The sequence below is a fragment of the Urocitellus parryii genome, chromosome 7, assembly GCF_045843805.1.
Source record: "Urocitellus parryii isolate mUroPar1 chromosome 7, mUroPar1.hap1, whole genome shotgun sequence".
NCBI classification, from domain to species: Eukaryota; Metazoa; Chordata; class Mammalia; order Rodentia; family Sciuridae; genus Urocitellus; species Urocitellus parryii.
This window is the reverse complement of record NC_135537.1, coordinates 118,763,317-119,019,449: the sequence shown is the minus strand read 5'-3', so window position 1 is coordinate 119,019,449 and position 256,133 is coordinate 118,763,317. Positions and strand designations below refer to the sequence as shown.

Below are 256,133 nucleotides of genomic sequence, written 5' to 3'. Positions count from 1 at the left end.
GGGGAGGGGGGGTCATCCTGGCTTTGGAATTGCCATGGCAACAACCGTGCTGACCCAGGTCAGGCCTCCCTGTGCCTCAGCTGACTAAACCCCCAAAGCAGAGTGCTTGGGTCTCTGAGCCCTAGGAAAGGATGCCACCTGCCCTAGACCACCCAGCCCACCTGCATTGAGCCAGAGTGAAACCAGATCTCCTTAGCCCATGATGGGGGTGGTCAAAGCCCACCAAGCCACCCTGGAAGGGAACCTTGGATCTTTCAGGTCTTAGGCAAGAAAGGAGGGGAGTGGGCAGGGCAAGGCAGCTGCCCCAGGGCAGCGGTCAAGGTAATGGGAGCTAGCTGGCTCTCAGCAGTTGAATAATGCATTGGGGAGAGCTGGGCTGCTGCCTCACAGAGCAGGGAAAGGTGGAGTGTCTCAACAGTCCATGGAGAAGGGAGTGGGGCAGAGGAGTAGAAATAGAAGATGAGCTAGGCCTGTTTCCCAGCCCTGTCACTGATGGGCTGTGTGACCTCAGGAGAGCCCTTTGCCCTCTTTGGGCCATGGTTTCCTCATCTGTAGACTGGGAATGATAAACTGTATCAGGAAGAAGCAAGATTCAGTGGAACTGCTCGGTAGCTCAAGAGGTGGAAGGGGCTTTGTGGTGGCTCCTTGTTGATGTCCCTAACTAGTTCTTGTTTTTGTTTGTTTGTTTGTTTGTTTGTTTGTTTTTAGAGAGAGAGAGAGAGAGAATTTTAATATTTATTTTTTAGTTTTTGGCAGACACAACATCTTTGTTTGTATGTGGTGCTGAGGATCGAACCCAGGCTGCATGCAAGCCAGGCAAGCGCGCTACCGCTTGAGCCACATCCCCAGCCCCCCTAACTAGTTCTGTCCATTCTTCTCTGTTCCTTCCCTAGCTGAGTAGCTGTAGTCATGTGACCCCTGCCCTCTCTGACAGTTTGGATATCTGACCCAAGGCCATGTGCCAACCATCTTGGGTGGTGACCAGTTAGGCTTGATTTTGAAAATTTGCCCTAAAAGGGGCAGAAGCTGGGCAGGGGTGTGGCTCAGTAGTAAAACCCATGTTTAGCATGTGCAAGGCTCTGGACTCCAACCCTGGCACCAAAAAGGGGAGGTAGGAGTTGTGGATTGTTAGAAGAAGAAGATGGGAAAGAACTTGGGATGTTGTGGATAGCAGTTCTGGAATCCAAAGCCTTAGAACTGTTACTTCTCAACTGGGTATGGTGGTGCGTGCCTGTAATCCCACCCACTCAGGGGCCTGAGGCAGGAGGATCACAAATTCAAAGCCAGCCTCAGCAACTTATGGAGGCCCTAAACAACTTAGCAAGACCTGTCTCAAAATAGAAAAAAAAAAAAAAGGACTGGGGATGTGGTTAAGTGGTTAAATGCCCATGGGTTCAATCCCTGGTACCTCTTCCTCCCGCTCCTCATTTTCTCTTCCTCCCGCTCCTCATCTCTCTTCCTCCTTCTACTCCTCCTTCTGCCCACGGATCAGGACATCCAGGATCCAGAATGGCTGATGACAGACTCTAGTCAATTCCAGGCTGCCTATTTACTGAACTTGGTTTTAGCTGTTAGGCCCCAATGCTTATGCTTTGGTTGCTTAAAAGGCAGCATGGGAGACAGCTAAGCAGTGAGGTCGTGGCCCTCGTTCTGCTCCTTGTCACCTTCATGTCTCCAGGGAGTGGCTTCAGAGCCTTAGCCTGCTCAACTGTGACTTCAGGGTTGACAAGAGGTCTTCCTGGATGGAGGCAAGGAGCAAGGAGACCTTCCTCTCTCCTTGTCTGCCTCTCCTCCTCTGCTCACTGTCTCCGTCTCTTCACCTTCCTCCTCTGGTTCCTGCTGCTCTTCCCCGAGACTCTCAAGAGCCCATTAGGGTACCAGCCATTGAGAGAGGTGGTGCCAGAGACTGGTGGCTCCTGCTTCAGGTAACCATCCAGAGGAGACAGGACAGTGGATGGAAACCGGAGCGACTGAGCAGCTTCCTGGGCAAGGGCATGCAGGGAGTCAGCTTTCTGCAGTATGGATTTTGAGGGGATAGAGGGACAGCCATTCTCTGTCACCTCCTTCCAAGCTGCTTTCTTTCTCACCACTCTCTGGGCTGTGGCCACTGCTCGATTGAAGGAGAACAAGGACACAGAAGTTGTTTTTTCTGAGCCCGGATATGACACCCCCCACTGCCCCCCTGCCCCCTGCCCTCCTGGCCCTAAAGCCCTGGCCGGGTATATTAGCACAGTGATCTCATGGGACTCACTGAACAGGCCTTGAGGCAGAAACTATTATCATCTCCATTGTTAAGATGTGGAAACCCAAGCCTGGCATGGTGGTGCAGGCCTGTAATCCCAGTGATTTGGGAGGCTAAGGCAGAAGGATCATAAGTTCAAAGCCAGCCTCAGCAACTTATGGAGGCCATAGACAAAATAAATAAATAAAAAGGGCTGGGGATGTGGCTTGATAGTTAAGCACCCCTAGGTTCAATCCCTGGTACTAATAAGATAAAATAAAAAAGAAAGGATAAAAAAAAGAAAAAAAAAGATTAGGAAACCCAGACTCGAAGAGGTAAAGTGAATGATTTGTTCAAGGCCATGTGAATAGGGAGGGGGATCCCAGACTTGAAGGATCCAGAGCCGCTCTCCTGGCTGGGCCTGCCTGCCTGCTGAGCTCTTAGTACTTGGGCCCTCACATAGGAGGGGAGAATCTCTGGGTGCTGGCTGCAGGCAGGGGCTTGGCAGGGCTGACTCCAGAGCCTACTCCAGCCGGGAGTTCTGGAGGCAGAGGGCCCTTACTGAGCCACTGGACAAGCCTGAGACACAGCTGGTCTCCTACAGGTGCAAAGACAACCAGTGCTGTCTCTGATATGCCAGTGAAGGTTGCCTAGGCCATGTCTCTGAGCCTCTCCCCCAAGAGCAGATGAAGAGGGATGTATAGAATGTAAAGTAGTCAGGATGGCAGGCAGGGGCTGGCCCTATGAGGCTGGGACAGGGCTTCGGTCCCTAATCCCTGAAGTAGTGGAAAGCCATGGAAGCATTTGCATTTTGGAAGTAATAAAAAAATAACTAACACTACAAAGTGTTTGCTTTGTGTCAGGTTCAGTGCTGAAGGCTTTCCTGGAATATCTCACTAGATTCTCACATATGTGAGAATGGAATTCTTTCTATTTTATCAATGAAAGGCTTGATATGAGAGATGTTAGAGACTCATCTGAGAGAGCCACAGAGAGGAAGCCATGGGGTCTGTGTCGCTGCCTGCAGGGCCTGGGTTCAGAAGTGCAGGCCACACACAGCCCACCCAACACTCATTACAAATTCCTGAGGTGGGAATGATTCTTCTCATTTTACAGTTGAGGAAGCAGGCAGAGAGAGGTTTAGCAAGTTGCCTGAGGCCACACATTTGGCAACTGGGACTTCCCTTTGCTTCTCATCAAATGGTCTTGAAAAATGTTCTAGGGTCTCTGTGGGAAGGTTGGGAGGGGATGCACAGTGTAGGCAAGGTGTGGGACCATTGGCTTGGCTGGGACAGAGAAGTGACAAAATATAGCAGACACATTTGGGACCTGGTAAAACAGGTAGGCCTGAAGGGGTTGGAAGGGGTTGGGGTAAGGGTACAGCCAGGCAGGATTGTGGTTGACTTGGGCAGAACTGTTCTCTGAAGCAGAAGGGATGACTATGTGGAAGCACAAGTCTGTTCTGGGAGGCAGCAGTTCGGGGCAAGGCAGCACCATGCAGGGGTGAGTCAGGAGATGGTTTGTTCTCAGGCCTGGAAGTTGCAGGGACGGATTTTCAGCAGAGTAGGTGAGATGCAGGCAGGGGTGAGGGCTGCCAAGGAGAGGGACAGAGTGAGGAGAGGACCCTGGGGGAAGGGGACGAGGAGGCAGGGAAGAGACCACAGTCAGCTGGGTTGTGCTTGCTGAGGGTAAGAGATGGATTAAAAATGGTGTCTGTTCGGCAATGCCTGGCATCAGGAGCCATTTGGGTGGTATGTTAGAGTGTGCCCAGGGGTGAGGTGAAGAGATTGGCACTGGGGTTAGCCTGGGGAAGCTAAACTACAACAGAGAGGTGTAGTGGGAAGACACCTGGGGCTCTGGTGGGAGGTCCTCAGGTATGACTCAGCAGCTCCTGGTGCCCTTAGGGTGGGGAAGCCCCCTAAGGATGCAGTGATAAGGAGCCACTGGAAGAGACAGGCCTCAGGAGACACCTGCCCTGTCCGCGCCTTACCTCAGCCGTCTAGCCTCAGAACTGTGAGAAATGACTTTCTGTTGTTAAAACCATCTGGCCTGTGGTTTTCTGTCATAGAAGCCCTGACCTGGACAGATAAGCTGACAAATCAAGTGGACAGAAGGTGAGAGGGAGAGGGACAAAAAGATATTGAGAGACATGATACACAGACTTGAGGGTGAGGGAGAAGGAGAATGCACCCTCCATGGAGCGTGAGATCCCAGGGAGGCAGCCTCCTCCTTCATGGCGGGAGAAGGGGGTACAGATGAGCACGGGGTGTTTCAGGGAAGGCAGGAGTTTTCTAGCTAGGATCCACAGCAAGTGGAGGAGTGGGAACAGAGGGGTTTGGAGGAGCTACTGTGCAGCGTCTGGGCAGTTGGCACCTGGGGGGCTGGGAGGGGGTGCCCAGTTCTTGAGCAGGACAGAGGAGCTTGGAGTTCCTTGCTAAAGGAGGGTTCTGAAATGAGAAATTGTGGAATCTAAGCTGGGGAGGAAGGGCCATGGAGAATGAATGAACACACAGATATTGGACAGACAGAGGGACACATTTGTTCCGTTGGCTCTTTTGCACTTTGAATGCTACAGCCAGGATGGGATGCCACCTGGGGCAGAGGGCAGCCCTGCAGCCTGAGTACAGACCCGAATGAGGTCTTCTCCTGAGTTTGCAAGGGGAGGTTAAGTGAGGAGAATAGGGCAGCTAAGAGGAACAGGGCTCAACCCTTGAGCTCATCCTGGTAGCATGGGTTGGGGACCTTGGGGGGCTCCCCTATAGGGGGCTTCCGCAGCCCTAAGGGCATTGTGAGCTGCTGAATCACACCAACCTGGCCATCATGCACAGCAACCCTATCTCACACTCAGGCTTAGATAGTACAATCATGTTGATCATAGATCAGAAGGCCCAGGACACAAAACATGAGACTGCACTGATCCACAGGGAGAGCCCAGGAAACAGCCTGGCCATCAGGAGGAACCAACTGCCTGAGGACCCCAGGCCTCTGACTACATCTCCCACCCTCTCCCAGACAGCTTGGGGGACAAAATGGGCCTGTATCCATCCAAGGCCTGGACTGGGCTGGACACCCTGTGAGCTCAGGGCCTTCTCAACCTCTCCCTGATTTCAGAGGACCCACCCATAGGGCAAGGAGTAGGAATGACTGTCACCCAGGCAGAATCCCTCTCTTGGGTCCTCATGACCAGACCATGGGGAAAGGGGCTGAGGTAAGCCAAGCATTTACCTGTCTTGGCTTTCTACCATTATGAAGGGGGTCTGTGAGGGTAGTGTGCTGATCTTATAGAGGAAGACAGGGAGTTAGGTCCAAGGCCCAATTCTGAGGCTGCCCCCTTCCCAAATCTCCCCTGTGACCCGAGGTCAGTGGCAGACTTCAAGGACCCAGGGCCAGGATCCCCTTACCTGGGTCCCGTGGCCTGCTCCCCATCTGCATGCCGCCTAACGGGGGTCTTGTGTCTGGTCCCAAGAGCACGGCAGACCCATCTGAGCAGCTCTCTGTTGTGAGAGGGGAGGCCCAGCCCACCCCGCCAGCCGCCTGGGGCCCCATGTATATTTAATGATGTCTATTATTCCTGTTTTGTCTCTGGAAAGGAGCAAGCAGCTGACAGGAGAGCCGGGAACAGTCAGGAGAGCTGGGCAGTGGCTCCCTCCACACTCCAGCCTGCTTGAGGCCCTGGAGGAACTCTCTACCCGTCTCCTAGCAGGACAGGACTGTCAGCTTGTAAAAGGCACACCTCCCCCGGGAAGCCCTCCCTGCCGCCTTGCACTCAGTGTTTTTGTTTCTTCCACAAGGACAGGCACAACTCTGGGGAGGCGGAGGCCTCAGCCCCCCTCCATCCCTGGCTTGAGGTCATAGGAAAGCAACCAGCTAACTACCTTGTACTACCAAAGGGGCCTTCCAGGGCTCTCCAGCCCTTGGTTGATCCTCCTGGGCCTGGGAAGACCCACTCTCATCACCACAGGCTTGGGCCTGCTCCCACAGGGCCCAGGCTATACCCACTCTGATTGCCAGGTTCATCGCTGCCCCCTAGCCCCCTGCCCAACCTGGCAACAGAGTCCAGTAAGTTTACGAAGTTTCCTTTAGTCTGAACAGAAATAACTTTTATTCCTTTATTTTAGAAAGGAAAGCAAGGGGCTTAGAGAGAAAACAAGAGTCCAAACTCATCAGTCCCAGGTGTGCAGGGCAGGGTCCTGGGGTTTGTGCTGGGCAGGGGCTGCCCTGGGAAGGGAGGCACTTTAGGACCACTCAGGTTGTGATCTGGTTTCCACCATGGGACAGCCCCATGTGGGGGGATAGCCCCATGTGGGGGGTATTTATGGGGCTTTTGTCCTAGGAAAGCCCTTTCCTGGAGTACCAGAGAAGCTGGCAGGAGCTGAGGGAACAAGGTACCCTGACAGTAGCTACAGCCTCAGGGACCCATCTCCCCAACCAGCATGGAGCCTGCCACCAGTTTTAGGCCCTGGTTGGGGAGTAAGTAGGTAACTTGCTCCCTCAGTGCCCAACAGGGATCAGGGGTAGGAATATAGGCTACGAGTTCCCAACATGGAAACCCACCAGGGGGATCAGGCTCATGGGAAATGTCCCCAACAAAGCCCAAGTCCTTCAACCTCACCCCTCTGTCCCAACACTCTTCATCATCTATTGAAGAAGCTTCTGGAAACATCACAGATTCAAGGGAACCCTTTCCTGGGGCATATGTATTTGTGTTTTTCCTGTTTGGGCTTGTGTGTGTCCCAGGGGGGACACCTTCCCAGACGACGAGGCTGGCAGGCGCTGCTACTTCTTCACAATCTGGATGACATCCTCGTGTTCCATGGTGTGGGTGAGGCCCACTCGCTGTGGGCTATACTTGGTGCTGGTGCCCTGGGTAGGGATGGGGTAGAGGGGCCATGTCAGCCTCTAGATTGGCCAAGGCTGGAGTTATACTGGGAATGAATGCCAGGGTAAAGTGGGGGCCTTGGCATCAGCAGCCCCACATGCCCAGATAGCAAGAATGTCCCAGTGGTCTGACTCTCCTGGGATCTCAGAGGTGAGGATGGCCCATGTCTAAGCTGGGTGGGTCTAAACACTCCACAAAGCAGAAGAGTCATAGCGGCCCCCACATGAAAGGATGGGGATGCTGTGTGGAGGAGGGCAAACATCCTGCTCTGAGCCTAACCCAGGGGCAACACTGGACCTAAATCCCCACCCACCTCCGCCTGGACTCACCCACACCAGGGCGTACTTGAACTGGCTGGCGAGCGACCGGTGTATGCGGTGGCACTAGAGACAGGAGAGAGTCAGAGAGGTGAGTTCCTGCACTCAACGTTTTTGTTGCTTCCAGAGGATTAGGCACAACCCCTGGGAGGCGTAGGCCTCAGCCATCCCTCCACCCCTGGCTTGAGGTCATAGGAAAGCAACCAGCTAGCCACCTTGTGCTACCCAAGGGGCCACCTGAACTCAGCCGTCTACCTACAGTCCTGGGCATATGCTGGGCAGCAGCTTTTCTCACAGCAGGTGCTCCAGCAACTGAGACCTTGAGTCAAGGGATGTCACATGGCTTCCTAGTCATGGCTGCAAGTGGATCTGACATTCCCACTCCTGGATCTGCCCAAGAGCTGCAGTGTTTGGCAGGAAGGCTTCTGAGTTTTGCAGCCCCTCTGCCAGCCCCTCCTGAATACAATCTGACAGATGCTACTTCAGAATGAGCCAAGGTGGCTTTTCAGGACATCAGCCTCAGTTTGGAACCACAAGTGCTTGGTCACTGTCTCTCACATTTGCTGGCTCTAGCTGTGGCCTGCAGCCCACCCCACACATCACATCCCTGCTCCCCTATCCCCCACCGCAGCCTACATTCCTCAACACTCCTGGGTACACATGAAGGTCACAGAAATCCTAGCAGCGAGGAAGTTGGAAAGAGACCTTGGAGGGGCAGCCAGCAACTGCCCCAGAATGTGGACCACTGGGTGCCACTGCAGCACAGTGGTGGTGGCAGGGAACAGACTGCAACATTGCTTCTCCTCCCAAGTGCCCACAAGTCTTACAGGCCCAGGCCTGCAATAACATTTCCTGAGCTTATACAGGAAGCTAGCTGATTCTGGTGACCAAGTGTTAATGCTTCAGATATGAGGTTCTCCCCAAAAACTCATGTGCAAGACAAGGTAAGAATTTTCAGAGGTGAGGGCTGGGGATGTGGCTCAAGCGGTAGCGCGCTCGCCTGGCATGCGTGCGGCCTGGGTTCGATCCTCAGCACCACATACCAACAAAGATGTTGTGTCCGCCGAGAACTAAAAAATAAATATTAAAAAAAATTCTAAAAAAAAAAAAAAAAAAAAGAATTTTCAAAGGTGAAAAAATTAGGAGAGTGGATCAGATTATTAATCAGTGGATTAATTCACCAACAGGGGTCCAGGCCAGGTAGATTACAAGGGCTCTGTGGGTCTGTAATCCCTGGATGAGAAAAATGAGGCAGGAGCTGGGGCAAGATTGTAGGTCTAACTGTGGTCAGCATATAAGCAGAGGCCAGGGCAGGGCAGGAGATTTACTTATATTCTGTGACAACTGGGACAGGTGTCACCTGTGGGGAGCATGAGCTAAAATGGAGGTGGCCAGTGAAGGGAAGGCCCCCAAAGCCCATCCCCAACCTGCTGACTTGTTCTCACTCCTGGGTCTGTTGTCTGCTACCTTGGCCCCTGCTCTCGGATTCTGCTCCTGCTCTGGGGCCTCTGTACCTGCTTTTACTGTTGCCTGGCACACCCTCCTCTTCCTGGTGTCCCATTCTTCCTCCCAGGCATGGCTAAAGCCCACATCCTCTCTTGCAATCAGCGGGGCCTGATGAGGTAGGAAAAACTCCCCCGCAATGCAGGAAGAATCCAGAAAGGGCCAGCATCTATTTGCTACAGCCTGCTGGGCTTCTGGCAGGGGACACAGCAGCTAGAGTTACAGGAACAAGCCTGTGGGACGGAGCCTCCACCATGGAGCTCCTTTTGTGGGTACTCTTAGTCTCCATGGTTCCTGCTTAGCCTGCTGACCTTCACAACCAGGCCCTGAGGAAGATGTGATTTTTACCTGACCCCACTTGTCTCATCACCTGGAGGCCAGCACCCGGAGACCTTGGGCTGAATTCACAGATGCAGGAGACCAGACTGCAGGACCACCCACCACTGTCTTTCTAATACAGGGACAACTGGGTCTCAAAGGGTCCCCTGCCTCCAGAGAAGAAATGGGCAAAAGAAAAAAAAAAAAAAACCAAGAAAACCAAAACCCAGGAAGATGGTCATGTGCGCTGAAGCATTGTCCCAGCTCTGGGTGGGCTCCTACAGGGTCACATTCAGGCAACAGTGTTATCAACAGGCAGAAGCACTCTCATGTTTCCTGAGTCCAGAGCTCCCTGCCTGGGGTGCCTCCTCTACACCCACCCTTCACTGTGAGGTCTGGCTTGCTCTACAGGGCAAAATGCCTCCCTGACCTCTGTACGGACCAGGTGCCACCTCCACTACCCATAAGTACAATGGCTTAGTTCTAGGACTGGGTGCTTGCCACCTACTGGCCCCAAAGGACCCTTGTTTTGGCAAGACTGGGCTACTGTGTTCAGTGTTGATGCTCAGTAAACACATGCTGAAAGAAGGAAGCAGTCAAAGCCACCCAGGCCGGGGAGTTGGATAGGGCAGGCCAGGCTTAGGAGTAAATGGCCAGTCTGCCACCAGGTAAGAGGACAGAAGTAGGTCCGAGGCCTCTCCCAGACTCACAGCTCCAGCCCCACTAGAGAAACATTTTAACAATCTAGGAATACCAGGGGCAGTAGCTATCTTGGACTGAACACCAGAATGAACAACAGCCATGGCCCCAAGGAGCTTGAAGCACCAGAAGTAGGGAGACAGCACCACTGCTCACCGCCATCTACCCTGTGCCAGGTGGAATTCTGAGAGCCTTACACATTTGCCCCCATTTGCTGTGACCCTCCTAACTGCTCGGGAGGCCAACAGCATCATCCCACCATATAGAAAGGCAGAGCCCCCGACATGCAGGTGGGGAGGGGTAGCATGGACTCAACTCTGGCCTAACTCCAGACCCTGCCTTCGCATCCAAGAGCAGGCGAGGCGAGCACCCCAGGCAGAATGGAACCCCAGGGCCCACAGAGCTACCACCCTTGTTTAAGGAGATTTCAACTCACCACATGCTCCACAGAGGCTCCTTTCCGAAGAATGATGGCATCTGTGAAGTCTGGCCTCTCTGCAGGGGGAGATGGGGGGAGAATATCAACCAGTCGTGGCCCATGCTGCGGAGGCCCTCTGGTTCCCAGGCCTTACCTAACCTTGCCCCCGATAGCCAGTACACTCTCAGGATACACCCTTGTGCTATCTTCTACAACTCTGACGATGACAGAAAATCAAAAGTCCAGGATTCATGTGTCTGCCACCCCATCAGCCATGATGGCACTTATGAAGATGAGCCACTTGGAGCATCTGGACTGAATGGACAGGAAGTGAGTGGCTGTTGGAGCCTAGGCAGGGAAGCTGTGGCTCTCCCTTCATCCACAAGGTCAGGGTGGAAAAATGCCCAGACGCAGGCCTGTCAATGTGACACAAGGAAGACAACCAAAGCTCCTGATGTGGGGCCTGCCCCTGCAGAGAGAGGTCAGGAGGGCAGGGACTGCTGTGGTCAGTGGGGATCTAGGGCAGGCTCTACGAGAAGCCCCAGCACTCAGCTTTCTCTGCCACACAGGCTCACACAGAGACCTCCACCAGCTGGGATGGAGAGCAGTGGCCTGCTCTGAGAGACAATCTGGGCCAGGGCTGGCACTGGGATCTCAGGGTACCATGTGCAGGGTAGCAGCCCTGTGGGAAGGGTGAGGCTCAGTCATTTCTTAAGCCGAGTCCCACCAGACTCACGTCCTCTCTTCTTGGTATAGATGCAGGTCAGGGCCAAGTACTCCCAAAGCATCTCCAGCAGGTAGTCCAGGTTCAGTTTCATGCCACAGCTACAGGGAAAGGAAGTGGTCTAGTCAGGTAGCGGCCTAGGGGACTCAGAGGCTTCTCACTGGAGAGAATGACCTCTGCTGGCCAGGCACCAAGGCTAGTATGGCCCTACAAGCTCCCATGAGGAAACTAGCCTGTCTCCCTGATGTACTCCTGGCTACCAATGACAATCATGCTCAGAGTTCAGTGTCTCCCTTAAGGCCAGTATGGCTATGCTCTACGAAGAGCCCACAGCCTCTGTGCCTGGCCCAGGCCTGTTGTGAGAGACTAACTGGAACTGGGTTGAGATGGGATGATGGGCAGAGACTGAGAACGCAGAGTTCACATCACCCTGAGAAGAAAGAGTGGCTGCCAAGGACCTGAGCAGCCCACAGGGGCTGAAAGCAGCTAGACCTGTGGGGAACCCTGACTTGACTGAGTGACCTCAAATGCACCCTAACTCTGGAGAACTGTTGTGAGCATGAGCAGGTAAAGGTGTGCTCTGTTCTTGTGCCCTGAGGACAAGCATGTACTTTCATGCCCCGAGGATAAGCATGTCCTTCCGTGGCCTGAGGGACCTGGGATATAGTAAGAGGGGGTTGAGGAGCTGAGATCGCCTTATGGATGGGACATTGCTCTTTGCAGGGGCTGAAATGTCCCAGGAAATGGTCCTTATCCATCATCTGCGGCAGCCACCCCGACTTGGTCCCTAAGCATCTTGCTCCCACGTGCTGGGCTTCACTGTGAAGTTGCAGAACGACAGGTCTGAGCCAGAAAAAAGCAAAGTCAAGTACTTAATCCATCCCAAAGAGGAACCCTGCAAGGCAGCGCTGGGGAGTAAAAAGCTGTTAGCACAGTGCAGCCAGTTTGGGGAGCACCTGGGACCCATCCTGTAGAGAAGGGCAGGAAGCAGGTGGCCAGGGATGGACCTTGCCCACCTGAGAGCTTAGTTCCCTTTTCCCCTTGAGCTGTGGTCAGACATAAGCCATGACTTCCAGAACACAGAGAGGAGGTTGTACCAGGGCTCTGGGGGACACTGGCTCATTAGTAGGCTAAGAAGCCCCTTAGCCATTCAACCTCAATGCTGAAATCCTTGCTTACCCAGAGCCCCCCGGTTACCAAGAACAACCTGTGGCAGTTGAGGCACTTGCATTGTTTCCTGGGCCTCATGAACAGAGAGCTCTCCTCTGGGAGGAGAGGCTGGACTTCATGAGGTCACATGAAGCCAGAGGTGCCTGACTTTTCCTCCAGGCCTGTCAGTTGGGACGGGAACACAGAGCAGAGACAGCAAAGTGTCAGGAGGTCAGCACCTTACCTGATGACTACACTGTTGGGTTTCCGGGCCAGACGGTCCACTTCTTCCATGGAGATCTGGTCAATTTTGTTATACACCTGAGATTGAAAAGGTAGAGATGGGTAGTGGGGAAGAAAAGGAGTAGAGCAGGGCAGGAAAGGATCTCATGTCTACCTGCCTGCAGGTTCATCCTCGCTCACCTGAGCGCCCCCTCTCCCACTGCTGCCTCAAGGATGGGTAAGGGTACAGGGGCTTGGGAGTGGCTAGTCTCCCCCAAAAAAGGAATGGCTGGGCTACAGCCCTGGTTTCAAGTTCTCCATGTCTATAAGAATGAAGCAGCAATTGAGGCAGAGGGCAGGGGAGGAATACGCACAGCCCCAGCCCTCTGCAACTCTCAAGGAGCCTGCCCAGGGCAAGAGCAATGGCGGCCAGGCATCTAGATCATAGGAGCTCAAGAAAGGCAACCAAGGGAAAGGCCACATGGCCTGGGGCCAGGGCACTCCACCCACATGAGCACCCCTGAGCAGTGGTACCACTTACATACAGGCAGGGCATGTACACCCGGTTGCCCACGATCACATCGATGAACTCATCTGGGGAGCAATCTTCTCGGAAAAGCACCTCTGCATTGAAGATCTCTGAGGGACTCAGATTAAGGGCAATTTGTACACCAACAGCCCCTCATGCCCCAAGAGCTCCAAAGGTGTCCAAAGAGCTAAGCAAAAAACATGCTGGCTGGAAGGGGCCTTGGCCATGATCTGCTTGCAGGTTCTACAGACTTTATTTTTTAAATTATTTTTTAGGTGTTCATAGATCTTTCTTTCTTTCTTTCTTTCTTTATTTATATGCGGTGCTGAGAATCTAACCCAGTGCCTCACACATGCTGGGAAAGTGCTCTACCACTGAGCCACAACCCCAGCCCTCTAAAAGATTTTAAAGCTTGAGGAGCCCTCTCATTTTTCACCCCAAACCACAGTATGCAAAAATTTCAATCAATAAGCCATTTAAATCTTTGTGGTCAAGAAGCGGGGAAATGTACTTCTAGAGTCCCCATGGAACTCTAGGTTTCCTTGCAGGAGCATCCTGTGAAAGCTGGGCTGACGCGGTCTGTTCCACATGCACTTTCCCTCTGGGGGGTTTTCTGCCCCTACTTGCACATCTTTGGTGACCAGGGGCTCACAACATTCTTGGTCATCACATCTGACACTATGGGTTCTCCCTCTGCTGAGCTCAACACTGCCCCTGAGGCCCTGACTTGTCCTCAAGGCTTCTGATAACAGGAATGCACATAGCCTCGGATCCTTCCTGAGGCTTCTCCAGGCCAGGAACCCCCAGATGTCCCATGACATCTCATCTTTCTCCCAGATGTCACTGGCCACCAGGGTGTCTAGAACTCAATGAGGAGCCAGGAAGCCTTCCTTTGGTGCTGGGGAAGCCCTGGCAGGCTCATGTAGCGTGGGGGGAGCTTTTCCAGAGGCTGCTCAGATGGCTCAGGAGTTGTTAATGGTGATCTGCTATCCCAGGTGGCCTTGTGTATAGGATGCCCCAATCGCTCTTTGGGAAGGATACTGTACTCATGCAGAATGAGCTGCACAAGCTTCTCCGAACACTGGGTCAACGTGACTGTTGAGTTGAAGGAGATGCCACCACCTTTCTTGGGCTGGAGCAGGAGAGAGGAACAGGGAGAGCTGCTGATGAAGAGGTAATAGCAACGATCTCTTGGCCTCCACCAAGGTTCTGGCAGTCCAGAGTTGTCACTGCCCTGGTCACAAAGAAGCCTACCTTGAAGTAGATGTTGGGCTTGTGCTTGTTGAGGCGGATGCCCACTGACTCCAGCTCCTTCTCCAGCAGACCCCTAGATAGAGCGCTTCATGAGCCCCTCACTGGCTGCCGACGAACAGGCTCTGCAGCCTGCATGTTAGCCAGGAAGTCCCTTGGACCCACATGGAAACCAGCTCCCTCCTTGACCCCAGCAATACAATGCCCCAAAGCTGCAGTGAAACCCTTCTGCCATGGTCAGAGGGGAGGCTGGCTCAGTGTACAGTCACCAAGCATGGGCAAGCAGCATGACCCCCTGGGAAGTAACCAAGGGAGGTGCTGCTTTGGCCCTTAGGACCCCCATGGGTCTGCTGCGGCAGACGTAGGCCGGTGTGCCCTTGGACAAGAGGCTGTGGGGAGAGTCAACACTTCTGCTGCTTGGGTTGGACTTGTGGCAAATTCTGGACAGTGACCAGGACACCTAGACCACTGTGGAAAGAAGCCAGAGCCAGGCCATGCTCCTTATTTCCCAGCCCCAAGATGCCCCTGTGTCATCTAGACACAGCCCGGAGGACAGCACATCCCAGGCTGGGTGCTGCTGGGTTACAGATGAAGTCACTAGTACTCCCATGTGAGAGCCAGGGACCCACAGAGCACCCACCGTGAGCCCAGGAACGCAGGGGACCCTCCCTAGACAAGTAAGCCTGCCCCCCTGCCCCACCGCGCAGACCTCTGCACCTCTCCCTTGGTGGCATCCAGCATCATGATGACAACATCAGCCGTACGCGCCACAGCAATCACTTGACGGCCACGACCTTTCCCTGGATGGGTGGAAGGGAGGTGATTACCCACTGGCAAGTGTAGTCACATACGTAGGACCTCCACCCAGCCCATCACATCACAAGCTCCTGTCCTTACAGAGCCACCATGGTCTTTGCCACATGCCACTTTGATTTTCCTGGTGTTCTTCTTCAGTCCATAAGCTGTTTTACTCATGGAAACTTGTTTTAAAGTCACCACCTTAGTGGATTGGCAGGATAATGATGGACCTGTTTTCCCCACCCCTACCTTGTAGCAAGCCCAGGCTAGAAGCTTCGTGAACATTTCTTCACTTAATCCTTAGAACTACGATGTGAATGCCTGCTCATTTTATAGAGGCAATCACTTTGCCTGAGATCACAGAGATAGTATGCAACAGTATTTGAACCTGAGCCTGTCCTTTCTAGAAAACGGATAATATAACCAGAGATCCAGGGTGATCTCCATGACAGTCCGCCAGATTCCAACAATCAGTGTCAGAGCTCCACTGCCTCCCTCCCACCCACCTGTCCCTCCTCACACCTTGTGCTGCGCCTTCAATGATTCCAGGAAGGTCCAGGAGCTGGATGTTGGCACCTTTGTACTAGAGAACAGAAGAGAACAATGTAAGGTAAGGTTGGCTGACTGATGCAAAGGGCCTGCTTGACCCTGAGACACCTATGACAGCTCTATACCTCAGGGCTTATGGGAAAAACAGATGCCAACTGTGGCCACCTGTGAGCCTCATTTTCACCTCAGCTTGGTGCAGACCAGAGCCTAGGAGATTAAGAACTGCCTGGGAGGGCTCTTGAGATCTAGTTCCATAAAACTCACAGCTAATGACAACAACCCTTCACAAAGAGACTCCTTCACCTTGGAGACTCAAGGTCAAAGCACTTGTTGCCAAGGCAAGCACCCCACAAGGCTTTGAAGCTTTATAAGAGACAGACGGATGGAGCCAACCAGCAGTTAATGACCAGAACTGAGGCAGTATGGGGAGCAGAGCACTAAAGGGAACCAGGCAGTGCTGCCGTATGCTGGCCGGCCTCACAGAATGAGTCAGGGCAAAGCAGTTCAGCTCTGAGCCTGCCCCCATGCAGGAACGCCAACCTCTTATTTATACACACATGAAAAGTATCTGCAAAAGCGCAAAACAAACACATTCTTTCCCCTCCTGGGGCCCGGCACACCCCACTTACCTCAATGACCCCAGGGATACACGTCAGAGTGGTGAACTCGTAGGATGCAGCTTCACTGGCCGTGGAGGTCATCAGACTCAGGAAGGTGGACTAGGAGAAAAAGATCAATGCACTGAGAAGTCCTGTTCCTGTCTCCTAGGAGAGTCCCCTGGGAGGGAGGCTTGCTGGGTGGGTGTGGGCAGCAGGAAGAGCCTTCCTCGCCCCTGGCTATAGGTTTGGGTAGGTGTTTCAAGAATAACTGCTCAGCGGAGAGACTCTCCTCTGGCCCTGCAATGATGGATTAGGCACCAGGGGCGGGGCCTGTGTTCCTTGGCCTCAGGTCTGAGGTAAAGGTGGGTACCTGATTTCTAAAGGGTCCCCCACATGCGTCAGGAAGCCTTCCTGGCCCCATAGCACTTGTGAATCCAGGATCCAGAGTTTGCTCTTGCCCCAGGAAGGCTGTGAGCAGTCCTACGTATGAAAGATATAATGGTCCTGGGAGCGATCACTGCCAAGACACTGAGCAATGCTACTGGAGGCAACCTTTGGGATAGTGTATAATCCTGTCACCTTTCTGGTAAGAAGCCTGGGCCCTCCCATGATGGGAGAGTCCGTGTTTCTAATAGTGCAGGTGGAATCTGCCATAGGGCCCAGATCCCATACAGCCCTCAGAAACTACAGAGGTTTTTACCAATTTCTCTCTCTGTCTGATGCACATACCAATTACACAGGCAAGAAAACCAATGTAACAAAACACTGTCCAGCCGGTATACCGCCCCACATGCAACAAGCATTCAAGAAATGGCTGCTGTGGCCCACCTCCCAGAGGAAGGAGCTGGCCCAGAGGAAGGAGCTCCACACACTGTTTACAGTAAACTGACTCAGGAGTCGCGCTGGCACCTGATACAAGCCCTGATCATTGCTCATGTGGCTTGCATTCGAGCAGCATCCTACCGGCCTTGTGTCTACCCTTTCTTTACCTGCCCTTGTCTATCATCTGTATAGCAGCCAATGATTCTGTTAAAAAGTTAGTCAGGGGGCTGGGATTGTGGCTCAGCAGTAGAGCACTTGCCTCGCACATGCAAGGCCCTGGGTTCGATGCTCAGCACCACATAAAAACAATAAATAAATAAAATAAAGTTATTTAAAAAACAAAAAGTTTGTCAGTAGCCAAGTGTGGTGGCACATGTAATCCCAGCTACTTGGGAGGCCAAGGCAGGAGAACTGCAAATTCGAGGCCAGTTTCAGCAACTGAGTAAGGTCCTAAGCAATTTAGCGAGCCCCTGGGGATATTGCTTAGTGGTAAAGCGCCTCTGGGTTCAATTCCCAAAAAATAAAATAAATAAAAAGTTAAGCCAGTACCCTGAATCTGGTTTTTAATACACCATTCTCCAATAAAAGGAACCAGGGCTCTGTGGAGAATTAGCAGATCCTATAGTAGGACAGAGAATATGTAAGGTGAGCCTTGAGCATTCTGAGGTGTTAGTGAGGAAGTGCTGGGAAACACAAGACAGGAATATGTCCAAAAGCCAGGCTCCTGGGGCTGGGCTGTAGCTTAGTGGAAGAGCACTTGTCTAGCGTGGGTGAGGCACTGGGTTCAATCCTCAGCACCACATGAAGAGGAAAAAAAAAAAAAACATGAAGGCAGGCTCAGTGGTAGAGTGCTTGTCTGGCATGTGCATGGCTTGGGGCTCCATCTCCAGTAACACACACACACACACACACACACACACACACACACACACACACAAAAGCCAAGTGAAATAGCTCCAAAGCTAGAACAATCTGAACAACAAAACAGTAAGGGAAGTATTAGACGGCACAGAAGTAAATACAAGCCCATGTGGATATCAAGATTGAGTAAAACAAATGTCTAGAGAATGAAACTGATGAAATTATGTTATGCATATATTTGCATATTCAAATATGCCATAATGAACCTATTATGTATAATCATAATACACCAATAAAAAAGGTGCTAAAATCAATAAATGGGGCTCTAAGGGTGGAGCTCAGTGGTAGAGCACCTGCTTAGCATGTGTCAGGCTCCAGGTTCCATCCCCAGCAGCAAAACAAATTTAAGAAATAACAAATAAACAGGAGAAAAGAGAGAAATCTCCTATACACAACAATTCCAAAAATGTATGTAACTCTCCCCCCTCCAGAAGGTGAAGTCCTGCCCATTTAAGTGTTACTGTACTTGAAGAGGAAGGAAACAGAGTGATTCTGCAGTGCAGAAATCTGAACACACCATCTGGGCCAGGTGGTCAAAGTCAACATCAACACTGGTCAGTCATGTTGACAGCATGAACCTTTTACACAACATAAAGGAAAACAGCACTTAACCTCTGTGGGCTTCCTCCCTACACCAGAACCCCAGATAAAGGCACAAGAAAAACACCCGACAAACCCCAACTTTTTGCAAAGGTCCAGGTCATCAAGTCAAATAAATCTAAGAAACTGCCTAGAAGAGTCTAGGGAGACATGACAGTTAAATATTATTTGGGGCTAGGTGTGGTAGCACACGCCTGTAATCCCTGAGGCTCAGAAGTCTGAGACAGGAGGACTGCAAGTTCAAAACCAGCCTCAGCAACTTAGCAAGACCTTGCCTCTAAATAAAATATTTTAAAAAGGGGTGGGGGATGTAGCTCAGTGGTTAAGCACCCCTAGGTTCAATCTCCACTATCATTAAAAAAAAAAAAAAAAGTGATGTGGGATCCACACAGAAGGGAAAGGTAAGTAAGAAAATCTGAATAAGGACCTGAATTGAAAATGAACACGTAGACAATGCTTTATGAGTTGTGACAAGTGTGCAATCCTTGTGCAAGATGTTAACAATAGGGAAACTGGGTGTGGAGTACAACGGGAACTCCCTGAACTGTCTTTGCCATTTTTCTGTAAATTCAAGACTATTCTAAAATAAGAAGTTTTAAAAAACTTCTTGGATCATGTTTCTTTTCTGCTTGAAACCATGAAATGACACTTACCTTACCCTCCACATACAATGTAAAACAATATGGATTTTACCACTAAACTGAGCAGCTTTTCAGAAGAAACCTTTCTTAGAAAACTCTGCAGTGATACCCACATCACTCTTCTCTCTAAGCCAAAATCCTTCTGACAGTTCCAAAGCCCCCATTCTCTCTGATTAATCTCCTCTGCTCTCCCTGATGATCATTCAAACTCAGCCACCCTCTCATCCCAGCATACCAAACAAATTTGCTCTCCTCCCTCTGCCTGGAAGGTTCTCACCCAGGGCTCTCCAAGCTCTCTCACTTCCTTCAGGCCTCTGTTTAGATAGCCACTCATCAGAGAAGTCTTCCCACACCCTGACATAACTCAGGACTTTGCTGCCCACTGCAGGTCACCACTTGGTACACCCAATCTGTATTTGCTTTCATCCCATCCTCTGGGAGGAGGGAGTTCTTTCTGTGTGGGCAGGGACAGAATTCGCTTGTTCCCTGACCTGTCTCCAGTACCTGGTACAGTGCCAGCATAAGGTACACACTCAATAAACACCTGCACTGATGGATAAGGGGGGGAGACCAACGACTGCTAAGGAGAGGGACGAGTGCAGGGGGAGGTAGGGTCTTCTCTGGCCCAGGGGCTTACCAGAGAGGCAGTGATGGGGAGGCTTAAATGGTCATCTGTTTGAAGATGGTCTCTTGCCTTCTTCCCTATTATGGTTTAGATCTGGAACATCCCTCAATGGCTTATATATTGAAAGTTTGGTTCCCACTGCAGTAATGATCAGAGGTGGGGCTTTTGGGAAGCAACTGGATCCCACGAGGGCTCTGAACTCATCACTGGATTAATCCATTGAGGGATTCACAGCTGAATGGCCTATTGGGAGAGGTGGGACCTAGTTGGAGAATGGGTTCTTGGGTACTGTGTCCCTGGGGGACTATATCTGGTCCTCAGCCCTCTCTGCTCGTTTTCTCTGCTTCCCAATTACCAGGAAGCAAACAGCTTTTCCCTACCACGCCTTTCTACTATAATGTTTCTGCCTCACCCCAGCCCTAAAAGCAATGGAGTCAGGTGATCATAGACTGAAACCTCTGAAATCAGGAGCCAAAAATCTTTCCTTATAAATAGTTTTTCTCAGGTATTTTGTCACAAAGACAAAAAGCTGACTCCCCAAGGCCCACACTGACCATCACTGACCTTACCCACAGAGGGAAATCCAATCAGTGCCACTCGGGCATCACCTGACTTCATGACATCGAAGCCTTCTCCTTTGGTTGAGGCTGATTTGGATGGTTCCAAGAGCTGGGCTCGATACTTGGCAAGTTTTGCTTTCAGCAGGCCCAGGTGATACTCAGTGGCTAAAAGAGGCAAAGCAAGATAGAAGGTAAGTATTCAGAATCTCCAAACCTGACAGGTCAACTGCAGCCCCACACATGGCCAGGGAATGTCAGAACCAGACAACAATCACCACTAAGGAAATCAGGAAAGAAAAAGCCACCTCTCTGTTTAAAATATCTCTTGGCTTCTCACCTCATTTAGAATGAAATCTAGTCTTCTTGTTGAGTCCACCCCCCATGTCAGTGGTTCTCAATGGAGACAGCACTGCTCCCTGGGGAGCATCCTGGAAATCCTAGAGATATTTTCTGTTCACTCTGATTGACTTGTCATATCCCTAAGACATCCACAAAGGGAAACCTGGGTTAGGATCCCCAGGGCCTAGAACCTAACTCTGCTGCCACATAAAAACAGGACATTTTTCTTTGGCAGTGTTAACATATATTGGAATTCCCAGAAATTTAACTGTTGTGCACAGTAAGGGAAGGCTGCATCATGTTTTATTTTTGTTCTTGTTTTGACACCGGGCATTGAACCCAGGGGTGCTTAACCACTGAGCCATATCCCCAGCCCTTTTTTATTTTGAGACAGGGTTTCACTAAGTTGCTTAGGGCCTCACTAAATTGCTGAGGCTTGCTTCACACTTGCAATCCCCCTGCATCAGTCTCCTGAGTTGCTGGGATTACAGGCATGTATCCCCATACCTGGCAATCACACTTTATTTGGAAATTTACTATTCTGGGATGTCATGCTATCATGGCAACACCTCTTGTGGGACAATCCACCTGCGATGGTCTGCACTGTGGGTGATTCTACCCAGAGGTGTGTGTGCTTCAGTTATTTCATCATAACTTCCTGGTACCTTAGCAGCACTCCAGCCTTCATATGGCGAAATAACACTTATTTTCATCATAAATTATTTTCCTTTTTTCTCCTCTTTATATTACTATTAGGACATTATATTGATTTTTTTTCAAATTTTGCGAGTATATAACTTATATTATTAATGGGGAACTTTATTTCACATGTCAAAAAATCCAATAGAGGGAACTCTTGTTGAGACTGAGAACCAGGACCCCACGTGACCCAGCTCCTGGCTCCTTCTCCAACTATCTTTTCTCAACAAGCTGACCTCATTCCTGCCGCATGACCTTTGAATACATTGTTCCCTGTACTTCAACCAGATCTTCCCAGAGCTGGCTCCTTTTTACCATTCCAGAGCAATTCAAAGGGCCCTCTCCTGCCTGGCCTCAGTGGGTAATGTCAAATGGTGGTTGAGAGCCTGTGCTTCACAATTCCACCCAGCTATTACTGGCTGTTTTACTTAGGAAAAGTTACTTAATCTTCTTGTACATCAGTCTTTTAACCTGCAAAAACAAGGATGTTAGCAATAACAACCATGCTGGATTTCTGTAAGGCTTAGAGAAAACACTAGAACACCACTTAGCACATAGTGAGTACTCAATAAAAATTGGTCATTATCCACAGTAAACCCCACTCCTCCTCAGGCTTGTCTTGGCCTCATGATCCTGTTTATTGTCTTTACTGCTCTTAGACTACTTGAAACTATCTCATCTCTTACTTCCCTGACTGATATGGCCAGAACTGTGGTAGTTTCACCCCAAGCTTCCTCAGCCTGGAACTCAGGCAGAGTTTAGCAAATGAATGAGTGAACTGATGGCAGTATGAAAGGGTTAAGATATGGATTTAGCAACAGTCAGGTTCGTATAGTCCTTCCTGTCATCCTAAATCACAAAATCCCCAGCACCTCTAAAGAGAAGGAGTAGGTCTCAGTCACCTTTGCATAGCCCTGTCTACCACGGCCAGAGCAGCAGCATCTCTAGCCTCCCCTAGGCCTTCCTGATACTTTCTTCAGGCCTTACAGGGTGATACTCCACACAGCAACCAGAGGGAACTTTTAAAACAGAAATCAAACTAGCTTTCCCCTGCTTAACATCCTCTGCCACCTCCCATTACCCAGAGTCTTTTCCACGACCCATGAAGCCCTAAATCATTGGATTCCTCCTTTCCCATCACGGTACTCCAGTCTCAGACCTTTTGAGTTTTGAACATAACAAGTTCATTCCTGCCTTAGGGACTCTAAACTAGTTGTTCCTTTTATCATGAACAGTCTTCCTCCAGATCCTGCATGGCCGGTTCCTTCTTTTCTTTGGGGCCTCAGCTCAAATACCCACTTCGTTGTGGTCTTCTCTACCATTCCACCTAAGCAGGCCCAATCCCCAGTCCCCACCATACCCTCACCACTCCACTATATTACCCTGGTTAGTCTTCATATTTACTGTGACTGAAATTATCTTGTTTATTTGATTCCTAGTTTACAGGCTGTTGACAGAAGGGACGGATCTGTGAGGCAGAGATGTGCCTGGTGTGTTCATCACTTTAAAGGCTCAGGAAACAATTTACAGAATGAATGAATCACAGAAGCCCCACAACTCTTCAGACTTCAGACTAAATGGAGCCAAGGGAGGGCAGTCAATGAGACTTGGGTTTCTTGCCTCCTGCTCCTGCAAACCTGAACCTCACAGCACTGGCCCAGGGAATTGCATCTCCAGCATCCTCCTTATCTAGACTGTTCTTGCTGTGCCACCATACACTCCTCAATTCCTATCCCTTTGCCTCAGCAGTGTCCCCTCACCTGTAACACCCTTCCACCTCAAGTCTCACTTGCGCCCAGTGTCACGTTCTTCTACCCTCCCCTCTCCAGATTTCTTGCTTCCTCATGTGGTATCTATGTTGGAAATTTATTTTAAACATTGAGTGCTCACCTTGTGCTCAGTACTTTGTAAATGTTATCCAATTTAACTTAATCTGGGAGCTGAGATGGAGCAGGGGGTTATTACTATCACCATTTGTAAATGGGGACCTTGAGGTTCCAAAGTATGACTTGGAAATGACTTTCCAGGGTGTCAGAGCTAGTAGGCGGTGGAACTGGGGTTCAAACCCAGGTCTTCCAGATTCCAAGTCCTGACTACCTGCAACACCTCACTGGCTCAGGGCTGCAGGGTGAGGCTGCTCTTGGGAGAGGTCTTCCCTTGCACTTCCCAGCACAAGAGGGGAGACGACGAACTCTCCAGGGAGTTCTCCACTCGGCCACCTGGTCGAGCACTGATTAGATCTATTGGGGGACTCTCTAGTCAGGAGCACTGGGACCATGATCCCACATGGCCCTGCCTCGGGCGCGCTGGGCGGCCGCAGTACTTCTCTGAGGCCTCCCCCATTTTACAGACAGAAAAACTGAGGTAGGCAAAAAGGAAGGCCACTCCGGGCCGACCCTCACCCTTGTTCTTCTGCGTCCGAGCAATTTCTTTCTCGATCTCCGAGATCTTCTCCAAGATCCCCATGGTTGCGGCAGAGATGTGCGCACGGACGCCGACAGCCGCAGCACCGGGAATTCCGGTGTGAGCGCGGCGACAGCGTGCGCCCGGAAGCCTACTGCGAACAGGGTCTTCCTGGGCGCCTTGTGCTCCAGGATTAAGAGCCCGGGCAGGCGATGTGGAATGGAGTATACTTTCCGTTCCGCCCGCTTAGTGGGCCCGGCCACCAGACAGCTAGGATGGGCTGGGACAAAGCTAGACGGGGGCGGGGCAAAGAGGGGGCGGGGCAAAGACCCGCAGGAATGGGAAGAGAGAGAGAACTTCCGGTGGTCCCAGCCCTCTTACTGTGGGTGGCAGCTGGTTTGGGGGCTTGTTTGTTTTTGGGTTTGTTTGTTTTGGGGTGTTTTTTGGTGGTGCTGGGGATTGAACCCAGGGCCTTGTGCAAGCGAGGCAAGCACTCTACCAACTGACCCATGTCCCCAGCTCGTCGCAGCTGGTTTTGACAGTGTTTTAAAAGGAAGGGGCGGAGCTGAGAACGTTGATGGCTCGCCTCATTTTGTAAAGAGGTTCCAAACGGGGTCGCGTTTACCACCTTAAATTAACCAGGTTCTCCAACCTAGCACTCTCCTGCTGGGACGCAGTATGGAGCACCTCCTACATGGAATTCTTAGCAAACAAACAAACAAAAAAACTGTACCTGAGCTGCAACATGAGGAAACACCAAACGTGTAAAAAATGAGACATTTTATAAAGCAAGTGGCCTGGGCTCTTCAGGTCCCTTCAGATTGTGGGTGACTGGGGGAGAGGGAGAAAGTAGGGTGTGGGGGGGTTGTTCTAGATACAATATGAAGACCTTGACCCTTGACTGGATCCTGGTTTAAAAAAAAATAAAGCAGCTATGAAAGAATTCTGAAGACAATTTTGGGAAATTTTAAATATGTGTTGGATGTTGAATGTGCTGCTTTTGGGGGGGGGTGTGATTATTTATTCTTAGCAGATGTAGGGCAGTATTTAGAGGTTGTATTAGTCTGCTCTGGCTGCGGTGGAATACCATGGATATGGTGGCTTAAACAACAGAAATTCATTTTCTCGCAGTTCTGGATACTGGAAGTTCAAGATCAGGGTGCCAGCATGCACTGGTCCTGGTAAGGGCTCTCTTCCTGGTTTTCCCTGGATGTGGGTGAGGTGGGTGTGTGAGCTACTTTCTTGTTTCATCCTCACATGGCCTTTTCCTTGGTGCATGCTCTTAGTGCAAGCTCAATAGTGGTATCTTTTCTTATCATTGCACTAATTCCACAATGAATTCATTGAAGTCATTGTGCTCCCCCACTGGGCCCCTTCTCCAATAGGATTCTGTGGAGTAGTCAAGGTTTCAACTTATGGAGGGGCAGTTTAGTACATAATGGGTGAAAAATTATCACACCTTGAGCATATAGTTCAAGATATGTATATGTTTAGAGAAAGCATGCTAATGTAAATGTGGCAATATGTGAATTGTTGAACCTGGAAGAAGGGTATATGGGTATTTATTGAATTATTCTTTCAACTTTGTGTGTGTGTTACTGGAGATTGAATTCATGGGCACTCTACCTCCCAACAACATCTCCAGCCCTCCCCCCTTTTTCAGTCGTTGATGGTCTTTTTATTCATTTATTTATATGCCATGCTGAGAATAGAACCTGGTGCCTCACACCTGTGAGGCAAGTGCTATACCACTGAGCCACAACCCTAGCCCCATCTCCATCCCTTTTTATTGATTGATTGATTGATTGATTGAGAGAGAGAGAGAGAGAGAGAGAGAGAGAATTTTTTTAATATTTTAATTTTTTAGTTTTCGGCAGACACAACATCTTTGTATGTGGTGCTGAGGATCGAACCCGGACCACACGCATGCCAGGCGAGCGCGCTACCACTTGAGCCACATCCCTAGTCCCCCCCCCTTTTTTTTTTTTTATTTTGAGATAGGGTCTTGCTAAGTTGCTGAGTCCAGCCTCAAGTTTGCAATCCTCTAGAGCTGCTGGGAATTCAGGTGTGTGCCACCATGCCTACCCTCTGTAGGTTTTTAATAAAAAGTTGGAGGGGCATCAGGCCTTTGGAAATCATCTGTGTGTTCAAATCTCACATATGTGAGCTTGATTAAATTTCTTAACCTCTCAAAAACTATTTCTATATAACAAAAATGAAATAAGATAATGACTGTAGAGCACTTGGTGTAAAATTTGCTTGCTGATAAGTTCTCCTTGAATGCCAGAGCCAGTGGAAGTCAGTTCTCCTCTGTGGGACTCAGATACCTCCTTAGAGTCAGCCCATATTTATTGAGCACCTGCTGTGTGCCAGGCTTTGGACTAAGGAGGGACTTTGGGGAGCCTTGAGCTTGCCATTCAGTTTGCATTTTACAAGTTGAGGTTGTGAGCCATGGGAAGTTCCTAGCCTGGTGCTCAAGTTGTTGAATGGCAGGACTGAGTTTTATACCCAAAGCTATCAATTTCAAGTCCAGTAACATCCCCACTGCACCAGGTTACATGGTATACCGTAGGCAGAATATATACATATGATTTTTTTTTTCACGGTTTCAAGACATGACAGAGGTGAGAGCATGTAAGGAACTGGGAAGGTCCATGTAAATGTTGAGGCCTGAGGAGCCTGGGCCCAGGGTTGGGTCTCCAAGTCCTCTGTGCTTCCAACTTCTTTGTGATGTGGCTCCTAGGGCCTCCTTTATCTCCAACCCCGAGCCCACAGAGACCCACTTCCAGTTTTACAGTTGGGGAAATGGAAGAGCTTTGGAAAATTACTCACCTTTTAAGATCCCAGCATCTTTCTGCTCTGTCTTCTTCAATGACAATCCATGAAGGCTTCCACTGATAGCCTGGGAATTGGGACTACCTGAAGGGCCCTGGGGAGAATACCGTATATAAGCCTTCTCTAGGCAACCAGCCTTTCCAGGAAGGTTGGGGTTTTCTAAAACCCTAACCTGGGAAGCCAGCTGTGAATCTTGCTCTTTGCGCTGCCCAAGGAATTGTCCTTGAGATTAAATTTAGACATGTCTGTAGATGCTGCTAGTGGGCTATTAAACATTTGTTTTGTGCATTAAAAGACTCTGTCACTGGGCATGGTGGTGCACGCCTATAATCCCAGCAGCTCAGGAAGCTGAGACAGTAGAATCACAAGTTTAAAGTCAGCCTCAGCAATTGAGCGAAGCCCTAAGCAGCTCATCAAGACCCTGTTTCTCAATAAAATATAAAAAAGGGCTAGGGATATGGCTCAGTGGTTGAGCACTCAGGTTTAATCCCCAGTACCAAAAAAAAAAAAAAAAAAAAAAGGACACTACCAACAAAATGAAAATGCACCCCACAGAGTGGGAGAAAATATTTGCAAATTATATATCTGAAAGGATCAATATTCAGAATATGTAAAGGAGACCTCCAACTCAACAACAAAACTACCCCCATTAGCTAAGCCTAAGCCAGGTGCAGTGGTACATGCCTGTAATTGCAGCAGCTTTGGAGTCTTGAGGCAGGAAGATCACAAGTTCCAAGGCAGCCTCAGCAACTTAGTGAGACCCTGTCTAAAAATTTTTAAAAGGGCTGGAGAGGTATAGCTCAGTGGTAAAGCACCACCAAGTTCAATCCCCACTACTGCCAAACTAACCATCAAAAAACCATATCCACCCACACATACACATAGAAAACAGAAAATAAAACAAAAACTGGGCAAAGGATTTAAATAGATATTTTTCCAAAGGAGAAATATAAATGGCCAATAAGTACAAAAAAATATTTCCAACATCACTTATCACTAGAGAAATGCAAATCTGTGCTATAATTAGCTAGCACTTCACCTCACTGAGATGGGTGGTTATTGGAGTGGTTATTATAAAAAGCAAAACAAAGTAGAAAACAACAAATGCTGGTGAGGATGTAGAGAAGTTGGAATCCTTGTGCATGATTGTTGGGAGTATAAAATGGTATAATTGCTGTGGAATTCTTCTATGGTAGTTCCTAAAAAACAAACAAACAAACAAAAAAACCAAACAAACAAAAAAAAAACAGCTATAGAATTACCCTATGATCCAGGAATTCCACTTCTGGACGTATACCCAAAAAGCTTGAAAACAGGACCTTGAAAAGAGATTTATATTCCCAGGTTTATAATAGCATTATTCACAATAGCCAAAAGGCAGAAGCAACACAAATGTCTATTTGTGTGTGTGTGTGTGTGTGTGTGTGTGTGTGTGTGTGGTACTGGGGATTAAACCCAGGGCCTTGTGCATGCAAGGCAAGCACTCAATCGACTGAACTATATCCCCAGCCCCCACAAGTGTCTATTGATGGATGAATGGATAAACAAAATGTGGCATATACACACAATGAAATATTAGTATTAAAATGGAAAGAAATTCTGACTCATGCTACAAAACAGATTAACCTTGAAGACATTATGCTAAGTGAAATAAATAAGCCATTTACAAAAAGACAAATACTGTGATTCCATTTCTGGAAAATTCATATGGGAGGTGTTTGGAACTAGGGGAAACAGAAATGGACATGTATTATAAGCACAGAACTTCTATTTGGGGTGATGAAAAAGTTCTGGAACTATATAGTAGTGATGGTAATAGCATTGTGAATGTACTTAATGCCACTGCACTATATAGACTTAAAAATGGTTAATCAATTTTGTATCTTGTATATTTTACCACAATAAAAAGCCTCATTACAGGGCTGGGTTGTGGCTCAGTGGTAGAGTGCTCGCCTAGCGTGTGCGAGGCCCTGGGTTCGATCCTCAGCACCACATAAAAATAAATAAGTAAAATAAAAATATTGTGTCCAACTACAACTAGAAAAAAGTTATTTTGAAAAAGCCTCATTTCATATCATTTGCAGAAAACAACTGCCCTAACTTAAAAAAAAAAAAAAAAAAAACCCTAGCAACCTAGCCAACCGTGGTGACACATGCCTGTAATCTCTGAGGCAGGAGGACTACAAGTTCAAAGCCAGCCTCAGCAATTTAGCAAGGCCCTATACAACTCAGAGAGACACTGTCTCTAAATAAAATTTTTATTTTATTTTTTTAAGTATTTATTTTTTAGTTGTAGTTGGACACAATATTTTATTTTTATGTGGTGCTGAGGATCGAACCCTGGGCCTCGCATGTGCTAGGTGAGCCTTCTACCGCTGAGCCACAATCCCAGCCCCTAAATAAAATTTTTAAAAGGGCTGGGAGACATGGCTCAGTGGTTAAACACCCCTGGGTTCAATCTCTGATGCAAAAAAAAAAAAAAAAAAAAAAAAGCAAAAAAACAGAATGCAACAACCACTTCTAGACTAATATCCCTGACAGCTCTTCCCCACTTATTTGCTCTCCTTATGCATCCAAACTCTGCAAGTCGCCTATCTTCATGGTTTCTGCTTTCCCTCCTTTCTTGCTTGTTGTCGCTCCTAAATATACCCCTTACATTTTGCTCCTACTGTCCCATGGAAATTTCTCTTATCAAAAGGTCAGAAATGACCTTCAGCCAGGTGTGGTGGCTCATGCCTATAATCCCAGCAACTAGGAAGGCTGAGGCAGGAGGACCTCAAGTTTGAGGCCAGCCTCAGCAACTTAGGTCCTAAGCAACTTAGCAAGACCCTGTCTCAAAATTTAAAAAATAAAAAAAAATAATAATAAAAAAACCCTCTTCACACCATGAAGATAAACATCAATTGACATATATGACCCCTCTTTGTTCTGTAAGTCGTGCCTTATGTAACTTACAGGGTGCTGGCTGGCCCCTCACCTCATTGACTGTGCCTTGTGTCTCATCTGCAGACTTCTCTTGTCCATGAGCTTTTGCCTGTTAATTTTTTAAAATGTTTTATTAGTTATTGATGGACCTTTATTTATTTATTTGTTTACATGTGGTGCTGAGGATCGAACCCAGTGCCTCACACATGCTAGGCAAGCGCTCTACCACTGAGCCACAACCCCAGCCCCTTACATGAGCTTTTAATGTTGGGAGAACCCTAGGGTTAGATTCCTGTCCCCCTTGTAATAACACTCAACCCTCAGTGATCTCATACTTCTTCTGTCAGTACCCCCTAGGTACTGACAGATCCCAGATTTCTTTTTTTTTTTTTGGTACTAGGGATTGAACCCAGAAGCATTTTTACCCATGAGCTACATCCCTAGCCCTTTTTATTTTTTTATTTCAATACAGGGTCTCACTAAGTTGCCAGAGCTAGCCTTGAGCTTGTGATCCTCCTGCCTCAGCCTCCCAAGTCGCTGAGATCACAGACATGTGCCACTGCGCCCAGCCAGATTCCTTTTATCTCTGGTCCATACATTCCTGGTGAATTTCTCCTGAGTGCCTACATCTGCCACATCTTGGAAGTTCAGTGCACGTTGGTCTCAGCTTCACACATCCTAGCATTCATAGCAGGACTGTTGTTTTCTTCTGTTCTAGCCATGACCTTTGTACCTCAGAGACTGTCCTGCTGTTCATCAAATCTGTTTTCCTTTCCTTTGAGACACCCAGCTAGGTCTGATTTCCCAGAGCTTTAACAGTTGGGTATGACAGTAGAAATGGCCAGTAGCGATGTCACCTCTTCCAGACTCACCTGCAGGAGCTAGCATGCTTGATCCTGCACCTGCTCAAGGCAATCATAGAAAGTTAAAGATGGTAGAGCTGTGTCCACCAAGTTGCTGCCAGTCTGATGGAACAGAGCTCTGTGCCACCTTGTGCCAAATGGACTTGATGTGAATGAGAAATCAGTTTTGGTTAGGTCAAGCCATTGAGAGTCAAGGATTGACCTCCTTAGAAGTAGGTGTATGTAACTGTTCGGTTAAATGATTAGACTCTCTCTGGTCATTGGCCTGTCCGTATTGTAGCTCAGTCACCTCCACAAGCGAACACAGTGTTAACTAACAACAATAGCAACTCCCTTCCTTCCAGTCTCCAGGCCCCAAACCTTGGACTTTCCAGGAACAGTGGCTCATGTTTGTAATCCTAGCTACTTGGGAGGCCGAGGCAGGAGGATTGTTAGTTCAAGGCCAGCCTAGGCAATTTAGCTAGGCTCTGTCTCAAAATTAAAAAAAATAAAATAAAAATTAAAAGGGTTGGGGATGTAACTCAGTAGGTAAGTGCCCCAGGGTTCAATTCCCAGTATTTGGAGAAAAAACAAAACTCAGACCCTTGACTGCTCTTGTGCCACTATTCTGCATACCTAGTTGGTTGCCAATTCCTTTTGGCTCTATCTTCAAAACACACATGGGTGGGGGTGGGGGAGCTGGGGTTGTGGCTCAGTGGTAGAGTGCTTGCCTAACACGTGAGAGGTTCTGAGATCTATCCTTAGCACCACATAAAAATAATAATAAAAAAGGTACTATGTCTATCTATGACTAAAATTTTATTAAAATAATTAAAAAAACATACACACAGATTTGTGCGTGTTTCTGCTCGACTCTGCTATTGTCACCAATGCCCTCCCCCTGGGCTCTGCAGCAGCCTTCACAGGGGTCTACCTACTTGTCTTCTGGCCTCCTTATAATCTATCTGCTACCAGCAGTCTGCAGGATCCTTTAACCTAAATCAAGTCTCGATGCTTTTCTGCTCAAATCCTCCGATGGGCTCTCATCTCTCTCTGGGTAAAAGCCAGTGAGTCCACATCAGTGCAACAATCAACAGGGTCCTGTGGGATCTGACTCTCTTGTTCCAAAATGCACATCTCATACTGCTGTCACTTCTGACCTCACCTCCTACTACTTACCTCCCCACTGTTCCTCTAATACAGTTGGCTCACTCCTATCTCAGGACCTCTGCCTAGCTGTTCCCTCTGCCTGAAATGCTTGTCCCTGCACATATTCTTAGTTTACTCCCTTGTCTCCAGGTCTCTGCTTAACATCACCTGCTCAATGAGGTTCACAGCCTGACCACCTTTTTAAAAGGCGCAGCTCTTACCCTGCCCCAGGCTGGCACTCTGAATCCTCTTTGCCTTGCTTGCCTTCTGCTTTCCAATAATTCTTATCATTTAACACAACATCTAATGGAATGTAACTTCTTTACTAGGTCTATCATTCTGTATCTGATCCACAAGAATAGAAGCCATTTGTGTGTGCATACCTGTGTGTACATGCCTGCTGGGGATTAAACCCAGGGGCACCCACTGAGCTACATATATCCCCAGCCCTTTTTATTTTTTGAGATTGAGTCTAAATTGCTGAGGCTGGCCTTGAACTTGTGATCCACCCATCTCAGCCTCCCTAGTCACTGGAATTATAGACGGGTGCTACTGTGCCGTGCCTTGACATGAAAAGTTTAAGTCAACTCCAAGATGACAGGTGCAGCTACATTTGAGTACCATTGCTCCAAAGTCAAGCCAGCTAGAGAAGGTATGGAGATGTAGGGGCTGTTGGGAAATTGTGCATTGGAAAATGAAGCTCACTGAGAAATCAGAAGGGGAAAAATGGCAAAAATAGACTCAATTTCAGCATATGCTTCTCTACAATAAAAAGCCTTACGTGTTTTTCCTGTTATGTACAAATAGGAAGCTTCAAACTGGAGATGTTTTAGAAGGAAAAATCTGCTCAACAGCAATCCAATTTTCAGGCACTTTTTTTTTTTTTTTAAATCAAAGCCAGCTGCCTTATGTTATTACTGAACAATTTCAATGCTTTTCTTCTCAGGTGCAGTTCAGGCCAGCAGAGACAGCACTCGTGTTTATAACTTTCCTTTTGTCCTGTCTTTCAATTGGTTCCCACTTAACAAAATCTACACATTTTCTATTGTTTCTAATGTTCCTATGAATGGTCTGAAACCAAAGTAAAGGTTAAAAATTGGGCATTAAGCTGGGTACAGTGGCACATACTTGCCATCCCAGCTACTTGTAAGCCTTAGGCAGGGGAATTGCAAGTTAAAGGCCAGACTCAGAAACTTAGAGAGCTTGTTTCAAAATGAAAAAATATGAAGGGCTGGGGGGAGGTGTAACTCAGAGGTAAACTCCCCACCCTGGGTTCAATTCCTAGTGTATATACACACACACACACACACACACACACACACACACACACACTTTCTCACAAATTGGGCATTGAAAGAATTGAGAGTCTTAGCTGGGTGTGTGGCTGGGCCCTGTAGTCCCAGCTGATTGGAATAATTAGGAGGATTGCTTGAGTCCAGGAGTTTGAGGTCAGCCTCAGCAACATAGGGAGGCTCCATTTCCAAAAACAAGAAAAAAAAGTTTCATATACCAAAGAAGATTTTAATAACTGTTCTAATTCCTAATGTCTATCTAGCACAGTGCATTGTATCAAGCCTTAGTAAATATTTTGTAGCATTCTTTTTTGGGGGGTGGCTGTACTGGGGATCAAACCCAGGGGCACATTATCACTGAACTACATCCCCAGTCCTTATTTATTTTGAGATAGGGTCTCTTTAAGTTACCCATGCTGGTCTTGAACTTGAGATCCTCCTGATTCAGCCTCCTGAGTTGCTGGTATTAAAGGTGTGTCCCCGTGCCCAACTATTTTCTTGTTTTGGGGAGGACTGGGTCTTGTTGTGTTACCCAGGCTGGTCAATCCTCCTGCATCAGCCTCCCAAGTATCTGGGACTACAGGCACACACCACCACACCTGGCTTTTTGTTATTGAGAACATTTTATATGTGTTTCATTTTTAAAAAATATTTTTTAGTTGTAGTTGTCAATAACTTTATTTTTTTATGTGGTGCTGAGAACAGAACCCAGGGCCTCACATGTGCTAGGTGAGTGCTCTACAGCTAAGCCACAACCCCAGTTCATGTGTTGCATTTTTTACAAAATTTTTTAGCTGTAGTTGGACATAATACCTTTATGTTTATTTTTATGTGGCGCTGAGGATCAAATCCAGGGCCTCACACTTGCTAGGCAAGTGCTCTACCGCTGAACCACAACCCGAGTCCATGTGTGTTACATTTTTACAATTGTACTTTCCACAGGAGAGAAGTTGAGCTCACAGATACTAGCTGATGCATATGGGGGCACATTAGTCCTACAGGTGGATGGGGAGAACTCAGGCTGCCCATGCCTTTTCTACTCAACAAAATCTGGTGTCTTAAATCATGAGTTCAGCACTGTGTTGAGTCTGTTCCTTTCTTAAAATCCTATTTTATGGGAGAAAAAAAACTTTACACACACAAGTGAACTTTGCTCAGTCATTGATGAAAATTCCCTTATCATTTCAACTTGCTTAAAATTTAAACCTCTTCAACACTTGAAATATTTTTTTTTTTTTAAAGCCAGCAAGAGAATTTTATTTTTTAGTTCTCGACAGACACAACATCTTTGTTGGTATGTGGTGCTGAGGATCGAACCCGGGCCTCACGCATGCCAGGCGAGCGTGCTACCGCTTGAGCCACATCCCCAGCCCTTGAAATATTTCTTAAAAACGTTTCCAGTTGTGTTTCTTGGCAATGCCTAGGGAGGTGATATCAATGTGACTGCTGAGTTAAGGACCAGAATGCAGCACAATCAAGGGCCAAAGCTTGGTGCCATCTGGCTTCAGGACACAACCATGCATGCTTTTTTTTTTTTTTGGTACTGGGGATTGAATCTGGGGATAATTAACCACTGAGCCACATCCCCAGCCCTTTTAAATTGATATTTTTAGATGGTCTTGCTAAGTTGCTTAAGACCTTGCAAAGTTGCTGAGGCTGGCTTTGAACTTTGAATCCTCCTGCCTCGGCCTCCGAGCCACTGTGATTACAGGCATGTGCCACCACACCATACCTTTTAGGCATGTGCCACCGTACCATGCCTTTTAGGAACTTAAGTACCTATGATTTGGAGTTCTAGCATTCCCTCAGAGGACCATGGTCATAGTAGCAAGAATGGCCTATAGACCCTGGCAACTGGATCACCTGTTGCAACACCAGACTGCAAAGCAGAGAATGGACAGCCCATCTGCATATTTTCATTTTTCTGATTGAACCCAGGATGTCTACCAGTGAGTTGTATATCCCCAGCACTGCGCTCCCCCACTTTTAGTGACAGGGTCTCACTAAATTGCCCAGGCTGACCTCAAACTTGTGATCCTCCTGCCCTCAGGCGTCAGGAGTAAGCCATTGTGACTGACTTTCTCTGTTAAAAGTATAAATCCTGTGTGTGCAAAAAAAAAAAGCTTCTGAAAAAAATATAGAACTAACAAAATGGAGTTCTAATAGAAGTGTGCAGTGGCTGGCTGAAAACCTCCAGAATGGAAGGCAGGCGCAATCAGACCACTGTAATAGTTCCCCTGAAAGGGCCTCAGCCCTTTCCTGGCTACACAGGTCTCTGGCCAGCCCTGGAGAGCTCTGCAGCCAAAGGGCCAGAAAAGGAGTGGCTTCTGCTAATGGGACTCTCTTGATTTAGAAAATACGACACACACACTGCTTAAATACCTTTATTATTTTTTAAAAATTATTTGGACATTGATAGCTCTGCAAAATACTTCTCCCATCCCAAACCCTTAAACCCTTTCCACATGTCCTCCATAAAGAAACAAAATATTCATACTTTGCGCCCATTCAAATCTAATTTTTAAAAACATTTAAGATCCAAAATCAAATATTTTTCTTTCTCAGAACTCGTTAGTAATTTTAAACCACAATGCAACATACTTAATGGCATTTCTTTTTAAAAATTAGCTTATCAGACTATTTTATGAGGAAAAAAAATCAATTCAAGGCCTTAGAATATAAATTCCCTGTTTCTGAAAGCAAAAGACATTGAAAAACCCCTTTGCTCCCCTGGAGTTTATGATTTCAACATTGCTAACAGAACCAGCACACGGATTGACTTTCTACTTAACATTAGGCATTGTCTAGTTGCTTTTGGACTGCAGCTGAAACACTCTATCAACCTTGGAAGGATGGGTGGGTGGAAGGGTAAGTCAGGATATAACAGGGCTGAGGCTGGGGACGGCAGAGTAGAAGCTTTCTGAGCAGTGGGGTAAGAACGGCCAAATCCCTAGGACCCCACCTCATGGCAGGTTCATTTGGGGTAGGGGAAGACCTTGGTAGGAAATCTGCACTAATCTTTTAATGATGGATTACAAGTGTCAACCAAAAATATTGCACATAGTATCAGAGGCATGTAAACCACTGAGAAGGTTGAGGAAAGAGTAACTACAGGTGGAGATGATTCCCCACAGGTCCTTCAAGGACAGAGAGAAAGGAGTTGATGTTGGACATTTGGGAGTTACTAAGAGGAGGTGGAAAAATGCTTAGTCCTGTCCCTGTGATCAGTGGGCGGACTTTTAGTGGACAAATCTTCCTTAAAGACGTGCCTGAAGAGTCTGGTAAAGGTCTCACATCTTTATTTCCCCCAGTACAACTGGAGTTCTTCATTACCTAGCTAAGAACAAAAAAAAGAATCCCTACAACAGAACCTGGCCTGACTGGTCTACAAAAGGACACCAGCAGTTCCTGTAAATGAGCCACATACACAAGCCCCAGCTCTGGGGATGACCCCCTCCAACCAGGTTGAGTGGGGTCTGTCTCCCTCGAGGATGCTGGGAGAGGAGGGTTGAGGCAAAGAGGAACGGTGTGTCACATGAGGAAAGCCAGTGCAGCCCCTTGTCCTCCTTTACTCTGTGATGTCCCTCAGCGTAACTGAAATGACAGTAAGCATTTCACAAGTGTGACCAGAGCCAGTCTTGGTAGGTTTTTTTTTTTTTAATTTATTTTTTTGAGATGGGGTCTCACTATGTTGCCCAGGCTGGTCTCAAACTCCTGGGCTCAAGTGATCTTCCTAACTCAGCCTCCCGAGCAGCTGGGACTACAGGTGCACACCACTACACCTAGCTTGAGTTTTAAGGCCCAAAAATATTTTGGACTCATTTCTGGAAATAGATGTGAATGATTTTTCCATCAAAGTTACCAGAGTAACTTTTTAGGATTGCCAGGTCCTGATCTTATTGAATGGTCTAAGGACTACAAATTTACATGTCACAAGTGCCCACTGGCTACTTTCCCAAAATCTGCTCCTTTAAGGCTTCCCCTAACATTCAGTCTCAGTAACATACAGTACATAAGTCATTAAAAGGAAAGTCACTTCTTAAGAATAAAAAACGTTCCCTACCACTCATCCTACTGAAGGGCTTTGTGCGTTCTTTTATGCTGCTATGGACATGCAACCTGTAGGTTGCTCTGCTCCTGTGGGTTACGCTGCTTTTTTTCTTCCTTGGGGTACTGGGGATGGAACCCAGGGCCTCGCACATGCTAGGCAAGTGCTCTACCATCGAGCCACATCCTCAGCTCCAATGCTATCTTGTTTTTAAAGCTTTTCCTCTTGTGTTCAGACTAAGTCTTATAAATCACCAGAAAAATGCCAATTCCTCAAAGCCCTGCCCATGTTTGTGGGCTACAATTGATGCCAACACACTAAGCTTCTTAAACATTTAGAAAAATTAAAACAACACAAAACAAACAAAACACACACACACACATACACACACACGCGCACGCGCACACACACACTTTGGCACATGAGCCTCGAGTTATTTGAGCATGTTCATGTTTCCCACCCCTCCCTCATCCCACCATTTCAGTCACTGTTTCTGGAGAACGAAGACCCCTTTGGCCTCGTGGAAAGGTCAACACGAAGCACTGTTGTTTTGAGTAGCAAAAGGAGGAGGTACAAAGGCTAAACTGGCCCCAAAACAGCTCTTGTGTTTAGCACTATAATTTATGCGATACTGCAAAACTTTTGTACCAGGATGACTCGTTTCAAAACTGCTGGTTGATTAAATATACATATACATATAGATATAGATATAAAAATTACTAAGTCAACATTTGCTGTTTTCAATGTGAAAACGATAAAATGTAATTCTGAATAATTGTGCATTTGCCATTGGGTCCTCATTAAAGGGACCATAAAAATAATTTTGTAATAAAAAAACTCTTATTTTTAAGTTTAGTATTGCCCTCAAGTTCAAAAGTTTGGAGCAAACGTACTGAGTAAGCAGGTTTGGGATCTGTTCCTGCCAGGGATCTGGAAGCCTTAAATTTAGTGATCCCCACAGCAGGCCCAGGGAACCTGACAGCCACGCGCTAGCTTTGCATTGTTAACAGTACAGGGCTCAGGAATGCCCGTTGACCCCACGAAGCACTGGGACCGAAGACTGATGAGGTCTCATTTCATTGGCAGCAAATGCTGCCACAGCTGGCCAACTCCTTGTACAGAGCTCTGGGGGCACAGAAGTGCGCTGGGGCTCTGCCTTTCCTTGGGCTACCGGACAAGCAACTGGGGGAGGGACAGGGGCCTGGGCGGGGACCACTGAGCACCAAGGCTGAGGGTGACCCGGGAGCTGACCTTCTACTCGGCTGGAGGCAAGGGCCGAGGAAGGGATGGGCATTTCAGTGATGTAGAAGTTAGCTGTGCAGGAAGGAAAAGTGCGTTTAAGGTAGCTTAGAGACAGATGACGACCAAATTGCCACAGAGAGGGAGGAGGAAGGGAGGTGGCTTCCTCCACCTGCCCCGCCGGTCAGCCACGCTCCTTGGATTCTGTGAGTTAACATTCATGCTTTCTGATGCAAGTCTGCTTGTGAAGAAACAGGAACACACCTCTCCTGGTTCTGGCAGGTACACAATTTTCTTGGCAAAGCTCTTTGTTGCCAAGTTCAGTTTTATTTGGTTGCCGCTCTGAACCGCTGTCACCGGAATTCATAGATGGGTGCGCTGTGTTCAGGGACATGGGTCAGATTGAGGGACTGATACCTGTAACAGAGAAAGAGACAGGATGAGAAGTAGTTACTTCATGCCCACTGAGTAAAGGATATTAGAAAACCCCTAAACCAGAGTTCCTAACAAATCAAATTCTGCCTAAAAAGCCAATTCATTTTGTTTTGTTTTGAGATGGGCTCTTGCTGTGTTGTCCTGCCTGGCCTTGAACTCCTAGGCTCAAGTGATCTTCCTGCCTTAGCCTCTCAAGTAGTGGTACTACAGATGGGTACTACAACATCTGGCTTTGCTAATTCATTTACAGTTCACAAGCTGAACCTATTTGATCTCTGTGGGTGTATGTATTAATTCTCCTGAACTATGTGTAAGGTGAACAGATTTTAGACATTCTGCTCTAATTATGAAGCAACTGTAGCATGTCTTATTTAAAAAAAGCACCCTAAAACTGGTGTGGTGCAGCATGCCTGTAATCCCAGTGGCTCTGGAGACTGAGGCAGGAGGATCGAGAGTTCAAAGCCAGCCTCAGCAATGGTGAGGCGCTAAGAAATTCAGTGAGATCCTGTCTCTAAATAAAAAACAAAATAGGGCTGGGGATGTGGTTTAAGTGCCCCTGAGTTCATTCCCTGGTACCCCCCCCCCACAAATAAAATAAAATAAAATGGCTAGCAATAGCTCAGTGGTAAACTGTTCTGGTTTCAATACCCAGTACCACAAGCCCCAAAACAAACAAACAAACAAACAACAACAACAAAACCCCAATTAAAAAAATGAAACAATAATAATAAAAGAGCTTTTGCCTAGCATGTATAAGGCCCTGGGTTTGATCTCTAGCACTGCCAAAAAAAAAAAAAAAAAAAGACTATGCATTAGCCATCAGGAATATGCAAATCAAAACTACAATGAGATACTGCTTCACGTTTTCTTGGACAGCTATAATTATAAAGACATGATAACAAGTATTAGGGAGGGTGTGAAGAAACCAAAACCCTCATGCATTGCTTGTGGAAAAGTTTGGCGGCTCCTCAGAAAGTTAAATATAGAACTACTGTATGACCCAGCAATTTCACTGCTAGGTATATAATCAAAGGAACTGAAAGCAGGAACCAAAAAAACTTGTACACTCATACTCCTATAGCAGCATTATTCAGAATGGCCAAAAGATGGCTATGACCCAAGTGTCCATTAACTGAGGAGTGGATAAATAGAATGTTGTATGTTCATGCAATGGGAAATTATTTGGTAATCATTTAATGAAGTTCTGATACATGTTACAATATGTATGAACCCTTAAAACATTATTCTTAGCAAAAAATGCCAGAGACCAAACAAAAGACTACATGTTGTGGGACTCCATTTTACAAAATATCCAGAACAGGCAAATCTATACCCAGAGAAAGATTAGTGGTTGACTAAAGCTGGGAGGGGAAAAAGAGTGGGGGTGATGGCTAAGGGGGATGGGGTTTCCCCTTATGGTGATGACAATGTTCTAGGCTGGGTGGGTGAACATAAGGGTCAATGGCAGAGCACTTGCCTAGCACTGCAAGACCTTGGGTTTAATCCCCAGAAGGAAGGAAGGACATGGATGTACCCCTTATCCCCCTAGTACTGGGGATTGAAACTAGAGTGCTTAACCACTAAACCACATTCCCAGCCCTTTTTGAGATAAGGTCTCATTGAGTTGCTAAGGCTGGCTTTGAACTTGTGATCCTCCTCCCAAGTGGTAAACTCTGCCTCCCAAGCTGCTGGGATTACAGGCATGTGCCACTGTGCCCCACTAGAATGAATGTGTTCTAAAGTTAATGGTTGCACAACTGTTAGTATTCCAAAATCACTGACTTGTATACTTTAAAGAGCGAATTGTATGAAATGCAAATAATCTTAATAAAGCTGTTACTTAATAAAAAGGATTATGAAAAGTTTTATAAACTCATATGAAAACAATAATTACTGGGCAGGGGCTGGGGCTCAGCGGTAGCACACTTGCCTGACTTGTGTGAAGCACTGGGTTTGATTCTCAGCACCTCACAGAAATAAAATAAAGCTCTATCAACAACTAAAAATCAACCAATCAATCAATCAATCAATCAATCTGATTTTAAAAAGCAATGATTACTAAAAACCCAATGATCATGACTACAAGATTGGCCACTGTACTAAGAATTTCAGTCTGTCTAGGCTAGGGTCACTCCCGAGTCACCAAAGAATGAAAAATTTCGAAGAAAATAAAGTGCTTCCACCCTCTGAGAGGAAATCAGGTGTTTCATGACAGGGCTCACCAGCCAGGTATAACAAGGTTCTTAAAGAAGCAGCAAAGAGGCAGGAGGGTCCCCCAAAAGGTAGCGAAAGCAAGCAACTGAGGTGCTCTTCTGGCTTCACCTTGGAGGAACACAGAGCAGGACTGTCAAGTCACATGGTCTCTAGTGCATGTAGGATGAATACTGGCTGCCAAAAACTCACAAAGGAGTAACTTACATTTTAGTTACTGATTAAATTTGGGAGGAATAAATGTAAAGTCAGAAAGATGAGATGAACATTGCCAAAATTAAAGTATTAAAAGTATTTAGGAAGTATAGCTCAAAAGTAGAGTGCTTGCCTAGTACGCATGAGGCACTGGGTTCCAATCCCAGCACTGCCAAAAAAAAAAAAAAAAAAAAAGGAAGGCATTTTAGAAATGAACTTTTTCATATAATATTTCAGTCTTATTTCATTTAGTCTGCTCTGTGGTTGGGAATAAGGCCCTATTCTGAGCAAGTGAAGTCAATTAAATAGGGCCTCAGCACCCAAATAGAGCATGAAATCCATACAGAGGCAGGGTGAGAGATTTCCTTTTGGGTGCGATGAGCCAGGGGAGAGCCAGGGGAGAGCCAGGGCAGGCAGGCAGCATCTGCCATGGCCCCTGGCCACTGGGGGCCTTACCATTCTGAACTCCGATGGTAGTAGTAACCCTCTATGGAGGCTGCTGACTTCTGAAAGCAGATGTAATAGAAGCCGGCAAAGGAAGCACCACTGATGTCTTTGATGGTGTGGTCTGGGACCAGGAACTGCTCCTGCACACAGATGAGGGATCCGTCAGTAACAGACAGTGTTCTTAGACCACCCCTGACGCCTCCCTGTTAAGCATCAAGGGGTTCCTAAGGACCATATGAGAAAAAAGTATGACCTTTATATTTTGAGCCAGACTTGTTGGGTGACAGCAAGCCTTTGGGTCTCGGCTTGACTTCTGGATAGTGCCCACATGCGGCTGGAGCATTTTATGTACTTCCATGGCAAACTGTCTTGAGCTCACCAGGATTAGTGACTCAAAGAAAGTACCACAGCCCCAAGCACCTAACAGATAAATCAATGACAGTCACCTGCTCAACTATTTCAGAGACCACAGACAGAAATGACCTGGAAGGAGTATGTTTCTGCTCCAGTTCCCATGAACTGTCACTGGGCCCTCGATCAGCTTTAGAATAGTGAGTCACTTCTGGTCTGTGATAGTTCTGGGAGTGGATTGATTGCCAGGAGACCCTGTGACATCTCCAAAGCTCTACACCTCATCCAAACAACCAGAACAGCACTGATCTTGACCAGGTGCATTACGAGGAGAGGCAAGTTTGCCACTGTATTGGCACCAAGAGTTGAAAGGCCATGTCCTTGCTACTATTCTCCTGGAAAGCCTAGGTCAGAAGCCCCAGGGCCTCAGGATATCAACCAAAGGCTCACTTGTGAGTCACCCTGAGAAATTCTTCGAAGACAACTCCATTGCTTTCAATTTTTTTTTTTTTTTTGGTGGTGCTGGGATGAAACCCAGGATCTTGTACATGCTAGGCAAATTCTACCACTAAGCTATGCTCCCAAATTCGCCCCCAACCCCAAATTTAAAGACACTCTTATTCAACCTCTGAAGTTATACTTTTGAAACATAATTTAGGGATGGAGATGTAGCTCAGTAGCAGACCACTTGCCTATTATGCACAAGACCCTGAGTTTGATCCCTAGCCCTGCCAATTTTTTTTTTTTTTTAAGATTTCAAATTAGGACAAAAGATGCTTCTTTTAAAGGTTTAGTTGGCATGCGTCCTGTTAGATGGCAAGCTGGGAGGGTAGGGCTCAGCATTTGTTCACCAAACCTTGTACCTGTCTGGTAAAGGAGTCATGATCCCCATCCCGCAAACGATTGACTTCACAAAATAAAAATGGGGAACCACTATTCTAGATGCTTTGTCTTTAGGAAAGTCAACAAGATTTCATGCTAAAATAGCTTTCTTCCTACAATAAGGCACTAGGGGATGAGAGTGGTGCATGTCCCCAAAGTAAATTAATAGATCTACTCCAGGATTTTGCTATCCTGTGTCTATACCTATATTGCTATCAGAGCAGGGAGCAAAAGGACTCCTCGGGCAAGGGACAAACCATTGAATCAACCAGGGCGGTGAGGGGAATATCTACATTCCATTCTTGGTCCCTCATTTCCTGAGCTGCAGGAAGCAGAGGGCCCTGGGGAAGGGATATGGTAAGGAGACCAGTCACTCTGATGGCATTTAAGCCTGTGGTAGAACAGGGTGCAATGGATGACTAAGTTCAAAGAAAGTTGCCCTGAACCCACACAACACTTGGATGATTCAACCTGGAAGTTCAAAGGGATTCCTGGGTGGGAGAAGGGAAAGGAAGAAGATGCAAACAACAGTGTCAGAGGGTACCCACCTGGGCACAGCCCACTTGCTGTCAGTGTGACCGGAAAAGCCAGCTGGGGCCTCAGCAGTGTGTGCTCTGGAATTGTGGCTCCTTTTTACAAGTGTATAAAGACCCTGCCATGAAGACACTGTTACAAGCACAGGGCACAGAGGCCCCTGACTGGGAGGCCTGCCTTCTGTAGAGAGGTATGTGGAGCACACATGGAAGTTTTGGAAGAGGCCTGGATAGGACCTTACCTTCCACCTCATGAAGACATAATCCCCATTCTTCAGTTCCTCATAGTCAAAGTCATCTGAATTAAATGATTTTGCATACTGATAAAAAGCCAGAAACTTGCCCTGAAAGCAAAAAACAGAGTACGATATTGATCAACAGAGGGAGGGGCTGGTATCAGAACTAATGGCTTGAAGGACAACTAATTCCAGGTAGTAGAGAAGGAGCCTGTGTTCATCCTCAGTGAACAGAGACCTGAACTAGAGGCAGACACCAGGTCTCCAGCTGAGGCACAGCTGAACTACACCTGCCCAGTTAACATAGTCTGAGGAAATGGCTGAAGGATGGGAAATGACTGCAACTTCAAGGGCCTCTTAGAACACCCTATCACAAACACAGGAAAGCTACGAGTAACTAATGAGAAGATCTCTGAAAGTAAATCCACAGGAGCAAAACGAACTATGCAGAATCACTAGACAGCAAAGCCACAAAGGAGAGAGGATATAGTAAAATTGGTCCATTGACATAATATAGGAGTTTGGGACAGCAATTTAGGTAGAAATTGCAAACAGATATAATGTGGCTAAATTTTAAAAGGAGACTGTACAGCTATGTGAGGAGGCATATGTCTTTAGTCTTAGCTACTCAGGAGGTTGAAGCAAGAGTATTACTTGAACCCAGGAGTTTGAGGCCAGCCTAGGCAACATAGTGAGACCCTTTCTCCTACCAGCCCCCAAGAAAAAACAGACTAAAAATAGGTTACAAAACTGAATCTTATGATGCCATTTTCAAAAAGACAAAAGAAGGTGTAGTCATCCCTTGGTATCTGCAGAGTATGGGTTCCAGGACCCTCTGCAGATATCAAAATTTGTGGATGCTCAAGTCCCTTATTTAAAATGGGATAGCATTTACATACCAACTTGCACATATACTCCCATATATTTTAAGTCATCTTTGGATTACCTTTTTTTTTTTTGGTACTGGGGATTGAATTCCGGGAAGCTTTATCAGAGATACATCCCCAGTCCTTTTTTTTTTTGGGGGGGGGGGGCAGGGTCTCACTAGGTTGCCAAGGCTGATCAAACTGTGATCTTTCTGCCTTGGCCTCTCAAGTCACTGGGATAATAGGTATGCGCCAGCCAAGTTACTTCTAATACCTAATATAATGCTATACAAATAGTTGTTTTACTGTATTAACTAGGTCATTATTAACAACCAGAAAAAAAGTCTGCACGTATTTAATACAGATGTAATTTTTTCCCCAAATCTATCTGTAGTTGGCTAAATCCATGAATTCAGAACCCACATATAGAGAGACTAACTGTATATACCCAAAAGAGATTCAGGAAGAGACTAACAGCTGTTTTAGCTTTAGGTATTGTCATTATACACAATTTTTTCCCTGTAGTTTTTTGTCTTAAATAAATATGTATTAATTTTGTTTTTTAAAAACACCTTAAATAAAAAACCAGTGATAAAAGTTCAAGGTGAGGGCTATGCTAATTATCCTGAATTAATCATTACCTAATGTGTACAGAATCAAAACATCACATTGATGCTGGGGATGTAGCTCAGTGGTACAGCACTTGCCTCTTGTGTATGAAGTTCTGGGTTCCATCCTCAGGCCGGGGTGACCCGTGGCCTTCTTCGTTTCTCTCTCACCCTGAATATTTCAATCCAATCTAGCAAAGTCTAGTCCAATGTTCTACTGGAAGTTAATGGGGCAACAAACAGATGCTTCCAGGTATTTGATTTGTGCTGAGGACTGAACCGTCACCGGCCTCAAAGACTATGCTTTTTGCAGGACCAATTTGAAATAGCAAACAAAGTTGCATGAGAGAGAGAGTATGGTTTATTACAAGGATAAACTTCATACACTGGGGTTTTCCAGGTGAGGAAGGAGCCACCTGGTGAGGTGGTAAGCCAAGTAAGACAAGCCCAGCCCTGGGCAAGAGTGGGTTCAGGAGCCTACTAACTCTGAGGGACACCATCACACACTACTTGGGCTCCCCCAACCTTTTGGATACCTGAATCTTGCTCTTCTCTTCATATTTTAAAAACACATAAGTGACTATCTAGCTTTTGGTGTTCACTTGCTGTACTCAAAACATATAACTTTCAGAAAAATGTTTTAAAAGGCTCAAGTTTAAAGTTAAATTGAACTGAAACCCAAAATTTTGAAAAGCATCAATAAGCAAAGTGGTGATGCACAGTGAGGCTGACACAGACAAGAGTCTGCAGCAGTCCTTGCCATAGGCTGTGGTCCCAGAATCAGGGAGAGTTTAGTTGCTGGGGTTGTGTGGCAGCAGGAGGAATGAGTTCTAGAATCTTCTTTACTGACCCAGTCATCTCTGGTGGGTTTACAATGGATAAGAACATTGGACTTTCTCCATATTAAACAAAAATGTATCATCACCATGTCAACTAAGCCAAAGGCTTCAATGAGAGGTTGAGAAACAGTTTCTGAACACACAAGACTTGACAACCAGAGAAAAGATGCCAGGACAGTAGCCCTATGTTGTTTTTAAGTGTTCACTCTTGGGGAATAAGAACATGGTATGTTTGGCAGATAAAAAGTGGGGAGCCTGGATTTTTCTATGGTGTCTGGCTGGTCCTTAGGTTAAGCTTGCTCTGTATCTGTCCTGACAGGATGAAAATAAAGAATGTTCTAGCTGGGTGCCATGGCATACACCTGTATGTAATCTCAGCAACTCAAGAGGCTGAAGCAGGAGGATTTCAAGTTTGAGGCCAGCCTTAGCAACTTAGCCAGACCCTGTTTCAAGATAATAATAATAATAATAAAAAAAAAAAAAACGGCTGGAGATGTAGCTCAATGGTAAAAGGCCCCTGAATTAAATCCCTAGTACTGCAAATACAGAACAAAAAAATACAAGGTTAAGTTCCCACTAAATTTCCATCACTGGTATTTTTATCTCAGGTCAACCACAATATCAGAGAGGACTGCTGTCTGTTTCACAGGGGTGTCCCAAGCAGAGGTAATTAGAGGATGGACACAGGTAGTAAAGAACAGGGATACTGCTGAGATTCTGACAGCTATCCACAGCTGTATATGGAACTCAGGGGTTGCCATCATTAGCTGTGTGCTAATTAAGAGGAGTTTGGTCAGTAGCTAAACTTTTCAGAAGGAAGATGGAGGGCTGGGGAGATAGCTCAGTGGTAAAGTACTTGCCTAGCATGCACAAGGCCCCAGGTTCAATCCCCAGCATCGCCACCATTAAAAAAAAAGGGGGGGGGGGAGAAAAAGGAAGATGAACAACTGGAGTTTGTGTGTGGGAATCAGTTACCCTCTGGCTGCAAAGCCCCAAACGCCTCTTGGTAAGGGATAAGGTCTCTGGCACCTAGAGTCCCTCAGCTCTCCAGCAGTCTCTGGACTGCTGAGAGCAGAGTCCTACTTACCCAGTGTTTCCGATCAACATCTTCATCGGCGTCCCACTTGCGAGTTAAGAAAGGATGCTTTTTACTGATTATTTCTCCTTCAAAGAAGGTCGTAAGAGTTGGATATTCCTATGGCAAAAGGAAAATATCAAAATAAGATATTGTGATTTTATTTTAAAAAATATTTTTGTGCTGAGGATTGAATCCAGGGCCTAGCACACTGAAGCAGTTGCTCTACCCACTGACCTACATCCTCAGACCCTAAATGAGCATTTTAACCTTTTTGTGTGTGTGCACTACAGATTAGGGGTAGGGGTACTGTAGTGCTTTCTTTGTATGCATGAGGGCCTGTGTTCCATTTCCAGCACTAAAAAAGAAAAAAAACAACAACAACCTTATGATTTAAACCACTAGTTTTCCTAAGGAATGATTCTGCACTGACAGAATATTAAAATACTTTAGGCAGTGTGTCAGTGTAACTATAAGGTACCCCCAAACTGTGGTAAATTAAATAAATGCATAGTGAATGAGATTCAATATGTACAGAAGCTACAAAAAAAAGATTGAGTATTTCTCAGGATCAGCACAGGAAACTCAAGCATTTGACTATGTAGCCTAATGGGGAGTAATTTACAGGGGCAAAGAAAAACACATGCCAGCAGGAAGACTATTAGGGGAAAAAAAAAAACAAAGAGGGAGACAGGTAAGCAGCAACAGCCCCTACCCCCAGGCAGGCAATGGGTTTCAGTCATGGAAGTCATCAACCAACAGCTCTCACTGATTCCAGGCTCACCCCAAACTGTCAGATCATGTGTGCATTGGCTTTCCTGCAGTCTTGTCTTTTGAGGGATTAACATTCATTTGGCCAGTATGTCAATGAGAACTTCTAGAATAGGCAAGCACCTCATTCCAAGAGTAAATGGGCACTTTTGTTTGTATATCAGTGTGTTGTGAGTTTGGTTAGTGTGTGATCCATCTCTCTGCTTCCAAAAAGTTGAGCATAACCTCGACTGAAGCTTCCAAACTCATCTAAGGAGTTAGTAAAGGGGCCAACCATGGACCCTGCCAGTTGCTGGGCTCCTGGGAAAGGTATAATGGTGGCTGGCTCAGGCATGCATGATGTTATTTAACACACATTCTTTATGATACTGGGACTTCATTTTAAAAGGCACACGAATAAACCATAAAGCTGTGCTTTTGTAAATGTGAGGCACATTATCTTCAATTTAATTTTTAATATTGCACGTTGTGACTATTAAGACTAAGACCCATACCATTTACATGGTCTAACTCAAATAAAGGACAAATCTGATATTCTAACAATTATAAATGATAAAACAAACAAAAAATATAGCTATAAAATTCATTCGTATTAATTACAGTTTTCTGCATTTTACTAATAATCTACAGCAACCATACATCAGATATGTACTTTTTACAAGTTATCAAGTAGCTGTACAACTCTGTGAATATACCAAGTCAATGAATTGTATGTTTGTTAGTGGAGCACAGAACGTAAAAATTTAACTTCATAAGGAATCCAGCAAAATGTATAGCACATTGGAATGTTAACTCCAAAGCCAGTCATTTGGGTCATAGGAAGCTGCACAGAAATGATAAGTAACATTAGAAATCTAGAATTCTAATTTAAGTGGGTGAATTATATGTTATGTGAACTATAGCTCAATAAAGCTACTAGTAAAGTTATTTTAAAAAATAATTCTGATTATGTACAATTATAATGCACCAATATAAAAAATGTGGGGGGAAAAAATCTCCCCACCCCCCAAAAATTCTACCAGGTACAGTAGTAAACATTCATAATCCCATTGATTTAGGAGGCTGAGACAGGAGGATGGCAGTTCAAGAACACACTCAGCAAATTAGTGAGACTATGTCTCAAAATAAACAATATAAAGGGGCTGGGGCACATGCTCAGTGGTAGAGCAACTCTGGGTTCAATTCTCAGTACAAAAATAATAATAATAATAATAATAATTGTAAGCATCTGAGGCCTGAGCAGGACTTGCAAACCCTGGGAAAAAGATGGACCTTTCTTTAACTGGAAGCATCGGTTCATCGCTTGACCTTGATGGGGGTACACTTATGACCTTCAGAGGTCATTCTATCTGAAGAGCAGTTTTGCCAAGAGGAATGAGTCCCTACAGTTCTATTAAGAGCCTAAGGTTACCAGGGGGAGGAAGGAATAGAGGGAAAGAGGAGATACTGGGGAAAAATACTGTTAAATTGTGTGCATGTATGAATATGTAACAACGAATCCCACAAAAGTATGGGGGGGAAAAAGAGCCTAGAGTTCCCAGTGGGCTGGCTGCCCCAGTGAAGAGCCATGCTAGTCCCTGCTCCTAAAGGAGCACTGCTGTTCCTGACTCACAGGGGTTTCCCTCAGTAAGTCCCTTACTCAGGCAACTTGCTTCCAATGGAGAGATCACAGTCGTTAGCATTTCTTTCTACTGTGTCTAGATTTCTAATGTTACTTATCATTTCTGTGCAGCTTCCTATGACCCAAATGACTGGCTTTGGAGTTAACATTCCAATGTGCTACACATTTTGCTGGATTCTTTATGAAGTTAAATATTTAAATTCTGTGCTCCACTAACAAACATACCTACTGCCTTACAAATTGAGCATTTTCTGTTTTAGGCTAAAATCCTTTACTGTCACTTTCTACCCCTACTTGATTGATGATACCTTTTGTCAAAACAACAAATTTCACAGGAAATCCTCAATTCATCTCCTAATATAGAAGAGTAGGTAGAGGTTGGGGGTATAGCTCAGTGGTAGTGCATGGCAAAAAAAAAAAAAAAAAAAAAAAGAAAGAAAGAAAGAAAGAAAGAAAGAAAGAAAGAAAGAAAAGCAAAGTAAAGCAGGAGAACCAGAGGGAATCATCCTCTATTCATATTATATTCTTGCCTGCCACTTTACTCTAACATGGCTTCCTCCTGTTAGAAAGTTCACTAAAAACACAGAGCAGATTTTTGATCCTTACTTTTCAAATGAGGAAACTGAAATTGAGGGAGTAAGGGACACAGCCCAATACTGCTGGGTCATCAAAACTATAAGAAGTGATAACAGGCCACAGGACATTGCAGAAAGGTCACATCCAGGCACTCACAGCAGAGCTCAGTGGCCAGTCAGTCCTTCCTTCCTCTTCCTGTTTACCCACTAATGGAAAAGAAGGGATGCTCTTTCTTACCTTCTAAATACCAGGAATTCTGAAGCTTGATCTAAGGAAGGAAAACACTCTACTTTTACCTATCAGGTTGAAGATGGGACAGCCACTTTTCAATGTTCCAATGAAGCTCAGTTCTTGAATGATTGAGGCTTATCTCAGAGACTACTAAACTTATGGTACTTATAGTACCTATATTCTCACCATGTATATATTATGTGTATGTATATACTTACACACACACACATATATATACACACATTTTTACTTAATGAATAGTTTTGATCACACTGTGACATATTTACAAACTTTTCTTTAAATGATTTATGAGGGGGCAGAACTATGGTAGAGCATGTGTGCTTAGCACACCTCAGGCCCTAGTTTCTATCCTTTCCACCAAAGGGGGAAACATTTGTGGATGTGTGTACTTCTCTGCAGGACACATCAGAACTGCACTGTATGTTCCCTATATGATAACAATGCTTAGAAATGGAGTTGGGATTGCCTGCCCTCAACCCTGCGGGACTGCTGAGTGTGCCACCCACTTCCCAGTTCTAGCTCAAGAGAGCAAGTGCTTACCTCAGTAAGGCCTTTAATCTTCAGGTATCCACAAAGATAAGAGTTCCCTGTGTCCACGTGCTGAAAAGAAAAGGACACACAGACCATTACACACGAATGAATACACCTTGGACATGCTGGGGGAGTACTCTGGAAACCCTGTGAGGCTAGGCTAGAGCAGGTAGACCTGGTGGTCAGTGCAAGGACAGTGTAGCCAAAGGTTCTACCAGCCTTTGGGGCTGCACCACTATACATGTGCCTGTTCTGACAATGCAAACTGATCTCGGGGCCCTCTCAACTTCCTTAAACTGGAATCTTGGGACTGAAGTGCCTTTTGGGAACAGTGAGCCCACTTCTCAAATCTCATTTTCTGCAGTCTCCAACATAAGTTCATCTACATTGTGCGTTATTGAGCACCAGGTCTATTTACCTGTACACATGGGTATCATCCCTAAACCTGGGTCTGACTTTCCAATGTCTAACTAGCTTCCCTTTATTTCCTTGCTACTCAATCACTAGTCTAAAAAATATACTCCTGCCCTGGTATTTATCCAAAGTACCATGCTGCACTATTTCTTTATGAAATGAGAATATTCAGGAACAGAACCTTATGAAGACTTACATGGTATAATTTTAGTTATGAATCAAAATACCAATCAAAATTTTGATTATATTGTAAATGTCTGCCCTGTCTATTCACATACAGATGCTTGAGTTTTTTAATGAGAAGAGTCATGAGCCGAAAATAAATAGGAATAACAGACATAGTAAATTTTGAGGTTTAGTAGCCACCACTTATTGGTTGCTGAGACTCTGACGAGTGCCTACAACCAATTTCCTCTTTTTTCATGCAGGCAGGGTTTAGATTTTGTTCTGGCAGCTACCCTATACTGAAAGACCTGGTCAACTGCCGGGTGCAGTAGTGCACCACCTGTAATCCCAGCAGTTTAGGAGGCTGAGACAGGAGGATCAAAGTCAGCCTCAGCATAAAGTGAGGTGCTAAAAAAACTTAGTGAGACCCTGTCTCTAAATAAAATACAAAAAATAAGACCAGGGATGTGGCTCAGTGGTCGAGTGCCCCTGAGGTCAATCCTCCATACCCTACCCCCGCAAAAAAAAAAAAGATCTGGTCAACCCTGATGGATCTAAGATAAGCACAAGCCCCCATTCTCCTTACAAGTCATTGGTTTAGGGGTGAGTGACCCAGTTGTGGCTAATCAGATGTGTGTGAAAAATCTCCTGGGTGCACCCACAAAAGAGCACTACCTTTCAAAGAAGCACATGAGGAAGAAATGGCCTTTTTCATTCCCCTGGTGGTGGTAGTATCTGTATGCAGAGTCCAATCTTAGAATAGCCATTAAGAAGAGATCAGGAGGAGAAACAGGCCACACAATGCTAGGGATGACAGCCCAGTAAGATGGAAGAATTTTGGCCCCTTAATTAACTATCCTGGGACCACGTCGCCTCCAAACGCCTTACAAAGTGAGATAATAGGTTCACTTGTTCTGTAAACTATTTTGAAATGCAAAATATGGTTACTCATGGCTGAAAGCATACTAACTAGTACATTTATCCAAATCTATACAGACTCACCCTGAACAGGCAGAGTGTGAGTTGTGACTTAAAATGAATCCAATTGTCACGAACTCTGGAACTCTGCCTAATAACCTTTGAATCAAAGCAAAACAAGGTTTAGTGGTACCTGTAGCACAATAAGACTTTCATTTTAAATTAAGTCTCATTTCAAGAAACTTGCAAAGTTTTGTGGCATTTATCAGATTTGGGTCGATTACACCATAAATGAAATACTAAGGCAGTCCTTAAAAACTGTAATGAACTTGGTCAGCCAGATGATGTCAGCACCGAAGCAATTGAGCTTCAATAAAGCTAAAGTGCCTTCACAGTTTGGTGCTGGTGACAAAGGTATTCCATGTGAAAACTGCCAAAGCATTTTATGTGTCCTCATCTGCTGACCTTGGCATTGGACATTACGGAAAACAGCTGATTCACACTAATATGGTTCAGCAAAGAACTTTTATTAAAAGTTCTAACCTGAGGCCTTGAATTTCATGTATGCAATTCTCATTGAATTCAGTATAGTTTGGGGTTTCACAGCTGCTGGAAAGGGTATCAGGTGGCAGGGATACTTGCTAATAAGATTAAAAATTGAACTGTAAATTGGCTCGTATTTGCATGGATTATCACATGCTCAAGAATCAGAATTTCTGTTTGGCCTCCGTTCAACCATGTGTCTCTCCTATTCTGCTCAAATTGATCTTGATGATGGTTGGTGAACTCAAATTACCCCACAACACATACAGTTTTCACCAAATGAGGGGGCAGAATCTCAATGAGAAAGATAACAAGGCAAATGTTCAGCAAGGAAGACTCACAGCACAGCTGTGTCCAACAGCTGCTCTTTTTAATATTCCTTTTAAAGGGACCCAGGCTTCACTCTACTGGTGGCTTCTAGAATGGTAGGAGAGGGAAAAAGTAGTCGCAGTAAGGGGAAAAAAGATCCAGTCAGAACCCCATAAAGGTCTGAGGAACACTATATTGGAATATCCCAATAGAAAATGCTCCAAAAAGCACACAAAAGATACTCATCACCACCAGCCACCAGAGAAATTCAAACACAGACCACACTGAGCTACTATTTCACACTCATCAGGATGATGACAGTCAAAAAGATGAACAATAGCAAGTGTTGGAGAGGATGTGCAAATTTAGAATCCTCATATGTCACTGGTGGAAATGTAAAATGACAGCCACTTTAGAAATGACTGGTAGTTCATCAAAATGTTACATATAGAGTTACCATATGACCCAGCAGTTTCACTCTTAGGTCTGTCTACCCACCAGACCTACAGCCATAAAAATCTGTACATGAGCTGAGCACAGTGCTAAGTCTACATTCTAGCTCTCAGGTGGCTGAGGCAGGAGGATCACTTGAGTCCACGAGTTCAAAGTCAACCTGGGCAATACAGTGAAACCCCATCTCAAAAACAACCATAAATGAACAAATTTGTACACAGATGTTCATAGCAGCATTATTTGTTATAGCCAAAAAGTATAAACAACCCAAATGTTGATGTACATCAATGTCTATCAATGGATAAACAAAAGGTTGTTATATCCATACAATGAACACTGGAACAATAAAAAGGAATGAAATGTTGATACATCCTAAAATATGGATGAACTTCATGAATCTTGAAAATATCATGCAAAGTTAAATAAGCCGGTCACAAGAGGATAAATATTGTTTCTAGTTATATGAAATAGCCAGAACAGGCAAATATATTTTAAAAAAGTTAGCAGTTGCCTAGGATTGGAACGGGGTATGACAGCGAAAGGTATGAAGGTTTCTTTGGGGGATGATAAAAATGTTCTAAAATTTGGTAGTGGTGATGGCTGCACAACTCTGAATATATTAAAAATTACTGAAGTGTACACTTTAATAGGTGAATTATATAGTATGTGAATTTTATATGTCAATAAAGGTGCTTGAAAAGAAAAAGAAAGAGGCTTATGAAAGACAGGAGAAATATTCTGAGAAGGCTAAGTCTAAGAAACTTGTCCTGGCTGAAAAACCAGATGGTGGGGCAATTCTCATGCCACTAACAAGTCGCAATGATGTGAATAAGCAGCTCACCAATCCAGATGTAGGGTGGCATTCCTTGGCATGGCCACTGCCCCCACCATCAGACATCCTACTTAAGTGTCTTCCAGCCATCAGTCAGATGGTCTGGGAGGCCTGAGACCTACCAGTCAATCACTCAATCACGGCTTTTATTGGTTCACAAGGAGACTGGCACCTGATGAGAGTTCAGAAATATCACAAATAATCACAGAAAGGAATAATCACTGAAGTAACCAAAGCAGACTCCTTTAGACACCTAGCTACTCTATCGGCAGACTATCACACTGGAAAACATCGAATGGGCACAAACTTGGGACTGTCCAAACATGACAGAATTCTTACTTCCAGAATTTTATGATTAGCTGAATTTAAAACAAAACAAACAACATCAGGAAAAAACAAAAACAGTCTGACCTTCATAAAGTCTCACATTTTAAGCAAAAAAAAAAAAAAAAAAAAAGAATCACATTAGGCATAGAGTTATGGGACTAAAATATCTCAGCTACAGTAGCTTTTTAATTACAATAAATATCACAGCTCATGATAGAACTTTTAAATTTACAGATCAAAGACACAATTAACATGAGGATGCAGCTTTCTCAGCCAAGCCAGAAGAAAAACTATTTACTCTCACAAAGCAGTAAGAAAAAAAGGAACTGAGGAATGCTCTACAGTTAGCAGAAAGAAGAGGCACCCTTACTGTCTTTTGAGTAGAAAGTCTACTTGTTCAGAAGAGAGACTAAGAGGGCAAAGAGTGAGCATGAGGAACAGGTACTGTCCACCCTCACAAAGGAGGGCAGTGAGGCAGCATATAGGGCCCTCTAAGCTTCTGAGAGGGTTTTCAAAGGACAGGTGTTTGGAGGGGCTTTTGTTGGTATCAGAAGGAATGGGAAAAGGAAGGGGGAAAGTGGGTCCTCAAGTAGGCAGGAGTAAAAACTGAGGAAGAATAGTTTGTGGGGAAGGGAGATAAAAGGGAGTATCTACCACCACTAAGCTCCTTTGGCTAGGAAAAACTGTCAAGTGTGCCAACATCTAGGTGAGAGAGGTAAGGCATAGGAAAGGCCCTGGGCAGGTGAAGCTGTAATTCTAAAGCTGATCTGGGACTGGCAGCAGGTACTCAGAAATCCAGGTCAAACAGGGGGAGGTGAGTGGACACAAAATAAAAACTGGGTGAGTTAGATTTCCCAGTATACTGGTATCAGAGACTTGGAGGAAGCCCTATGCCTATTGTAGATAAAGTTAAGAACACTTTGAAAGAAGGTCCCTTGGACCAAGTAATGAGCTAGATGAAAGTCTGGGTAGAGGCCAGTGAAGACTTGGAGCTGATGGGAAGTGGCCACAGAACTGGGTAGGAAGTTATGAGAAGCCTGGGGGAAGAGGGCAGCTGGGTGCCTGGACCATTAAGAAACTGAAGTAGGAGGTGGTATCAGGGACCCCAAGGGGTAAGATCCTAACAGACTGGTGAAGAGCTCCACTCTGGCACCCAGGGTGTGAGTACTTGGTTTATTTGGAGACAGGGACGAGGGAGGGATCAGTGTGGATTCGGGGCTCTCAGCCAAAGGAGGGAGGATGCTCCCCCAGTCTCAGGAGGCTGATCAACCTCTCCTACAGAGGAAACCACCAGAGCGGGGAGGTCCCAGGGTCTGAGAATAGGGGATCGTGTCTCAGGTCTGGCAGAATCTGGCCTGGGCCCCAAGTCTGGGGAAACCAATGGAGAGTTCTTCAGGGTCTGAGAGGGACTGGTGTGGGGCGACAGGTCTGGGGAGGAAGGACCCAGGCCAGAAGACGGCCAGACAAGGCAGGGCTTCCGGATCCCCGAGATTCAAGTCTGGACAGTGTTCAGGGTCTGCCAGGAGCCGGTCACCACAGGCTCTGGGTCCGAGGGGCAGCTCAGGTCTGGGGCTCAGAGTGTGTGAGACACCGGCGGAGCAGGTCCCGGGTGGAAGGCGCCGGGTGCAGGAGGCCCCGGCGGTGAGGGCCTGGTCCGCGGCTGCGGGCTCGAGGAGCCGAGGGCGGGCACGGCCCGTGAGCGCCGCGAGGAGGCCCTCGGGCCCCGGCCGGCCCGGCCCGGCGCTCACCTGCAGCACCACCTCTACGTCGTACGAGTTCCCCTTGCTCTTCTGGTGGCCGCGGAACTTGGAGCCGCTGTAGAGCAAGCTGGTGGCCACGCCGGGCTGCTGGGTGTTGATGGGCGGCGGCGGGATGAGCGAGGCCGCGGAGGCGGCCGAGGCACCGGCCGGCGGGGGACACTCGGTGCGGACCGGCATCGCGGGGTCCCCCGGAGCCAGGGCTGGGGGGAGGGGGAGAGGAACCGCCGCCGCCGCCGCGCGGGAGCTGAGGAGGGTGGCGGGGAGGGAGGGGCTGGGGCGCGCACGCGCGGGGTGGGGGCAGGAGGGGGCACCACCCGCCCGCTGCCTGCGGACCAAGCTCTCGGGCCGGCACCCGGACCCCGGGACCTGCGAGCAGGGCCTCCCAGTCCTGAGCTGGGTCCCCCTCCCCACTTGCCCTCGCACACACACACACTACCCCTTCCGATTGGCTCGAGAGCGCCTAGGGGGCGGGAGCAGGCTCACGCGGCGCTTCCGCCCATTGGCGGGCGGAGAAAACACGTGGCGAGGTGCGCGAGCTACCTTCTGGGACTTGTAGTCTTCTTCCCGAGGCGCGCGCGAAGGGGGCGGGGCGAGGTGCGTTTGTGATGCTGATTGACTGGGGGTGTGCGCCGGAGGCGCGCGGCCGCGACGGCGCGCCGTAGGTGTCATATGGAAGATGGCGGCGTCCAGGGGAGGCTGAGTGCTCTGGGAACGTGGTGAAAGATTTCCGTACAGCCCCAGCGGCTTGCGGCTTAGGGATTCTTTCGCTGTTTCCCGTTTTCTGGTTTCGCTGCACGTGTCCTCCCAGGTCCTGCGGCGCGATGTGGAGGAGTTGCCTTCGGCTGCGAGGCCGTGGGCACTGCCTCCTGAACCGGCCCCCGAGTGACCCTATCATCTCAGCGAGTCCGGGGCCAAGTCCCCAGCCCCCGGTCCGGACCTACGCTCCCCCGACAGGTGAGGCCAGGACGTTACCTTTTGGCCAGTGGCCCAGCCGGGCTACACTGGGCTGAGGTCTTCGGCCGGGCAGTGTGGGGTGACTGAGGCAGGGCTTAGGCCCACGAGGTCATTCAGGCTAATCTAATCCTGTTGTAGATGGGAAAGGAAGATTTGCAGCGCAGTCGGGGCAGAGGTAGCTGTTGACATTTGACCTGTGCGGCTTTTCTGGGAGCTTATGGCTTTCCTCTCTTTAATGAGGGAAGTAAGTGTCTTTCTTGTTTTCCCTCGGGAAATTTGGTCTCTGGGTCAGAACTCCCAAGGTCACGGAGCAGACTCTGAATTTTGTGTAGGGCAAAGGCTGGCCTGTACTAGCGCAGATGGACCCCATCCAATGCACTTTTCTCTGCAGTTTCCAGGTCCTCTATACTAGTGCCCTGCCACAACCCCTGCTTTCTTTGGAGCCTCTTAAGTGGGAGTTGACACCATGCTTCCTTTGTCCACCTGTGACTGTGATAAGGCCTAGAAGAAAGTAGTGGCTCTTTCATTGCCGCTGGAGAGAGACTTGAGGGTAAGAAAGGGAGTGACTGATTTTAGTGAATGAAAAATAGTAATACTCTCCTTCCATTTGATTAGTTTTTCTGTGTTGGGGGCAGGAGGCACAATGATCTTCAAGACAGATGTGATATCTACCTGAATGATGTTCACTGGCAAATGCAGAAGGCTACATTATCCTGATTACCCAATGACTTGTAATATACTTGATAAGGAAAGTACAAAGAAGCTGTGAGAACACAAAGAAGAACCTCTTCCTGTCTTGGGGATGTTCAGAGTCTAGAAAGGGCCTGGGGTGAAAGGGCATTTAAGCTGGGCATTGCTCTATGAGTAACAGTTCAGTGATGAGAAGGAGGAAGAGTGTTGGGTGTCTATAGCATATCCAGAGTGACAGCAGGTTGTTATGAGACCTTGTCCTAACATTACCTGCTTTAGGAAATTCAGAACTTCACAGGCAGTTTGGCATTGTGACAGGAATACAAATTGGGGGTGTGGTGCTGGTTTAACTTATGAAGTACTGTGATCTTGGGCATGTAACTACTTCCTCCTTTTTTTTTCAGTGAGTTGAAGCTGTAGTGGCCTGTGAGGATCCTTCTGTCTGTTAGTTCCATAACTTCATACAAATGGGGAAGGAGTTTGGATGTAGCAGGAAGCTGAGGTTTCATCTATCCTTAAGTGAAGGACCTGGAAGTGGGCAAAGCACAGCTAGTAAAGAGGAAGAAGGGTGTGGTGGCATGCATCTTTAGTCCCAACTACTTCAAAGGCTGAGGTAGGAAGATCACTTGAGTCCAGGAGTTCAAGGCCAGCCTACACAACCAACTTAGTGAATGTCAAAACAAACAAACAAACAAAAAACAATAGGAAAGGAAAAAGGAAGGGCATCCCAGGGAGGCACAACACACCTACAAAGAATACAGTCAGATGTAAACCAAGTTGGCAAAAGCAAAGAGTTAATTTAGGTGAGTGGATGCTTATTTTCTAGTATGATAGCACTTGATCTACCATCTTCTTTTCTTTTGTACTGGAAGCTTCCTAGTTTATAGTTTAGGATCTTGGAAGTGATACATGGTAGGTTGTCAATGTGAAAGAAAATAGGAATATATGCATGAGGCCCAGGGAGAGGGTTACATAAACCAGGCCTCATGCTCTGCAAAGGCTTTACCAGTTGTGAGATTTTTGCATGTCTTTGGATTGGTGGAAGGTTAAACCCAAGTGGGTCCTTTCTGATGAAAACTGAAGTTTGCACAGTGTTTGAATGTGGCACCTTAGAAATGTTTGTACCATTGAAAGTCATCAAAAAGAGAGAAAGGATTTAGGAATGGCGCTGTAGGTCAGTGGTAAAGTGCCTGCCTCGTATGTGTGGGGCACTGGGTTCGATCCTTAGCACCACATAAAAATAAATTAAGATAATGTGTCCATCTACAACTAAAAATAAAAATTAAAAAATAAAAAATAAAAAAAAAGAGAGATGGTTTAGACAAGGGTCACTGAGGCCTTGGAGGAGGAGACCTCTGTGAGGCTCTCGTGGCCCATCAGATCTGTACCAGTTTGCAGAGGTCTGGTGACTATCTGGAGGGAGAGATATTCTGGAGAAGCAGCATATCTAGCTCATGCAAACACCCAGTGATGTCAAGGCTGGAAGTCTTGCCTCTACCATTTATAAGTTATTTATCATTGGACAAGACAGCCTCTGAGTCTCTACCACTTCTTAGGCATTCCTGCCCTGTCTTTTGCATAGGGTGGTGATGTGGATTAAGGGAGATTTGTAGTCTAGGTCTTTAGGTCCAGGCTGCCACCTTTTTTGTCAATAAAGTTTTACTGGAGGGCTGGAGATGTGGCTCAAGCAGTAGCGTGCTCACCTGGCATGTGTGCGGCCCGGGTTCCATCCTCGGCACCACATACAAGCAGAGATGTTGTGTCCGCTGAATACTAAAAAAAAAAAAAAAAAAAAAAAAAAAAGTTTTACTGGAACAGCCACATTGTTTCCTTCACATCTTGTTTATGGCAGCTTTCATTATTGTGGCAGAGCTAAGTTGCAATAGAGATTGTATGGTCTGCACAGCCTAGAATATTGTCTGGCTCTTTGCAGAAAAAGTTTGACAACCTCTACTGTATTGAGAGCAATTTGGAAAATGGTACTTTTATACATTTGGTCAGAAGAATATTTTAACAGCTATATGGAGATAATTCATTCACCATATAATACAATCATTTAGTATAAATTCAGTGGTTTTTAGTGTATTCATGGAGCATCAACCATTACCACAATTTTAGAACATTTTTATCACATCCAAAAGAAATCTGCCTTTACCCCTTTCATTCCCCTAGTCCTGGGCAACCACTATTTTAGTTCCCTCCTTTATAGATCTCCCTGTTTTGGACATTTCATAAAAAATAGAATGTAGTCTTTTTAAACTGGCTTTTTTTCACTTAGCATGCTTTAAAAAAAGGCTTATCTGTGTCATATCACGTATTAGTATTCCATTCTTTTTTATTGACAAATAACATTCTGTTGTACAGGTATAACACTTTTTTTTTTCATCCATTCATCCATTTATTGACATATAGGTTATTTCTGTCCTTTATTTGTTATGGATAATGCTACTGTAAACATTTGTGTAAATATTTTGTGTGAGTTTTTATTTCTCATAGGTATATACCTAAAATATATTAGGAGGTAAAAATGGTAACCCTTTAACTTTTTAAGGACCTGCTAGACTGTTTTCTAAAGTGGCTGTACCATTTTACATCTCCAATAGTAGGGTTCCAACTTCTCTACATCCTTGACAATGCTTTTTATTCATATCTTTTTGATTATAGCCATCTTAAAAGTGTGAAGTGGTTGTGATATGTATTTCCCTGTTAACTAATGAGATCAAGCATTTTTTCATGTACTTGTCCATTTGTGTATTTTCTTTGAAGAAATATCCATTCAAATCCTTTGGCCATTTTTAATTGGGTTTTTTTTACATTTTTGTTATTGTGTTGAAGGATTTCTTTATATATTTTAACAGAAGAATTTTGATACCTGAAAACAGCTGGTTGGAACTGTCCCAGGGTTACAGATGGAGGGATGTCTAGATTTAAAATTTCAGCTTTGAGGCTTAAGGCCCACCAGATGGCACTGTTTTAAAAGATAAAAGATGTTGCCACAGTTCTGAGACCAGCACTTCCTCTTCTTGGGGCATTGTGGGAATTGTAGTTCCTGAGGCTTTGAATATTTCTGAAGAAAAGGCCATCCTGGAAATTGTGACTCACAGAAAGATGACTCACTGGTCCATAAAGACTAAGATAAGAGGATTGTATGGGGAAGTGACACAGAAGACTGCTTGTCTCTCTATGGATTGCAGCAACTTCACAGGAAAGAGGAACCCAAAAGAACATTAATCTTCCATTCATCCCTCTTCATAGGGGCAGTTTTAACAGTTATTCTCTGCTTAACTAACCTATTTTCTTGTGGCCATCTTTTTAAATTTAGCATTGTTTCACATACCAATTTCTTTGGTATGTGCACAAAACTGTCTCTGAAAAAGCACTGTGTCTGTTTTTGCCACAGATGTCTGTAAAGGGACCTTTCATACTCAATGTATATCCTGATTCTGTAGGATCCTACAAAGCTTTGCTGTTTCTTTTGTCTTTAAAGGTAGCATTCCTGTTGATGGCGGCTAATCATGTATTCAATGGTATTTGGAAGCTTCCTAGGCTCCCAGCTTGTCTTATGTGACCCATGGCCTTTGAGAGCCTAGGTGAAGAGTCTCCATCTTTTTGACGTTGTTGGGTCTCATGAATCCCACCAGATGAATTGTCCAGATTCCATTCATCTTTGCCTGTATGAACTCCTTACTTGGCTGTCTTTGTTCTCCTTACTGTACAAGTCTGGCCTCCACCACCCTCTCTGGACATTTCTAACCATTCTCTGCTGGACAGCTCCAGTCTTCTTCTGATCATCTCCTCTGTGCTATTCTGAAGGTCTGCACCTTCATGCAAGTTATTTCAATTTTTGGAAACTGTTTCCACCCACGTCCTCCCCAAACAAATCAGTCAATGAGCTTTGGTAACTCCTGCTTCTTCTTTGGGTCACAGATGAAATCTGACTGCTTGGAGATCTTTCTGCAGCCCAGGATAAGATCAGCCTTCCTCAGTCTGTATGTCTGTCATCCCATGTGCTCTCATCATTGTGCCTGGTTTAGTGTCTCCACTAGACAGTAAGAGCCTCAAGGGCACATCCCATCCCCAGGACTGTCTCATATCCTGGACTGTGATCAGTACTCACTGAAGTATACTTCAAGACTGGAGTGTGCCTCTCTGAATGACAGTTCTTTTTTCAGAAGAACCCCATCTGAAACATGACCACACATGTGCCTGTCTTCAAATCTGAGGACTAGGAGCCTTTGGGCTCCTTTTGCCCTTCTTCCATCTCTTTACTGTGTGGTTTTCTCCCATGTTGAGCAATTTTGGTGTTTCCTTCCCTGCCCTTCTATTCATCCTACTCCCTTCCAGTTTTTTCTTATTCAGATAACAGCAAAGCTGGACAGCACATCAGAATTAAAAAAAACTTCTCTCAGGCTGGGATTGTGGCTCAGTGGTAGAGCGCTCATCTAGCACATGCGAGGCCCTGGGTTTGATCTTAAGCACCACATAAAAATAAATAAATAAAGGTATTGTGTCCAACACTACAATTAAAAAATAGATATTTTTTTTAAATAAAAAAAATTCTCCTATGTGAAACTCAGATGCCCTAGCAGTTTTTGGAGGTTCAGCCCTGTTCAGTCAACTTCTGCCCCAGTTTACTCCTCTAGTGCCAGTCTCAGGCCCATTTCCCAGGCCTGCACTGGGCAGTGTGTTCATGTGCTCACTGGCATGTGGCACTGTCAGCTGGCACTTCCTGCTTACTTAGGAAAAATCCTTCCCAGTGTTGAGTCAGAGCACCGCCCAGCCAGGGCATCAGAAAACACAAGGGACATAGCCTAGATACCTTTTTACAGACCAAAGACAGGAAAGGAGGCCTCAGACCCATTGTCTAACCTGCAATTTGAATAAGACCAGACACCAGATAAAATAGGGAAACTAAAAAACTCTTCAGTGGTAGAATCCTATTTTGGTGTCAAATGTGTGATAGAATCAGTGTTATGATTTCAGATGAGAGTGGTAAATTGTGCCAGATCACCTGGGCAGCCAGATCTGATCAACTTAAAAAAAAAAAAAAAGACAAAGATTTTTATCTGTTAGTCATTATTGTATCCCAAGTGCCTAGAATAGCACCTGACACATAGTGGGCATAGTTTTGTGGGAAAAACTTTGGGCCTTAAGTTTACTAGTAAGTCACAGTGGAAATGCAGTTTTGTCTTTTCCATATTTAAGGATTAACAATGATAAATGAGATGTAAGCAAATAACCAATATGATGTGGAAAACCTAAAAATAATATGTTTGGAGTAAAACTACACGCCCTCTCTCCATTACCCTTTCCCCCTAGTATGCATACATACCAGGATTTTCAGAATTTTCATAAAGAAAACATAGAACACAGACTTTCCCCATTCTTGAAGGAAATGTTTAAAGTTCCTGTTGAATACACAAGCAAGCTGGTTAATTAGGTTAATTAATTGGAGAGGGAAGATGGGAAATGCTCCTGGGAGCTTTACTTTCTGCCTGTGTACCACACACACACACATGTGCACACACTCTGGCTTCTCAGTTATTCCTTCTTACAGACATCAGAGCCTTGGCTGAAAGACTCTGGCTTTAGACACCAACTTTAGATTTGGTTGTGTTATTCTGGTCCCAGAAGGGTGGAAGGTGGTAGTGAGCATACTTGTTATTAAAGCAGAAGGTGTTGGAAATCTGTCAGGTCACACAGTCTGCAGCTCCAAGAAGCCCCTGATCAGACTTGCCCTTGGGCTGGGAAACTGGCAGAGGCATGACCAGCATGTCCCAGTCCTTCCTCATCTCTAGAGAGCAGATGCTTCCCTCCCCCCAGCTTTAATCAGAAGTCGTTGATTACACTGCAGAGTAGGGCAGACCTTGAATGGTGATATGAAAATCAAGGCAATCAATCAGCATTAACAGTAATGGTGCAAGCTGGTCTTATAGCCCTGTGAGCCCACTTGACGTTATTTTAAATGCCTTTCTAAAAAATCTTTCTTACAGAAAGGAAGAGGTTTTATCAGAATGTCAGCATCACACAGGGTGAAGGTAAGTGTCTAAAATTTTGACGGCCTCCTTTTTTTTTTGTGAATGGTTGGAAACATTTTTCATCTCCAGCTGGTTCAGTGGCGAGATTATCCTTCGCACTTTTCTCAGATACGTTTCTGTAAGGGACTCAGAGTTGTCTTTGTCTGCATCAATTCAAGTGGCTAAATATAGGAATGGTCACCCGATTCCACTTCACAATCCCTGAGAGTGTTTTATTTGATCTTTCAAGGTGGCTTTGAGATAAATCTGGACCACAGGAAGCTGAAAACTCCCCAAGCCAAGCTCTTTACGGTCCCCAATGAGGCCTTGGCTATCGCAGTGGCCACCGAATGGGACTCCCAGCAGGATACCATCAAGTTCTACACCATGCACCTGGTAACAAGTTCACAGCACCAGCTTACACCTGACACCTGTGAGGGGCTTCCAGACTACCTGGCAAAATTTAGACCCCCTTTCAAATTGTGACATGTCCCTGGGGATAGGCCTCTGTGGGCCTGGGCTGCAGCCACAATCACCTTCTCTCAGTCATTGAATAGGCCAACCTCTTTCTCTATCTGGCCTGGGCAACTGTGGTTCCCTCTGCTTGGAACACCATGCTAGGTGGCCTGTTCCTCCTCTGTTCAGGACAGATGTCACCTTTGCTGACTGTCCAGCTCTCTTATTTTTGATTCTAGCAGCTGGTCATTTATTACAGCAGCTGGCCATTTGTTTCATCAGCACTTAGTGTGTAATGATCTGCTTTATGTTTGCATGTTTATTGTCTCTCTCTTCTGCAGCACGTCTGCAGGGGCCATGTCTCTTTTATTCACGAGCTCCAACAGGAAGTTTAGATGGTACCAAAAAATATTGGTTGGGTGCAGGAACCACCAAGGCAGGTAGGTAAGACGAGGAAGACTCTGTGTAGAGATGGCTCACTGAGGCACAAGGGTGGCAGAGGAGGGAACAGGGTCTGCCAGACTCATTAGGTTCAGCCTCTGTAGCCCCCATATTGTGACCGTGGGCACCATGTCCCCCATCTGTAAAAGATGAGTGATAAAAGAACCCACCCCAGAGTTGAGGGCTCGATTGTGATGAGATAACACATAGAAAACACTTAGCATGGTCCCTGAAGTAGGGCAGGCACTCAGTCAATATGAGTTAGTTGTTCTCATCGTGGTCATTGTTTGCTTGACATACAAACCCAGGGGGCTTCCCTGCAACATCACAGCCCTCTGAGTTAGCACCTGCTCTCTGGCTGTCTGATGAAATGAGGGTGTTAGGGCTACAAACAAATAGTTTGAGTAACTTAAGAAACCTATTGTTGGTAAGGCAAACCTGGCATAATAATCTTGATCCCCGTTTGGATAATTTTTTTTTCTTTCTAAGGTGTTATGGGAGCCATCTGGTAAAGGCTTTGAGTTTCCTGATTGCTTACATGTCTTATTTATTTTGTATCTGAGGATGTATTTCACCTCTCTTTGCCTCAGTTTTCACATCTTTAAACTGGGTATAATAGTACCTGCTCCAAATTGTTATTGTGAGGATGAAGTTAAACATAGCAGAACCTGGCAATAAAGAGCAGGAGACCTTGGAGACGTTCTCTAATCCAGGGCTATGAGAGTCCCATGAGTCCCTTTGAGCACACACATAGCTTTAAGCATGGGTCCTGGCTCTTGGATGCTCTCTGTGAATATGCTGCTGCCAGGCCTCTGAAAACACTTGGGGTTCAGAACACTTTGGTTCTCACTCTGCTGCATCAGATGGAGTGTCCTCAGGAGAGCAGAGCTTTTGTCTGGGACTGGCAGGTGGTGATGGGGCACTTTCTGCTTTTGATTCAGACCACATTGTGCAACACATCCTTGGACAACCCAACCCAACGCAACAAGGATCAGCTGATCCAGGCAGCTGTGAAGTTTCTGGACACTGACACCCTCTGGTAATTCACATTTAGATGAGCAGTCCCCTTGGGCCATGCAAGTCCCCTGGGCTGTTTTGACTCATTTGCCCAGAGAGTTCTTGGTAGAAGAGGCAGGCCCTTTCCTGTATCCTCACAAGGTGGACAGGTTCCTGTTCCAGCTTATTTGACTGGCCCCCAGCTGCTCTGCAGATCCTTAGGAGGAAGACTTCTCAGGCTACTAGAACATGGAGTGTTCCTTGGGTTGGGGTTGGCAGGGAGGAGGTGCATGTAACTCTTATAGGGTCCAGCAGCATAGCTCGCTTGCCAGCCCCCACCAGGGTCTCTGACCCTGACTTGTGCCCACTAGCACATTCTTGGGTTGGCTTCCCTATCATTACAGATGGTGATAGTCGGATCTAAACTCCTCTAGTTCTCAATTCTCCATTTGAGTCTATGTTCTTTGGCTAATTGTGCAGGAAGCAGAACACATTCAACTTAGCTCAGGGAAAAAAAGCATTTCTTGCCAGGTGTAGTGGCACACACCTGTAATCCCAATGACTTGGGAGGCTGAGGCAGGCGGATCACTTAATTTGAGGCCAGCCTCAGCAACTTAGCAAGACCCTGTCTCAAAATTAAAAATAAAAAGGGATAGATATGGCTGGCATGGTGGTGCATGCCTGTAATCCTAGAGGCTTGAGAGGCTGAGGCAGGAGAATTACAAGTTTAAAGCCAGCCTCAGCACCTTAGTGAGGCCCTAAGTAACTCATGAGACCTTGTCTCTAAATAAAACAAAAAGGGCTGGGGATATGGCTCAGTGGTCAGTGCCTCTGGATTCATTCTGCAGTACCAAAAAAAAAAAAAAAAGTGTGTGTGGGGTGCTAGGGATGTAATCTTCAGTCCTCCCCAAAAGGGATATTCTTGAAAACTGTACAGGAGTCCTGACAGAAATGAAGGAATATCAAACCACCAGGGAAACAGCTTGAGGATCCTAGAAGCCAGAGCTCCTGCCATCTCCTCCCTGCTGGTTGTGGGTTGGGTAGAAGCAGGAAAGTCCCTCCACTCATCTGCACCTCCTAGCAAGCAGCCCAGCTCCTCCACACACTCATGACCTCTTTGCTTCCCTCTGCTTACATGAGAATGTGACTTTCCATAGTGCCCCCTGAGGTTCCTGTCCCATGAGGCTTTGCAGCTCAGCTCCCCTCAACTGACTCATCTCTGCATCTCTTGGTTTAAACAAGTGGCACAGCCTGGCTTCTAGGTTGGTTTTCTCTGGTCAAGCCTCCATGCCAAGAGGTGGGTGGGCTCCTGTGGTCCTGTGGCCAAGAGCACGGTGTCTTGGAAGTGGGAAGGCAGGGATGCTATTATTGAGTTGCTGGCATAGTGTTCATATCCAGTGGCTCTGGATCCCAGGTTGCAATTATTAGGTTGCATCTGTTTTCCATTAACACTAATGTGGTACTGCAAACTTGGACCTGTCAAAATATTGGGGAGTATTTAGGACGGTGGTTCACAAACTCAAACTTAAATTAGGATGCCCTAGAAGGTTTTTTAAAATGTTGGGCCCTACCCCAAAGGTCTGATTTCAGTAGATATGGGAAGTGGCCTGAGAATGTGGTTTGCTTACAAGTACCCAGGGAAGGCCGATGCTGCTGGCCCTAGGGCCACACATGGAGAACCACGGCTTTAGGGGACAAGACTTGGGGCACTGGATTGGTGGTGGAAATGGTTTTGCTGTTGCCCTGTGTTCTTCCTTTTCTGTCACTGAATGTTGGAATTGTACTTTTTTATTAAGTGATTTTTTACAATGAATTAGCTACAGAGTGGAAGAGCCAGAGACATTAGTGGAACTTCAAAAGAATGAGTGGGATCCAATCATAGAATGGGCCGAGAAAAGGTAAGATGCACAGCCCCACAGAGAACATTGAGTGGGCCTGGTTTGGGCAGCATGCTGGCAGGTGTCACATGTACCCAGTGCCCTTAGCTAGCCAGCTTTCTGAGTTCAGAGTGCCTTAGAAGTCAGCTCCCATTAGATGTCTGGGGATAGGGTCCCCTTGGAAAAATATGTTCCTCAAATTCATGTCAGTCACCATGCACTGAGCACCTATTACAGAGCATATTGTATCTCATAGGGGCAACTCTGGGTCCTTAGGAGGTACCAAAGACCCCAGGCCCCCTTCCTCCACATGTCAGACCAACAGTGTTGGTTTGAATCCCAGCTCTGCCACTGTTAGCCATTTGACTTTGGACTAGTGAGTTGATCTCTCTGATCTTCAATTTCCTTGTTTGTAAATGGGGCCAATCTTTCCTACCTCAAGGTGTCGGGAAGAGTCAGTGATAAAGGTAGTGCTTAGCATCCTGCAGGGCACACAGTAAATGCGATTACTATACATTTATGTATATATACTATACTAAACAGTTTGTTTGTAAGATTATGTATACACATGGAGAAAAATCAGGGTAGTTTTCTACAAAATTATAGGTAACATCCTATGGATTTGGAATTGATGATACCCAATATTTTTCCTTGACAGGAAGACTCTTTTGAGTGCAAAATTGAATAGATATTGATGTGGTGGCAAAATAAATTCCATTTCATTTCAAGAGAAATGTGGAAGGGCTGGTGTCCACGGCACGGCCTTATCCATAGTATCTTGTATTTTTTTGATGAGGTTCGGCAGTCTGTCCCATTCCACCAGTCTGTCACATTCATCTGCTACATGTTTCCTGTATGCTCACAATAGGTTTTAAAGGGAAAGGCAGAACTGGAATTCTATAGGAGCAGATAAAATGTAGCAGTTATGTTAAAAGAAATGTGACAATACAGTGCCATTTTAGAATAACACTAATTGAGGTGCCTGGAGATCTTTGCAGTAGTACAGAATCATCAAGTGTTTGTGACAGTTGAAATATCCAATCTTTAATAGTTCCCAGAAAAATCTAGCCTTTTTCCTACATTCAGTCTGTATTATTAGAAATTTTGTAAGGATATTTTTTTAAACAATAGAAAAAATCCAGTGATATATGAAAGAATTACAAAAATTATTTTTACTCCATTATGTATGTTTTTCCTATGTTCTATATATTTATGGTGTGTGTGTGGGTGTGTGTGTTTTCTGGACCCCAGAGCCTCATGCATGCTAGGTGCTGCCTCTACTATTGAACCACACCCCAGCCTGTTGTTGATTATTCCTGAACATGCCTCTTCTCTTGAAGTCAGTTCATGACTCCGAAATCACAGATGAAAACCAAAGCCTTGAATACTGTAGAGTCTTAATAAATGTAAAAAATAATTGAGTGATACAGGACATATACAAACATTATTTTAAGGAAAATGCTATTTAAAAGAAATCTTTTATGGCCTCAAATGTGCAAAAGTTTTTTTTAAAAGATTTAAAGAACAGGTTACCTACACATTTGATGAAGATTCCAGGCAATTGAGTTAGTGTTTCAGGCCCCTGCACCTAACTGAGCTCCTGTTCACAGGAATCAGCAATGCACCTTCATTTAGGGTAGTTTCTTGCTTGCTTTTCTTTGCTTTTGAGGGTTAGAAAATTAGGCCAGGAGGCCACATAGGGGAAGTTGCTTCCAGAGTCCTTAAGACTAGCCCCTTGACCACATGCCCTGAAGGGGTATATACATACTCAGTAGTTTGCTTCCAGTGAAAAACTGGGCTGCTTTTGGGACACAGCATGCCAGAGACATGTTGCAGCCTTTTCCTTTCAGATATGGTGTGAAGATTGGCTCCTCCACCAGCATAATGGGACCTAGCATCCCTGCACAGACTCGGGAGGTGCTCACCAGCCACCTGGCATCTTACAACATGTGGGCCTTACAAGGTATGCACTGAGGTTCCATGGGCCTGAGGGCAGGTGTGATACAAGTGATGCCACCCTGTTAGCTCAGCTGCAGGCTCACACCCTTCCAGCAGAAAGTAGGGTTTCTATTTTCCAACAGAAGCCTCAAGTTCTCATCTCCTTGGCCCGACCATCTGTGAAACAAGTCATCGGGTAGGAGTTTGGGGGAATATACTGACTAGCAAGGATCAGGTTATGTTCCCACCCAGGGACGAGCAGAGGTGGGTCACCTCGAGGAGGGCCAGAAGAATGGGCTAAACCCCAGTGGGCCCTGGGTCGATCTCCCACTCCTGGCACCTTTGCCCCGTTTACTCCTGTTCTTATAAGAGGTGCAGGGACTCACGAGGAATTAGGCTATAGCAACTGCCCTGTTTTGTATCCTGATGTGGTTTGTGTCCCTGCAGGGATTGAGTTTGTAGTGGCCCAACTCAAGTCCATGGTGCTGACCTTGGGTCTGATTGACCTACACCTGACTGTGGAGCAGGCTGTGCTGCTGTCACGCCTAGAGGAGGAATACCAGGTGAGGTGCCACATCTTGAGTCCCCATCTCACCCCTTCCTATTACACACCAACCTATGTGGGGTGTGGCCAACCTATCTGAATTTTTTTTTTCTATAGTAGAGGGGATTGAATCCATGGATGCTTTCCTACTGAGCTACATTCCCAACCTGCTTCTTCCTCTTCTTTTTTTTTTTTGAGATAAGGTCTCGCTAAGTTTCCCAGACTGGCCTTAAACTGCAATCCTCTTGCCTCAGCCTCCTGAGTAGCTGGCATTACAGGCATCTGAAATATTTTTATGTAAACCTTGGCTTTATTATTTTTATGTACATACAGAAATCAAAACTAAGGACCAATAAAAGTATTATTGGGGCTGGGTTTATGGCTCAGTGGTAGAGCACTTGCTTACCATGCTCAAGGCCCTGGGTTCCATCCCCTACACCACAAGGAAAAAATATGAAAAATGCTCAGCATTCCCCTCACATCCCCTTCTCATTAGTCTGATTAGGTGAAGGCTGTGCTTGGCTGTGCTTTTCTCATTCTATATATGGGGAAACTGAGGCACTAGGTCATACCTCTGGCAAATGTTCTAGTTGGGATTTGAACCCAGGACTGAGTGACTGTAGGACCAAGGCCTCAGCTCTCACTCTGTGCCTGAGAGTTCATAGGCCTTATATGCCCTGCAGAGCAGGCCCTGTGGAAATGACTGAGGACCTGCTTGTGCTCTTAAGTCAGAGAAGCAATTACACCTTGACATTTCATCTGACCAACAAAGGAGCTTGGGGGGCGGGGTAGCCACTGTTTGTACACGAGTTTTCATTTAATGGGCTCAGAATTAAGGTTTTGCTGTACTGTTGTATGCATTTTTTAACTGAAAATTATGTGGTCCTTGTAGTCGTTTTGTTCCTGATGATGTTATTCCTCAAACCTCAGGTTAATTGCTATTATGAGTTGGTTCCTAGTGTGTGATGAAAACCTTTTTTGGAATGTTTAGTCTTCTGCTCGGATAAATGCCAGAGACAAAGCCATTTCTGTTTAGCAGAAAAGCCTACCCATTCTCTAGCTGTCAGAACCAATTTCATGGGAAAGGGGTGACCTGTAAGGGTTGTGGGGTTGCTGGGGAGCCAAAAACCTGGTTTCCTGTCTGGGCTCTGCTTTTGACCATGGGACCCATGCCAGCCTATCGTCCTAAATTTTGCAATCCTGCATAACTAGGATTATGGATTTGATGGTATAAATTGAAGGTAAAAATCCCCTTCAGCTACTATATTATAATTGTGCAAATTGCGATTGGATAGCCAGAAATGCAGATAGCTTGCGTTGAGTGGCAGATTCTGCTGGGAAGGAGCCAGCAGGCTCAGATTGGAGTCACATTGATGTCTGGACAGCCCCAGTATGCCCAGAGTTTCCTCCCTCTTTTCAGAGTCCTGGAGAACTTGTACAGAGCAGAGACCTCTGCGGTATAGTAACTCCCCAGGAGTCAGAACTGAGGCCTCATGTGGCCTTGCTTGATTTATTTATGCCACCCACATGGAGAGGATACTTGCAGCCCTGCATGGCAACACAGCTCATAGGAGATGACAGTTTGAGTGCTTGCCTAGCATGCATGAGGCCTTGGGCCTGGGTTTAATCTCCAGCATCCCAGACCAAAAGAAGTAGGGGGGGTTTCAGGATGACAGTTGGCAGGCCACCTCACATAAACCTCCTAGTAGGAAGTGTGGGATAAGGGATAGCACACAGGTCAGGCTGCCTCTGCGGGACCTGTGTGGTCTGGTTTAGCCACTGGCCCTAGGACTGGATATACTACTCCCAGACCACCCACACCCCAGAGAGAACAGGGCCTGCCCTGGCCACCTGGGTGTTCTTTTTTCTCCGTACTGGGGACTAAACTAAGGAGCACTCTGCCACTGAGCTATCTCCCCACCCCTTTATTCATTTTATTTTGCAATAGAGTCTCACTCTAAGTCGCCCACAATAGCCTTGATCTTGTGATCTTCCTGCCTAAGCCTCCAGAGTAGTTGGGATACAGGTGTGCACCACCACACCTGGCTTACTGGGTGTTACTCCATGCATCCACTTGTTTTGGTAAGATCAGAGCCTGCTGCCTTCAGCCCAGAGATGGGATTGAAATGTAGCTCAGGTCAGCAGGCTACAGGTCTAGCCATTTACCCAGCGCTTGTCTTGTCCTCCTCTCAGATCCAGAAATGGGGCAACATTGAATGGGCCCATGATTATGAGCTGCAGGAACTGAGGGCCCGTACTGCTGCTGGCACCCTCTTCGTCCACCTCTGCTCCGAGAGCTCCACGGTCAAGCACAAGCTCCTGCAGGAGTGAGGCCTGGACTACTGGAGGGAGCCTGCGGTGTTCACATTTCCCCCATCTTGGGACATCTCGGACCACACCTGCAGGGCTCCCCTCACCTTTGGGGCTTAACCTTGCTCAGCATCACCCTGAGATGTCCCCGAGACACACAGTGATTGTCTGAAGGTCAGCCTGATTGCAACCTGGGGGCCCCTGACCTGGCCAGCCGTGAGTGAGGGGGATGAATTGTACAAATGACTTTCTCTTGATCCTGATTTTATTAAAAATTTCTTCACCCATTTTCATCTGCGTCTCTACATTTCTCCATTCTTGTTTTGTTACCAAGGTTGAACAGCTTATCTTCCATGACACATTTTAATATTGCTGCCCATGGTCAGGAGCCTCATGCTGGGGAAACAATCATGTCACCAACAGACAACTCTATTTGTGTCTTCAGTCCTCAGCCTAAAGGCTTTTTTCCCCCTCATTTTCATCAAACAGTCTTTTGAAAGTGAGTTCTTCTTGGTCTAAACTGGTTGTTTCCATTTTTTTCCTACTGTTCTAGAGGAAAAAAAAGATTTACTCTTGAAAATAGAAAAGTATGTGGTTTCTGGGTTAAAAGTCGGATGGTTCTGGCAAGGCCACCTGATGTACACTGCTTTTCGTCTGGCTCTAGAATGTCCCCCAAAGGCCCGTGCATTCCAGACTTGTTCCCCAGAGTGGCACTGTTGGGAGGTGGAACCTTAAGAGATGGGGACTAGAGAGAAGTGTTTAGGTCATCGTGGATGTGCCCTTGAGAGGGGTGTGGGACTCCAGCCCCTTCCTCTTCCTCTCTTGCTTTCTGGCCAGAAGTGAGCAGTTTTGTTCTACCTTGCACACCTGCCGCGATGTGCTGCCTCACCACAGGCTCCAAATCAATAAGGCCAACCAACCATGGACTGGACCCTCTGAAAATGTGAGCCAAAATAAACCTTTCCTGTTTATAAATTGTTTATCTCAGCTATTTGTTACAGTGACAGAGAGCTGACTATGCACATTTCTGCTCATCTTCCACATGGTAGTCCTGAGTGTCCCCCAACACAGCCACTTCCATGGTCCTAGCAGGCCATGGAGTGGTAGCAGGTACCATTTCCTGGTACCATGTTCAGTGGAAGAGCAGTAGGGAGAGTGTGGGCCTCACAGCAGACTCTGAGCTCCATGTCTTCACATGTTTATATAATAAAATGTCATTACCCCTGGTCACAGGGCATTGACTCCATGCTCATGCGTCTCTATTTCACACACACATACACACTCTGAACCCCTCAACGATACTCCAAGGAGGTACTGACACAGATGAAGGTCAGGCAGCAAAAGTGACATCATAGGGCTAGGATGGCCAGCCTGCACCCTTAACTCCTGGAGGATCATTGGGTCCCTATAGCCAAGCACTGAGCCATAGGGAGCCGTGTCCTTTGCCTTGGAGGGCTGGCCCAGCCCCCAGCATTGTGGTGGGAGCCTTGGCCTCCCTTGCTTCCCTGGTCCTCAGCACCCAAAGAGGGGAGGGCTATGTGCACATCTGCAGCCTGTTCTGGGTACCAATAAGGGAACAGCACTCAACAGACATCTGCTATTCTGTCACAAGCATACCTCCAGCTAACCACTGGCCATCTTGGGACCCACTCTTACAGACTGGCCAGGGACTGCTATTCCTCCCCATCTTTTTTCTTGTTCATATATAGATGTGGATATTCTCTCTCTCTCTCTCTCTCTCTCTCTTTAAGAATAGGAGAAAGGTGACATAAATCCTTTATTTTTCTCTGTTTTTGGAACTTTTTCCACGGGTGGGGGAGGAATAGTGTCAAGAAGAGACTTGGGTTAGGAATTCCCAGTAACTCTCCCCAGACGGTTGGTGAATTCAGCCCGCTCCTCAGGTAGGGCTGTTGCGTGTTTTGAAGAGGACCCCTGGCATCTAATCTACGATATCGACGCATTCCAGGTTGTCCAGCTCGTTCTGCATGTGGTCAATGTATTGATTGATTTCTTTCACTCGCCTGCGGTTCCTCATGATCTCATCCTTGTGAATCTGGGGATAGAAACCAAAGCCCGGGGCCTTCAATCAGATAATTGGTTAATATCTTTTACTGAAGCGAGTTTGAGGGAAAGGAAAATTGTTCTTTGAAATCTCCATAGTTTCCATGCCTCATTTACTTCAGAGCCTCCTTGTGTTCAGCTCATCTCTCTATATTCCATGTAGGAGTTAGAGAAATGATGAAGCACGTGGGTTTGAAAGTCTCTGACCGAGCAACCCTAAGTTTTCACTGTGGAAATCTATAATCCTTAACTATTTCTTTGTCCATTTTGCTCCTCATAGAAAACAGTAAGATCCCCATTCTTTCTGGCTGGTAGCTAGAAAAGTTGGCCCAGCTTGCTAGGATGGGTTGGCATTTACTCACTTTGTCTACTAAGTGTGTACACCAAGAGTTGACCCTGGTCACCAGCTCATCTTCTCGATTGTCAATCTTCAGGAGGTGGATGTCATGCGATGCCCCAACAGCATTAACAACCGTGTCTTTGTCGATAAAAAGCTGGTGAGTGAGAAGGCCCAAATGAAACTGCATGTCATTATGTCCTAAATACAAAATGAGGGGGCTGAATAGAAAAGGGACCCCTGGGAGTCTCCTGGCTGTGCACGCCGCACCTGGTGGAGAACCTTACCTTTGTATCGGTGTGCTTTGTGCCTGCTCATTTCAGGTGGCAGCCACTTCCCTGACCAGGACAGTGGCAGGTGTTACTCTGCAATCCTCACTGGGAGCATGTTTTCTCCAGGGAGAAGGCAGATGGCTGCCCAGGGCAACCCCACTCAGGACATCTGTTCTCACAAAGCATCTCTCTCAGGGGTTTTCAAGTCTGACTTGCCCCAAACCCCTGGGAAGTATGAGGCTGGCCAGAGATCCTGAGGCTGCTCCAAGGACAGCAAGCCCTGCAAACCTGGGGAGTTCACCCCATATTTGTCATTTCACTGCCTCTCGCGTCAATAAAAGCAAATCTTGGACGCCATTTGGAGTCTCCTTCTACCTTCTCTTGTTCCTGACCTTGTTCACTGCCTTGTAAAAAGTTGTTACAACCAACCATCCTCTAGAAGGCCTGGCTGGTCTTCGGTGTCGACAACTATAGCTATCTGTGCCTGGAGTGGTTGAAAATGGAGCGCAGAGCAGGGAGAAGGTTGCTAAAGCACTTAGTAAGCAGCTACTTCCATTTTGAATCAGAGGTACTTTGTGATGCCAAGAATAGCAAAGGACCTCAATTTTTGTTTTAGGGAGGGCTTCAGATGGAATGCATACAGGCAGAGTATCTCTTGTCTGAAATGTTTTACATTCTGTAGTTATGGAGATTTGGGGAATATTTGCATAGAATTTTGAGATTCCCACTTGGAAAATCTGAAATCCGAAATGCTTCAAAACCCATTCTGGATTTTTGAATCAGGGATGCTCAACCTGTACTGGGTTTTTTGTTTCCTCCCACCACCACCAACACCACCATAGTAGCATTTAACATAATGGTCTCCAAACTATGTTCTGTGGAATTTTTATTTTTATTTTTTTTGTACCAGGGATTGAACCCAGCACCAATTAACCACTGAGCCACATTCAGAGCCCCCCCCACCCCTTTTTTTAAAATTTTGTGACAGGGTCTCACTAAGTTGCTAAAGCTGACTTTGAATTTATGATTCTCCTGCCTCAGCCTCCTGGGCCACTGGCATGTGCTATCACGTCTGACTGTTCTGTGCAATCTTGAGCTATTAATATTTCTGCTCTTTGCAGGTATTTTTTGGTCAAACACAAATGAGAAAGCCAATACCTCTAGGCCCCAAATGAAAATTTTACAGGAGACAAAGTATCCTGAAGGCTCTGCAAAGGCCTGCAGAAAATAAACCATTTTAACTTTGTTTTTCTTGGTTTCCCTATTTATTTGACCACCAACCCCATTTCAGAATAATGTCTATGGGATGCAAGTTTTCTACAGAATCCCATGTGGGAAAAGCCAGGTTAGCTAATGTGGGGAAAGGGGTGACTGTGGGACCAGTTGGCATAGTCCCATGAGAGAAATGACTAGCGGTTATTAAGTTCTTACTCTGTTTGTACAAGGTCCCAGGCCAGACTCTGGGAAGGGCTCAGAGATGTGTAAAACTTGCCTACAATGAGCCTCCGTCAGTGTGCTCAAGAGTTAGAGGCCAGGTATTTTAGAAATAGCAATAGCCATATCCTCATTAAAATTTTCTCATTCTAACATTCTAAAAAGTGAGTTGTAGTCGGGCTGGAGTTGTAGCTCAGTGGTGGAGTGCTTGCCTTGCACATGTGAGGCACTGGGTTAGATCCTCAGCACCACATAAAAATAAATAAACAAAATAAAAATATCGTGTCTATAACAACAACAAAAAAATAAAAGTGAGTTATAATGGTTCTCTCTCTCTCTCTCTGTCTCTCTCTTTTTTTTTTTTTTTTTTTGGTGCTAAGGATTGAACCCAGGGCCTCACATGTGCTAGGCAAGTGCTCTACCACTGAGCTACATCCCCAGTCTGAATTGTAGCTATTTTCTTCAGCCACACAGGAGAATAATCCTCCTGAGTTTGAACATATAGAAAATGGCTTTGGAGGCTCTGAGAAGCAAGAGAAACTGAAGTCTGCTTAGATACATGAGTTAGAATTGGTGATCAAAAACTGGTGTGCCATTTGCAAAATGCAAACAGAAAGAATCTGGTTTAAAGGAATTCTTATGGCTTTTTCTTTTTGTTTTTGTTCTTGAGAAGGGGTCTATGTTGCCAAGGCTGACTTCAAACTCCTGGGCTCAAGCAATTCTTCTGCTTTGTCCTCCCAAGCAGTTGAAACTATAGATATGTACCAACATGCTTAGCTGAGAGATTCTGTAGAAATTCAAATGGCAAGCTCTTTCTGGATTTGGGGTGATCTAGGGTGGTGGTCATTTCAGTTTTCTCTCTTGAAATAATTCTTATGGGCAGAATCTTCTATATTCCATTGGGTGTGGTGGCGCACACCTGTAATCCCAGTGGTTTGGGAAGCTGAGAAAGGAGGATCGCAAGTTCAGAGCCAGCCTCAGCAACTTAGGGAGTCCCTGAGCAACTCAGTGAGACTCTGTCTCAAAATAAAATATAAAAAAGGGTTGGGGAGGGGCTGAGGCTATAGCTCAGTGACAGAGCACTTACCTAGCACATGGGTTCAAGCCTCAGGACCACATAAAAATAAATAAAAAAGCATACTGTCCATCTACAACTACAAAAATATTGAAAAAAAAAAAAAAGGCTGGGAATGTGGCTCAGTGGTTGAGTGCCAGGAAGGAAGGAAGGAAGGAAGGGAGGGAGGGAGGGAGGGAGGAAGGAGAGAGAGAGAGAGAAAAGAATATTCTGTATTCCCCTCCAGTTTCTGCAGGAGTAGAGGCAGGGGCTGTGCAAACCCCATGAGGAACAACAGCTCTCTGAGCTGTCCCCGCCCACCACCATTCTGTGTACCTTGCTGGACTTCACAGAGGTGGCCCCAGCAGCTATAAAGACACATTTCTTTCAAAGTGATTTCTTTTTTTTTTTAAACACCTTTATTTTTATTTATTTTTATGTGGTGCTGAGGACCGAACCCAGGTCCTCGCACGTGCTAGGCAAGCGTCCTACTGCTGAGCCACAACCCCAGCCCCTCGAAGTGATTTCTTGAAGAGGACTTTAAAAAAAGGCACAGGTGGTGCCCCTCCCCAGGATCACTGTGGTGCTGGTAGCTTAAGGATTTGCTGCCCCAGCTGTGTGGGATCAGATCATCCTGTCATACTGGTGACACAGACAAGGAGCAGCCCTTGGCTGGAATCACATCACAGCCACCCTATCTACAGACTGCAGGCCTGGGTCAGGCCCACTGTCCCTAGAGCAGATGCTGGGGACTTGAAAGTTCTCCCCACGGCCATGGTCTGAGCACTTGTCCCCGCCAGGTAGTGCATCTAACATTCTTCTACCCTTCAAATAGGCAGCTGTGTCTGCCGGTACCACTCTGAGGCCATCGCTTACTGCCAGCCCTGGGCTCTCTCAGCACTTATGTTCTGCTTTTCCTGTCCAAGCTGGAAAGGACTTGAACATACAGATGTGTGACATGATGGGGCCCAAGTATGGCCGGAGCTGATAATAATCACCAAACTGAATGAGAAGAGTTTTAGAGATAACTCCATCAGTGTGACTTTATCATGATCATCAAGTAACAGCAGTCAGATTTTTTTACCCAAGACCCTATTCCTTCCTTTGAACACTTCCCTCAGGCCTAGTAGATATTTTGTCAAAGACTTTGAGTCAAACTGCCTGAGTTTAATATCATAGTTCTATTGCTTGGACAGTTTGCTTTAATTTCTGAGCCTCAGTTTCCTCATCTTTTTTTATATATTTATTTTTTACTTATAGGTGGACATATATCTTTATTTTATTTTTTATATGGTGCTGAGGATCGAACCCAGCGCCCCAGCATGCCAGGCGAGCGTGTTACCGCTTGAGCCACATCCCCAGCCCTATTTTAATTTTTTTTATGTGGTGCCGAGGATCGAACCCCAGGCCTCGCGCATGCTAGGTGAACGCTCTACTGTGAGCCACAATCTCAGCCCCCAGTTTCCTCATCTGTAAAAGAGAACCATAATGGTATCTATTTTACCATGGTAATGAGATTAAAAGAGCAGTTGGTGCCCAGTGATTCTCAGAGGGAGGCCCACTGTAAATGTCAGCTGCTGGTTGTGATTATCACTTAGTCAGGGCATACTGTTGCCCCCAAGGACAAGCAGCCACATTTTGTTGCCTACCTGGAAGGAATCTTAGGCAATAGCCCTGTTGTAACTGCAGACATTCCCAAGAGGACAGTCTCACACTGGTTGTCCCTTATGAGGCCTTGAGGAGAGTTCTCCACAACATCCCTGCCAGTGAGCCCAAGCAACCCCTTAGCTCAGAGGCAGAACCCTGCGGCCAAGTGCCTGGAGCGGTGGAAGTCTCAGAATGTCTGCCATCTTGTATCTACAGTGAGGGGCACAGCATTGGCTCTATAGTAATGGTCTGGGCTCTGCATCTGTCAGACCAGAGTCTGAATCCAGTCTCCAGTCCTCACAGGCTGTACCACCTTGGACAGATCTTACCCAGTTTTGTCCTTTGTATCCTGGGAATGATTATGGCCCCTCCTTTGTGGAGTCTCGGATGAAATAAAGGAGATCACTTGTGACCATCAAGCCTAGACAGTGGCAAGCCCCTAGTGAGGGAACTCTTGTGTCACTAGTCACTACAGTTAGCTGGGGCTTGGTCAGCAGGTTCTCGGTTTGGGTAGCAATAGGGAATGGGTGTCAGGTGGCACTAGGCAGGGCCAGCTGGGTAGCAGGGAAGGTTGACCACTAGCACTAGTACAGCCTGCTTCTCTGCTGTTGACCTCCAGGGTCCGTCTTTCACCATGTGTCCCGGACACTGGGGAGTGAGCACACTGCAGTCCTATATCCACTGAGTATCCCCGACCTGAGACTGGGACGCCACCAATCCCATGAGGATCTGTCTGGGGTGTTTGAGGATGGGCTCCCTCAGGGGAGACTACTTTCTGGCTTGGGGAAGATGGCACTTTTCTGTGACTGGTCCACAATTAGTCACATTAGTGGCTTAGAGAGGAAAGGCTGTTGTCAAGTGGTCCTGCTGTGGTAGGTGTTTGTTTTGGCCCCGGAACAGAGGCTGTGGATGTCATGACTGCCAGTCGTCACCCAGCACCTGATGGAGCAGAGGCTGGGTGAACACAGGCTTTTACCCACTCATCCCACAGGCAACTCCTGGTATCTACACTAGTCAGTTTACACTGTTGCTGGCACTGGAATGCACATGGTGGTGAAAAGGCCATCCCTGTCCCCACTCCCAGGAGCTTATATATATGTGAAGAGTCACATAAGAAAATCAACACAAACCAGAGAATTTGGAACAGTGATAAGTCTCTGCCCCATAAGACAATGGGGTGCCTGATAGACAACAGGTTCTTAAGAAGGTGATAAGGGAAGGCCTCTCAAAAGAGCTGACATTTGAGCTGAGATCTGAATAACAAGGACTAGCCAGGTACATGGAGACCTAAGGAAAGAACACATCTGCCAGATGGAGTACCATCTGAAAGGAGCAAGCCTGGGAGACTGGGGAGCAGCTCAGAGGCTGGGGTGCTGAGCATTAGGAGTTTCAAGGTGGTGTAGGGGATGCGGCTGAAGTAGGCAGGTCTAGTCCTGAGGCATGAGTGACTATGGAGAAGAACTAATCCTAAGAGTTATGGGGAGCCATGGGGGAGAAGGCTTGTGCAAAAGAGCAAAATGATGTGGTTTAGATTTTCAAAGGCTCCTTTTGTGTGTGGAGAGCAGCCCATAAGAGAGCAGCGAGACCTTGTGCACAGTGGTGCTGGGGGATAATCCTAGCCACTTGGGAGGCTGAGGCCAGCCTTAGGGAGGCGCAGCCTCAATTTTTTTAAAAAAAGGAAAAAGTGCTGGCAGTATAGATCAACTGTGGAGGGCTTGCCCAGCACGCACAAGGCCCTGGTGTGCGGGCGCAGGCACACACACACACACACACACACACACACACACACAGAGGAAACGAGCAAGCCGAGCAAGGAGGCTAGTGGGCCAGGTAACGGATAGCAGTGGTTTGGCTTATGGTAACATGGTGATGAAAAGAAAGCAAGGGAATGGCAGTGGAATGAAGAGGCATGAGAAAAAACAAGCCCTTGATAAGAGAGTGTCTGGATCCGGGCCCTATCCACCCCGCTTCCCGGTGGTCCACCCATGGTGGACATGCTGGTGGGAACTGGGGCTGCATCACCCTTTGGGGGTGATTCCCACATCCCAGTAGTTTTCATAAACAGATACTTTCAGCTGGAAATCTCAGTTCTTAAATTCTGTTTGTAACTGCCTCTCTGAGAAAGCGCCAGAAGCCCCTACAGAATTGAACTTTCAGAAACCAAACTGTTGCCCCAAATAATGGTGCAGCTATATTCATCAAGCAAACTCTTCTCAAGTTCAAGAGTCTAATAGACCAACATACAATAATCATGGGAGACTTCAACACACCTCTCTCACCACTGGACAGATCTTCCAAACAAAAGTTAAATAAGGAAACTATAGAACTCAATAACACAATTAACAACCTAGACTTAATTGACATATATAGACTATACCACCCAACATCAAGTAGCTACACTTTTTTCTCAGCAGCACATGGAACCTTCTCAAAAATAGACCATATACTATGTCACAGGGCAACTCTTAGACAATACAAAGGGGTAGAGATAATACCATGCATCTTATCTGATCATAATGGAATGAAACTGAAAATCAATGATAAAAGAAGAAAGGAAAAAGCAAGCATCACCTGGAGAATGAACAATAGGTTGCTGAGTGATCAATGGGTTTTAGAAGACATCAAGGAGGAAATTAAAAAATTCCTAGAGTTAAATGAAAACACAGACACAACATATCGGAATCTATGGGACACATTGAAAGCAGTTCTAAGAGGAAAATTCATTGCTTGGAGTTCATTCCTCAAAAAAAGAAAAAACCAACAAATAAATGATCTCATACTTCATCTCAAAATCCTAGAAAAAGAAGAGCAAAACAACAGCAAAAGAAGTAGAAGGCAAGAAATAATTAAAATCAGAGCTGAAATTAATGAAATTGAAACAAAAGAAACAATTGAAAAAATTGACAAAACTAAAAGCTGGTTCTTTGAAAAAATAAATAAAATTGACAGACCCTTAGCCATGCTAACGAAGAGAAGAAGAGAGAGAACCCAAATTACTAGCATACGGGATGAAAAAGGCAATATCACAACAGACACTTCAGAAATACAGAAGATAATCAGAAATTACTTTGAATCCTTATACTCCAATAAAATAGAAGATAGTGAAGGCATAGATAAATTCCTTGAGTCCTATGATCTGCCCAGATTGAGCCAGGAGGATATAGACAACCTAAACAGACCAATAACAATAGAGGAAATAGAAGAAACCATCAAAAGACTACCAACTAAGAAAAGCCCAGGACCGGATGGGTATACAGCAGAGTTTTACAAAACCTTTAAAGAGGAACTAACACCAATACTTTTCAAGCTATTTCAGGAAATAGAAAAAGAGGGAGAACTTCCAAATTCATTCTACGACGCCAACATCACCCTGATTCCGAAACCAGACAAAGACACATCAAAGAAGGAAAACTACAGACCAATATCTCTAATGAACCTTGACGCAAAAATCCTCAATAAAATTCTGGCGAATCGGATTCAAATACATATCAAAAAAATTATACATCATGATCAAGTAGGATTCATCCCTGGGATGCAAGGCTGGTTTAATATACGGAAATCAATAAATGTTATTCACCACATCAATAGACTTAAAAATAAGAACCATATGATCATCTCAATAGATGCAGAAAAAGCATTCGACAAAGTACAGCATCCCTTTATGTTCAAAACGCTAGAAAAATTAGGGATAACAGGATCATACCTCAACATTGTAAAAGCAATCTATGATAAGCCACAGGCCAGCATCATTCTGAATGGAGAAAAATTGAAGGCATTCCCTCTAAGATCTGGTACAAGACAGGGATGCCCTCTCTCACCACTTCTGTTCAACATAGTCCTCGAAACACTGGCCAGAGCAATTAGACAGTCAAAAGAAATTAAAGGCATAAAAATAGGAAAAGAAGAACTTAAATTATCACTATTTGCAGATGATATGATTCTATACCTAGCAGACCCAAAAGGGTCTACAAAGAAGCTATTAGAGCTAATAAATGAATTCAGCAAAGTGGCAGGATATAAGATCAACACGCATAAATCAAAGGCGTTCCTGTATATGAGCGACAAATCCTCTGAAACGGAAATGAGGACAACTACTCCATTCACAATATCCCCCCAAAAAATAAAATACTTGGGAATCAACCTAACAAAAGAGGTGAAAGATTTATACAATGAAAATTACAGAACCCTAAAGAAAGACATAGAAGAAGACCTTAGAAGATGGAAAAACATACCCTGCTCATGGATAGGCAGAACTAACATCATCAAAATGGCGATATTACCAAAAGTTCTCTATAAGTTCAATGCAATGCCAATCAAAATCCCAACAGCATATCTTGTAGAAATAGATAAAAGAATCATGAAATTCATATGGAATAATAAAAGACCCAGAATAGCAAAAACAATACTAAGCAGGAAGTGTGAATCAGGCGGTATAGCGATACCAGACTTCAAGCTATACTACAGAGCAATAGTAACAAAAACAGCATGGTACTGGTACCAAAACAGGCAGGTGGACCAATGGTACAGAATAGAGGACACAGTAACTAATCCACAAAACTACAACTATCTTATTTTTGATAAAGGGGCTAAAAGCATGCAATGGAGGAAGGATAGCATCTTCAACAAATGGTGCTGGGAAAACTGGAAATCCATTTGCACCAAAATGAATCTGAATCCCTATCTCTCGCCGTGCACAAAAGTTAACTCAAAATGGATCAAGGAGCTTGATATTAAATCAGAGACACGGCATCTGATAGAAGAAAAAGTTGGTTATGATCTACACGCTGTGGGATCGGGCTCCAAATTCCTCAATAGGACACCCATAGCGCTAGAGTTAACAAATAGAATCAACAAATGGGACTTACTCAAACTAAAAAGTTTTTTCTCAGCAAAAGAAACAATAAGAGAGATAAATAGGGAGCCTACATCCTGGGAACAAATCTTTACTCCACACACTTCAGATAGAGCCCTAATAACCAGAATATACAAAGAACTCAAAAAATTAGACAATAAGATAACAAATAACCCAATCAATAAATGGGCCAAGGACCTGAACAGACACTTCTCAGAGGAGGACATACAATCAATCAACAAGTACATGAAAAAATGCTCACCATCGCTAGCAGTCAGAGAAATGCAAATCAAAACTACCCTAAGATACCATCTCACTCCAGTAAGACTGGCAGCCATTAGGAAGTCAAACAACAATAAGTGCTGGAGAGGATGCGGGGAAAAGGGCACTCTTGTTCATTGCTGGTGGGACTGCAAATTGGTGCAGCCAATTTGGAAAGCAGTATGGAGATTTCTTGGAAAGCTGGGAATGGAACCACCATTTGACCCAGCTATTCCCCTTCTCGGTCTATTCCCTAAAGCCCTAACAAGAGCATGCTACAGGGACACTGCTACATCGATGTTCATAGCAGCTCAATTCACGATAGCAAGACTGTGGAACCAGCCTAGATGCCCTTCAATAGATGAATGGATAAAAAAAATGTGGCATTTATACACTATGGAGTATTACTCTGCATTAAAAAATGACAAAATTATAGAATTTGGAGGGAAATGGATGGCATTAGAGCAGATTATGCTAAGTGAAGCTAGTCAATCTTTAAAAAACAAATACCAAATGACTCCTTTGATATAAGGGGTGTAAACAAGGACAGGGTAGGGACGAAGAGCTTGAGAAGAATATTTACAGTAAACAGGGATGAGAGGTGGGAGGGAAAGGGAGTGAGAAGGGAAATTGCATGGAAATGGAAGGCGATCCTCAGGGTTATACAAAATGTCATATAAGAGGTAAGGAGGGGTAAGTCAAGAGAATACAAATGGAAGACATGATTTACAGTAGAAGGGGTAGAGAGAGAAAAGGGGAGGGGAGGGGAGGGGAGGGGAGGGGGGATAGTAGACAATAGGACAGACAGCAGAATACATCAGACACTAGAAAGGCAATATGTCAATCAATGGAAGGGTAACTGATGTGATACAGCAATTTGTATACGGGGTAAAAGCGGGAGTTCATAATCCACTTGAATCAAACCGTGTAATATGATGTATTAAGAACTATGTAATGTTATGAACGACCAATAAAAAAAAAAAATAAAATAAAATTAATAAGGCTTAAAAAAAAAAAAAAAAAAAAGAAACCAAACTGTTGGAAAGTTGAAACCACCTAATCATCAGGAGCTCCTCTTTAATGGGCCCTACCGAATGCTTTATCTGGTAAACCTATTCATCCACCAACAACCCTGCAAAGCGGATTATTGCCTCCCTTTATAGATAGGGAAACTGAGGCTCCAGGAGGTTGTCGAGTTTAAGCGAGCCACTGAGTGGAGTTGGAAGGCTGTCTGGTTTCCACGCCCACTGCTCTCAGCCCCGCCCAGAGCGCTCTGCCACGCCCACCGCGCTCATCCCCGCCCTCCATGCCCAGCCCCGCCCAAAGTGCCCCGCCCCCCAGAGCGCCCTGCCCCGCCCACCGCGCCCACCCCGCCCTCGGTGCTCACCGCGCGCACATCCTCAGGGAGGTCGTCGTCTATCTCACCCTTAGCAGTCTTCTCCAGGGTGTTGATGGCGATTTCCAGGAGTTTCTCATGGTGGTGATTTTCAAGGTCCCGGCACTGAGCCATAGTGCAACCATGAGTTAAGCAAAGCCAGGTTTGGGGCAGGACGGGCACTTTCCTGACCTGTGGCTGAACTTCTGTCAAGCAAAAGTCCATCTCATCTCAACTAGAGGAGAGCAGACTTTAAGGCTCAAGGCAAACTCTTGAGATGTCAGGAAGCATTATCATCTTCACAGATGTCACCCACACGTACCAAACCCCAGGCCACTCCCCAATTCCCCCACTCTTTTTTTTCTTTTCCTTTTTTTTTTTTTTTTGCACCAGGGATTGAACCTAGGAGTGTTTAACCCCTGAACATCCTCAGCCTCCTGAGCCACTGGGATTACAGGCATGCACTGCCACTCCTAGCTAATCTCTCATTCTTGCCCCTTCTTCTCATAGCAGCTAGAGTGAGTTTAAGGACAAGGGTAGCCAGGACCCATCTGTCCCCTGCTTAAAGTGCCTGGGAACTTCCAGTTCTCTGACATGGCCTGAAGAACCAAGCTCCTCTGGCCCACCCTCAGGACCTTTGTGCATGCTGCCTTCTCTGCCTGTATACTCTCCCCCACCCTTTCTCCTGGTCCCTTTGGCTACTTAGAGGCTCTTACTGCGTGGACCCTGTCTCATGGAGGCACTTGGCCCTGGCCTCCAAGTTGGCTGCTACTCACCTGTGCATTGGGTACCACTTGTTACCTCCATAACTTCTGTCCACTTGCAGGATCTGAGCCCCAAGAGGACAGAACCAGGGCTTGCATACAGTTTGCCCCCCCCCCCCAGTGTAACAGGGCCCTGAGTTCAGGTGACTGAAGGGTTGACATGTTCCATATGTCAATTTCTGACCAAACATTCAACCTGAGGAACACATTGTAAGTAACTTGTATCTTCAATGTAGATGTTACTTAAGCCCCAGAGTGTATTAGGCTGCAACACAGGAGCAGGTGGTGATTTTTGGGGTGTCATCTTCCCATGAACCATCACCCACCTTGAGAAAAAACAGGCAAGGACTCTATTGCACAGCAGTCACTCTGGGCATCTGAATGTCACTCTAACAAGACTACTGTTGTCCTAAAGGTTGGGAAACCACCTTGGACCCTAAAGAACATTCTTTTGAACATTTTATGTGGTTCTAAGCCTTCATCCTTTGAAGCTTTTTTGTTGGTGGAAAACTGAATGTTTTACATTCCTCTCATTTCAAAGGTGGAGATCCCCATGAAATAGAATCCTATAGTGAATTTAAATATCCTCTTGGTGGAGGTGTAGATCTTTCTCCAAATCAAATGGCAAATAGGTATTTCCAGTAAAAAGTGAAATATGATGTGGAGTGCTAACTTCTTACTACCTCTGCCAACCTGTTTAGGGCACAGGAGGCAGTGGTGACTCTGCAGATGGCCATCTGGAAGAGAAACCCACTTATTTGCATCTTGCTTAAGATTCTGAAGAAGGCTTACCCTTCCTTACCTTTTGTTAGAACTGCAGACTCCTTTTCCCTATCTCCCCAAGAAGCCAGGACATCCCTAGGAACTATGTAGTACCTTTCTGTGGAGGTGTCATCACAAAAAGGATATAAGCCTTGGACATTTTCGATAAAGAGTCCCACCAAGTCAATGATGTTCCTTTCAAACATGTTTATGGTCTCCTGGAAAGGATAAAGTTAACTTGTATATTTAGATACTTTGCATCAGAGCAAAAGGTGGTGCCTAGCAGGTGCTTCCTTTAATCACATATCTCTAGGGGTGGACACCATCCACCTTGACCTCCCTGGGAAGATGGTTGAGAAATGACCTTTCCTCTCTCCAGAGCTTTGTTACTCTCCACTATCAACAAACTCCCCACCTTAAAGGTTAAATGCTCTCTTGGGCTTTGTCTGTTGGTCCCTCTGCCAGAAACGCCTGTCCTGGTCTTTTTCCTCTTACCCCCACTATCTCCACAGACTAATACCCTTATTTAGGGTTTCTCAATGTCATCTATCAACTTCCAAAGAAATAGTGAGGGAGCTATAAAGAGTCAGCCTGCCTGTATCAGCATCCCAGCCCCACCCCTGGGTATTTCTCTGGGAAAGTCACTTAACCTCCTGGGCCTCTCCTTCCTCATCTGGGAAATGGGTTTCCTGGCTGGTGCCTGTCTCCTGGAATTGGGGTGGGGTTAAATGAGCTGCTTTGCACAAAATACTCTGCAAGGTGCCTGACAGAAGACCCTCAGGGAGTGTTAGTTGTTACTGTTAGTTGCTATTTCCTGGTACTTAGCAAAGCACCTGTGGCCTAAATGGAAGTTAGTGTTATGAAGGGAACAATGGAAGATGCAATGGTGAGGCCTGTTGCTCTGGGAGCCCCCTGCCCTGATCTGCCACACTCCGAGGGCTGCAAGGTAGGCTAAGGGTACAGGGTATCTACAGGAAGCCAAGGACTGCCTGCAGGCCCAGCAAATGAGACATTTTCCAAATGTGTGTGTGAGGGCTGCTGTGGTGAATAAAAATAGGGTCATTGAAAAGCATGACTGTCCTCCCCGCCTTTTGGTCACTGGTAATACACGTAGGACAGTGCACGGTTCTGGGAAACGTTTGGATGTTGAAAAGCGATCTCCCTGCTTGAAAAGGTCGTGGGCTGCTGGCGGGCCCTCCCCTGGCGCTGCGTGTTCCTTCTGCAGTGCTTGAGCATTTCCCAGCGGGGAGCGAGTGGCTGCTGCGGGATGTGATGGCGAAATCTATCTCATGTCTGAGGTGTCACTTGACGTGTGAGGAATTGATTAGGCGCTATCTCTTGGCCCAGCCACGGCAGCATCAGATGAGGTTCAATTCATCACACCACTTCCGACTCCCGGCCTCTGCTGCCAGCGAACACACAAGTCACCCTGGCTGCTAATGAATTTTAGACAGCAGCGCTTTTCATTTCCACATCTTGCTACTGAGTTGCAGGCTCCTCGCATCGCCAGGGAGACAGCAACCACAGGCTGCGATGCGGAGGCGCCTTTGTTTGGTCCCTGAGTGGGGGTTTACTTTGTCTTGCAAGCCCTGGGACTGCTTTTGGGTCTAATAAAAAAAACCTCTCTCTGCTGAGGCTCTGGGCTCTTTCAGAAGGAGAGGAACATTCCAGAGGAATGAGCTCACCTCTCATTCTCCACAAGAGCCACTTCCCGTCTAAATTATTAAAAATGTATAAAATCTGGGGCTGGGGGTGCGACTCAGTGGCAAAATGCTTGCATGAGGCCCTGGGTTCCATCCCTGGTGAGGGGGTGGGGAGGCCAGGGGGAACACAGGAATGATGAGCAAGAAGGCTTCAGTGTGACACTCTAGATCACACTGGACCTTTCCAACACGCATGGAGGCTGTAGCTCATGGAGCGGTTTCTCAGCTGGGCCACCAGTTTCTTGCATCTGCACCCAGGCCCAACCTCACCTCCAGCTGCTCTACCAGCTGCATCTCCAGTGTCATGAGCACGTTGAATAGCTCAGTGATATCCTCACTGCACTCCATTATCTTCTTCTCAATGTTGAGCAGATCAGATTCTTCTCGGATGCTATTTAAATTCTGGAAACAAAAGCCTGTGCTTTAGGAATCAACAGTTAAGCGTAATTAGTTAATGGCAAGTGGCAATTTGGTTTTGCCTAAAGTTCAAGTCTCAGTTCTGTCATTTGCCAGTTCTGGGAGCTTGTGACGTTAGCATATGATTTTGAGTGAAAGGTGCTTTAGAAACCTGGCATGGTGGCACACATCTATAATCTCAGCTACTTGGAAGTCTGAGGCAGGAAAATTGCAAGTTCAAGGCCAGCCTGGGCAACTGAGTGAGATCCTGTCCCAAAGTAAAAAATGTAAAAAGGGCCGGGGTATATAACTCAGTAGTAGAGCACCACTGAATCCTGGATCCAATCCAGTATTGGGGGTAGGTGCTTGAAAAATAGTAGATGCAAGAAGGGAATGTTGACTCTTCTTCCCTAAAAGCAGGAGATGAAAATCCCACGAGAACGGTGCCCTTCCTGTACCAGAAGAAGGGAAGACATTCTTATCACTAGAGATGGGGAGTAAAGGCCAAGGGAAATCCGTGCCATTGAACCTTGTTAAACTATCCCTTGTCTGCCTAGTTGCTTCTCTACCATTAACTGCCCCAGCCTAACCCTTTTATCTTGTTATATATATATATATATATATATATATACACACACACACACACACATTTTTTTTTTTTTGGGTACTGGGGATCGAACCCAGGGCCTTGCACATGCAAGGCAAGCACTCTACCAACTGAGCTATATCCCCAGCCCAATTTTGTCATATTTTCACAATTTACTATTTTTTGGCCCATTTAGTATAGTCATATGCCATATAATGATGTTTTGGTCAATGATGTGTCACATGGGTGACAGTGGTCCCATAGATTATGAGGGAGCTGAAAAATTCCTCTCACCCAGTGACGTCACAGCAGTCTTAATTTCACAATAACGAAATCACCAAATGACACCTTTCTCAGAATGGACCCCACTATTAAGTGATATGTGACTATGTATTAAGCTTTCAGCCCTAAATGCTGCTTTGGAGCTTTTCTTGGAGTGCTCCCATGTACAGGTGAAAATGACTGAGTAAAATTTGTGGGCTGAGAGTTTAGCTCAGGAGCAGACCACTTGCCTAGCATGCATAAGGTTCTGGGTTCCAGCACTGAAAAAAAAGTATGCTTTTCCTCCTTAATCTGTTGTATGTCAATTTCATTCTTGGTTCTAGTTGAAGACACTAACAGGCTAAGTGTGAAATTGTACCTGCCCTTTAGGGTCAGGTGAGCCTGAATTTGAGTCCTGGATCACTTATTAGCAAGAGAGAGCTACTTTTGTTCTCTGAGCTTTAGTTTCCTCACTGTTAGTGGAGAGAAGAATCTGAATTTCACAAAGTCCCTGGAAACAGAGGCTTTATACATGAGGCACCTGAAAACAAGTGGGGGTTTGACTTACAGAGGCTCTGATAAAATGACAATCATAGATGAGAGTCAAGAAAGACACTGGGCAAAAACTGTCTTAGTCCATTTTGTGCATCTGTAGAAAAATACCTGATGCTGGATACGGTATAAAGAAAAGAGGTTTAGGGTTGGGAATTAGCTCAGTGGTGAGTGCTTGCCTAACATGCATGAAGCCCTGGGTTAAGTCCCAACATTGCCAAAAAAAAAAAAAAAATGTCTTTTAGTTCACAGTTTTAGAGGCTGAAAGTGCAAGATTGGGTGACCCTATCTGTTCGACCTCTCATGAGGCCTTTTGGCTGCATCACAACATGGTGGACAGCATTACGTAGCACGAGTGCATGCAAGACTGGCAAGTGACAAAAGTGCAGAAGAGGTCACAAGGAAAAGCAGGTACAAGAGAGTGAGCTGGGAAGCAGAGCTTGCTTTATAATGACCTGCCTCTCAAGGTACCTACTCCATCCCATGGGAGTGAGAAAAGCATTAATCCCTCCTGTTGAACTAATCAGTTCTTAAAGACACCACCTCCCAACACCATGCTTCAATAGGAACTGCAGCACAGACAGACTACATTCAAATCAGAGCAGAAAGACAGTTCCAGTCTTTGAGGGAATCAGTGGGACCCACATAGAATCCCAGGGAGCAAATGGAAGCCAGTGGTAAACTGCTGAACCATTTGGAATGAGACTGTGCTTAGGAGCTGGAGAGCAGCCCTGGGGCCAGCACAGCCCCTGAACACCAGCTGCGCACCACCAAAGGGCCTGGGAACATGAACAATGTCAGCTTGTTTTTGTCAATACTTGGTATTAGTCATGAAGAAGGATGAAGTAAATGGGGTAAAAGGGTATGGGATGCAGGACACTGATGATGGCTCCCCATCTGGAGAAAAGCCAGGCTCCATCCCTGCCTCATTTGCATTAAGACAAATTCCCAATGGAGTGAAGATGAAAATGTGAAAAGTAAAACTATAAAAGCACTAGAAGAAAACACGGGAGATTTTTTTTTTTTAAGAGAGAGAGAGAGAGAGAGAGAGAGAGAGAGAGAGTGAGTGAGTGAGTTTTTAATATTTATTTTTTAGTTCTCGGCAGACACAACATCTTTGTTGGTATGTGGTGCTGAGGATCGAACCCGGGTCGCACGCATGCCAGGTGAGCGCGCTACCGCTCGAGCCACATCCCCAGCCCCAAGGGAGATTTTTAATAAAGAAAATCTCAGAGTGGAGAAGGTCTCTCCAGGTACAACCTGAAAAAAGATTGATAAATTCTACTACATTAAAAAAAAAATTCATGGGCCAGGGTACAGCTCAGTAGGTGCTGCTCATTCCCACTTAAGAGAAATAAGCAGGGTGCACCAGGTTGACAAAGCTTGTGGTATTGGCTGTCAGCCTTGGAAGGAACAGGCTCTGTGGTGCATTTGGGCAGAAACCACTAAAAGACCCAATGCATAGTTGCATTTTTAGGATTTCATTCTAAAGGTCAGATTTGCACCAATTTATTCATAGCAACACTGTTTCAAAGAGCAAAATGTTGGGGAAAACTTAATTGTCCATTATCAATTATCAAGCTGGCGAATTCCAGCTCATTTAGGCGTTGAGATATCTTATACCCATTTAGAAAATGAGGCAAATTATTCAGTCCTAGTAGGCTCTCCGAAATGGATAGATAGTCTAGCAAAGTGCAGAACAGTGCATGCTATGTTTTCATGTCATACCACACAAACACACACACACACACACACACACACACACACACAGAGGATCCTCTGGTAGATAGTTTCCATTCTCTGCCATGTGCACGTATCACCTTTTCAAAAGTGAATCTGAGGGGCTGGAGATGTGGCTCAGCGGTAGCGCGCTCGCCTGGCATGCGTGCGACCCGGGTTCAATCCTCAGCACCACATACAAACAAAGATGTGTCCGCCGAGAACTAAAAAATAAATGTTAAAAATTCTCTCTCTCTCTCTCCTCTCTCACTCTCTCTTTAAAAAAAAAAAAAAAAAAAAAAAAAAGTGAATCTGATGACACAAGGACCTGCCTGGTCATTATTTCATGCTGACTTTGCTTACACAAGGGCTTTCCTTCTGTTGTGATGGATTCTCATTGTAGTTCTTGTTATTTTATTCTATTTTATTCATGGTACTGGAGATTGAAACTAGGGAGTGCTCTAAAACTGATCTAAATCCCCAGCCCTTTTATATATTTTAAATTTTGAGACAGGGTCTTGCTAAATTGCTGAGGCTGGCCATAAACTTATAATCCTCCTGCCTCAGCCTCCTGAGTAGCTGGAATTATTGGTGTGCACCATTGTGCCCAGCTCCCCCACATTTCTGTGAGGGATTGTCTCCATTTCACAATTAAGATATGTATGCTAGTAGCTGGTCAATGATATTTCTCTGGGTCACCAGTGAGGGGTCTAGATGAGCCCTGATTGCACTGTGACCTCAAGATGTATTCTGCTGGGTGCTATGTATGATGAGGAAGCTGGAGAAGAGCAGGACAAAGCTATAGGCGGGGACCTATGAGGGGAGGGGGAGCTGAGGCCCTCAGGGACCATGGGATCTTGGGAACTTCCAAGTCAGTGACCTCAATTTGGGTTGAGCATTGGAAGCATGTGGGGAGTTCTGGAAAAGCCCAGTGCTGGGTCACATACCTAACTGGGTACACCTGGGCCCAGCTATCAGCTTGTTTCCAGGCCCTATGAGCTCTGATGTGCAGACTGGATGAGAAACACTGCTCTTGACTCTAGGAAGAGCACTCAGGGGGCTAGGGTTGTGGCTCAGCGGTAGAGTGCTCGCCTAGCACGTGCGAGGCCCTGGATTCGATCCTCAGCACCACATATAAATAAATAAATAAATAAAATAAAGGCATTGTAATCCAACTAAATTTTTTTTTAAAAATTATATACATAAATTATATATATATATATATATATATATATTTCAGCTTAGTTGGCCTTTGAGGAGCCAGACAGTGAGGGGCATGTTCTGAGTCAGGCTCGGCTGGGCCCATGTCTTGCTTCTCCAAAGAGAATAATTGTTGAGAGGGTCAGGGACCCCTGGTTTTAGGAAGAGCTACTAGTTGATGTCCCAAACCCAGTGGCTATAGGGACCAGGTAGGAAATGTTAGTGGTACACACCTATAATATCAACCACTCTGGAGGATGAGGCTGAGGCAGGAGGATCATAAATTCAAGGTTTGGGATTATAGCTCAGTGGTAGAGTGCCCCTGGGTTCAATTCCCAGTATCATGGGAGGGAGGGAGGAGGGAGGGAGGGAGGAGGTAGAGAGGGAGGGAAGAAGGAGGTAGGGAGGGAAAAGGTAGAGAGTGAGGAGGGAGGGAGGAGGGAAGGAAGGAGAAGGTAGAGAGGGAGGAGGGAGGGAAGGAGGGAGGAGGTAAGGAAGGAGAAGGTAGAGAGGGAGGAGGGAGGGAGGGAAGAGGGAAGGAAAGAGAAGGTAGAGAGGGAGGAGGGAGGGAGGGAGGAGGGAAGGAAGGAGAAGGTAGAGAGGGAGGAGGGAGGGAAGGAGGAAGGGAGGAGGGAGGGAAGGAAGGAGAAGGTAGAGAGGGAGGAGGGAGGGAGGGAGGGAGGGAGGGAGGAAGGGAGGGAGGAGGGAAGGAAGGAGAAGGTAGAGAGGGAGGAGGGAGGGAGGGAGGGAGGGAGGGAGGAGGGAAGGAAGGAGAAGGTAGAGAGGGAGAAGGGAGGGAGGGAGGAGGGAAGGAAGGAGAAGGTAGAGAGGGAGGAGGAGGGAGGGAGGGAGGAGGGAAGGAAGGAGAAGGTAGAGAGGGAGGAGGGAGGGAGGGAGGAGGGAAGGAAGGAGAAGGTAGAGAGGGAGAAGGGAGGGAGGAGGGAGGGAGGAGGGAAAGGAGAAGGTAGAAAGGGAGGAAGGGAGGGAGGAGGGAAGGAAGGAGAAGGTAGAGAGGGAGGAAGGGAGGGAGGAGGGAAGGAAGGAGAAGGTAGAGAGGGAGGAAGGGAGGGAGGAGGGAAGGAAGGAGAAGGTAGAGAGGGAGGAGGGAGGGAGGGAGGGAGGAGGGAGGAGGGAAGGAAGGAGAAGGTAGAGAGGGAGGAGGGAGGGAGGAGGGAGGGAGGAAGGGAGGGAGAGAAAGAAAGAGAGAAATGTCAGAAGCGGCTGAATGACTGGGGGACTTGAAGCATGACCTGGCCAGTCCAAAGAGGACAACCCTGATGGTAACTGCCTCCAAAGAAGCTGGCAGCTATGATTTTCCTGGCAAGTCTTCACATTTCCAATGTCAGGATGCTTGAAATGGTTTGCAACCTTTTCAGGCCAAATAAGACACATATGTGAGCCAAATGTGTCCCCCTGCTGGCAGTTTTGAATTTCTGGTTGAATGCAGTGACACCCCTCCTTAGAACATAAAAAGGAGGGTCTTAAGAATTCACTCAGAACATGAGGCCCCATATGAGAGGCTTATGAGGTAAGAAGGGGTTTGGGGTGTCCGAGGGTTGGGAAGCTTATGGGAGTCAGTTGCCACCTCCATTTTATCTGAACTGGCATTACTGGGGGACTTTGTTCTACTTTAAACTTAGTTCTCAGCCAGCAGTGACTTTATGGGCTTCTTGAAGCCTCTGAAGTTATAGGTAAACCTGCAGTTTTTTGAGGAGAGAGGTCCATAGCATTCCTTAGAGTCTCATGGAGATCTGTGACTTAGAACAAGTTAACAATACTATCTTTAAAAATGATGCTGTCTGGGGCTGGGGTTGTGGCTCAGCAGTACAGTGCTCACCTTGCATGTGCAAGGCCCTGGTTTTGATCCTCAGCACCACATAAAAATAAATAAATAAAGGTATTATGTCCAACTACAACTAAAAAGTAAATATTTTTTAAAAAATGATGCTGTCTGTGCTGGGCACTTGGTGTGCTTGTAGTTCCAGCTGCTCAAGAGGCAGGAAAAGAATGGTTTGATCCCAGGCATTCAAGGGCAGCACAGCAACACACCATCTCAAATAATGACAATAACAAAAATTTGAAAAATCGATTGCCATCAAGTACAAATCATGGTCTCTGCTTGGCTCTGCTTGGGCAAGGTCCTGAACACCAGGGCTGCTTCTTTGCTGTTCCTCTGGGTGGGACAATTTTTCTCTATCATGCCTGGTCAACTCTTTCTTTGTCCCATTTAAACCCCAGCCTTCCCTAGGTTCTTCAGTCTGAGTTAAGGGGAATCCAGGGAATCCCCAAGGCTCCCTGCCTGCCCTCTGGAAGAACACTGACCACTTGGTTCACTCAGGGGAGAGGGCCTGGGCCCTAATCTGCACATATTAGCAGGTAACAGCTCACCAAGGGCAGGAACCGCATACATCATGGCTGTGCATCACAGGACCAGGCACAGTTCTGCTAGATGAATGAATGACACAAAGACTAGGAAGATTGTCATAGTCATCATAGTAGTGCTACAAATAATCATTATAAAACTAATGATGAGATGGTGGGAGTGGGGATGACCTACTGCTCTGTTGTCAAGCAGCAGGGAGCTCAGGCTGGTGGTAAGGGGGTGAGGCTGGACCTTGTCTCTGCCACTTAGCTGCAGTATGATCCCCAGCACATGTAAGAGTGAACATGACCTTAGGGGCTGTCAGAGGGCACAGGAGTTGCAGACTGTCTACAGCAGGAAGGGCTTAAGGCACTCAGAGCAGGGGGTTGGGGAGGACCTACCATGAAGTGCTTCTCCTCGAACTTGGCAATCTTGAGTCTGCCCTCCTCCTGGTTTTCTTGGATGGCCTCCTGGATGCACTCATTGAAGGTGTCCAGCTCTATTTTCCGCTTCTCCTGCTGTCTCAGGCCATACTCAAAAATGTTCACGCAGATGATGACAAATTTGTCCTTATATGTGAGTGGCTGTTAAGGAAGCTCCAGACAGTCTTGGGAGCAGGCATGACAAAGGTTGGCCCCTCTCAGCACAGAGCACAGACTGCTCTGAACACGGCGCTCAGGACTCAAACCCAAGGCTGCATGTGACCCCTTTGACAGATGAAGAAAATGAGGGCCCAGGGAGCCAGGATTGGAGGTCTGAAGCATAAGATGGTAGATGGGGGCATCTTTACTGTCAACTGGAGGAATTCAGCAATGGAGCTAAAAGGTCCCAGAAGAGATTCCTGGGGGCCAGGTGGGGCCAGCCCTAACTGGGAAATAGGCAGTGTGTGCCTTTGTTTCTGGTGTGTTATCCAGAAGAGCACTTTTGGTGAGGACCTAAGTGCTACTGAAGGAGGATCATGTGGTCAAAGCATCCCATCCAGGTTCAGGACCACACTGGTAAGTCACCTCACCCTTCTCTGTCTCACAGTCCTCATCTCCAGCTAAGAGCCCAATAGGACCTCCACATGGAGTCCTTGGGAGGAATCCTTGAGGTCAGGCAGTTGAACCCCACAGGACCTTGGGTGATCCTGTGGGGATGGAAACTGATGTTTGGGGAGATATTTGCCCAGTCACATAGCCACACAGAGCTACAACCAAGAGGTAAATCCAGGTTACCTGGGGTGGAGTGGGGAAGGGGTAGCAGGGACCCCCTCTGTCTGGCTCTTCCCTGACCCACGTCGTTCTTTTCAGAATGTCTGGATTTGAATGAATTTATATCCAATATGAAAACTGTCAAGATTCAAAATAGAGCCACATGTGTCAAACCCTGGCCAAACCACAAAGGGAGGGCTCTCGTGCACAATTTCCCTTGAAACAGGAACTATCACAAGGACAAGTTCACTGCAAAAGGATATCTAGTCATTTAACAAGAACAGCTAGCTGTCTTCCAGGCACAGTGGCGCTTGCTTGTAATCCCAGCAACTGGGGAGGCTGAGGAAGGAGGATTGCAAGTTTGAGTCCAGCCTCAGCAACTTAGCAAAGCCCTTGGCAACTCAGCAAGACAAGACCATGTCTCAAAATAAAACTAAAAAATTTAAAAAGGGCACAAGTGTGACTCGGTGGCTAAGTGCCCCTGGGTCAATTCACAGTACCAAAAAAAAAAAAAAAGAAAGAAAGAAAGAAAGAAAAAAGAAAACAATCCAGCAAAACAGATTGCTATGACTTTCAGACAAATTTTAGCCAGTAACTGCTGGCACCAATGAATGTTCACAACCTAATAACTTTTCTGTTTTCCAGTAAAATTTTAGCCTTTCCTCTGTTCTCCAGATATACCCCTGACCACGCTGGTCTGCATATGTTCCAAACTACAGTTTGTAAACTGTTATTCCCAAATAACTGTACTTTTTTTTTAAAGAGAGAGAGAGAGAAATTTTATTTATTTATTTTTAAGTTTTTGGCGGACACAACATCTTTGTTTGTATGTGGTACTGAGGATCGAACCCGGGCCGCACGCATGCCAGGCGAGCGCGCTACCACTTGAACCACATCCCCAGCCCCTGAATAACTGTAATTTTATTGGAGATTCATCTCTGTATTTTCCTGGATGTTCATATGGGTGATGATGGCTCCACAGACCTATCTGGGACTTTTCATCTCAATGCCTGTCAGATCTAAGAATGCTTCAAGTCTACCCTAAGTCCCTCAATTTAGGGAAGAAGCCTGTGGTTTGATCATCATGGTCATGTACTGACCACACCCTCTGGTCTCCAGTTGACTGGGGGAAGAATGCAGGTTCTCAGGCCCCACAGACAACAGTTCAAGTCATGACTTCTAATGGAGTGACCTTGGACAAGCCACTTCCCTCTCCAAGTGTAGCTTCCTTGACTGTAAAATGGGGTTAACAATGGCAGCCATGTAGTGGAATGCATGAAGACATTTAAAATACCAGGTCCAGATGCATAGTAGGACAACCAGGCTGCATCTCCCTCATGCAGCTCAGCTGACTTGGCCCCATCAGTACACTGTGTTAAGGGGCAATTTTACCTCTCAAGGTCTCATAGGTAAACTGAGGCCCCAAATAGAAGATACTTGCCCCAACCAGGCTGGTGGCATATGGACTGGGCTCACATCAGAGGAAGCAGCTGGGAACTGGGAAGGATATGCCGCTAGGAGATCTCCCACACCAGGCAGGTAGGACAGCTTGTTGCCCTCCACATCCTCTGCGTACATGCTGTCGAAGAGGTAGGAGTCATCCAGGTGCTCAACGAATGCCATCTGTGGGCAGAAACACCTGGGCGTGGTAACCCAGAGTGAGGTCCCCCGGCTCCTCTCAAAGGCACAGCAAGGGCCCCCTGGGTAGGGGCCTATGCTAGGCACTGGGACTGGCAGACACATCACGGAGGTAGGGATGCTGCCCTTGGGCTGCATCTTCCTCCTCAGAAGGCCGGGGGAAGGACCATGTGGAGAGGCAGAGGATATACCCGGGGGTGGGCAGACCAAGTTGCAGAGGGGACATCAGGTCCTGTAGATGAAGCATGATTCACATGATTTCGAGTTCAAAGCTGGGGATCCCTGGGGATCTGGGTTCAGTGTGACTGGTGGGCTTTCAAGGCATCTCTGAGCTAGGCCAAGGTTGAGCTGCCCTCTCCAGTGGTACCTTGTGTTCCTCCAGCTTCATCCGCCGGGCCTGCTCTTCCTCCTGCTTGATCTGCATCTGGTTTTCCCGGTGCTTCATCTCATCAATGCTGTACTGGTGCTTCATCTCCGCCATCTTTTTCTGATCAGGGAATGAGAAATAGCATTGTTACCAGAAGACTTTCATGACCTCTGCCATCCTCTGAGGCCTCCCAAGCATGGGATCCCGCGGGTGGGTTGCTTTCATGAAGGTGGGAAAGCTTTGAGGTCTTGTGGATGAGAATGATTTGTCATTTCCTTATGACCCTTTCCAGATATCCTGAGTCTAAGGGGAATCAGGGAACTGGGAATTCACAGAGCTGAGAGGCTCTCTAAGGGGCCATGTGCTCATCCCTTGTCAGCCTGAACTGCTCCTGGCATGCACCAGAGAGCACCAGAGGCTGTCCTCCTGCCGAGTCCTACAGTGCCAAGAGTCTAGAGCTTGGGGTGGGCTGTAGCTGGCCCAGATCTGACAGAATCATGAACAGGAGATTCAGATGCCCCTGGTTTGTGGAATTCTGCTTTCATGACCTTTTGCTTACTGTTTATCTGGATGGTTCTAGACAGGTCTCTGAACTGTGGAAGGAGCCTTGGTTTGTTCAAGGTGCAATGGGGACAAGCAGGGAATTTCTGATGACTCAGGAGAAGATACCTGGGAAGGATCTTTGACCTTAAAGTGCTAGTCTGTCCTGTATTTGTTTGTTTGTTTAAATATTTTTTTAGTTGTTGATAGACCTTTATTTTTATTTATTTTTATGCGGTGCTAAGAATTAAACTCAGTGCCTCATATGTGCCAGGCAAGTGCATTACTGTTGAGCCCCAGTCCAGCTCCTGTCCTATGTTTTTATAATAGGCAAAACATACCCAAGTGGGACTTGGGCCTATTCCAAGCTGCATTTCAAATTATCGTCTAAATGAGAAAAATAAGACTTAAAGAGTCTTAGAATTCAAAATCCTAAATCTTGTACTGTTATAGGACAAAAGAAAACAAGCCCATTGGTTGGCTACATATCACAGTGATAGAGTGCTTGCCTAACTGTTCCATGCCCAGTAACACACACACACACACACACACACACACACACACACACACACACACATTCACACACTCACAAAGGAGAGCGAGCTAACCCGTGGTCTGTGGAGGGACAGCTCTCTGATCCCATGTCATTTCTGTGAGCATCCAAAGAAAGTTCTGGTAAGTGGAGAACATTGCTCTTAGAAGATAGCTTATCCCCTGGGGACTGGACTTTGCCCAATGACCAGATTGCAGAGGGTCAGGGTTGAGAAGGGGCCAGCCCTCCTCCCTGCTTTGGATGGCCTTTTCTGGGTGTCCCCAGAATCACCTCAGTATCCCCAAACACAGGTTCCTTTCTTCCAGAAAAAAACATCAGCTTTTGGTGAGAAGGAGCAGGCAGATCAACAACCTTTGATCTCCCAGGCATCCAGCATGGAGGGACTTCCTGGTTCTGCCACCCAACAAAATACCCGTAAACAGACCACACTTCACAGAGTGAAAGGAGACCCACTCATGGCAGTGGGGTGGATAGGGGCTGTAGTGGACAGAGGAGAGATCCTCCCTGGTAGGGCTAGTCCAGCATAGGGACTTCAGGCCAACACCTGGGGCCAACTCCCAGCTTGACCACTGCTGGCCATGAGACCCCAGGCAGGTCACCTCACGTGTGTGTCAGCAGCTGATGGAAGCTGGGGAGCAGAGCAGGCCCCCCTCACAGTTTTTATGAAAACAACAAGAAAAAATGCCAAGTGCTTGGCATGCAAAGGTTGGATGACAGTCGGCGATTAGCACTGCTCTGGGAGTCCACACAGACCTCAGGTGACCCTGGCAGATGTAATCGCCAAGTCAGGCATGGTGATACACGCCTGAATTCCAGCAGCTCTGGAGGCTGAGACAGGAGGATGCTGAGTTCAAAGCCAGCCTCAGCAATGGTGAGGCACTAAGCAACTCAGTGAGACCTTGTCTCTAAATAAAATAAAAAATAGGGCTGGGGATGTGGCTCAGCGGTAGAGTGCTTGCCTCGCATGTGCAAGATCCTGGGTCCGATCCTCAGCACCACATAAAAAATAAATAAATAAGTGAAATAAAGGTATTGTGTCCAACTACTACTAAAAAATAAATTTAAAAAAATAGGACTGGGAGCTGGGGTTGTGGCTCAGGGGTAGATCACTTGCCTAGCATGTGCGAGGCCCTGGGTTCGATCCTGGGCACCACATAAAAATAAATAAATAGCATAAAGATATTATGTCCAACTACAGCTAAAAAATAAATATAAAAAAATAGGACTGGGGATGTGGCTCAGTGGTTGAGTGCCCTGAGTTCAATCCCTGGTACCTCCCAAATATATATATAAAATTGCTAACCCTCCCCTGAAAAACAGACAAGGGCTGTCAGGTGGCCTTAGGGCAATGTATGGAGAAGGCCCAGTTGCCAGGACACTTGGGAAACAGCACCCAGGAGTGTGTTGCTGCATTGCTCTGATAGAGATAGGTAAGGAGGCTTAGCAAGAGGGGACTGCCTCTTCTCTTCCTAGGTGTGGACAGGGGAAGACACCCTTCACTGCCCTGTGAAACTTGGGCTCCTGAAGACTTGTCTCACAGAGCTGGGAGACAGAAAGGGAGAGACTTGCCGCATGGTCATCAATGCGCCGGAAGTCCAGGTACACAAGATCAGGAAGGTAGGCATAGATGAACATTTTGTAATCCTCTGCCTCGGCAATAGGGTTCCCAGACAGGTTGAGTGTCCGCAGGCACTTGAACTTCCGCAGGTAAATGAGCTGGGGAAAAAAGACACCCATCCCCCTTTGAGCTGCCAGAGAGCTGAAAAGCGTTATCTGGTAGCATCTCTCCTTGGTACTCTTTTAGGGTGTGCCGCCTGGCATAGCACCTCTCTGCATGGACAGGCAAGGAGGGGCTGGGGCTTCTGGTTTAAACCTTCGGTGAGGCTTTCCAAAGTATCAGTCAATTGGAGCTCCAATCCTAGCTCTGGGACTTAGAACTAAGGTACCTAACACCTGTGAGCCTCAATTTCCTCATCTACAAAAATGGACATATGTTATAGGTCTTGTAAAGAACAAACAAAATAAGCTGTGAAAAAAGCATTCTTAAGAGTGCCTGACACCTACTCAATAAAGGGCAGTTCTAGTTGGGTGTGGTGGGCATGCCTGTAATCCTATCAGTTTGGGAGGTTGAGGCAGGAGGATTGCAAGTTCAAAGCCAGTCTCAGCAATTTAGCGAGACCCTGTCTCAAAATAAAATATTTTTTAAAAAGGGCTGGAGACGTGGCTCAGTGGTTAAGCATCCTGGGTTGAATCCCTGGTACCCCCCCCCCACAAAAAAAGAGAGGCAGTTATAGTTAATACTATTAGTGGTCATTCAGAATAGTGAGTGCCTTTTTTTTTTTTTAAAGAGAGAGTGAGAGAGGAGAGAGAGAGAGAGAGAGAGAATTTTTTTAATATTTATTTCTTAGTTCTCGGCAGACACAACATCTTTGTTGGTATGTGGTGCTGAGGATCGAACCCGGGCCGCACGCATGCCAGGCGAGCGCACTACCGCTGAGCCACATCTCCAGCCCAGTGAGTGCCTTTTTTGACTGCTAAGTCTTGTGAAAGGTCCAAATCTGTTAAATTAAATGTAATGGGGCTGGGGATGTGGCTCAAGCGGTAGCGCGCTCGCCTGGCATGCGTGTGGCCCGGGTTCGATCCTCAGCACCACATACCAACAAAGATGTTGTGTCCGCCGAGAACTAAAAAATAAATATTAAAAATTCTCTCTCTCTCTCTCTCTCTCTCTCTCTCTCTCTCTCTCTCTCTCCTCTCACTCTCTCTTTAAAAAAAAAAAAATAAATAAATTAAATGTAATGGTTAGCCTCACAAGCACTGGATAAGAAACAATGAGTGGAACATCTCCATTTCCTATACCCTAGTTTGAGTAAAATGGGGGAAAAGTCAGATGATACTTTATGTGATAGCATCATCTGAACATCTAGATGCTGTGCTATGCAAAATATAGAAAAGAAAGCAGTCAACTGTGTTTCTCTGAATGAATTTCCTTCAGTCATTTATTTGTTCTTTTATTTAATAAACAAGATTAAGCACTTAGCAAGACTCTGGCAGGTACCACAGTAGCCCTGCAGAACAGGAATAAGGCCCATGGGTCCTTGGCCCCAATAGCAAATACAATTTATGTGTGGGTGAAAATATTTTTTAAAAATACAATCATTAGGTTTGGGGCAAATGCTATAAGGACTGTAAAGATGGCACAATGAGAGAAAATAACAGTGAGAGGCCTTTTTCAGTCAGGGAGCTCAGAGGTCTCTCCAGGGAGATGACATTTAAGCTGAGACCCAGGGAAGCACCTTCCCAGAAGCCAAAACAGTATAAGCAAAGGACCTGAGGCAGCAGAGAACTTGGCATGTACCAGGAACTAAGCAGAGGCCAGGGTGGCTGCAGAATGTTGGGAAGGGGCTAGAGGAAAGGATGTGAGATAAGATTGGCAATAAGATCAGAGCCTGGTTCATGTAAGACCACAGACTGTGAGCAATGAGATTTTATTGAGGATAATGAAGTCATTGATGTTTTAAATGCGTATATGGGAAGATAGGATCTGATTTAATGTTTTTTGTTTGTTTTTCAGTACTAGGGATAGAACCCAGGGCCTTGCACGTGGTAGGCAAGTGCTCTACCACTGAGCTGCATCTCCAGCCCCCTTTATATTTCATGCTGAGACAGGGTTTCACTAAGCTGCCCAGGCTGGCCTCGAACTTGAATCCTCCCACCTCCGCTTCCTGAATAGCTAGGATTATGGGTGTGCACACTTGGCCCTGGCTCTGGTTTAATTTTTAAGAGATCTCCCAAATGAGATTCCATTTTTCATGTTTTAGATTAGCAAAGAGAAAAGTGTGATAACAAAATGTGTTGTAGGTGGTGAGAGGGAACAGGTCACACCGTCATTGCTGGTGGGTCTGTAAATGATTCCACTTCTATAGAGGGAAATTTGGCAAAGATTCATCCAAATTTAAAATGCATGGTCCCTCTGACCCAGCAATTCCCCTCTAGGAGTTTATCTTACAGATGAACTGATCCAGATATAAAGCAACTCTGCTCAAGGACATTCCCTACCTAAGGGCTTCCAGTACAGTACACATGTATTGGCACCAGGTTGAAAACAACCTTGACATTCACATTTAGGGGACTGGAAAAATACATCACGTCTGAGCAATGTAATGATACAGCAGAGAGAGGGAAATGATGACTCAGGAGAAGAGGGGCCAATTGAAGCCAGGTATGTGAAGGGCAGTTGGGCAGACTTGACAATCATGCACAACGCTTCAACACAAGATGCCTGGAGAGACTGGTGCAATTTAGAATTAGGTGTGGCCCCAGAAGGAGAAGCAAGGACCAAAGCCAGGAGTGAGAGGCTCTTCCCAGAGTTCTGCTTAAATATCTGTGTTTTTAATGCAATAAGCAGGTACTATAAATAAGCCAAGTAAACAAATAAATGACAAAAGAGCAGATAGAACCAATAAGGGCTAAAGAGAAAGATGCTCAGGGTTAGAAGCTAATAATACCTGAGAGTGTCAGTCAGGACTTTCTGGATCAAATTCAAAACACCTTATTAGGTAAAGAGGATCCAGGGTCCCTAAGGACCCAGGATGCAGCCAGGCCTTAGGAACTTCTGGTCTAGATACCTCAGCAGGCCCTGGCAGCTCCTCCTCATGGACCTTCTGTTTCCCTTTTTCTCTCCTGGGGAGCAGCTATACCTGCCTCTTGAATATTCACAAAGGGATCTAGTACCTGGCACCCACTGGGAGAGGGTGATGGGATTTCTTCCTGACCAGGGCCTACTGGTCAAGGAAGGGAGTGAGGCATCCACAGAAGGGCTGGGACCTGTCCACCTCCATTCCCTCTGCACCCTTTAACAGTGTGCCTGGTTCTTTGGAGGGACAGGGTCTCAGGCTCTGTTATGGTTTAGATGTGAAGTGTCCCCAAAAAGCTCATATGTGAGACAATGCAAGAAAGCTTAGAGGTGACATGATTAGGTTATGAGAGTCTTAACCCAGTCAGTGTGTTCGTGCACCGATAGGAATTAACTGGCTGGTAACTGTAGGCAGGCAGGGTGTGGGTATAAGAGGTGGGTCTCTGGGGGCTTGCCTTAGGGTATATATTTTGTCTTTGTTGAGCAGAGCTTCCTTGTTCCCAGCTGTTTCCCTCTGCTACATACTTGGGCGGTGAAGTTCTGTTTCACTTCCCACCCTAAGGAATGGAGCTGGCCAATTTGTGGTTGGGACCTCCGAAACCATGAATCCCAAATAAACTTTTCCTCCCTAAAATTGTTCTTGTCAGGTCTTTTTGGTCATAGCAGCAAAAAAAAAAAAAGCTGACTAAAGTAGACATTGTAAGTCTACAATGTCCAAGGGCTAACGAGTTGGAAGGGATTCCTTCATACGGAGCCCTGGGCTGTAGGACATACCAAGATAGAAACAGCTGCTAAATGCTCAGAGTTTCAAGCAGCAGGGTTTGGGGCAGGGGATGCAAACCAGCAGTACAGCACTTGCACAGCCTGTGTGAATCTTTGGGTTTGACCCCAAGCATGTGGGTGGGGGGGAAGGCCTGGGGCTGTTTGGGGGGTTAATCAGGAACCTGAAAATTCCTGAATAAGGATCATTTTCTATACTTACTATGTGCCAGATCCTGCATATAATACTCTCTAATTGATTCCATCTTCACACAGGGGATTGGCAGCACTGAGATTTGAACACAGACTAAGTCTCAGTCCCGGCTCTATTAACCTGCACCCTCCATGCCTCACCCTGCCATCCCATTGGCCAGCATTTGGGTTTCCTGCACTTACAGAGCAGAGGGCAGGCTGGATAGTCAGGACCCAAACCTTGAGAAGGGCACTGGTTGGATTTAGATCCTCCTGTCTGGTGTGTGGGACAAACTTTTAAGACTGCACCCGCTCTAGGGTCTGGCTTTGCTGGGCAGACTTGACCATCCATCTCAGGCCATTCACCTTGGTCACCCAATCTGGCCATGCCCCAGCTGTGATACTGGTGTGAGGATAGGTGTAGGGCCTAAGATGTCCCAATTAGACTGAAAGGACACCAGCTTGAGATTTCTCAAGCTCTCTGGCTAAACAAGGAAGCCTATGACCTTGACTGCAGCAATGAGAGGCAGCCTTGGGGAGACGCTGAGGACAGCAGAGCCCAGAGGTGGAAGGAACCTGCATCCTTGAAACCCCGTTGACAAACTCCCCGCTTTGTAGTGCAAATGATCATGTCACCAAATGCCCTTGTTTGTGACGGCTGACCTATGACTTCGGCTGCAGCTGTGACACTCTTATTGACAGCACCCATCTCATCATTTGCTTTCTGAGTCAGAGAGGTCTCTGAAGTCACAAGCCAGCTCAGGAGCCAGACAGGAAGGAAGCTAATCTCTGGGGCCACCCTCTCTGTTGAGGGGTGGCACTACAGATCAGTGCCTAAGGCTTCAGCTCTTAGGTGCTCACTTCTGGGAAGCACTCTGGCTCTTTCTAAGACCCAGCAGAATTGAGCCCCCATCACCTGCTGCAGCAACCTCAGTGACACCCCCCACATTCACTCCAGCTTCCTATAGTCACCTCATTCACTCTAGATCCCCAAGTCACTTCACAAACAAACTATCTGTACCTGAATCTCTGCCTTGGTTCCACTTTTAGCCTATCTGAGACAAAACTTGGTTACCTGCAGGCCAAATGTGCTTTCTGGCGGCACCATCTTGCACTAACCCATTCACATGATCTCCTTCAAGTCCACTTCAAGATGGCAGGTTCCCTTCCCAAACAGACCTGAACTGAACATACCACAGCAAAATGTCCTGCACTGCTCCCGATGCTTATCTTGATATTCCTGTCTGCAGTGAGGCCCCAGCTCCCAGGCTCAGCCCCCACCTGCACACACCCTTGACTTCTAGGGACCCTGGGCTCCTCAGGCAGGTAGCCTTTCCTGTGCACCCTGCAGACAGGCAGGCTTTCCTGACGCACCTCCAGGCATTTGCTCATGCTATCCCCTTCTTCTGGGATGCTCTTCCCTTTGCTGGATGGAAAATTCTCATCATTCTCTTTCAGTGAATCTGCATCCAGTTATCTCTCATCCCTTGTTGCTTTCCCAGGAAGGATGTCAGCCATGACAGTTCATTCATTAAAAATCTGCTCTAGCCTAAACCCGAGCCAAGTGCTTCATGTTGATTCTTATTTGATTCTCATGAGAGCCTGGGCAGGTGGGCTATGATCACTCTCCACGTGACAGGCAAGGAAACAGGCATGGAAAGCTTGTGCCTTACTGGGTTTAGATCTTCCTGTCTGGCATGCACTAGGAACTGCCAAGACTACATCACCTCCTGGGTTTGGTCTTGCTGAATGCACTTAAATATGGGTAACAACTTGGGCACTTGACCTACCCCAGGCCATGCATCTAAGCCACCCAAGTGTGCAGCTGAGATGTGAACCCAGGCCATCAGACTGACTTGAGAAAAAGAAGACTTGGAAGGATTCTGGACAGCTGCCAGGTTTGGTGGCCAGGCTGGAGAAGCAGATCAGGGACTGTCTTGTAAGGTCACTATTGGTCACCTCTGACATGGGACCCTTGTGGCTACTGCTAGGGTCTCATCCCCAGCCCACTGCTGTAAACCCATTGTGGGGTATGCTCAGGGCAGATGACCAATGTCCAGGGTTACACAGGAACATTCCTGGCACTGTAGCTTATCCTCCCACTTCCCAGAGGTCTTGTTTTATTGCTCCTAGCTTCTTGTCACCTATGTCTTAATTATGTGGGTATGTGGGCAAGTTGTCCTGAAGGGACCACGTCTTGTACATCTCTGTACCCACTGAGCACAGGACAGTTGGCCCATATCGAATAGGGGCTTGGCAAATGTTTAAGGTAATATAAGACCTCAGAAAGTGACTTCACTGAAGCAGAGATTGCAAACTAGTACCCAGAGATGCGTTTTGTTGGGCTAAATGTGATATTTAAACATTATGGCATCCCTTGTGGAATAACCTGGATGTCTGGTCTCTCCAGGCAAAGGGAGAAATCTGGAACACTCAGCCTGTACTCCCCCGACCATTCCCAGCCTGAGTCCTGCAGGTGCTAGTGAGCATGAGTCCCTATTTCTGGCCACTCACGTTCATCATGTTGTCAATCTGGTTGTTGCCCAGAGACAGCACCTGCAGCTTGACCAGAGCATCCAGGGAGTCAATCTTGGAGATCCGGTTGTTGAACAAGCTTAGGTCCTCTAAATTCACCAGTGTGTCCAGCCCCTCAATGGCCTCGATGTTGTTGAAGGACAGATCTGGGAAGGGAAGAGGATTCTGAGGGTGTGTTGCCTGAGCTAGGGAGGAACTGTCCTCAGATAAAACCACAGGGGCTACTGAGTGCCAGGAACTGACTCACCGTCTACCATCATATGGTTCTAGAAGCCTGGTATGGATTCTTCCCTGCAGCTGCATGTGTTTACCACCCTCCCCAGTTCTGCTGATCGTCCTCTCGGGGATAAATCTCTGCTCTGACATAGTTCTGGGATAAACTCTGCTAATTATCAGAATGATAATTATAATAAGTATAAAGAATGATACCTTGGGGTCAGAGGTGCACAGTTGTGACTTCCCTGACACCTGTGGGCATTTTAGCAAGTCTACCTCCTGTCTTGCTAAAGTGTCCATCCTCTGGCAACAGGCCTGAAAGGCAGCTTGGGATTTCTGGGCCAAGAGACCTGGATCTGAGAGTCAGAGACCTGGCTGTGATCTGCTTCCACTGCCTGTGGCATGACTCAATCAAGCCAGCCTCTCTGAGCTTCAGTGGCTGCATCTGTGAAATGGCACCATATTCATTGCCTATGCAATTGCTGTAGCTCCAATGGTCAGCACAAATAGATCTGAGAAAATTGGGATATGCACTGATGCCCCAGGTTGCCCTTGTTAGGGAATGTGGATTTGGGGGCCAGACAGTAGTGGGCAAGTCCCTGCTCTTCCAGTTCTTGGTTGTGTAGCTCTGGGCAAGTGCCTTGACCTCCTGAGCTTTGGCTCCTCTTCTGCAGATAATAATAGACACCCATCTCCTAGGATTGTTGTTGGGTATACACCTGCATCATACCAGATATAAGGGGGCTCCTAAGAAGCCAACAGTTGTACACAGTTCATCAAAACCCCCTGTGGCCTTGGCAGTGAGGGCCGGAGCTCTAGGATCAGACAGAACTGGGCTGGGAGCCTGATGTCCCCACTTGTTCACTGTGACCTCGGTTTGCTCATCTCTGTGATGGGAACACCGTGTGGAGTGAAAGGCCTTAGGGAAAATGCACAAGCCCACACTTAGCAGGCAGTTAATAACTCAATGCATGCCCACTTCTGCCACTATCACTTGGTCATTTGGCCCTTCTAGGCAAGTTATCTGCCCACCTGTATTTAGATTAAGTGGGAGTCCACAGCTGTCCTCTGTGCTCCACCCAGACTAAGGTTAGGCAGGTGGATGCAGAACATTCTGTCCTGATGTGGCCAAGCACATCTTTGTCAATACTTTGCCCAGCATAAGCCCCAGGCTTTTAAAAAATAGCTGCTTTCTGCTGTGCCTAAGCTGATGAAAGGTCAGCAGCTGAGTGTCACCCTGATTGTCTCCTGGGGAGGCGATAACCTTGGCAAGGTGTCACCCTTGTCTAACCAGGGTAGACACACACAGACAAGGGCCTTACCTAGCCAGACCAGGTGTACGAGGTTCTCCAGGCCCTCGATCCTCTCGATGATGTTGTTGTCCAGTTGCAGCTTTCTCAAGTTTTCAAACTGCCAGAGATTGTCGATGTGGAGGATGTCTGAAATGGTGGAGGACGGTGCAGCTTTGGGTTAGGGTTTGGTGCCAGCACACTAGGGGACTGAGACAAATCCCTTGCCCTACTCTGGAGTCTGCAGGTATCCTGAAGGTGTGGGCTGAGCATCAAGGACCACTGTCTCCCTATCAGTGCTTAGTGTTGGTGAGGAACAGGACTGTCACTCAGGGTCACAGGAGGACCTAATAGGTCCACTGGGGATGGGGCTAAGCAGGGGTCAGTTGGACCTGGCCAGCGCAGGAGATTCTCTCACACTGCCTCTGGGTCAGGGTGGGGGCTCCCCCAGGAGGCTGGTCCACCTTGGAACTCAGGCCAAATCAGGAGCACAAGTGGGCTTTCCACAGTGTGACCAATAGAATCAAAGCATGGCTCCATTGGTGGGAGGATTAATCTCTATTGGTGGGAAGATTAATCAATCATTTCTGACTTTTGGGGGGTCATTTGGCTACAAATACTGAAATATTTAATGTCTATGCCCTTTGCCCTTCAATTTTCCTGGAATCTGTCTCCCAAGACACCCCAGAGAAATGCTCATGGGCACGCAAGAAGCAGAAAAATAGAGGAGAATCCCCAATTGTCCCCCTAAAACAGAGGCATACCCCAGTATTACAGAAGTGCTGGGACCCCACAGTCCCTGAAGACCACCCACCCCAGCTCCGCGGCCCACTTATTCCTTTTGCTGTGTCAGCCAGAGTTTGGTTTCTGTCCCTGACAGCCAGAAGAGGTCTGAGAAGCATATACATATAAACAAGTTGATATTCTATATGTGAAATTCTAGAGACTAATCTTGTTCTCCTCCTGCTTTCCCCAGAAGCTACATATAACTCTGTTTATACATCCCTTTTTTCTATATTTGCTTTTGCAGTGCTTTCCAATTATAAGATTACAATATGCTCATTTAAAGAAGTAAAATAATGTAGACATAAGGGTATTTTTTTTTAAGTATCTAGGGATACTCTAACAGGGCTGGGAATAATACATTCTGGGGATGCCCAGAATAGTAGAGGCCCTGGGTTCACTCCTCAGTATCACAAAAAATAAAAATTACATAATTAAAAAATACCATTAATCGCACATTTGGGTGGAAGTTTCAATATTTGTTCATAGAGGCAGGGCCTACTGCTGCCAGGTGTTGGAGGGGTGGCCAGGACCCTCTGACTCAGGGCTGCGAAGGCCCACCGGTCCCCTGGAGCTGCATTGCTCCCTTCAGCCCCTCCTGTGGGTCCCAGGGCTGGACAACACTGGAACCTGTCCTTCAGCTGCCTGTTTGGGGCCAGATTTCCCTGACTGCTATCAACCTCCATCCCCACCTGTACTTCCGGGTGGGACCCAGTTCTGCTCCAGGCTCCCAGCTGCTTCCCATCCTCAGTCAGGATTTTCCAGGAACCTGCTCTAGCCCTGATTTTGGACTCACAGCTGCCCACCCCCATTTTGCCCTTGGCCATGGTGGTTTCCTGCACAGCCACTTCTTCCGGGTGGCTCCTGCACATCTGGGTGCCCTGCCACAAGCACCTGTGCAGATATTTGTCTGGGTATCGGTAGTTCATGTGAAAAAGCCAAAACGACACAGTGAACCAGGCTGTGTTCGACAGTTGGCTCCAAGTGAGTTACTGGCATGCTGGGGTTGCCACCGAAGCCAGTTTAATCTTTAACACAGACAGTGGATCCATCATCATCATTCCCAGGGCCACAGCAGTGGCCATCTCACTAGATTCCTGCTTTTGGCCCTACAGCCAGCCGGGTCCTGTTCTGTCCTGTGAGAACACAAGCACCATCCTGTCCTGCTTCAGATCGGGACTCTCCCAGGGACCCTCCCACCTCTCTCACTGTAAAAGCGAAATCCTTTCCACTGGCCCCAAGGCCAACTCCAGCTGCCCCCAGACCTCTCTGACTGTCTCCACAGGGTTTCCTTAGCAGGCCTGCTCAGGCTTGCTCTGGCTGTTCCCCCTGCCTCACACACTTTTGCTAGTGGATCTCCCTCACCTCCTTCAAGTCTGGGCTCAATTGTCACCTTGGCAAGGCCTCTGATCACCCAGAAAGTACTGCACCCCATCCTGTTTCTTTTTTACCATAGCACACATTGCCTTTAACATATATTTTCCTTGTTATACTTATTTGTTTCCCCCACTTGAATGTCAACTCCATGAAGATAAGGCTCTTTGTCCTTTGGGCTCCCAGCTGAAACCTGGTGCCTAGAACAGTACCTGGGACATAACAGGCACTTGCTCAATATCGGCTGAATGAAACTTAGATGGGGAAGCAGGAAGCAAAAGCAAGGCAGTCAGGTGCTAAGGCCTAATCCTGCCGCAGCCCTTCTACATCTTTTCCTCCTCTCAGGCCTTCCCAGCTCTGGGGAGTCATCCCTGGAGGTCATACCCTGGGAGGCCTGTGGGATTTGTGAACCTAGCCCTGGCAGGACCTGTCTTGCCCACTGCTGTGTCCCCAGGGTTTGGCGCAGGGCCCTGCTGAGGCAATGTCTCAATAACTTCTTGTTGACTGGTTGTCTGCCCAGCCCCATGGCAGAGAAAGAATGTGAATCCTGCAAGGTCACTCTACTGTGGCCTCACCTGCACAAAACACAGGGGTCTCGGGATCCTGGCCCACCTCTCCCCTTCCTCTTGCTCTCCTCTGTGCTGACTCCCTGGGCCACGGCTTCCTGGGACATGACTTGCTGGCCTTCCAGCATAGTCTGGGCAGTGTGCATGTCTTGCCTCACTTGTTCCCAGCCAGCACTTGGGAGAGGGAGGACAGGCACCCCATTTCACAGATGAGGTCTCTGAGGCAGTGAGGCTTTGTCTGTTCACCAGCCGTATCTTCTCCCTGGAATATCCTGTCACTACTGAAATGTCTCTCTGCTTCCAGGCCCTATGTCCCTCCTGTTTCCAGTCCCTCTCTGGTTAACCTAATGCTGGCTCCTCCTCCTCTCCATGATTCCCACTCTAGCTCCTGGCTATAAGGGGCCTCCTAAGTTCTGCCTGCCGGGGAGCCCCTACTCTGAGGACACCAGTGCAGAGTTGTGTGACAGAAACAGCGTGGTCTTTGGGGTTTGCTTTGATTTGGAATGGGACAATTTTATCTTTTTTTTTCTGTTTTTATTCAGAATCAGGGGTGTCATGGATGCTCAAATGATGATAACACTTGGTATGAAACTTTAAATATGTCCATGCTGGGATCAGGGTGTAGCTTAATTGTAGACTGCTTGCCTAGCATGCTTGAGGTCATGGGTTATATCCTCAGCACTGCAAAAAAAATTTTTTTAATGTCCATGCAGCGCATATAGTTCAATAGTAGCCCACTTGCCTAGCATGCTTGAGGCCATAGGTTTAATCCCTGATACTGCAAATAAATAAATAGACCTATGCTGCTCACATGCCTTGGAATTCAATGAGCCTTAATGCTGGTATGGGTCTTTTTTTTTTTTTTGTACGGGGGATTGAACTCAGGAGCACATATCCACTGAGCCATATCCCCTGCCCTTTTTTGTATTTTATTTAAAGAGAGGGTCTCACTGAGTTGCTTAGTGCCTTGTTAAGTTACTGAGGCTGGCTTTGAAGTAGTGATCCTCCTGCCTCAGCCTCCCCAGCCACTGGGATTACAGGCATGCACCACTGTGCCCGGCTTAATATGGGTCTTTAGATCATGGACTGTACGCGGAATTCTGGGGCTTTAAGGTAGGGCAGAGAAGGCCACTTGGGTGCCCCCAACCCACCCTGTATCAACCCTAGGCACCCAGGATACGTACTTTGAAAGTCCAGCTGCAGGGATATAACATCTTTGAAGAGGATGCCCTCCTGCTTGGCCAGCTGCCCAGCTTCCTCCCGTGGACCCTGCTCCCCCACAGCCACCTTGAGCATGTCGTCATCTATCACTCTCGGCTCCATCGAGGTGTACATCCGGTTCATCTTTCCTAAAACACCACATTTCTCTTTCACAGACTGCCTTTTACTTGTTTGACGACAGAATCTGGCTGAGGTCTCCTCTTTAGGGGTCAAAGGCCATCAGGAAAGCCATGGATACTTTGAGGGCTGCCAGTCACATCCCTCAGCTTGGCTTGTACCTCAGAGATGATACATTTGCAGGAAGGTCACTCCAGGGTTTCCCAGCAGCCATCTGAGCCCTTCTGCAGGATTCATTTCTTGACCCCACCACCACAGCTGGGGCCTTACCTGGACTGATGTCTACACTGGTCTCCTCAGTCTGTGGTTCTCAGCTTCCCTCAAGGCCATAGCCCCATATCAGACCTCTGACTTTCAGTTCCCATCCTCATTCAAGTCTCTTAGTGCAAACCACTGACTGCTCCCTTGGCAGCCCCAGCCAGGTGAGCCAGCCTGCAATGCCCCTCCTCTGAGGAACTCATCCCAGCCCCTACAAACTGTCCGCCAAGGGTGGTGCTGACCCCAGCTGGCCAGTCATGCTTTCCCCCTGAGAAGCGGGCAACTCCCTCAGGTTGGAAGTGCTTATTGGATCTGGCTGCTTGATTAGGGAGGAACTAGGGAACCATGGGCTGGTCGGACACAGGGTTAAGTCAAGAGAGTAAGCGGGGATGTGGTGGATGTACAGAGAGAAGCAGAGATGGGAAATTGCATAATCCACATGAAAAAGACAAAGGACAGATGGAGTCTGCCTTCTTGCTAGCTTTTCAGTCCCTAATGTCCCTAAGTCTCAACCCCATGCAAGTTTCTGTGTCCTTTTCTGTGAGCATTTCCTGATTTCCTGCATTAAATCCTCTTTAACTTGAGCCAACTCTGGTAGGTTTCTTTTTTAAAAATTTTATACACACACATACACACACACATTTAGTTGTTGATGGACCTTTATTTTATTCATTTGTTTATATGCGGTGCTGAGAATTGAACCTAGTGCCTTACACATGCTAGGCAAGCACTCTACCACTGAGCCCCAATCCCAGCCCTCTGGTAGTTTTCTGTTGCTAATGGTCCAAGGGTTTCTATGAGACACTGCAGGCAGAGGTGGGGGATCCGAGGATTTGGTTAGTCACATTATAAAGCTAACCTGGATTGCTATTCCTGGCTGGACAGAGCTATAGTCCTGGGAATCTGGGGTGCCCTGACCTCATTATCATCATTACCAGCCTCTTAGTGAGATCCACTAGTAGGACAGGGCCCTGCAGGAAGCTATGCCCTCTTTTAGTCTACTGAGATTCTGCCTCTGAGCCCTCTGGAGGTCCAGTTCTCTCCTCCTCTCTGCTCCCACCTGCTTCTCACCTCCCTGGTGGCTTCACCTTCTACCTGTGCCCATGTGCCTCCCCAACGTCCAAGGTATCCCTGAAACTCCCGCTCTCCCACCCTGATGCTAGGCAGCCCCTCTGCTCTGCTCCTGATATTAGGCTGATGATGTCCACCACAAACCCTGATTAGTTGGACAAATCTGCCACCTGGTCTTAGACGTTGCCTGCAAAGTCTTCCTTCCCTCTTTCTTCCCCTACCAGCTACTTGGATGCAGCTTGGGTAAGTGGAGTATCCTCCACTCCTGTAATGTCCCTGGTCAAATATCCTAATGCCTTCAACCCATGCACAGCCTTTTCTTCTTCCCTGGGGGTTGCGGGTGGTGGAGGTGGGGGAAACACAGACTCTATAGCCCCCACCCACACTCTGGTGTCTTCTCCATCTGACCTTCCAACCATCAACACATTGGCTTTTACTCTAACTCTCTCCACACTGGTTCTACCTCCTCAGGGTGAATGATTCAACCCCCAGCGATGTTTCTAGCCCTTGTCTCTCCTCTCTCCCTTTCTAGCTTTCCACTCTTCTGAAATGGTTTTCAAATAACTTGCTAACAATTTTGTTTCAGGAAATTTAAATGTACTGTGTTTGTAAATGTTACTTGCAAAGTATTTTAGGCTTTTTTTTTTTTAAAACAGATTCTTTACTTCAGGAAATAAACCATGATTCTGATGTCAAAACTTTGTGACTTCTCAGGCTGGGGTTGTAGCTCAGTGGTAGAGCGCTTGCCTAGCACACGTGAGGCACTGGGTCTGATCCTTAGCACCACATAAAAATAAATAAATAAGGGCTGGGGATGTGGCTCAAGCGGTAGAGCACTTGCCTGGCATGCGGGCAGCCCGGGTTCGATCCTCAGCACCACATACCAACAAAGATGTTGTGTCCGCCGAGAACTAGAAAAAATAAATATTAAAAAATTCTCTCTCTAGGGCTGGGGATGTGGCTCAAGCGGTAGCACGCTCGCCTGGCATGCATGCGGCCCGGGTTCGATCCTCAGCACCATATACCAACAAAGATGTTGTGTCCGCCGAGAACTAAAAAAAAATAAATAAATATTAAAAATTCTCAAAAAAAAAAAAATTCTCTCTCTCACTCTCTCTTTAAAAAAAAAGACTTTTTTTAAAAAAATAAATAAATAAAATAAAGGTATTGTGTCCATCTACAACTAAAAACATAAACAAACAAATAAACAAAAAAACCTCTTTGACTTCTCATCCCTCTTACTTCATCAAGAGTTGGTTCCTGAGACAAATCAAGCTTGCTTTCAATCAAGCCCAGAAACTGCTATGCAATGAGGGATTAAACTAACTAGAACACCAAGGGCAGGATTTGGATTCTGACTGTGTCTCCTTTGGCAACTCATTTTACTGGCAGAAATCTTTGCTTTCCAATTCTGTCAAAGGTGGATAATTCCTCTCTCCTATGTTTTTGTAAGACTATGTGTTTAGTCCACCCATGTCTACTGAATAACTATTACCTGCCATGAATAACAGATCATCTTACTGCTGTTTTAGACATGAAACAAGTAATCATACAAATATTTAGTTGTAAATCATGAAAAGTTTGTAGGTATAGAGAACTACAAAAGCATACATTAAGGGAAACCCGGCCTAACCAAGAAAGGGCTGAGATCTGAAGGACCAATAGGAAAGAGGGGAGAGCGAACTGCATGGGGAGGGCCCTGAGATGGGAGAGAACAGGCATGCTCCACTTTGTCTGATATGATACAAGCTTGGAGAGTCCTGTAGGAGTTGTATTATTATCCTAAGGCCCCGATAAAGCTCATAGGGCTTAATAAGGGCAGTGACATAATCAGATTTTAATTTTAAGGAGTTCATCCCTAGCGGCAGTACTGAGAATTACAAAAAGAGTGAGGTCAGAGATGACCAGGGATAGCGCTAAAATGTGGATTTGAGACATTTCTAGTTAATTCATATGTAGGATTGATAATCCCCAGTTTCCAGAAAAGAAAACAAGCTAGTTAAGCTGGGTGTAGTGATGAATGCCTATAATCTCAACAACTCAGGAGGCTGAGGCAGGAGGATCACAAGTTTAAGGCCGGTCTGGGGAACTTAGTGAGAAACTGTCTTAAAATAAAAAGTGCTAAAAATGTAGTTCAGTGGTAGAGCATCCCTGGGTCAATCCCTAGTACTTCCCTAGAAACACAAAGAAAGAAAAGAACAGGGAAAAAGAAAAACAGAAGCTAGTTAGAAATGCCAATTAGTATGCCAAAGTTTATACACCTAGAATATGGCAGAACCTATTTTCCTAATCATGGCTCCACTGTACCCAGTTTACTAGGGATTATTATTGCCACAATTCACTGTGTTTCTCCTAACTGCTCTGGGTCAGAGACAAAGCCCAAACAGTCTTCCCCTATAGAGATTTTATCAGTAATTTACCACCAAACTGGGTCCCTGTTGAATTACCTAATGACAGTGTTTTTGGTGACCAAACAGGTAGCAGGTGGGGATGCAGCAGTTTTTACAAACCTGTCAATGAAGTGATTTCCTCACAGAGAAACGGATCCGGATTTTCCTGGGAAACAATAAACTGGATGAATTAAATCTGAGGAGTAGAGACCTTATTTGCCATGAATTAATAAGAAGAAAACCAACCTCCTACTGAGTACTTAATGTGCATTCTGTGCACACAAATTATTTAATTACATGTCAGTTCCAGAAGTTATTAAAGAAGGGAGTCCTAGAGTGCTCTTATTTCCCAGATAGGGAATCTGAAGCCCTGAGAGTGGGAGGAACTTGTTCAAACTCATACAACAAATTACTGACAGACATAGAATTTGAATATCCATATTCCCAGTCCAAGCACTTTATACTGCACCAAATAAACTAACTTAATGAGATTTATGAGGTAGGATCCGATAGCTAAATTCTGGAAGAAGTTATCAGTGGATCAGGGTGAAACAGTTAATCTGGGTTCTAATGAAACAGATTGGGCAGGAGGCTGGGGGATGGAATCCCTTAAAATCCCTTCCGACTCTTACTCCTTGAAGAAGCACTCCCTTAGCAATTTCTCCTCTGAAGACCTGAAAAGTCCACAATTAAAGTATATTAGCTGTCTGGTAGAGAACATGTGTTCCTATTTTACAAATGAAAAGGGCCAAGCCGGAATCCTCAGAGAGAGGGGTCACAGTCGGCCGCTCTCGCCTCTGAGAGTCCTCATGGAGCCTCAATTCCCGGGTCTCACCTTTTTGAGCACCAGCTATCCGGCTAGTTCCCTGCAGCGGAGGCGTCTCTCGGTTGCTGGGGAAACAAGCGCCGCCACTCGGTTGCTAAGAGGAAGCAGGAGGTAGACATCCTGGGTGAAAGTTGACGGGTCACGTGATCACGTGTCTGGGTGGGAAATACTCCAAACACCAACCAGCCGTAGAGAAAACAAATGTTTCTCCAATCAGCACTACTGTGGGCGGGCAACTCCCTAGGTCCACCTCTTCCCCACGTCTGTTTTGAGTGATTGACTCATATTTTGTCCAATAACAGTAGGATTTCCCTAGATTGACCAATATACAGATGAATCAAAAAATACAGCCCCTGTTTCGGAGGCGGGCCAGGGGAGGTGCCGCTACGCCTGACGGGGACTCCAATGACCTAGCTTGGTCCTCGACCCAATCAGACTCCGTTTGGTGGGCGGGACTTCGTTGAGGGTGGTGTAAAGGCCAATCGGAGGGAAGACTATGGAGGCGTTGTCCAATAGAGACGCGATAGGAGGGCGGGGCTAAAGGCCCGGCGCTCGGCGTTCTGGAGGGTGGGGCGGGGGCAAGTGTCAGTCAGGTTGGGAGCTCTGCTGGGGACAGCGGAGACCGCGGCGGCAAACAGGGCGTCAGCTGCCGGGTTGTCGGCCCAAGATGGAGTTCCTCCTGGGGAACCCGTTCAGCACCCCTGTGGGGCAATGTCTCGGTAAGGCTGCGCTTGCGGCGGACGGCTTGGGTGGGCGACTGACCGGGCTGGACCGCGGGCCTCTGCCGGCTGCTGTGGCACCTCACAGGTGGACCAAGCATCCCTGTGGTTGAATCTCTGCGGGGTGGCGATGCTTCCTCACGTGCGGGTTGGATCTCTTCCAGAAACCGGTGTCACCTCACGGGTGGACCCGGCATCCCTGTTGTCGGTCCTGTGCCTAGTGCTGGTGCCACCTCACGAGAGGGCCGTCCGTCCTTGTCGTCCAGCTTCTGTCTGGCGCCAGTGCCACCTTGCCAGTGGGCTGGGTCTCATCTGGGCGCCGGTGTCACCTCATGGGCAGAGCAAGTGTCCGTCCTTCTCGTGGGGCCTCCACCTGGCACTGGTGCCACTTCACCGGGCCACCTTCCAGGAGGCCCCTGAGGCCCAACTTGGACCCAGAGACTCTCCCTGCCTCCCTACCATCAGAGCCTAGCCCTTCTTTCTTTCCTGACGTGGTACCAACTGCTGGTCTGTTTACCTCTCACCTATTTGGAGATGCCACTGCCCGCACCCTTATCAAGCCCAGCATCTTGCTGTCCCCCGCCCGCACTGCCATATGGAAAGAGGAGGTCTGGAGGTTCTCCCAGACCTCCTCTTTCCATATGTCTCCCTTCTCTTTGATACCTGCGGACTCAGACTGTGCACCCTCCCAGAAATTGTCCCCTGCTCTGAGACTTACTAATTGGAGCTGCAACTCTATTAGGATGTAGGAAGAACTGGTTGGGGGAGGGGTTCTTGGAGGATGATTATCTTTTAAGCGGGGTGGCATGGTGCCTCCCAGGAAAGAAGGGAGGCTGTGTTGTTTAATGATAAGAGCACTCCATTGGGAATCAGGAAACCGACACTCAACTAGTGGCATTGCCAGTGATTCTTCCTATGACCCTGTGCCCTTTGTGGTTTGAAGTTCCCCTGTCTGTCAGGTGAAGTGTTTGGAGGTGAAATGTGGTAGGTCCCTTCGGATTTCAAAGTTTTTATATTTCTTGTAGTAATCTCTGCACATTGACTGTTGTTTCCCTTGCTATATTAAATTTTTCCAAGTGGAACCCTTTGTTGTCACTATACAAGAGAGTGATACTACTCTACAGTATCTGTCAATCCTGTAACGGGGCTTTGGGGACCCAGTCAAGGGTACCAGAGTACATCCCGGATGGAGAAAGCACAAAGAGTAGGTGAAGGAACCCTAAAGTGGCCACACTATGGGATTTTCTTACAAAAAACAAAAGCAGCTTGCCTCCTGGGGATGTCCTTCAGCAGTAGAATGTGTGCTTAGCCCTCGGTTCCATCCCCAGCATGGCAAAAATAAGAGTAATAATAATAAATAAAATTAAAAACAACTTGTGCCTTTTCACTCAAGGCAGGAGCTTATGCCAAGTGATCACTCAAGAATGCTGATTAGTTTCTTTTAAAATAAGGTTCCACCCAGTTGGTTGAAGGACTGGTAAAACATCTTTTATGAACAGGGACCTTTGGTGTCCATATGAACCCGACTGGTTTAGGCAGTAGTGATTTGTTTATTTCCTGCTTTATGAATTTCCAGCTTACTTTCTATCCTTTACTGGGGCCGGTAAAGTTAGTGAGGCCTCTTCTGTTAGCTATTTGGCATTTAGGAGCTTTTCTTTCCTTTCTGATAAAGTATCTTTTATGAAGAATTGCGGACACTGGGTCTTGAAAGAGCTATTTCCCACAATTCCAACACTTTGTCCCAGCTGCCTACTTGAATGTCTCTCTGGATTTTCACTCCTTTCTTCTTCCTCTTTTACTTTCCTACTTTCCTCAGGTGTTCTTTCACTGCATCCATATTCTCAAGATTCATTTCTCAGTTGGGTGTTGAATTCTAGCTAGTTATGGAGGGAACCAGTAAACTTGGAGGAATTTTTTTTCTTTTCTTCTCTCTTATAAGAGGAAGTTCTACATCTTTAAAATGCCAAGGTGGTTATGAAAAGTAGCATGTAGATGAGAGGAAGAAATTAAAAGGGACTTTTTTTTTAAAGAGAGAGAGAGAGAGAGAATTTTTTAATATTTATTTTTCAGTTTTCGGTGGACACAATATCTTTGTTTGTATGTGGTGCTGAGGATCGAACCCGGGCCTCACGCATGCCAGGCGAGCGCGCTACCACTTGAGCCACATCCTCAGCCCATAAAAGGGACTTTTAATTAAAACTTTTTGTGATGCTGGAGACTGAACCTGGGATCTTCAGCATGCTAAGCAAGTACTCTGTTACTGAGTTATACCCTATCCCAAAGAGGATTTTGAAATATAAGTATAAAGGGGCTGGGGTTGTGGCTCAGTGGTAGAGCGCTTGCCTAGCACATGCGAGGCCCTGGGTTCAATCGTCAGCACCACATAAAAATAAATAAATAAAATAAAGGTATTGTGTCAAACTACAACTAAAAAATAAATATTAAAAAAATACAAGTATAGAGGATATAGGGATATGTAGTGAGTGAAAAGAGCATGATACTTCCATGAGGAAGATCTGAGTTAAATTTTGGCTTTTCTCAGCTGTGTGACCCCAGAAATTGTGTAACCCTGCTGAGTCTTAGTTTGTCTATCTGCTGGGGCGGTGGGGGGGGGAGCAGGGGAGAGGGATATTTGTACTCACAGAGTAGGGTAATTTATTTTTTAAATTTTTAAAAATTTTTATTTTTTTCCACATTTTTATTGGTTCATTATAGTTATACATAATGATGGAATCTGTTGTTATGTATTCATACATGCATACAATAATATAACAATATAATTTTGTCAATCTCAATCCCTAGCACTTCCTCCAGAATAGTACAATTTGAACGAGATGATGTCTAGAAAACTTTAGCATTGTATCTGGAACATAATAAACGCTCAATAAATCACAGTTTTCACTGTTAACAATAGAATGAGTCAGGACTGAATTTTTTTCCAGGAGAGGGTATGTGATACAACTGACCCATTGGTGATGTGTGTGAAGAAAAATACCCTTCCAGTGTTCACCATTGTTTATAAGACATTTGACCATGAAGATGATGAAAATTTACTGTTGTCAGGTAGCCAATAGGCAAGGTCTCAGTCATTTCAGTTCGATTCCAATAAATTATTAGCCCACAGAATGAAGTTCTGATGTATGTTCTGTACTGTTGTGACTAAGTGTAAAAATTATTTTCTTGACATTTAGTGTTGTTAGTATTTTTTAAAAAGTGTATGTCAGGAAATGGGTAGGAGGGAAATATAGAAATAAAATAACAACAAAGCCAATGAGAAAAATAATTGTAGCTATAGCTTGCACAAAGCAATTCTGCAGCCATCATTTGCTCCTTTTAGATGTTCTATGGATAAGTTTTATCGTCTTTCCCACTTTAGAGTTGAGGAAACTGAGGCTCTGAGAGGTGAAATGACTGCTCAGCTGGTAAAAGAGCTGGGATGTCATACATGGTCCTGTTATCAAGGGATTTACAGTTTCAGACAAGAAAACAGACGCATGGAATGATGACATAGTACAGATTATAAGTGCTGCAGGAGTTCAGAAGAATTCAGATGAGAGCCGGGCATGGTGGTGCATGCCTGTAACCCCAGCTACTTGGGAGGCTGAAGTAGGAGGATTACAAGTTTGAGGCCAGCCAAGGCAACTTGAAGAGATCTGTCTCAAAATAAAAAATAAAAATAGGACTGGAGATGTAGCTCAGTGGTAGAGGGTCCTTGTGTTCAATCTCCAGTACTGAAAAGAAAAAAAGTGGAATTTATATGAGACTGGAGTGACAGGGATTGGTTCCTTTGGGGGCTGTTTGTGAAGGATAGGCAAGAACTTTGAAGGCTGAGAAGAGAATCCCCTGGGCCTGGGGGCAGTTAAATAGGATGAGAAAGAAAGGGAAAGTAGGGACACATCTAGGATCACCAGTCTGAGTGGAGCAGAGGTGGCTGTTGGTAATATTGGCAAGTAGGGTTTGAGTGACAGGATGAAGCTCTGCTTTGGATGGGCCATATAAAGATGACATTCTTTCACTTGCTGCGACTTTGACTATGTGGACCTTGTTTTCTCCACACATAAAATAATACTTCTCATTAGCTGCCTCAGATTTGTACCTAAATAATTCTTCTATATAGTTCAGTAGGGTATTCATGAGTACGTGTTGGGTGCCAAGGCCTGTGCTAGACGCTGGGGATGCAAATGTTAAAAAGCAGCTCCTTGGGAACCTTGAATAGAAGAAGTACCGTGAACATTGAAGGGTCCTGGGGCAGAGTAGTTGGTGAAGTGATTATGACTGTCTCATGCCTGAGCTTCACATGGGGGTTCTAACTTGGTGCTGTAAAGTCAAATACATAGCCTGCACATCTGAAGCTAGCCACCTAGACCACAGTCTGACATAGTTATTTGTGTATTTATTTTTCTTCTTCTTTTTTTCCCAATGCTGGGTATCAAACCCAGTTCCTCATGCCTACTAGGCATGTGTGTATTTCTTGCATCCATCCTGGAATTTGTTCTGGAAGGTGATTCATGAGTAGAATTCATGGTTCAGAGAGAGGGGGGGGGAGAGGGAGGGAGAGGGAGAGGGAGAGAGAAAGAGAGAGAAAGAGAAAGAGAGAGAGAATATATGAATGAACAAGAATGCAATGGTGTTAAAGGCTAAGAAGTGTGGAAGAAAATAAATTACTCAAGCCAGGTATGGTGGTGCATGCTGTAATCCTAGCTACTCAGAATGCTGAGACAGGAGGATCACAATTTTTAGGCCACTCTGGGTAACTTAGCAAGATCTGTCTCAAAATAGAAGTTTTAAAAAGAGGACTGGGGATATAGCTCATCAGTAGAGCTCTTGCCTGATATGCATGAGCCCCTGGGTTCAATTCCCAGCACTACAAAAACAAACCAACAAACAATGTACTTACTTTTATTTCTTGATTTTGTACTTCCTGAACAAGTTTCAAAATGTTACTGTCTAATCTCAACCTTCCACCACCACATCACAGATCAGGAGTTCCCCAAGTTAGGTCCAGGGTACTGCACAGAGGTCTGCTGCTTTCCTTGTGATGACTGGGAAAAAATTTTAAGATATTCCTTTTCCAAGAGAAAAAAAATGAGATTCATTTGGATTCAGAAGTCAGTGAGTATTTAGTTAATATTAGGGGAGATGGGTCATTTCTCTTCTTAGTTCTGCTTTATCAACATTTAAGAAGCAGATAATCTGTTGCAAAGTTTGTATTTGGAGATTGAATGGTGTTAGACATAAACTACTTCATAATACTCTGAGAATGCTGGGTAAACTCTAGATTGGCTGTTTATATAAAGAATACCTTGTCATTCCACAAATTGCTATGGCAGTTGGCAACTTGGAAAGCCCTTTGGCTTCAGTCATTTTATTTAGCCTTCGTAAGCTTGTGAGATATAGGGGAAGAGAACTGGAAGGAACTTACAGTTATTAACCAGCTACTGTCTACAAACTCTACATGTACAATCTCATTTAATCCTTACAACATTAAGTTTTTTGAGGGTTATGGTCCTTTTATCACTTAAAGCTAAGAGACTTGTGCAAGGTCAATGGCAGAGTTCAGATTGGAATGCACTCCTGATGCAGTGCTCATTCCGCACTGCTGTGCGTCGCTGCTTTGACTCAGATCTGGAGATTCAGGGTCATCAGAATCACTTGGAAGTCTTGTTAAAATGAAATACTGGGCCTCACCCTCAGAATTTCAGATTAAGTAAGTCTGGGGTGGGGCCTAGTGAGCCACATTTCTTTCTTTTTTTTCTGTGATGGTGCTGGGATGGAACCCAGGACAAGTGCTCTACTAACTGAACTAACCCCTCAGCCCCAATATTGCACGTTTCTAACCAGTTTTCCATTGATGTTAATGTTGCTGGTCCACTTTGAGGACCATTGGTGTAGATTAATAGTTCTGTTCTTTTATCTCTTCTTTTTTTTTTTAAAGAGAGAGAGAGAGAGAGAGAGAGAGAGAATTTTTTAAAATTTATTTTTCAGTTCTTGGCAGACACAACATCTTTGTTTGTATGTGGTGCTGAGGATCGAACCTGGGCCGCACGCATGCCAGGCGAGCGCGCTACCGCTTGAGCCATATCCCCAGCCCCTCTTCTTTATCTTTCTTCAAGCATTACATTTTTTTAAAAGAGAGAGAGAGAATTTTTTAAATATTTATTTTTTAGTTTTTGGTGGGCATAACATCTTTATTTTATTTTTATGTGGTGCTGAGGATCGAACCCAGCGCCCTGCCCATGCCAGGCAAGCGCGCTACTGCTTGAGGCACATCCTCAGTCAAGCATTATATTTTTATTCTGGATAGTCTATAAGTAAGATTACTTAGGATTCATTCATTCATTCAGTGGTCCTACTATCTACATATGCCAAGCTAAGCATTTACCAGGATGTTCTGTTTAATAAGAGACCTAAGACAGGTTCTAAATCATATAACATAGAAAGTGATTGGGTAAGATTGATCAGATTTATGTAGTAAGGGAATAGAGACAGGGAGGGGGAGCCTCCCTATAATAATAGTAGCTAAAGAGTTTTTTGTTGTTGTTTTTTTGGCGGTGCTGGGAATGGAACCCAGGGCCTTGTGCATGTGCTCTACCACTGATGTACACCTCCAGCCTCCCAACTAGTTCAGTATTAGATTACCATGTGCCAGAGACTGAAGTGGTCATTTTATGAATCTTGCAGTCATTTAATCCTCACAACAATGATGTGAGTAAGGAGGCATTGTTATCATCTCCATTTTGCAGATGACGGCCTTGAGGCAATGAGAAGGTATGTAACCTACTTAGGGTCACACAGCTTACAGTAAGGGAGTAAGAATTTGAACTCAGCACACTGGCTTCAGAGTCTGATTCTATGTTATGCCCTCAGCAGGAGAGAGATGAGGAAAACACCTTAGGAGGGAAATGGGGAACTCAGAAGTCTCTGCAGGTGGAGAGCTTGCTGACCAGAGCTTTGATTATCAGATAAGATCTGGTCCATGAAGAAATAGGAAAGGAGGCTTGGAGGGCCTTCTTGGCAGAGACGACAACTTAGGCAAATGCTGGATGTTGGCTGGGTAGCTGAGATGATGGGATTTGATCTGTTTACCTTGCAAAAGGGAGTAGTGGGAGGTGATCCCAGACAGCTAGGATAAAGCCTGATTGTGGAGACCTGCTTCCTTCATGTGTTGGCCAGCTAGTCTGGACTCTTCCCTTGGTGGTACTGGGGAGCTCTGAAAGATTTCTAGGCAGGGGAGTGGCATGGATACCATCACAGGGCAGGGAGATTTCCCCTTGACAGTCACTGAAAGATCCCTCTTCTCTCTTACTGTCAAAGCCCCTGACTGTGCAGAATGGGAAAGGGGGTTATCTTCCCAGGAGGTCAGCAGTGGGCAATGCTATTTCCTCCAAAGTTAGGGTACAGACGCTGCTTATGAGCTCACAGCAGAGACAGTAAGGTGCAGTCAGTGGAGTACTGGGAGGAAGTTAGGTTTGAGAGCATTTGTCCTTCATTGCCTGAGTAGGTTATAAGACACCAGACGTGGAAAGTCACATGGTAAGGGTCAGCCTGCTTCTTGTCCTGCTCTGTTTAACATGTAAAAGAATAGGAGCTGAGACTTGCAGGTTTTTCTGAACGGGTGCCGTTGCGTAGAGGGAGTGCTAGTTGGGATATTTAAAATTCTCATGTAATTGTGCTTTTGAAAAATCAATGTATAATCACATGGAAAATAGGAAAAATATAGAAAATCTCCAGTGTGTGTTTTCTCAAAAATTCATTGAGATTTTTCTTATTTTAGGTAATGGAATACTTATGTATTCCATTCTCCCTTTTCTCATGCCTTAGAGATGTAACTTTGTACAACTACTCAGCATATTTCTGTATAATCTCTGTGTTATTTTATTTATTTACTTATTACTGACTTGAGATATTAGGTGAGGAGGAAGGAAGTATAAATATAGTGCCTAGGGGAAATTCAAGTAAGGAATATTGTTCTTGCTAACAGACAAAACTCCCAGAATTTTTTGGCTAACCTAGTAGTCTAAAAATATATAAATAACATTCATTTGGGGAAACTGACCTATCTCGTGGTTGGAAAAGAGGCCTTATAAAAACCAGTCTCTGGGCTGGGAATGTGGCTCAGGCGGTAGCGCGCTCGTCTGGCGTGCGTGCGTCCCAGGTTCGATCCCCAGCACCACATACCAACAAGATGTTGTGTCCGCCGAGAACTAAGAAATAAATATTTTTAAAAAAATTAAAAAAAAAACAGTCTCTGACTTGCTACCCATTTTAGTGTTCCTTTCCAAACCCCTGACCTAGAAGATTCTCTTTGATTTTCTTCATCTTATCATCAAGCTTGCTGTCCATCAGCCCTTACCCCTTCATCTCGGAAGCCTTCCTAGATCACCCTGTTTATGGGCATAACTCTATTCTCTGGACCCCCAATGTTTTTTATCCAGATCATTTATTTGGCTCTTTCCTTGTGTGTGTGTCTGTCTGTCTGTCTGTCTCTCTCTCTCTCTCTCTCTCTCTCTCTCTCTCTCTATATATATATATATATATATATATATATATCACTATTTCTCACCCCCTAGGTTTTTGTGAAGATTAAATGAGATAATGTGTATAAAGTTCCTTGCTCCTCCAGGTCAAGATGTATACTTTCTGGTTCTTTTGACCTTCACATAAAGTGGTGGAATATACTCTGCACAGTCATCCATACCATAGGTTTTTTCCTGTCAACATCTTGGTTAGCATCTTCAAAATTCTTAGTCCTGTGCTAGGTACCTTGCTGAGTGCTGTACACACACTACCTTATTTAAATAGTAGTTCTATGAAACATTGGTAAGTCAGTGATATTATCTCCATTTTATTTTTTATACCTTTATTTTATTTACTTATTTTAATATTTATTTTTGGTTAGACACAATACCTTTATTTTGTTTATTTATTTATTTTTATGTGGTGTTGAGGATCGAACCCAGGCCCTTGCTCATGCTAGGCGAGTGCTTTACCACTGAGCCACAACCGCAGCCCTTATTTATTTATTTTAATGTGGTGCTCAGGATCAAACCCAGCACCTCACATGTGCTAGTCAAGTGTTCTACTGCTGAACTACAACCCTAGCCCCATTATCTCCATTTTATTTTTTATTTATTTATACCTTTATTTTATTTATTTATTTTAATGTGGTGCTCAGGATCAAACCCAGCACCTCACATGTGCTAGTCAAGTGTTCTACTGCTGAACTACAACCCTAGCCCCATTATCTCCATTTTATTTTTTATTTATTTATACCTTTATTTTATTTATTTATTTTTATGTGGTGCTGAGGATCAAACCTAGCGCCTTGAAAGTACTAGGCAAGCGCTCTACTGCTGAACTACAACCCCAGCTCCATTATCTCCATTTTATAGATGAGAAATGGAGACTTAAGGGGTTCTGGTGCCCGTGTTGGCTCAGCCATCTTCTACATCAGGGAATCTAGCTCCAGTGCTTTTTTGATACTGCCTTTTAGATAGCAAGCATAGTCTGTTAACATTTGGACAAGAAGGGCCTTAACTGGTTCCAAATGGGAATTCCATAAAGACAGCACTCTTCATGAATTGTAGAGGAATGTGTTTTGTTCCTCTTTGTTCTCTTCGCGCATTTAGCATTTTTTATTTTGAATTGGAGTTGATCCCATCTCTTGTTTTTTTTTTCCAGTGCTGAGAATTGAACCCAGGGCCTTGAGAATTCTAGGCAAGTGCTCTACCACTGAGCTACATCCTCAGCCATTTTTATTTTTTAATTTTGAGACAGGGTCTTGCTGTATTTTCCAAGTTGTCCTAGAACTTGGCTATCCTTCTGCCTTTGCCTCTTGAGTAGCTGGAGTTACAAGTATGTGCCACCATTTCTGGTGTGTAGGCCCTATTTTTGCTTCTCTTTGTGACTGCCTTTGTGTGAGTCCAGTATCTATTCTAATCCTCAGTTTCCTAATCTGTAAACACTGATGGTGGCGACCAGCAACTCAGGAGGCTGAGACAGGGGGATTGCAAGTATGAGGCCAGCCCCAACATCTTTAGTAAGATCCTCAGCAACTTAGCAAAACCCCGTCTCAAAACAAAAAAATAAAAAGGACTGGGATTCAGCTCAGTGGTAAAGTGCCCCTGGGTTCAATCCCTAAATACAAAAAAAGTAATAATATTAAAAATAAAAAAGAGGATCAAATGAGAATGTAAAATGGAATGTATTATGGTACAGTTAGTTCTTCCCATGCATCATTTGATGTTCCATCAGGGTACCTGCTTCTGTTCTCTCTTTTAAAAATTATGGTTAAAATATACATAATAGGATTTCCCATTGTGAAGTGTAGTTCAGTAGCATTGAATACATCCACCATTGCCACCATAAGTCTGTAGAGCTCTTTTCATTTTGCAAAACTAAAATAACATCCCCTCATTCCTTCCTCCCCACAGCCCCTGGCAGCCACCATTCTACTTTCTGTCACCATGACTTTGACTGCTCTAGGAGCCTAATGCACATATACTCAAGGAGTACTTGTCCTTTTGTGCCTGACATATTTCACTTGGCATAATGTCTTGAAGGTTCATCCGTGTTGGAGCATGTCCAAAATTTCTTTTTTTGGGGTATTGCTGAGCATATACTCTACCATAGAGCTACACTCCAGCCCCCACATTCCCTTTATTTTTAAGGCCATATAATATTCCAGTGTGTGTGTGTGTGTGTGTGTGTGTGTGTGTGTATGTATATATCACATTTTGCTTATTTATCCATCCACAGATGGACATTTGGGTTGCTTCTACTTTTTGGCTATTAATAATGCTGCTATGAATGTGGATATATAAATGTCTGTGTCCCTGTTTTCCATTCTTTTGGATATGTATCTAGAAGTGGAGTTGCTGGATTATATGGCAATTCTATTTTTCCTTTTTACTGATGTTATTGGGGATTTAACCCAGGGGCACTTTACCATTACACTACACTCTCAGCCCTTTTTAATTTTTATTTTGAGACAGGGTCTTACAAAGTTGTCCAGACTGAGCTTGCTATCCTCCTGCCTCAGCCTCCCAAGTTGCTAGGATTACAGGCATGTGCCACCACACCCGGCTGGCAATTCTATTTTTTGTGGGGTGGGGGTAACAGGGGATTGAACTCAGGGGCACTCAACCACTGAGCCACATCCCCAGCTCTATTTTGTATTTTATTTAGAGACAGGGTCTCACTGAGTTGCTTAATGCCTCGTTTTTGTTGAGGCTGGCTTTGTACTCATGATCCTCCTGCCTCAGCCTGCCAAGCCACCGGGATTATAGGTATGCACCACTGCACCTGGCCTGGTGATTCTATTTTTAGTTATTTTTAAAAAAATATTTCTAGTTTTGATGGACACAACACCTTTATTTTATTTGTTTATTTTTATGCAATGCTGAGGAGCAAACCCAGTGTCTGACGCGTGCTAGGCAAGTGCTCCACCACTGAGCTACAACCCCAGCCCCTCTATTTTTAATATTTTGATGGACCTCCATACTGTTGTTCATAGCTGCTGCACCATTTTGCCCTCTTAACAGCAGTGTACAACATTTCCATTTGTCTACATTCTTTTTTTTTTTTTTTTTTAAGTTTTCGACAGACACAACATCTTTGTTTGTACGTGGTGCTGAGGATCGAACCTGGGCCGCATGCATGCATGCCAGGCGAGCACGCTACCGCTTGAGCCACATCCCCAGCCCATTTGTCTACATTCTTACCAACACTTACTATTTCCTGTTTTCTTTTTAATTTATAGTAGCCATCCTACTGGGAATGGAGTTATGGTTTTGATTTGCGTTTCCCTAATAATTAACGATGTAAAGCATCTTTTCATGTGCTTTTTGGCCATTTGTATGTCTTCTTTGGAGAAATATCTGTTTATGTCCTTTTCTCAATTTTTTATTAGCTTGTTGATTTTGTTACTGTTTAGTTTTATGAATTCTTTATATATTCTGGATATTAATCTCTTATCAACTATGTTATTGTCAGTGATTTTCTCCCATTCTGTGGGTTGTGTTTTTATTATGTAAAGTGTCCTTTGCTACACAGAAGTTTTTCATTTTAAGTCCACTTTCTCTACTGTTTCTTTCTTACTTTTGTTTGTTTGTTTTTGTTTTGTTTTTGGTATAGGGATTAAACCCAGGGCACTCAACCACTGAGCCACATCCCTAGCCCTTTTTTTGTATTTTATTTAGAGACAGTGTCTCACTGAGTTGCTGAGGGTCTCGCTAAATTGCTGAAGCTGGCTTTAAACTCATGATCCTACTATCTCAGCCTCCTGAGCCACTGGGATTACAGGTGTGCCAGTATCTCTACTATTTCTTTTGTTTCCTATGCCTTTGGTGTCCTGTCCTAATTTTTCAGTAGTATCTAACATAATTCCTTAAAGATAAAAATGTTAATATTCTTGGTACTAGTCAGCATGACCCTTATCAGATACTGAGTTAAGTACATTGCATACATCATCTTCTTTAATTCCCACAAAAGCCCTGTCAGGTAAGTACTATCATTCTTTTATTATTATTAATTTTTTAGAGACAGGGTCTTGCTGTGTTACCTAGGGTGGCCTCTGACCTCCGGCAGTCCTCCAACCTCAGTCTCCTGAGCAGCTGGGACTCTAGGCACATGCCGCCATGCTTGGCACCATCCATATTTTATTGTCTAGAGAACTGAGACTTAGAAGTGAAGTTCTTTCTTCAAGGTATGTGGTAGTAAGTAGCAGAGCTGGGACTTGAACTTGTGTCTGTGGACTCAGTAGTTATCTCAGTGAATGGATGCCTGAATGAACTGAATGGCTGAAAATCTGGTAATAGTTGTCTTGAATTCAGATCTGCCTTAAATTTATAATTATCCATCTGGTCTCAGAATTTAGAGTACAAGTGTTCTCTTCATCCCAGCAAGTTTTTCTGAGAATTTTGTCAAAGGAAGTACTTCTTTCAATTTCATTGAGGCTCTTAGTAAGGGAAGGTTTGTGTATTGTCTTTTCTTTTTGGATTTGTTTGAGAACTACAGTGTAGGATGGAGGAAGAAAGGGAATTCAAACAGATGCTAAATTGTCTAACTGACCAACTTGCTTTTAAGACATTACCAGCTGCTGTTTTAATCATTAACGAAGCACAAGACTTGTAGTCTGGGAGGCACGTCAAAAATCCTGTTTTGGTTTTTGGTTTAAAACTGAGTGTAATGGAGAGAGACTGATTCTTTCATCTCAGAGAATTGGGCTGTAAGTCTTTGAGAGCTGGGGACAAGGACAGGGCTACACTATTGAGTTTTTTTTTTTTTTTTTTGCTTCTCAAAGGAGAAATCACACAGTTCTGGCATGTCATTAGTCAAAATAGGAAATGAGGCCTGAGAAATGATGCTTCTTTGGGTTTGAAAGCTGAATTTGCTAGTGGCTTCCAGAGAGTGAGACTCTCATGTTACCTGTAGAAGTTCTTAAGCCAGAAAGCTGGTGAATCACGGACGGGAGGGCCTTAGCTGCCTTCAGTCCAACCCTCTCATTTTTACAGGCTCAGAGAGGGTAAGGCCTATGCTGTTTTTATCTTCACAACACAATTTATAGGTTTTTTTTTCCCCTGCGTCTGCTGGGGATCCTGCAATTCCATTCCTTTCTAGCACTAATTACCAGGAGTCCCTGCAGACCCTATAAGTGCTCACACGAGCAAAATTGCTCCACTTCAGACACCCATTGAAGGTTCTTGGTTACCACCTGTATTTCTGAAGGACTGGCAGTAAGTTAGGGGTTCCCATGCCACCTTTCTCATGTTTGATAATATATCACAATGACACAAAACTCAGGACAGCACTTACATTGGCATTACAAAGGAGACAATTCAGGAATAGTCAACTGGAAGCAATACGTAGGGAAAAAAAGCATGGAGCATCCACACCCCAGCCCTCCCAGTATCTCCATGTGCCATCAACCTGGAAGCTCTCAGAACCCCATTGTCCAGGGGTTTTATGGTGGTTTCATGGTATGGGCCTGGTTGAGTAAATCATTGGCCACTGATGAGTGATTCAGCCTCAGCCCCTCTTCCCTCTGGAGGTGTGTGGGGAGGAGTGTGTGTGGGTAAAGTTCTAACCCTCTAAAGCTGCCTCCCCTTTCTGGCAACCAGCTCCCATCCTGAAGCTATCTAGGCCCTGGCCTCCAAGTCATATCATTAGAATACAAAAGACACTCTTGCCCAGGCTCCTGGTGGCGCAGGAGGCTGAAGCAGAGGGGTAGCAAGTTCAAGGTCAGCCTAGGCAACTTTTGTCTCAAAAAATAAAGTTTTGGGGGTTTAGTTCTGGAGGTTTAGTTAAGTGGTAGAGTGCTTGCATGAGGCCTTGGGTTCTAACTCTAGTACCAATAAATAAATAAATAAATAAAGGAAGGAAGGAAGGAAGGTCTAAGGGTTTATTTAGTTCAGTGGTAGAGCACCTCTGGGTTTAATCTCCGGTACTGCAAAAATAAGTAAATAAATAACTGGCACTCATCACTCTGCAGATTCCAAGGTTATTAGGAGCTTTATACCAGGAACCAGGGACAAAAGCCAAATATATATTTCTTCTACCACAGTAGGAGACTTGCCAAGGTCCCACAGTGACTCAGTTTTATGATGCCTACATGTCTCTCTACTTAGCTCACGGCTTCTTGTCAGTCATTTGAACATTTTAGATGGACCAAGAGGCTAAACAAGGCAGCAGTAAGTCTGCCATTTAATAAAGAGACAGTGTTGAGTCTGTCTTGTGAAGGTAAATACTATCATGTTATTTGAAAGTTAATCTCTTGATTTAGACATTGCTTGGTGGGGAGGTGGACTCTTTAGCTCCAAGTTTGATGGTTTAAATGAATTTGATTTATAAAATCACCTTTAGTCTTCTGTTTTATCTGCTGTTTGTGGCACTGGTGCAGAACACAGACCCAGGAGAATCCCAGGTTAGGACTTGAGAAGTCTGAGATAGGAATGTTGCTGATTTGCTGTGTGACTTTGGGTAGGTCATGTCCTACCTGTTCACTCATTTGAATAACAGGTTCGCCAAGCTCATTTCCAGGCCTAAAGCTTAAGGTGGCAAACCAGAGTGGCTTTCAGTTTAGCTTAAAACCTTTAGACCTCCATAGGAGATTATAGAATCCATACACATAGACACACATATACACATGTTTTTGTATTAGGTTTTATGTCTAATATATACTATATATATATATTTGCCTTTTAATGTTTTTCATTGAGGTACAGTTTACTTATAGTGAAATGGAATGCAGAAATCTTAATTGTTGTAGTTTTGACAGTGCATACATGTTATAAACCATACCCCATCAAGTTACAGACCACTCTGGAAAGTTCTCTCATGCCCCTCCCTGTGAGAAACTCATCTTTCCTCCAGTCAGTCCCCCACCTCCAGTACACCTGCAGAGACAACCCCTGGTCTTGCCTCTGTCACTCTAGGTTAGTTTTGCCTGCTTTAGAAGCAGTTAAGTGGACTTATTCAGTCGGTACAAGTTGTTTTGGGTTGAATCCCAGTGATACTTTGAAGGGTTTTTCTGTTTCCCTCCTCTAATCCTGAGAGATCATATACCTGTATGTTTTTGCTACCTGCTACCTCAAAAGGTCATGTAGTCTGGGGTGTTGCAGGTCTCCCTGAACTGTTATGGCTGAGAAGTGAGGGCCCTCTGCCAGTGGGCCACCACATTGTGGAAGAGATGGAAAGAACAGCTTGATTTCCAGATTCTAGGTTGAGTTTGTTTCTATAATTATTAGTGTCACAGTCTTCTCACTTGTCAGCTGGGCAAATCGGATCCACCAGCAGACGAGAGACTAACTCTGACACCCGAAAATGTCACTTGTAATGGCACATTTCTGACAAGGTGCCCATGAAATGCACTCATTTCAATTTCATAAATACTTCTTGAACATAAAGACAGATTGCTCCAAGGGTGAGCAACAGCAAAAGGAAGGAGGTCAGGAAGGGGCTGAGCAGATGGGTGGCGGAGCTGCTCTGTGCCTGCAGGTTCTCTAGGCCTTTCCTGGCTGTAGAGCTGTGCCTGCAGGTTCTCTAGGCCTTTCCTATCTGCTGTTCTAGGATTATGTTTGTTTTTCATAATGTGTATATAATTTGTTTCCTCTTCTTAGTTTTCACCTGCTCTAACTTAGTCCAGCCCTGGTCATACCTGGACCATTGCACATGCCACTTAGTTGCCCTCCTTCCTCTGTCCTCCTTCCTTTTCTACACAGTGTGGCCAATTTTGGACAAATCTGCCAGAAACTTGGAATTCCCATCTCCTGAGAATGACCTCTAAATGGAGCCTGGCATTCAGGGACCTCACTGAGGGCTGCTTCTTGTCTCTTCTCTTAGCCGACCTCTACGTATACTCTGCCATTGCTGTTCCCTCTCGCCTGTGCACAGTGTGTCATGTCCCTGCAAGGCATTGCTTCTCTCTTGGTTGTGGTTGATATCGATATGTCCTTAGGGACCTTGCTTAGATCCTCCCATTATTACAGAGCCTAGAAGCCCCTCAACTACAGTGGCACATGTATTTTATATGTATTTAGTAATTAACTACTTATTTAAATGCATTGTCTAGGGCCAGGTGGGATTTTGAATTCAAAGATGAATAATGGGAGTGCAGGAGGCCTAGAGAAAGCTGGAGCTGTGGGTGGGGAATGTTGTTGGAGTCAATTGGGCAGCAGTGGGACTGTGTATGACAGGTGTGGTTGTGAAGATAGGTACTGGGTTTGCATGAGGAATTGTTCTCTCACTATCTTCTTTAAAAGAATAATGTGGCCAATTAGCCTTTGCTTCTGGCATGGGATTGAGGATGGCCTATTCCAACACCAGCATGATATCCAGGCTCCATGTCTTTTCTATGGAAAATGTGTCAGAGAGCAGGAACAGGGACTTACCCTGGAGAACATTCCAGTGGGAGAAAGAGAAAAATTATGTACATTCCTCAGAAATACTGAAGTGCCCTGGAATAAGCTGACCTTCTTCTGTATTATGTTATCAGTAATGCTTTAGGCTGCAGCACACTATTTATGTTTTTGAAACCCAATCCATTTCTTGTATTTTCTCTCTGGAAATTGTAAGGATGTGGTCTTAAGAGTGAGCTGGAGGATTCTGGGTGTAGCTCGGGAGTAGAGTGCGTGCTCTGCATATATCAGACGCTGGGTTCCCTCCTCAGAGTGGCAGCCTTGCACACACACACACACACACACATACACACACACACAAAATGAGCTTGGTGTTTTCACCTCTCTTATGACTTTCTTAGAAGCACAACTAACAGTACTGAAGCCCAGCAAAGCCCACATCATGGCTTACCTGCTTCCCCCGCCTCACCTGGCTCCCTGTGTTGTTGGACAGCTCAGCGAGCTGCTGGGCACATGGACCTGGGCTTCCTCCCGGGTTGGGGCCCAGGAGATGCTTAAGGCTCTGCCCCTGTGGTGGGCCCTGTTTAGGCTCTGTCCCACCAGCAAGTGGGACAGAGCAGCCCTCAGTGAGGCCCATGAATGCCAGGCTCCATTTAGAGGTCATTCTCAAAAGATGGAAAATTCCAGATGGGGAATTCCTCTTTAGGGGTACTGTGGTTCTCTGTCCTCCTGGGGCATTCCTGCTTGACCTCAGCCCCTTTCTGGCAGATTGCTGCAATTATACTGCTGCTTCTTGATTAATTCATACTCTGGTACAGAACAGCTCTCTGTAGACTTTTATTTTTATTGTGGTAAAATATGCATACACATAACAAAATTTACCATTGTAACCATTTTTTAAAAATTTTATTAACTTTATTTATGTGTGTATTTGTCTAATTTTTTTTTTTTGTATTGAGATTGAACCAAGGGGGCAATTACTTCCCTAGTCACTTTTATTTTGAGACAAGGTCTCCCTAAGTTTTTTTGCTTAAGACTTTGTTAAATTGCTGAGGCTGGCTTTGAACTTAACAATCCTCCTCCCTTAGCCTCCTGGGTGGCTGGGTCAGGTGATTGCCACCGCACCTGGCAGAAAATGATGATTTAGAACTCACTTGGGCTTGCTCCATTAAAAATCCCAAATTGAGCCAGGAGCATTGGTTAACGCCTATAATCCCAGCAGCTTGGGAGGCTGAGGCAGGAGGATCACAAGTTCAAGGTCAGCCTCAGCAACCCAACAAGGCCCTGTCCTTCAATAACAAATATAAGAAAGGAGGTATGTGGCTCAGTGGTGAATGTCCCCAGGTTCAATCCCCAGTAGTAAAACAAAACAAAACAAAACAAAAAAACCCCAAATACTCAGAATGCCAAAAGCTGCTGCCCTTCCAGGTGTCCCACTCAGCTCTATAGTCTCCACATAGAGTGTGAGACCCACCCACTACGCTGTGTCCCTCATTCTTCCTCATTGCTGGACAGGATCCCATGTACACAGAGCTTCACAGATTGTCACATGGGCATGGCATTTGTGTCTAGCTTCACTCTCTCCTTGGCACAGAGGAGCAGGGGAGATTAGCAGACGTGCAACTTGGAGAGCACTCTGGAGGTTCTGAAATTGGGTGGAGGCAGTACACAGTGGGGTCTTGCAGCAGCCAAAATGGGCCATTTTGTGGCTCCCAGCATGGGAGCATGTGCTGAGCTGGAAGGAGGGAGTCTGGGGGTTTGGGTAGATCAGGGCTGTGAGGTGGGTGCCTGGGACTCTGAGGGTCACGTCCAGGCTGCTCCAGGAGGGCCTGACCTTGGCTGCGGGCTCTGCAAACTGCTGCTGGGGTTTCCTGCTTTTGCCTAATATTACGCTTTTCTCTCTTGAGTTTTACTCCGTGATTCTTGAACCAAACCTGCAGTACTGTTAGCTCTAAGAACATTTTCGAGGCCGTTTCTCTCTTCAGGCTGGGGTCTGGGTAAGGGTTCCTTTTGAAAAGGAGGGTCAGATCTTCCAGATGTTTCTCAGTGAACATTGTTCGCTTCCTTGGGGACGCTTCTGCTGCTTGCGTTCAGGAAGGGCCTCGGAGTCAGCCATCTTAGGACCCGGGTGCACTCCTCTGCTCAGCTCCTGCAGTAAGAAAACCATTGTAATCATTTTTAAGTACACAGTTCAGTGGCATAAAGTGTCTTCACTCTTGGGGAGCTGTCACCACCATCCATCTCCAGGACTTTTTCATCTTCCCCAGTTAAAACTCTGTACCCAGGGCTGGGGTTGTGGCTCAGCGGTAGCTCACCCAGTACATGTGAGGCTCTGGGTTCGATCCTCAGCACCACATATAAATAAATAAAATAAAAGGTATTGTGTCCACCTGCAACTAAAAACCCCCAAACTCTGTACCCATTAAACGCTTAATTTTCCATTCCCTCTTACCCCTAGAGAACCACCATTCTGCTTCCTGTCTCTATGACTCTGACTACTCTAGATAACTCATGTAAGTGGAAACATACAATATTTATCTTTTAGTCACTGTCTTATTTCACTTGGCACAAGTTTAGCCGTGTTGGAGCATGTGTCAGATCTCCTTCTTCCTCTCCCCACCCCATGGTGTTGGGGATAGGCTATTGTGCATGCTGGGCAAGCTGTCTGCTCTACCACTAAGCTACACCCCCAGTCCAAATCGCCTTCCTTTTTAAAGCTGTGTAATAGTTCACTGTATGCATATACTGCATTTTTTCATCCAATGATGGGCACTTGGACCATTTTCATTTTTGGCTATTTTGAATAATAATGCTGTGAACACGAGTGTACAAACATGTGTCTGAGTCCCTGCTTTTGTTTCTTTGGGGTATATAACTAGAAGTGGAATTGCTGGATCATATGGTAATTCAATTTGTAATTTTTGGAGGGACTGTTATACTGGTTTCCGTAGCAGTCATACCATTTTACATTCCCATCAACATTGCACAAAAGTTCCAGATTCTATCTTTGCCAACACTTATTACTTTCTATTTTTTATAGGAACCATCCTAATTAAAATGAGAGGTGGCTGCATTACCTTTCATGGGTGTATTATAAAGTACCCACATAGAACCTAAGTTAAGGCTGTGTGTCTGGGGGAAGGGAGAGTGTCGGGATTCTGGGTAGGCTATTTTGTTTTGCAGCATTTCATTCAGCATTTACTGGATGCTGCTAGATGGTTGTTGTACAAAATTGCTTGGGACAGAAGGTGGTCACCTAGCTTTATTGGTTTAGAGGTCATGACAGAACAGAGGGACTATAGGAATCATTTGTGGCTAGGAAACAGCGAAGTTATAGCCCTCAAATGGGCTGGTAGCATTATTTTGGCCCTTAATGACTAGAAGTTCTCCAGAAAGACATACTGCTTAATGAGGCAGCTCACGGCCCCAGTATCCAGTCAGGCAGAATACATTATGATGGGGAGCAGGGTGAGGGGAAGCCCCCCAGGCCCCCTGAGTGCCTGCCCTGCTTGGTGCCAGGCATGTGTGCGTCACAATCACCAGCTTCAGGGAGTTTGCTTAGAGGGAGACTCACTCAGAAACTCACCATTTCAATGTCTGGAGTGAGTTCTGGGATAGAAGTGGAGCTAGGGCCCTGCAGGAGGTTCCGAGGAGAGGTACTTAATCACCCAGCCTAGTGGTGATAGAAGGAAGTTTCCTGAGAGGTGCTGCCTGGACCTGGTTTTGAAGGGTAAGTAGGAGCAGGAGTTGACCAGGGGCAGAGAAGGGAGTGAGAAGAAGGAGGGGATGCTCTTCAGCTTGTCATTGATCTTTATAAACTGGTGTCTCGTGTGAGAGAATGCCCCAAGGGATCTTGAGTTTCAAAACTTGATAGATTTAGGGAGATATAAAATAGTCCCCGCCTCAGAGCTCCACCAAGGGACAGTTGGAGGCTGATTAGGGGAGGGACTAACCTGTTGGGTATAGCCTCCCATTTGACCTACAGTGGTTGGAAGTCTGCTTTCCAGAAACCTGTTGGGTTGGCCAAGGAAGAAGTATGTCTTGAGGCTAAGGGACCCTCCTGCAGCAGGGCCAGCATTCTAACCCCTCTATCCAGAGGCTGCATCTCCGGCCTGTTGTGCCAAAGTAGTTTGTCCTTTTGCCCTTCAACATTCGGGTATCGACACAGGGACTCATCCTTATTCTTTTCTTTTCCCTCTCTCTCTCCCTCCCTTCCTTTCTTTCTTTCCTTCGTGTGTGTGTGTGTGTGTGTGTGTGTGTGTGTGTGTGTGTGTGTTAGTATTGGGAATTCACCCAGGGAGCTCTACCACTGAACTACAGCCCCAGAGCTTTTTACTTTTATTTGGAGACAGGGCCTTCCTAAGTTGCTGAGGCTGGCCTCCAACTTGTAATTCTCCTGCCTCTGCCTTCTGAGTGGCTGGATTACAGGCGTTCTCCACTACCACTGTGCCTGGCCCATTCCTGTTCTTAAAACAAGAAGTACTATACAAAGAGCAAGTCCACAATCCCCCACCCTCACTGGACTCCCCAGAGGCAACCCTGTAGCTACTTTGTGTGTTATCCTTATTCTCTGAAGATTTTTCATATGAATGGGATGGGCAATGGCTTTTTGTCCTACAAACAGTGTTTTGGCAAAGTATCTTTGTATCCTTATGTTTCTATGGTTTAATTCCTAGATGTAAAATGCCGGTCAGACTATGGGAGTATCTGAAATTTTAATAGATACTGCCTAATTGCTCTCCAAAAAGGTGTTCTGAATTATCCTTTCCCCAGTAGAGCCCCATCAGTGTTGGTTGGGTGTCTTCTACCTGCCCACACATCTGAGGAGGGGAGCTTTGCTTATTGTTGGTTTGTAATGAGACCTGTGGATTAAAGCTGTTGCCTTGGGCTAATTTCTTTCCTGAGCACCACATCCTAGTAGAAATGCAGAGGTGGCAAATGCCCATAGGTGTTGATGCTGAGACCTGAGGTTCCCCCAGCAGCCTTGTCTCCCTGCCCATGAAAGGTCAGCCAGGACCTTTATTTTTCTTGAAAGGTCTTTTTTCCTAAGAACCTTAATGGTCACCATTTCCTGTTTTTCTTTGTTTCTTTCTCTCTGAGTACTAGGGATTAGACCTAAGGATGCCCTGACACACTGAACTGCATCCCCAGCCCTTTTTATTTTTTATTTTGAGGGAGGGTTTCTCTAAGTTGCCCAGGCTGGTCTGGAACTTGTGATCCTCCTGCCTCAGCCTCCAGAGTCTCTGGGATTACAGGTGGGCATGGTGCCCAGCTCCACTCGATTTTCAGATGATGTATCTCAAATGTGCATTGACTTTCTTCTTGGCCCTATTGCTTGCCAGTTATAAGGAAACCAACTTTTCTATTGTTCCAGGTTAGCCACCTTTTGTGCCCCAACTCCAGTTCCTTGTGTTTTACTGTTACATGTAAGCCTCAAGAATCCGACCAGCGTCTTCCCAAGTAAATGTTACCCCTCTCTGTCACTAACCCACTAGGACTGAGTGAGATCTGCTGTCTTGTATCTCCTTTAATTAGGATCAGAACAGTGGGGTAAAGTGCAGCTTCTCTAAAATCTGAGGAGCATTCCCAGAGTCTGGACCTAAGATTCAGTTCCATGCCAGAGAATTAGAAAGGGGCTGGGTAGATGAGAGGACTGCCATCTCTTGAGGGGTACTGGTGATTTCCTTATAGTACCCCAAGAGAGTGCTTATTATTTTTTTCAACCTTATGGATGAGGCTGAATGACATGCCAAGCAGTAGATGACAGAGCCCAGACTTAACCCCATTTCTACTCCATGCCAACTCACTGTGGGACTTTTGGGAGGTGATTAGGATTAGATAAAGGGGAGCCTCCATGATTAAATCATGGTGGCTTTATAAGAAATGGCAGAGAGACCAGAAAAGACACATATATGTGTCCTGGCCCTTTTTTAAAAAATATTTATTTTTTAGTTGGACACAGTATCTTTATTTTATTTATTTATTTTTATGTGATTCTGAGGATTGAACCCAGGGCCTCGCGCATGCTAGGTGAGCACTCCACCTCTGAGCCACAACCCCAGCCCCTGTGTCCTGGCTCTTACCATGTGATAACCACATACCACTGTGGCCTCTGAGAGCACAAGAGCCATTACTATATGTGGCATCTTGACCTTGGATCTCTATGACTATGAGCCAAGATAAACCTTACTTATTTATAACTCATTCAGACTGTGGAGTTCAATTATTAGTAACAGAAAGAGGATTAATACACCATTCCAGGGATACTCCCACTAGAGGTGACCGTGGCATAGGCCATCCTTTCTACTGGGTCCTCTCGGCCTACTACCACCCAGAAAAAACTATAGTTTCTGCTCTTTCCTTTCCCTGAATACCGAGGCTCTGACTGAGGACTTCCCAGATTGCACAGTTTTCATTCATCCTAGGGGCCATCTTTAGGATTGCCTTTATCCATGAGCCTCTTATGCTGCCATTTATAGATTATTACCTTTATATTTGACTCACTGTTGTTTTCCAAAACTTGGAAACAATTACTTGTAAAGAACTTTTGGTACTTAAGTTAATTGAAAACCAGTTTCACTTGGCATTAATCCAAAATAAGATTAAAATGATGATAAAATTTGAAGTAAATAAATACAGTAAAATCAAATCACAGTGATTCTAGCTGGATCCTAGTGCCTGTTTGAGGTACTCAATGAGGGCCACTCTCATTAGAAAAGGGAGCCTGCCTAGTGTTAGAGCAGCAGTGGCTGTGGGATATAGCTCCACGCTGGGGCAAGGGAATCACAAGAGAGTAGGTTTACTTGTGACGCTAACCTTATCACTGCCCTGACCCATCAACGTTATCTGCTGGTGGGCCACAGCCCTTCCACCCCAATAAGTAGGGGAGGAACAGAAGCTCCCCACGTGAGCAAGTGGCAGAGGGGACAGCTCTCCTGGGAAGGGAGAGATGGAGGGCAGAGCTAGGGATTACTTAGGTTGACTCAGGTTGAAATTTGCTTCCACTCTGAGGAAGGGACACGTTTTCAGATTCACAAATAAGTTCTCCATGGGTGGCCAGGGGCTTTGGAGAGTTGTCACTTTCCTGGCCTTACCTCCTCACTGCCTCCCAGGTAGGAATCAAAGCATATTCATCTTGGTCTCGGGAGTACCAACACCACAGGTCTCCATGAGATGTTGATGAATAGAATATAGTTCAGTTGGTAATGGAACTGTTAGACTGGGGAACTCAGTGAAAGACAAATATATTGTGTCCTGATGTAGGCATTTGATGTCTCTGATCCTGAGTTTCCTCATTTATGACTAATACACATCTCAGGATTATTTAAAGCTCAAATTGGATAATGAATATAAAACACATTACTCATGAAATGTTTTTTCCTGCCTCAAAAGTTTTGTTTCTAAAATGAATGAATTTTGAATTTGGACTATACCCAGGTATATTCTGGGAAAAGAAAATATTGGTCTTTTAAAAATAGAACAAAGATTTTTGTTGTTTATTTTAATAGTATGTCCTCTTGTGCTATAATAATGAAAAACAAATTACAGCATACTATACTTTCTAGAAAAAGCAAAATACTTTCTTATTTTTTTTCCCAGTACTAGGGATTGAACCCAAGGGTGCTCCACAACCAAGCTACATCACCAACCCTTTTTATATTTTATTTTGAGACGAGTTGCCAAGGCTGACCTCGAACTTGTGGTCCTCTTGCCTCAGTCTCCTAGGCTTCTAGGATTACAGGCGTGTGCCATAGTACCTGGCACAGAACAAAAACATGGACATCAGACAAACTTTGAGTCCCCACTCTACTACTTATTTGAGCCTGTGTTTCCTCATCTGTAAAATGGAGTTTAAAGTCCTACTTTAAAAAATAGCCCCACGTGAAATGTTTCCTGGGGCTGCCATACAAAATACCACAGATTGGGGGGCTCGACAGAATCTATTTTCTCACAGTTCTGGAGGCTGGAAGTCCAAGGTCAGGTCCTGGCAGGGTTGGCTTTCTTCTGAGGCTTTTCTCCCTGACTTGCTACCTTTTTGCTGTCACATGGTCACTCCTTTTTACATGTGAGGTTGGATGAGGGCCTGCTCTACCAGCCCTTTTTCAATTTACCCTTCCCCTAACGACCCTATCTTCAAACATGGTCCTGTCATGAGATATAGGGGATAGGGCCTCGACATATGGATTTGAGGCAGGGCACAGTTTAACTCATCACATTTTCAAACAGAGCTCAGTGGATGGTAGGTACTACTTCATACTTAAATCTATGCTTTTGAGTTCTTTTCTGTTTCTTGCTGAAAATTGTATTTTTTTTGTATGGGATTGTCCTGAAGGCCTATATTGTAATTAAGTACCTTCCTAACCCCCCAGACTCTTTCTATTAAAATGAGACCAGTTCAGTAGGGTAGAGCAAAATAAGTATCCTTCAGCCTCTGGTCAGTAACTCATCCTTTAGCAAAAACCAGGCTTGACTTTATAATAGCAAAGGATCAAGTTATCGTTGTGGGTTTGTTGTTGTTGTTTGTTTCTTTGTTTTAATGTGTACAAGGTATCAATCCTAGGGCCTTGCACCAACTAAGCACATACTTTACCACTAAGCTACGTAACCAGTCCCTAGATTATTTTAAATTTATAAGAATCAACATGGGAAGGAGATTTAACAAAATGCTGATAAAAGTTGAATTAAGGAAAACATGCTCAGTGAAATAGGCTAGACACAAAAGGCTACATATTATATGACTGCATTTAGAGGAAATGTCCAGAATAAGCAGATCTTTATACAGGGAGAGCAGATTAGCTGTTGTAGGAGGCCAAGAGGAGGGAGGAAATGGGAAGTGATTACAAATGGGTACAAAGTTTCTTTTTGGGATGATGAAAATATTCTGGAGTTTAGGGCTGGAGTTGAGGCTCAGTGGTAAAGCACTTGCCTAGTATACAAGAAGGCCTGGGTTCAATCTGCAATAGCGTAAAAACAAAACAAAATATCCTAGAGTTAAATAGTAGTGATGGTTGCACAACTCTGTCGGTATACTAAAATCTCCTGAATTGTGCATCTAAGGGTGAATTTAATAGTGTATGAGTTACATCTAAATTAAACAATGATAAAAAATTGAATTAGATGGGGGCAAATTTATGTGAGTGGCTTCTTCCTAAAGTTTTCTATAATTACTTTTTTAAAAAATAGAAAAAACCTGGAGTCCTACACTCATAATTACTTAGGAGACATGGGAGTATAGCTCAGTTGGTAGAGTGCTTGTCTGGCATGCATGAGGCTGTGGGTTCAATCCCCAGCACTTAAAAACAAAGGGTACTGGGGTTGTGACTCCATGGTAGAGCGCTTGCCTAGCACTTATGAGGCACTGAGTTTGATCTTCAGCACCACATAAAAATAAATAAACAAAATAAAAGTATTGTGTACATCGCAACTAAAAGATTCCTTAGAGTAGTTTTAAGTGGTGCTGAATTATAGCCATACAAAAAAACTATCCATGAATTATTTAGGGGTCACTTTCCTAAAATATTGTGATTCACTAAGATTTACAGGCTATAAATAGAAAATAGGTATATATGTGAAGGACTTAATAATGAGTTTGATTCTATGTAACATGAATCTCCTAAGAGGGTGTGTCTCCTCGTCAATAGCAGATCTGTGGTCTGTGGCAATATTAGCTCTTTGTTATTTGATGGAGTCCAACTGACATCAAGCATTGAAAACCATGTTTATTTCGACGTTTGATGCTGGTTCTCAGTTTGACGTTGTTTTCAATCCAATGCCAGGAGATTTCTGAGCCATATATATATATTTAATGCATGCTAAATAATTCATCAAGGAGTGCGTGTGTTGCAATGTTGGTGGTTACCTCACTTCCAACTTGTCTGTTTCTACCTAATTTTTAACCTTGTCGGGCCTATCAGCACTCTGTTTCCTGGCTAATGACTGCATAAAATCATCTCAGAGAGGAAAGCTAAAGACTTTTGTGTTACCTTTTGCCAGTTTCTGCTTTCAATCCACCCTTTGGTATTTGCAAAGGTCAGATGAGCTATTTCGGTGTCCGCGGCCCTGATTAATGGGAAATCCTGTGTTTCCATTGGCCCCTAAGGATGAAGGATTAGTGCTGCGGTGGCAGGCAGCATCTGCTGGAATGTCAGAGGCACGGTGCTGGGAATTGGAGGAGCAGCAGGCCTATGAAAAACGAGAAGGAGGGCGCTTCTCTAGCACTAGCCCCCGACGAGTTTTTCTCCTTTGCAATCATGCAAACATCTCTGGGAGCATTTGTTCTCCTCTGTTAAGCCTTGTCGCTAAGAATTTAATATGGAGAGCACAAGTGCCCCTTTCCTGAGAGGGCTGTGGACTGCATTTGCAGGGGCCTCCTGTTTTCCCCGCCAGAAGGCTTCCTCAGCTCCCTGTTTGTTGGCATGTTTGTGTTCAGCTTTTCACCCTTCCTTGTTGGAGATGTTGGTTTTATTCTAAGTTAAATAAAAATCGTTGTGTTGGCACAGAGATTTTCGCAAGAGAGGCAGGTGCGTGGTGCTTTGGGGAGAATAACTCTGAATATAGGAACCTCTTTCCCCACCCAAAAGCAGATGGTCTGTGTTCTTTCATCTTGTGACCTTTCTTTGCTTCTAAGACACCAAATCTCTGATCCCATGGATCATAAATATTCTTTAGGTTTGGAGCCACAGAGGTGAGGGGAGCATCAAACTGTGGGTTTCATTTTTCTATTTGTCTGGAACCCATGAAGGAAACCATGACACTGTTTTTCTGCATTAAATTAGCCTACTTCAGCCGTGGGCTTTATAGCCACGTGCAGTGCACCGCCGCAAGGCTGCCTCAGCCAAGGTCAGAAAGGAGCCCTCTGTTCAGTGTCCTGCTGGCCTCACCTGAACACTCACTGGGGCAGCCTCTCCCAGCAGTCATTTTGTGCCAGGCATTGTGATGACTGGCACAGTTCCTGTCTGCCTGCCCAGGGGCCAAATTATTTATGTCACTAATATTGATAATAGTCACCTGGCAATCGGTCACTCTGACTGTTGCCTCTACCTGCCCTACCTCCCACCTTCTCATCAGGAGTCAGACCCACATGTGCAGTGTGAGGGTGCTCGGATAACAGGAGTGTGCACTGAGCTGGGCAGAGCGAGGACTCCTCCACAAAGGCAGTGACATCTGAGCTAGTCTTCTGCAGCAGGTTACCAGGAGTGGGAGGGGCATTCTAGGTAGAGAGGATGTTAATGAAAAGGGACCTGTGTGTGGGAGGCAGCTCCATCTCAGGCCCTGGATGTTCATGTGTGAGAATAGTGAGGCACTGGGAGCAGAAATGAGGGCTGTGGGGCTGTGGGCTGTGGGGCTGGGGTTGTGGCTCATGTGGGAGGCCCTGGGTTCGATCCTCAGCACCACATATAAATAAATAAATAAAAGAATTGTGTCCAACTACAACTAAAAAATAAATATTTTTTTAAAAATGAGGGCTGTTTAGAGATACTCACCCTGAGAGTCAGAGGAGTAGGCTTTATTTGAAGTTAAGTGGGGAGCCTTGGGAGGTTATTAATACAAAGGGAGAAGATGTGATCAGATTTGTTTGATTCTTTAAAAAAATGTTGTGGTGTTGGGAATTGATCCTGGGGCCTTGTGCATGCTAGGCAAGTGCTCTACTGGGGAGCCTCAGCTTCAGCCCAGATTTCTATTTGAGAATGACCATCCTGTGACAATGTGGAAGAGAGGCTATGAGAAGAGCGGGGGAGGAGTGATGCTGATGGGAGGCTGTGGCAGCAGTCCCCAAGGGAGACATGAGGACATATGGCCTTTGTGCCTCTCTGCCTGTACATTTGCACCCATTGCTCCTCACTGCCCTTGATTTCTTACTCCTAAGGGCTCCCTTGGATCCCCCAAATCCTCTCCACTCTCGAATGCTGCTGCTTTTCTCAGGCCTTTCCTGAACTCTGTAGGCAGTGAGACTCAGCCCTCCCCTGCACCCTTGCAGCAGGCAGGTCTGCTGCCATTTGGCCCTCGGTGGAGACACCTTGCTTTCCTAACCCCCCAGCTCAGAGTAGCAGCTTTTTGGACTCATAACAAGGAAGGAAAGAAGGAAGTTCACTTTAGAGTGATTATTACAATGCATTGGAATGAACTCAGGATTTGGAGACAGAACATCCCATTTGAGACCTACTCTGCCTTACATACTCTCTAGGAGATGAGATGATTTTTTCAGTTTTTTTTATGATTTTACTATGAAAAGTTGCAAACATAAACACAACTGGGAGAACAGGATAATGAACCTTTATGTATCTTAAGATTCACCTTTAACAGTTCTCAACATCCAGCTAATCCAACCTTGCTTTTTTCTGATTGTCCTTCCTCTGATCCTACATCATTTTGAATTTTTTCCATAAATACTTAAGTAAAATTCTCTAAAGAGAAGGACTCTTCTTATTTGGGAATCTTAATTCACCTGAGCTCCAGGTTCTTACCTGTAAAATGAGGATGATGACGCTCCTACCCCAGAAGTCTTGGCTGGAATTCTACATGATTCTAATGCCATTTGGTCATTACCTGCTTGAGCAGATACTGTAATGGCACAGAAAACACAACCATGAGGACTAGGGTACTGCTCAGTAGTAGAGTGCTTGCCTAACATGTGCGAAGTCTTGGGTTCCATCCCCACCACTGACAAAAAGCAGAAAATCAAACCAAACAAAAGCAAAAACCCTCCAATATTTGGAGCAAATGAGCCTAAGTCCCATTCTTAGCTCCAACACTTGGCAACACTGTGTCTTTTCGGGCAAACTGCCTTAATCTGACCTCATCTTTAAAACTGGGGGACATAATAGCTTCCTCATAGGATTGATGTTAGGTTTAAATGGGAGAATGTATGTATCAAAACATAATAAACTCTTCATACATGGTGGTTCATATTACAGACATTCTTTAAATGTGTTACTTCGGACTCTCATAGCGATGCTGAAAGTATGTAGCTATGGTCCTCATTGTACATGTGAAATGACTAAGACTTAAAATCAAGATCAATGAACTTGTCTGAAGTCTTGGGACTAATAAATTGCAGATCCAGGAGTTTGAACCAAGGTCTGACTGACCCCAGGGCCCCTACCTTTATCACTGTGGTTATTTATCAAACCTTGCTACACAGCCTCATGAAAAAGAACATGCTGATCTCGGGTTGGGGGCCAGGGTCGTCCGGTTCTTACCTCTGTCCACTGTGTTAAGCCGGGAGCTGGTGTTTTGGAAGCTCATGATTCGGCTGAGTGATTTTCCTTGGATTTCTTCATCCCTATCTCCTGCCCTCTTCCTGTATCTCATTTTAGGAGCTTGTTATTGCTCATCAGCACCTGAAATGGCAAGAAGCAAAGAACAGGATGAGGAAGAAAATTCAAATTCAAAAAAGTTCACATTGGCCCTTTTGTGTTAAATTTTTGAGCACAAAAAGAGGCTGAACCTCTTAAGGCAAAATGAGGTTCGTTATGTTATGGGTGGATCTTTGTTTTTCATTCAGCCAAGATGGTAAGGAGGGGGCAGTGCTTATTTATCCATTTCACTATCAACTTGTTAGGAAAGGAAAATTTGAAGATAATGTAGCAGGGCTAGAAATCAAATTCAGGCCTGACCAGCTCCCTGGCTGCACTGGCTCTCTTGCAACACTGCCACTGGGGATGTGCAGTTGGATACCCACAGAGGAGGGCTCGAGAACTGCCCCTCGATATGAGGTATTTGGAATCCCTATTCTGAAAGATTTGATTTAGTTCTGTTTTTAAAAACCAGCATAACATAACAGCATGTAAGCATTTTGCCTGATTCTTTGATGTATGTTTCATTTTTATGGTGCAGTGAGGTAGGTTCACTGTCATCCAACTTTGTAAATAGGCAGGTAAGGAAATTGTCCATGATTATCTGAGGACTGAATGAGGACATGATTGGGATCCTTAGACTGAGACCAGCTCTCTTCCTGCACCTTAATAGAGGCCTCCAGAATTTGCTCTTCCATAGTGCTCATTATCGTGTGAAGGGCAGAATAGACAGTTGGAACTTGGGCAGGAAGCCATCTCCAAGGTGCTCAGAGAAGAGGCAATGAGTAAGCAAGCATAAAAGGCTTCACTCCTGAGCAGCCTTTGTGTACTAGTTTATTAGAGAAATGGCCCCCTCGATGGATGTGGGCATGTTCTGGGTGCTGTCCTGGATAGCCATCTTTTTGGGGAGGGAGGGGGAAACAGGGGATTGAACTCAAGGGCACTCGACCACTGAACCACATCCCCAGCCCTATTTTGTATTTTATTTAGAGACAGGCTCTCACTGAGTCGCTTAGCGCCTCACTTTTGCTGAGTCTGGCTTTGAACTTACAATTCACCTGCCTCAACCTCCTGAGCCACTGGGATTACAGGCATGTGCCACCACCCCTGGCTGGACAGCATCTTTAATGATGTAGCTTTTCCCAAATAAAACACTGGAACAGATTTTAGCAGAATATGGGTGATTGTAGTAGTATAGATCTCCAAGTATGATTTACAAGCTCCATGGAGAAGCCTCCCTTTTTGGTAGGAATGCAAAACTGATCACCTCCTTGCTCGGATAACAGCCCAAGCTTTCTTGGGATCCAGCCAAGAAAACAATTTATGAGACTGACCCCCCACTTAACTAGCTAAAGCTTTGGGCTGTAATCCAGAATCCTTATTACAGAAAGCAAAGTGAAAACTGTTCCCTCTGAAACCCTGTGGCTATTTATTTGAATTAGTGAGGTCACTCCATTGACAGCTGTGGAAACCAGTCTTTAATTAGGAGAAGAATTTGCCTCCAACTTCACGAGAATGGCATTTCTGAGTGTCTTGAGTGTTTTTCTTCCTTAATTCCTTTGGCCTTACCTTATTCCTACTCTTTGTTCAGAATCAGAGCTCATTTCTTCCCCCAAAATCTTCCTTCCCTTCTGCTGGTCCTGAAATCCAAGCTCTGCCTCCTACGGGCAGCGTGACTTTTTGGACAAGTTACCTACTTTTTTGAGCCTCTTTCCTCGTGTGTGAAATGGGTCTGGTAAAGGGGTTGTCTAAAGCTACCACTTACCGAGTATTGCTCTACGTGCCAGCCACCCTTTGGTGTGTGACATGAACATGTTCATCTCATCTGAAGTGGAGTTCTTTTTTGTCCCTTGGTGCTCCACATGTGTGTAAGGAGTTAGATCTAGAGTTTAGTCAGATTTAGGTTCAGTTTTTTAATGGATTACCTTAGAAGCAGCATCTCTCTCTTTCAGGAGACACATAATTTCTGGCTATCTTTCTCTTTGAGGTTTTAGCAGCCTTTGATGGTCAGTTCCTGGATCCAGTGATTTCTTAGAGATTGTAAAATGGTTTCCAGTTTAGATTTTAGTTACCTTGAGAGCCTGTTTCTCAAGATGCCTATCCCAGGGTTAGGCACCACAAAAAGCCTTCAATAAATATCAGTAGTAATTAATGAATACTTGTCTCCCCACCCCCCACCCTAACCCACCCACCCCTCCTTTTTTTTTTTTATGGCTCTAGGGATGGAACCCAGAACCTTGTGCATTTTAATGAGGTGCTCTACCACTGAACTGCATCCCCCAGCTGGCCCGTCATAAACAATCTGACTGGTCATTGAGACATGGCTCTCACTGGGGAGAGGAATGTAATTGCCCTTTTGACTCAGAGGCCCTACCCTGGGTTCAGTGCCCTTTCTGCTATTCAGAAGTTAAGCTTTAGTGGAATTATTTGGACCCTTGGCATATGGCATGATGGGAAGAGCACTGAGGTGCCTCAGGCAGCCTGGATGCTAGACTAGCATCTGCCACAAGTGTAGTGAGGTGGCTGTGGGCAGTGGCTGGTCACAGCCATCCAGAAGCCTCCAGCCAGATGAGAGTTCTCTTCATCCCTAAAAGCCAGCTGCTAGCTCTTTTATCCGCCATCCACCTCAACACCAAAAGGTAGGTAGTGTTAGGGAAGGGAGAGTTACAACCAGAGGACTGGCCTCACTTCATAGGTCCTGGAAGAGTTGGTCCAGATGGAAGATTTTTTTTTTTAAAAGGAGAAGTTTATTTTGGGGCTCATAGTTTCAGAGGTCTTAGTCCATAGCTGGCAGACTCCATTCTTTGGGGCCCGAGTTGTGGCAGAACATCATAGAGGAAGAGGGTGACTGAGCACAGAAGCAAAGACAGCTGATGGAAGATTCTTTTTTTTTTTTTTGCCATATGATTTATTTATTTATTTTTAGTCATACATGACAGCAGAATGTATTTTGACATATAATACATACATGGAATGCACATACATCAATCATATTGTCTATTCTATTCTGCTGCCCTTCCTATCCCCCCCTTCTCTTCCCCTCCTCTCCCATCCTTTCTCTCTACCAATCTATTGTGACACACTTTTTTTTCTTTTTCTCGTCACAACATCATATATGTATTCTGTATAACAATGAGGTTCTCCTTCCATCTTCCGTGCAACTCCCCTTCTCCCTCTTTTTCCCTCCCACCTCTCTTCCCTATCTAGTGGTAATCTTCTTCTCATGCTCTTCCTCCCTATCCCATTTTGAGTTACCCCCCTTATATCAGAGAAGACATTTGGCATTTGTTTTTTAGGAATTGGCTAACTTCACTTAGCATAATCTGCTCTAATGCCATCCATTTGCCTGCAAATGCCATGATCTTGTTATATATATATTTTTTAATATTTATTTTTCAGTATTTGGCGGACACAGCATCTTTGTCTGTATGTGGTGCTGAGGATCGAACGTGGGCCGCACACATGCCAGGCGAGCGTGCTACCGCTTGAGCCACATCCCCAGCCCGATCTTGTTATATTTTAGTGCTGATTAATATTCCATTGTGTATAAATGCCACATTTTTTTAATCCATTCATCTATTGAATGCCATCTAGGTTGGTTCCACATTCTGGCTATTGTGAATTGTGCTGCTATAAACATTGATGTGGCTGTGTCCCTGTAGTATGCTCTTTTTTAGGTCTTTTGGGTATAGTCTGAGAAGGGGAATAGCTGGGTCAAATGGTGGTTCCATTCCCAGCTTAGCTGATGGAAGATTCTTTAGTATTGGTTGGAAACAAATCATTTAAGAGGCTGTTTGCATAGCAGCATTCTTTTTGTTTGTTTATTTTTTATGATGCTGGGGATTGAACCCAGAGCCTCATGCATGCTGGGCAAGCAAGCATTCTTAATTTTATTTTCAGTCCATTACTGAGTAGCTACCTTTTAACTTCTTGGTTATCCTGGATGCCTTAGGGTCAGGAGTCCAGCAGGACTGAATTCTAGTTCAGGTCTCCTGATTTGAGGTGTGTGCCTGAGTCTGAACTTCATGTGACTTCTCTGAGCCTCATCTCCCCAGTATAGAAAAAATGGCAATGAAGTTTCTACCTTAGCCTTATGGTGAGGAATAAAATAATGAAGTGCTATTCTAAGAGATCAGAGATGGTGTCCAATCTAGAGAAGTTTGCAACCTCTTGTCTCCCTTGAGTCTCATGGGCTTCTTCTAGAGGCCCCATCCCCACCCCACTTCTTTCCCTGGTACCTCCCCTGGCAGTCATTTTATTGTGTAGAACCTCCTAGTTAGGGGCAGGGTTATTGTCAGTCCAGTTACAATATGTGGTGTGTCAGGAGACCTGAATGGAGGATCATGGGAGATCAGAGGAAGGAGCCCTGTGGGTTGCCAAGGGCAACATCTCCAGCACTGTGGTCATTCCTTCTAGTGTGTCTGTCCTTCATGATGGCTACTAGCCCAGACTTGTGTACTTCCGGTGACAGGAAATTCCTCACCTCCCAGGCAGCATATCCCATCTTTGGCCTCTTTTCTAGTTAGAGAAAGTCCTTTCTCAATTTTATCTGAAATCTGCCTCTTTTTCACTTCCACTTGCCAGTCTTGGGTGCTCTTTCCATGGCTCCATGCTGGGTGTGAAAGATAATGGGAGAGGTGTCTCTGCTCTTAGTGGCAGAGTGTCCTGGAGAGAGCCCCCAGAGCAGTTGTGCAGTATGGCAAAACCCAGCCAAGCATGTGGCACTGCCTTTGTGTGGACGTCAGCAGAGAGCTTTCTGTGAGTGGCAGGAATGGATTGTGATTCTCCACTCAGCAGTGTCAGATGCAGGTGGACTGGTGCAACGTAAAGGAGACCAATGGGGGAACTGCTTTTAAGCTTAAGAGCGATGATTTGGAGTCCGATGTGGGGTGTTAACCTTTTCATGTGCCCCCTCCATTGAGCAGCTCTCTCAGATGTCCTTTGTTATGCTCCCACGTGAGTGGTGTTCACCCCTGCATTATTTAGTGCCATTTATCCTTGTACTTTCTCATTCCTGCAGCCTGCAGGAAAAGAGGCTGTAGCATGTGGGCTGCGTGTCAATGCTGGGCAGTTTGTCAGCCTTGAAAAGCTGCTAGTGAGCCGGGAGGCCATGATACCAGCAGGTGGTGTAGAGCCTCGTGACATAGGGTCCTCAATCACTGGGAGAGGCCCTCCTCCACTGGTGACACAGAAAAGCAGGAAAGAATCTTTGCTTCCCTGGTTGGAGTGTAGCAGCCCCTATTTGCTACAGATCTTTGGCCCTCATCATCCAGACCTGTGAGAATCTCATAATGTGAATTCAGTGGAAACAGGTGTGAGGCTTTGAGCATGGTGGGTTATTCATTAGGGTGAATGGTGACATGTAGGCTGCCATTTCCTTATCGGTTGACTCCTACCAAAGATAAAAGTGAAATGTCCGTGTTCCTCAAATGGGATCATAGTGGAATGCCTATTATAGAGCCTGGGGAATGGATTCATGAGGCTTTTATGACACTTGGTGGGAGAGCAGGGTCACGTTGAGTGGCCTGCTTTGGGGTGGCCAGATAACTCTGGGAATGTGTACCACTGTAGTTGGGACAATTTGCCTGGCCTCATCCTCCTTTATGCTCGAGGACTGCCAGGACCTACGGTGTCAGCCCTGCCTTCTGCTCCCCTGATGTCTGTTACAATATGCGGTGGGTCAGGAGACCTGAATGGAGGATCATGGGAGATCAGTTCAGTGCTCTCTCTTTGTGGAATGAAGCAGCTTAGGGGAAAGGAGGAAACATTGAAGAGTTGGACTTAGGGGTTTTGTTTTGTTTTAGTTCTTTTTTTGCAGTGCTAGAGACGGGAACCCAGGGCCTTGAGTGTGCCAGGAAAGTGCTCTACCACTGAGCTCCATACCCAGTCCCTGAACCTAGGCTCTTAGGAAGCCTTTCTCTCCCCTGAAAATCAAGGCCTAAAGAAATATAGAGAAGTAGAGAAAAATCAATCATTATCCTACTACCCAAAGGTTACTGCTATAAACATTTTGGCATATATATTTCCTTTCTGTATTATTAATGTGTTTTTCTTTGCAGTTCTTTTAGTCAGCTCTTTTTGTCACTGCGACTGAAAGACCCCACAGAACAACTGTAGAGGAGGAAAGGTTTATTTAAGGGCTCATGGTTTCAGAGGTCTCCATCCATAGACAGCAGGCCTCCATTCCTCAGGGCTGGAGGTGAGACAGGACATCATAGAGGAGGAGTATGGCAGAGGGAAACAACTCACATTGATGATCAGAAAGCAGAGAGAGAGGTCTTCACTTGCTAGATACAAATATTATACCCCCAAAGCCACATCCCCAATTCCCACCTCCTCCAGCCACACCCTACCACTTCAGTTACCAGTTAATCCCTGTCAGGGGATTAATTCACCGATTAGATTAAGACTCCCACATTTCTTCTGCATTGTCTCATACATGAGCTTTTTGAGGACACCTCACATCCAAGTGATAATGACAGTGATGTTGCTGTAGATAGTTTGGTGCCCTGTTTTTCTCACTTAATATGTAATAAGCATTTTAAAATTAAACAGCTTATAAATATCATTTGAAATGATGACATAATGTTTCATCATGCGAATATATTATAATTTATCTTACTGTTCCCTTAATATTAGACATGTGGTTTGTTTCTTCTCTTTTTCTCCCTTGTTATAATTAATGCAGCAAGACATCTCAGGGCTTAAATCTTTATCAACATCTTAGATTATTTGCTTATAATAAGTTGCTTTTTTATTTTTTTGGTGCTGGGGATTGAACCCAAGACTTTGTGCATGCTAGGCAAGCATTCTACCACTGAGCTGCATCCCCAGACCTACTTTTAGTACTTTTTCTTAGATGGAATTACCATGTCAAAGGGTTTATTCACTTTTGTTGAAACTTTCATTTCTGTTTTGTTTCTTGAGACAGGTCTCACTAGGTTGCCGGTGCTGGCCTCCCACTCAGGATCCTCCTGCCTCAGCCTTCTAAGTACTGTGATTATAGGCATGCACCACAAATGCCCAGCAGTATATTCATTTTTAAAGATCTTATTCTTCAAAAGAAAAATATACTGCTTTATATTTGCTCAGTCTTTATTGGGACCCAACCCAATTTGGCCCAGGCTGGGGCAGGGGCACCAGTATGTGGGACAGTGTTGGGAAAGGCTTCCTAGAAGGGTTTTTAGGCCACATTCCAATGGTGTTAAGTGTTAACTAGGCTGGAAGCAGGTGGGGTGGTGGGGAGAGACTGTCCTAGATACCAAGGCAGGGAGAACAGAAGGCCCGAATGCCCAGAGCTGATGAAGGGTCCAGACCTGGGGAGGCCATGCCAGAGGACAGTGGGAGGGTAGAGTGTGCCACGATGGGGGAAGGCAAGACCAAGGCCAGGAGAGTCCTGGGACAGAATGCAAACTTTGTCCTAACCGCAGTGGAAAACCGTAGAGGGGCTTTAAGCAGGCCGGTGACAGGATGAGATGTGCATTCTAGAAAGGTCACTTCAGCTGTGAGGTAGGGGATAGGTTAGGCAGGGCAGAAGGAGATGAGCTCCCTCTTGGGATACCAGTTAGGACCGTTGTATAAGACAAGCCACATCAGTGGTGAATGAGTGCTCCAAATTGCTAATTGTAATTGAAAGTGCATTTTGTTTCAATTTTCATTTCTTTTAATTCCTGCAGAGGTTGAATATTTTTGTGTTGATTTGCCATACTGTACTGCAACACCTGTAGCTTGACTCCTGAAGACCTAAGGGCTCTTGGAACTTTAGGGCACTATCAACGCAGGCGTAAGAGACTGTGTGGTCACACACATTGCACAGCTTTGTGGGAAGCCCACAGACACCTTAACTGGGGGCCTTGGAAAGCACAGCTCAGTGAGCTTGGGTTCTACTGGCTGGTAAGAATGGACATGGAGCAGGTCACTTTTCTGCACTCAGGGTTTTTTGTTTGTTTGTTTGGGATACTAGAGATTAAACTCAGGGACACTTTGCCATTGTTATATCCCCAGTCATTTTTATTTTTTATTTTGAAATAGGGTCTTGCGAGGTTGCTGAGAGTCTCACTAAGTTGCTGAGGCTGGCTTTGAACTTTCAATCCTGCTGCCTCAGCCTTCTAAGTCACTGAAATTACAGGCATATACCACTTCCTGGCTCTGCATTCATATTTTGAGGAAGGGGCTCAGAATGTGAAAAATGTAAATTTAAATCGGGGTCCTTACTGATTGGGGACAGCTTTGTTTTAGAAGAAGCTCAGCCAAGGCTGTTAGTTGCTTGCAAATGATAAGCATGTGCTAGAGGGAAGGATGTGCAGAGAACAGAGCCTTAGGTGTGGAGTTGTCTCCCCAGATTCACGGATCAGCTGCCTCCCTAAAGTCAACAGCATCCAACTAGTAGATCTTGCCTATTAATATATTTATTAGTTTGCTTGTTTGATAGCCTCAGCAGCTTCCTGAGGAAATTGCAGGCAGGGGTTTGCTGAGACCGCACTCTGATTGGAAAAACTTTTCTTAATAGCTGGCTGCTTGCCATGCTGCAGGGTCTTGTGCATTTGGGTTCCTCTCAGAGGGTGGCTGGCTTTGTATGCAGCGTGCATGGCGCCCCGAGTTCCACCCTAATTGCTATGTGCAGGGTAGCTGAGTGCAGCCCGGTGGCTGAGTAATGAACCCGCATTTCTCTTTGCAGCTTCTCCATTAGGAAATCACAGAGACCTTGAGCCCATGTTTCATTCTGGAGTGTTTTCCCCTGTTCAGTCAGAATCATTTCAGATTGTTAAAACACTACCATTGTGGCTGGTGGCCTTGTCACGATGCCCTACATATGTGGTCATGCCCTTGTTTTGGCTGCAGTTCTCCTTATTTGCCACTTAATTTTACACAAAGATCATCCATAACATGAGCTATGGCATAGTTAGATGGGTTGTTCCCCTGAAGGCCTTCCAAAAATTATTGTTATTCTTGATGACTTTGTAGGTTGACAAATTTTTTAAAAATTATATATCTACCTAGAAAAGAAATATGTTTTTATGGAAAATTTTGGAAATCACTGCCTTTTATCTCCAGCAGTGGCTGTGGCAGCAGATGCCTGTAATCTCAGTGACTGGGGAGGCTCAGGCAGGATGATCAAGAGTTTGAAGCCAGCCTAAACAGTTTAGCAAGACCCTGTCTCCAGTTTTTGAAAAAGCATTGGGAACGTAGCTCAGTGTTAAAGTGCCCCTGGGTTCAATTACCAGTATTTAAAAATGTATATATTTGTGTGTGTGTGTGTTCATATATGTGTAAGTCTTAATCATTCTAAGATGTTTACCATATGGGGGGTTAGTTTTCTAGGTCTAGTATACACTTTGAATATAAAACCCAACTACTATTTTGTGCCTTTATTTTTGTTCTCACTTCATGTGTGATGCACACTTGCCTAATCTCAAGATTTTTTCCCCCTAACCCAGTAGCCGGATGTGTTCAAGGAGTGAAAGCCTTTCCAGGCAGTTTGCGTCACCCTGTGGGATGATACTGCCATCTCCGTCATGGTCTCATGCTTCAGTCATGTTTTGGACCCAAGGCACATTCTTTTTTTTTTTTTCTTACACACATTCTTTAAATATTCTCATGGGTAGAAGATCATTATCCTTTAAAAATGGGCTTGATTTCTAAAAGAAGCCAATAATTCTCCACACCCCAGTGTTGTCTGCTGAGCAAAACTCTGTGGGGCCAGACTTGAGATGTGGCTAAAATAAGCAAGGTTAGGTTTTCTAGGTGATTTGTCAGGGAAGGATAGAAGATGAAAATGAATATCCATCAGACACCCATTATATCTCCCCTGGGTTGAACATTTTAAGGTGAGATCCAAACCTCTGCATAAGTGTGGCAGTGGTCCTCAGAATGATGCTTTATTGGGGGGGGGCAACAGAATCTACTGGGGAGCTTATTAAGAATGCCCTTGTGGCCAGGATTGATGGGGGAGTTATCTGTAACCTTAGTGGTGCTGCTCAACAGGTACCCAATGTTGTTCTTCATTATTTCTTTATTGATAGAATCTTGATTTTGTTTGGAGTGGCTGTGTGCCAGCTAAAAAAATTCTCTTACGTAGTTTCCCTTGCAACTGAGGGTGGCTTTGTGACGTCTCTCTGGCCTATGAGCTGAAGGCAGAAGCTCCTGCAGAGAACACCCTTCATAAACAGCCAAGGGCCTTGTATGTTCACACTGCTAATTTCCAGACTCTGCCAGGTAGAGCAGAGGCCACCTTGCAGCTAAGGCAAGGGCAGCTGCAGGCCAGTGATGGCAGACTCAGAAAACAAAAGGACCCTGGGCTTTCATATAATCCTCAAGTGGCTGCTCTGGCTCTGTGCTGCCTGCTTTCAGACTTCTTGTTCCATGAGAAAAATAACCCCCCATCTGTTTAAGCAACTGTTAGTTTTTTAATTGCTTGCAGCTGAATGCAATCATAACTGATAAGGTAATGTTTTAATATTTTACAAGGGAGAAATGTATTTACATATTGTGTAATTAAAAATGAAAAATAATTTAAATCCCCACAGATTTCTGGGCCCCACATCAGATGCACTGAAACAGAATCTTTGGGGACGGGATGCGTGTATCTGTATTTTTAACAAACTCTCCAGATGATTGTGATGCACAATAAAATGGAAGAATCATTTCCATGTTCATTAATAGTGTGTTCCCCATTTTATAGGTGAGAGCATTGAGGCCCAAAGAAATTAAGCAATTTATCTCCCCCCGACCCTTTTCCCTACCAGTGCTGAGGATGGAACCCAGGGCCTTGGCCTGTTAGAAATGTGCTCTACAATGAGCTGCATCTCCAGACACTATCCCAATATTCCAAAGTGAGAGTTGTGCCTGAATCTGTCGGGCTCTGAAGTATACTCCCTGCCCCGGCCCAGAGAGGCCTGCATTCTCCCATGGTGTAGTAGCACTGCTTCTAAAGGGAACTTCCTCAATACAAGGGGCACTGTTTACCTGAGAGTTTGACGCTGCTGTCCAGGGAGCGTATTGCTGCATGTATCCCCAGGAAATGAAATGATGCGCTTTCTGGCATGTGTGTTAAAGACGACTCATAAGTCCTTGGTCTCATGTTCTACTTTTGAAACAAAAATTATTTGAAGTTAGCTTTTTTCAAAGATTTTTTCTAGGGCTGATTCACTTAAGAATTACTAGAATATCTCACCCATGAAAGGTAATTATGGTTGTTTTATGAGTGTGGAAGACATATAGCTGGTAAGTACTGGAATAGTCTCCCGTGAGTTATTAGAACTGCAAGTGTTCATGTTATACCAAATTGGCCATCGAGGGTTGATGGGTTTTATCTGTAGTTCATCAAGGTATTGGTCAGCAATACACATTCATAACAATTAAGTACACACCAGTGCCTCTTGAATGGGATCTGTGGGTAAGGTGGCCATCTCAGGTCGTAATAATGTGATTTGCATAGGTATTTAGAGACCTGTGTGATAAAAATGATTTCCTGACGAGGAAGAAGAACTTTTATTGTCTGAAACAGGAGGTCAGTGTATTGAAACCCTCTAGGGTCTGGCAGCATTATATGGATGGTGTGTGGCCTGAGAGTTAGGAACTTTGCATCTGGGACCTGGATCTGGCAAGAATCCACCACATACCAGGGTCTCTGGTGTAATTCCAAATAAGTCTTCCAACAGTTCTGAAGCTCCATGACTGAAGTCTCCTTACATGTAAGGGCTCCTAAAAGGTTCTTCATTATATTACCTTTCAAGGGGCTCCTTCTCTGGTAGAGGAGAAAAGATACATACCCAAGCTTCTTTAGTGGTAGCTGTTGTCACTCCTGAGGCTCCTATGTGACAGGGCCTGTGCAAAGTCTTTATTATTATAATTATTACTACTGTGCAGGGGATAGAACCCAGGGCCTTGTACATGCTAGGCAAGTGCTCTACCATTGAGCTATACCTCCAGATCCAGACCTTTGTTTAATTCATTTAATTCTTGTAAAAGCTTTGCAAGGTGTAAATATGATCGTTCCTATTCCATAGCTGTGGAAACTGAGGCTCAGAAATATTTAGTTACATGCTCAGTGTCACACAATAGAATCGGATTTGCACTCAGGTCAGCATGGGAAATGCCTCTGCTCACTAGTCTCCAGGGAGGGTAGGGTGTCTTTTTTTTTTTTTTGTCTCCTGAAAGATTCTGTCCTCTGTCTGTGCAAGGTTGCTTATACATAGCAGCCCATTGGAGAATTGAGGAACTTTCTGTAGAAGAGGCAAGATTTAAAGAGGATAGATACACTATGAGGCGTAGTGGTGCACACCTGTAATCTCAGTGACTCAGGAAGCTGAGGCAGGAGGATTGCAAGTTCAAGGCCAATCTCAGCAACTTAGCAAGACCTTCCTCAAAATAAAATTTAGAAAGAGCTGGAGATGTAGCACCGTGGTAGAATGCCCCTTGTTCAATCTCTAATAAACAAACAAACAAACAAAAAAGACAGAGTGAGTAAAGAAAAGTAAGAGGAAGGTTAGGGTTTGTTCTGGGAATAAGAAGTCTGCTTTGTGGGGATGGGATAGGTTGGGAAGACGAAAATCAGGCTACCAAAGTAACAGGGACAGATTGTGAAGAGCAGTGATTGCAAGGCCAAGTCATAGGAAGAACATTTTGTATTTATGTGGAACTGTGGTTAAAGGCAATATATATTATGCTGTTCATTCATTATTCCTTAATATAAGGAATTTCACTGTTAGGGAAGAAAATTTCCTGTCTCCTAATGGAGTGCTTTTTATTTTACCTTTAACAAAAAATGTAAGAACTGTGGAACTCATTGTCTTTACCTTTTTGCATAGGCTGTCAGGATGCTCAGGCATAATTTAGTGTCTGGTTGTAGTAACTGTCTTATCTCTCTGGTTCTTGGTAAAAAAAATTTATTTTATTTATTCCATGTGACTTAAAGTCTTTCACTTATCTTGAGGCTAAATTATTATTATTAAAAATTACCTTAAATTCTTTTCGGAAACAGGTAGGACATATCCTTCTTGTCCCATGATAGGGAGAGGCAGTAAAGGGCTGGAATAGGACAACGATTTGACCACAGCTTGCTTCAGAACATTTCCATGATATATATATATGAGCAAGAGGCTACTGAGAAAGGTGTTTGGCTCTTGGACAAGGGATGGGATTAGTCAGACTGGGAATCTCCTGAGTTTGGAATGTCCGGAGGGGCCTGCTGGCTGTGTCTCTGCAGGAGCAACAGGGCTCTCTATATGGTCCTCCTTGCCCTGCCCAAGTTGGAAGTCATGTCCCCACATGCCTGGGATCTCCCTTTCTACCACTTTGTCAAGAGTCTCTGATTTGATGTTTCCCTAGGACGACCTGGACCAAATTTTTGGCCTTTGTTTGTGTGCTGCATTCTCCCTACCCTACTTTCTGGAGCATTTAAAGAAACCCTCAGTAAAGTGACCCTCATGATGAGTAGAGTGTCACATCTCAGCTAACAGGAAGAGGCTCTCTTTCTGTGGTCGGCAGCCTTGAGGACCTCAGGTGTGGCAGGGTCATGTCTGAAGATGTGGGTGGAGGGTGGGATCCAGGGTTGTTCCTGCCCTCCTGTGTGCCCAGGCCTGGGCTCTGTGCAGCTGTCTCTGCTGGTGGTCTTCATGAAGACACAGAGCAGAGTCCTCTCCAGAGAGCTGCCCTGGAGCACCACAGGTACCTCACTTGGTGCAGCTGCCTTGCTGTTGTAAAAACCCATGCTGTGTTCAGTGTTGTGTTTGTGGTTCAAAGGATTAAACCCAGGCCCTTGCTAATATTAGGCAGCTGCTCCACCCCTGAGCTACATCCCCAGCCTTCTTTATTATCTTGTGACAGTCTCCTTAAATTGTGGAGGCTGACCTTGAATGTATGTCCTCCTGATTCAGCCTCCCAAGTCACTGGGATTACAGCCATGCACCTGGCTGGATTTAGCTTTTTTAAGTGTTTACATTAACAGTCAAGGCTGAAACTCCTAGGGCAGCAGTAGTATCTGACTGGGACCAGGGGTTGGGGCAGAACCTGTTGGGAGCGTGTGCAGAATTTCATATGCATGTGTACTTTCTCAAAAGCTTCCTTTAACATTTTATCCAAGAAGAGTTAAGAACTACTGCTCCGATAAATGGCTACCTATGGGTTTCTTCCTGATATTCTGAATGTTGACCTCCCCCCACCCACCCCAAAGCCTGCGGCTCAAAGCAGCTCTAAACAAAAGGGATGAGGAGATAGGCAGAGGGGGTCCTTAAGCACCAGGGGACAGTCTAGCACAGTGGTGCATGCATGTAATCCCAGCTACTAGGGAGGCTGAGGCAGGAAGATCACAAGTTTGAGGCCAGCCTCAGCAATTTTGTGAGACCCCGAATCAAAATAAAAAAATAAAGTGGACTGGAAATGTAGCTCAGTGGTAGAGTGCGTTGTGTAGAATCCCCAGGAGCATGGGAAAAAAAAAGAACAAGGGGATATAGCACTGGAGGACCATGGCATTGGCTATGCCACAGCCCTGCAGAAGCCCTTTAAACTAAAGTGCAGTCTCGAGACTAGATGGTAGTTCTTGCCCTCAAAGTCTAGAGCTGCCAGTGGCTACAGGTCCCCAGTGTGCTCTTCCCTTCCCATTCCCCAGCTGTGGAGTGGGCCCCTTTCAAGTGGCAGAGGAGGGGACAGCCATCTCCCAGCTGTACTTGGGGAGTATCTTGAGACTCAGTAGGAGCCACAGCGATGTCTTGTTACAAGCTTGCAAAACAAAATGAGATTTTTCGCAGCAGTCCCCCTAGGATCTGGACAGGAAGTCTGCTGGATTTTGTTTTGCCTTGCTGGCTTCATAAGCCTGGAGTAGCAGCAGCACTTTGTGAATCAGAAATGGAAGCATTGTTCTCTGATAATCACTGAGGAATGCCTTTCCTGAATGGTTACTGTGGGCGGGAATAGTTCTAAAGGAAAAACAAAACAAAACCTTAAGACACAGCAGCTATTTATGTCCTAGTCTGTGGAATACCTACTGTGTGCCACTAGAATTCACGGTCCATCAGGGAGGGCAGGTCCATCAGGAGCGATACACAAGCAATAAGAGAGTGTGAGCAAAACAAGGCAGTGGGATCCCAGAAGAGCGCAATTAATTCAGCTGGCGTGTGCAGGAGCACGCGGGGGCGGTTCAGGGCCCTCCCTGGGAAGAGGCCACTGGGCTGAGTGTTAAAGGGAGGACACAGTTCTCTGTTCTCTTTTGACCCTTTCCATTATGTGAGCATTTTTACCTTGTGGTGATTAGTATGCACATAATATTTTTCCGCTGCCTGTTTTCCACTTAACATTCCTCTACCGATTTCCACTTAGTGACTAGGCCGATGTATTTATCATTTTTAAAAGCCACGTAGCATTTTTGCCTTATTGATGTATCCTCTTGCTTAGCCATCCTCTCATTTGTTGGGAACAGCAGAGTTTTTCTCAATTATGTATCTTTGCAGTCGGTTCTCCCTCTTCCCCTTACTTATTTCCTTAGGGAACTATGGCAGGGTCAAAGTTATGAATGGTTTTATGCCTTTTCCTGCTGATTTTTTTCTTTTTATTATGGAAAATTCCAACATATACAAAAGGAAAAAGACTATTATAATGAGCCCTTATGTACTTATCATTAGGCTTCAACAATCATTAATTTGTGGCATTTTCTTTTTCCAATTCTGGGGATAGAACACAGGGCATCACATGTGCAAGGCAACTGCTCTGCCACTGAGCTACAGCCCCAGCCCATCATGACAATTTTTGTTCATGGCAGTTTTGGCAACCTACAGTTCTCCCATCCTGGATTACTTTGCAATAAATTCTAAATATCATGTTGTTTCACCTATGAAAACTTGAGTGTATATTTCTAAAAGATAAAGTATCTTCTTAAAAGCATTCACCAATGGCTTATTATCACACCTAAAATAAATTAGCCATAGTTCTTGTTATCTTTTGTGTGTGTGAGAGGGGTGCTGGGGATTGAATCCTGGACCTCATGCATGCTAGGTAAGTGCTGTACCACTGGGCTACACCCCAGCCCACCATAATTTTTAATATCATAAAATAGCTAGTCATCCCCCTAAATGTAGAAGATTGCCCTTTGTTTTCTGTGGCCTCTTTTGTAAGGCCAAATGGTTGAATTCATTAAGAATGCTCTGCCTACAGGTCCTGGCCTAGAGACTGGTGGAGAGGACTGGGGGAGAGATGCTGCTGCAGGTGGTGCCTGCGTGTCTGCTTATTACATGGTAAACCTGGCCATGCCACTTTATCCAGGTACCAACTCGACTGAGTGCTCTGGGCAGGAAAACAGTGTGAGGCTCAGCCTTTGGTCTCCACCCTATTACGAAGGCATGGTTTTTTTTTTTGCTGCCTGTTTTCCACTTAGCATTTTTTTTTTTTTCAGTGCTGAAGAAGCTAGGTGCATATTATGTTTCTTTTTCCAAAAAGCTAGAAAAATGCCTACTCCCTGCTGGATTTTGATCATCTTATTTGCATGTTTCCCTTGGCAAGCTTTGTTTTGTATTATTCAAGGTGACCCAGTTAGAACTGCCGTTTAAAGTCACATTGTCATTAATAAGTTACACAACCTACATGTGATAAGTCTGTTAGCTCTGAGTATCATATAGGAATATAGGAATACATGCTTGTGTTGGATCCCTTCTTATTTAAGTATGGATACTTTTAAAATATAATCACCCCTGTTTGTTCTCAGGGTTGATATTCCTGATTTTTCAATGTTGATGGATAGGAAAGATTTCCCAGATGATTTAGAACCCTGTTGTATTTGGCTTTGGAATGTAAATCACATGTGTATGTTGCATGTGCATTTCCCTGGGTGCTGGCTTCCTCGATTAGCTAGGTACCCTCTGGGACAAGGGAGAGTTAACAGGGAGGCCTGGTCAGGATGAAGTGCTTTTTGAGAGATACTGGTCCTGGAAGGCTTTTATCCTTAGAGAAAATAGCCACTGTATTCAGTTAAAAGGTTTACTTGTGTTCAGACCAGCCTGTGCCTCTGCCTCGATATTTTTGGTGGAAGAATTAAATTACTAGTTTTTCATTTTGGTTCTGAGTTTGCCATTTTATTTCTTAGTCTTTTGCAGTATAACATTCATTTTCCTTCTTTTCATAACAAAAAAAGCAAAAAGAATTTTAAAAGATTTGTCTCTAAGCTAAATACTTCAACACATTGATTATTTTTACTTTTTCACATTTCTCTTCTAGGCATTATCTATAATACATCCCCAGTAATTTTGCGTCTTATTTTTCCCCCAATAATTTTGCATCATATGTTCTTTACACCACCTCAAATTTTTTTTTCTGGTTATCATAAATATTACCATCATGGCTATATAATATTCACTTAGTCAATGTGCCTTAATTCACTTAACTATCATTTTTCTATTTCATATTTGAGAGGTTTTAAGATTTTTAAATGATACTACATTAAATGTGTTCCTGGCAGCTTTTTTCCCTTTTCTCAACAGCTTTACATTGAGATGTAATTCACATACCATACAGTTTACCCATTTAAAATGTACAATTCAGTGGTTTTTAGTATATTCACAGACAGTGCAATCATTTCCACAATCAATTAAAACATTTTCAATACCCACTAGTAATCACTCCACATTTCTCTCATCACTCCCAACCGTAGGTGATCACTAATCTACTTTCTGTCTCTGTAGACCTGCCTGAACATTTCATATAAATGTCATCATATAATATATGGCCTTTTTTCCATTTTAAAAATAGTAGTAAGAGTGGGCTGGAATTGTAGCTCAGTGGCAGGGCACTTGTATAGCACATGTGAAGCACTGGGTTCAATTCTCAGCAGCACCATATAAAAACAAACACACAAATAAAATATTCTGTCCATCTACAACAAAAGTATACATATCATAAAATTTACCATTTTAAGCTGGCATAGTGACACACACCTGTAATCCCAATGATTCAGGAGGCTGAGGCAAGAGGATTACAAGTTTGAGGCCAGCCTGCACAATTCAGCAAGACCTGGTCTCAAAAGGTAAAAAGGGCTAGGGTGTAGCTCAGTGGTAAGCATTTGCCTGTCATATGCAGGGTCCTGGGTTCAATCCTTGATACTGAAAAAAAAAATAGCATTTAGCCCTTTTTTTGGAGGAAGAGGGTTTACAGGGGATTGAGCCCAGGGGTGTTTTACCATTGAGCTACATTCCCAGCCCTTTTTTTCTTTGGGACAGGGTCTTAGTTACCCAGGCTAGCCTTAAACTTGAGGATCTTCCTGCCTTAGCCTCCCAAATCACTGGTAGTACAGACAGTGCACCACTGTGCCTGGCCATTTTAACCATTTTTAAGTGAACATTCTGTGTCATTGAAGACGTTCACATTTTGTATAGCCAATACCACCATCCATCTTCCAGAACTCTTTCATCTTCCCAAACCGATAACTCTGTTCTCTCCCCTGGTTCCTGGCAACCACCATTTTACTTTCTAGCTCTATGAATTTGACTTCTCTAGCCATCTCTTACAAGTGAATTCACACAGTATTTGTCCTTCGGCAACTGGCTCTGAGTGGAATGTCCTCAAGGTTCAGTCATGTTATAGCACATGTCAGAATTCCAATTTTTTTAACTGCTGAATAATATTCTATTGTACGGATAGACCACATTTTGCTTATCCATTCATCAGGTGATGGACATTTGGGTTTATACTTTTGGGGCCATTATGACTAAGGCTGCTGTGAACATTTGTGAGTAAATTTTTGTGCGGACATGTTTTCATTTTTCTTGGTGTATATGTAGGAGTGGAATTGCAGAGTTGAATGTGGCTTTTTTCTTTTTTTTAATATGTATATTTTTTTTAGTTGTAGGTAGACACAATACCTTTATTTTTTTATTTTTATATGGTACTGAGGACCGAACCCAGTGCCTCATGCATGCCAAGCAAGTGCTCTACCACGGAGCCCCAGCCCCAGCCTGGCTTTTTTTCTTTTACATATTTTTTTCCCACTATGAATCCTAAAGAGATTACTAGGTCAAAGGATGAGACCCTTTCATGGCCCCATAAGCATGTACAATTTGTGTATATAAGTTAAAAATAGCCACATGTCATAGCACATACTTGTAGTCCCAGCTACCTTGGAGGCCAAAGTAGATGGATGTCTTGAGCCCAGGAGTTTGAGGCTAACCTGGGCAACATAGTGAGACCCTATTTCAAAAAGAGAAAGAGAGGGGAAAGAAGGAAGGGAGGGAGAGAAGTTGGGAGGGAGGAAAGGGAGAGGGAAGGCAAAAAGGAAAAAGCAAAAGAGAAAAAGCACCCTTTATAGCATGTCCCTTGATGTCTACTGCCCAGATTGTTTTTCCAGAGAGTTCTGAAATGTGTGCTGTCTTCAAAAATGTGATGTTCTGGTTTCACCTTCCCAGCAGTGGGTATTCTTTTCAAAATGCATGTTAATTTAAGTGTAAAAGTTTAATTTCATCATTTTGACATGGGTGTTTTTTGATTATTGGCTGCTGTTCTTCCAAAGACTAGGCCTCTGGATGAAAACCATTTGAGCTAATATTTGAGTCTTGCTCGGATGGGTTGCTTTTGACTGCTGCCCACAGATGTCTTTGAATACTGCGAATGCTGTGATGGTGGCAAGGAGAGTGTTTCTCTGTACCCAGTTCTGAAGAGCAGCTCTTTGCAGGAGTTAGTCAGAGCACTCTGGCTCTAATGAGCACAGCAGGTAGGAGCCCTGGGGAACTTTTGGAAGTCTTTCTCCTGGCTTGGGATTTTGTAATCACTCTTTGAGGCAGAAAGGAGACCTTCCTTTTCAGTTTTGCTCATGGTGATGCTTGTAGTCCCTGACTGGCCTCATAGGCTGGCTGGTCCCTGGCTAACAGAGTCAGCCAAGATCCTTTCTGTTCCCAGCCGAATAGCGAGTTAGGATGGCCTCCTGACTCTTCCACCTGGAGGCTGCAGTAAGAGCCTTGAGATGGTTACCTTCCCCTTTTGATTTCTGTACCTGAATCTCATCTTTCCCGAGGTCCAGTCCACAAAATGCATGTTAAGAATTGTTGGTTGATAGGGACTGGAGGTGCAAGTCAGCAGTGGAGCGCTTACGTAGCATGCACAAGGCCCTGAATCCCATCCCTAGCGCCACAGAAACAAACATTTTTTTCATGAGGATTCATAACAGCATTATTTGTAATAATCAAAAGGTGGTTGTGTATCCATGTGATGGAATATTTTGGGCTAGGGGTATAGCTCAGTGCTAAAGTGCTTGCTTAGTGTGTATGAGACCCTGTGTTCAGTCCCCAGCACCACAAAAATAAATTTTAAAAAAGAACTATGGCTCACATTTTATGCACCCCTACTATGTTCCAGATTTTCTTTTTTGTGTTTTGCATCACTAAACTCTTTGAATCTGACTTCACCTTGTGAGGAGGTGTGACTGTTCTGCCTGCCTTACGAAGAGATGACTAGACTGAAGTTTGAGAGTGTAAGAAATGTGCCTTGAGTCATAGAGTACTTGGACTGTCCCCTAGTCCATCAGATTCAAAGCTATGCCCTTGACCAACGTGCTGTCCTGTCTTCTTTCTTCATGAACTGTTATGATGACCTGCCGCCTGCTTCCTGCCTGCAGCCTCTGTGGACCAGTACAGCCCCCATGCTGTTCCCAGAGTGATCTGTCACAAACACTCTTGTTGAAAAGCCCCAGACTCTACACAGAAAATGAAAAGACTCTCCAGAATTGGCCTCTGACCTCTTGCCATTCACCTTCGCCACAGCCCTGCGTCTGCAGGCTGTTCTCACTCTGGTTGGCTCTCCTCTCCTCCAAATCCCTGCTCTCCCTTGCCTTTGCTATCACAGGCCCCTCTTCTCCCCTCTTCAGTACCATTAATGATCTGTTGATCCACCAGTCTTTGTTTCTGTGTACACCCCTATGCTAACCCTGGTCCCACTGGGTTCTAGCTGTCTGTCTGCAGCCATCTGAGCTCCTTGTGGTCAACAGCTCCGTCTTGCTTGTTTCCATCCCAGCCTAGCACAGTGCTGGGCAGGGAGAGGCCTCTTCGTTCAAGGTTTTTGTTTGTTTGTTTTGTGGTGCTGGGGATGGAACCCAGGACCTGGGGCATGTTAGGCAAGTGCTCTTCTACTGAGTTACATCTCATTCCTTCAGTTTAAGTTTTTGACTTAAACTGGGAAGTCTTTAGATGGCTTTGCATATTGTCCCTCCCCAAGGAATGGTATTCCCAGAGAAGTCCCTGAGGGGCGTCTCCGCAATCAGGAACAGTGAAATGCTCAGGCACATCATGTCTCTTCCTAGAGAGGTGAAGACCACTGGGGAACATGTGGCTGAGGTCCACAGCCCCTGACAAGTGCTCTGGGGAAGAAGAAATTGGCAGCAAAGCAGTGTGCAGAGAGAAGTTCCTGGGAATCTGTGGCCATGGCCCTAAGCTTATCTGATCTGCTTGAGCAAGAGCCCCAACCTGAGCACCGAGTCCCAGGGGACCTTTTATCTTCCCAGTCAACTGGCCCTCCTGCCTGACATAAGAGAGCAGCCTGCTAGGCTGGGACAACCGCAGGCAACCTTCCTCCTGGCCTGACCGGCTCCTGCAGGGGCCCCTCCTCCAAGGTGGCACATCTCCATCCCAGCCCTCACCAGCCTCCTCCCCTGCTCTTCTCTCATACTCATTTACTCCACTCATAAGATATTCCATTAAGTACAAAGAAGGAAATACATCAAACCAGCGCCTCTGCTTCTAGAGAACACACCCCAGATGCATTTTAAATCTGTGGATTCCCCTTAAGGGAATTCCAGTTAAAAAAGAACTTGGGTCAGCAGCCCCAGGCCTGTGTGGCTAACAAGCTGCTGTTTTCTCTGTTGTTCAGCTGGCCTGAAGGGCTCCTTTGTTTGGGGAGGGGGAGGATGTGGTGCCCTAATGAGGCTGGGTGTGGAGTCTGGGCTTACACAGAGCTGCCTTCAGAACCGAGATCTTCAGGAAGGAGAGTAAGTTAGTGAATTTGTGGGTTTGTCAACCTTTAAAGAAAACAGGACATTAAAAAGAGGGGGAAACTAACTGCACTGTGGCATTCAGATCAGATCCTTGACACAAAAGGACATTAGGAGAAAACTGGAGAAATCTGAATGGCATCTGGAGTTTAGCTAGTAGTACTATATCAGTGTCTGTGTTTTGGTTTTGACAGATATACAGTGATTACGTAAGATGCTGACATGAAAAAAAAAAACTGGGAGAAAGTGTATGGGTGCTCTCTCTATACTGTCTTGCGACTTTTCAGTAAATCTCAAATTGTTCCAAAATAAAAAGTTTATTAATTTGTAAAAAAGCAAGGAAATGCCAGGCATGGTGGCACATATCTATAATCCCAGCAGCTCAGGAGACTAAGGCAGGAAGATCGCAAGTTTGAGGCCAACTTAACAAGATCCTGTCCCCAAATCCAAAGGACTGGGGGCATAGCTCAGTGGTTGAGCACCCTAGGTTCAATCCCTAGTGGTGGTGGTGTAGGCAAAGACAAAACAAAGTTAATCCAGCAAGTAATTTAACTTGATCCTTTCATCAGCATGTTCTTTTATACTTTATACTTTTATACTTCTTAGCCCTTGGTCTTTAGCTTTCACCTTCAAAATCAGTATAGCTGCTGGTCCAGTCTGCTGTAGGGACCAGTATCTTCTTTGCCCCGCCCCCACTGCCTTCTATTTGGGAATGGGCTGGGATCCAAGACCCAGTTTACCAGGAAGACCTAGTTCTGTGGTTGGCAGTACTCCTACCTGCCGGCTATGCACTGTGGGATTGGTCACTGCTAGGCTTCATTTCTTCACCTATTAGAGAGAACTTGCTTAGAGGGGAAGGGAGAGTCAAATAAATCATGCATAAAAAGAACTGGCCCAGAGTGCTGGGGGTGTTGCTCAGTGGGTACTTGCCAGTGGTACAGTAGCTCTCATCAGGCCCTGGATTCCATTCCTAGCAAGCAAAAAAAAAAAAAAAAAAAAAAAAAACTGGCCCAGACCAAAAGTTATATGTTTAATAAGCAGTAGTTTTCTTTTTTTTTTTTTTTTCTCTTTTTTTAAAAAATATTTATTTTTTACTTGGACACAATACCTTTATTTTGTTTACTTATTTTTATGCAGTGCTGAGAATTGAACCCAGGGCCTTGCACATGCTAGGCTAGTGCACTCCCGCTGAGCCACAACCCCAGCCCCTATAAGCAGTAGTTTTCATTCTTCCTTCTTTTTCTCTGGTTTTTGGTGAAAGGAATACTAATTCCTTTAAGACTTGAGATCAACCATCCAGCATTGGCTTTGAGGCCAAGAGGCTGCCATGGGGCCTAGCAACCACACTGTACTCCCTTCTCCCCCACATGATACTTCCCAGGGGCCAGGAAATGTGACTCTTTTAGTAGCTAGTTTTAAGTGCTCTAGGAGTTTTAACATTTAGATTCTTGAAATTGTACCATGACTGCTTCTTCCTCCTACCTGGGAGCTGAGTCAAATTTGGGGGCTTCCTTCGGGAAGGGGAGCCCCTTGTGGCTTCTGTGCATGGAGCTCTCCTGGCTCAGAAACCCAGAAATTTTAAAGGCTGGAGATATTAGAGAGTTCCAAGGGTGTTGAAGCTGGTGGGCTTAGTTGTGCATGGCTGCTTACCTGTAGGTGGCAGTGGTGACACGGGAATGTTCAAGGCTGGATACCCAGGGCAGGGTGCTGGCAGAGAGCCCCTTTTAGAAGAACAGCAATAATAACAGAAATAACAGCCATGCCAACTGCGTGTGGAGAAGGGAACTCTGGGCTAGGGGCTCTGTTGGTTTTTTCTGGGTGTTTACTCTCTCATAACCACGGGAGAGAAGTCTCTTATTACTGCATATTACAGATGTGGGAAATGCCAGGGGAGGTCAGGTGACTACCCTGAGGTCACACAGTAATTGGCAGAACTAGGACTCACAGTAGTCCGAGTTCACAACCCCTTCCCGTAATAGCCTCCACTATAGATACACAAAGATGCACATTTTGCCTGCACCAAACTGCATGGGGCCTATTGGCCAGGGACCTCTGAAAGGCTTACAGTCATCATTTTACTTCCCAAGGGCCCTGGCAGTATAAGGTTAGACCTGTTGAGGACATGAAAATGTCCTACCTCCAAGCAGCTTTAAATTCAGGTAGGGGACTGAAAATGTATTCACAGCTCCTAGCCAGTAAAAAGGGCATCTCAGAAGACATAGACCAGGACACTCCAGAGAGGCTATTGGATGGACAGGCTGAAGTGAAGGTCCCCAGGCCTGAGAAATACGAGGTGACTTCCTCAGGCTTGCAGCATCCTCCTGGGGCTCCTGCTTTCACCCACCTTTGCTGTGGAAGGAGGACTGAAATGGGTCATCCTTCAGTGTCGTTGGCTCTGGGGGTGTGTGAGTGGGTTATGTAGGCCCGAGAACAACCACTTTTACCACTCTGTTTACAAAGTAATGAAAATTCTGGCCAGAGCAATTAGGGAAGGAAAAGTAATAAAGGCATCAGAATGGGCAAGGAAGAAGTAAAATGTATATCTCTGTTCACAGATGACATGACTTCCTATATAGAAAACCCTAAGGATACCACATACAAAAGACCCTGTTAGAGCTCTTAAATAAATTTAGCAATGTTGCAACATACAAAATCAGCATTCAAAGATCAGTTGTACTGCTATGAACAATGCAAAAAAAAAAAAAAAACAACTAAGAAAACAATTCCATTTACAGTAGCACCAAAAAGATTAAAATACCTAGGAATTAACTAATGTGGCAAAAAGTTTATGCATTAAAAACCACAAAATATTGCTAAAAGAAGCTGTATATGGTGATATGTTCCTGTAGTTCCAGATGCTTGGGAAGCTGAGGCAGGAGGGTTGCTTGAGCCTAGGAGTACAGGGCCAGTCTTGGGCAACATGGCAAGACCCCGTCTCAAAAGAATATATGTGTTTTTGTGCATGCACATGCACACATGTTTATATGTATACATATATATAAACACACACATATATATGTACACACACTCATATATATATGAATTAAAAATAGATAAGTAGGACAATCAAAATTAAAAATTTTGTGCATCAAAGACATCAATCTAGGCGCAGTGGCGTAACCCTGTAATCCCAGCAGTTCAGGAGGCTGAAACTGATCATGAGTTCAAAGACAGATTCAGCAATTTAGCAAGGTACTAAGCAACTCAGTGAGACCCTTCATCTAAATAAAATACAAAAATGGACTGGGGATGTGCCCTGGATTCAATCCCTGGTACCAAACAACAACAACAAAAGGCACTATCAAGAAAGATAACCCACAGAATGGGAAAACATATTTACAAAGCATATATCTGATAAGGGATTAATATCCAGAATCTAGAATACATAAAGAACTACAACTCAATATTAAAAATAAGCAAATTTTAAAAACCACCCAATTAAAAAACAGACTAGAGCATGGTAGCATGCCCATAATCCCAGCTTCTCAGGAAACTGGGGCAGAAGGATCCTAAGTTCAAGGCCAGCCTGGGCAACTTAGTGAGGTGCTGTCTCAAAGTAAAATTTAAGGGCTGAGGATGTGGCTCAAATGATAGTGCGCCTAGCATGCGTGAGGCACTGGGTTCAATCCTCAGCACCACGTAAAAAAAAATAAAATAAAATAAAGATGTGTGTCTACCTAAAAACTAAAAATAATAGTAAAAAAATTTAAAGATAACTGGGGATGTAACTCAGTGGTAGAGCACAACTGGATTCAAACTGAAAAAAAAATTTAAAAATTAAAAATAGATGAAGGACTTTTAGTAGATATTTAGTAGATATTTCTCCAAAGGAGATATATGAATGGTTTATAAATACATGAAAAGATGTTCAGTATCACTAATCATTAGGGAAATGCAAGTCTAAACCACAGTGAGATGCCACTTCACATCTGGTAGGCCAGGATCACATAATTGAATTGTGGTACCGATATTTGATCTCAGGTCTGTCTCTTTGTAAAGCCTGGGCATTTGCATGATTTTGTCCTGTCTTCTAGCAAAGCCTAAGTCCTGATGTGAGGTGGATCGTCTTTGATGATTTCTGAAATTGCCTGATCCTAACTCTCAATTCATGAGAGGAATCCCATCACCACTATTTTAACAGAAGCTTAATACAGCTCACACTTCCATTGAGACGCAGATGCTAAAATAAATGACCTCTGTATAAGCTGGAAGTGTCCTTGTTCTACTGGATGAAGCTGTGGAGAAGTGACACTTGCTTTTTACATAACACACTAGAACTCACATATCCAAACAAAAGCTGCACTTACAGGCAGTGACAACACACTCCAAGAATATAGCAATCGTTCCAAACGTGTGTGCAGCAGCCTCAGTCTGCAAAAAAAGCCTCTTTGTTTTAATTATCACTCATTTTTCTACCAAAAAAGATACATCCTCATCTTTTTCACTCTTCTTATTCATCACACTCAGCACCCATAGACAGTTCTGACCACCCTGACAAAGCAAACCCACCCACAAATGGTGAGACTGCCTCCTCATGAATGTGATACTGGTGTTGGGCTGCGCAAGGGCCCTGGGGAGGCTCCTGAGATTGGGAGCAATTTTAGCCAAAGTCCTCAGATGGCTCCAGTTTGGCAGGTATAGGGCAGTTTTTGATTCTTGTTTACAAGATGAGGAAGGGCTGAGATGGCACTTCAGCATCAGCAATGGGTAAGAGCCAGATGAGCTCCAGGGACACCCTGCCCCCATCCCACTCATCTCAAGTATGAGGAAGAGTTCAGTTCACAAGGCCAGAAAGCAGCAGGTCTGGGCCTTTCTGGGAAATCAGACTCATGCAGTGGAGGACAGCTGGGCTGGTAAGTGGCAAGACTGGGAAGGGCAGGGGTGGTGGGAGGCACCTGGGAAGAACAGTGGGAGGCACCCGTCATTTTGGGCTCGAGAAGAAAAAGTTAAGGGAGTAAAGGATGGGCCCAGTACAGCCCCTGGGATAGCAGAGTGCACTGTTGAAAGCCCAGGCAGAAGCAGGATGAGCCCCCATGCTGTGGGAGTTCCTCCATGTGAAGTGATCCTTGTCTCCAGCCTCCTGCTGCACCCAGACTGCCTCTGAATACCTGCCCTGCATATCCCCCAGCCCCCCAGCTTAGGTCCCCTCCCAGAGGAAGTGACTCACTAGTGGGGTCACACACAATAGGGGCATGTCTTTGGCCATCAACCCAGCAGCCTCCCCAGCAGGAGGCTCATCCTGAAGCCAGGGCTCTGCGGCAGGAATGCCCTTGTGACCCTTCCCAGCCAGCAAGGGGCGAGGCCAGCCCATCAGGGGGCCATCCAGTGCTAGTCGTCATCCCCTTCATAGAACTCAGGCTATGACATACCGAGATTGCTCTTTGGTAGGGCCACAAGGGACACAGTCTTGGGAGGCTTAATAGAGGAAATATTAAATCAATGAAACCTCATTTCCAAGTTCGGTTTAGCAGCAGAATCCATTAACCTTATATTCACCCTCTCCCTTCCTCTAATAATACCAGCAAGGGGTTCAAAGGCATGATAACTTATCCTCAGGGTCAGCGCGTTCTATTCAATTACTGGGATTCAGCGTTTTTCAAGCTAAAAGACATATACTCATTTTTGATTATAAGGAACCAACCCAAAAAGAACATTCTTTCTTTTCACTTTGCTGGAAATGCCATACAAACAGAACCGTGGGTATCTGGCTCTGCTGAGACAGACGAGGGAAGTAAGGCTGACAGAGCAGCTCAAATCAATTCTTATTTTTCTCCTCATAAAAGAATTCCCGGCAAATAGGAACAAAGTTATATCTGATTGCCTCTGGAACTGAGGCCACTCATTGTGGGCGCCCTTCCTTCGTCTGGTCCCCAGGCCAGAGGAAAGCAAAGTTCAATCTCATTTCTTTTGTCACATATGTTGTCAAATCCTAAAATAAAGCATAGTAAAACAGCAAAAACAATACTCCAGGGAGCATGGGGCAAGCCATTCCTACCTCCTGTTCTGTGGGGCGGGTAAAGATTAAGACACCAGTGATCCTGGTTGCAAAATGCTGAGCTCTCTGGTGAAATGCTAATGGCCAGGGGCAATGCAGGACTGGGCTGGGCAGGGCTGGGGCAATCGGATATAGCTTCTGTTAAACCTTCAGTGCCAGAGTAGTATATTATCTGGTTGCTGTTGCCATGGCATTTTCTCCGTTCAGGAAAAGCCACCTCCTGCATGGTGTAGGATCTGCCATGATGCCCTGAAGCCTTGACCCTGACAGCAGTGATAGTGCTCCTGCCCAACCACCCCTCCCATGCACCCTCCTAAGACATCCCTGCTGGGAGGAGCCTCCCAATCCTCTGGGCTTGGTTTCTTGGCTAGTGCTTTTTTTTTTTTTTTTTTAACACTTTGATGTTAAATATAGTGACTTCAGAAACAGCCAGCACCAGAAGGCAAAAGAGGGTGGTATTAGCATTTTGCATTCAGCAGCATGCTTTTGGTGAGCGTGGGGGGGGGGGACAGTCAAATCCTCTACCTCCCTAACAATTGATTGTGGATAGGAGCCCAGAGGTGCCAGCACCAGGGAATGGCATTCAGGGATGCTCCAGGCCAGGTGTGGAGAAAGAAAAAAAGAGGTTTCAGTGGGTAGGGAGCTCATTGGGTAGTAAGCCCAATAGTATGAAATGAGCCTTCTGGATTACTATCTGCTAGTGAGGCAAATTGGCCTCTACAAACCAGGTGGAAAGAAAAATCAATCCCAACATTCTACACAGATCCATTATTGCCTCTTGCTTCAGATTTCAAATATGCTTTGTGAATGTTAATTGTGGATGTTCTTCTTCCTCTGGAAAGACAAGAGAATGAATTTCAAGTTCTCATCCCTGCCTTATAGGATGTCCTTTTCTATAACAGCTGTCACCACCCTCCCTCACCCATCTTAAGAGGAAGATAACAGGACCAGTGGAAGGTACCCAGAGTGCCATCTAACTAGCCTGCAGACTCCTCCAAGGCAGCTCTTTAAGTAACTTTAAGGCAAAGTAAAGCCACATGGTCCCAATACCATTTACTAGAGATTGACAAAGCTCTGCAATGTAGCACTTGGCATCCTTGGAACTGGGGAGAGGGAGATGGATAAGACCCTGCCTTCAGAGGTCAGTGTGATGGGGGAGGCAGATTGGCAGGCAGACATGAGGTATTCCAGCTCGGGGCTATAACAGGACAACCACGGTATTCTGGGTGCTCTGGTACCTGTACCAACGGGCTGTTGAGGCAGTGAATATCACCCTGCTGTGCTGTGACAGATACAGAGCAGGCAGGACGATGAGATAAGCCAGTGAGAACCAGCCAGAGATTGTGCTTTCCCAGAGGGAACTACCAAGGCTCTGCCTCTCTCTGCCCAGCTGGAGAGAGCACAGGGAGGGCATGATGTGGAACAGTGGTCCTTAATCTTGGCAGCATGTCACAGTCACTCAGGAAACTTTCTAAAAATGCTGATACCTACCCCCTCCTATGCCAATTAAACCCAAACCTCTGGGTCATGTGTGTCCCAGAAGCTCCTGGGGCGGGTCTCTTGTACAGCCAGGCTGAAAACCACTGACTTGGGAGAAGGAATGTTAACTCAGTCCTTCCTCGGACACCAGCAGATTGTGCAGTTACCAAGTGCTAGACACTGGAGCACACAGGAGGGAGGCGAGTCCGACTTAGTCCCCACGCCAATGGAGCTCACAGCTGGCGGGGCCCTCATTCTGGTTCTGATCTTGAGCTCCTAGGCTGATCCCCATTTCTTCTCTGGGTCTTAGGTTTCCTGTCAGATGAGGCAACAGGCCTGAATTTTCTCTGATTCCCACTTCCTTGTTTCCTCCAACCCAAAAGTCTGTTAGCCTATGTATATTCTTTCTGTTTTTGGTGATTTTTTTTTAAATTGAAAAATATACATAACGTACAACTTTTTCATTTTCACCATTTTTAAGCACACAACGCTATGGTGCTGAGTACATTCACATCCTTGTGCGGCCATTACCACCATTCATTTTTCAGAACACTCTCATCTTCCCAAAATGAAACTGTCCCCCTTAAACACTGACTCCCCACTTTCCCCTTCCCTCAGCCCCTGACAAGCACTGATCTGTTTTCTGTCTCTGTGACTGTGACCACTCCAGAGACTGCACAGGCATGGAATCAGAGAGTATTTGGCCTTTTGTGACTGGCTTATTTATTCTACTCAGCTCTCAGCATAATGTCCTCAAAGTTCTTGTTTTGTTCTGTTGGTGCTGGCATGGAACCCAGGTGTATGGCTAAATTGCTGAGGGTCTCACTCAGTTGCCCAGGCTGGCCTTGAATTTGTGATCCTCCTGCCTCAGCCTCCCAAGTCACTGAGATTACAGGTACCTACAATACCACGCCCAGCAGCTCAACTATGTTTTAGTATGTGTTAGAAGTTTATCTTTTTTAAGGCTGAATAATAGTCTATTGTATGAATAGACTATGTTTTTTAAAATCCATTTACCTGTGAATGGACAGCTGGACGGTTTCTACTTTCTGGCCATTATGAATAATGCTGCTATGAACATGGGTATTCAGGTATCCCTGCTTTCCATTCTTTTGAGTATATACTCAAAAGACCTAATGGATCTTATGGTAAGTTTGTGTCTAATGTTTCGAGGACCCCACATACTGTTTTCCATAGTGACCACCCTATTTTACATTCTTGTCAACAGTACAGGGAGGTTCCAGTTTCTCCACATCTTCACCAACACTTATTGCTTTTTTATAGTAGCCATCTTAATGTGTATAAGATGATTTGCATTTTGATTTGCATTTCCTGAATGCTTAGTGATGTTGCAATATCTTTTAATTATATGTGACCCATTTGTATATCTTCTTTGGAGAAATGTCTATGTATATTCTTTCTTTTTTGGTGATTTTTTTTAAATTGAAAAATATACATAATGTACAACTTTTGGGTTCTTTCCCCCATTTTATTTCAAAATTTTTTTTTTTTAGTTGTTGATCGAACTTTATTTCACTTATCTGTTTTTTTTTTTTTTTTTTTAATATGTGGTGCTGAGAATCAAGCCCAGTGCCTCACACATGCTAGGCAAGCGCTCTACCACTGAGCCACAACCCCAGCCCTCTTTCCCCCATTTTTTAATTGGCTGGATTTTGGTTTTTGAGTTGTAGGATTTCTTTGTATATTCAGAATATTTGCCTTTTATCATATATATAGTTTGCAAAGATTTTTCTCCCATTCCATAGGTTGCTTTTTTACTCTGTTGATAGTGTACTTTAATTCACAGAAGTTTTTGTTGATTAGTTGATTGGTTGGTTTCTGGGGATCGAACCCAGAGATGCTGAACTATATCCCGGTACTTTTTATTTTTTATTTTGAGACAGAATCTCACTAAGTTTCTAAGGCTGACCTTAGCCTTCTGACTAGCTGACCTTACGGGTGTGCACCATCACACCTGGCAGAAGTTTTAAATTTTGATGCAGTTCAATTTTTCTTTTTTTTTCTTTTGCCTTTAACATTATATCCATTGAATCATTGTTAAATCTAATGTCACAACGACTTTTATAGTTTTCACTCTTATGTTTACATCTTTAATTCATTTGGAGTTAAGTATAAGAGAAGGGTCCAACCTCATTCTATTGTGTGTGGAGAGCCAATTTTTTTCAGCATCATTTGATGAAAGGATTGTCCTTTCTCCATTGAATGGTCAGAAGATTGTTTTGTGGATGAAATAAAACAATATACGTTTTATGAAATAAAACATGTAACATACTGTGTGTGTTTGCTTCCTGTCACTGTGACAAATACCTGAGAAAAACAGCTTATAAGGAAGAAAGATTTCCTTTGGCGCCTAGTTTCAGAGGTTTCAGTCCATGGTTGGTTGACTGTGTAGATGAGAAGCACATGGTAGAGCAAAGAAGGGAAAGGCTGGGGTCCCCGTATCTCCTTAAGGGCACACCCCCAGCAACCCAACTTTCATCCACTAGGCCTCACTTTCCAAAGGTTCCACCATCTCCCAGTAGTACCACAGACTGGCAGCCACGCTTTTAACATATGGGCTTTTGGGGGACATCTAAAATCCAAACCATGATAACAAACCTAATAAGCAGCCTACCAAATGATGCTCCCTTCTTCCACCTTCTTTTCTGAAATGTGTTTTTTTTTTATTTTATTTTTTAGTTTTAGGTGGACTCAATATCTTTATTTTCACATTTGCATGGTGCTGAGGATTGAACCCAGTGCCTCACACATGCTAAGCGAGTACTCTACCACTGAGCCACAACCTTAGCCCCTAAAATGTGGTTTTTAACTACAGCAGTTGATCTTTAGTCATTGTGATAACAAGTACCTATAGAGGATTGACTGACTGTCATGTTGTATTTCACATATATTAACCCATTTAATTTTATAACAATTCTGTGGGAGTAGGTACTGTAGTTTTGGCATGTAGAGGTTAAGTAATTTGCCCAAGGTTACATAACTAGTAAGTGATGGGGCCTATATTCAATCCCAGGTGGTTTGGCTGCTGAACCTGTGGGTGCATATACTTGACATGCTCATGTGTTGGGTGATTTGTGATGGCTCGGGCTGGAGCTTTCTGGTCTGGAATTTAGAGAATGAAGGGCCTTGTCATGACCCTGGCCCCCGGGCCCACTTATGATGCTTTGAATCATAAGTGGAAATTAAATCATGAGTATTCTTTCATGAAAGCAGCACCCTCAGATTGGATCCATCGGCTCAGCCCATCTGCTTGGGCAGAGAATGTGTGGTTCTGGTCTCGTCTCTCATTTCCTTCCTGGGTCTCCTTATTCCAGGAGAAATGTAAAACAGTGTTCTCTATGATTTCACAGAAAAGGCAACTGATGGCTCCCTGCAGAGTGAGGACTGGACATTGAACATGGAGATCTGTGACATCATCAATGAGACGGAAGAAGGGTATGTGTCCCTGCCAACCGCCCCCCCACCGCCCCGCCAAAGCCTCCCTCTACTCTCTGGGGTCACTCAGAGCTGGTCAGGGCTCAAGGATGGTGGGTTCGACTTCCAGTTTTGTTTTAGTCTGTTCACTGATAAGCCATTGATTGTGTTTTTTTTTTTTTTTTTTCCCATCTGTTTCTATCCCTCCTCCCCCAACCTGGTAATCACCTGCTTTGAATCATAAGTGGAAATTAAACTGCTTGGTTACCCAGTCCCTAGCGGCTGTTCGTCTCTATTACCAAATCTTTACCTTTCCTGCCCTCCTCTCAGCCTCTGCAATCCCTTGGCAAATGTGGGGCTATCTCTGCCCTGGTTTGTTGGTCAAGAGACCCAGGAGTCACAGAAGGCGATCCAGAGTGTGGTCAGACAAGGCAGGGAATGAGCAAGGGGCACTCATGGCACAGAGCAGCTGAGTGTTTCTGGCATGGGTGACTTAACCCATGACTTGCCCCTCTTGTGCTCCTGCACTCCTGGATCTGTTTGTTCTTACTGTTCCTTGTGTTATCTCCTTCTACTTTAAAGTCCACTCTATTTGTACTTCTTCTAAACTACTCTGTGTTTATCTCACTTGCACTCTATAAGCCCTTTATTTACAGTCACTATGCCTTCTTCTATTGCCAGGTGATTCTTGAGGATTTTCCATGCTCTTCTCCACTATAAGATGGCTAAGTCCCTTCCCAAGCAGCAGAAAAACCCCACAAGTTGGGCTGATAGTACGGTGCCCATATGCTTCCTGACCCTTACTAGAGGGCTTCTGACTGCTGGGTCCTGACTGTGCAAGAACAGTTGGGACCCAGGCAAACCTGTGAATTTTGGTAGTTAACTTACTATCCCTCCATATATGAAATGGCCAATTACTTAACTTCAGAAGGTTGGACCTGCTTTCATTCAGCAGATATTTGTGACATGACTGCCTTGTGCCAGGTCCTGTTCTAAGTAGAAGCAGCATAGCAGTAAGCAAGTCAAACTCCTTCCCTGCCTTCAAGGAGCTGCTAGTCTAGAGTGGGAAGGTGGGCTGTGAAGAAGATAATTAAAACACAGATGGGGACAGGATAGAGAAGGCTGGGAATTAGCAATTTTAAATAGTAATCAAGGAAATCTCACCAAGAAGGTGACCTTGAACAAAGTGTTGAAGGAGATGAGGGAGTGAGATTTATACCAAGGAAGAGCTATCCAGGCAGAGGGAACAGCAAGTCCAAAAATCCTAGGCAGAGTGTATCTGGTGTGTTTGAAGAATAGTAAGTAGCTCGACAGTAAAGGCCCAAGATGATGTCAAGGATGTGAAGGGCATCCAGAAGTGCAGGGCTGCGTAGGCACCAAGGTAGCTTCAGCTTTTGGTGAGAGGGAACTCACAGGGATGTTTGGTCAGGAAGAGGCATGTTATGATTTCCTATTCACTGTGTTCAGAATGGCCTGGCTGGAGGCAGGCCAAGGCCAGAAGCAGACAAACCAGGTAGGTTCTTACAGTCATCCTGGTGTGGGTGAGCTTGAGGAGGATAGTAATAGGGGAGAGAGTACGGAATGATTAGATTCTGTATAGATTTAGAAGGTAGGGCCAATGGTATTTGCTGGTGTGGGATATGAGAAAGAATCAAAAATAACTCCCAAGGTTGGAGCCTGCAGAGGCACAGGATGGAACTGCCATGTTCTGAGATGGAACAGACTTGAGGGGTCTGCTACCAGCTCAGCTCCCAGGAGAGATGCTACAGGGTGACTGCACAGGTGACTCTGGAGTTGGGGGCAGTGGCCTGCACTGGCCCTTCTCTAATACCATAATCACTGGAAACAGCCTGGCTGCCTTCCTTCAGACTTTCAAAGCTCTTCTTTTTCTGGTGAATTGCACAAATACCTATGTAGCTTGAGGGCAGGGGCAGGAACTCTGGGTTCCTTTATTCCTTGCATCCCTTTCAGTTGCCACTTATTTATTCATTTATCCAGATATCCAGCTGTGTTTAGCCCCTACAGGTGGAGGGTTAGTCCTCCAAGATGCCAAAGGGGATGTGCCAGCCCGTCTTCGAGGGCTTACCTGGGAGCACTGTTGGGACTGTGGCCAAGGCCTGTGCCCAATTCTGTGGGCTCTGAAAGAGAGGCAGGTGCAGAGATGTCCTGGAGGCTTTAGTCTGGGGCTTAAGATTGACAGGATGAAAAAAGTGTGCTCTGTAGCTCAGGGTGGCATACAAAGGGTCAGTGAATTGAAAGATACACTTATGGTCTTGGATGCACAGGGCAAAGAGGGAACATCTGGAATCAGGCTGGAAAGGAGGTCCAGGTCAGGTGTGCCCTTTTCTCATCTGCTCTGTTCTTCCAGGCATCTGCTTTCACCCTTTTACCTCCCATCTAGACCCTGCCTCAGATCTTGGCAAGTCACTTGTTGCCAACAAGTCTCAGGGACTTCTCAGGCTCTTAGGGTGAAAACCCTCAGCCACACCTCTCTGCAGCTCCACTCCAGGCCCTTCAGCCCCACTGATCTTTCAGCTCCTTGAATTCTCTGTATTCCTATCCCCAGTTTAAAATTCTCCACAATATGAACATCATACAAATATGTCCACAACTCTCCTTTCTCAGTGAATTGCACAAATAGTCTGTGGCTTGAAGGCAGAGCAGGAACCTTTCCAAAGGGTCTGACCTGGTGCTTGCTATCTCAAGCTGAAGCTCACAGACGGTCTGGACACCCATTCCCTCTGGTGGCCCAGGCTCCTGCTGGTGCATGTTTGAGTGAGAGAGGATTTTTCATCTTACCTCAATTATGAGATTGCTGTCTTAAGTCCCTTCCCAAGTGGGAGAAAAAAAACCACTAGTTGGGCTGATGGGAGGTGCCCACCCATTCTCTCTTGGTCCTCTCTGGAGAGCTTCTGACTACTGTTCCTTGTTTTCCCCAGCTGGCCATTTTCTCTAAATGGTTCCCAACACTCACAGGATCTGGGCTGAAACCTTGCTTCACTGGCGCTGGCCCCCTTCCCTCCAATTTGGACAAGTCCTCTGTTAGGTGACTCCATAGTACCTGATATTATACTTAAGTTCATCCCAGTTTAAACTTATGCATCAGCGTGAGATCAGTGTCTGTCTTGTGCCACAACCCCTGCTAGTCTGTAGGCTCCACGAGGGCAGGAATTCCATCTCTTTTATCACTAGGTTAGCCCTAATCCTAAGAACAGCATCACATGATCTGCTCTCAGTAAATATTTGTTGAGTAAGGGAATAAATGAATAAAGTCCCTCAGGCGCTTACAGTCTTATGAGGGATGCAGGCATGTAAACATAATCATAACACAGCATGACAAGGGCAGAGAGAGAGAAAGAAGCTCAATATGGCTGTGGAGACGGACTAATGCAGTAGCCACCAGCCAGCCTGGAGGCTGTCAACAGCAAAGCCTTCTTGGAGGAGGAAGTAACACCCAAATGGAGTCTTCTAGGGTACCAGGGCACCTTCTAGGAGAGGCAGGTGGATGACGGGGTGGGCCGTGGGGGCGGGGGGTGGAATTCCCAGGCTGCAGAGCAGTGTGTGCAGCAGACATAGGAAGCATAATGTGGTGGATGGATTAACAGTGGGAAGCCTGGAGCCATCTGCCTGGACTGGAAACCTAGGTCACTGTTCACTTGTTGTTTGACCTCGGGAGACATTACATTTCCCTGTCTCAGTCGGTCTTGCTGTTTATAGGCTGGGGTTACTAACAGTACCTTATCTCATAGGGTTGTTATAAGGATTAAAGGAATAAATATACATGAAAGATCTGTCTACATGACTATGTCCACATTCCTGTGTTAGTCAGCTTTTTATTACTGTGACAAAATACCTGAGATGATTGACTTTAAAAAAAAAAAAAAGAGAGAGAAATGCCTTAGTTTAGCTCATAGTTTTAAAATTTTGAGAGGTTTTAGTTCATGGTTTGTTGGCTTTTTGCTTTGGGGCCTGTGATGAGGCAGTACATATGGCAAGAATGTATGTAACAGAGCAAGCTGCTCCCTTCATGGTGGCTGGGAGGCAAAGAGGGATAGGAAGTGCCCGAGATGCACTTCAGGGGCACCTCCAATGACCTAATTTCCCCCCACCAGACCCTACCTTCTAAAGGTTCCACCTCCTCCCAATAGCACCACAAGCTGGGGTCCAGGACTTCACCATATGGGCCTTAGGGGCCATAGAAGATCCAAACTACAGCATCATGCTATGTAGATGGATTTGCTCCTTATCCTTTAAGGATTTCCACTGCCCAAAACCATCATCATCACTTTCATTTGTGGTAGGAGTTATCTGGCCAGTGTTTGGGAATGATCTGCGTGGCTTCGCTGTCTGACCCTGTCTGCTCTTCTCTTTTGTATATGTGTGAGTGTATATGTGCCTGAGCTTGTGTCTGTCTGCCATTTTCTGAGCAGTTGCCCTGTGCCAGCCCTCATGTCCAGCCCTAGATTGCATCATTTCATGCAGCACCCAACAGTCCTATAAAATAGGGCAGCCAGTTTTAATGGTGAGGAGGCTGAGGCCACAGTGGTTTAGTCTTTTGCCAAAAGCTTCACAGCATAGTAAGATGGGAACCTGCAGGATGCAAACCTGGGCTCACCTGGGTCCAGTCACCGAAGCTCTGCCTGAACTTCCTGTATTTTTTGCAGAGCATTTTTTTTTTTTTTTTTTTTACTGGAGACCATGGCCTATCTTCCTCCTACCAGACCCTACCTTCTAAAGGTTCACCTCCTCCCAATAGCACCATAAGCTGGGGTCCAGGACTTCACCATATGGTCCTTGGGGGACATACAAGATCCAAACTACAGCATCATGCTATGTAGATGGACTTGCTCCTTATCCTTTAAGGTCCTGGCAGGTGCATATTGGTGAACTGCCTCACCGGCCTCTCCCTGGGCTCTCCTCGGTTTCCAGGGCTGAGGTCACCTTTGGCCTGAGGAACTCTGATGCCCGAGGCCTTGTATGACAATCCAGTGTTCATTAACCATGAGTGCCTGACTGTTTGAGACCCTGTTTACCAGGCTTTGCCCCAGACCTACCTAATTAGGACACACATGTGTATTTGGGAATTGCTCCCCAGGCAATACTGGTCTGCAACTCTGATAAGGATCTTCTGACCTGGGTCATTTTCATGACCATCTCTTCCCCAGTTCACTGAGTCTTTGTCTGCACTGTAGCCTCTACGCTGGAGGGACACAGAAGGAGCAGAGCGAGATCATGGCTGAGCATGTGTGTGTGTGTGTGTGTGTGTGTGTGTGTGTGTGTGTGTGTGTATGGGTGTGTTTTTTCAGGGTGATCCAGGAGGGGCAATGGGAAATGAGAATGCTTCTCAGAAGAGCAGGGCTTCTCAGAAGAGCAGGTCTGGAACTGAAGCCCCAATGGTCTATAGGCCCTAGGGACCAGTGATGAGCTTGCTGTATGACTGGAAAGCAGGGCTCTCAGGAGTCCAGGGTGGGAGGGGGCTGCAGAGGTGGGATCATGGGGCTTTAGGGGACTATCATGACAGGCCTGGCCTTTCCAGTGAGTGCTCCTGAGGTTTGATGCCTCTTATACTTGCCTGATCTCTCCTGCCTGCTCCATCAGGGCCCTTGACTCAGCTTATCTTGCCTTCTCTGGTTTTCTTTCTTTCTTTTTTTAAATATATATTTTATTTTTTAGTTGTTCTTTATTTTATTTTTATGTGGTGCTGAGGATCAAACCCAGGGCCTCGCATGTGCTAGGCGAGCGCTCTACCACTGAGCCACAACCCCAGCCCTGGTTTTCTGATTCTAGCTGTCTAATCTGCAGCAGCTCCTGGAGACTTTGCAGTTCCTCTGACCTGACTGTGATGCTCCTCTCTGAAGCTTCTCCCCTGGGGACAGAGATAAATACTTGCTCTTGTGTTCACCCAATCACTCTCAGGCAGCACTTCCCACAGCCTGGGGATGAATTTTCAGTTTAAACCTAACCGGGAGCCTGCTGTCTGTCTGATTGCCCCACTGCCTGAGAGCTGGTTCTGCCAGCACAAGTGCTTGCTGCCCTTGGAGGGAAAGCTGTGTCCATTTTTTCTGCTCCATGTAAGTTCAGGAGGCGAGGAAAGAGACTGCACTGAGAGGGATGGCAGCTGCAGGTCTTGTGGGTCTGGGTTGACCATGGATTGGCAGAGCCCTTGAGAGAGGAAATCAGTCTGTGCACCTGGCCAATAACTGCTGACTTTCACCAGCTCAGCCCATCAGAGCACAGAACTGCTGCTCAAGTCCCGTATTTGCAGAAATCAGCATCCCCGTTTGGAAACTGCAGCCATACAGCAAACATACTTGGCCAGGACCCATTCCCATCCCATCAGGTCTTTGACTCAGGAGCCAAGAATTCCCATAGGGCAGCTATGTTTCAAGTTGGGAATGGGAAATGGAGGTTCGGGGCATTTAAATTTTTTCCAGAAGCCTTGCTGCTTACTGTGTCTTTCCCTGTGAATTAGGCCAATTGGCAAAGCTTCCACCCTCCCCTCCCCTGACTTCCTTACACACACTTGAAAGGACATCTCCATTTGGTAAATAGAGTACAAATATGTTAGAACTGTAGAAGTAGGAGGACCCAGACTCTCAAACACTCATCCTAGGAGAGAGGGAGATACAGTGACACATCTTTTAGTGGGAGACCGGAGCCCGCTTGTGATAGCAAACGGCTGACCTGCAGCTGGGTGGGGCTCCCCAGAGCACAGGGTGATGGGGCTCCAGGAGGCAGGGGCTCTGTGCCTGGGGCAGCTCGTAGAACCACAACTTTCTTGAATCCTGGATTAGAATAAATTAAATAATGTCCAGGCACAGTGGTGCATGCCTGTGACCCAGCGGTTCAGAAGGCTGTGGCAGGAGAGCTGAAAGCGAGGTGCTAAGCAACTCAGTGAAACCTTATCTCTAAATAAAATACAAAATAGGGCTGGGGATGTGGCTCAGTGGTCGAGTGCCCCTGAGTTCAATCCCTGGTACCAAAAAAAAGAAAAGAAGAAGAAGAAAGAAGAAGAAGAAAGAAATAATAAGTTAAATAACATGTTAGAGCCAAACTTTCCTTGTGTGCTTGGAGGACTCCTCAGGATTCCAACCCTCAGTTATAACAGTAATTTAAGAAAGAACTCAAAAAGCTATCAATTTAGGAACAAAGAATATGGCCCATTTGTAAACTGGGACTGCCTATGATTCTGTAGAATTCCTCATGGGAATCCACATCATATCTATAACCTGAAATCCCAGAAACCCTTGGGCTTTGAGGAGACTCACTGAGTTTTCTGTGGCAGAAGGAGTTCCATCATGGGGCTAGAAGGAATGGAAGCTTCAGCAAAGATCTAGCCATATCTCTCTTGTGGTTTGGAAAAACTCTTTTCAGTGCCCCCATCCACCAGTGGGTTAGTTACTATTTTGAGGAAACAACATGTATTTTGTGATACAAAATTGAAAAATGTCTGCAAAAAGTGACTCCAATGAAAAATCCCCCGCTACCTCCACTACCCATTTCCCCTTCTTGGGGGCAACCACTGTTACCAGGTTCTTATCGTGCCCTGCAGAGACGTTCTTCCTGACCTGGACATGTACTGCATATATCTTTGCTGTACTTTTATAACAAATACCATCATACCTTATGTACTTTGTGCACATGTCTTTTTAAAAAAAATTTTAGATATAGTTGGACACAATACTTTTATTTTATTTATCTATTTTTATATGGTGCTGAGGATCGAAACCAGCGCCTCGCATGTGCTAGGTGAGCGCTCTACCTCTGAGCCACAACCCCAGCCCCTGTACACATGTCTTCAAGTTTGGTCCATAATAGTGTATAAGGAGTTTCTTTATTCTTTTTCCCAGCTGCCTAGTATTCCATTGTGTGGATGAGCCATGATGTAATTGAACTCATTTCCTATTGGTGGCCATTTGGTTTGCTTCCAGTCATGTACATTTACAAACATGGTGTGGTGAATAACCTTGTATATATGCTAGTTGATGCATGTGGGAGTGAATCTGTGGGATAGCACCCTAGAATGGGACTTGGGAGGATCTTACTATGCTTGTTCTTTTCTCAGGCCAAAGGATGCCATCCGGGCCCTGAAGAAGCGGCTCAGTGGGAACCGGAACTACAGGGAAGTGATGCTGGCGCTGACAGTGAGTGCTGCTCTCTAGCCTTGTCTGCTCCACAGGGCGGGCCTTCTCTCTGTCCACTTGGCACAGTCTCAGGCATGGGGTCTGTGCCACTGAAGTTCAGCAGAGCCTTCCGGTAGCACCCTTGGCTTTTCCTGCCCTACTCTGACATAGGAGTGAGCTTCCGTCTGGTAAATGTAAACCATCAGAAGATAAGGTGTGGACAGGTACAAAAGTCCAGAGCAGAGAAGCCAGAGGCTGGGGTTGGTCCCCTTCCTGCCACCAGCCTGTTCTGAGACTGTAGGTGACAGTTTTCTCTTTATAAAATGTTCACATGTGCTCTGGCATTCCTGTAGTCCAGCTACTCAGGAAACTGAAGCAGGAGGATAGGATTGAAAGTTCAAGGCCAGACCGGGCAACTTAGGGAGACCGTTCTCAAAGTAAGTGTTTTAGTCCTCTTTTTCACCTATGACTAAATGATCCAACCAGCACAAATATAGAGAGAAAGAGTTTATTTGAGGGCTCACAGTGTTGGAGGTCTTAATCCACAGACAGCTGGTTCCATTCCTCGGGGCTCGAGATGAGGCTGAACATCATGGTGGGAGAGGGTGACAGAGAGAAGCAGCTCACATCAATGGGGACCAGGAAGCAGAGAGAGAGTTTTCCTCTTGCCAGATACAAATATATATACCCCAAAGCTATGCCCCAGTGCCCGCCTACTCCAGCCACACACCCCCACTTCAGTTACCACTTGGTTAATCCCTATCAGGGGATTAATTCACTGATTGGGTTAAGATTCTCACAATCCAATCATTTCTCCTCTGAACCTCCTTGCATTGTCTCACACATGAGCTTTTGGGGGATACCTCACATTTAAACCATAGCATTTTTAAATTTTTAAAAATTTTTAAAAAGGCTTGGGATGTATGTCAGTGATATAGTACTTGCCTAGCATGTGCTAGGTCCTGGTTTCAATCCCCAGTATTGAAAAATTTTTAAAAAGGTTCACTTCCACCTATCCATTACCTGCCCTAGACTGCTAAACTTTCAGATACTGATACAGATGTTTATAGCAGTTTCCAAAATGGGTTTCATTATCTCCCTCATACAGATGAGGAGACTGAGGCTCAGAGAGATCTAGAGGTTTGGTCCAGCCTTCACAGCTAGTAAGATATTGAGCTATGGTTTGCCATTAGAAAATGATCTTTTGTTTGGGGTAAAAACTGAAAATAGCTATAAGGGTTCTTGAAAACGTTAACCAAGTGACTCCTTTCAGGAAGAGTGGACCAGATTTTTGCCCTCCTTAAGATGTCAGAGAATTAAAAGGGAGACTTCAGCTGCTATTTCTGTCTTAAAAGCTAACAGTTTTTCAGATGTGGCAAAATCTGGGCCACAGTGAGTTCTTAGAATAGAAACTATAACAGGTCAGCATGTCGACTTCTCTGTAGGTTTGAAATAGTGGGTTATTTAACCAAAACAGCCATAACATGTTTCCTTTTAAAGCAACTATTTGGATTCATTACCCAAGTAAACCCCAAAACTTATTAGGAGAGTTCTCTCTGCCAGGGAATTGGGATGTGAACAGTAAAGGAGAAAATGCTAGTTGAGAAACAGAGAGTTGAAAGCTTTTATTTTTCTCAGAATTTGAGCCACTAAACCTAGTTCACTAAACCTGGAGTGATGCCCCAAATGAGTTGTCGATAACCCACACCACCAGGGGCTGAGCTCTGACAGGTCAGGCATTTCCCTGGTATCTGAAACTTCTTCACAGGCCTGAACATCATCTGACTTTTCCTAATGGTCGGGTTTTGCTGCTCATTGATTGATGTCTTCAGGAGATCTGTGAATGTGCAGAGTCATTGTCCCTGTACCCAGGGCCTCACATGGCACATTTTGCATGGTCTCACATCTGCTCTGACGACTCCACATGCCCCATTAGTTGTTCTCAGTCTTCCTGCTTTCGTTCTTATATTTTGTATTTTTGGTACTAGGAATGGAACCCAGGGGGGCTCTACCACTGAGCTGCCCAGCCCTTTTTATTTTTTATTTTGAGACAGGGTCTCACTAAGTTGCTAAGGGTCTTGCTAAGTTACTGAGACTGACCTCAAACCTGTGATCCTTCTGCCTGAGCCTCCCGAATGGCTAGGATCTCGGGTGTCCACCACCACAGCCGGCTGTCCTCTTGGTTTTTGTTTCCTACCTTTGTGTCTGTTCCTGCCAAGATTGTTAGTATTCACCCAAAATAGGAGCTAGAGACCCTGAAGGGCTGTCTGCTCAGGACTTTGTGTATACACAGGAAGCGCCTGCTTCCGATCACGTCGGGCCCCTTTGGCTTACTCCACGGGTTTGGCTGAACCTTGGAAAATTCCCCCTGGTGTCTCTTGGCTTATAAACCAGAGGGACAAATCTTCCCAGGACCTTTTTGGCAGGTGACCTGAAGTCAGGAGGACCTGCTGTGTCTCCTGCTTGATAGGCTTTGGGCTGCTCTGCAGCACATACACATCTGCTGGGGGTGTTCTCAAGGCCAGGCTGGGACACATTGACCTTGAGGTCTGCTGTCAATAGAACTGAGTGACATGCTCCCTAAAGGCAAGAAGAGTGTCCTTCCTGTGTCCTCCTTGGAAGAGGAGCTAGATCCCCAGGCTGCCCGAGGGCACTGCAGGAGAAATGGGGGAAGCAAAATTTCTGGCTGGCTGCTGAACTGCCAAGGGTGGAATGTCCTAGTGTGGCCTCCTAGGTGCATGACAACTCTGAGGCTCAGTTTCCTCATCTCTAAAATGGAAAAATACCCAACTCATAAGGTTATTTCAAGGGACAAATGAAGGGAGAAGAAATCTGGAATATAATTACCTGTCATCTGAGAGATTCTCAGCTGATGTGGCTCCTTGGAAGCGGGGCTTGTAGTTGGGGTGGTTCAGTGCTCTGGGGAAGTGGGAAGACCAGAGCTCCTAGGAAAGTGGTTCTGAGTTTCCGTGTTGCCTCTCACATTGACCAACAATTGGGCCTAGAACCATCTCTTCCTCTTTCTAAGCCTTTTAACTTTAAAAAAAAAATGGGGTAATAAAGTCCACTTTAAAGAGAACGAATTAGTTGTGAGAATGGAATGAAATTACATGTGATATGGAGAGATCCCTCCTAGTGCCTGGCATGTGGCAAGTATTCAGTCCACATCACAGTTCTGGAACTTCTACAGTCATGGTTTGTCAAGGTAAAGTCCAGCAGTCTGAACCAGACCTTGGAATGGCTGTGTAAGTTAACCTGTCCTCAGATGAGTTTGGGCACATGAGAATAACCAGGGCAGTCAGAAATGTCCTGTCACTGATGATGTCCTTTCAAGGAGGCATTTCTTAGCCAGTTGACTGGGCACCAGAGGTAAGGGTGGCATGGAACGGACCAGGTAATCCTATGGGTTGATTTCCAAAGAGCTGAGAGGGGCAGAGCTCTGTGTTCAAGAATGGAGAGGCCCTCCTGTGAGACCTTCTGAATTCCAAGGAGGTTCCTACTTATCCTATGGAAGAACAAGAAGCTGTTCTTTATTCAAGTGGATAAGCAGTCTTCTGAATTGTAACTCGTATATAATCGTAGTCTCTGTTGGTCCCCAACCCCACATGAGACACTGCTAACCGCTTTACACATATTCTCTCTAATCTTCCCAACCATCCTGCAAAGGAGGACTCATTGTCCCCACTTGACAGATGAAGAAGCTGAGGCCCTGAGATACTTGTTCTGGGCTGCATAGGGAGATAGTGGCAGAACTGAGTCTAGCCCACACCAGCCATCTGGTCAGAGCCTGTGTGCCAGTCTTTCTGATCAGCTGAGGCCTATAGACCCATCTGGACAAAGGAGTAGCAGGCAGCATCTGATTTGAACATGTACCTTAAAGCCACTAGCAGCTGAGGCCCACAAACCATTTGTCAGGGTAGAAGATCCCTTGTCATTGCCAACTTTGTTTGCAGAAGCAGGGTATGTGGGGGGTGTGAGCATGTTTGGTTCCTCACACGTAAGTGCCAGTAACTCACCAGGCAATTTACGCTGTCACAGCAGCCTCCTCTTGTGACAGAGCCTGTCTCTCACTGGCTAATGCCTCACACCCAGAGGCCCAGAGGAGGAGTTAAAATGCTAATTTTCAGGGACCGCTCAGTCATTTTGATCCCATTAAAACACCAGCATCCTTCTCATGCAAAACCGGTGCCTCAATTACCAACTAATTGCCTGATTATTGTGCAGGGACAGGAGACTTCAGTCAGCAAGGGGCTGCTGTCATCCTCGAAGGGACAGCTGAATTAGAGTATGGGAATGTGTGTGCATGGAGGTTTGGCTCTGGAGGAGACGTGTCAGAAAGATGATCTAGGAGCAAGACAGGGGATGGGGACCCCAGCTGCCCGCCTCAGGTCCTGGAGTCTTCTCCAGCTCTCACAGTGGTGACCCTGCCTCCCTCCCCCCATCAGGTGCTGGAGACGTGTGTGAAGAACTGTGGCCATCGCTTCCACATCCTAGTGGCCAACCGAGACTTCATCGACAGCGTTCTGGTCAAAATCATCTCTCCCAAGAATAACCCTCCCACCATTGTACAGGACAAAGTGCTTGCTCTGATCCAGGTAGGCTGGCTTCCTCACCCAGTCTGTTGGGATAGAGTAAGATGGGGCCTCTACGGAGTCCTCGTGCTCTCCCACCATTTAGAGGGAAAAATGGAAGCTTCTGGCCTTAAATATTTATGGTGAAATACTTATTTTATTTATACTTATCCCACTGGAGTGAAATCCAGAACAGTAGCTCTTTAACCAGTTGACAGAAGCTTCAAGAAAACTTCTGGGTGCTCGGCCCCATGCTGCCCACAAAGGTAGGCAGGTGCGGGGCCTCAACAGTCCTCTGAGACAATGTGGAGTGGGAAGGGGCATGTTAGAGCTGTGTGCAGGGTTGGTGAGGTCATAGGGCAAGGGCCAACTCTGGGGTGGTGGACATGGTATTAAGGGATTCCACTGAAGAGATGACATTTTTGTTGTATCCTGAAGAATGAGGAGGAACTTGGTGGAAAGGTCAGAGTGTGAGAGACATCATAGTATGTGCAGAGGCCTAGAAGCATCAGAGAGAGCAGTTGACTCATTTGGGGTGTCTTCATTATTACTGGCTCTGCAACGAATTATCCCCAAACCTAGCAGCTTGAAAAAAAAAAAAAAGATTGTTTATGATAACATGGTTTCTGTGGGCTAAGCACTCTGAATCAGCTTGTTGGGTGAGTCTGCTTGGGGCCTCATGAGTATGCATTCATCTGAAGGCCAGACTGGGCTGGAGGCTCCACTCCTAAGAGGTTACATGGCTATTGGCGAGAAGCCTTGGTTTTTTTGCTAACTATTGGCAGAAATCCAAGTGTAGGTCTTAATGATCCAGTCTCTGAAGTCACAAACCATCTCTCCTGTCTTATTCCGTAAGAAGATAATGACCAGCTCCAGTCTTTAGAGTAGGGAAATTAAATCCCACCTCTTGAAGACATAGTGTCAAAGAATTTGTGGGCATGTTGGGAAAACCATCTCATGGGGAGCAGGGTATAATGAAGACTGTCTAGGACCAGGCTTGTGGTGGGCAGGGCAGGAAGGAGATGAGGCCAGAGAATATGCAGCACCTGTGGACTGTGAATGCTGAGGTGCTTAGGATTGGTCCTATAGGCAGTGGGGAGCCATTGAAGGTTTCTGAGCTGGTGCGTGCACAGACCTGATTTTAGAGCACCTGGTAACAGGACACAAAAATCCTAGGAAAGCCAGGTGTGGTGGCGCATGCCTATAATCCCACCACGTAGGAGGCTGAGGCAGGAGGATTGTAAGTTCAAACCCAGCCTCAGAAATTTAGCAAGGCCCTAAGCAACTCAGCGAGACCCTGTCTCTAATAAAATATAAAAAAGGGCTAGGAATGTGGCTCAGTGGTTAAGCCACCGATTTTGGTACCTGGGTTCAATCCCTGGTACAAAAAAAAAGAAAAAAATCCAGAAGGACATTTTAAAAATACATTTTTTGTAATTATAGACAAACAGCATACCTTTGTTTATTTTTATGTGGTGCTAAGGATCAAGCCTAGTGCCTCACACATGCTAGGCAAGTGCTGTGCCACTGAGCTACAGTCCCAGCTCCTCCACAAGGACATTAACATAACTAGTCACCCATATCAGCAGACAAAGTCAGACACAGTCTGCAGGTGTCAAGAGGAGACAGGAGACCACGCCAGGGGACGGGGAGTAGGTTTCCATAAGGGCAGAGGGAGGCAGCCAGACCCAGGTTGCTGAGCAGACAAAGCCATGTGGAATGGGCACAAGGGCTCTCCAGGGTGGTTGGTCACGAGACAGAGAGGATCAAGAGGGGCCAACTGAGGAGCTGCAGCGTCTGCCTGGAAAGTCCTGCCCAGGCTCTTGGAGAAGTCAGTTCCTATTCACCCTCAAACACCACAGAAGCCTCCCGGCCACCTGATTGAAAGTACACACACAGATTCTCTTTCCCTCTCACATCACCCTCTTTTATGGTCTCCAAGTGCAGCTTTGCTGGTTTTTATGTTGTCTGTGTCACTCCATTCCTTGAGAGTCAGGCTCAGTTGAATGTAGAGCAGTTGAATATGGAGAATGGATGGTCAATGAGTATTTTTTCAATGAAGTTCTGAGGTGGGGAGGGAGTAGGGATGACAGAAGAGTCCCTTTCTATGTTTCCTCTAGGGTGGCCACTGGCACCTCACACACACATATACACACTTAGGGTTACACTTCCCCTTCCCCTACCCTTTCCTCTTTCCTCTCCACCCCCCACAGCCTCTCCTTCTGGAGCTACACTTCTCTGTATGCCCCCAGGGATTGCTGGTGGGAGAAGGATTACTGGCTTTCTCTTACTAAAGACAGAGCACCTCAGTCTGAACCCCTTATGCAGGGCTTACAGTGGCTGCAGACACAGCTCACCCTGAGGCTTGGCTGGGCCTACTGGGGTACAGCTTACCCTTAGAGCAAGCACAGCCAAATCAAGGGGCATGATCTGCTGCTTGAAATGATGCTTTCTTGTCTAATCATCACCTTCCCTGGTCCCAGCACTTCCCAGTTTTTCCCTGCACTGCTTCTAACCTCAGGCAAGTATGGTAACTTCCTGGGCATCTGCCTCCTTATCTGAAAAATGGGGGCCAAATTCCTGCCTGCCTGTTCTCAGCCCTGGGCCTGTGAGGTCAGCCCATGCAGCACAGTGGCCCACACCCATGTCCCCAGGCCTCCCCCTGCTGGTCTGGCAGCAGCAGTGTGCACTGGCTCATGATGGCCTGAGCAGAATGGGGCCTCAAGGGACCTTGCTGGCTCCCATTCAGGCTGGACAGACTGGATATAGTCCCCTGACCCAGCTGTGAAAGGCAGGGGGCTGGAGATGAAGATCCTTTAGGTGGGGACTGGTGATCTTCCACTCCAGGCTTTGCAGTGTTCCTCAGGAGCCTGTACCTTTGTTGTGGTCATCCAACACAGACAAGAGCCGCACTCAGAGCTACTGGACAATGTGGCTTCTGTAACAACAGGGTGGACCAATGAATAAATTTAGGGCACTCAGACTTTTTTTGCCTAGCACATGCTAGGCAGATGCTCTACCATTGAACTACATACCCAACGCTTAAAACGGCTTTTCTAAAGTCTTCTGTGCCCTGAGGGAAATGGGTAATGGAGCTTGTCCTGTCATGTCACCTGTCCCTAGCTCACTGTCCCCCAGTTCCCTTCCTTGAGTGCTGGTCACAAATTTGGACAAAAGTGGCACTTCCAGTGGTGTATGTTTGCCATCTTCAGCCCCCATGGCCAACTGTGAAGACAATCCACGGGTACCCCACCCTACACTCAAACCTGTCCCTCATCAAGGTTTCTTGTGTCTTTAGGCTGCCCTCTAGACATCCTCAGCCACCCTGTCACCACCCCCCCCCCCGAAAAACCATCCCGCGGGCCCGTGTATTCCAGAGGGTCCTGACACTCAGAAAGCTGGAAGAAGATGCCTTCTGTGTTCCCCGAGACCAAGCCCAGTGCATGAATTATGCATGGACAGCATGGTGGTGGGACTCTGCACCCGACTCAGGTGCAAGGGCTCAGTGGATCACCCCACCCCACCCCAACACGGTGTCTGCTCCTCTGGGTAGGGCTAGTCTCCCTGGTAGGCCAACTGAGAAAGACACAGGGAGCAGAAAACCCTGGTCACAACCTCCCAGTGCTCCTTGACACTACAGGCTTCTCCACTGCCACCTTTCACTTCGCCCCTAAGGTTTCCTTGGCTGGTTTTGTTGCTCCTGTTCTTCTCTCTTTCCTCACATGAAGTCTCATTCACCGAGAAGACAAGAATGCTGCTCTCCCTCTACAGTCTCCCTCAGGCTTTCCCTCATTGTTTTTTGAGGAACAGGAATGGAATCACCCTGGTAGAACAACCTCAGCCTGGCCGCGCCTCGCCACCCCACTGTCGACACCCCAGCAATAGAGTCTAAAAATACTCTCCACTGAGGAAAGTGGGAAGGATCCAGGTGGTGATGGAAGTGGGGGCAGGAGGGCTGGAAGGGGCTGCAGGGGCTGTGTTCTTTGAAGGTGTCAGAGGCCTGGTGGCTGCCTCAGAATCCAGTGAAAAACACAACCACTAGGTTCCCTTAAGTGAAGGCCTCTGGCCACATTCTGTGTGGACAGGCAGCCCCCTAGGGACCCTGTCACAGGGATCAGGAAGTCTGAGCTGGGGACAGAAGCAGAAGAAGACAGCCTCCTTTTGTCCACAGTTATCTCAGAACCCATAGTTTAAATCAGCAATTGTCTGTCAGTCTGAAAGTTGAGGCCTGAAGACTGTCAAAACCCTGAGAGACATAGCAGTGAATAGGAGAGGGTTGTGTTTGTGTCTGCAGTTTGGCATGCAGTCCAGAGAAATGAAGGAAATAAAAACATGGCATATCTCCCCTTTATTCCCCTCACTAGACCTGCCTCTGGGGCCTTCAGCCTCCCAACACTGTAGCCACAGGCTGCAGGAAAAGAGGGAATTATCTAAAGAGTGTGACTTCCTGTCAGATGGCCACTCAGTTCTTAACTGGCCAGTTCCTGTGATAGGGGACCCTGAGAGAATGCCAATGTTGCTGCTGCCATGACACTTGGCTTTTGGATAAGGCAGCCATCAGGGAGGCAGCCCTCACCCTCCCCAACCCCCTGCTCCTGGGACTCAGGGCCCACCAGACCTCCCAGGATTTGCTCCCCCTCCCCAGGGAAGATTCTCCCCTGGCTCAGCCTACAGTGGGGACCCATTAGCACTGTCATTTCAGTCTGTTGACAGCCTAAGTGGCCATCTTTCCTCTGTTCTCTGAAGTAGGAAAATAAGGATGCTTAGTAATTATGAGAACAGAATTCAGTTTAACCTGACAAATGTCAGCTGGCTGCCTTCTCTGTGCAAGGGCAAGAGACTGTCACCTTCTGGAGGTGGCTGACTTGGCTGGGGCAACAGGAGCAGTTACTTAGGCATGTTCTAAGAAGATGTTGGAGACACACAGCATCTCTGGATTTCTCCCATCTCTGGATTTCCTCATATGACTGTTCCTTTAAAGTCCTCCCCACCCCCATGTGTTCCTCTGTTGGCATCAGAATCTTGTGCAGTGGAGATGGCTGTCAGGAACATATGCTCTGTTAGCAGTCATCTCACCCAGACTGCACAGGGGTCCCAGACAGGGGTTGGAATTGTGGCAGGTGGGGACAGGGCGCATTAGCCAAGATTGCTTGGCTGCAAATAACAGATGCCAACTCTGCTTGCCTAGGCAAAGAGAAGAGTTTGCCCTGACAAGGCAGGGCCCCTCAGAAGCCCAGGTTACTGAGGCCAGGAGTGTGTGGGCCTGGGAAAGGACAGAAGGGACCTGAAAGGCCTCTGAATTATTTCCTTGTATATCTGCACCTCCTAGCATGCCCAGTGGCTCCTTTTCCAAAACACAGACTATCTCTGTCCCCTGGTCCTGCGCTGGCATGGGACTACATCCCACATTTTCAGAGGATAGTTTTCTTCCCCTGAGCCTAGGGAAGAACTACTAGCAGGAGAATCCACGGACCCATCCTGTGATATGCATTTCCTCTCCAGACCTCTGGTGGCAGGCAGAGCTACTAGGTGACTGAATGTAGGGGAGGAGAGTGCCATGGAAGAGGGCACCCAGGGAAATGTTCGTTGGCTAGAAAGAACAACATGGCATGGCTCTTTAGTCTGTCTTCTTGCAATCTCAAATTCAGCTTGGGTGTGAAGCCAGGGAAATAAACGGGGTCCCTGGAATTGTTTGTACCTCTATAGAAATAGGCCTGGGGTGGTACCAGAAGGCACCACCAAGCATTTTTCCCTCTTATTCTCCCCCAGGGGGCTGTGAATATGCTCTTTAGACTCTTGAGTATATATATATTTTTTATTGTTGTTTTGTTTTTATTTTATTTGTGCTTGTGTGGTGCTGGAGTTGGAACCCAGGGCCTCGTGCGTGTTAGGCAAGTGCTCTACTACTGAACTATACCCCAGCCCCTAGCCTCTGAAGTTTAGACCCCAAATGAAAACACCAGAGCATTTTGAGGCTGCGTCTCCGGACTCAGCTGAGTTTTCAGTGGGATAGATGCAGTGGAGCAACCGACGGGCTCTGGGGCTGTGGTAAGGCAGGTGGAGGCAGCGTAGCTCTTCCAGCTGGGCCTTCCTGACAGCTTCTGTAGGCACCTTCAGTTCCCTTCAGAATCCAGAAGGAAGTGTTGGCCCAGACAAGCTGTCCTGATGCTGTGGTGGCGTTAAATCCCCAAGTATGCAAATTAAGGGCATCAAGGAAAGCCAGGCTGACAGTGCTGTGCATAGTAAGTGAGAAGCACTGGTGGTAATTAAGGAGGCTTTTTGGAAGCTGACCTTTTAACTTTGAATGGATCTGTTGGTTAAAGAGGGAGTTTCTGCTGAGTGCTGTGGCGCATGCCTGGAATCCCCGAAGCTCAGAAGGCTGAGGCAGGAGGATCAAGAGTTCAAAGCCAGTCTCAACAAAAGCAAGGCACTAAGCAACTTAGTGAGACCCTGTCTCTAAATAAAATACAAAGTAGGGCTGGGGATGGGGCTCAGTGGTCAAATGCCACTGAGTTCAATCCCTGGTATCAAAGAGAGAGAGAGAGAGAGAGAGAGAGAGAGAATGAGAATCAGTTTCTGTGGCTGCCTCTGGTTTGGTTGGAATGCATTGGTGGAGGTAGGAGACAATTAAACATCATGATGGTGACAGACTGGGCAGTGGCATGGGCACAGGAGGTACTGCCCCCTCTGGGTTCATATATGTAGTGAAGGGACACACTAGAGGTGACACTTATACTTCAGTTTTGTGGTTTTTTTAAATGATGTGTGTGTGTGTGTGTGTGTATCTATTGTTGTTATTTATTTATTCATTTATGTGGTGATGGGGATTGATCCCACGGCCTCATGAATGCTAGGCAAGTGCTTTACCACTTAGCTGTCTCCCCAGCTCTACATTTCAGTTTTTTAATACATTCTGTAACTTCCAAAGAACAAGGGTGTGTGTATGTGTATTTTTAACTATTAAGAGTTTCACAAGTCAACAGAAGTGGTGCTTGATTTAAATTTCTGCTCTTCCCTCTCTGTTGTGTTTGCATTTAAGGGAGTGTAGTGGTCATGCTTTCCACTAGGTTTTTCTGTTTGGCCAGGTATATGTTGAGATCATCGGAGTGCAACATCAAGAAAGAAGCACAGCCTGGGAGCAGGATTCTGGGGGTGAACCTTGGCCATTGGCCCACAGTCCGGCTCCTAATGTGCTCTTGCGCCCTTGGGGTAGAGTCATCTCACCTGCCAACAACAGGTCTGGGCTTGGTGAGCGAGTTCAGTGTCAGCGGTTGCTGATTTATTGAGGAAACCTAGAGTGAGCCTGAATTTCCCATCGCACATCAATTTCTCCTTTCCTTTCTGCTCAATTTGCCTCCGGTTCCCGCTTCCACCGGTGAGGGTGGGTGTTCTACTCAGAGGTATCAAGGCGAGCCTTCTGTTCCCTTTAGCTAAACAGCCCCAGCAATTGATTTCCTTGCCATTAGGAAAATGCCTGCATTTTAGGATGCACCACGATACATGGGTGTTATTTCTTTGCCTTCTCTCCAAGGAAATACATGCTGAAGTAAGTTTTGTGGTTTTGTGCACACCCAGTAGCACTGCTGAAAGCCAGGCTCTCGCCAGCCTTCTCGTGGCAGCGATTGCAGGAAGAGAGGAGCAGAATAGGTTTTGCCAGTGCACTTGGCATTGCAGAGTGCTGGCGCTGACTTTCCAGCACTGTGACAGGCCTGGCTAAGAACCATTTCCTAACAGGCCGTGCTCTCTCCTCCTAGGCGTGGGCTGATGCCTTTCGGAGCAGTCCTGACCTCACTGGTGTTGTGCACATCTATGAAGAGCTGAAGAGGAAGGGGGTCGAATTTCCCATGGCAGACTTGGATGCGCTGTCTCCCATCCATACACCCCAGCGGGTAAGCTTCCAGCTGGCATTTTCTAGAAAGATGGACTGTAGAACAGGGGAGCCAAGCCGCTGCCACCACCCTTCTGCCACTGCCTTTGAATTATTCAGCTTGTCATCATGCTTTCTTAAAGCTCCAGGGCATTTCTTTTTAATAACAAGGGGAATGCAGAAGTGAGACAGCTGGTTGACTGGTGATTAAGTGGCAGTAGTGTCCCCCCCTGGTTTTCACACTGACTGTGGAGGAATATAATAGAGGGATCAGTTCAGGCGTTTTCATGGAAATGGCTGCTTGGGCGGAGCCATCCTGTGAGGGTCATTAGCACCTGCTCTGCCAAGGCCTGTAGAAGGTGTTATGGGAATCTGTCCTCTTTCTTGTCAGGACCAGAGCACCTCAGAGTGGTACAGCAGGGTGACTTTACTCTTACTCCAGCAAAGAGCAGTGTTTACTTTTTTCAACTGTGTAAATCAAATGTTTTATTTTCCTTTTTTTTTTTTTTTTTTTTGATATGGTGCTAGCAGTTGAACCCAGGGCGTCATGCATGCTAAGCACACTCTCTACACCGATCTATACACCCCCCCAGCCCAATTAGATGGATCTCAAATGTATTTTGAACTATGAGCCTTCAGCATCAGTCTAGAAATCTTTGAATTCCAGCAGCTGTGGGATGCAGAGCCCAGGAAAGGTCTGTGTCTGAGAACCCCACCGACACTCTCAGATGCCAGCAGTGGACGGGGCAGCTCTGCACTTCAGAATTAAGAGCATGCAGATGTACAACTGTAATGCCCCCAAAAAACATGGAAAGAAGTCACACATGATGCCAGTCATGGTTTCACAGGGAATCTGGTCCTGTTGTTGACTGGGAACCAGCTCCTAGCTCAAGGAGAGAGCCTGGAAAGCTCCAGGTCTGGAGAAGCACCAATCATAGCACATTTGGCCTTGCTGGCTCTCTTCTGCCCATGTCTTCAAGGAGGACAGTGTGCTATGTGTGTGTCTCTTGTGAACATATGCACTAATGTTCACAAGGTTATTTGAGATGCCCAGGCCCTACCTCCATTGTCAGAACAGTCCATCCCCACGTGCTTTGAGTGAAGGCACAAGGCATTATTCTCATTATGATCCCTCCAAACCACTTACTATGCTTAGTGGAATAAACATAACCTGCTTTATTCTTCTAATAATGACACAGAACAGTGTTGTTCCTATAATTACAAAGAACATTCGGTAAATTGCATAATTGCTATTTATATTAGTCTACTTGTAAAGGCCAAAACGTAATCTTATGGTTCCAAATAAAGATTCATGATTAGCAAAACTTAATAACAGCCCTCCTTCCACTTGGATCCCAAGGTGGTCTTAACAATGGAACTATGACCAGAATGCTCATGGAGCATTCTCCACAGCCTCTTGGAGTTACACTGGTTGTCTGCCAGGGACAAGGACAGGAGACCTTGTGAGGAGCGTGGAGGGAGGAGCCACTGGTGGCTTCACTGCCCAGATGGTAAAATCGGGTGGGCTCTGTGAACTCTGATAGAAAGCACAGCCCAGGCTGGGGGAGGTGCCGGGTCTGGCCACACAGGCAGCCCAACAAAACGGAGGACTTTTTTGTTGCCATGCCAGAGTGTCCCAGAAGTAGATCCAGCCTCGACCATGCCCAGGTCCCAGTCGCAGCAGAGGACCAATGCCAGCTCCTATTCCTCGCCTCCTCCTGCTTCCTACTCCGCTCCCCAGGCCCCGGCTCTCAGTGTGACTGGTCCCATCACGGCCAATTCAGAACAGGTACTTGTGTGCTTCTGGGCCATAAACAAGCCAGCTGATGACCCTCCTTCACCTTCCCAGCATTTAGAAGCCTACCCAGGCCAGGGAGTGCCCTGGGTGTGGGGCACAAAGATGGAAGGACCCAAGATCTGGGGGAGATGACTGCAAGACGATCATGATAGAGTGTGGTCACACCATGGTGAGGAGCAGAGCCCAGTGCTCTGGTGTACCAGGGTTGAGCAGTCCCTGGAAGAGAGCCCAAGAGCTGAGGCACTGAGGACCCTGGAACAGGCATGGGGCTTTGTCAGGTGAGGCCCTGCTCAGGCAGTAGCATCAGTGCATGCAAAGCACAAAGGATTGGGAATCATTGGGAAATGGTTGATGTGGGTGTTGGACCCAGGTAGAGGAAGAAATCGTTGCATAAAGTGAGGCCAAAAGCAGAGGAATGCACTTGAGTTGTGAATAAACTTGTCAGTCCCGTAGGAAATGTCAGCCATCAGAGGGGAAGGTACCGGTGGGGGCAGAGTCCAAAGTCAGGGAGGCCTCCAGAAGCACTCTGTTTGCTTTATCCCAAACACTGCCCCATTCCCTGGATTACTTCCTGATAAGCTGATGCAGTTTTACCCCAAACCACTATTTTTAGATGCATTGTTAAGACTGGTCTTCAGATGAATCTATAGAATTTCCATTAAAATTTAAGATTTATGAGTTAAAATTTAAGAATTTCTTAAGCTTTGAAAAAATGATTTCAAATGTTTGTACTTCAGAATCCTTATTTCCTCATTGTGACATGTTGTTATTATGAAACCTCACTGAAATAGGGGAGTCAGGGGATTGTGTGTAGGTGACACCAGTGTTGACATCCGTGGGGCTTTACTGCTTGTGGGCCTGGGTCACTGAGTGCCACTCCTCCTCTTTACACACATGAGGTCTTCCCTAAAATGGAAGCCCTGGGGCAGAAGGCTTTGGCTCTAGGCGCTGCCTCCATGGGCAGAACTGTCACTGTGTGCTTTGAGGGAAGGTAGAACGTGTTTGAAGTTGAACAATCTCTGAGTCCCTTGGCTCACTGACCTTCAGTGCAGCAGGTGCTGGGTCGGGCTTTCCAGTGCCAGAACAGCCAAGAGGACTGTCTGGAGAGAGAGAGAGGGCCCGGGTGCATGGCACCAGTTGCCGCCAGGGGGCATGGAAGCAAGGCAGAAGGCTGGTGCCCAGCCTGACCTAGAGACCCCAAGGCTTCAGTGTGGTCACCAGGTAGCATGCCTGGGCCTCCCTGCCCAGAAACCTCTTCATGGCCAAGGCATTGAAGCCATCCATCAGGCGAGCCAGGCAACAAGAGCCTCTCAGGACTTGGACCATCTCTCTGACGGATTGAGGTCTTCCGTCCTTGTCCCTGTGCTAAGGGTACAGAACTCAACCACCACACATCCCTGAGAAGTTAAGGGTCTGCTGAGAGAGCCCACTTGCCCAGGAGAGGCTGAAGGAGGCTGGGAGTGGCCGTTTCCACCTCAGGGCAGGCAAGAGAGAGCAGAAAAGGGCTGACTGAGGAGAGGAGGTATCGCTTGATCAGAGTCCCAGTGCAGATGAGCACAGGAGTAGAGCCCACATGTGGGGCAGAGAGTGTACGTGCGTGCCCATTTACTGGATGGGCAGCACAGCAACCCATGAAGTCTGGGGTTAGGCCTTTCCCTAGACTCAGAGAGTTGGGTCCATCTCTGGGTGGTAGAGCCCTAAGCTTGCTGAATCTTTCGGAGCTCCTTCCACTGTCCCGACAGTTCTCTGTCTAGTGTGTGTGGGTCTTCCATCAGCAATAGACAGGTCTATGGAAATTCTTCCAGGATATCTCACTGTGGACAAGGAAGGTCCTTGTGGCTTCCACAGATGCCTCAAAGGGGTTTAGAGAAACTCAGGGCTGGAGACCCAGAAGAGGCGGTTTATGTGGTCTACTGTGCCTCTGCTGGAGAGCGTGAGGGGCCTCAGCCTATGGGTGCTAATGGGTGGGATATTTTTCAAGTTCAGGTTACCAGGTAGGGAGCTGGGTGTGGGGGAATTCCTCCTGTGATTTTTCTCTTGCTCCTCCTCTTATCATTGCCACACTAGAAAAGTGTTCTTAGCACTGGAAGGCCTCCCAGAGAATCGTAGCTTTTAGATGATGACACTCAAGGGGCAGAGCCTGTAACCGTGAGGTCCACAGAGTAGGGCACACCCAGGGTCCTATGGGGAGAGTGCTGAGACCGCAAGCTTGGTTCTTCAGTTCTTTCTGCCCCAGTGCCTGTCACTGCACTCTGCTCTTCAGTTAGTGTCATGGGCAGAGAGGCACCTGTGACTGACTGTGGGTGACCAGGGCCTCTGGGACAGCCTTGCTCCCGCATTCAGTTCTTCTGAGCTGCCAAGCTGCCGTCCCCTCCCAGGAAGCCAGAGGGAAAAGAGAAGGCAGATCCTAGAGCATACACTCAGAATGACGGGGTGTCATGGTGATTGGGACCATCCCCACCCTGTGGGGCTGGCTGGTTAGGATCTTCCAAGCGCAGATCACTGACCTCCCCTTGGCGCCTTCCTCCCTGCCACACTACAGATTGCCAGGCTGCGGAGTGAGCTGGACGTTGTCCGGGGAAACACAAAAGTCATGTCGGAGATGTTAACAGAGATGGTCCCTGGGCAGGAAGATTCATCAGACCTGGAGTTGCTGCAGGTGAGGAGAACCCGTCTTGTGGAGGTGCTGGGCTGAGCACAGGGTCACAGCCTTTGGGGGCAGCACCACTGCTGCACGCTGTGACAGGACCCTTCTTGGGGACGTCACAACCGTGAGTTTGGACAGTTTCGTAGCACTGTTGTCAGGAAGGATTAAGTCCTTGGGGGCTCATAGCCTCACGCTATCCTAGGGACAGATAGAGACCAGTACCACTCTGTTTTTTATTTTCCTTAATTATATGTTGTCCTGATAAGGAAGTGCCAATTGTAGAGTACATGCCCATCAAACGAAAAAGAAAGTCAAGAACAAAATAATTTTCTTTAACCCACACATCCACAAAAACCACTGTTGACTTTTTGTTGTATTTCCTTTCAGGGTGTTTGCTGTGTTTATTTTAAATCTAGTTGAGATGATGCTATGTGTCCCAGTCTGTGTGTGCCTTTGCTGCCTGTTGTCAGATCACGGACATTGTGTAGCGGAGCCCCTTCAGCCATGACAGCACGTAGGGCTCTTCCCCCACCCAGACCCTGAGTCAGGAATTCCTGAGACTGGTGTGAACTTGAAGCACCTGTTCTCTTCCCAAATGCTGAGGAGGCCCAGGCTCACATCATGGTTTCCAAGGAGCTGCTGTACCTGGCCTCCCAACTCTGATCACCCTTCAAAAAATTTTTTTCCAATAGTGGGGAATCAAATACAGAGCCTCATGCATGCCAAGAAAGTGCTGTGCCACTGAGCCAAACCCCGAGCCTACGCTACAAACCTCAGACATGGAAAGGGCCCTTGAGCAAGCTCGATTGCCGTCCCATCTTTGGACTAGAAGCAGGAGCCCCTTTTGGATCTATTTCCCAGGCCAACCAGGCCCAAAGCCAGTGACCATACTAGCCTCAGATAACTCTGACATTTGTAGAAAATGGCAGCAACACTGCCCTCAGGAGCAGTGACCTTCTAGAGAGGTGGAGAAAGGATACTGTGAACTACAAATGCCAGGTCTTTATAGCAGGATGCAAGACATGGAAGTAGACAGGTCAGGAGCCAGCCTGACTGGGCAACCTGGTGTGAGTGGCTCTCACTGCACCTGCTGCTTCTGTTTCTGGTTGGTACTCAGTCATCAGCCTTGGCTCCTGAGTGCCACACCTCCCACCCTGCTATTGGCACACACTGACTCCCTGGGCAGCTTGACTCTAGTGGCCTTACCCTTTGGGACAGCCCATGCCTGGTGGCTTAACCTTGTCCCAGGCTACTTCTTGGAGTGCCCAGTCCCCATTTCCAGACCATCAGCTCCTATGAGGGTGAGGGTAGGTGGAGCCCTGCACTGGGACCAGCTCAGAGCACAGCCCCAGGGCCACAGACAGGCAGGAGCTATAGTCCCTGCCCTGGAAGACTTCACAATAGAAGGACAGCTTTCCTCCACGTAACCTGGACACCAAGCTGCTCTTGAAGCTAAGAAGCATACCCTTGACCTAGCCCCAGTGAGGAGCTCAAGCAGCCCCTAGTTTCCAGACCTATTCCTGACACCTGACTTGTTCGGCTCAGCGGGATCAACTATCCATGTGTCACACTCCACGGGACTTGCCTCCCTTTAATGCATTGTCATTGGCCTCCATCCCCAGCCTACAGGAAGGAAGCTGCCAGGCATTACCCAGATGCACAGGAATCTGAGGGCCGTTCAGAAACCAAGAGGGCCTCTTGAGGCAGCTTTGTGCTGTGTCAGCGTCGGAATTCCTGCTGACAGGGGGGTTTGCTCTGGACAGAACTGAGCTCCTGGCAGCAGGCGGTGTGTTGAACAAAGCCAAGATGCTTCCAGACAGCCAGAGCAGACCCAGACAGCAGGAATACTCCGTGTGTGTGTGTGTGTGTGCGTGCACTCATGTGCACGTGCATGCTTGTATATGTGTGTGCATGCATGCTTGTATGTGTGTGTGCGTGTGTCTGTGTGTGTGTGTCTGTGTGGTTTTTGTTGTTGTTGTTGTTTTTTAAACAAGCCCTTCAGCCAAGACAAACAGAACCTAATCTCCTGGCATCAGCTCACAGTTTTCAAAAATAGGTTGCTTCCCATGACGTTTTCTTTCCCTCTGTTTTGTTCCAACTCTGAGCCTCCCAGCCCTCACTGCTGTCGTATAAATCAAACAGGAAAAGGCCAATTCTGGGGGCCTGTGGGAGGCTGTCCTTTCGGCATGGGAGATGTGAGAGTGGGCAGGATCGTGTGAACATACTCAGTGCTCCTGGCTGGTGGCCACGTGCCTGACATCCTCCCTCTTCTTCCCTGGCTGTCAGAAGCCAGCAGGCAGGAGCTCCCAAGGGTTGGTGCAGCACGGAACAGTGAGCCTTGCACATGGGAAAATGCCACAGTCTGCTCGGAAAGCCCTGGGATCATAATCTGTCCCAGACCCCTCAGTCAAGCTGGAGGACATCCAAAGTGCTCAGAGCAGCCGCAGCCAGAGCTCAGAGTGCTGGCCAGGGCCGTGGAAATAAACACATTTGTCACCAGCCCTGATCTCCCCACCAACAGAAGCTGCTCCTGATTCAAGTGTAAATTGATGTCTAGAAAGTAGAGGGAGTGGGAAGAGAGGTCATCATCGGGAGGGTCAGCCCTGGGGTGCTCTGGTGTGGCCAATCGTAATTGTGGGCAGGTTATATCCTGATTTTTCCTGTGCCTGGCACAGTTCTCTGCGTAACCCCCTACAGCCCAGCAAGAACAGCAGGGAAGCTGGTGAGCAATTTGCCTGAGGACTCGTGGGCAGGTGGCTGGTATCTAAAGAAAGGCTGAGTCCACTCTGGACCCCTGTTTGGTCAGCTTAGCATGAACCCGAGAAAAAGGGAAGCAGGATGCCTGGAGTGAACACAGCAACGCCTCTCAGGCCGGTTGTTGACCCCTCCACTCCTTGAGCTGAGAGAGACCTTCTGGGCTGTTAGTCCAACTCCACACTTGTGCTCAGGCTTCCTCTCCAGCATTTGTCCTAGTGCCTGCTGTTTGGGTTTTTTTTTCCCCCCACATCCCTAATTACAGGCTGTTCCCACAGACCCTGAAAGCACTTTATTTTTAGATAGAGGTCTTGGTTAGACTTTGGAAATAGCACAAGGTGGAGAGAACATGGTTTACAGATCACTGGGTGCACATCCTCATCTTTCCACTGATGAGCCAAGTGATACCAGGCAAGTCACCAGCCCTCTCTCCATCTGCTTCTCCCTTGGTGGCCTGAAGTGATTGCATTTACTTACCATGCAGGTGTGTGGCACTGGACTGGGCTCAGGCAAGTCCTCCACAGGTTGTCACTTCTATGACCATTGTTAAAAAGCTCTTCTGCTTTCTTGAGCTCAAATCTGTTTTTCTGAGGCTTCGACCCTGGTCTGTCCTAGACAACAGAACAAAATGAATTCCTTTCTACATGGTGGGACCTTGAGTATTACAAGATTGCCATGGGCCCTGCCCACTGCCCAGTCTCTGCTTGGAACAGGTGTGGCTCTTGATAGCTCACCTTATAGATAAACAGGCAACTCATCAATGTCACAAGTCAGAAATTGTCAAAAGGAGAACTTCCATCATATAAAACCCTTCCCAATCTCCGTGTGGGGCTGTTGAGCCACATCCTCTTGATCCTGTGTGTGGATCCTTGAGTGTAGGCCCAAAATGTGAAACAGCATCTGTCCCTGCTAAAGCACATCCCTTTATCTGGAGCTGAGTGCCACTTCCTGGGATCTCGAAAGATCCGATTCCATCATCTGGTGCCCTCTCCCTCTTAATTTAGGCTTTTGAGCTTTGCCTTCAATTAATAATAACTTTTAATTCATCCAATGGTGTAAAAAAATGGACGTTCTTCAATGGCCATTCATCAGACAACAAAAGAAGCTGTCTCCAAATTTGTTCCTTTAAGTAGCAGATGGTATATCTCTCCTTGCTTCTTACATCTGATTTCAACAAAGAATAGCCAAAACCATTTTCTCTAGAGAAATCTGGTTTATTCTACATGTTGTGCTTCATTATTTCCCCTTTCTTGTTAACAGACTTTTTTCTCCCTCCCAGTGCCCTTGCAGCAACAGAACAGGCTTTTAGGATCTTCTTCCATGCTTCTGGGAACTGGGAGAGGGTCCAGAGGAAACAACAAGGATGATTAAAAGACTTTTGTGAGGTGGGGCTGAGACTGTCCCTTGAAGAAAAGAAAAAGACCTGAGATTAATTAATTCAACAGAAAAGAGAGGATATTTAATAAGGTCTTCTGATAGATGGAATACTTTTGCCTAAGTGACCAGCTGACCTCCCTCTCTGTTGAGAACCAGAAATAGGAAGCTGAAGCTGTAATCTGTGACACTGGGGGGATTCCTGTCCAGCTTCCCAGCTCCTGTGTAGTTGAAAGGGTGTCCCGGGCATGCTATGAGCTCTTGGATACCTTAGACCAAGAAGAAGTCACTCTGTCTGGTGCTTTAGAGGTGGAGGGAGACGGGGAAGTCTGAAACTGAGCCTGCCATAGGGCTGGCTTGGATGACACTGGGGAGGCCATGTGGGTGGCCATCTGGTGTGGTGGTGACAGAAAATCTTTTTTTTTTTAAGTACTGGGCATGAACTCAGGGGCTCTATACCACTGAGCTACACCCCCACACCCCTGACCTTTTTCTGTTTTCTATTTTCATTAGGGTCTTGCTAAATTGCCGAGGTTAACCTTGAATTTGCATCCTCCTGCCTCATCTTCCCCTAGTAGCTGATATTACAGTTGTGCACCACGGTGCCCAGCTTTTCTTCCTTTCTGAAACAGTAACTTAAATGCTTTAAAGCCAAGAATGGTGACTTTCTCTGTACAGAGACCCCTAAAGACCCTGTGGGCCTATCTCTGGGTGAAAGGCTGGGAAAAGCCGTTGGGATGCCCCTCTAGGACAGAAGCCTGTGAGGCTCTGCCAGAGGGGTGAGGACCATCTCTGCTGCCACCCCGCAGAAAGTAGTGGGGACAGGGCAGCAAAAGTGAGGCTATAGTGGATGTTTCTGGCACTTAGCATCCATGAAATCTCTACAGTCTATACCTTTGGGTCTCATTCTTCCTCCAAGCTGAGGTCATAATGTTAGTGCCTCAGTAATCCTCTAGCACTTTCCAAACAGTATTTGAAAGTAATGGAACCCTTTCCTCCACAAATAAAATTCTACAGGGAATGACAATATTTAAAGTACATAAAAGCAGAGTTGCCCTGGCTGCCCTAGGGCAATGCAGTGACATTCTGTGGCACTTCCCCCTTGTTACACATGTATGCAGCCCCCTTATTTTATGCAGGGAGAGCATCAGGGCCGTGGATTGCTTATCCACTCATGGCCACTTGCTGCCTGCTGCTTGGTCTCAGTACCCAGCTGGAACACTGTGGGAGAGAGAGAGATGAGCCCTTGTCTTCTCTCATTCAGCTCTCTTGGTGCTTGAGGGTTTGTAGTCACATTTTAGAGACATTCCCTGAAGCTTGCTGAAGAGTCTGGTTTGGCATCTCTCTGAATCCAGGGGAACACCTCAGGCCTGCTCTTGTCCTGAGACTCCCACAGTTCAGGGTAGTGGTAGGGCTGATTATCACCTGGAGGCTGGAGGCTCTCCCAGAAGAGCTCTGATGTCGTCTGGCTTGGCAGCTGAAGTTAAGGTGTGTTTATAATGCTGTGAGAAAATTATAAGAATCAGTGGCTGGGGGTCCCGGAAAATTCTGAGTGGACAGGGAGATGGGTAAATGGGAGACACGTGGCACAGGTGACACTGTAAAACATTGAGGGTAGACTACAAGTGGTAGTATGTTTACTTTGCTGTATGTTTGAAGTTTTGAATGATGAGATACTGGGGTGGGGAAACACCCTAAGGTCTTGAAGGATGAGTGGAAGTGATGGAAAAGAAAGTAAGAGATATTACAAGCAGCAGGCTGACTTCTCAGCAGCCCCTGAGCTGCATGGTGAGTGCCTGAGGCCACCTGCTGGCTTGGAAAGTCTAAGGGGTTAGAGGTATGTTGGGACTGGTTTCTGATACCCCAAGCTTCTGGAGAACCTTAAAGCTATTTCCCATAATGTTCCTCCCGACCCTTCTCTGACTTGTAGGTCTTGTGCCTTATAGTGACAAGTGACGGGCTTTCTTCCTTCCCCTGCCCCAACCAAGTGTAGCCAGGGCTTGTTGTTTTACCCAAGCACCAGACAGGGGCCATGTTTGCCTGCCCTGAGCTTACGTGGTAGGGTCTGCCTTCACTGGAAGACTCCTAGGAATGATTGCCTAAGGCAGGAGTCTTGGGAAAACCAACACTGGGAGTCTGTTTAGAGAAAAATCTGAAAAGATTCAGATACTGGCTTTCTTTCCCCGGTGACCAAGAGAGTCTGATAGCACCATTCTGGCTGAGGGTAGAACCAAGACAAACGGCAACATTGCCATGGTCAGAGAGTCAGGGCTCAGCAAGGTGACCAGATCCAGGGTTGAGGAATCTCCAAGGAAGCTTGTTATCAGTGTGAAACCAAACTCATGAGCACCCAGCTGCACATATCCAGGTTCTTTCTGCCTTGAAAAATATGGCTGTACTCAGGTGATGCTGGGTCGATCCACGTGGTCAGGTCTTCTTCCCCAGCTGTCCCCATTCTTAGGAAAGGAGCCCTGGGACTGAGCACCAGAAGGAGAGAAAGACAAAGCAACCCATTAAGGTCCCCCCTGTTCCTACCTGAAGGGTAGGCCCAGCGTAGGCGTTGTAGCAATGAAGTCAGAAATGCTGTCTGAGGGCTGGGGGTATAGCTCAGTTGGCAGAGTGCTTGCCTCACATGCACAAGGCCTTGGATTCGATCCCCAGCACCACAAACAAAAAAAAAAGAAAAAAGAAAGAAATGTTGCCCGATACCATGGACTGCATGTGGACTGCGTGTGGGCTGAGGGGATGTGGCCAGCCTGCCTGCCTTCCTGGGAGATAGGAAGAATGACATGGAGTCTTGGTCTGGAGTGGGAGGCTGACTAGAACCCAGCAGTGGCAACCCTGAGGCAGGCGCTGTGTTGCCAGGTCCTGGGGAGCCTGCAGAAGGACTGCCTGGGATTCCCTACTTTGCTCATTTGACCACCTCAGTGACCCAGTTCAGCAGATGCCCCTTGGACGTCTTCACTGTGCGCGACTCAGGGCTCAGCTTAAGGACATCCACGGGTGAATATATGACAGCATCCCACTCAAGAAGGTCATGATCTGGTAGGAAGGAGCCCTGGCCCAGGCAGCCAGATGGTGTGACGAAAGCAGGAGCTAAGCAGAGATTGCTTTTGCCTGCTGCAAATGGATCAGTTACTTCTGCCAGACATGTTTTCAAACTGAGGTAATTCTGAGACTGAGCTGCAGGAAGGGAGACTTCATTCCTTAACTCACTGACTCATCAGCTGCCTGCAGCGTCCAGGTAGGTGAGGACGGCATCTTGGCCCTCCCTTCACCCTGTTGGGATTTGGAGCTTTGTCCGCAGGCAGCTCATGTAGTCAGGGAAGTTGAGGAGCCAGCCCGACAGGCCTGGCACTGGTCTCATCTGTAGCGTCCTCAGTCTGGCATACAAGAGGGCAGGGGCCTGGAAGATATTTGAGGGGGCTCCACAAGCAAGTTTAAATGAGAGTGTTAGTAAGGTGGCTGTTCTGGGGCAGGGAAGGCTCACAAAAGCCAGGCCATAAAGTACAAGGCTCTGTCCTCAGGGGACATTGCTTCCAAGGGTTGAGAGGCTCCTGTGGTGACTGGTGGTGTGTGATTATCATCTTTGGCCTATGGGAGTTGGTGGAGCTTCCAAGACCTCTACACAGTGACAGTCGTGCCACCACCCAGCACCTATACGGTCATAAAATATACTTACGCCATTGCTGGTAGTATGAATAAACTGATGTCATCTTTTTTGGAGAGCCTCTGACTATTACCAGTCAGTATTCTAAAAGACCATACGTACTACTTCATTCAAAAATTCCCCTCCTGAGGAACTCTGCCTGTGGAAGTGCAGTAAGTGTGTGAACATGTATGTGTGCAAGTATTCACTGCTACATTATTTGGGTTAGCCAAACAAAGAGAGAACACACACAAGTCACATGCCCAACATGGCAGAATGATAAGCTACATTACAGTGCACACACAAAGGATTGAGTCATTCTGTACCCAATGATGAGGGAAATGGGTCTGAAGTATTTTGTTGAAGGGAAAAAGCAAGCCACAAAGAATCACATTTTTGCAAGCACATATGATTGTGTGTGTGTGTGTGTGTGTGTGTGTGTGTTTTCCTTCATTGCTGGGGATAGAACCCAGGGCCTTGTTCATGTTAGGCAAGCACTGTACCACTGAGCTACAACCTCAGCCCCTAAGAATTGCATTTTTATATTTTAAAAATGACGTACTCATATTCACACAACGACTGTACATGTGGACACTTGTTCATCCACTGGAAAAGCACCCATTTCCTGGGGTGGGAGGGGCAGACGATGAGGAGGGAGCTTTTTCCTTTGCATTCTGCACACGTCTGGTTTTATGAACAAGCATGTACTCCTTCTGTGACTTTTAAGAATCAGTACAAATCTTTTCAAAGGCAATAGAACGTGACAAAAAGCGTTCCCAGCAGGCTCTGCAGAGGTGCCTGTGTTCCCTAGGAGCTGAACAGGACCTGCCGGGCCATGCAGCACCGCATCGTGGAGCTCATCTCCCGCGTGTCCAATGAGGAAGTCACCGAGGAATTGCTGCATGTCAATGATGACCTCAACAATGTCTTCCTCCGCTATGAGAGGTGGGAGCCAGAGTCCTTTTTGTTTTTTTTTTCTCTTGAAAAGATTGTTGCCATAACAGAGGGATATCTTTGATAAACAAAGGGGAGAGAGACATACACAGACAGAGAGATTAGAGTTGGAAAATACTCATCAGAGATGCTAATTTGTTCCCCTGGATGACAGAGAAAATGCTTCTTGTTCTCCTGGGAACAAGCAGCAGGAAGTTGACGTGCAGAATTCACTGTGCCCTTTATAAGCCTCGGGCTGCTCTGCCTCCCCGCATGACCTGCCTCAGGGAGGACCAGGACTGGGGGGTCTGGGCCTGGAGTTTCTGCACCTGCTCCTTTGATGATCCTTTGAGTTTGAAAAGGATTAAAGGGGAAAAAAAAAAAAAAAACTCTGCTAAGAAAAAGGATTTCCTCTTTCCCATCTTGTAAAAAGAAAAAGAGCTTTCTTTTTGTAAATGTCAGCGTGTCTAGAGTGTTCCGGAGAAGCAGGCAGGGTGTAAGTGCCAGATTGCTGCTGCTGCTGCTGCTGCTTAAGGAAACACACGCATTCTTTTCAGTTCTTTCTGCAGCCAAATCACTTTTAGGCTTCAAGTAACAAACTTGAAAATTCCTTTCCTTTTCCAAAGACTTCCTCAGGACAAGGTCCAAAACATATTTGGACTGGTTTCAAGTAGGAGGTGCAGTTCTCATCTCTACATCATGATGGATGTACCTTGGGCTCTCCTGAATGAGCCAGTGGAGGACCAGAAAGGACCTCCGTCAGGCCAGCCTTCTCCCATTAAAGATCAGGCTCAAGAAGGCAGAGCAGGGCTGGGGTTGTGGCTCAGCGGTAGAATGCTTGCCTAGCGTGTGTGAGGCACTGGGTTCGATCCCCGGCACCACATAAAAATAAATAAATTATTAAAGTAACGTCCATCTAAAACTAAAAAAATATTTTAAAAATAAAATAAATAAAAGAAGCAGGACAGTAGCATGAGTTCCCTGGAGACTTGTTCTGGCCCTTCTGTCCACCAGCTGATCATGGCTTACTATGTGGACTGGTTAGGAGGACAAATGGATCTGGTACCCATTGGGGTCAGGGGAACAAATATTGCATTTGCATTACCTCTAGGGGCTCAGAGGGTGATGTGGTGGTTGTCACATTCTTGGGTTTCTTCAACTTCTGATGGTGGCAGTAAGGATAGATGTTCCTGTGCCCATCTAAAAGGTGAAGACTCCTCTGCAGTAGGATTGTGTGGCCACCCAACAGCCCCCTTGTCTACCAATCAAAGAATAGGAGCAGATCCAAGGCACCCTCACTTTTACCTTGAACCCCCCTTGTCTTGCCACATGGTCTCAGTTTCCCTATGCTAAATGAGCTTGATTTTTTTTTTTTAAAGAAATTTGTTCTTTTTTTCTTGGTTTTTATTTTATTTTATTTTATTTAGTTGTAGATGGACATAAAACCTTTTATTTTATTTGTTTATTTTTATGTGGTGCCAGGGATCACACCCAGTGCCTCACACATGCTAGGCAAGCGCTCTACCACTGAGCCACAACCCGAGCTTGGGTTTTGACCTGTTTGAGTCATTTAAACTCTAGGTAGAATAGAATAACCGGAACTGGTGTGGGCCTTGTCATCCACACCAGTCCCAGTGTTGCAGAGGACTCGGAGGTGCTACCTCAGGCCACTGGCCCTGAGATGCCATCATGGTTAGACTGTAGGTCCCTTGAAGAGAGTGTGAGAAAGATAATACCCCATGATTAAGAGTGTTTCAGATATATTAATATCTCTGTTCTCCTTATAGAATTCTACTGGAAAAAAAAAATTTTTTTTTTCTTAAATCTGCAGTTGATACACATGGCCCAGCCAGATCATTCCTCCTGGGAATTCCTTGTCACCAAGTACTGACCTACCAAGTTGGCAGCAAACATGAAGCAGTGCAGCTCCCTAAATCCCAGTTTCTCAAGTCCCCTCTGTAGAAAGTCTCTGGGCTACCTCTTTGCCCACGGGGTTAGGAGCTTTTAATTATGGTGTTGAACAGGACCGATTGTCCCCCCCACACACATACACACATCCCAGCTGCTCTTGCAGTCCCACCTGGTACGAAGATGACTTGGGTGTGGCAGAAGGGAAATGTTCTGCAGTTGCCCACAGGCAATCCCCAGCTGTGGCCATCTGCTGATGGTGCAGAAGAGACTGGCCCTGGAAAGGCCAGCCCACCCTGCCCTCCTGGCACTCTGGGTGGTTGGCCTAAACCTCCCTACAGCTTCTGGCAAGCCCTTTCACCAGGCCTTGGCTATGGCCCTGTGCCCATGCCTCACTACCTCCTTTCTCCAGAGATGGAGGTGGGGGTAACTGAGCCTCAGGAGCAGGAGTAGAGAGGGGTCTGCAGTCAGGGCCTGGCTCTGTAGATGGGCATGCGGCATGATGCCTCTAGGGAAAGTGGTTGACCCCAGGGGCCAGAATCAGGGAACCTGTGGGAGAGGCAGAGAAGTTCATCCTCCTGGGAGGTAGGAGCTCCACACAGAGGAAGGTGTATATGTGGAGTCTACTCTGCTGTCCCCAAATGGAGCCTCTTCCTCTGCTGAGTACCCAGCACTCTTCACAGGACCATGAGCATGGCAGGCCACACATGGCCCTTCCTTCCTTACTTCTCCTTTCCCTTCCTTGTTAGGTTCCAGCGATACAGGTCGGGCCGATCAGTTCAGAATGCCAGCAATGGAGTAAGTATGCCTTTAGCCGTCCCTGTACTCGTGAGGCTGTCCCCTCACACAGACCTGTCTGTCCCAGTTGGGCCTGGCTTCTAGGTTTTCTAACTGGGAATAAAATGTCTGCTTGAGGGCAGATGGAGCAGGGCTGGAAGGCACCCTTGAGGAGAGGGTGGCAAGAAAGCCCACATCCAGAGCTCCCAGGACAGTCACCATCCTGTGACTCAGTACTGCCTCCTTCTAGTTGGGAAACAGGGGAGGCCAGTGTGGGGCCCACTGACAGCCTGGGCCCACTGTGATTCTGAAGGTGGGTGAGGGGAGCCACCTTCCTCCTGTAGTAAAAACATGGGTCCTGGGTTTTTTTTTTTTTTTCCTTCCCCCTGGTACTGGGGATTGAGCCCAGGGGCAGTTTACCGCTAAGCTCCATCCCCAGTGTTTTGTTTTGTTTTAATTTTTTTTTTTTTTAATTTTTACTTTGAGACACAGTCTCACCGAGTTGCTTAGGGCCTTGCTTAGTTGCTGAGGCTGGCCTTGACCTTGTGATCCTCCTGCCTCAGCTTCCTGTGCCACTGGGTTTACAGGCCTGTACCACTGCATCCAGCTAGGTTCTGTCTACCACGCGGCCTGCGCAGTGGTTTCATTAATGAGGTTCTAGGCATAAAGTTAGTTAGACGAGATCGAAATAAAAACACACAGACTCAATTACCTTAATTCTATTGCTAGGTCCGAGACGGCTCCCCTCTCTGGTTCGCTCCTCTAGCCGCCCAGCAGGGCAGCAAGGATTACTCAGGGCTAGCAGGAGAGAGAGAGCGAGCACGCCGGGGAGTAGCCTTTTATTAGGGAACCAGAGATTCAGGGGAGAATTCCATCCAATGAAGGTTGAGGGGGGGCTGCACTCCAAGGTCAGGGTCAGCGATTGGGTCCCCGGGGTCAGTGGTCAGGCACACCCCCACACGGATGGGCTCTCTCATCAGGAGAGGGACGGGAAAAACTTCGACTTTTGCCAAAGTGCCTCAGACCCTCAACGGGAGGCACCCGATCACGTGTGAGAATGGCGTCCCACAGTTCTGGCTTTTACCTTGGCGCTCAGCCCAGGGAATGGAGCCTCACCGCCAACCTCAATGTCCCAACAGGTGCTGAACGAAGTAACTGAAGATAACTTGATAGACCTGGGCCCTGGCTCTCCTGCTGTGGTGAGCCCAGTGGTGGGGAGCACGGCACCCCCATCTTCCCTCTCCTCCCAGCTCGCAGGCTTGGGTGAGTGTTGCACAGCCGTGTAAAGAGGCTGCCTACAGCCATTTGGCCTCCTTTACAAGCTATGTCTTTCTCTTTGTTGGAAGGCCAGAAGAGAACCTTTTGAAGAATCCAGAAAGATGTATTTCTGATTCCTAGCCAAAGTGTACCCCTTTCAATTTATAACTTCTTTTCCTAAATTTGAAGTTTAAACCTGTGTTGGAAAGCAAAGTTGAGGAACTTCTACGCTTCAGCATAACTAGGCCAAGGCTGGCAAATTGGTTTCAGTTCATTGACGGCTTGGAACACAGGTTTAATCCTAGAGCCACTTCAGGGCCTAAGAGACGGCTGACTGACTGACTGATGATGTCTGCAGTGGGCTGAGAAGTAGGAGGTGGTGGTGGCACTGACACATTTGCTCTCCTTGAGCTATACATTAGATGAAAGGGTTCTGTTTTCTAAAACTTGCTAGAAACTCCCCTCTTTTCCATAGTAAATGTGTGTGTATAACTCTAGATGCTTTGTTTATACTAGATGATACCAATTTATAACAAAGTTATAATATTGACATAATTAATAAGCATAACACTCAAAATTCTTCTACTTTGCTTTTCTGTTTTCTTTTATGGGGAATATTTCTCTACCTTCAATTCATTTCAATTGAATTAAACTTATTTAATGGCCTATCACTTGCAGCAGGTCTGGCGTCTCGATATTTCTGTATGTGTAGCCATTCCAATACTTTCTGTATCTGTCTCTATTGTAACAGGTATTTCTGCCTTCAGTCTGTCCAACTATAGTCACCAGATTTAATACCTAACATTCAAAATGGATTCTGCTGCCTCCCTTCTTAAAAAGTGTCCATCATTTCCCCAGTCACCCTTTACTGGGCATTTGAGGCTTGTTCTGCCCATCTCTCACCTGTCCCCCAGCCTCCTCCTCTACCCCTCTTTCCCACGAGTGCAGACACTTCACAAAGTCTCACCTTCTCCTCCTTCTCCTCCTTCTCCCCCTACTGCAGCCCTGCTTATCCTCTAAGACCCACCCTTACGTTGGTTTTGAGTGTCTCTCACTATCTCAAACCCAGCACTTGGGCTCTCTGTCCCTTTCCCATCTACTGGTTGAGCTTCTCAAGGCTAGGACCAAGTCAGGTCCTATTAGGTCCCCTTGAGATCTGGCTCTCGAACTGTGGGGACCTAAGAAGTACCTGCCAAATGAGTAACTAGTCCAGATCGCTATTGAATAAATAAGGAGCACCCTGAGAAGGGCACTAGCTGGGTCACTTCAGTCTCGCCACCAGCAGTCTCCCTGCTGTTCCTGACACCTCCTTCCTCCTTGAGCAGCCTGGGTGTAAGTGCAGCCCTCCATCCTCCTGCACATGACTTACTGGCAGTGCTGAGAACAGTCCCATCCCCCACAAACCCTTCTCCTGGCCCTCTGGCTTTGAGGCCCCCTCAGGTCCACAGTCCACATGCTGTTCTCATCTGCCTCTTGTTTGTTTTGTTGTCATAGACTTGGGGACAGAGAGCGTCAGTGGCACCCTCAGTTCACTCCAGCAGTGTAACCCTCGTGACGGCTTTGACATGTTTGCCCAGACTAGAGGGAACTCCTTGGCGGAGCAACGCAAGACGTACGTGGGGCCCCTTCCAGTGGCTCTCCAAAGATGTTAGGGGGTGAGGGGGAGCTGACCCAGGCCTGATCACAGGCCAACACAAAGAAGCCTTTTGTGTACCAGATTCGAGACTGCCAGGAACTTTAAAATATGGCCGTGGGGACTTGGCATTCACCGCAGATACTGGTGAATGCCAGCACCCCCCACTCTCTCCGGCCCTTGGGATTGACTGTAGTGTCATTTCTCCTGTCAGTCACAGAAGTCTTCTTTCTTGCAGACACCATCTCCCCCAGCTGTCTCAAGGGAAGCCTGGACACAGGAAGGGACAGCCAGGCCAGGACCAAAACGGTTCCTAGCAGGGAGGTTTAACTGCCTAAAAAAAGCCATCAGGGCAGAGGCTTCTCCGACAGCAGCTCTGGCAAGAATGAGCCATATGGAATTGGGGGAGTTGGTTCCAAAATAGACAACCCCCTGCATCTCAGGGAGGCAGGGAACATGCTTTGAGCCTTCTTTTTAGCTTAAAGGCAGACTGCTGCTTATAAAATAAGAGCTAATATTGCTTTGTCTCTACCTCGCCCCTCCTGAGGAGTTTTAGAGCACTCTGACATGCTGCCACTGAGCTTCAGAGAGGCCCCAGTGTTGTTATTCAGGAGAAGGATGTTGAAATGCACAGTCTTCCAGGTCCCAGAGGAGTTTATGAGCTCACGCTGGAGCTAAGCTTGCTCACTCCAGCTGCAGGGAGTCGGACATGAACCCTCAACCTCTGCCCAAAGCCAGGGTCACACCTGAGGAAGGTGCTGTGAGATGGAAAGTGATTGAAGATCACCGCCCTGCCCCCACGACTCCTGGGGGAACTCACTGTGCCTGTGCTACTTCCTCCCCAGGGTCACCTATGAGGATCCCCAGGCTGTCGGAGGACTCGCTTCTGCACTAGACAGTCGGAAACAGAGCTCAGAAGTGGTAGGTCTTCAACTCTGTTTTTCTGTCCAGCCTTCTAGAGAGAAAGTTGACATTTTGGTAAAGCTGGATGATCAATTCAGCAGAAATTGGCTTGTGTAAATAGCAGGGACGCACTGGGGGAGAGACCCAAGGAACCTGTGTGCCACCAGGCAGTGCCTCATTAGTGTTTCCTGCCCTGTGAAGTGACGCTCCCGTTATACTCATGATATTGAAGAGGAAACAGGCCCAGGAAGGTGGGAGATGAGCCAAAGGACACCCAGAGTGCGGGCTGCACATAGCCATCCCCGTCCTAGGAATGTCCGACTCCAGAGCCCGTTCCTCCTACTGAGGTGACCCAAATGCTTGGAGTACAGGCCTCTCCCTACGCGTGTTATGGTTCCTGGGGTGGGAGATGTGCTGCCAAAATAATATCCCTTTCGTGGAAGGTAAATACTAATCTAGGCCACCCCTCTGGTGACCACTGGTAGCTACCCTAGACAAGCAGTGCTAGCTCTGGGGAAAGCATTTGAGGTTCAGGAATTAAATGGAGAACTGGAGGGTCAGGAATGTTTGGGAGGGTTTCCCGGAAAGCTCTGGGTTTGGGAGGAGCAGAGCTGGAGACAGCGGAGGCACTTTGAAGTGCAGCATGACATTTGCATGAGCCCTGTAAGATTTCAGATTACTGAAGGGGAAAGGATTTATGTCTAATGCTTCTCCAGAGATTTTTCTCTTTTGAGCCTGGCTAAGAAATGTGTGTGAATGCATGCCATTTACAGGGAGAGGAAGGAGGAGGGCTCTTGGGACATCTGCCTATAACAGCTGGAACTCCTGTCAGGGTCCCCAGCTGAGCTAAAAGGGGGCAGTGCCCACTCGTCCACTGGATAGCAAGGTTTGCAAAAGGCTCTTTGCTTCTCAAGTGCCAGTTCTTAGCCTCCTGCAACCCCTGTCCAAATGGGCCCAGTCAGGCAGCATGGCAGCCGCCTGGCATCTATATTTGTCCCTTAGGGGAAGGGATTCCTCCCAGCTGGTCCAGCCAACTTTATCTGAAGACATGTGTCCCTCTGCACTGGCCACAAGGGGGCGCAGAAGAGCCAGTTGGTTGCCTCAGATTCTCAACACCCTTCTGTCTCACAGAAGCCACCCAACCCTTAAGATACCCCCATCCATGCAGTGGTGGTGGTTCTTTCTCAGTTCCCCTCACATCCTCCTAACCTAATCCAGGCAGGGCACTAGAGAACCAGGCTGGAGGCCTTTTGTCATCCTTCCTGGGTGTGTGTGGGGGTGCCTCCCTGTCTGACCATGCCTGTTTCCTCACCTCTAGTTCCAGGGCCTGCCCAGTCCATGCCAGCAAGCGTCCTGCACACCCCTGCTTTTAGCAGTTCCCTGGGCCTGAGTCTGAGTCCAGAAGATGGGGGTGACTCCCCACCCTCTTGCCCTTCACCCTCTGGGTGTGCGGGGCTTGGACCGACTCCCTGTTTTCAAAGGTCTTGATGACTCATGCCTTTTCCACGTGGTGGTAGGCAGACTGCTTTTCATGCTTACTGCTCACTGGGGCAAGGCTCAGCCTCAGTGACAGGGCAGCAGGGCACATGTTGGCACTGTGTGTACATACACATCACCGCAGGCTACCTTGTCCCATCCTAGGCCATGCTGTCTTAGAAATAAAAACTGGGCCAAGGGAGAAATGCAGAACACAATGAAGATGGGAAGAATGTTGTGCAGCTATGCCACCATAAGTAAGACCCCATCATTCAGTGTCTCCCTTTAAATGTTTTTATCATTTAAAAAAGGCAGTAGGTCTCACAGGGATTTTCCAAGTGCCCAGGAGTAGTTGGCATGAGTATTTGTAATCCCGTTGGGATTCATGGCTACTAAACTTTTCTTTTCTCTTCCAGGCAGGTAAGAGGGACATGCCAGAGATGGGGATTGGGGGTATCAGGTCATATTTCCTTATGTGACAATCAAGTCTGAGCAGTGACTTTCCTGTTTCCATAATATGTACTGTGACTTCTTTATCTGACTTCTTTATCATGGGCTTGCCGTGACTTTTCTTTCTGGGACTTTTCTGTCCTCGGCCCAGCAGAGAGGGAAAGGTGGGGACTCTGACCTGGAGCCCATAGACAGCTGGCTCATGACCCAAGGAATGGTGAGGAGCCACAACTGAGCCGAGTCCGCTGTCCACCCCAGCCCTTTACCTGTGTAACAGTCGATGCCTTCCTCTTGCCGCCTGCAGGCCCCTTGTGATCCAACAGGACAAGGCCATGCTCGCTCCTTCAGATGGGGGTGCCAAATTTCCCCTCCTGTCTTTGTCTAATCTCCTTAGACCACAGACCTCCAGTCCCAGAAGTACCTTCTCTGGTTCTCTGCTGAGGCCCATGTCCCTGGGCCTTCTGGGTCTGTGACAGTAGCAGGAGTGAGGGGAGGGCTTTTCCTTCCTTTGTCTCTGGAGCTCTTGGCAGTATTCATTTTTCCAAGATGAGCACAAGTCACCGTAGCCTTTGCTTAGGAGGAGCTGGTTCTGAAGGAGCAGACCTGATGCATCTGGCCCTTCAGAGAAGGCCCTGCTGGAGTCTAGTGCCTGGAAATCTGGCAGGCCTAGATTTGGTGGACTTGTATGCTATAGTTATTTACGTCCTCCAAGTTTCCCCAAAGAACTTGAGACCTCTCACAGAAATGCACCCAGTAGGAACAGAGTGAAAAGAAAATAAAGTTATGGGGAGCTTACAGTTAGGCTGGGTACAGTGGCACATGCCTGTAATCTCAGCAACTCAGGAGGCTGAGGCAGGAGGATAATAAGTTCAAGGACATCCTCAGCATCTTAGTGAGGCTCATCTCAAAATAAAAAATGAAAAGTGCTGGGAATGAAGCTCAGTGGTAGAGTGCCCCTGCATTCAATCTCCAGTACAAAAAAAAAAAAATTTAAAAATGAATAAACACTGGTCTCATATAGTAAGAGCCTTTCTGGTGCATGGAGAGAGGGTGACCTCATTTTAGGCCACTTGCCTCAGTGTGACCATTTCACTTCCAATATAGTGGCCAAAGCTCTGGGTCCATGTGGTGGGGCCAGAGGAGAGAAGGTAGAGAAGGAAAGCTGGTTGGCGTGGGGAAGGTGCATGGCCACCCCGGGCAACAGGCCGGCCTTTCACCAGGGGAGGGGCCCAGACAGGATCAGCAGGTTCCAGATTGCAGGCAGTGTGGAATACCTGCCTGAGCATGGACTTGGGCCAGCAGGAGGCCACAAAGAGCCATGGGTGTGAGCCTGGGCTGTGAAGTGTGCACAGCCACCATCCACTCCTTCCCTGAGTGAGTAGGCAATTCCTGCATCAACCTCCAAGGCCATTCCTAGAGATGGGCTGGTCTGGCCTCATTTGCTTCTTTAGGGACAGGCTGAGCCCTGGGTCACATGGGGGCCCAGGCTTCCTCGAAGACCATATCTATTCCATTGTCCAAATTGGGAAGATCGAGCTCATGTGCCCTTGTGCCTACTAATCCTGCAAAAAAGGATACTGCCCTCCCAGACTACCCTGACTATGTCCTTGGCAGCTGGCCGTGGCACCTGCCTCTGCCCTGTCCCCATATAGAGCTCCAGTTTCTGACTTCCCAGAAGCAAACCCAACTAACAGCTAACCTGGTGTCTTACCTGCCTGCCTGCAGTTATTTTTTTCCCTTTAAAACAATGTATATTAATTGCTTTGCCTTATTCCACATAGTGTAGAAACTCTGAGTCTTTCCAAACCTTCTGAGTACAAATTCTTTACATGGAAACTTTTTGTACTATTGAGTTTGACTCGAGGCTTTTCAGACTATTCCTCCCATTCCTTTTGGTTGCAGTGTTGTGGGGAGAGTCTCACAGCTCCTCTGGAAGTAGCACACCTGAGCTGCAGACTTGCTCCTATTGCATTGAAAGTTGGGTGGGTAGGTCTCTTTGTGGTCTTGGGACTATGAGAAGCTGCAAAGGAGAGCCTCACCAGGGCCTTTTTCTCCTGGGACTTCAGGTGTAGGGATTTCCAACAAAAAAGTTAGTTAACCATGCCAGATTCATTGCCAGGTGAAAAGAAATGAGCTCTGGCATGAGCCAGGGCTCCCTCCCCTTTCCCCTACCCCTGGGTCTCCTTGCATCTTTCTGCTTTGCCTGGCTGGTGATCAGCTAGGGATGTCTCCCATTTGCAGGATGCAACCAGGAAGATGCCCTGGTGTGAATAAATATAAGTCAGAGCAAGTCCAGAAGCAGGTTAGTTAAAAAGAGACTGCTGTTGCAGAAGCCTACCTTGGGATTGGAGCCCTAAAGGCCCCTCCCACTCAGGACAGATGATCAGTAGCCCTGGGAGACCCCCAGACACGGCACACCAGAAGTTACAGAGTGCTGACTGTAGCTAAGCAGTTGGGAACACCTCTCCTCCTTCTCTGACTCCTAAAGAAGTGCTGTCTCTTCCTTCAGCTCCAGATGAGAGTCAGCCCACACAGGACAGCCCTCCTGCCCTGGCACCCCAGAGGCCTTTTCTCTTCAGACTCTGAAGACTGGCAGGACTGGCATAAGCAGTGCCTTGGCCCTGCCAGCCCAGCCTGCCAGTCCTCACAGGGGTTAGCTTAACAAAGGTCTTGGTCTCTGTGGGAGGATGTCCTGGGGTAGCTCTTTGGTTTTGTTTTGTTTTTTTTTTTTTTTCCCTTTTCTGTGTAGTCTTTCCTTCCTCTCTGTCTCCCTTGTTTAGTGCACGCTCTTCTTCAGACCCCTTGGATCAGACCAAGAAGATGCTAAAACCATGGCCTTTTAAGAGCTAACAGCCTTCTTAGGGACCCCCTGGGCCAGCCCCCCATTTGACAGATGAGGATGCTGAGGCCTCCCAGGGACCTGGTGACTTGAGTGAAGCCACAGGGCAGAGACACAGAATCCCCTAAGACTTGGTGCAGTGCTTCTTCCCTCGTCACCCCCCCCCCACACACACACACACACACACACCCCAGCCTTAAGACGGCAGCTTCCTCTCCCTGTCAACTTCTGGAGTCATATTTTCTTGACAGTATTCTGTTTAGTCTGGGGGCGATAGCACCTACAGGACCTTGGCCCTGCTGGAGTACTCGAGCTACTTAGTTTAGATAGCTAATGTTTTGCTTCCAAACACAAAGTCAACCCCTGCCTTACATTAAGTAATCTCATTGATAAACAACACCTGGCCCCTTGGTGCTTCATGCTCTGAGGCCCAGTGCCTTTCACTGTACAGTCATTCCCGATAATCCAACCTCCCTGGATGTCTGAATTAGAAAATAAAAGGTCAATCTGGAACGTAGGAGGTCCCGAGTCATGAGTGTTGAAAACCAAGTACCACCTGGCAGTCACCCTATTTCTCAGGTGAAGCAGCTGAGGCCATGCTTTGCCCAAGCCCTTACTTTGACCTCTCCACCCAAACTTCTGAGCCTTCTTAGGACAGAAGAAGCCAGGTATGGTGGCGCATGCATGTAATCCCAGCAACTCTATAGGTTGAGGTAGGAGCATCGCAAATTCAAGGCCAGCCTCAGCAACTTAGTGAGACCCTAAGCAGCTTAGGGAGACCCTGTCTCAAAAACTAAAAAGGGCTAGAGTTGTGGCTCAGTGGTTAAGTGCCCCTGGTTCCATACCTGGTACAAAAAGAAAAAAAACAAAAGGCTGAAGAAACAGGTCCAAAGAGACTCCCCAAGACCAGACACCAGAAAGGTTTGCAGCCCAGCTGGGAGCCCAGCCCTACCTGCTGCCCGCACTTTCCTGCTCAGGCTCCTAGGATTTGGTCTGGAGGCCACCATTCTATAGACACACATCTGACTCCCTCAGACACATCTAGAAAAGGAAACAGCAGGATCCCCATGATCCAGCTTGTGAGGAATTTTTTTTTTTTTAAGGGATGAGGAATTTCTCAGATGCCAGCATTTATTTTCTGAGTGTACTGGTTCTCAAAATTAATCCTCAAAGAAAATTGTAACATGACCCAAAGCTCAAGGGATTTATTTATTTTTACTGGTCTAGGAATGGAACCCAGGGCCTCACGCGTGCTAGACAGGTGTTGTACCACTGAGCTGCACCCTCTGCTCTCTATGTTTTACTAGTAACAACAACAAAAAATTATAAGAAAAAATATTTTAAGCCCATGAATTTTTTTTTTTGCAGTGCTAAGAATTGAACCCAGGGGTACTCTACCACTGCACTATGTCCCCAGCCCTTTTTATTTCTTATTTTGAGACAGGTTCTTGCTGAATTGCTCAGGCTGGCCCCAAACTTGAGATCCTCCTGCCTCAGCCTCCTGAGTTGCTGGAATTATGGACAAGTGCCACTATACCCAGCTAGGCCCATGACTCTAAATGGATTTTTCCAAGCTTTGGTAAAACATTGAAAAGTTCAGTGGTAGAATGTTTGCCTAGCTTTAGGTATGAGGCCCTGGGTTCCATTCTCAGCACAAAAAAGCTCAGTCCATGAAGTCTCAGTCTCTTCTAGGTGGATTGAGACTGGATACATATATAAAAGTGCCTGTGTGTGCTCTGGTAGCTGTTGTAGGTTGATTTTTCTCTTTGGGAAAGCTGCTGACTTTATTGGGATCTTGGCATGGCATGTGTCCTCCCCGAGCCAGGTATTCTGACTTACAGGCATCCAGATCATGAAAATTTGGCATCTCCTGTTCCAGGAACATGTCAAGGCAGAAGGCCTACCAGCCAGCATCACATAGCAGGTGGCACCTGCTGGGCCCTGCTGCTCTTTGTTGGGGAAGGTGGGTGCCCATCTTAGGCATTCATGCCCCCACCCCAAGTGAGTAATCACATGTTTTCTGTCCCTAGGATTCATGTCAGGGTGGTAAGAATGCCCTGGAATTTTTTCAGTTCAACAATCTGAAGTCCCCAAGTAAGTCTAAGGACCAACATGGCAACATAGAGAGAAACTCCCTGCTGTGGTCAGAGGTTAGCTCTGGCCTCTCTGAAGATGCTCATGGGGCTCCCCATGTTGGGTTGAACTTAAGGCATAGCATGACTTGGAGCCAGGGGTCAGCCAGGCTCACTGGGGGAGGGAGTGAAGCACTCTCATGACACTGCAGACACCTGCTCAGTGTGTATCCAGCCTCCCCAAAAGGCAACCGGTATCAGCCTCTGGGACTGAAATTGACACATCAAGGCTAGTGATACAAGTTCTTTATTTTTTTCCTTTTCTGTTAGTTTTAGACTTGGTTAATGCTGAAGCAGTCCTCCTATTGCATATTTTAACTTTATTCTAACTCTGGATCATGACATCGGGGTGTAGCCAGCTATAGACATAGTGCTGATTTTTTTTTTCTAAAAAGAGTGAGCTGGCAAATGAGTCCCCTGGAGAGTACTGCCCAGGCCCAGGGAGATAAGGAGGCAGGTCACCCTGATTAAGGGTCAACAGCCCACTTGTCTAGGCTGGGAGCCAATGTTTCATGAACGTGGCTTCTAGGGGGTTAAAGGTTACCTTCTTCTTATCACATCATACCTGACAACAACTTTAATATTTTTAGCCACACATATTTTTCAAAATCTGCCCTTAGTGCCCTTGGCCTGGGTGGCCCAGGCCTACTGACTGCTCGAGCACCTGTGAGATTTCTTGGGGAGCTCTGTCACCTCCCTGGCACCCTGGCTGCTCTGCTCCCCAGTCCTCAGCAAACTTCTTTTCATTGACTACTGAAGCACAGACAGCCATTGAAAGCTATGAAGAAAGGATGAGACTAAAGGAGGCTGTTGAGTTCAGGGCTGCTATGTGATTTCTTTTCCCCATAAAGAGACACAAAGAAGACTAAAGCTCCATGGTCCCTTTTGTCATCAAAGCTCTGGCTTGGACTGTATTCCCGTTGGTTGCAAAGCATGCCTACCTCTGTCAACCAGGCCGCATCTAGGCTGACGGAGCACACGCCCCCCTGCTCTCCCTTTCCACTCAGGAATGCACCCAGATGCATTCTGCAACACATTTGGCAGCGTAGACGGCACCCCAGGTGTCTCCTGGGACGGAACTGCCCTGCCCTGCATCCTGCTCCAGTCAGTCAGGCCGCCACACACCTCCCTGTGGCATCAGGAACCCACTCCTGGTTCTTCAAGTCACTCCCTGGATCAGGCTTGACCGAGAGCAGTCATTCTCCTGCAGACACGACCAGTTAGCTCAGCTCAGAATCAACCTGCAGCACCAGCGCGTTCCTGAGATCACAAGGTGCTCTGCATTCCAAGTCCAAGAGCCCCTACGATTGAAGGGCACACACCCGTAGTCAAAAAGTTATCCATTTCAAGAACGCGTACTGCCACCTTCCCTGCCGCTGGCCCCTGCCAGTCAGCCCTGCTTCTTATAATTTGCCACCTCATTGCTTTCCTCACCTGCCATTTCATATGTGGCTGCCCTGTGCTGCCCGTGCGTGCCATGCCAGTTGTTTTTTTTTTTTTTTCCTCGTGTATGTTTTGGTTTTGTTTGGGGTTGCTTTGACGATTTACTTTGTTCCGGTGTTCTGTCTTCTCTCGCCTGGCTGTGTGGGGCTGCCTGCCCCGCTGCTTGCCGCCTCCATAGATCCCCGTTGCGCAGCCCTCTGTCATGGACGACATTGAGGTGTGGCTCAGGACGGACCTGGTGAGACTCGACTTTTTATTTTGTGTGTGGGGTGTGGCCAGGCAGAGGCTCTTCTGAGGACAGGCCTCAGGGGCTGTGCCACCATCAGGGTGGGTGGAGGAGGGAGGTCAGGGTAGACGGGGGTGCTGTAGCCCCCACTCATCTCAGCTTAGCTTGCTCTCCAACGTAACCTAGGCCAGGGTGGCGCCTACAGCCAGCACCAGGCCTGGGCGGCCACCGTGACACGTAGCAGCTCAGGGCACAGTCCTGCAGTGTGGACAGGTCCCCAGCTGGCACACTACCCCACCATGAGAACAGCCGGCTCCCCACAGGCACCTGTCTCCTCCCCAGTTTTTATTTCAATTTCGAAGGTGTGTGCATGCTGAGGGGAGTTGTTTTTTTTTTTTTAAAAACACTTTTTAGTCGTAGATGGACACAATATCTTTATTTCATATATTTTTATGTGGTGCTGAGGATTGAACCCAGTGCCTCATGCATGCTAGGCAAGCACTCCACCCCTGAACCCCAACCCCAGCCCTGAGGGGAGTTTTGAGAGAGTATTTTTTTGTTTTGTTTTGGGGATTTTCCTTTTTATTATTATTTTTCATTATTATTTTTATTTTGGCAGTGTTGGGTTGGGATACGTGGCCTTGTACATGCTAAGCATACACTGTACCTCTAAGCTATGCCCCAGCCCTCATTTCTTTTCCTTTTTCTTTTTTCCTTTTTTTTTTTTGTGTGTGTGTGGTGCTGGGGATTGAACCCAGGGCCTTGGGCATGCAAGGCAAGCACTCTACCCACTGAGCTATATCCCCAGCCCTCTTTTATTTTTTTTCTTAAATTATGAAATATGCACACAGATGAATAGGGTCGTTTTAAAATGACAATCATCCCCCTTCCGGATATCTTCTAGTATTTTGGATTTCAAAACCCCTCCCCCACTTAGGGCTGCAGCTGTAGCTCAGGGGTAGAGCACTGGCCTAGCACATGTGAGGCACTGGATTCAATCCTCAGCACCACATGAAAATAAATAAAATAAAGGTACTGTGTCCCTCTACAGCTAAAAATATATATAAATAAATAAAAGACAAGAACCCCTCCCCCAAAAGCCATTGTCTCCAACCTATGAAATAGAGTGAGAAGCTGAGGTTGTTGTGAATCTGAAAGTGGTAACAGATCCCTCCCTTTGTTCCCTACAAAGCTCTTTAGTCCTCAGCAGCCCTGGGAAGTGCCTTTCCCAGGTTCATGGGCTGGCGGGACTCTGGCAGACCTGGAGACCTTATCTCTTCCTCCTGGCTGTCTCCTTGTTGGGGGATCTTCTCCCCAGAGCAGCATAACCTCTTCGCTGCTTTAATCTCAGGGTCAGCCTGGTGGCCATGGCTGATGACTCAGCCACCTCCTACAGGAGGACAGCAGGCCTCAGACTGAGGTTCTCACTGCTTCCTCCCTGGGAGGCCAGGCTTTCCAAGACACTGCCAAGGGAGGCAGCCACCCAGGGGCCAGGGGAGGAAGAAGAGGCCCCACAACATCTTTCTGAAGGGGATGCCTGGGAAAGAAATACCTTCCCTCACAGAAGCAAAGAAGGAAGGGCTAAGGCCCTTACAAGGGGGACCCCCAGGTCCAGAGAGGGGAAGGGACCTGTCCAACAAGGCTATAGAACAGGTATGGGAAAGGACCCAGGCCTCCTAACACAGGGTGGGGTTCTCACTCTTCATTGGCCTCCTTCCTGATGGGGCCCTAGCATGTGCAGTGTTCGCCAGACACAATCAAGTGTGATGTGCTTCCGTTTTCATGTGTGCACAGCCTCCACGGCCCCTTCAGAGCCAGCAGCTGGGATGGACCTGGGCCGTGGGGAGAGGGTTGTGCAGCCCCCAGGAGGTTTCAGGACACTTTGCAGGGGACAGCCACCACGGCCACAGCACCTCCTGAGTGCCAGGCCGGGGGCTATCAGGCTCTGTGCAGCTTCCAGCTGTTGGAATGGACAGGGCCTTCCTAGAACCCCTGCACTGGCAGCGGGTACCCTGTGTGGAGGGGCACATATGGGGACTCCAGTGCACCTCCTGCTCAGTCTCCTATGGCCACCCCTGTCTCTCCCCAGAGCCTAAAGGATGTCAGTTGGTGGGGCCTGCCCTTCTTGTCCCAGGCCAGGACCCACCCCGCACCAGTTTTGGATTTTTCTTTCTGGTCGAAACCTACAATTTATTTAGCTTTTTGGTTTTGCTTTTTTTTTTTTTTTTTTTTTTAATGCTTCTTCAGAAAGGGCAGTATTTTGCTATTACAGAAATCTGGAAACAGGGAAATCAGAAAGTTTCCCTTGGGCTGCCCTGGGCAGTATTCTCCTGGGTTTGGCTACAGGTGGGCAGAGGTGGCTGGGCAGTCAAAGTGGGGACCACCAAGCCCTAATGCTGCTCTCTCTGCTCTTCCCACAGAAGGGTGATGACCTGGAAGAGGGAGTCACAAGTGAAGGTAGGCCCAGCCAGTGGCCTTACAACCCCCCACCCTCTGTTGCTCCTGCTCCAGGCTCTGGCACAATCACCATGAGCCTCTGTTGTCAGAGTCCCTGTGGGTGCCAGGCCCTGAGCCACTGCCTGCATGGGGGCTTGGTCCAGTCCAGTCTCATGCAGATGCAGAGAGTGTCATTTTCCCCATCTTTAAGGGAAACAGAGGTCAGGAAGAACATGACTTTCAGAAGGTCACAGGGCTGGTGAACAGTGGGCACAACCCCCCTGGGGCACAACCCAGTCCATGCCCCTCTTGCCCCTGCTCCTGTGGTCAGATGGCCCAGGCAGAGCACCTCGAAGACCTGCCCTCTGTGCTGGGTGACCCCCTTCCCTAGTGGCTCTTTAGCCCCTTCCTGTTTCTGGTGAGGTAGGGCAGGTGTTCTCTGCCGAGTCTAAGGAGGAGTTCACTGACTCTGCCTGCCCTGCCCCCAGTGCCAATGGAGGTGAGGATTAGAGGGGGTATGCGCTGTTTTCCAACTCACAGGCCTTCAGGGAGCCCTCTCCCCATCTTTCCCCACAGTGCAATGCATGTAGCCCTTCCCGCCCTACTTGTCTTCAGAAGGCAGGGGGGAAACAGGTGAGGGAGTGGGGAGGATCCCTGGGGCTGGTCCCTAGAAGCACCCATGCTCTGGCTGCTCCCCCTACCGCCCCCCTCCCCTCCCAACTGGTGGCCCCACAGTTTCGTTCAGGCTGAAGCTGGGAGGCATTGGGGTGCAGGTGGGGAGACACCTACAGGGAGAAGTGGAGTGAACTCCAGGGAACAGGTGGGCTATACCCTCCACCAACCCTGGCCCTTGCCTTGGTTTGTATTACAGAATTTGATAAGTTCCTGGAAGAAAGAGCCAAAGCTGCTGAGATGGTTCCTGACCTCCCCTCGCCCCCTGTGGAGGCCCCCACCCCAGCCTCAAACCCTTCTGGCCGGAAGAAGCCAGAGCGGTCGGAGGATGCCCTCTTCGCCCTGTGAGCCGTTCTGCAGTTTGCCTCCACCATGGCAGGTTACCGCTTGCTCCCCCAGTGGACCCTGGGCACTGGCCACTCCTCCCCAACCCTGACCCGCTCCTTTGCACACCCGTGTCTCCATGGAAACACCACTGTTTGTTCCCAGGCATCCCCTAGTCAGGGCCAGCTTTCACCACTCTTTCTCCAAGTGGTGGGACAGAGGCTGCAGTGAGGCCCTGCTCCCCGCCTACCAGGCTTCCCTGATGGGCTGTGTGTTCTCCCAGGAAGAGCCAGTGGCCTGGCCCCAGTGGGGGAGCCCCCATGACACTGTTCCTGAGCAGATCCCATGGACTGTCTCCCCATCACCTGCCCATGGAGAAGAGGGTCAGGCCTCCACCTGCCACATGTGCCCTGCCTCTGCATGGCCCGGTGGCTTCGCTCAGGCATGCTTCCCCCTCTTCCAGAAAGGGCTTTGTGGCATTGCCTCTGGAAGAGCAGGGCTCAGTTGGTTGTACTTACAGGCTCAGTCTCTGTCCTTTGACTGTATGTCACCTTGTGGCACCTTGGCACTTTAGAGCGGGTCTATGGGGCACCCACATGTGGCTTTCATGCCCTTGACCCTCTCTCCATCAGTCACCTGCTGGCCCAGGCCTTGTGCCCCAGCTGGCTGAGCAGCTGAGCTTGGCTCTAACTGGCCCCAGAAGGACCTGTGGCTCAAAGTCAGGAGGGCAACATGCAACCTGTACACAATGGCCATGTGGCACGCTGATCAGGTAGCATTACCATGAACCAGACCCCCCCTCCGCATATCCTGCACACTCACACCCACATACTTTGGCTCTGGGGTGTGCAGGAGGCTCTTGTAGGAGGCACTGCTCTGACTGCTCTGAAGTTACGTGGGTTTTCTACACTCCATGCTTGGGGCTCTGGCCTGGCCTGAGTGACCTCCACACCCTACCTCCAGAGCCATCAGCAGACAGCACTGCACAGTGCCTGGAGGTTCCACATGACCCAGTGGCCAGAATAACATGAAGGTCCCTGGCATGGGCCTTGGCCTCCTCCCCAAGCTGTCCTGACAGGCTGACTTCCTCCCACTGCACATGTCCCCCCAGCCACTAATTTGCAGTCTCTCCCAAACAGACCTTGAAAGCTGACAGCCTGGGGCTAAGAAAATGGGGGCTGGTGACACCTGCTCCTGTCCTTGCTGGCGTGTCCCTTGGCCATGAACTCACAGCGCTACCCAAGCCCGGGTCCTGCTGACAACCTTTCCTTCCCATTTGACAGGATGGCCCAGAGGATGCACCTGTCACCACCAGAGCACCAGCCCCAGCAGGGAAAGGAAGCCAGCTGCACAGGCACAGGGACAGGGACCAGGCTCTGGGAAGCATTTAGGGCCAGGTCTGCAGTAAGGGCCCTGCTGAGGAGTAGCAGGAACAGCCCCACCCCCGAACCCCATGCTCAACCTAGTTCTGTGGAGACACTCAGGAAGCCCCTCCTCAGAGCTCCCAGCCCTCTCCTCCTTGGAGCCCATGTCCCTCTTCCACTCTCTGCTCCCTGGCCATCGGTCAGCATACGTCCCTCGCAGCACCTCTCGAGGGCAGAGCTCCTGAGGCCTACTTAGGTATAAAACTTCAAAAGGAGGCTGGCTTGAGTCAAGCTGAAGAGAAGGTAACTGGGGTGGCCCAGAGGTCTCAGCTCTTTGGAATAGTCTGGGGGTCAGAGCCCACCTTGGCCAGCCTGCCGGAGCCACAGGTGATGGCAGCCAGGTCCAGCAGCCTCCTGCCTTGAGGAGGGTGTAGAGAGAAAGAGGGAACTCTTTTTGAAGTGAGTGAGGCTGAGATAAATGCCATCCTGGGGTCCCCAGCAAAGTCCTATGTCCAAAGTGTCCCCCAAATTCAGCTCCAGCTGGATGGTACAGGTTGGAGAGGTTTGGCAGCCCTGTGGCAGCAGCCGGTGAAGGACCCCTGTGGGCCAGCAGGAGTCCTCTAGCGTGCAGACAAAGGTCCCCTGCCTTTGTGGCCTGGAGCTGGTGACTCAGAGATCTCCTGCTCCTACATCCTGTCAGGAGGCAGCCTGTCCCTCGTGTAGGCAGAGGGGACACAGGCCTGAGGCCTGCCCTGGGAGCGTGTACAGGCAGGTGCCCTGAAGGACGCACTGCTCAGCTCTTGCAGGGGTGTTATCTGAGACCTCTGGCTCCCACTTACCCCTGCCATCTGGGGAGCACAGTCCTGAGGCCACCTGCTTAGGGCAGGGAGCAGAGCCCTGGTGGGAACGCTGGACCCTGGCAAGCCACCAGCCTCCAGAAGTGTTAGAAATCACAGATACAGTATGTACTTAATTACACTAAATTATTGCTGGGATTCCTCATAAGCACTAATTATATCTGATTATAGGTTAAAATATTTATTTTGTCAAAATATTTTCTTGGGGACGTGTTTAACCTTTTTTGTGTTCATTGTGTGCTGAGATGTGAAGACTAACTGTTTCCTCCTGCCTATCTTTTTGGCCAGCGGACAACAGTAAATGGCACTATATGCAGTTTGACCCCCATGTGGCAGGCTCTGGCCTGCCTGCTGCAGAGTGGTCCCTGCCCAGGCACACAGCAGCTGGACTGTGGCCAGACTGAGAATGACCAATAGTCGTGGGACACGGGGTTTCAGAAGTGAAAGGGCTTGTTGTCAGCCCAGGCCAGAGGGAAAAATGATTGTCTATGTCTGTCCTCCCGTCTGTCTGTCAGCCCCTCTGTGAGTGACCGTGCCTTGGCTCACTGTCCTTCCCCCTCTCCCACCCAGTGGTCTTGGGGCCTGTGCTGTTACTGCAGCCTCTTAGGAGGTGAGAATTGGGCACCCCGTAGTGTTCTCAGCTCAGAGTGATGGCCAGGGCTCTGCAGGCCCGGCTGTAGTGCTCCTGTCCTTCCTCCCTTCCTGCCTTCCTTCATACCCCACTCCTGTCCCTCCTTCCTGTCACTGCAAACGCCCCTCCAACTGGAGCCCAGGGTGGTTCTGGATGGTTCAGGGTGGGCCATGGGCCTCCTAAGAGCCAGGTCAACCCCCTGGCAGCTGGGGAAGAGCCCCAGGGAGAAGTGCTGGCTCTTAGCCTCTTGCACTACCAGGTGGGGCCTGCGAGACTCCATGGTCTGTTGTCAGCCTGCTGATGAGACATCTGGGCTCCTCCTCCTGCTCAGCCACACAGGGAAACAGCCACTCTCCCTCACCCAAGGAATGTTCCCACCCCAAAGATGCTCGGGCCCTGTAGTACCTGCCTTTCCCAGGCCCGTCTCCAGCCCTGCTGTCCATGGGGATCCAGGCCAGGCTCCCCTGTGGCCACCAGACTCCGGAGCAGCTGTCAACCGCTGCATCATGACTGATTTTGTCACAGTGTCCCAAATCTCCAGGTTCTCCTGGAGAATGGGGGATGGATCTTTATTTCCTGAAGTTTGCACTTAATTTGTGACTGTTTCAGAAGAGGAATGTGTTGAGTCCTTTGTCCCCTCGTTCCAGAAGTCTGGTGTTCTTGTCACTGTCCTGTGTTTCTGTGGGCAGAGCTGGTTCTGGAGGGCGGGTCAGTGATCGAAAGTCTCAGAGGGACACTGGAGCATCCACCTGCCCCACTGGCTCTCCTTCCAGATACCATCTCTCTAGTTTGGGTTCTTGCATGTAAAGTAATCCACAATAAATAAATACTTGAACAAACTGTTCCTGGGTGGCCTCTGTGGCGTTTGCTCTGACTGTCTGGGGGGCCTGCCAGGTCAGACCACTTGCCTTTCATCAGGGGCTGCCTCAGGGCTATGCTGGGGGAGCCACCAGGAATGCCCTGTCCCTCTCCCCTGCTGCCCAGCTGCCGGGCCACGAAAATCCCTAAGCACTAAGCACAGATAGCCACTGATGGTAGCAGCCACAAGGCCGTCACAGCCTGCCTGAGAACTCTAGGGCCAGGTGCTATAGGTCTTCCTGTGTCTTACCTCAGGTCCCAGAGTTGCACAGGGAGGCCAGTCACCCCTGCCCAGAGCAAGCAGGCTGGAGGCACACCCTGAGCCCACCTCAGCTGGGCTCCACTTTTGGTCAGGTATCAGAATCTTTGGCAGAGCCTATGCCCAGCACTGAATTGAAGAGCTACTGCTCCAAGGCAGACAGATCTTTCTTCCCCTCACCTCTTTTTTTTTTTTTTTTTAAATAACAGTTTTATTGAGATAAAACTGACATTACCAGCTAAGTGCACTGTTTACTTGGGAGATACTTGGGAGGCTGAGGCAGGAGGATCACAAGTTTGAGACTAGCCTCTGCAACTGAGCAAGACCATCTTTTGAAACATAAAAATAAATAAGTAAAAGGGCTGGGGGATGGAGTTCAGCAGTAGAGAACCCCTGGGTTCAACCCCTAGTTCCATAAAAAATACCTAAAATTAAAAATCACCACTCACTATTTACCCACTTAAAGTGTACAATTGAGTAGTTTGGGGTATGGGCACAGGGCACAGGGTTGTACGGCCATCACCACAGTCATGCACTATGGCCCTGAAAGAGGGCTGAGCAGTGTCCCTGCCTGTGGAGAGCAGGTCAGACCTGAGACACTACCCTGGACTTGCCAGGATACCCGGTCAACTCGTGCTTTCAGCCAATGTCCCTGATAGCCTGTTCTTTGCCAGGTTGGTGCTGAAGGGGAGGGAGGCAAAGGGAGGGTGGCTCCAGTCCTGCCCTTGGGGAGCTGGGTTCCCAGAATCAAGGACAATCTGCAGCTCAGAAGCCCTAGAGTCCTCTCCCAGGGTCTGCAGGGAGGTAAGGCTCTGTTCTCTGGGAGTAGCTGAGCCCCAGAACACTCAGCTGCCAAAGAGCCGCTTCAGTCCACAGGTCAACAGCAAGAAGGGGAGGGCACTCATGCAACTGACTCCGCTGACCAGCCTCCTGGGAGGGACTCCATGATCCCTGGTGAGCATTCACTAAAGTGCATTTCCCCAAATACAGCAGTAGCTATTCCTAAAAAAGAGGGGCAGCGGCACATGCGGCTCAGGAGGCTGCGACAAGAGGATCATGGGTTCAATGCCACCCTCAGCACCTTAGTGAGGCACTTTGCAACTCATAGAGACCCTGTCTATATATAAAATATGAAAGAGGGCTGAGGATGTGGATCAGTGGTAAAACACCCCTGGATTCAATCTTCAATGCCAAAAAAAGGGGGGGAGGGGGTTGTGTGGAAATGTTAAAGTTTAGCAGCATTAGGAATTCTTTGTCCATGATGAAGTGAGTTTGCGAGCCAAATTTCTCAGAAATTAAATATGGGATCTTTTTTGGTCGTGTCAGAAATTGGTTAATTAGAAAGAGAAATTTACTGGTTTAAGTAACTGAATATCAGCTTCAGGAATAGCAGAATCCAGGTGCTTATGGATTTGGTCAGGAATCTGCCTCTCTGTGTGTCTTGGCTCTGCTTTCTCTGGGTTGGCTCTTCTCTGTGGCTGACTATAGGCTGCCTGCAGCTCGAGGCGGACATCCTACTGGCAGAAGATGCTTCTTTCCCAATAGTTCCCATAAAAGTCCAAGAACTGACCCTGAAAATCAGGTTGTTAGCAGAAAAAGGATGAAATCTGGGTAGGCGTGAACAATAGATGGTCACTGTGGTGTCAATGGAGAGGGCCAGAGGCGGGAGTGATTGATGTTCCTGGGGACACAGACTTGGACAGAGACAAACTTCTGGACTCATCTCTCAGTGCTCCCTCCTCAGTCCTCAGTTGCTTCCAGTCATTGGAGCCCTGTGAGGACAGGAGCTGCTTTCCAACTATAGATTCCCTCGCCAGAAATCTGGAAGGGAGCAGTGCAGGTGCACTGGTATCCTGCAGTAGCTCATGGCCATCTGCCCACTCATCTCTGCCTGAGCACCTGAGAAGGGAATCGTTACCATTCACCTCTTTTCCAAGAAAAGAGTCTTTGACTGAAAGGAATGGCACATGCCTGTAATCCCCAGCCACTCAGGAGGCTAAGGCAGGAGGATCTCAAATTTGAGGCCAGCTTGGGCAACTTAGCGAGACCCTGTCTCAAAAACTAAAAAAGGGCTGGGGATGCAGCTCAGTGGTAGAGTGCCTCTGAACACTCCAGTACTCCAAGAAAAGAAAAAGTCTTTAGAAGGGAGACAGAACCCAGACATATTGGATAGGCATGACTCACCCAGAAAGTCTATCCAGGTATTTCAGAGGGAACCCTGTTGGAGCTTTCTGGGTGACCCACAAATGCCCTAGGGCCTCCGAGGCCATGCCCTCATCATCTCAGGAAGCAAAACCTCTACTTTCTGCACCAGGGAGTCAGTCTGGGATATTTCTGGAAGTGGAGTGGACTCCATGTCTGGGGCCATCTCCTCCCCACTCTAAGGCTGCTACTCTAAAGGCAGCTTGCCCGGGGTGCTGGGTAAATCACTGTTCCGCTCTGGTCTTCACTATCCTGTCTGTAAAATGGGGTTGTGGGCAAGAAATTCAGTGCCTACTTTCATTAATAAATGAGAAAGTGGGCTGGGTGTGACACCAGGAAGTGGTAGGGACCATGGGAAAAGAGCTGGCTCATGAGGCAGCTAACTGTCAAGTCCAAGGTTGACCCACAGTTCCACTAAAGAAAGAAAGAAAGGGCAGCAATCCAGCTACGAGGTGAAATTTCCTTCTTTTGACAATTCAAAGTCATAACCCACTTATGACTGTATTTGGCTGACGGGGGTCAGATGATGCCTGAGATCCTGTGCCTTCCTGCCACCAACTAGACCCACACTATTCTGTGACTCCCCTTCAACATGCACTTGGCCTTTCCCCAAACAGCCAGGTAGCCCCAAGGGATAGGGATCCCATCCCTCATCCTCTCAGTCTGTGAACCTCACCCTCACTGTGCAATAGGCTTTGGGGCTCAACCAGCTCTTTTGTGGCTCTATCAAGTGGCTAGAAGTGCCCACCAACGGTCCAAGCCTCCATGGGTAAAGGTGGCTGTGGAGGCTGAGAGGACTAGAAATCATTTGTCCAGCTCACTGCAGAGGCCAACTGGAATGAGGCCACATCTAGGACCAGAATCATCCATGTCATGGTCATCTGTCTCTATGATATACAGATGGAGAGATGGAAGGAGGAGAACTCTGGTCTCTCTTCTCATTGCCTAGAGATGGGGACGTAATCCAGGCACATCCTAGTTCAGCTCCTGCAGCAATGTCAATTAATAGGGCCAGGCAGAGTGGCAAGGGCTGAAGGAGCAGTCTTACTAGCCTAGTAAACCCTCAAAGGCGCGGGCCCCTCCAAATCGAACCTGCTGCAGGCACCTGGGGCATGGCTCCGCACCACTGACCCTATGGGCTCTGCCCACGCTGAATACCTGGCAGGTGCCCCAAAGGATTGGGAACCCATAGCAGCTGCCTTCCAGTTTGTACGACCCTAGGGGACGAAGTGGGTCCCAGTTGATAAAACCAAGGTCAGGCAAGGGATGGACTGGGTTACCTAGGAGGAACCCCACGCTCCCTGCGCGCCCGCACAGTCCCGATAGCAAAAGGCCACCGGGGCGGTCCCGGGTCAGCTCGCTCGAGAGCCCAAGATGCGCACCTGGCTTCAGTCCCAGCCAGGTGTCAGGCGGAGAGGGCCCAGCCCGCCAGCGCCGGCCCTTCCCCGCCCCCCGGGTCCAACGCGCACAGCGCATGTGACCCAGGACCCGGCTCCCGGGAGGACGCGCTGACGCCGCGTCACCCCATTCCGGGCCGAGCGCCCCATTGGTTGCGGCGGCCCGCGGGGGCGGGGCTCGTCTGGCTCCGCGCCCCGAATCCCTGGTCTGCGGCCGCTGACCTCCCCTGGCCGCGTGTGCCTCAAGCCTGGCTTTCTGACTATCCCCGGCCCTGGCAAAATCAGGGCAACAGCGCTGGGAGGCCCTGGGCTGGTCGCTTCAATTCCTTGAGCCTCAGTTACCTCATCTGTAAAATGGGATGGGGACAATCCTCTTCAGGCTGTTGGGGGGAAAGAACGGGTTAACATAAGGAATGTATATGCACACCATAAGTACGCTCAATGGCTCAGTGATTATAGACAGTGGCCAAAGCTGCCGACTGAGATCACTTGTCCACCAGACTGAGATCCCGCCCACTCCTGGGTACACCAGGACAGAAAGGTTTGTGCCCTAAGTGCCAAGGCTCAGAACTCCCCAGCCAAGAATGGCCTGAGGGTCCTATTTAGAAGTCTAGGGATCCTTGGGGAGAAACCACCCAGACAAGCAGGTTCCCCTGAAGAACTGGAGCCTCTAGCCTGACTCTCGTGTTGCTGGTTGCCTGGGTGATCCTAGGCTATGGGGCAAAGATTTGTTTTGGTGGCAAAGACTCCCTCACCCTCTACAGGGGGCTTCAGCCAAGTTTCCGATTCAACTAGCTTTTCTAGTCTGGGGTGCAGGTTTTATGTTGACCTTGACTTACTTTTTTCCCTCTCTTGAATTCCTGTAATTTTGAAGTCCATATTTATTGAGCTGTGCTCTTCACATATATGCTAAACTCGTTACAAGAATAGTGAATTGAGAACATTGAAAGCAGATCTGTTGCAATCGATGCAGTCATGCAATCGATGACTCCAAAACCTTAGCTGCTTTGGCAAAGTGACAAATCTAAGACTCAGGAAAGTGAAGTGATCCCAGGTCATATAGCAAGGAGGTGAAAAATCAGATCAGCTGAGTGAATAAGGTGGTCCTGAACTGTACCCAGTACCCCCTACTCCCACCTCTTGGGAAGAACATTTGCATTTGCGGGAAGTTACCAAAGGAGAGAGGCAAGTGGAAGGGTGGACTGAGAAGCCAACTGTGTTCCCTGTGTTCCCTAGCAGAGGCTCATCTTGAGAAGGGCTAACTTGTAGATGTGGTTTGGAGACCCCCATGGCTCCTGGCCATCCTGTTCTGGGTAATTTTCCATAGCAGCCACTTCCAGGAAAGGAACAAAGAGGATTGTGCATCCAGGCTGAGCCCCAGGGACTTGGGCCTCTCTGGCCACTCTTGGCCCTTCTAAAGTATAGCACTAATTTTACTCCCGGAGGGGGTTGGCGAGACAGGCTATACCTGGGGTTGGCACAGCAATAGTCAGGATGGCTGTCTCATTGAGGCCTGGGGCTCCAAGCCCTTATTCTCCATGACTATTCCCCAACAAGTTACCCTCTCGGTTGCAAACCTCTGGAGGCTCACTTTCAGATACCTGAATTTCAGTTCTGGTTTATTTCAGTCTACCTCCTAGGGACCCCTTCCTCTCTCCTGCCTGGCCTGGCTCAGTCCCTGTCATGGGGCCCAGGGTTCACTTCCAGCCTTCTCCTCCACCAGGAGAACCTGCCCAGCCTGTCATGGTCCAGGATAACTGGGCTTAGGTCTAACACATAGTCCATCTCTTCCTCATGGTGGTAGATCCCAGAAACATGCACCAAATTTGTAGTCAGACAGTCCTGCAGGGTCCAACTTTGCTGCTCCCTGAGTAGCTGTGTGACCTTGGGCTGGTCACTTTCTCTAGGTCATCTGGGTACTGGCTTCTTCCTTCAGAAGCTGCTGGCCCTCAAGCCCAACTCCCTCTCCTGCCTCCATGGCTGGATCTGGTAGGAAAGCAGATTAAGACAGGATGGGAAATTCTAGCCTCTGCTAGGCTCTCCCTTTGATCACTCCCTTTCTCTGGAGGCCAGTCTTCTGGTTCCTATGCTGATCTCACAGGCTGTGTCCTCCTCCACATCATCCCTAACCTCCCAGCCGGCCCATGGAGAGGCATCATGAGATCCCTGTTAGGAGGAGAGCAGAGGCACATAGTGGTGATGTAATCCGCCTGAAGCCACAAAGCAGGTCTGGAAGAGCCACGACTCGCACCTCAGATTAGAGTCTGTCTTGTTCTCAAGAGTCAAATCCAGAAAGTGAGGTTTGTAGGGTGTCCCTTGCCCTCCGCAGTCCAGAGACCTCTGGGCCCTGTCCTGGGGCTCCCACTCAGCCCTTTCATTAGGTGCTAGAGGAACTGAGGCCCAGTCTAGGGTCTGCTCTGGAAATGGGCAAGTCTGCCAAAGGCTGCTGGGCGTGAGGCTGGATATACTGAATGACTGGGAGGCACTCGGAGAAGAGTTTTATAGGGCAGTCCGGGGAGCAGGGGGGGGTTCACCCTGCTCTCCCCAGGGGGCAAGGCCGTTACTGTTAGGGGCGGGGCCTCTCGCTAGCCCCGCCCCAGCCTCGCCCGCCCAGCGGAGCTGCTGCCCGGGGAACCCAGTTTCCGAGGAACTTTTCAAGGCCTCCGGGCCACCACCGAGGACAGGGCGGGACGCGAGAGCGAGGCGCTCCCAGGGACCGGCCAAGTGAGGCGGCGGGCCCCGGCGGGCCGCCCGGAGGAGGCAGCTGCGCCATGGACGGGCCATCTTTCGGCGAGACGGCTCTGGTGCAGGCTCTGGCCGACCTATGCGAGCTGGACACGACACTGCTGACCGACATGGAAGGTTCGTTAGGACCGGGGGAAGCACGGGCGGCACTCGGGCCTTGTCTCCCCGGCCCTCGCGGGGCGCTGCGGAGCGGGCGGCGGCTCGGTGCTGCTGTGCACGCGGGGCTCTCTAACGTCTCTGGGCTGCGCTGTGGGCCTTGGGGTCCCGCCTTTCCGGCGTCCGCCATTGGTGTCTAGCGCAGCGCGTTGGGGTGCGGGCCCTCTGGGGCCGCACCTCGCTGGGTCCCTTGGCGACTCGGGTCGGGGCACGTGCGTCTCTAGGTGTCCGGGGCTCTGTACCGCGTCCCCAGTCCGGCGGCGGCGGAGGCTAGAGCTTGGGACCCGGGCGTCGCCGAAGCTCCGCCCCCGCCGTGACATCAGCGGGGGTTACTCACGGTCATTCCCTCCGGCCGAGAGTTCAGCTCGGCCCTGGAGCTCCTGCGCATGCGCACGGCGCTGTCTCTTGTTCCCCCCCCTCCCCTGAGGTACAGGTGTAGGGTCACATTGGCTTCCGTGCAAATTATTGAACATCTACAGAATACCGTCCCGGCCTAGGCACTGAGGGCTCACAGATCCAGGCTGTCCCTCTTATTGGGGAGTACAAGAGTTCCCAAGGAAACCCACAGACTGGTATTTAGTTGCGCTTCGGTGGGGCAGGGATGTGGCTACTTTAGGTCCAGCGGTCTGGAGAGGTCTCTTCCGACTGATTTGAGCCCTGGGACCAATGGGGAAGAATGTTTTCAGGCCAAGGCCAAGGCCAGGGCCCTGGGGAAGGACCTAAGTTTGAAGGTTAGTAGAGGGCTCTCCTACAGGGGATGAGCTGGCCCATTGAGGACCAGAGCAGAGCAGTGGTGCCCACTTGCACCCATTTTTAAATTTTTTTCAGTGCTGGAAGGAACTCAGGTTGTCCCCCCATGCCAGGCCAGGGCTCTATCACTGATCACACTCCAGCCTCTTAAACTGCATAAACCACTCTGGTGGTTATACCTAACGGTGGCAGCAGGTGCCAGTTAGGAGGCTGTGGCTTCCACTTTCTAGATGGTGAAAAATGAATCCCTCCGGGAGATTATCCTTCATGGTTGCTGTGCAGGAGTTTTAGAAACACCAGCTACTTGGCACTTCATGGCCGGGGAAGTTGAGACAAAAAGCACAAGCTGCCTGAATTCTCACAACCTGGATGGACTTGTCCATGGAGACTGTGGCCACCCTGGGGTTGGCAAAACCAACCCAACTAAGCCACCCCAAATCCTGCCTTACTGACTCAGCTAGCAGTTCTGTAGCTCTGGGCCCATTGGGCACAGCCCTAGAGTACCAGTATGTGGGTATTGGGGTCCAGACTTGAGCCTGAAGACTACTTACTTCCTTTGCTATCTTGCACAAACCCTCTCACCTGCTAAGCCTCAGTTTCCCCTTCCAGAAAAATGAAGATGCAAACGCTTCCTTCACAAGGGAGCTAATGCTGAGGGGTGTTCAGGCCTCTGGTCCGTCACAAAGGCCTCTACCTTTCCCACTGACTCGTGGACAGAGCCATGGTTGACTGAAGTAGGAGGATTGCAAGTTCAAAACCAGCTTCAGCAACGTAACAAGGCTCTGAGGAACTCAGCGAGACCCTGTCTCTGAATAAAATATAAAAAAGGGCAGGCTCAATAGTTAAGCGCCCCGTATTCAATCCCCAGTACCAAAAAGAATAAAAAATAGGAAAAGAAACATCATTGATGTGTGCAGCCATTGTAGATGACAAACAGGGCCCTTGAGCACCTCTTGATGGGATGGGGGCCCCCGTCTTCCCACTCCAGCAGTTGAGCTCTCAGTTTGCATTCACATTTTCTGTTTGTTCATTGTAGAAAAATCTGGAAGCACAGGTGAGCAAAAATAAAATCTCTCCCAAACCCACCACCCAGAGATAAACTGCTTACTGCTTGTATGTGTGTTAAGATGGCTGCAAACTCTTCATCCATTTTTTAAAAACTTTATCGAGGTATAATTTACATATCATAAAAAGCAAAGAAAAAATAATAATTTATGTGCCATTTTAGATGCATCAAGTGATTTTTAGTAAATTTACTGAGTTGTATGACCATCAGTAGTTGTAGAGTATTTTCATCATGCAGGTAAGATCTGTTGTGCATGTTTGTATTTCCCCCTCATTCTTCTCCCCAGCTGCAGACAACCATGACTCTCTCTATAATATTTATTTATTTATTTATTTATTTATTTTAGGTTTTAGGTGACCACAATATCTTTTTTTTTTTTTTTTAATATTTATTCTTTAGTTCTCGGCAGACACAACATCTTTGTTGGTATGTGGTGCTGAGGATCGAACCCGGGCCGCACGCACGCCAGGCTAGCGCGCTACCGCTGAGCCACATCCCCAGCCCGTGACCACAATATCTTTATTTTACATTTATGTGGTGCTGAGGATCGAACTCAGTGCCTCATGCAAGCCAGGCGAGCACTCTACCACTGAGCCACAACCCCAGCCCATATATATATATATATATATATATATATATATATACATATTTTTTTTAAATAAATTAGAATAGAATCCATTGGTCACAGCGGATTGGAAGCCTCTTGGCTCACATCAATGGCCAGAGAACAATCAAGTTTCCTCATTTATCTGCGTGATCCCTTGTTGATGGACATCTAGATTCTGGATTGTTTTGTTCCATAAACTGTGCTGCACCCTGAGACCAATCTTTGCCCAGATCCATAGGATGATAGGATGAGACTCTGGGAGAACTGCTGGTTATAGGCCTGAATGGTGCTTTCCAAACTTCTACCAGGCTTAGAACTGGTGTAGAGAGAGGTGGGTTGGGGGGTGTTAAGCCCAGGTGTCCTGAGGCATGAATGAGGAGCTTTTGGAGTCCCAAGAGGAGGAGTCCCACTGCCTCCAGCAGTGGAGGGAGGGGTGGGAGTGGGGTGTGTTGACTTGTGTGCTAGAAGTTTCCTCTTGTGGCTGGGCTGGAGGATCTTATGGACTGAGTACTTATTGCATGCCTGGCTCTGTGTTGATGATCTCATTGAATCCTCTCAACAGCCCCAATTGGGTAAACTTAGGATCTTTATCTTCCAGATGAAGGTCTTGAGGAACAGAGAGGGTGAAATAACTTGCCCAAGGTCACACAGTCACACAGGCACAACAGAGCCAGGATTCAGCCCCAGGCTCTGGGCTCCAGAGCTCCTGAGTTTCAACTGCTGGGCTCCTAAAACAGAGTGGCCAGTTGGGGAATGTGCTCTACATTTTTTTCTGCTGTCCTGGGAGTGGGTCATAGAGGGGCTTGGAGTGGCTTTTGAGCCAAGAGACTGAAAACTGGCACGAGGGAGCCAGCTGAGGGCCTTGAGCCTCACCCAGCCCTGCCGCCTGCCTCTGCCAAACCCTCTGTCATGTGAGTGGATTTTGGGGTGGGGCTGCCACCTGACGGTGTGCTCTGGGTCTGAGGCCAGCCACTGCACCCTGACCTCAGGTGAGCTCCACCTTCTCCCTTCCTTGCTCCCCGCTTGGGGTCCCTGGTGGCTGGGGAAAGAGAAGGAAGGAGAGCAGCTCTTACACATGTTGAGGATTATTATTAAGCCTGTGGTAGCTTCACCTCCCTGCTGAGGACTAATTTATCAGATCTTGCACAAGTTTAAAAGTGCAGAGGAGTTGAATGGAGACAGAATTGTGATTGGGGGCCAGGAAGGGGAACTAGGCCCAGCTGAGGAGTCTGAGGAGTTATTCTGGGGGCTGTGGGCAGCCCAGAGTCTTTGGTGAGACTTGTTCACTCTCCTGTCTGGATACCTTCATGTCTGCCCTGTCCCTCAGACCCCAGATATCTGCCAAGCTCTGATCAAGTGTGGCCTCCTGGTAGACCCTCCTGGGTCTCATCTCAGCCCCCCGACCCCAGTGCCACCTCACCCCAAGTGAGCAGAGCTCTCCTTGGCCTGATGTCCCTCCCTCTGTGTCCAACCCCACCTCTGGGGAGCCTTGTTTCTAGCCCATGTTTGACTGCTTTCTGGATCCAGACCCACCCTGGTGGAGAGGGCACACTGGAGGCCCTCTGCTGCCCACACCTCTCCCCAGGGTATCTCAACTTTCTTTCTAGCCCCACCAAGCACTGGCACTCCTTAGGAAACAACTCCAGGCTGCTTACTGCCCAGCTCTGGGCATAAATGTCCCCAGTGCCCCTCCAATCATGTTCTGCTGTCTCGGCATGGCATTCAAGATGTGCAAGATTGGCCAAGCCTGCCTCCCCGCCCCTCCTGTGACTTTGCCCACCCATTCAGAACCCACCTCTCAGGCCCACCCCTTCTCCCTCACCTCCACGTGCAGAGCCCTCAGGAGGAGAGCCTGAGAGGGGCGCTCTCTTCCCTTGCCTGTTTCTGCCTCTTGGTATCTGATCTACCTTTAATCCCAACATGGCCATGAACTGCTTTCTCTAGGGAAAGTATCCTGTCTTTCTGAACCACAGGGGCCTCCTTTGAAAAACAGGAAATGGTGGCTGTCAGTCCCCGAGAGTTGAGTCCTGATTCCTCTGCAGCTGCAGGGCTGGGGGAGTGCAGAGGACCGGGCTGGGAATGGGCCCAAGGAGGCAGGTGGCCAGTGACTGGGAGTTACCCCTTGCCCGACAGTAACTTAGCTGAACACAAACATCTCGAGTGACCTGGTCAGACCTGGTCAGCTCCAAGCAGGGGTTGCTGCCAGGTAGAGGCCTGAGATTTGGACTTTGCCTGCTGACGGGTATAGCCTGGGTTGGAAGTGTCTCTGGCCTTGTCTCCTGCCAGCCACATGCCCTGCATATGTGCTTTTTGACCCTGGGACTGGCAGGGACTTCACAGTCCTATCATCCTATGAGCCCTGCATCCGATGTATCCCACAGAGGTAGTTGGGGGTAGTGGGGACTTCTAAAACATGTCAGGGGCTCCTGGCAAGAGGGCAGGGAGCCTTAGAGCTGGCTCCAAGTGTGGAGCCCTCTGGGTTCAGGGCTTGTTAGCAGTGGGCGGGGGTGGGAGAGGGTGTGCGTGTGTGCTGTCTCCAATCCTAAAATTTTGTGACTTGGAGATTTTCCCCTAGATTTTCCCCTCCCAACTGACCTCCCCCACAAGCTTTCTCCCAGCAAACCTTGCACCTCCAAGTTGTTCCTACCAGGCTCGGGATGGAGCCCAAAGCTCTTCAAGTCCATCCTGCTATGTGCCCTTGAGCAAGAGCCTTGACTAAGGTTCTTATCTCTGACCTTTATGTTCAAGGGGAAGAGTATTAGAACAAATTTCCTGGACTTGTGAGGATCAGATGTGCTAATTTAGGTCAAAAGCATAAGTAGGGCGTGACACATAGTAGGCCGTCAACAGTGCCAGTTACTGTTGTTATTACCACTATATAGAACACTTACTGGGGACTTTGATATATTTAGCTCAACAAATGTTAGCAACAGTTCTCCAAGGAGCCTGTGCTAGAAGTTTCCAGAATGTTCCAGGCTATGGTTACAGTTCTGAGCACTGGCCGTGGGTTGGTCCTGGCTCTCTGCATGAGACAGGTCTATTAGGCGTCCCCTACTACCAAGCGGGGGACAAGCACCCTGTCCTTATCCATTGAAGGTGGAAGGAGATGGTGTCCCTGTGCACTGTGCAGGTGGGGATTCACTCCCAGCCCCTCCAGTTGCCAGCCTGGTGTGACTGACTCAGGCCCAGTGGCAGCTGACCGGGAGTGTGGGGGGGGGTGTGCCACCAATCGGAGGCCAAGCCCCTGGGTTGCTTCCCTGGAGGGCCAGCTGGGGAGGCTGAGGAAGCTCACTTCCTGTTGTGGGAAGTGGAGCAGATGTTTCTCCATCTCCCACCACAGTTGTTAGTTTCCTGGTTAAGTCACATTAAGGTGGCCTTGGAAATGCAAATGAAGTGCCTTTCAGGTTTCAGTCACACCACTCTGGTACTGAGCAGAGCACCTAAAAGTACATTAAGTACATTAAAAACAATAAAACCTAGTGCTGGCGATGCTGAGTAAATAGATGACACTGCAGACATGGTTGTAAAGGGATTTATCTTTCCTGGAAAGCAAAATGACTCTAAAATGACACAGGTTTAAAACAACCCAAAAGGGAGAGGAAACATTATAAGAAAGGCACAGCATTGCTATTGAGTCTAGGAATAATAATAAGGGACAGTGTGTGGGGTGGTCCCTTGAGTTTCAGTTTCTGGAATGATAAGAATGTGTACTGCACCCCGCCCTCGATTGAGACCAACTGTCGGAACTGGTGCTGAGTGACATCTTGCTTAATCACCATATTACAGCTTATATTAAGGATCACTGGTGTAGGTCAGGGACGAGCCCCTGGGGAATGGGGAAAGAGGACGGGTAACTGTTTTACAGGACAATATGGCCAGGTCCAGTGGAGGGGAGATTCTGAGGTGACATCCAAGTATGTTTTGAGGGAATTGGAATTTGCCAGGGGGACAGAGAATAATGGGAAGGGCATTCCTGGCAGAGGGGACCTCCTGGGCACATGCACAGTGGCATTAAGGAACAAGATGGGTTCAGAAAGCAGGCAGGGAGAACGAGGCTCTGCCGGAGCCCGACTGCAGACCACGCAAACCCAACAGGTGTTCGTACTGTGCTCAGGCCTGCAGGGGAAGGCTGGGGTCACAGAACTGGTTCCCACATTGGCTCTGCTGCCTCGAGGGAGCACAACAGAAACCTGGCTCCGAATTTGGCAGGGGGAGGGGCGGGCACATTGGGCCCTGGGAGTGGGGAGTGATTAGGAAGGCCTCAGGGAGGAGGCCGTGCCCGGCGACCCAGAAAGAGCTCTGTGTTGTTCCCCTGGGTTCTTGCACTATGCACACACTTCCCAAGCTGGGACCCATGACAAGGCAGCTTGGGACAGAATCAGGCTGGAGCTGAGGTTCACTCCTGGCCCTGGCAGGCTAGGGCTGCAGAGTAGGCCTTGGGCTCAGCAGATCTGGGTTGAAGTCCCAGATCCCACCTTGGCAGCAGAGGGACCCCAGGCACCGAGTCTCTGAGCCTTGGTTTCCGTATCCATCAAGAGGTCCTGTGACCAGGTGCACCAGGGCTCATCCCATTCCAAGAAGAACAGGCGCACACTTGTGCCCTCGGGGCATCTGTGAGCACACAAAGGGCAGCCTGTCCCCCTGTTGCATACATGACCAGCCAGAGGGTGCCAGCACCTGCTGATCTCAATGATCAGAAGGATCAAGGAGGGATTCTGGGCAGTTCAGGCAGGCGAAGCTGGTGCTCCCTGGAGTGATGGGCAAGTGCCATTTCCTCCCCAGCCCTGCAACCTCCATCGCCAGGCAGAGATGGCGTGCTCCAGGGTCCCGGGAGCCACCCACCCTGTGTCCTCCCCTGAAGGTGGTGCCCCACGGACTGACACCATTTACACCATTTACCCTTCACAGAACCTTTGATCTGCATTGCATGGGACCATTTGCAAATCTCTGAGAATCAGTGTCTACGGCCCAGATGACAGAGCCAGACAATCCTGGGTTTGGAATCCCGACTCCAGGGCCGCCTCTCCTGCCCACCACTCCCTTTGCTGCAGCCATCCCATCAAGCTTGTGCCCACCTCAGGACCTTTACACGTGCTCTTTCTTCTCTCCAGGATGTTCTTCCTCCCTTCTGGCCTGGTTTCACTCAGGTTCCACTCAGATACTCAGGCAGGCCTGGGCTGACCACCTCATTTACATGTCTGGGGTTCAGGGACTTGTGTGGGTTAGACAGATGGTAGACTTCTGTGATAGTCAGAGCTGGGCTCTCTGCAGGTTCATGGATTGATTCACAGCATGAATAGGCCAGAGGCGTTCAAGCCTGTTCCTCCTTGGCCTTCAGAGGGAACTTGGAGGTAGAGCCAGGAGGGGGTTCAGGTTTCCTGTTGGATCTTTTGAACTGTACCTTTACAAGCCAGCTTCCTGTTGGAGCTTGATAGAATCTGGGCAGGAGAGGAGGAGGGGAAAAGGAGGGCTCAGCCTTGGGGAGGGGCTTCACAAGCCTGGAAGATGGAGGATTCAGAGAGCATCTGGACCCACTGAGGCCTAGAACTGGGCCATCTCCCTTTCCCTCAGTTCCGAGAGTGTATAGAGACCAAAAGTGCTTCTCAGTGGCCACGGGCAGCCCAGAGCTCAGCTCCCCAGCAGCAGATGGTCCACAGTTTGGGCACCATGGGTGTGCCTTTTGAGACTTAACTGTCCCACTCCTAGGGAACTGGGACTTAACTGTCCTGCTGACCTGGGGTGAGACAAAAGAGGTACTCCCTTTAATGGGACACCTAGGTGCCCCACTTGCCTCACCCTAGTCTAGCCCTGTTAATTCCCCAGGAAAAAAATTGTTATGGAGCCTAGACTTGAATATTGCAAGGGTCAGACACTACTTGATTTTCCAGTTCTAGAGATTCCAGTTGGTGCAGAGGAAACCTCTGTTGAGGCCTTATTGGGTGGTGGGTGCTTTGCACACTTTGCTTTCCCAGAATCCTCATCCCTGGAGATTTGAAGAGTGGAGACTGGGCCTAGAGACTCAGAGAAGGGGAGTGACTTGCCTTAGGACACACAGCAAGTAGGGGCTGAAGGAAGAGCAGGCCCTGGCATATGGCTCCAGATCCCTGGATTGGCTACATCTTTAGGGGGAAGCTATGGGACCGGCTCTCAAGTTTCCATCCTACTCTTAACTCTGGCCATCAGCATCTGCAGAAATGGGCCAGCAAATCTGGCTCCAGGGAAGAACGAGGTGGGGTCTAACCAGGCCACAAGTTCCAGAGGATGGCTGTACCTTTACAAGCCACCAGGTGCCTGAGGGAACCCAGACTCTGTGCCCTGATCCTGTAGCTTAGCTGAAGCTGTGCCCTCGGCTTGAAGACCAGCCCTTTGTGCCAGGGTCGCATTCTTCCTCTTGGGAGCCTTCCCTGATTCCTGTGCCTCAGGGGGTCAATGAGCAACTGTCCTCTCCCTCCTTCCTCCTCAGTCCAGATAGGATGGGGGGACAGAGCAGGGAGGTGGCAGAAATAAGAAAGAAAAAAGGTGGAGAGGACAGGACTCTCTGGTGGCTCTAGTCCTCTGTCTCGGGTGAGTTTCAGATGGGCATCTACCTGCGGGTCCTGCCACACTCTAGGATTTGAAACTGGGGAACAAAGTCATGAAGAGACGGAGCCCGGGTAGTCCACTTTTGGGAGACTCCTGCCTGGAACCCAGCCCCTGTGTCCTGCTGTGCCGGGACTCTTTCTCGACTTGTTCACCTGAGCTCAGGCCTTTTCCAAAAGCAATGCTTTGTTTTTGTTGGAGGGTGGGGGGTTGGCAGTGGAGCATGTGAGCACCCACAGGCTGACCAGAGAGGGAGGTAGAGGTGCCAGAAAAGACTTTTGTTGTCCTTGGAACCTCCCACGAGGCCATGAAGGAAGAACCTGGGAAAGTGGTGGGGGCAAGGTGTATGTGAAAGAAACATGGCTGCATCTTCCATTTTCTTCTGAAGAGAGATCGGGGTCCCCAAGAGACCCCAGCACCCCAACATAAGCTGCTGAGACACTGGGCTGACCTGCCCAGGATTCCGCCCTCCCACGTTGCAGCAGAATGGGGACTGTCCTTGCAATTTGAGGCTGTCGGGCTGCTAGCCAAGCTCTGGTCATTTGTCTGAGTGGTGTTGAACTTTTACCTTTGACAGAAGGGGAGCCAGGCTTAGGTACCACCCTGCTACAAACCCTCAGAGCCTGTCACCACTGCCTTTCTCACAAAGGGTCTCAGGGACTGGGTGCTGGTCTCCTAGGCCTATATGATGGTGAGTCAGTCAGTTTTGATAACTACTGGGATCTGAGACCCAGAAGTGGTGTGCAGACATCACTGACCGCAGAGGGACGTCCGAGCTGGGAGTCAGTAGACGCTGGATTGTCAAATTTGGGGCAGGCGGTTCCCTTGCTTATTCTAAGCTGCAGTTTTCCCTAGGTGATCTTCTGGATTGGGGTCGTCAGACCCTTCCTTGAGGTGAGGGTTAGCCCCACACTAGGGCTGCCCCTGAAGGGAGAGGTCCCTGTACCCACTGTGGGCAACATCTGGGAGCCCTTGGCCTTAATTCAGAGCCACATATTCTCTCTCTTACTTTTGCCCTTCAAACCGGGAGATAAGCTTGTCCCATTTCCCGGGGTAGTAAACTGAGGCTTGAGCGGTCCAGGCTCGCTCAGGGTGAGCTAGCAATTTGTAACCACAGAGCTCCGGGCGTTGCATCCCTGCCGGGTCCTCCCCTGCCCGACCCCCAGCTCCGCGGCACTTCTCGGAAGTGGTAATGGGAGGAGCGGGGAGCTGGTGTGGGGGATGACCGCTAGTAACCCCGGCGGACGCTGGCGCCGAGCGGGTTAAAGGCGGACGCCCGCGAGTAACCCCGGCCCCATTCAGCGCCGTGGGGTGAAACCCGAGCCCAGCCGCCGTCGGGGTGGGGCGGGGCCCTAGTGAGGCGGCGGCACTGCTGCTGATTGGTCGCGCGCGCTCACCCCATGCCCGGCCCGCGGCCCCGAGGAGGGCGGGGCTGGAGGCGGGGCCTCGTTGAGGGGCGGGGCCTGAGGGCCGGTCGGGGCGGGGCTCTCTGAGGCTCTCAGCCGGCTTTAAAACTCCGCCGAGCCTTGACAGGTGAAGTCGTCGCGGGGACGCGGTCAGAGCCAACCGCCTGGACGCCCCGAGGGGGCGGGGGGCGCGCTACGGAGCCATGGATTGCACATTCGAAGGTATTTGTTGGAAGACCTCCGTTTCCTTTATCACGTTGCCTCTGGCCTCCGCTGCCGGTCACCGTCGCGGGTTCTCACAGAGGGGGCGTGGAGGCCCCTTCCTCAGGGAGAGGGCGCACCAGTTCCCGGCTCCCCCGGGGAAGTTGATAGACCACCCTCCAACCCCGTGAGTCCCCTCTGCAGCCCGAGGAGTGGGTTTGCTCAGAGACGCAACAGCAGAACGGTTACACTAATGGGGTTTAAGTGGCTTTCCCCACATCTCCTTCTCTGGGCAGGGTCAGGAAGAGGCAAGGGGTAGGGCCAGTTGTCTTGTCTGCCAGGCAGTCCCACTATAAAAGCAAATGCTGTCTGTCCAGACTTCTTCCTCCTCGTACAGACTTGTTGGGTCGCCCTGCTTCTTGTGAGGAGTAGAAAGTGGGAGTCCTGGACTGTCTACATTGTCAATTTCTATTTGGGGGGACTGTTTCCCCCATCTATAAAGAGGGTCTCACCTGAAG

General features: G+C 47.0%; 6 protein-coding genes across 13 annotated transcripts in view; 3 read left to right on the top strand and 3 right to left on the bottom strand.

Annotated features, from left to right (window-relative positions):
• Positions 1-6,294: 6,294 nt before the first annotated feature.
• Positions 6,295-23,957, bottom strand: Drg2 (developmentally regulated GTP binding protein 2). Its single transcript, XM_026408715.2, has 13 exons — positions 23,786-23,957; positions 20,350-20,510; positions 16,207-16,296; positions 15,551-15,611; positions 14,940-15,030; positions 14,234-14,306; positions 14,021-14,111; positions 12,992-13,089; positions 12,473-12,549; positions 11,092-11,180; positions 10,374-10,432; positions 7,430-7,483; positions 6,295-7,084 (listed from the first exon to the last, which is right to left on the bottom strand). Exons 1-13 carry the CDS (start codon positions 23,847-23,849, stop codon positions 6,998-7,000), a joined length of 1,095 nt encoding a protein of 364 aa, XP_026264500.1. The 5' UTR covers positions 23,850-23,957; the 3' UTR covers positions 6,295-6,997.
• Positions 23,958-35,206: 11,249 nt separating this feature from the next.
• Positions 35,207-56,531, bottom strand: Gid4 (GID complex subunit 4 homolog). The gene is made up of 6 exons (XM_026408712.2): positions 56,255-56,531; positions 50,555-50,614; positions 46,807-46,914; positions 43,413-43,514; positions 41,414-41,544; positions 35,207-38,533 (listed from the first exon to the last, which is right to left on the bottom strand). The coding sequence occupies exons 1-6, from the start codon at positions 56,441-56,443 to the stop codon at positions 38,470-38,472; spliced, it is 654 nt and encodes a 217-aa protein (XP_026264497.2). The 5' UTR covers positions 56,444-56,531; the 3' UTR covers positions 35,207-38,469.
• A 389-nt stretch (positions 56,532-56,920) lies between these two features.
• Atpaf2 (ATP synthase mitochondrial F1 complex assembly factor 2) lies at positions 56,921-72,762 on the top strand. Of its 2 annotated transcripts, XM_026408710.2 has the most exons (8): positions 56,921-57,220; positions 63,904-63,948; positions 64,178-64,323; positions 65,766-65,863; positions 67,638-67,718; positions 69,548-69,660; positions 70,083-70,198; positions 72,373-72,762. In XM_026408710.2, exons 1-8 carry the CDS (start codon positions 57,088-57,090, stop codon positions 72,508-72,510), a joined length of 870 nt encoding a protein of 289 aa, XP_026264495.2. In that variant the 5' UTR covers positions 56,921-57,087; the 3' UTR covers positions 72,511-72,762. The 2 variants fall into 2 exon arrangements, with proteins under 2 accessions (XP_026264495.2, XP_077656532.1); XM_077800406.1 differs by lacking the exons at positions 56,921-57,220; positions 63,904-63,948 and adding an exon at positions 64,725-64,823 and having other exon boundaries at positions 64,254-64,323.
• A 1,666-nt stretch (positions 72,763-74,428) lies between these two features.
• Drc3 (dynein regulatory complex subunit 3) lies at positions 74,429-114,072 on the bottom strand. The gene is made up of 12 exons (XM_026408716.2): positions 113,913-114,072; positions 110,039-110,155; positions 108,480-108,646; positions 101,948-102,094; positions 99,286-99,405; positions 98,791-98,903; positions 96,489-96,663; positions 89,282-89,413; positions 87,456-87,526; positions 85,795-85,918; positions 74,913-75,044; positions 74,429-74,542 (listed from the first exon to the last, which is right to left on the bottom strand). Exons 1-12 carry the CDS (start codon positions 114,070-114,072, stop codon positions 74,429-74,431), a joined length of 1,572 nt encoding a protein of 523 aa, XP_026264501.1.
• Positions 114,073-119,193: 5,121 nt separating this feature from the next.
• Tom1l2 (target of myb1 like 2 membrane trafficking protein) lies at positions 119,194-238,230 on the top strand. 5 transcript variants are annotated; one of them, XM_077801383.1, is made up of 16 exons: positions 119,194-119,330; positions 182,282-182,366; positions 190,411-190,489; positions 194,914-195,063; positions 202,794-202,928; positions 204,537-204,695; positions 207,247-207,363; positions 215,940-216,073; positions 218,719-218,767; positions 219,886-220,009; positions 221,498-221,615; positions 222,482-222,557; positions 224,620-224,682; positions 231,058-231,117; positions 233,526-233,562; positions 234,413-238,230. In XM_077801383.1, exons 1-16 carry the CDS (start codon positions 119,279-119,281, stop codon positions 234,559-234,561), a joined length of 1,587 nt encoding a protein of 528 aa, XP_077657509.1. In that variant the 5' UTR covers positions 119,194-119,278; the 3' UTR covers positions 234,562-238,230. The 5 variants fall into 5 exon arrangements, with proteins under 5 accessions (XP_077657509.1, XP_026264451.1, XP_026264453.1 ...); XM_026408666.2 differs by having other exon boundaries at positions 224,617-224,682; XM_077801384.1 differs by lacking the exon at positions 119,194-119,330 and adding an exon at positions 165,644-165,735 and having other exon boundaries at positions 224,617-224,682.
• A 6,488-nt stretch (positions 238,231-244,718) lies between these two features.
• The window catches only part of Srebf1 (sterol regulatory element binding transcription factor 1), a 22,309-nt gene continuing 10,894 nt past the window's right edge, over positions 244,719-256,133 (top strand). For 2 of the 3 annotated variants that reach the window (XM_026408704.2, XM_026408705.2), the window contains exon 1: positions 244,719-244,967. In XM_026408704.2, coding sequence (XP_026264489.2) covers positions 244,877-244,967 — 91 coding nt within the window. In that variant the 5' untranslated portion in view covers positions 244,719-244,876. Of the gene's footprint in view, positions 244,968-255,546; positions 255,637-256,133 lie in introns of those variants that run through there. The other variant, XM_026408707.2, reaches the window with a different exon arrangement.

Bases quoted from the DNA above. Each gene is read 5' to 3' on its own strand.
- Atpaf2 (XM_026408710.2), top strand. From the start codon at position 57,088: ATGTGGAGGAGTTGCCTTCGGCTGCGAGGCCGTGGGCACTGCCTCCTG. The intron at 64,324-65,765 runs GTAACAAGTTCA...CTTTTGATTCAG, and splicing joins AGTTCTACACCATGCACCTG to ACCACATTGTGCAACACATC. The intron at 67,719-69,547 runs GTAAGATGCACA...TTTTCCTTTCAG, and splicing joins ATAGAATGGGCCGAGAAAAG to ATATGGTGTGAAGATTGGCT.
- Drc3 (XM_026408716.2), bottom strand. From the start codon at position 114,072: ATGAACCGGATGTACACCTCGATGGAGCCGAGAGTGATAGATGACGAC. The intron at 110,156-113,912 runs GTACGTATCCTG...CCACCATTTCAG, and splicing joins CCTGCAGCTGGACTTTCAAA to ACATCCTCCACATCGACAAT. The intron at 98,904-99,285 runs GTACCACTGGAG...TTCTGCCCACAG, and splicing joins TGAAGCTGGAGGAACACAAG to ATGGCATTCGTTGAGCACCT.
- Drg2 (XM_026408715.2), bottom strand. From the start codon at position 23,849: ATGGGGATCTTGGAGAAGATCTCGGAGATCGAGAAAGAAATTGCTCGG. The intron at 12,550-12,991 runs GTAAGTGGTACC...TTTCAATCTCAG, and splicing joins TGTACATGCCCTGCCTGTAT to GTGTATAACAAAATTGACCA. The intron at 7,085-7,429 runs GTGAGTCCAGGC...ATCCCTACCCAG, and splicing joins TCAAGTACGCCCTGGTGTGG to GGCACCAGCACCAAGTATAG.
- Gid4 (XM_026408712.2), bottom strand. From the start codon at position 56,443: ATGCCGGTCCGCACCGAGTGTCCCCCGCCGGCCGGTGCCTCGGCCGCC. The intron at 50,615-56,254 runs GTGAGCGCCGGG...TTTTCTTTTCAG, and splicing joins ACGTAGAGGTGGTGCTGCAG to CACGTGGACACAGGGAACTC. The intron at 38,534-41,413 runs GTAAGGCCCCCA...TCTCTGTTACAG, and splicing joins TACCATCGGAGTTCAGAATG to GTATCAGTCCCTCAATCTGA.
- Tom1l2 (XM_026408666.2), top strand. From the start codon at position 119,279: ATGGAGTTCCTCCTGGGGAACCCGTTCAGCACCCCTGTGGGGCAATGT. The intron at 204,696-207,246 runs GTACTTGTGTGC...GCCACACTACAG, and splicing joins TCACGGCCAATTCAGAACAG to ATTGCCAGGCTGCGGAGTGA. The intron at 216,074-218,718 runs GTGGGAGCCAGA...CTTCCTTGTTAG, and splicing joins GTCTTCCTCCGCTATGAGAG to GTTCCAGCGATACAGGTCGG.